The following is a 288,358-nucleotide window of genomic DNA, read 5'->3' on the forward strand; positions in this document are numbered from 1 at the left end:
TTTGTGGATATTTAAGTTATAATTAGAAAAATCTTAATAATTATTCATAAAGGAAACAGTTTATAAGAAGTAAAAAAGGAGGCCAGATACAGGATAAAGGAAGTCTTTTATCTGCTTGTTTGTATTGTTGTATGTTATGCTCATTGTATGTTATGTTCATGTTTAATAAGGAGGGATTTATGCATTGGGGGGATTTGTATTATGTTGTAAATAAAATTCCAATAAAAATGGAAAAATTGGGGGGGGGGGAGAACACAATAAAACATCAGGGCGGCATCATTGTGCAGAGTCTAAACTCAGGGATTCGTCAAGACCTACTTTGCAGAAGCCATGCTTACTTTGTTTGAGGAAGACTTGTTTTACTATATTCTGAGTAATTGTCTCAATGTTTTCCACCAGTTCCCCCAGGACAGACATTATAAGCTAGCTGGCCTGCAATTTCCACAACCCCTTCCATTCTTTTTTAAAAGTTAGTATTATATTGGCCACCTTCCAGTCCACTTTGTCAATTAATGCCTGGAGCTTTTGTCTCTTGTCACTAACGTTTGCCTCGGTTCCTCAGCTTCCCCTTTCTTTTTTTGTTTGTTTTAATTAAGGATTTTCCCTTTCTGAGAAAGTTAGTTCACGCACAGGGATCTGCCCTGCATCTTCCACAGCAAAGGCAGATGGAAAGAATTCATTCCACTTCTCTGCCTAAAACCTCACTTATCAGATCAGCTTAGTGGGCAGCAAAGGCATTCGGATCAGGAGATAGTCCCTGAATCCTTTGGGCTTACCTCTTTAGGCGCTCAATCCTGCCCAGCCCCATTAAATATAGCAGGACTTACTTCTAAGTAAACATTCGTGGAATTATGCTACATATCTTCAACCTCAGCTGTAGCCAACTAAAGGACATAGATCGTACATTTTGCTCTCGTTTATCTCCAGTGAAACTGTAAGTTTCCTTGCGCTGTACTGATTAATACTCAGGAACACTGAGCTAAGTGGCTGTACACGCAACACTGGTGGAACAGAAACATGAGACTGAACAGCAGCTCAAAATGACAACTATTATGTATCATTGCATGCCACTCCAATCTCTGAGTGATGCAAGATTCCATGGGTTCCAGGAACTTACCCAGGGCCTTTGGGGAACGAGGCACAGCGGGGATTGTGGTGTCTTTCTAATATATGGTTTATTTACACATATATACAACCTGAGCCTATGATAGAGGGGCTTGCAGCATCAGCACTCCAAGAGGGTCTTGCTTCTCCCATAGCTGCAACTTAAGATTCAAGCAGACACCAGCCATCGTGCTCTGACCCTCTCTCCAGCTTGCTGCCTTTAACAGAGTGCAACCTTCCCCCGCTGGATCACATCACTGTCGGCCCTAAAAGTCTACTTCAAACTATGCTTTGTCTTCAAAGCTAACTCTCAGTGCTGTAGGAGGGGGCCCACCCACTTACCATTTGGCACAGAACCACTCTCCATAGCTTTCTTAATGGTCATTACCTTCCTTTTGTTTTCTTAATGGTTCATCTCCCAGGCGATTACCTCATCCGGAGACTGGCCTGGCTTAAATTTTAATCCTTGCTGGACCCAGCGGTTCAGGAGGCTTGATTAATTTCTAACACCCAGTTGGAAAACTGTGTATGAGGAAGACATTGATGTACTTGGACTGACCTGATGAAGGGTGACGAAACAGAGATTTTACCCAGATGTCATGTTGTCAGATTCCTCCTCGTACACAGTTTTCAACTAGAAAATTTAATTCGGAGAATCGACACTCAGAACTTCAGTACAATATAGTTGAACTTTTAGAAGTGGAAAGTGGAGACACTGAATAGTAATATGTGGAATTGTATATATCACTTCAAGATTGACCAGAGACTGCAGAGACTCTGTGTGTATGTGTGTGCGTGCGCGCACATGTGTGTACTTTAAGCTGTTAGCAATTGGAATATTAATACATGTTATATTGTGATATTTTGTGTACAATATATTTAAAATACTCTTATTTTCCATTTACAGAGTTGTGGTTTATGAGTTTTTCTCTCTGCATTCCTTTGTTGTTTGATAAATTCCAACTGGACACAGGAATTTAGGGTGTCTGGCACCAACAAACTCATAACAGTATTCAAGATCCCATGCCTTCGAATACATGGTACAGTGGTACCTCAGTTTATGAACTTAGTCCATTCTGGAAATTGGTTCGTAACCAAAACTGTTCTTAAACCGAGGTGCGCTTTCCGTAATGAGGCCTCCCGCCACCAGTGCCCTTCCACCATTCGGATTCCGTTCTTAGACCGAGGTAAAGTTCTCAAACCGGGACACTATTTTCAATTTTGTGGAGTTTGTAAACTGAATCGTTCTTAAACCGGACTGTTCTTAAACCGAGGTACCACTGTAGTTAAATGTGATCTTTTAAAAGAAATGGTTGATGGTATTTATACAGAAGCTGGATGAGGAACACAGTGACATAGATTACCAGCCAGTTCACAAAGATGAGGTCCAGACACTGGCACTGTCTCGTTATGTGCATTTAAAGTATGTGCTCATTAAGGTAAATTGGTCTAAAGGCAGTGAATATTCATGGCAAATTTGGGGAGAAATGTTTTGATTTTTGCAGGCATGCTGTACTAAAGAAAATCTCAGAATCTCCAGATCACCCCAAATCTCATTGGAGGTCCCTGTTTTTTTAGGGTACTTTGATAAGATCCCACTTTGCCTCTGACAGACCCTGAATATGTCTGAATTGACCCACTTTGGTTCTTGATTCGGGATTCATCTGAATCTGAAGCACACCCAGGGCCGTCTTTAGCATATGCGCCGCTGGGGTGCAAAGATCTGCCCAGCACCCCCAAATTAACTTTGTTGACCTTTCTTTAGGTGGGAAATCGTTCACCTGTAACAACGACGCAAGGGAAAAAACTGCTTTTGTTTCCTGACTCGTCAGGAATATCTGATGCTATGGAGTAACAGAGTGATGGGGGGGCGACTTTTGCTCCATTGCTTTTCACTGCCGCTGATCAAGAGGGACTGGTATACAGTAGGTATACATTTTGCACCCCCCAGAATTTGGCACCTGGGTGCCCCGCACCCCTTGAACCCCCGGGTAAAGACTGCCCTGTGCACACCCCCTACTTCCTAGCCTGCTTCGCATGTCGTTTAGGCACAGTAGAATTTGTTGTAATACAGTGGTACCTTGGGTTAAGAATTTAATTAGTTTCGGAGATCCGTTCTTAACCCGAAACTGTTCTTAACCTGAGATACCACTTTAGCTAATGGGGCCTCCTGCTGCCGCCGTGTGATTTCTGTTCTCATCCTGAAGTAACCTGAGGTACTATTTCTGGGTTAGCGGAGTCTGTAACCTGAAGCATCTGTAACCTGAAGTGTCTGTAACCCGAGGTATCACTGTATATAAAATATGGGCACCATTTAGGGGATCCTGATGCTTTAGTGCTCCTGTTTACTAGGGAAGGGAATGTTTGAAAAGTGTTGGTGGAGTTAAAAAAGGTTGGAGATTGGAGGGAGGAAACAGAGGCTTTTAATGTCCTCCCATCATTGGGAAAATGTCCAGGAGTTGAAAAAAGGAATGAGAAGATTTTGAGCATGAGAAGAATTGTGAAAGGGGTTGATTGGCGGTGCCTTTTTCACCCTCTTCCCCATGTGGGGAAGAAAATTTATTAGGCTGCCACTGCAACCTAGCAAATATTTCCAATTCAGTATTATTGACCTAGCAATATGCCTGTCCCCCGAACACACACCATTTTCTTTCCTTCTGTCTTCCAACAAGGGCTACCTTTTGGCAACAAACCTATTGCTGATGCAAAAAGACAATGATTCCAACATTAGACTCCAAGGGACATGGCTTATTTGAAAGGCAGAGTGTGTTACTTCCTCAAAGCGCTGACTAGAGAGCCCCCGTAAAATAATTTCTTCTGATTTAAGTTCAACCTGCAATGCTCAAAAGAACTTTCCTAGGATCCCATGTTCATAGTTAAAGGACAATGCGAGGCTTACATTTCTAAAAACTGCTCCAAAGTGGGGATGGGAGAAGATGTCAGTTTCAGTTTTTCACTTTTACAGTCTTCAGTTCAATTCTCCGGATTTTTTTAAGGCTTCATGAAAATTCATCATCGTTTTTGATATGAATTTCTCCGAGGATACACATTTTTATATGCAATTTTGCCCAATGCACACATTTTTGCAAAGCAATTTCCCTTAATATAATGCATTTGTATGTTATTTTCACACACATGCCTTTATATTCACGTTTTACCTTAGGATATGCATTTTGGTTACGTGTTACTTGGCTGCAGAATTTGGATATGCGCAAATTTCGAAGAATGGCTGTGTTGTAGAAAATGCAGGTTTGTGAAGTTCACCTTCAAGTGTGAACTGAAACAAATTTATCCCCCATCTTAGCTCCAAATTGCAATTGGGATCCTCAAAGGCTTTTGTCTCATGCACAAGTCATCTTGAAGAAACAACCAGTAAAAATAAATCTAGTCTGGAGAAAAATCTTTTTTAAAAAATGGAAAGGATACAGTAGGAACAGAAAAGAATGGAATCTTGAGAGGGTTTGAGGGAAAGAGGTCAGGCAGTGGGGGGTGCTGTGCTATTTTAAGACTTCAGAGATCATATGTGAAAGATGAAGCAATTGTATGTTTGCTGAAGGAACCTATCCAGAAACAGAAAATGTCTTTCCCTGTAATCTGTGTGAGGTAATTTCTAAGTTTCGCAGACAATTGATTCCAAAACAATCATTTTCACTGACTTTTTCCCCACTAGATGGCAGCAAAGCATTGCAACTAGCGAGGGAGGTAAAACTAATAATAACAAAAATCTTTTGAAAATGCATTATGTAGAGTTTATGTATACTGTACACATACAAATATACACATTTCCCCCTGCTCTCTCTTTTTTATCTCTCCTCTTTCCCCCTTCATTTCTCATTCTTTCCCCCTCTTCTATGGTATCCTCTATCTCTCTCTCTTTTTTCTTTTTTACATTATTCATATTACAGTGGTACCTCGGGTTACAGACGCTTCAGGTTACAGACTCCACTAACCCAGAAATAGTACCTCGGGTTAAGAACTTTGCATCAGGATGAGAACAGAAATCGTGCAGCGGCAGCGGGAGGCCCCATTAGCTAAAGTGGTAACTCAGGTTAAGAACAGTTTCAGGTTAAGAGCGGACCTCCAGAACGAATTAAGTTCTTAACCCAAGGTACCACTGTATTATTAGCTTTCTTTCTATACATCTCTTTTTACCAACTTTCCATTTTTGTATGTGTCTTTTGAATTTGCTGATACTAATCATTTCTAGGGGCGCGGGTGGCGCTGTGGGTTAAACCACAGAGCCTAGGACTTGCTGATCAGAAGGTTGGCGGTTCGAATCCCCATGATGGGCTGAGCGCCTGTTGCTCAGTCCCTGCTGCTGCCAACCTAGCAGTTCAAAAGCACGTCAAAGTGCAAGTAAATAAATAGGTAAACGGTATTTCCATGTGCTGCTCTGGTTCGCCAGAAGCGGCTTAGTCATGCTGGCCACATGACCCGGAAGCTGTACGCCAGTTCCCTCGGCCAGTAAAGAAAGATGAGCCACAACCCCAGAGTTGGTCACAACTGGACCTAATGGTCAGGGGTCCCTTTACCTTTACCATCATTTCTAATGGATCGGGTCAGGTAATTATGTATGCACCCACATCTAAAGAAATGTGTGATTCTTCAGCTTTTCATTATATAAGCAACGCCCCCCCCCCAAAAAAAAAACAATGATCAGGCAATGCTAAGATATCTGAGCCACATGATGAAAGCATTTATCCAAACTCTTACAAGAAGATCCTTCCAGTTGTGTGACTAAGGCAGGAGCCTGGGCTTAGCATGTAAGTTGTGTCACACCGCTATAAAACAGGAGGTGAGTAATTTATTAGAGTGGTGGGCTGCAAAAAGGTGCTGAGGGTCCTTTCCTGCGGCTACCCGAGCAACAACACCAACCTTTTAAGCTTCTCTAAGCAGGAGTCCGAGCAGAGGAAACCACCTGGAACTTCTTCCATCGCTCTAAGAAGTTCAGTGGGGCTGGGGCTTGTGAGAAGATCTTCTCAACGGTGGCTCAAAGAACGTAGAGCCAGAGGATATGGGGAGCACGGCAAGTTCACCTGCACTCAGCACTGCAATAATGACAAATAGTGGAAGGTGAGAGGCGCAGGGCACCAAATTTTGGCATCACATTTGGCGGTGCTGAAAATTTAAAGCACAAGTCCGCCACTGGTAGAACTCCCTCCCCACAGAGGTGCATCTAAGCCTCATTCCTTTACAGCTTATGTCCATCTCTTGGGAAACTGAATAACTGATTTGGGTGCCCTCCCTATAATGCATTTTATAAACTGATTTTTTGAACTGTTTGATGTTTTATATGTGTGACCTTGTGACCTTCTGGTGAAGGACAGCTAAGAAATGCTACTAATAATATGAATACTAATTTGAGACGTGGGTGGCGCTGTGGTCTAAACCACTGAGCCTCTTGGGCTTGCCGATCAGAAGGTCAGTGGTTTGAATCCCCGTGGCAGGGCGAGCTCCCGTTGCTCCGTCCCAGCTCCTGCCAATCTAGCTAGTGCAAGCAAATAAATAGGTACCACTGCAGCGGGAAGGTAAATGGCATTTCCGTGCACTCTGGTTTCTGTCACAGTGTTCTGTTGCGCCAGAAGCAGTTTAGACATGCTGGCCACATGAGCCAGAAAAGCTGTCTGTGGACAAACACCGACTCCCTCAACCTGAAAGCGAGATGAGCGCCGCAACCCCATAGTCGCCTTTGATTGGACTTAACCATCCAGGGGTCTTTTACCGTTATCTTTACTATTAATACTACCAAGACTACTACTAACAACAATAAGAACACTACTACTAACTAATAATACAAGTAACTCAAAAGAGTCAATGTTGTCCCTAGTGTTCTTGACCCCCGGGCTTCAGTTTCATACAGTGAGCCCCCAGTAAGCTCCTTAGGTACTCTGGGGGTACTCTGAAGTTACACAATCCTATATTGTTTTCCAAGAGTCCACTCATTTTCCAACTGTCAGGCCTTAAGTAGCCAAAGCAGCACGACCCACACACAAAAAAGGAAGATATCAGCAGACAAAGGGGGACACCAAGGTTTTCATATGAACAACGAATTTTGGAGGAGGGAAATGAATCCCCTAAACAGCCCGATACTGACTGACAGTTGCAGGGCAGAATTGAAAATTATGGGGGGATGGAACGGAATATCCTGGAAAAGGTCATGGCTGGCTGGCATGCTGAATAAGAGCACTCCAGACTGCACCATTTTGTTGCAGGTCGCACTTCTATGATCAAAACCGGAATCCTTCCAGCTTCTAAACATGCATTATTAGATAAGCCATAAAACAATTCAACTGATGCATGCCACCCTGTAGATGGGTCTCTAGATTCTGAATTTCTCCAGTTTAGGTAGCTTGCACACATATTGAGCAGCAAGCCAAACCAGTACAAATCCAGAAAAGCAGTGCTTTTTTTCTGGGTGTGCAAAGGGTATGCAGAAGAAAAGCATTGCATAAAAGCACCATAAAAGCCCAACAACGTTAAACAACCAAAGGCTCCATAATCCTTCTGAATCACAACAAGCCTCTCCTGAAGTTTCCACGTGATCTGCAGAAAGCAAAACAACTCCAGTAAGTCCATTTTAACCCAGACCCTCCTCACTAACCTCTGGAGCACTGACAGGTACATTTGTAAAGCCAAAGGGCATAAACACTAAAACGGTGTAATCCCCTGCGACATACAAAGGCAGTGTCTGATTTGCTTCCATCTTCCAAAGATGCACGCTTGTTGCCGGGTGGTACCTAAATCTAAGGTGTTAATGTACCTTCAGAAATCTCCGGAGTTGTTAACCCCAGGCAAAAGATCTGTATCTTTTAGGGCTGCCACTCTTAAATGTAACCTATAAAACCTCTTTTTTCTGCTAGAAGAAATGGACATTACCTCTTGGGCTGCAGTCAAGGCAAACAGCATGCTAAGGACATTGGACAAAAGAGGATTGGCTCCAGGGAAGTAGAGATTTATCAGAAAGAAACCTTTTCTTCCTCATTTCATTATATGTGGCTGGAGTGTTGAAACTGAAAACAGAGGGCTAGCACTAAGGGTTAGGACCACTGGTATACTCAGAAGTAAACTCTACTGAGTTCCATGGGAGTTGCTCCCAGGTTAACGGCACATAGCAGGAGCACAGGAAACATTTTTCAACCACAGGGCCACATTGTGTTGTGGTGAAAGCTTCTCAGATCTCGATGCTAAGCACCACATAGCTCAACCCCCCGCAATGCAGGAATATGCAGCTGTCCCATAGGGGGGTCGAACCTGCAACCTTGGCATTATCAGCACCATGCTGATACACACAAGGGTGGCACTGTGGTCTAAAACACTGAGCCTCTTGGGCTTGCTGATCAGAAGACGGGCAGTTCAAATCCCCGCAATGGGGTAAGCTCCCATTGCTCTGTCCCAGCTCCTGCCAACCTAGCAGTTCGAAAGCACACCAGTGCAAGTAAATAAGTACGTACCGCTGTGGTGGGAAGGTAAACGGCATTTCCGTGCGCTCTGGTTTCCGTCACGGTGTCCCGTTGCACCAGAAGCGGCTTAGTTATGCTGCCCACATGGCCCGGAAAGCTGTCTGTGGACAAACGCCGTCTCCCTCGGCCTGAAAGCGAGATGAGCATCACAACCCCATAATCGCCTTTAACCATATAGGGGTCCTTACCTCTAACCCAGGGGTCAGCAAACTAAGGTCTGGATCAGGCCCAATTGCCTTCAGGATCCGGCCAGTGGACTGTCCATGGATCGGTGTGGGGATTCTGTTCATTCGGGCTGCACCATTCCATTCCCACACGCACACACCACGGCGGTGCCTCCTCCCTCCCTCCTCCTGACTTCTCCTCGCCCTGCCTAGAGGAGGAAGAGGGCTGGGCTGAGCTGGCTGAGCGCCATTTTAAGCAGCCCCTCTCCAGAGCCAGCCCTTCTTCCCTCTGCCACTCATCTTCCCTCTGCTGCTGCTGCTGCCACCGCCGCCCTGGTGCTCCTGTGGGCCAGAGGGCAGAGCGGATGAGCTCATTCTGCCTACCCACGAGAAGCAGCGGTGGTGGTGGCAGCGGCGGCAGCTGGAGCTGGGGGGTAGGACTACATGCCCCCCCTCACCTCTTCTTCCAGCCCCCCCCCTTGGTGCCACTTCTCTGGCCCGCCACAAGGTCTGAGGGACAGTGGACCAGGCCGCAGCTAATACATTTTGCCGACCCCTGCTCTAACCAGCTGAGCTCAGATAGAAAATATCTCTCTCGCTGTTCTTTAGAGAGGATCTCAAAAGGTGCCATTTGCCGGCTGTAGCGCCCTTAGCGGGCAACAGAGCAGAAGGCGGTAGTAACCTGGTGCAGATTTATTTAGGGCTTTGTATGTAAGCAGCAGAATCCCCCAAAAATGGCTTGGTGTCTGATTGGCAGCCAGTGCGGCACGCTCAGCGCTGGCAGGATATGTGCCCGATAAGGAGCACCAGCCCTCATCTGGGCTGTGGGGTTCTGCCCCAGCTGCAGCAAGGGAATTTCAATACAAAATTCCAGGCGGGGCTTCCCCCGCAGCCGTATGAAAGCAAAAATAGGCAGGTTAACCAGGTTGCTCAGCCAGGTAAACAGGCACAATTCTAGGAAGACAAGCAGGCCAGGTGCCAAGAGGGATCAACAATAGATGAGGTGGAGGATTAAACCAGCAGCACCCGCTACCTGGAGAACTTGAACTTCAGGTGCATGCCTGGATTACCATGGATCAGGGCTTTCCTCAGCCAGAACTTGCCGGAATTCAGTTCCTGCACCTTTCAGGTCGGCGCCGTTGTCATTCAAAAGAACGAGGGAGGTGTTTGTGACAAGTTCCGGCACCTCTTTTTCTAGAAAAATAGCACTGATTCCTGGGTAAGCTTCTTTGTGGACCCTGGGAAATGCTCTTCAAAGCAAAAGTCCAGCATCGTTTAAGCAGCTTTAGCGCAAACAGATCTGTTCGCTGAGGCCTACCTGAGTCTGGCTGACCAAGGCTAGAGTGAGAAGGAAGGGAGCCCTGAGGAAAACCTAAAATGGCTCCGGATTCTGGTCTGCTAGGCCTAGTAGAAAACATGGAGTGGACTTTTAAGCATTATAGTGGACTGGGTTTGGTGGGCCGCTGCCTTCTTTATGGAGGTCCAAGGGACGATACCAGAAAGCCGAACATCACCTCACCTAGTTTCCCCCTTCTTGTTGTCATTGTTTTCCTGCCATCGTCTCTTCAGAGGATTTCTCCTGCCCAGATTAGGATTTAATTGTATTCCTAGTGAGTCCCTTCTGGTTGTACTCATTCTTTCAGATGAATGTTTCATCAATATGATTAGGATCACATCTCCAGTCTAGTTTATTCAGGCAATCCGTTGTGACAGCTCAGAGCATAATACTCCCTCAAGGAACTATTTGATACCATGCCTATCATTTTATTCAAATCGTAGTTTGCATTCCACACTGGCAGTATAATGTTCTTCTCCCCTGGATTATATTTCATGAAATCCAGCAAGCACTAAAATCCTTCCCAAAAGGGATGAGATTAATATTTATATTAGCCGACATCATATTATTAGCATACGGGGATATTCTGCCAGGCAAGGAGGGGAAGAAAAGGCTGTGCATGGTCATCATCAACATAATCATAAATCTCTCTGAAGAATCAGGCACAAAAGAAGAAAGGAAAAAAGGAATTGAAAACGTGACAATGTGCAAGCCTGCCTTGTGAAAAATGAACTTTTGCCCACAAAGATTTACCTCAGTAACCAATAACTACACAGAATGTGAATTTTATCAATGCTTCTTCTTCCTGTTACATGAAATCCTAAAACATCAAGTTGATTGTCCCTGTCCAGCTCCTTTCCCCCATTGTTACAGATGTTTAGTATTCTACAGTATCTCTGGAACCCAATGGGTATTGTCCTATTCCGGGTGAAATCCAAAATGTTGGTCACCATCTTTAAAGACCTGAATGACTTGGACCCACAATAATAGAAGGACTGACTTCTCCATGTCGTCCTTTGCGAACCTTGTACCTTCCAGATGTTTCGGACTACAACTCCCACCAGACCTGCCAGTAGCGCACTGCTTGTAGTCCAAAACATCTGGAGGACATGAGGTTGATGAAGACTGCCCTATAGGAACATGCCTATTCCTTTAGGTCAAGAATGGAGAACTTGTGGCCTGACAGACGTTGGACTTCAGCTCCCAACTGGCAAGGTCAATTGTCAGGGATTATGGAAATTATAGTTCAACAAATACCTGGAGGTTCCCCATGGGTTTAAGAAGTGATCCCTCTCTGGGCTTTTGTGTTTTGATCCACTACTATTTCATTTCACTGTTTTTGATTCTAGTCTTTGCTTGTATTTTTAAAATTGACTTTTGGTAATTACCGGTAATTAACTTCTGCAGATGCAAACCACTTTGTGGATTTGCTTCTGGAATCAGAAAAGCAAAATATAAATCCTCTGATAATCAGAGAGTTCTTAACTGCATATGGACAAATCCTTGTAGGCCCAATATATCTGAGGTATTGTCCTTCCTACTCTCTGCCATTGTGCTATCTACTAAAAATTCTCTCTGATCCATGGCCTGGCTCTCCCAGAGGAGGAAAACCAGTATCTGGGCTGCAATGCTTCAAACTGCAGGTGTGGGCTCACATGATTAAGTGATCTTTCACACCAAAATAAATACATCCCAGTGCATAGAGAATTAGCGTATCAGCCTGGAATCTGGTAATCTAATTTGTCCACCTGAAATATTGCTCCCCGCACAAAGGTTTACCACAAGGATGGGAACCTGTGGCCATCTATAAGTTGTTTTGACTCCAGCTCCCATCAGCCCAAGTCAACTTAACCAATGGTCAGGGACGATGGGAATTGTAGTCCAGCAATATCTGGAAGGTCACGGGTTCCCCACTCTTGGTTGAACACCTCAGTGAAAGTTTGACCTATATTGTCCCTGTTGCCTTCAAACCCCCTCCTCAATTAAATGCTGTCAGTCTTTGGCATAAACTATAGTTTCAGCTGACTTGTATCCTCTCTTTCATGTTTCTCCCCCAGGAAGGAAGTCACCAGCTAGTGGAAGAGAGGACATGCTTAATTCATAAATTCTTCCTGGTGAGTGGATTGTCACTGGGGGAGCGTAGGCTGGTCTTTCTCTTTCACCCTGACCTGCCTTGCAGGGTTGTTGTAGATATAAAACGGGGAGGGAGAAGAGAACTGTGTTCACCACTTTGAACTTCTTGGGAACAAGTGCAGGATAAAAACTAAATATTTTTGCAGAAAATGTCCTTCCATCCATATAAAACTGGATTTAGAATTGCACCATAGCCTTTCACACATGCCCAAAATGGGCACGAGAGAGGCATGCTTACTCACATCTAGGTATTTTGAGAATTGTTTCATCTGAATGAGGTGCAAGGTTAAACCTTGGGCATACAGAGAGAAAGCTGTATGGGTGTTAGCCTCATAGTCATTATACTGTGTTAGGGAGTGGGTGGCACTGTGGTCTAAACCACTGAGCCTCTTGGGCTTGCCAATCGGAAGGTTGGTGGTTCAAATCCCCACGACGGAGTGAACTCCTATTGCTGTGTCCCAACTCCTGGCAGGCTAGCAGTTTGAAAGCATACCAGTGCGAGTGGATAAATAGGTACCGCTGTGGCAGGAAGGTAGTGTTCCTGTGCACTCTGGTTTCCGTCACGGTGTCCCGTTGTGCCAGAAGCGGTTTAGTCATGCTGGCCACATGACCTGGAAGCTGTCTGTGGACAAACACTGGCTCAATTGGCCTGAAAGCGAGATGAGCACAGCAACCCCATAGTCTCCTTTGACTGGACTTAACCATCCAGGGGTCCTTTACCTTTTTTTTTTTACTATTATACTGTATTTTCTTGTGACTGCAAGCGATAGCAATGTGTTAATGGTAACTACTGCTTGTTTGATACACCCACTTTTACCTTTCAGTTGTATGTACATTATGCTACTAGTTTGTTATTGTTTCTAACCTATCGTGTGGCTATTTATTTATTTCATTTATATCCCACCTTTTCTTCCAAGGAGCTCAATGATAGCATACGTGGTTCTTCCTCCCTCTTCATTTAATCCCCATAAGAACTCTGCGAAGTGAGTTGGGCTGAGAGGCAGGGAATAGTCTAAGGTCACCCAGGTATCTTAATGGCCAAATGGGGTTAAATCCAGGTCTCTTGGTCCTAGTCTGACACTCTAACCACAGCACTACACTGGCATATTTCCTCCAACGTGTCATAAACTTCTGTGCTTTTAATTTGATGGATAAGGAACGGTGAAGTTGCTCAAACTTATAAAACCATCTGCCTTCACAGCCTTCTTACCTATCTGGGGGTGGGGAAACAATATTGTTAGGAGGGGTAAAGGTAAAGGACCCCTGACAGTTATGTCCAGTCGTGAACGACTCTGGGGTTGCGGCGCTCATCTCGCTTTACTGGCCAAGGGAGCCGATGTTTGTCTGGGTCATGTGGCCAGCATGACTAAGCTGCTTCTGGCGAAACCAGAGCCACGCATGGAAACGCCATTTACCTTCCTGCCGTAGCGGTACCTATTTATCTACTTGCACTTTGACGTGCTTTTGAGCTGCTAGGTTGGCAGGAGCAGGGACTGAGCAACGGGAGCTCACCCCGTCGCGGGGATTCGAACTGCCAACCTTCTGATCGACAAGCCCTAGGCACCACAGTGCCACCTGCATAAGCTTAGTTGGTGGGGTTGCATAAGGAAAACCTGGTGGGTCAGGTCACTGGCTCATCCACTCTCCAGCATCCTGTTCTCACAGTGGCCAACCAGTTGCTTATGGGAAATCCGCAAGCAGGACCTGAGCTTAAGCACACTCTCCCCTCCTGCTGTTCCCAGCGACTGCCATTCAGAAGCACACGCCCTCCAGCAGTGGAGGTAAAACATAATACATCAGGGTTGACAGAAGCCATTGTAGCAGAAAGCTGTGCTTGCTATGTGTGCTTTTGGGCACTAGATGGCGTCGCATTTGTTTTCTTTGGGGTTCTGGGAAGGTCCGATGCCCAGCTACCAGAGCTTTCATACTGTATCTAAAAAGAAAAAAACTCTAGAGCAGCGTTTCTGCTTTCTTCCACACACAAAGAGGCAGAGGAAATAAGATCTGCTCCAATTCTGGTAATGCCGTTTGGCCCGTGATCCAATTTGAGGTACTTTTTGTTTGTTTGCTTTTCAATCAAGCAATACATTAAATGTATGAAATAAACAAATGACTGTGTTCCACCATTGCTTCCTTCTACTAGGGAAAGGTCTCTGGACACAGAACTCTTCCCAGACTCACCCTAAGCTCCTTGCAGTCATTAGAATCAGGGTGTTTCCAAATTGGTGATTATCCTTGGACCGGAATACTCATGCATGCAAGTTTTTCTCGGTGCCCACATAACATTATTTGTATGCATTGGAGCATGCGGAGGGAGGGCACACACTCCTCAGGGTTCTTTCTTGTACACTTTCTCCAGAGTTTCCCCAGAAGCCAATGGCTGACTCATCTCCTTTCACTCCGATTGACTCCAATCGGCAGGAAGGATATGAAGACCTTGGCTAAAAGGCTCCTCCTTCATCCCAATTGGAGGCCTCTAGGATGCTGGAGACAGAGACCCTGCTGCAGAAATAGTAGTGTATCTTTGCCCCCCCCCCAACCCCAAGCCACTACACCTGTGTGAATGAAATGCCCAATCATCTCTGCGCATTGATGATGTTGGCTGGGGTTAATGGAAGGGCAACAAGTTCACCTTAAAAACTAACTAGGAACTAGTGAGTGATTCTCTTCCATTGGGCTAGATTCGGACCTCTATCTGGCTGAGTACACATGCATAGGATTGCACTGAGGCTGTAATTCTGCGAAAAGAAATAATTCTGGGAGCAAGTCCCATTGAACACAACTGTACTCACTTCCAAGGTGATGTGCACTGGATGGTGCTATTTATTGTGGCATTTGTGGCCAGAGAGCTTATGAGAAAACCAGTCTGTTCCTCCTCCAAGTAAAGGTAAAAAGGAGCCCGGGACAGTTAAGTCCAGTAAAAAGCAACTATAGGGTGTGGCGCTCATCTCGCTTTCAGGCCTTGGGAGCCAGTGTTTGTCCTCAAACAGCTTTCTGGGTCGTGTGGCCAGCATGACTAAACCGCTTCTGGTGCAACAGAACACTGTGACGCAAACCAGAGTGCACAGAAACACTGTTTACCTTCCCGCCACAGCGGTACCTTTTTATCTACTTGCACTGGCGTGCTTTCAAACTACTAGGTTGGTAGGAGCTGGGACAGAGCAACGGAAGCTCACCCCATTGTGAGGATTCGAACCCAGGGGTGCCTTGCCCATAGAGGCAAGTGGCACGGGGTGCCAGGGCGCCAAGTTCTGGAGGGCGCCAGGGAAGAGGCGGAGGCTGGGTGCGGTGCCTCCCAGCATCAGCTCACCAGCCTCACTCACCTTGCTGAAGCAGCACCATGCCCAGAGCCTCCGCCTCTTCCCCACCTCTTCCCCACTGGAGGAGTCACTGCCTGAGTCATATGCAGGTTTACTTGGGCCCACAAGAGTTTAATGGGATGCGAATGTGAGCTTCATCCTCACAGCATTAAAAAGATGAATTTTTTTAAAACCTCTGCTCTGGTTCCTCAAAAATTAAATATGAAAAGATGTCAGGGAGGAATAAATGGAAGAGTAGGATGTTTTATTTTAATAAAACACCCTGAGGCACCCTGAGGTATATTGGGCAGTGGAAGGTATTTAAGTACAGTGGTACCTCGGGTTACATACGCTTCAGGTTACATATGCTTCAGGTTACAGACTCAGTTAACCCAGAAATAGTACCTCGGGTTAAGAACTTTGCTTCAGGATGAGAACAGAAATCGGGCTTTAGTGGCAGCAGGAGGCCCGATTAGCTAAAGTGGTGCTTCAGGTTAAGAACAGTTTCAGGTTAAGAACGGACCTCTGGAACAAATTAAATACTTAACCCGAGGTACCACTGTATTTAATATCTAGCCACATTTATATATTGCTTATTTTTTGTTTATTGGTTTTATTTATATACCTGCAGGTCTCAGAGAGAAACCCGCAAACCTGGGGTCTCCAGCTGTTGTTGGACTACAGCTCCCATCATCCCTGACCACAGGTCCTGCTAGCTAGGGATAATGATGGGAACTGTAGCCCAAAAACAGCTGGAGACCCAAGTTTAAGGAACGCAGCATCTCCAGGTCCTTTGGCGGTCCCTCTGGTTTTGGTCGAGTGGGACATTTTAAAGGTTTGGGGGAGAACAGTCTGTGTCTGATCAAAGAAGCTGAAAACTTAGGGGGGGGGGACCTAGCCAGCCGCCTTTCAGAGAGAGCAGAATGATGAACCAATCAGACAGACAAACCTGGAACGAGGCCGGCCAGAAGTCCCTGGTGCGCCGGCCCTGCCATTCCCAGGCAAGCAGCCTTTACTGCTGCCGTGGATAAGGCTTATTGTGCGCGGTCTACTCGGGAGCAGGTGCTCGCTGGCGCTCCAGGGCGCGCCCGGTTTGAGGGAGGGAGAGAGCGGCGGCCTGCCTCGGGCGGCAGCGTGGGCGCCTCGGCCTGGGAGACCCACGATGCGCTCGTGACTTTTCGCACAAAGTCGCAGCAGTCCCAAAGGGCACGTTTCCCAGGGCCGGAAGTTCTACATTAAATGCGCTTGGGGGAAAAGAGATCGGAGGAGGAGGGAGGGGCGGAGCCATCGCCTCTGAAAGGAAGCCTCCCAAGGCTGATTCCACCAAGGGCCAACTGGCCTGATAAGGGGGGTGCCTCTTAGCCGCCTCCCCTGCAGAGATCCAGTTAATAATAATAAATGGAGAGCCTAATGCCGGTGGTCAACAAAAGAGGTTTAAAGACTCCCTCAAGGCAAATCTAAAAAAAAAGTAGTATAAACACCAACAGCTGGGAAACACTGGCCTGCGAGCGATCCAATTGGAGCACAGCCTTTACCAAAGGTGTCATGGGTTTTGAAGACGCTCGAACTCAGGACACATGGGAGAAACATGCTAAGAGGAAGGCACGCTTGGCAAACCCTCACCATGATCAACTCCTGCCCGGCTATGTCCCCACTGTGGAAGGACGTGTGGATCCAGAATTGGCCTCCACAGTCACTTAAGGACCCACTGTTAAGACCGTGTTTATGGAAGACAATCTTACTTGGCTACGAGTGATCGCCAAAGAAGAAAAAGAATTTTTTATTATTTGTACCCCGCCTTCTGATGAGGTTGTTCCAGCCACTCTGGGCGGCTTCTAACCTATACAAAAACAAAATAAAAGATTAAACTTTAAAAAGCTTCCCCAGGGAGCTGACGAGCCGAGATCCGCTGCTCCCTTCGCGAATTGACGCCTGGCCGGCCCCTGGCAGCGGATCCTGCGCGGAAAGGGGCGCAGGCAAGCGCACGTCCCTAGACGTGCTCCTCAGGGGGGGAATTCTGGGACTGGGCACCGGGCGGGGAGGGGGCCGGGTCAGGGGCTTTCCAGCAAATGGGTTTAAGATGGGATTAAGTGGTCCTCTTTGACTTGACACGATTAAAAAAAGCGCGTGATTTTCTCCATCCCTTGCAACTGGAAACCTGGACGGTTTGGAGAACATGCAGGCAAATTTCTGATAAAAGCTCCAGTCCTATTTGCCTGCCGCCTTCAGCAGAAGTAGGCTTGGGAATCATTATAAAGCTGGCGTTGGTGGGGCGAGATTTTACTTGTGCCGCGCGGAGCTTTGCGTGTTACAAACCTTAGCAACCTATCCTTTTTTCATGGGCGGCAAACGGGAAAGTGACCATTATGGACTGGGACTCCTTGGCCAAGGCATCGAGAAGCTCGTCGCTTGTTGTCTGTTGGCACGTTTAAAGCGTACGGCTTCCCACCTCAAAAAATACAGGGAACTGTAGTTTACCCCCTCACTGAACTACAATTCCCAGCACGCTTAACGTACTACGCTTCCCAGCATTTCATTTTTATTTTTATTGACCTTACTCGTGTGCTTGGCTGGCCTCAATTAACGCTTTAAATGTATGGTGCGTATGCAGCCTGTAAAGAACGATTTCCGACGAGGACCCCGGAGACGTCCAGTTTCTGGACGCCCCAATGGCGACGTCTCGTTTCCCTCTCGCTTGATAGAGATGCGCGCCTGAGAATCAACTCTCGCGCGCTGTGCGCTCTCCAAAATCCGGATGCGTCTGTTGTTGTTGTTGTTTAGTCGTTTAGTCGTGTCCGACTCTTCGTGACCCCATGGACCAGAGCACGCCAGGCACTTTTGTCTTCCACTGCCTCCCGCAGTTTGGTCAAAAGGACGATTAAAAATAATAATCACCGGAAAGGCTGTGTATGTGTGTGGGCGCATTTACGTGCGAGTCAGTCCATACATAATCGCTCTTGCACCTTTTCTGTGTCAAGCATTGCATTCACTTTCCTCTTGCCTTTGATCGTGCACAGTTTAGATTAGAACCAGCAATTCAACGAAAAAGCCGAACATTTCATTTGCACAGCGCCCAGCGAGCCTATGTTATCCGGCAACTAACAAAAGAAACAAAAACTAATTCGGGTTGCAATCCTAACCCGACAGACCTGGGGGGAGGAAGCCCAATTGAGCTCAATAGGACTTCCATCCGAGCAGTCACGGCTAGGACTGCGCTGTCAATAGCTTGGAAAAAAACATTATCTGAAAACATCGGCTGATCACTCGTCCTCAGCCTTCCTGGAGAATTTACGCGCAGACTTTAGCGAAGCTTGCTCCTAAGTAAACAGGCGGGGAGGAGTGCGTTTGCGCGTAATTTGCGCATCCCCACAATACCGATCCCGCGGGTTTGCTGGGTGGCAGCCCCGGGTCGATTGTCGTCAGAGGACTGCCGGGCCTTAAGTCCATTGCTTTCAATGGGTCTACGCTGCGTATAACGTCGCATATTTAACCACTGTTATTATATACTGTCTCATTTCCTGATCTCCACACGCACAAAAGAAAAATCTTTAGATTCTTTAGAGCGTAACTAAGGAGGAAAACACAATGTATTGGAGGTGGGTCTTCCCTTTGGCTGTAACCAATCAGCACGGCTCCCGCTGCACCGTTCAGCTTAATGTACGCGCCCTCGGGGCAGGGAACAGTACTGCCACCAGCCCGCCCCAGAAAACCCCCTTACGCCATGCTTGATGTACCAAGTTCGGTGCTGGTGCAATGTAAGTCAATATAAGGAGTGCCGCTCTGCAATGGAGGTTGCAGCCTGGAAACGGCGGGAGGCCAGGCCCGTCCGCCCCCTCGAGGCGTCTGTCGCTCGATCGGTGCGCCCCGCTGCCCAGGCGCAGCCTGCAAGGTAGCGCCGAGGCTCCTGCAACCCTCTGCCCGCGTCACCTTCGCGGAAAGCCGCCGGGGCTCTCTTAACTTTCCTCCGCGGTTATTGTAAACAAATAAGGCGCGATCCTCCAGGCCCTGCGATCTCGGTTTAAATATAGGCTTGTTTGTCAGTGTCATCCTTGGCGGATTAATTAGATACATTTATTCGCAATTTGGTGTCTGGCACCCCCATTTTAGGAATGCCTTATCACAAGGTGTTAATTGGGGCCAGCCAGGCACTTATGTTTCCATTAAACAGTGTGAGGACTTTTCGCAAGTTGTTTTTTTCCCTTCTCTCTCCCCCCCTCTACCTTCTCTAACCCCACCCCCAAGCACCACCTTTCTTCTTCTTCTTTTTTGTTAACTGTGCAGTGCAAAAATATACAGGCTGCTGCGCGAAAACACTGCGGCGGAAAGGGAAGGAGGGAGTTACAGAACAACGGAAAACGAGGGAAAGAGACCTTGGGAAGAGGGAGAGAGAGGAGGGGCAGGCAGGGGGGGAAATGGTTTGGCAGAAAGGCAGAACCATGATCTTGGGAAATGATGGGGGCGCTGGGTAGCTTGGTGACCACCAGTTGGATCGTGGAAAGTGGCAAGCCTTCGGCACGCACAGAACTCTTCATGCGGAGGGAGATGGACAAAGGGTAAGGACTCTGTGGGTTCAAAAAGCTGCCTATAATCGGAGGTGCAGCGAGCCGACGCAGCTTCTCGATGCCTTGGCCAAGGAGTCCCAGTCCATAATGGTCACTTTCCCATTTGCCGCCCATGAAAAAAGGATAGGTTGTTGAGGTTTGTAACGCTCAAAGCTCCGCGTGGAACAAGCAAAATCTCGCCCCACCAAGGCCAGCTTTATGATGATTCCCAAGCCTACTTCTATCGAAGGAGGCAGGCAAATAGGACTGGAGCTTTTATCAGCTCTTTGCCTGCATATTCTGTTCCGGCGACCTTGCATGGTTCCGTTTGCGGGGGGGGGCAATCAGATGACCTAGCAATCGCAATGCACTTGGTCCACGTTTGGAAGCTTTGCCTGACGCATTCCCGCCCCGCGCCCCATCCATAGTGACAAGACGACCAGCTAGTTCTCTGACCCAAGGATGTACATTTCACCGGGGCCGTCTAAAGTCCCCTTTTAAATCAATGCGCTCCGAAGCGAGAGCGCTGTGGATCAGGTCGCGCTTAGATTTGTTTCATTTTAAAGCCGAGCTCTTTCAAAAGTTTTTGTTATTTAAACGTCCCCGTTATTGGGAAAATTAAAAGAGAGGCCCCGCCTAGTTGCCCGCGGTAGATGCGCGGAGCCACAGCCCAGTTTTTAAAACTGGGAGCAGCGCGTTTCCATCAGGTTTTCCAGGTGGGAAGAGGAGAGAGGATACATAACGCGCGAGGATCGGCTCCCGTTGCACCAGCCCCTCTCTAGGCAAGGTGGAGAGCTGCCGCTTTGATTTACATGGGAACAAAAGCTCAAGAAAAAGGGATCGGAGCGGCTCCCTCCTCCCTCGATTGCTTCACTTTCCTAGCAGGGAAACTCCCCGGCAGAAGGGCTTGTTTTGGCACCGCTGAGCGCCAAGCCCCGGTTCGTGATCACTTTCGCGCGGCTGGAGGAGAGGGAGCTCTCTCTCTATTTTCGGGGAAGAGAAGGTGCAGAAGGCTTCTTGTCAACCGGCTCCCGGACGGCCAAAGCAAAAATACGCCTCGCTTCCCAGTCATGGAGCGTCGACCTGGAGCGCAAAGTTCAAGTAAAACATTCATAATGAATTTAAAGCACGCGAATAAAGAAAGGGCTTACCCGACGGAAGACAAAATCCCCACAGAGACGCGTTAGCCTGCATAGGACTAGATTACTAATCTGACGCGCAATAGGAGTTTTAGACCTTGTTCTTCCTTGCTCCCATCCCAGTCTAGACGTCTTTCTTTTTAAGTGATGCTAGGGAGAGGCAACCAGCTTCAGCAAATATCCACCTGGCAGGACTGTGCAACAGACCCACCTGCACAATATCTGGGTAGGTAAATTTGAAGCTTGCCAAACTCCCCAGCACTGGTGTCTGGAGCAGGAGAAAGTGGGCAGCTCTTTCATCTTAGCCCTGCAGCTGCTAAGAAGAGGGGCTGGGCTCTTGGCTCCCCCCCCCCCTGACTTTGAAAGAGCCCCTTCCCCATTATTGAAGGCCATCACTCATGTACAGAGCCACTGAAGATCTGGATTCCTGCATTTTGCTTTGGGTCCTCAGTGGACTAATTTCCCACTTTGGGTTGGAGCACAGGAGGCCTTTTAAGAAGCTTTAGACTTCCACATTTTTACATTTAATTATTATTATTTTAAATTTGCTTCTAAGGTCCTGCTGCAGACTTATTACTAACAAGGGATAGAGGGCACACCGACTCTCAATTCTCCTTTGCAGAATTCAGCACCTATCATTGCAACACATTTATTAAAAATCATTATATACAGACAAAAGTCTCAGCTTCACCCTCCCCACCCCACCCCTGCAATAAAACTAATGCTTTGTTTTAAAGTCTTTTGCCACCTTGGCATTGTCTCATAATATTTATAGATTGAGCAAGAGGAGTTACAACACTCAGTTCAGAACGGCTGAAAAATACATTCACCACCTACCAATAAATATATATTTTGATGTACTCTCAGCATCAGAATCCACTTTGAAGTTGTTTTAAATAAAGAACTCCCAACACGCACCGGCTTCAGACACTCAACTGCACTGCCATGACTAGAACTACACAGAATGTTTTGTCATAGTCCACAATATATCTAGACAACACAGAGCTGTACATTTAATACTGGGTTTTTGCTACCTTTGTAGGATTCCTTCACTGCCATAACTTTCTGCCAAGCCATTTAAAATCTCCCCAGAAAAAAGCAAGGCTTAGTCACTGAGCCAAAAGTTTGGTTTTTGCACACATCATGAAGAAATATTCTGTTGATAAAGCCTCCACTTTGAATATTTCCACTATTCAGCTACAACAATAGATCCAATAGGGTAGTAATTTGTTCAATAAGCACCTAACTCTTCCCTCAAACTGTTTGTTAGTGCACAGCACTTACGCACTGGCCAGATTGTACAACCTTTGCTTTATTACCCCCTCCTTTCCTGGCCCTTTCTGAAAGCCAAACTTAAAATCAGAATGATGCTTAGAGATTCTCCCTCGCTATCTCCTTAGCTGGGGGTGGGGAGCAGGAGGGGGTGGGGGGTAAAGAGGCCAAGTCATTTTGGAGTGCTACCGAGTTTCTTCCCTTTTTTACCTGCAGAAGTCAGTCAAAAAGCTTTGGCACCTTCTATGGAATTGCACAAGAACATTTTTTTCAAAAAGGTGGGAAGGTAAAGAGTTCCTTTGGCAACATTTTTGCAAAAGACCTCCGCAACACCACTGAAAAATTATAGCCAAGTCAAGTTCTAACACAGAGACTAGGGCTTAAGAACTGGTATAGAAAGCATAGTAGCCCATGCCTTTGGAAGTGTCTTTGCTATAGTCCTCAGCATTAATGTCCTCACACTTCATCGTTGGGGAGTTTTCGTTGCTGGACGTGCTTGGGGAGAGTCGCCGCCTTTTGCAAGCGCCAGTGTAGACTCCAGAATCGTTTGAATCTAGAGATTTTATGGATGGCGGCGTCTCGATCCAGGACGACCCCATTTCTTCTTTCACTTTCTCCTTAGAAAGCAGGTCTTCGGAGAAACCTGGGGGGCTTGTCCTGGAGGCCCAAGGTAAGCCAGCAGACATTTTCCTCTGGTAAGAGCCTCTGCTCCCCCATCCAGCCATGGAGGAGAACGTAGGGTCAGGGTAATAGCCCAAGGCATGGGATGTCTGCAGGGGGAGGGACTTGATCCCATAAGGAAGTAAGGTACTAGGAGAGTAGTCTGTTTCGTAAGAGTTCATGTCCAGTTTGTTGGCCCCAGACTGCTGGACTGGAGTGACAAACCATCTCTGTGGAGGATTGGCCACCTCTTCGTTCTGCTGAGGCGAGAGGAGCCCGTTTGTCTGAGGCACAGTTCTTTCCCCGTTATAAAATCTAGTCGGTGGCAGGTTGTTGACAAATTGTTCCTGGAAGAAGGGTTGCACGCTGTACCGGGCTCCTGGGACAATCTGGTGGGATCTAGGAGAATCCGTGGGAGATGGAGTTAATCTGTCATTTTCTGAAGCTGTGTACATGCTACAAACACAAGAGAAAAACGCCTAAGATATTGTTCTTTACCATTTAGGATGTTGGCATTAGCATGCAAGGAGGGATGGCTCAGCCCCAAGGAGATCATGCTGGACTGGCCATTTATTATATAGTCAACAAATATAAAAGTCCATTTTAATGTATACTTTCTGCAAATTCTCCCAGTTAAGTTCACTTTGAAATGCAATATAAAAAGTCTAGTTAAGTGAGGAAAATTAAAAAAACACAAATTAATATTTATTTATTTATTCGCAGTGGTGTATGTGCAAATTTAGACCTTCTTCCAGAATAAAATTTTGTGCTACTTTTACTTTCTGCAAACCCAGTCAGCTGCCTCTGCTACAATTTAGGTAAGTGAAGAGCTGAAATAGCTTGCAATCTAACATTCATTTTCACCTAGATGGGAGACTAGTTTTGCTTAGAAGAAAGTTCCATCGCTCTCAAGTAAGACACTTTGAAGATTGTTGCTAGCTACCAATACAAAAGCTCTTAAATTACTGTAATATAATTTTAAAAATCTGCACTTTTATAGAATAGAATTATTTGTACCACATAGAGATGAGAATACTACTTACGAATCATAGTTGTCCCGAAAGCCTTTTGCAAAAGGATTATGGTCAATTTTAAGCTGTGTGATCTGAAAAGTAAAGACAAAATAGTGGTGTCCACTTAGATATCTTAAAATCTGTAAAAAGACGACGATAATTTCCTTTGTACATGCAAAAGGAGAGGCACTTATTTAGAAAGCTTTTGTATATTTCTTTAGGAAATCAAGTTAACAACTATATTTACAGCAGTGGCAAAACAGATAGATGTATTGCTGCTTGAGTGGTATTCAACTATGTTTTACTCTGAGTATACCCACTGAAATGAACACAACTAAACTAGGTCCATTAATTTCAATGGGTTTACTTGGAGTAAAACTCCATTGAATACCACCCCTTGCTTCCAGTTAACAAAAGTATTTAAAGCTCCATTTATCACTCTCTTTGTGTTCCTATTTTACCTCTTAATTTATGAAGGTATCATAGTGTGCCCCAGATAAAAGCTATTTAGCATACCAAGCATATTTTATCCTTACATCAGTGTTCTGATATGCAGTCACAGCAATGAATTGCGTTTCAGGGAAGTTAAATGTCTGTGTCTTAGAGGAGTCATTCATGTCCTCAACACCATCTTCTGTCACTTCCACAATGTGGAGACGAGGCTGGTATTTATGCAGAGATTGAAGTACTATCATCTGGAAAAGATGAACACTGAGTTAGTGCACAATACTTTTTTTTAAATCCACCTGACATAGGGAAGGAGACCTTCAAATTTTGCAAGTCTTTAATACGACACTAATTCCCATGTCCACATGCCAATTTATAACTTTAAAAAAGGGACAAGATGTACTGTCGAGATGACTCCAGCAAATTCAGAATTTACTGGAGACCTGTTTCAAAAACCTACTGAATCTTCCTTCAGGTTCCAGGAACCACAGATCAACTAAGCAAACCAAATTTAAGTGTGTGTTGGTTTACCTGAGTATTATTATTATTGGCCCCTTTGTTATTAGTTAGTTTTAGTTTTCCAAAAGAGATCTCTTGTCGCATCCAGTGGGCTCCAGTGTTGGGAGATTCAGGATGAACATAAACCTTGTTACCTGTAAGATGGAAAGAAGATGAGAGTCAGGGAAAGGTGCATTTCATCTCTCCTGCATGTACTTGTATGAATTAGACATTTCCCCAAATCAGACATAACACCAAGATGAAATGCACTCTCTCTTGTGTGCCACGACAAAGGAAATACTTGCACACAAGAATGCACATCTAATAGGATGCTGGGTTGCAGCCATTCACTTTCAGTGGCAGAGAGTCTGCAGGATCTGTAATTAAACCATGAGCATGAAAGGGGGAAAGGAGGAAAAATGCTGAGCGCCTTCCTTTAATTTCTGAGCAAGCTGGAGTAAAGGAGTCTTCCAACCCCCCTTTTTTAAAAAGCACAAAGTCACTTTCTGGAGAGGATTCATCTCCTTTAGATTCAGAAGTCACATTTCAAAAGGCTGTATGACAAGGCAATTAATTTCCTTGCCTTCCTTGTCTATAAAGAGCTTTGCATCTGGATTCTGGATGAAGCAATGAAGGCATGGAAGGAAGCTGAAGGCAAGAGAAAAAAGTCTCCTTGCCTGCCCGTTCCCCAATCGCTTACCTTGCATGTTGTTATCGGCTTTGCCACACGTCACCCACTTTCCCCCTTGGAAGCGCCAGTGGTTGGGATCCGCCAAGATCACTTCCACGAAGACGTTGTAGTGGGCGGTGGGGTTGAGGCCGGTGATGTTGAAGCTCAGGAAGGGGAACATCCGCCTGGTATTGGAAAGAGAAAGGAAGGGGGGGAAGGCGCGCATTTAGAAAAAGGGAATCGATGCCGCCTGCATCCCTGGGCCAGGAGCCCCCGCCGATGCTCTTTGGCAGCGGGCTCCAGCCTCGGCTAGCGCCTGGACCGAGAGCGGGAGGCAGATGGCGGCTCCCCTCGCGGGGTTTATATTTAGAGAGAGCCGCCACGAGAGGCTTTGGCTCCAAGTCTCGCTCTTCTGTGAACATCCAGAGCGACGGCCTCGGAAGGAGAGATCGGAGAGGGCAGCCTTTCAATTGCAGCACCTCGAAGAAAGAGGGACACTACCAATCCCATTCCAAATATACCATGATCCGAAGGCTGCAATAGTTTCAAACCCTCGCTTGCCCTAGGTTATAATTTATCTATCACACACAGAGAATTCCCAGGCTCTTCGGACAAATACTAATGGCACATTCCGTTTCCCACCCCGTCCCCAATTCTTTAATCTCAATCAACAATTATGATGGACTAATAGTGCCGGTTTAGGGAACACAAGAAACCAAATATATTTAAATAGGGCGGGGGGGGGGGGAGAAGAGAGATAGAAAGAAACCCTACAAGTATGTCTGTCCGAATCAAGCACAAGGGTGATTTCGGTGGGGAAGGTTTCGATCGACCAGTCATTTGTTATAATTGCACTCCGGTTCCCCCAATCCCTCAAATCCTGAAATTTGGTTGGCCTCGCTAGTGCCATAAATCCAGGGCGTTGCCTTCCTCCCCCAGTTTAACGTCCCGATCGTAAACTAACGAAAAAGAACCTTTTTACGATCGGATTTTATTTCCAAGCAAATGCAAGTCCGGTTTTCTGATGCTTAAAAACACCGGCACTACATAGCTCGATTTAAGAAATTTCTTCTTTTAAAAAATAAAATAGTTTTTTTTTATTTCTTTTAAATCGAATTCCTGCCCCACCCCCCATTAGCGTATACTTTTAAGTACATGAACTGGAAAAAAATGAGTTTCAGAGCGCAAACCTGAGCATGTTAGTTTCCTATTTAAGCCCCCCTGTGTCCAGTGGCGATTACTCTCGGGTAAATGTGCACAGGGAAAACTTTGAGGCGGGGGAGAGAACAACTGTTGACAATCCGGGGAAAGCTGGGACACACCTGATGACAGGCACGCCAATGCAGAGAGCCATTGCAAACCAATTCCGCCCCGGATCAGTTAAGACTAAACCGAGTTTCCCCAGCTCTTTCTTAATTTGATGAGATCCCGCGCCGAAAGCTCCTCGAGCCGCTCTCCCAAACGGATTAACTCTGCGCCATTTCCTCGCAAATCCGATCTGCCCCAAATCCCGCAGAACCCCCCCCCCCCGACCCCCCAGGAAAGAGACAAGCAGCGGCGTTACCTGCCCTGCTTGGTGATGATCATCTCGGTCTGGTGCCGGTGGAACTTGAGCCAGAGCGGCCGGTTGCACAGGAAGACTTGGGCTCGGAGCGCGCCCGCCCCGCCGGGCATCGCCAGCGCGCCCAGCCCGCCGCACGAGCCGGCCGCCGCCGCCGGGTAGGGGCTGTAGAGGCTGCCCGGAGGCGCCCCCTGGCCGTACTGGTAGGCGCCGGCCGCCGCCGCGAAGGGCGTCCTGCCTGCCGCGCTGGGAAAGCCCCCCGGCGGAGACAGGACCGAGCCGTAGGGGTAGCGCGCGCCGCCCGACGCCGGGTACATGGAGCCCGGCTGCGCGCCGCCCGCCGCCCCGGCGTAAGGGAACAGGGCGCACGGGCCGCCCAGCTCGCCGCCCCCGCCGCCCTGCGGGCCGGGCGACTGCAGGTAGTAGCGCTCGGGGCTCAGGCCGTCCAGAGTGTAGCGCGCCGGCGCCGGAGCCGGAGGCAGAGGCTCTTCCTCCGCCGGGCAAGGCGAGCCTTTGCGCCCGCCGTCGGCCCCCGAGGCCGCTTTGGCGGGAACCTGGCCGGCGGCGCCAGCGACGAAGGGAGGCGTGTCGGCCGCCGCCTCGGCCTCGCCCAGCAGGCCGGCCGCCGGAGGCCCCGAGGCGCCGCCAAACTTCTTCGCGCCCTTGTCCAAGTCCAGGCGCGGCGGAGACCCCGAGCTGAGGTGGCGCGTGGAGCTGCCGCCGCCGCGGCCGCCCGCGCTCTCCAGCGGGTAGAAGGGGGCGCCGGGCAGGTTGGCCGGGCTGCCCAAGAGCTGCTCCCCCAGCTGCATCGCTTCAGGTGAGCCGCCCCGCTCGCCACCCGCCCCCAGAAGTCCCCTTACAACTCCGAGAGAGCGGGAAGCGCAAAACTAGGCGCTCACTTCGCCTCAGCCGGCGACACAACAACGTCCTTGGTTCCCCTCAAAGGCACCGAACAAGGGCTTGGGCCGCCTTCTGTGGTAGCCTCATTTACAACAAGAACCAGCCGCCCCCACCCACCTGACCTTCCCGCCTTTAAATGCCACACAATTGACTGCGATTGACCAAGCCGGGGAGCGTTTTTATAGGCGCGCGCGCGCGCTCCTCTCCCACAGCCGGGGAGGGGCTTGGAGGCGGCTCCATTCGCCGGCGAACCTTTCCTTCCCTCGCCCACCTATTGGCTGGTCTCGGTGACACTAATTTAATTAGACAGCTACTAATTGGAACAAGTCACCTGCGACTCTTAAGTGCTTTTTAAAATAATTTTTAAAAGATCTCACACACCAGCCCCCTCAATTCTTTACATGAAACTTTACACGGACTTTATGAGGCGGGGTGTGGGGAGAAGCTGCTGGGTATTTAGAGTGGCCCCTACTTGACGTGGGTTAACAAAAAAAACTACGATTAAAGCTTCCCTTAAAATGTAAAAGCGAGGCCTGTTTTTTTGGGGGGCGACGTCCTTTGAAGGCCACAAGTCAACTTTCTGAGGGGAAGAGATGAAAAGGGAGCCGACGCCTCAGAGCTCAGCGGGGCCGTCTGCGTCCTAAGCGGCCATTTCCCTCGTCCGCGAGGGGGGCCTCGCCTTCCCGGGCTGGCCGACCTCGGAAATCTCCCTCAGAGCAGCAGCAGCGACGGAAGGCTCCCCTCAGCCCTGTCAGCGCTGGAGGAGGGAAGAGGCGACGGGGCCCATTCCACACCTCCCCTCGAAAAGGCGACGGGCCCCATTAAGGCGTCTGGGGCCGAGTCCGGCCTCTTCCCTTCTCCCCGCGTCGAAGCCGTCGCGCCCGCCCCCCTTCCCCGCTTTATACGCCGCGGCAGTTGCGTCGGGATGTGTTTGTGCAAGACCTGCCGAGCACTTCACACCTTCGCCGGGATTTCCTTTAAACCAGGCGGGGGAGGGAAAGGACGAGTCGCGCTCTCGCTTCAGAACACCCTCGCCTCCTTCTTCTTCCCCCTCGCTTTGAAAGGGGGAGGGAGAGAGAGGAAGAAAGCGAAGCCCGGGAGGGGGGAGAGAAGAGAGGACAGGGGAAGGGGAAAGGGTTTGCCAAGGCAATTGGCTGCTGCTGAAAACAAACAAACAGATCTGGCTTCCCTCGTCTGAAGGAAGCAGGGCGATACACAGATATTCCCCAGCAGCCCGACGACTCCTTTCTAGGCCCGAGAGAATCGGACGGCTAACATAACTCGCTTCTTTCAAGTTCCTTCCCCGCGAAACCGCTTTCCCTTAAGAAACTACGCGCAAGGATGGAATCTGGTCTGGATCTGGATCGTCTGCTGCTTCGGTTTCGTCCAGGACAGCAAGCAAGAAGGGAGGCGAATGGCCCGTCCCATGAACAAGAAAAAAGCGAGGAAAGCTTTCCAGATTTCGCTGGAGATTCAGCTGAAGCCTGATCAGTTTCAGAGCCCAAGCCGGGGAGAAGCAGGCTCAGGCGGGCAAGCGAGGCTCGCGCTTCTCTTGCGCAGTGCTCGTCTCAGCGAGGCTTGCGCAAGAGAAAGACCCGTGGAACCGGCTCCTGAGTTTCCGGGATCTTAGAGAGGACCCGGGATGGGGCGGTTTGGGGGAGATGCTTCCAAACTATTCAGTGTGGTACACTGTCACCTAAAACAACAACAACACACAAAACAAACACCTCTCTTGCACAAAGGCATCTAGAGGGGCACAAACATTGCATTTGAGAAAGATGCGAAGGGACGGTGGCAGAGCAAGAGGTGGAGCTGCCGAGCTAGTCCGGCGGCCTATTCTAGAAACTGCTTCTTCTAGCCGAGTCTCTCATTTCATTCCGTTGATATTTGGAAATGGAAACAGGGACAGGGACGAGGAGCTCCAGTACGGAGAGCAACAACAACAAAATCCCATTTCGAATTTGCAGTTCCTTTCTCTCTTCCCCAAGTCTTTATTTGTTGCAAACTAGGGCATATTAGGCGTCCGGGCATCATCGCTTTGCGGATATTAGGCCGATGCAAGTTGTTATAAAATATTTCATTTGCATAGGAAGAGATTAAACCTGTTGGTCTGAAGACCTGCCGATATTCGTATCAACAGGTTTAATCCCCTCGGTTTCTGACAGAAGGGAACAAACGTTTTATCTTAGTTCTTTCTTTTTTAAAATCAGTTTTCAAAGAGACTTCAAAAGCTACCCTTTGCTCATCTTCAAACATGCTTACATTTCTTTTATGCCTGAAATTTTAACATCGCAATTGCTAAACCTTGAAAAAAATACCTTAGCGTTGATAAATACTAAATAATAGCAAAAGAAGTTCCTTCCCTGTTCCGTTTTATAAAATATTGATTACAGACGGATCCTAACCATGCTTAGATAGAAACGATTTCTACGGACTGCCGTGGAATTTACTCTCAAGTAAGCCCTTGAAGTTACGGTAATTCCTCCTTTCACTGCGAAAGCAGCTTATCTGGTCTGCAGAGAATTTGTCTCTTTTCCTTTAAGCCACAACATTTGGCTTGTAACACACGTTTGTTGGTTGTTCTTAAATATATGTGCACCGATTTCTTCGAAACAGAAGCAAAAGCAGTACATACTCTGTCCTTCCAACCAACAAATAGCAGGAGACAATGTTTTGGATGGGGGCGATGAACAAGGAACAGAAGTTTTGTCTTGCTGTTTACTCTGGCACTGACTTTAGTTGCCAAATCAGATACTTCTCCGACTGAAAGCGATGCCCTTTGGGACTATGTTGAAAAAAGCTCAAGATGAAGGCTGCATTCTTAAACAGTCTCAACTGGGTGTTAAAGGGGGACTTACTTTGGAGTAAACATGTATAGGACTGGGCAGCACAGGAAATAATATCAGACGATATCACTGGATTTATCGCTCCCCTGCTTCCCAGCTTGTAGCTACTACAAACGTACATACACTACTCTTGTTAAAATTTCCATTTATTTGGATTTACATAGTTTTAAAAGTACACATTTAAATAAAAGGCAATGTTATTCTGGTTTCTTTCTTTCTTTCTTTCTTTCTTTCTTTCTTTCTTTCTTTCTTTCTTTCTTTCTTGACTCTAAATCCATAAACCTGCTCCTACAGTCTAGAGTCTCCACCCGGGATTTACAGCAAATTTGTTCAGAACTCAAAACTAATGGTCAGCGAAGCAATCATACATAGCTGTTAGAATGAGAAGGTCATTAGCGTCTGTTTGTAACCTACTCGCTCTTTGCAGCCCGATCTATAGGAGAACCGCCCCATATATTCCAACAGAAGCTACTTTCAACTACTGTATGAGGTTGCATTTAAAAGCTGCATTTTCCGGCACACTCCGTTGCAAGGACACTCTGTTGCATTGTAGGCTCAACTGCTGGGATGAAATTTCCTTAGACCCAGTCGCAGTTGAAGCGGCTCTAGTCATAAATTTATAACCAAAGTCACAAGGAGGGAACAGAATGGTTTGCTTACAATGCTCGGTCATTCAGCACCTTGGAGAGAGGCAAAAGCAAGCCAAATCAGGAAGGACTCGGCGTTTCTGGTTTCTACGCTCCCCTTTTAAACTTATTTCGTATCTCCTTTCGCTGCTTATGAAGCAGAGCGATTGTCTAACTGCGTCATGTGTTCCTTCCCTTTTTGCTTGCATTTTGGTTAAACTCATCTTTCTTTGGCTAGCATCCTCCCTATGCTTGTTTGACAAAGGTGCAACGGGGGTGGGGTATTTAACCTGACATTCATTTGAACTAGAAAGAGCCCTCTGTAATGAAACCTTGACGGTCAAGTTCCTCCACGGATTTTTTTTGTCCTGAGGGCTAGGGAAATCCTAACCCATTTTATGGAATTTACACACCCATAATGGAGAATCGGGACAGGAAGCTGGCTAACTCTTTTTTGGATGCTCTAAACTGACCCAGATTTAGGGTGTAATCCAGAACCACTATTAGCCACAGAGATCTGGCTGCTGGCTGGAGGCAGTCTGCAGACTTTTGCAGATCCAGTCCTGTACACAATGGCTTTGCCTTTTTATTAAAATATTCACTGAATCCTGATACATCAGATACCATACACTGGGTAAAGTGAACTCTAGTCCATGAAAACTAATGCGGTAATTAATCTATTAGTCTTTAAACTGCCTCAATGACTCTCTCTCTATGTGTGTGTTATGTAGACCACCAAGCTGTTCTAGGAGGAAAACTAAGCAAGTAGTGTGAGGAATGCTACAAGATCAAATCACGACAAACCACCACCGTAAACAAAAATAGTGAACTTCCAAAATCTACAGTAGAGCAACATATTAAGTAGGTCAACCAAAATGACACCAAGCAGTGTGCAAGCTTTTGAGTTCTCCACAACGCAAAGCAAGGTGGGTGGGGAGAAGAGAAAAATACATATATTGGCTGATGTTGAAGCCATGAAGTCTGCATCTAGTCCCAGTCCACTTTCAAGATGAAGTGTTGTAGGCATGCCTAGTACATGAGGCTCAGCTAGGTGCTCTGTAGGTTTCAGGTTGCACCTAAGGGTGTTGGAGAGAAGGAACATGCAATGGCTGACCTGTCCCATCTTTGGGAATATAATCTGAAATCATATATCTGCTGGGACGCCTTAATTGCTATTTCAAACTTAGTAACTTGTGCAGACCACATTTAACACAGTTCAGGTTTCCATAATAATGCTGCCATCATACCCTGCCTGTAAACTGTCAAAAGCAGTGGTTCCCAGTTGGTGGTCCATGGATACCAGGAAGTCTGCATAACCCAACCAGGGGTTTGGGGCATCATTCACATAACAAAAACTACCATAGTACCCCCAAAAAGTAGGGGGTACACGGCTTGGCTTTTGAAAGACAGGAGGTCCGCAGTACTTAGCTAATTGAGAACCATTGGTCTAAAGCATCTGCCTATCTAGTGTTAGGAAAATGGATTCTTATTATGTGCCATATAGTACTGATGTCTGAGACACAGCAGCAAAGGTGATGGCAGCTACAAGCATTCCACATCACCCAATGCCACAGTTCATTTTAGTTAAACCTGAGTACAGTGGTACCTCTGGTTACGAACTTAATTCGTATCTCCGGTTACAAACTTAATTTGTTCCAGAGGTCCGTTCTTAAGCTGAAACCGTTCTTAAGATGAGGCGTGCTTTTGCTATTGGTGCCTCCCACTGCCGCTACACGACTTCTGCTCACATCGCGGGGCAAAGTTCGCAACTGGGAGCATCTACTTCCGGGTTAGCGGAGCTTGTAACCTGAAGCATTTGCAAGAAGGACGGTATGTAACATGAGGTTTCACTGTATTACTAAGTTCAGAAGCCATTCTTTTCTTCCTTCTTCTCCTAACAAAAGGTTCTTAGCAAAGTAATTCAAAAAGTGAAATATTTTCCCAGACTCATCTCCACCCACCTGTTGAGTTTCTGCCTGGGACACAGCTGTTAATGCCATGTCAGGACCCCGGATGGTGACTCTTACTTTCATTCCTTCTTTAGGATTATTTTTTCAAGAGTCTCAGAGTGCAAAGCACGTTCTAATGGGACACACTCAAGACTCTGAACAGGTCAATTAACTAATCCACACTTCCTAATTTTAAACATAATGTTTACTTGGAAGCAAGTCTGAAGCCTAATAGGGCTTACATTGAAGTAATGTGCTCAGGATTGCAGATCTTAATGGCAGCCAAGACACCAGCTCTCTTTCAGTAATTTGTTGTTGTTTTGTTTTTTGAAATCATTTTTATTTGATTTTACAAGTGTAGAATTATTAGAATACTAACTATATATCTGTATATAGAGATTTCTCTGAATCTCCAAACTTCCCACCCTCCCCTCCATGGGTCCTATTGTTGACATTTTCAACTGCATATTATTTCATAATCTATATTTTATCTCTCTCCGTATTGTCCATAATATTTGTTACATTACAAGTGTTATTAGAATCCTGATAATGTTTTCATCTGCTTATAGTGGTCTCCTAAATAAATTATATTTTTTTCTCATTCTTTCTTGAAGTTTCTGTCTTCTTGATTCCTGAGCCTTCCAGTCAGTTTTGCCATTTTGGCATAGTCTATCAGCTTGGTTTGCCATGCCTCTCTGGTAGGGACTTTGTCTTCTTTCCATCCCTGGGCTAGTAACATCCGTATGGCTATTGTTGCATACATAAAAAGTATTTTCTGCTTTTTGGGATGTTGGTACCTACAGTTCCTAATAAAAAAGCTTCTGGTTGTTTTTGTTTTTTTACAAAAGTTATTTTGAACATTTTTCCCCCAATTCATTATATATCATTTCCCAGAATGCTTTTATTAGCTTACACAACTATCACATATGGTAAAAGGTACCTTCTTCTGCATTACATTTCCAGCAGGTATTTGTACTTGTCTTATACAGTTTTGCTAACTTAAGGTAAAGGAACCCCTGCCCATCAGGTCCAGTCGCAAACGACTTTGAGGTTGCGGCGCTCATCTTGCTTTACTGGACGAGGGAGCCGGCGTACAGCTTCCGGGTCATGTGGCCAGCATGACTAAGCTGCTTCTAGCGAACCAGAGCAGCACACAGAAATGCCGTTTACCTTCCTGCCAGAGCGGTACCTATTTATCTACTTGCACTGGAGTGCTTTCAAACTGCTAAGTTGGCAGGAGCAGGGACTGAGCAATGGGAGCTCACCCCATCGTAGGGATTTGAACTGCCAACCTTCTGGTCGGCATGCCCTAGGCTCTGTGTTTTAGACCACAGTGCCACCCGCATCCCTTCCACCAGTGCATCATTTTCATCTGATTTTATTTCAGCATACAACACCAGTAATTTATAGTTTTGATGAAATGTAAAGAATAGGAAAAGAAGAAGCAGTAAATAAAACCACTTTGTAAAATTTCAACAGGACTCTTTTGGGGGAATACCCTCCTTTCTCATACATGTATTTTCTCAAGCACTGAGGGTTTGAAGGAGAAGCTTGGAGGGGGGTATTTGAAGGTGTGCTCCCACCCCGTCAGCGAATGGGTGGCAGGACTGTACCTTTCTCAAGATCTGCAAACCCTATCTTTCAAACCTCTATTTAGGTTTGAAGGAGAAGCGTGGAGAGGACTGTTTAAAGGCCTGATCCCACTTAGCCATAGCTACAGGGGCAGATGGGCACTCACTGCCAACCCCAGTATCAAACCCCATGGAGGTTTGAAAGTTCCATGGCTCGCTTTGAAGTCCCTACAGTCACAGCATCATAAGGAGGCATAGCTGACATCACCAGGACATCAGGTGATCGACAGGTGGGCAGCCACAAGCATCTGTTACCTTTGGCCTGCCCAGCTTGGGGAAAATAAAGACCTGGCTGTCCTGCCAGAAAAGATTCCACACCCCTTTTGTAAGAGATAGTAAAGTTGAGTTTGGCGCAAGCTGTGATGACGGGGGGTTGGCGAGGTCTAATGGGGGACAGGCTGGGTTGGTGAGCAATGCAAACAAGGGTGGCAGCCCCTAGAACTCCATATTTTTTCAATTTCTTCCATCATAGTAAACTCATTTCTTGTTTCATAAAACATCTGTGGTCTCAGCTTATTCTAAATACTCTCATGATTAGAAATTTGATAATCATGCTACCTAAGGAAGTTTTCAGAGAAACTCCAGGGAAATTTTGGAGGCTATTTGAGAATGGCCAGCTTGGCAAATAAGTAATTTCTTATCTGGTGGTGGCAAGTACCTCAAATAGGGAAAGTGAGGGTACAAGAAATGGGTATACTCTTGTACGCACAACAAGAGATGTTGTGGCCAAGTTGCTCTTCTCCAGATACCCAGGGGCCCAGGCTAGAATATGACTGTCACAGAGGCTACATGACAATTCTACAATATCTGCAATTCTGCACCAACAAGGAAGAAATATTAATTCAGTTGTTCTTTAATTACAAGGAAAAGAATACATGGCAGCCACTAATAGCTTGATTATATTATTAATTATCACATAGTTCTGTCTCAAATGATGTGTCTTAAAGCAAAACTCTTTAAGAAGTTGAAAATTAAATGACCCTGATCCTGTAAAATATTTGATTAACACTCTTCATTTTATGCATTATGAATCACTGCACTGAAGCAAAAGGCAATTTAAAATGGACATATGCTTTTGCAGGATTGGTTCCATAGGGTTTAAAACGTCAACTAGGATGAAATATATTTCAAAGTTGCAATTGTCAATTAAATCTGTTTCAGATTTAAAATCAGAGACAATGACCCTATTCCCCATATATATAGTAATTCTCCTCTAAATCTGGTTATTTTCTCTTTAAGTTTTATTATTTTTCTCTTTATTTTTTATTAAGTTTTTACCTTCTGTATCTGTTTATATCACATATTTTAGAGCTATACGTTTTGATTTAGCTGTACTATTTTGTACAGTCGTCTAGAAATATTTACATTTTGTAAACTTCTGAACTGACTTTTCCCTAACTTTCTTTTTTCTTTTTTCCTTTCTCCTCCTGTGATGAGGCTGCATTTTAATGTTTCAATGTTGTATTTTAATCTTGTTTTTATTATTGCTTGTTAGCCGCCCTGAGCCCGGCCTTGGCTGGGGAGGGCAGGGTATAAATAAAAAATATTATTATTATTATTATTAACTAGACATGATAAAAGAAACTATAAATCTAAGCACCATTAAGTAAGAAAATGTAATGGGTATTAGCCGTGCTAAAATAACAGCTAACCTTTTTCCTAGTGTGGCAACTCCTCCCCACCCCTGGAGGGTTCTTAGATTTTTAAATAGCTGCACAACAGACAGGTGAAATTAGACAGGTAAAATAACCCCCTCCTGCACACACACACACACACACACAGAGAGAGAGAGAGAGAGAGAGAGAGAGAGAGAGAGAGAGAGAGATGCAATGCAGCTTGCAAAGTCACAGAAGTCCACAAAAGTTCTCTCCTTCTCACACATAGATACAAACGATTAACATAGCTACTCCTTTGCACCACGGATGGTACCAGATTTCACTATACGAAGTAGACATTTGTCATCTATATACCTGCCAGTTAAGAACTGTGCTTCATGTGGCTGATAAAGCGGTTGATTCTAGTCCATGAAAGCTCACGCCACAATAACTGTGTTAGTCCCTAACAGTACTTTGTTGCTGTTTTTGCTTCAATAGACCAACAGGGAGACCTGCACCCTGCCTTGCTGGCCCTTTCCCATTTGGCCTGGGAGAGTGGAGTGCTGACTGACTCCAGCTACAAAAGCTGAGGCTGTTGAACAGATTCTTGGGCTGGAGTATTGTTTACGGGGGGGGGGGGTGTTGAGAGAGCTGTTGCTGTTATTATATTATTGTTGTATCTTTAGCTTTAGATCTTATGATTTATGTGGAAATTGTTTCCATTAGACTGTGTACTTTTTGATGTGTTTTATTTATTGTTTATGACTTCTGTTATGTTGTTTGTAATTATGTAAATCTTGTCATGTTGTAAGCCGCCTTGAGCATAGTTTCAACTATGGAAAGGTGGCATAAAAATAAAATGATGATGATGATGATGAGGGAGATGCTTCCAGTCCAAGAATAGGTATCTGTGACCTTCCAAGTATTGTTAGGCTGCAGCTCCCATTATTCCCTGACCGCTGGCCATGTTGACTGGGGCTGATGGGAGTTGTGGTCCAGCAGTATCTGAACAGCCACAGATTACCCCCTCCTGCTACAGTCCTTGACTGAAACACACCTAGCACTTCCGATAAAGAATGAACATAGTGATGTTATTCCCTGCATAGTATTTTCCCTCCAGGAATAGCTATTATATTCGGGGGGGGGGGCAGTCTGCTTTTACTTAGCAACAAATGCTATTTCCAGTTGATGAATATTCAGGAATTTGCAACAACAGTGATCTAGCCGAAGACAAAGGAAGACCATCAAGACCAGTATCATACACTGCCTGGCACAACTAGCCTGCTGAAGTCATCTGGACTTGTTTGGACTCATGCAATCCCTTGTCCTACAACCGCTGCAGGCAAAGATGCACCTTTGTTGCTCATTTATGGCACTTTGTATAATCAGGTTGATAAAAAGTTATTTCCGTCATTATCTAGGTAGGGAAGTGGGAGTAGGGGAATCTGCCATTGCACAGGCAGTGAAATGGCATGACCTTCATTTTCCCATGAGGAAGTTTTTACATGCACAACCATGTTCATCCTTTAGACACCTAGTTATCAAGTGTGAATTTTGGCACTGTCCTGATCTTATGACCACATGACAGACAGAGAGATCCACATATACACAATTTTTAGAAATCTCATTTTTAACCAAGGTTGGTGTTTGACTAGTGTTGGTGGTCATTTCCCCCCTCTATCTCATTGGGCCATGATTCTCCTTCGTTACACTCTCTTCATTCAATGTCTCCAGTTTCCTTAATTGGATCCATTTTACCTTGTATTTTTAGATCTCTGCATACTTAAACTCCTTTAGCTTCTCTTCTTCTCTCTTTTTTGTCATTCTTGCACTGCTAGTCCTTCTTGTGTCTAACTCTCAAGTTGTGTGTGTCATCTCTCTGTTCTGGAACTCACTGCTTCTTGAATTTCACACCTCTCCTTCCTTCCTTCCTTCCTTCCTTCCTTCCTTCCTTCCTTCCTTCCTTCTTTCCTTCCTTCCTTCCTTCCTTCCTTCCAAGTGTTGAAGCAGAATCAGAAAACCAGATCGTTTAACCTCAGATCACTCCCTCTTGGCCTTCATTTCTATCCCTTTTGTTTCTTTTGAAATTGTCAGAGGACTCTGGAAGTTGTTTTATACCAAGTCTGATCAATGGTTCTTCTAGCTCAATAGTGTTTGCATTGATTGGTTCTCTAGGTGTTTGTCCTAGCTCTGGAAAATAGGAGACCTTCTGCAGGCAAAGCCGATGGCCTTCCCCTAAACAAACTGGGCAAGATTTGCTGTGGTGTAGTGGCTGTGTGTGTACATCTCAACTCATGTGCCATGAAAAGATCACCACATGGGGATGGGAAGCCCACAATCTATTTGTCCAGTCTGTTCCTGAGACAACAAATTCAAAGTAGAGCAGAAATACAGGTTTCTCATCATGTTCAAAGTTCTTCCCATACACGGGTGAAGTCCTTTTTACAACTACAGTCGTACCTCAGTTTTCGAACAGCTTAGTTCTCGAACATTTTGCTCATGGAGGTCGCAAACCTGGAAGTGACTGTTCCAGTTTGCGAACTATTTTTGGAAGCCGAACGTCCGACGGGGCTTCCGTCAGAAGCCACACTTTGGTTTCCGAATGTTTTGGAAATCAAATGAACTTCTGGAATGGATTATTTTCATCTTCCAAGGTACGACTGTACTCTGTATTATTATTATTATCATCATCCCCATTTTATGGATGGGTAATTGAGCAAGAGTGAATTGCCCGCTCCCAGCTTGTGAATCCACAGCAGACGTAAAAGTTGAATTAGGACCTTCTTGGGTTATAGCCTGGCTTCTTAAGCAACTAAACTATATCACATTTTTGTTTACTTTGGCAGCTTTGAAGTCAGACTTGAACCGGTAGCAGAAAACACACACTATCTCCTTTGTTTGAAAGGAAATTCTATAGCAGGCCAGAATGGTTAAACTTTGAAGTTAGTTGTTTCATGTTGCCATATTAGTGTTCTGTGGAGAGTCAATTCATTTGTTAATTGGAGTAATCTGCAGCCATTTAGAGGCCACAACTGTTCATGCACATTTCAGAAACTCTAATAGTTTGAAGGAACAGAACAAATGACCTGGCTGAGACAAAGTTCCCCTTCCCAATCAGAATTAACATTTTCAGACTTTGCAAATTGAGGAAGCTGTACTAGTTAAATTCAAATTCTTTATAAATTGGTTCACTTTAAGGCAATGCCAATCTTTTGTGGTTGCTAATATTTTAGCCTAAGGGCAGGTAACTATAGTTCAGTCAAATTTTATCTAAGCATCTATAATCTGCTTTTCAACACAAAGGGAAGAACAATATTTAATCTCAAAAAAATCAAATGATACAAGACATTTATAGAGTCTAGGCGTACAATAAATTCAATGCATGGTAATGCCAACTGGATCTGTCACTGTGTCTTAAACCTCACTGTGACATTAAGCTGGTGAAACTTTGCAAATCATTTGCTCCCCATGCCACAATAAGCTGCCTTCACTTACTGACTTTCAGAGTTTGTCCTCATCAAATAATAGCAACTACTCACTGACTAGTACACAATAGTATAGACTTCTTTATGGAGCTTTCTTTGGCTCATAAGCCTTTATGCACACTGGATGACAAAATATTTAACATGCAAATCTTTAAGAGAAAGTTGAACAAAGTTACAGCACAGAGGCACTAGTGGGCACCATTATGATTTGTTCGTGTTCTTCTAAAATGTGCAGCTCTTTTAAGATTTTCTGTCTCCTAGCTCAGAGAAAACGAACTGTTCTTCTTCTGTTTGAACGGTCTCATGGGAAAGAGAATGACAGCACAGAGAAGGAAAGTACTTAGGTTGAGCTGGCAGAGCCTAAAAATGGAAGAAAAGAGGAAATAAATCCAGCCTGTATGCACTGTGTGTAGAATTTAATAGCTCCAAGAGATGTACATAGTGACATACATTTTATGTGCAGTTGTATACTATGTTTGGCCCTACAGGGCTGGATTAACCAGTAATCTAAACAAAGTATAATAAGGCATCAAAACTAAACTAATCCTTAATTTGCAGATCCACAGAACAACCCATGAATATAGATAACTGAGTGCAAATAGGATGGGCAGTGTGAATGTGATCATTGTGTGATCATTGTAAGGCTGCGTTGACTCAATAATACAAATTTCCTAGGTTTTGTAGGGAATGTCCACAGCTCTGTAATAGACCACACACTTTTCCATGCAAAGGTTCTGGGTTCAATCCATGGAACTGGTGTAGGATTTGATATTTGGGGGTGGTTTTTTTGGAGGAAGGGTATCTGAAGACAGAAGTTTGGAAAGAGAAAAGTCTGCAGTGGCTCCAGAAGAGGTCAATTCAGAGATGGATGATGATAACAATATTAATATTAAATTATTATTATTATTATTATTATTATTATTATTATTATTATTATTATTATTATTATTATTATTATTTTATACCCCACCCATCTGGCTGGGTTTCCCCAGCCACTCTGGGCAGCTTTCAACAAAATATTAAAAATACAATAAAATATCAGACATTAAAAACTTCCCTAAAAAGGGCTGCCTTCAGATGTCTTCTAAAAGTCAGATAGTTGTTTATTTCCTTGACATCTGAGGCTGTTTATGAGAGTGTGCTGGGGAATACAGATATTTACTTGAAAGCAGTGAGCAGGACCAAAGGAGCAGCAGCTGGGTCAGGTGTCTTGCACCCCTTTCTCTCACAGTACTGGCTTCAGTGTGTGACAGCAGAGCTTGTAGGCCTACATTAATTATTATAATTAGAGTGCTTCTTTCTTTAAAGTTTCCAAATCAGTTTTGGTGCCCTTTAACGGTTTTCTTTCTTTTAATGTCATTAGGTGGACTGACTTAAGGGACTGGTTGTTTTTTATAAAAAAAACCCCACTTATTGTTGCTATATTTGCTAATATTGAGCAGAGAGACTGGTATTTCAGGGGAAATCCCATAAATCTTGGGGGGACCCCTTCACTAAAGCTTAATCATTCTGACACACAAATATAGAAAACCTGGGGGGAAATCCCCAGACAGATGATTTTTTGCTAGCTAGGGGGCAGCACTTGTATGTGTGGAGAGGTCACCATAGCTTGTTATTTTTCCTTCCTGTGTTTCTTCCTGTCTGTGTGAGTGGGGAGGAAGACAGCTGTTAGAGGAAAGGGTTTCTGGATCCAGGTCATACTGTCTTAGGACCTTACTTAAACCTGCTTTTCTGGTCTATGATTGTACACCTGTGAAACAGGCACAGAACACAGTTGGGTTTGGTCTGTCTATCTGTAGTTGGTGTTTAAGAGTTAACCGTCCGCCTGGTTGGCTTCTGCATGTGGAATAAGGGGGCACCATCCCCTTTTGCCCCTTGCTTTAGGCAGCAAAATGTCTTGGGATGGCCCTGTTGCAGGCAAGGAACTGCTCTGCCTTCAGCAAGGGGACACCCACTGTGGATGGAGTTAAAAGGCAAAGTGGAGAGTCAGGAAGGATCACATTTGTGTTGGAAGCAAAAGCCATCTAAATCATCAAGAGACCAGCTTGGATGGCCACCAAGAGATTTTGTCAAGGGTTTTAGACAACTAAAATCAATTCATCCACTTTATCTGTTTTGAACATACTGGAGAGGCAGCTAAAGATGTCACAAATGGTTAGAGTTGCCTGGAAACCTTCAAGGTGTCAATTGACTGTATTTTTAGGTACAGGAATGTTACATGGACATGCCAGTTTCACCAGTGATTTGGAAGGGAAAAAAGACTAAAAACAAAACAAATGGACTTGGCAATATGCAAGGGAATAAAAATATCATGAGAGTGAAGCTGAGTTGAAGCAGGGTAACTCAAAATCAATATTTTGCTTTTAAACTCTTAAGGGGAGGCCCTGGAGGGCTGCACTCATTTTGTCCTCCTTACTTATTATCCTCAGAGGATTGGCTGAAAAGTGTCAAGATGACTCCATACTTACAGCTAGGACATTCCTCGCTGACAAGCCACTTGTTAGACTATTTGGCTGCTGCTTCACCCCCTAGCATGGGGTTTGTGCAGAGGATAAAATAAACAAAACAAAGCCCCAAACTTTGAACAGGTGGAATGTGCCCAATACAGTGGTAACTCTGGTTACGAACTTAATTCCTTCCATAGGTCCGTTCTTAACCTGAAACTGTTCTTAACCTGAGGTACCACTTTAGCTAATGGGGCCTCCCGCTGCCGCTGTGCCGCTAGCACACGATTTCTGTTCTCATCCTGAGGTAAAGTTCTTAACCTGAGGTAAAGTTCTTAACCTGAGGTACTACTTCCAGGTTAGCGGAGTCTGTAACCCAAAGTGTTCATAACCTGAGGTACCACTGTATGACATTTCAAGCACACTTCTCCCTTCTTTCCTGCCTACGCTTGCATCAAACAAATCTCTTAGTTATTGTGGCCACTCGAACTTAATTTGGATGGTTGCCCATGGCCTATCCATGTACTACGAATGACTGGTTTTTGGCACGTTTTACATGCTACGCAAACAGTTTCTTACACAAGGAGTATAATGTGGCAGAGGGACGTTATGCAACAACATGGCCACCATTTCTGTAAATTTTAAAACAAAAAACAAAGCAAATGACTATGGTACTACCAGGAATATTCATCCACTGAATGTCCTGGCAAACAGGAATGTTTCCAAATTTCTACTGAAAGTTAATAATGAGAAAGAGAGGTGCACCTCACTGGGGGGGGGGGCATTCCACAACAGGGGAACCACAACTAAAAAGGCCCTGTCATGGGACAGTGCCAACCTTTTTGGCTTCACTGGCCAGATGTTTTTCAGGCGAAATTGCAGCCCGGCCAAATTTTAGTGTCGGCCACATGATGCTAAATGACTGGCTTGTGGATGGTCCTGTCCACCTCTTGAAACTCCTAGTGCAATGTTTAAAGGTAAAGGTAAAGGACCCCTGGACAGTTAAGTCCAGTCTAAGGTGACTAAGGGGTTGTGGCGCTCATCTTGCTTTCAGGCCTTGGGAGCTGGCCTTTGTCCACAGACAGCTTTCTGGGTCATGTGGTCAGCATGACTAAACTGCTTCTGGCGCAACAGAATACCGTGGCAGAAGCCAGAGTGCACAGAAATGCCGTTTACCTTCCTGCCGCAGTGGTACCTATTTATCTACTCACACTGTTATGCTTTCGAACTGCTAGGTTGGCAGGTGCTGGGACAGAGCAATAGGAGCTCACTCCGTCTTGGGGATTTGAACAACCAACCTTCCGATCGGCAAGCCCAAGAGACTCGGTGGTTTAGACCAGTGTTTTTCAACCTTTTTTGGGCAAAGGCACACTTGATTCATGAAAAAAATCACGAGGCACACCACCATTAGAAAATGTTAAAAAATTTAACTCTGTGCCTATATTGACTATATATAAAGTAATTTTCTTGAATAGGAATCAAATAAACACAAAGAAAGTATTTTATAATTACTTTATTATTAAATAGTAAGTAAACAGAAATATGAAAAATTATAAAATACTTTATTTTTAAATCTTTCAAATTTTTCAATTTTCCCCACGGCACACCAGGCAACATCTCGCGGCACACTAGTGTGCCGCGGAACAGTGGTTGAAAAACACTGGTTTAGACCACAGCGCCACACTCTAGTGTTTAAAGGAGGATGCTTCAAACAGTGATTTTGCACTTTAACCAACCTCAGATGGAGGCATCAGAGTGGTATGTGGGGCCTGGCTTAAAGCACCTGGAAAAAGTGTTCTTTGAAGCAGTGTGGTGTAGTGGTTAAGAGCGGTAGTCTCGTAATCTGGGGAACCGGGTTCGCGTCTCTGCTCCTCCACATGCAGCTGCTGGGTGACCTTGGGCCAGTCACACTTCTTTGAAGTCTCTCAACCCCACTCACCTCACAGAGTGTTTGTTGTGGGGGAGGAAGGGAAAGGAGAATGTTAGCCGCTTTGAGACTCCTTAAAGGGAGTGAAAGGCGGGATATCAAATCCAAACTCTTCTTCTCTTCTTCTTCTTCTTCTATTGGTGGTGAGCAGTGGTGTGGGAAAGGAGAAAGACATATGCACTGGGCATAACAACCCAGTGAGGTTGACTAGGCTGAGAGGCTGTGATGGGCTCAAGGTCACCTCCATGGCTGAATGGGGATTTCAGCCCTGGTCTCAAAGGTCTTAGTCCAACATTCTAGCCACTATACCACACTCATACTTAAAGTGACCACCAACAATTTGAAAGGCATGTGCATTGACAGCTACAGAATAAAATCTTTTAATTTCCCAGGAGACAATGTGTGTTCTGGATGTTATCCTTCATGAGGTCTATTATTATTATTATTATTATTATTATTATTATTATTATTATTATTCCGTCCTATACTTGGGGGTCTCAGGACAGTTCACAGAATAAAATCAAGATATAAAACTACAAAATACCTTATAAAAATAAAAACAACAACCCAATAGCCCCCCCCCCAAATACACATTTTAATAGGACGTAAATTGTATCAACCAAAGGTCTGGTTAAAAAGGAACATTTTTGCCTAGCACCTAAAGGTGTATAATAAAGGCGCCAAGCGAACTTCCCTGGGGAGAGCATTCCACAGACGGGAATGATTGCAGAGAAGGCCCATTCTTGTGTTGCCATGCTCCAGACCTCTCGAGGAGGAGGCACACAAAGAAGGGCCTCAGAAGATGATCTCAGGGTCCAGGTAGGTTCATATGGAAAGAGGCGGTCCTTGAGGTATTGAGGTCCTGAGCCGTTTAAGGCTTTATAGGTCAAAACCAATGTTATCATTATCATTTCACTGCTGGATCTGTATCTAAGTGTTTCTTTTTGTGGCAGTGATCCTACAAGCAGCAATGAGAAGAGCATCACAGGAGATTTTTTGATAGGCATGTGTGGCAGTTTGAACCAGTTTCACATCTCTAGTTATAACTCAATCTATTATTTATTCCACCCCAACGGTATTTGTTTCTGAGAGCAAAAAACACCTCCCGAAATACAATCTTCAATTTTTTTTAGTAGAAACAGAAAGGGTCAAACAAGAAAAATACTATGTCAGTCACCCATTCCCTTTCTTACTCATTTTCCCCTACCTAACATATATGGTTTGTAAAGAAAAAAAGCAACTCACAAAAGTACTGCAACTTTAAATTACTGCTTTAGGTCCCTGCAAAGAGTAATAATTTCACAAGTGGAATCATGTCAATTGAACAGCCATCAGCAAGGATTGGGTGTGCCAGGACCTGTCTATGAGTTTGTCAACCCCTAGTAATTGAACCTCATTAACTTCAATTGATTGACTCATATATGGGATTTCAGAAATGTGTTAGTTCAGTTTTTAATCTCACATTGGAAACTGCTTTCCCCCCTCCTTGAACTTGTGTGTGTACTGGGTGGGTGGGTGTTATAGACAGTAAAATAGATATATTTATCATCTTTGCTGTTCACATCATGTGTCTGATAGCATAATTTTTTGTGTATGAAAGCTCACCCCAAGATAATTTAGTTAGTCTTTTAAGGTGTTGCTCTAACAGTGCAGCAATAGACTGTACCATGCAAATCTTTAATAAGGTTAGATAAGTGAGAACGTACACATGATGGAGCCTGTGTGTTCAGGGACGATAGGGGCATTCACATGTTACATTCAATGAATGTACAATCTGTGAACATAAATGGTTAAACAGAACAAATCAATGTACAGTGGTACCTCGGCTTACATACGCTTCAGGTTACATACGCTTCAGGTTACATACTCTGCTAACCCAGAAATAATGCTTCAGGTTAAGAACTTTGCTTCAGGATAAGAACGGAAATCGTCCTCCGGCGGCGTGGCGGCTGTGGGAGGCCCCATTAGCTAAAGTGGTGCTTCAGGTTAAGAACAGTTTCAGGTTAAGAACAGACCTCCAGAACGAAGTAAGTACTTAACCCGAGGTACCACTGTATACTCTTTCACACAAACACGTCTGTCTACCTGTGTAGAAACAGCTTGTGCCTTTATTAACTGCAGCATGTGTACAACCTAATATGCCCCTGAAAACCAATGGCTATGGAAGAGAGGGAAGCCTGGGTCTTTCATACCCTACTTGTGGGCTTTGGGGAGGCATCTGGTTGGTGTCTGTGAGAAGGAAGATAGAATAGATTAGGGTTTCCCAAACTTGGGTCTCCAGCTGGTTTTGGAATACAGTTCCCATCATCCCTGAACACTGGTCTTCTGGTTAGATAGGGATGATGGGAGCTGTAGTCCAAAAACAGCTGGAGACCCCAGTTTGGAAAATCCTGGAATAGATGGACCTTTGATCTTACCTTGCAGGGCTCTTCATATGTTCTTGCTTATCTACTGTATATTTTGGAAAGCGATTTGTCTGTCTGTCCATGTTTTCTCTTTGGTTTTGGCCGCGCCTTGAGATATGATTGCCAAACTTGGCATGAGGGTTTCTGAATCAAGATACTGGACTGAAACATGACTTTGGGTGACTTCACCCAATTTTTGGCATGAGGGGTCCAAACTGCATTGATATGGACACCTCTGAAGATATTGTTGCCCCATCTGGTGGCACTTCACCCATTTTTGTGTGAGAGCGCCAACCTGCATCAATTTGGATGCCTCTGAAGATCCTGTTGCCCAACTCAGGTTGAGAGTCTTAAGCTGCAGGAGGTGGTCTTGGGCTATGCTTGCACAATGGACACCATGTTGAATCAAGATGGCAGACCAAAATAATCCTAATGAAATATGAACTACTCCCCCACACCAAAAAAATAATATTAAAATTGATTTGAGGTCAGGCCAGGTGTTCCCTGGATCAGATCGAAGCCCTAGGTGGGTGTGAGCATGTGAAGGCCTGAAACTCATAAATCACACTATTCATATACAAATCATAATTTTTTTTGTTTCTTTAAAGTCACTGGCGTCATCAGGGCTTTCTACTAGTCCACTATACTATATATTTTGGAAAGATATTTGTCTGTTTGCTACATGTTAGAACATTTCTTAAGATACTGAAACCAAATTTTGTACAGTGGTACCTCAAGTTACATATGCTTCAGGTTACATATACTTCAGGTTACAGACTCCGCTAACCCAGAAATAGTACCTTGGGTTAAGAACTTTGCTTCAGGATGAGAACAGAAATCGCGCAGCAGCGGCGTGGCGGCGGCAGGAGCCCCCATTAGCTAAAGTGGTGCTTCAGGTTAAGAACAGTTTCAGGTTAAGAACAGACCTCCGGAACGAATTAAGTACTTAACCCGAGGTACCACTGTATGATTATTCCCAAGATCAAGGAGCCAGGATTTCAGCCATGTTTGGATGCATCTGGGTGCCATTTTGAATCAAGATGGCAGACTGAACCATGCAAACCTGCACTGATTTTTGTTTCTTTGTTTAGAATTCTTGAGCAATACTGGGCATAAGGTTACTATAAAAGATGAGATTATTTGTAGAGCTATTCATATTTTTTAAATAAACAGGCTCCAGTTCATATGTTTGCCTCTTTAACATAGAAGAGTGGCTACAGTGGCTACTGTCCCCCCAAAGCAAGGGCAAAACTATACTATAGCAGGATGTTTCATCTCATCTCTCAAAGAAATCTGTTCATTTGATAATAATTCAATAATTTTCTCTTTCATTTTTGGTCTGTCTGTGTGCATGAGAATCCCAGTACAAGAAGATGGGCTGGGATGAACTTCGAGACACCAGTGGCACTGTGAGTTAAACCACAGAGCCTAGGGCTTGCCGATCAGAAGGTTGGCGGTTCAAATCCCTGCGACGGGGTGAGCTCCTGTTGCTCGGTCCCCTGCTCCTGCCAACCTAGCAGTTGGAAAGCGCAAAGTGCAAGTAGATAAATAGGTACTGCTCCGGCGGGAAGGTAAACAGCGTTTCCGTGCGCTGCTCTGGTTCGCCAGAAGCGGCTTAGTCATGCTGGCCACATGACCCGGAAGCTGTACACTGGCTCCCTTGGCCAGTAAAGCGAGATAAGCGCCGCAACCCTAGAGTCGTCTGCGACTGGACCTAATGGTCAGGGGTCCCTTTACCTTTATAAAGTCATAGAGCTGGGTTGCTGCCAGACTGCCTCTGTCTTGTGGGAATGATTCAAGTGCGTACTGGAACTGAAGTGGATGGCTTCTGTTGGGCAATTGGCAGGGAAATGCCCGAAGTCTACTCCTCATCTGTTTAACTGTGCTGTATGGGATATTGCTATGCAGACACTGTATCACAGCCTGTTCTAAAAATAAACTGTGGCTGGGAAACAGTTTTTTAATAGTTTGCGTGGAATGTCATCAGCTGAAACATTTGCTGTACTTAAAATCTTACAAAGGGTCACACAGATGATTGCAAAAACGTTTTTTAAATCTACAGGTATTCAAAAACTCTAAAAAAAGATTACAGTGTGTGTTTGTGTGTGTGTATATATAAAAGTTTATATAGTTAACCATATTCTTAATCTCCCACAATTCGTTTTCATGCTCTCCTATTCTAGAATACTAGCTTTTACATCTCTTCAATTTAGCATGTAAGGTAAAATTTACACAAAGTACGGTAAGTTTTTGCATAAGGGAATTAATCTAGAGATTCTTAAAAACCACAAAAAACACAAGTAACGTGAAGCAGAAGAAGAAATGGTAGGCAAAAAGTCTACGTGCAGTAAGTTGTGGTAGAATTGATATCTTCTCTGAAGGGTTTTATAAATAAAATAAATATAAAAAGACAAGTAACTTTCTCACCTAATTTGCTTGCAGAACTGATAATTAAGTGTTGCTGGCTGCATCACATTTGTGATACTTGATATTGTGTCTCTGCATATTTAGAGGCTAAAATCGTTTTGCTTTTTTGCTGAGTAAAACATCCATTTCATGGATGCTTTCCGCCCACGGATAATGTCTAGCTCCTGTCTTATAACTTCCCCTCCAATGGAGAAACCTCCCATTTGGGTTAAAATTCCCCCATGTCCCAAATTTAAAGGGAATTCTGACATCCTCATACAACACCTGGGAGTAAAAGCAGAGGTCACTGATCTGCAGGTGCACATGTGCCAACAGAGACCTTTGCTGGTACCTGCAGAGTCTCCCCCCCCTTGGATGAAATTAGGCTTAAAAGAAGCATTTCCTTGTAGGTTGTGGTGAGTGCTTTGTTGCAGTGTGTGTGTGTTTGTGAGTGTGTGTACACACACACACAGTGCTCATAACAGTCTTAAAAAGGTAAAGGTAAAGGGACCCCTGACCATTAGGTCCAGTCGTGACCAACTCTGGGGTTGCGGCACTCATCTTGCTTTATTGGCCAAGGGAGCTGGTGTACAGCTTCCAGGTCATGTGGCCAGCATGACTAAGCCGCTTCTGGCAAACCAGAGCAGCACATGGAAATGCTGTTTACCTTCCCGCCGGAGTGGTACCTATTTATCTACTTGCACTTTGACATGCTTTTGAACTGCTAGGTTGGCAGGAGCAGGGACCGAGCAGCGGGACCTCAACCCATCGCAGGGATTTGAACTGCCGACCTTCTGATCAGCCAATCCTAGGCTCTGTGGCTTAACCCACAGCACCACCCATGTCCCCATAACAGTCTTAGGTAAAGGTAAAGGGACCCCTGACCATTAGGTCCAAGTTGTGGCCGACTCTGGGGTTGCATCGCTCATATCGCTTTACTGGCCGAGGGAGCCGGCGTACAGCTTCCGGGACAAGTGGCCAGCATGACTAAGCCGTTTCTGGCGAACTAGAGCAGCACACGAAAATGCCGTTGACCTTCCCGCTGGAGCGGTACCTATTTATCTACTTGCACTTTGACGTAGCAGTCTTACCTGTTTGTAAATCTGCTGTGGGCCAAAAAGAAGATTGGCACTTCCCAAACTTAAGGCTACAAACTGTCTCTGTTAATAATAGAAATCATAATAAACATAGGATGGTGTTCAAAAGGAAGTTTCCAACTATTTGTAGATTGTTTTGTGGGCAGCTGGTTCCAAGATGCAAGCTACAATAGATGAAAGATAATGACAGGAAGGGGATTCAGACCAATAAATCACTTTTTGAGGGATGGCTTCTTTCTATTAAGACAAACTTTCGAAAGATTTCTATTTAGCCCACTGCTTTTCAGTGCTTGGCAGTGTAGGATTGTTTCCCTCCCCCCCCCCCCCGCTCAGTTGTGTATATGTAAGGAGGTCCAGAGGGGAAACATCTATTTTGCAAAGACATTTTTTCTCAGAATCTATGGCTCTGATTTGACTGAGCGACACAGAAGCATTAGAGGCCTCTAGTTCTCCTGCCGCACACTTTTGATGCCAACCCAACACCGAGAATTGTGCAATGCACTCTGCCCTCCTTCTGAGTAGGTGCTTATTCTGTTCCATCAAAGAGCTTTCCAGCAACTACCGTATTTTTCGCCCTATAGGACACACTTTTCCCCCTCCAAAAATAAAGGGGAAATGTGTGTGCGTCCTATGGGGCGAATGCAGGCTTCAGGAAGCTATCTGCAAGCCTTGGGAGCCCGCGGGAGTTTCCGCTGGGCTCCCAAGGCTTGCGGACAGCAGCCTGCAGCCCGAAACCCGGGGAGCGCAGCGGAGCGCGCCCCGGGCTTCGGGCAGATATCTGCAAGCCTGGGGAGACCGGCGGGAGTTCCCGCCGGGCTCCCCAGGCTTGCGGATAGCAGCCTGTTCTGGGGGCTGGGGTCGGGGGGAAGCTTGGGCTTCCGCCACCCCAGCCCCGCGCATGGGGGGGAAATAATTCCCCCCCTTTATTTCCCCCCAAAAAAACTAGGTGCACCCTATGGGCCGGTGCGCCCTATAGGGCGAAAAATATGGTATCTGGACAATAGCTGCTCAAATCCAGAGACGAAAGGCAGTTCTCTGAACATTCTGCAACAAGTTGTGCAACCGGATCTGCTTCTCTCCTTACTGCTGGTAAGTCCAACATCACTGCTTGTTCAGTAAACATCTCCTCTTCCCCGTTTCTAGAGTGCCCTCGGGTTTTCCTTCACACGCTTCTTCGTGAGTTCACCGTTTCCGGTTTGTGACTCATTGTTGCTCCAGTGCAGCTCCTTATCTTTCGCGTCTTCTTTAGACATGGATTTCAGTCGCTTTCTTCCCGAAATGCCTCATCAGTGCCAACAGCATTCTTGAATTGAAACATGCTGGTTGTTGCACCGTCCATGATTAGTTAGTCCATTTTTAGTACCACTGGTTGTTGGTTGTATTTACATACCATCATTTTCTCCAAGGGGCTCAACTTGGGGTCTGAGTGGGCACTTGAACCCTGATCTCCCAGTTCCTAGTCTGACGCTCTAATCACTATGCCACCCTGTCTCTGGACATGTGTGAAGCATCCAACAACAGTCGGAGCATTCCCAGAAATAAAATCTAGCTCAAAATGTCAGTGTGACCACATCCTCAAGTTACTGCCTGCAAGGAACCCTTCAGCAAAGGTCAGAGGTAACGTTACATAATCTCACATGAGCTAACAGCTATTCTTGCTTAATATTATTATCCCACATTACATTATCTTGTTGTGAGTCAGCAAGAGCACAAAGGCATTATCATTGCACAATCTGGCATGATGTGCTAAAGAATGAAGTTCTATCACAGCATCTTGGCTGAGCAGAATTATATCTGGCCCTGATCACTTTTTTTATTTTTGCCGATAAATGGCTTAGACGTTTCCCATTTAGTACAGTATTGGCTGAATTGGTCATACTATTTTTTTTTACTTTTTTTAAAAATGTGGGCAATTAATTTAACCCAACTTCAATTATGTGTGTAAAAATAAATAAAAAGAATGCTCACATTGAACAACTTATTTTAGCAGGTCAGTAAATTTGGCCCATAAATAAAAACAGAGGCAACAGTCATTTGTGCAACATTTTCCAAAAAAAATTGGGCGAGAGAGAAACTTTGTGCTGCATGTGGTTTAATGTGACATCCTTTGTGATTTTGACATCATTGATATAAAAGCTTTATGTTAAAGGGCAAAGGTTGAACAAATTTGACAGGTGATATTTGAGTACAATAGAACAATAACATTAAGTCAAACAACAATATTAAGTTCTGCTCTGCTGTGAGACCCCAAACCAGCTGCATGGCTACCTCACTTTGCCTAATGTTAGGGCCGGCCCTGCAACAATCATCACTCTGGTTCCTCTAGGGTGAAGAGTATCTTCTAGGCTTCAGTACCAATTTAAGTGCTGTCAATCAGGCTATTCTTATGTTCTTAATCCACAGTACCTCCAGGAAAATCTAGGAAAGATGTACTATCTGAAACCATGGTGGCAGTCAGTGAAGGTAGTACGAAGCAAAATGGACTGTTGGTTTGACCCCTGTATAAGGCAGCTTCCTATGCTATTTGTTCCTAAGCTCAGTAAAGCCCTCACATCCAAGTCAGTTACTCTGCCTGAATGCCCCATTGTGGGAGGGGTAGGTGCCACTGGCCCTTCAGGAGGTGGCAGTGCATCCTACTTTCAAGACGGTTGGAGGATGGATGGCGGCTAACAGATTGAGGTTGAATCCTGACAAGACAGAAGTACTGTTTTTGGGGGACAGGTGGCGGGCAGGTGTGGAGGATTCCCTGGTCCTGAATGGGGTAACTGTGCCCCTGAAGGACCAGGTGTGCAGCCTGGGAGTCATTTTGGACTCACAGCTGTCCATGGAGGCACAGGTCAAATCTGTATCCAGGGCAGCTGTTTACCAGCTCCATCTGGTACGTAGGCTGAGACCCTATCTGCCTGCAGACTGTCTCGCCAGAGTGGTGCATGCTCTGGTTATCTCCCGCTTGGACTACTGCAATGCGCTCTACGTGGGGCTACCTTTGAAGGTGACCCGGAAACTACAACTAATCCAGAATGCGGCAGCTAGACTGGTGACTGGGAGCGGCCGCCGAGACCATATAACACCGGTCTTGAAAGACCTACATTGGCTCCCAGTACGTTTCCGAGCACAATTCAAAGTGTTGGTGCTGACCTTTAAAGCCCTAAACGGCCTCGGTCCAGTATATCTGAAGGAGCGTCTCCTTCCCCATCGTTCTGCCCGGACACTGAGGTCCAGCTCCGAGGGCCTTCTGGCGGTTCCCTCACTGCGAGAGGCCAAGTTACAGGGAACCAGGCAGAGGGCCTTCTCGGTAGTGGTGCCCGCCCTGTGGAACGCCCTCCCATCAAATGTCAAAGCGATAAACAACTACCTGACATTCAGAAGACATCTGAAGGCAGCCCTGTTCAGGGAAGTTTTTAATATGTGACATTTTAGTGTATTTTTCATCTTTGTTGGAAGCCGCCCAGAGTGGCTGGGGAAACCCAGCCAGATGGGCAGGGTACAAATAATAAATTATATTATTATTATTATTATTATTATTATTATTATTAGACAATCTCTCTGGACGCAGAATTATTGTTCATGGGACAATATTCCCCTTTGGGACAAAGGGTTCAAGAGGGTGGTGTGCTTAGAAGAAGTGGGTTATCTGGGCCCATTACAATTCGGCTTCAGGACTGGATACAGCACTGAAGGTGCTTTGGTCACCCTAGGTGGTAACTTTTGTCAGGAGATGGACAGGAGGACTGCAACCTTTTTGGTTCTCCTTGACCTCTCAACAGCTTTTGATATTGCTTGTGGGATGTAACATAAGCAGTCAAGTACAACACTTCCTGTTAGCCCAGAGTGGACACACAGGGGGATGTTACTCCAGCCAGGAGGACTTCCTGTCACACCTGGTCTGGAGCATCCTCCCCCTGCCTGTGACCAGGTAGATGGGCGTGACCCTGTGAGACCCTGTAAAAGGGCCGGTCATGCAGCCATCTTCCTCTTTTGCTGCTTTCTTCTGATACTGATGTATTTTGCTGTCTGCTGGTTCTCAGCCACAAGCACATGGGCTCAAATCCCTACATGGGATGAACCCACTCTCTTTTCTGTAACTCCAAGCTAAAAGCCTGCCTTCAGGGAACCCAAAGTGAACTGAATGTAAGTAAACTTCTTATCAGTACTTTTAAAGAAGACTGTTGTGTCTTTATTCAACAGGGATAAAAGGGGAATTTACCAGGATCAAGCACAATCTGGACAAGTCAGATTGGATTGCTTAAGTAAAGAGATTCAAATTAATCTACCAACTAGCTCCCTGCTATATATTGGGGAATGTACTCTGTTACTGACTCACAAGCGTAAGTGAGGAAGGATAATATTTAATCAATATATCCTCTCCTACTATATACAACATTCCCACACTGCTGACCACTTTATCCTCTTAAAGCAGCTCTAGGCATTGGAAGTTGAGCTACCATGTTGACAGATGTTCTCCTCCAACCTACAAGGCTGATTTCACAGAATAAAGCTGGGGGCAATTGCAGGTTGCTTTGGGAGCTAACCTGTGGGTTTCGCCAGGTGGCAATCTTGTTCCCCATGCCTTTTAACATATATATGAAGCAATTGAAAATTATTAACAGGGGATTTGGAGTGAAGTGTCATCAGTATGTTGACGGCACCTAGCTCTATTGGACTGTTCTCTCTGAATCAGACGAATCATTCTAAGGTGTTATATTAAGGTCAGTGCTTGGAAGAGGTAACATGCTGGATGCTGACCAATTAACTGAAACTGAATCTAGACAAAATGGAGATACTGTACGTTGCAGCTTTTCAAATCTGGTTCATAGGGAGAAGGCCAGTTCTGGACAGGGGTGCATTCTGCTGGAAGGAACACGTGTATAGCTAGGAGGTACTCCTTGATCCAACCAACCTTGGTGGCTAGGTTCGTCAGCTACATCCCTTTTAGAGTAGGGATAGCTTGGCAACAGTGATCCACTCTCTGGTAATTTCCAGATTGAACAATTCTGCCCTTGAAGATAGTTCAGGAGCTGCAACTAGGGCAGAATGCAGAAGTAAGGCTTCTTCTGGGTGTCTCTGGCAAAACACAGATTCTGTGGGTCTGGAAAGATCTGCACTGGATGCCAGTGCACTACTGATGTATTTTATATACATCACTTATATGTAAGTGTTAATACTTATTACTTGGGCTGCAAATATCTGAAGCAGTGCCTCCCCCCCCCCCCACTGTTGACCTGTCCAGGTGTTAAGCTCAACAGAAAGGCCCTACTCGTACTGCCTCCACCTTCTGTGGTTGGAAGGGCAGCAAAGCACAAGAGGGCCTTCACTGTGGTGACCCCAAGGTTGTGGAATAACCTGCTCTCTGAGGTGCACCATCATTGTATGCTTTTAGACAAGTGGCCAAGAGACACTTTTTTTACCTAGGCCTTTGGTTGATTGGATGCCTTCAACCGCCTGCACTGTTGCTGTGCACCGCTGGTCTGTTATTTGGATATTGGCAAGACATTACCTTGCCAACAAAGGTCCGTATAGTTAAAGCTATGGTTTTCTCAGTAGTGATGTATGGAAGTGAGAGCTGGACCATAAAGTAGGCTGATCGCCGAAGAATTGATGCTTTTGAATTATGGTGCTGGAGGAGACTCTTGAGAGTCCCATGGAATGCAAGAAGATCAAACCTATCCATTCTGAAGGAAATCAGCCCTGAGTGCTCACTAGAAGGACAAATCCTGAAGCTGAGGCTCCAATACTTTGGCCACCTCATGAGAAGAGAAGACTCCCTGGAAAAGACCCTGATGTTTGGAAAGATGGAGGGCACAAGGAGAAGGGGACGACAGAGGACGAGATGGTTAGATAGTGTTCTTGAAGCTACCAGCATGAGTTTGACCAAACTGCGGGAGGCAGTGGAAGACAGGAGTGCCTGGTGTGCTCTGGTCCATGGGGTCACGAAGAGTCGGACACAACTAAACACTAACAACAAATACAATTATTTTGTGATTTAAATGTACATTGTACTTATTTTAATTGTGATTATTATTTTTTTGGTAGCACATCCTGGGACATTTTGATGAAGGGTACTTATATTTGCTAAAAGTACAAATAATATGTTAATAAACACAACACTTTTTTAAAAACTCAAAAAGTGCTGAATTCAAGCCTTTATTTAAAAGGAAGACTCTTCTGCTACATTTCAAGGTGGGGTTGCACAGGAAATCCTCCTTTGCAGTTCAAGGTGGGGCTGCGAAGGATGGCTTCCTGTGCAGCCCTGGAGTCCGTTTACAATGGCATAATGTCATAGGACATAAGGTGATTGACAGATGGGTGGCCTGGCTAGCTTACAATGTGGCCTGTGGTGGGTTGGAAGGTCAGCAAATAGCAGCAGCGTTTCGGTCACTTCCAGGAAGCCTGGGTCACTAAGGTACAAGGGGCTGCCAAGGCCTGTTTTGTTGACCTGTGAGCTTCCCATTTCAACCCAAGCTGGTCATTAGAAGAACCTTGTAATGATAATAATTTGGTGCCTGAATTTGCTTGTTTTCCTCTCCCATCCCCAGGCCTTTTTCCTTTTGTGTCCAATCTTTTTAGATTGTAAGCCAACGACTGTGTTATTTTTTATTGACTTGTAAGCTGCTCGGGGAGCCTTTCTGGCTGAAGAACAGGACATAAATGCTATGAATTAGTAAATGAATTTAGGATTTTGGTTTTGTTATTCTTATGCTCTTATTCTGCTGCTTTAGTATTCAAATTCAAAAGATACTAGGCTATTTACATCAAACAACTCCCGCTAACAAAAACTGAACAAGAAGTGCAGCAAACATTTTGTTACAGTCAATTCTGCATAGCAAGTGTTCACATTATGTACAACCAAGGATTTTAATGGGAGATCGGTTAGCTCTCTCATAACGCTTGGAGTGAGCTGGCATGTATACTCTCACCTCTTTTTCTTCTTTACTATCTTGTAAAAAAAAAGGAAAAAGTCCACGGAATACATGACATTTATCATAACAGGTTTGATCCATGCAGTTGACAATTAGAAATCGCCTACGGCTGGCATTGGGGCATGGTATTTGTTTGTGTTTTTAAGGTTCTGTGTTTCTGTAACCCTTTGTTTCCATTGGTGGAAGCCAAAGGTCAACACCTATACGTACTTCAAATATACTTAGCTCAATATTGGTATCTCTGCAACAGATCAAGAAGGACTGTTGTTGCTATGCATCACCTATGTGAGAGTGTTAAAAGCTGGTGAAAGTAATATACTTTTGCTCAGTAGGCATGTTTGCAAATAACAGTTGTGCCTCATGCTATCATTGAGAAGCTGGTATTTGGGGTATGGGACAGGGAATATTAAGCCCACACCCAGAATATGTGTGTACACATACAGAATTGATGCCACAATTTGCCATGATCCAGATTCCACTTTCAGTTCCAGCAGTGTAATGTTCTAGGACTTCTATTATTGTAACTGAAATGAAAAGCTTCTTCCTTATTTGCATGTGAAACTTGTTATGGTATTGCTCTTAAAACTCCACAATACTTACTCCAAATATTGAAAAGGAAGAGGTAAGTTTCTAGAACTCAGAACAATTTGTGATCCATCTGTCAAAGAATCATTGAAGACTATAGGCTTGGGCACACACCAACAGTCCCTATTTGCCAGGAAGAATCTCTGTTTTTCTGGTAACCTATCCTTAGCAAATGTTTGTCCCTATTTTGGTTTGCCAGGTGGGAGAGGGTGCATGCTAAAGGTTTGTTGATGGTCTTTTGAGGTTCAGCCCCTTCTTGCCTTTCCCTGTACAGTCATAACTTGGTTCTCGAATGCCTTTGTACTCGTACGTTTTGGCTCCCAAACTGCGAAAACCCAGAAGTAAGTGTTCCGGTTTTTGAACGTTCTTTGGAAGCCAAATGTCCAACGCGGCTTCCAATTGAGTGCAGGAAGCTCCACTATACAGTGGTACCTTGGTTGTCGAACTTAATCTGTTCCAAAAGTCCATTCGACTCCCGGAACCGTTCGAAAACCAAGGTGCAGCTTCCAGTTGGCTGCAGGAGCTTCCTGCACTCAGTCGGAAGCTGTGGCAGACATTTGACTTCCAAAGAATGTTCAAAAACTGGAACACTTACTTCCGGGTTTCCGATGTTTGGGAGCCAAACGTACGAGTACCAAGTCGTTCGAGAACCAAGGTCTTCACCATACCTGCAGCTAAGGTGAACTAAGGTGCTGGTCATGCACAGCTTGCATTTGCACACACTGCAGCTGCTGAGATAACAGGCTGCAGGACAGTTGTGAATTGTGGTTGTCTTAGGCTGAAACCACTTATCTGGGATTATTTCCCACTGAATTCAGTACGACATCAACATTATTATTTGGATTTCTTACCTGCCCTTCACCATAAGATCCCAGAGATGGTTGCATTAGTACAATATTATATCTGAGATAATACATAAGGGTGGGTCCTAGGTATATCTATAGCTATGGTGTTAAAGGCCAGGACAAACCAGTACAGTGGTACCTCGGGTTACATACGCTTCAGGTTACATACACTTCAGGTTACAGACTCCACTAATCCAGCAATAATACCTCGGGTTAAGAACTTTCCTTCAGGATGAGAACAGAAATCATGCTTTGGCGGCACGGCGGCAGTGGGAGTCCCCATTAGCTAAAGTGGTGCTTCAGGTTAAGAACAGTTTCAGGTTAAGAACGGACCTCTAGAACGAATTAAGTACGTAACCAGAGGTACCACTGTACTGTATTGTATGGCACTCCTGCAGGAAGATATATGTTTACAGTGAAAAGGTTCCCTGCTTCTGAAGTTATCCCTCCAACTTGTGAATGGTGACAGAGATGACAACAGGGAGCAAAGCTAGTGTCCTGCCCTCATTCTCCCTCATTTTGTGAGGGACTGAAAATACCTGAATGGGGTGAGCGTGTAATAAAGGTGCTGTGAGGCCCTGCAAACTGATGCACCTTGGGAAGTGAAGTACAAGAAAAAAAGAGTGAAAGAAGTATACCTTTATTTTCATTGCAGGGTCCTGGCTTGGCGTGCTTCCTATGACTTGCTTATGTCTTCTTACAACTATTCATTGCACACACAGCCCACACCGTACTGTCCCCAATCCCCAAACTCTCTTCAAGCTCCATGTTGTCTTAAAATTCTTCAAAATAGCCACCATCTTGCATTTTTTAAAACAAGATTTCTTGGTTTACAAAAGTAAGTGCAATGTCTCTTTTTTCAAGTTACATTTTCTACATATCAGTTTCATTTGTTGAGACATTATAGTGTTACATTAGAATGAAAAGGGGGAAAGAGGTGGAGTGGGGGACTGGTGAGTGTGGGTGGGCATACGAATCAGTATGCCTAACCTGATACAAACGCACCATCTTGCATTTTGAGCTATGTCTGGGATGGGGAAACTGTGTCCCTCCAAATGTTGTTGGATTCCAATTCCCAGCAGCTCCATCCAGCATGCCCAATGGTCAATGAAGATGGGAGCTATAGTCCAGCAAAATCTGGAGGTCCACAGGTTCCTCATCGCCCAATCTGTTCTTGCTCAACACAGCCTTACAATCTTTCTCTATTTGCATAATAGACTCTCAGCCCAAGACTATTGTTTTTATGGCCCAGGAATTAGAACTAGAGCAATTACTTACAGTGGTCTCACTTCTTTTTTGATTGCTCCTGTTAACATATCTATGCCTGTAAAGCAGGCAAAATAAAATTGTCCTACTTAAAGTGAATATGGCAGGGCTAAATTCTCCAGACAGAGGAAGGAATAAGCCACAAAGTGCCTTAGACAAAGGCTGAGTTCTAGCCAACTATGTGGAAGTGGTGGGAGTCTTCTTGATGTGGATTCTAAAGAGTGCCTTCAGATGACTGTTTATTGTGGGATTGGAATTCCTCACACACACATTATTTTTTTTTTTGCAGCATAAACCATCCAACACAACCATCCTTAACATTAAAATGCCAGCCCCTATTCCCCCCTCCCAATTTAATCCATATTTACCCTTTCTGCAGAAAAATCCGAGAGGTTAAGAAGAATCATGTTGCCAAAGACCCATTAACTATATATGACCACCCCTTTGTGATACTGTGTCGCCCCTGCCATTGGAAATACACTTACTGAATAAGTGAAGTGAACAAGCTGGCTTGTTCACACATACGTAATTTTAATTCTGAACAAAATCATGTCAATTTTTGGTTGTGCAGAAAAACCTGCTTCTTTCCTTAAAGTGGACCCTTGGAATTCCAGGCTTTGCTTATGGGCCATCCATCCTATGGATTCCATTCTACCAGAATTGCTATGACTACAGGTTGCAATGGGTGCAACTTCACAGTCAGTAAAATCTCCCTCCGATGGCTGCAACCCTGCACTGCCTGGAGATATGGAATGTTGACTGAAGCATGGCTTCTATGCTTTATGTGTCAAGGGGAATATGTCACTCAATCACCCTTGAACCTCTGGTTTCCATTACTCCCCTGGAATAATGGCTTGACGACGAGTTCTTCTTGTATATATGCACTGAATGAAATAGTTATTTTATTTACAACTTACACTTTCTCTAAGGATCCAGGGGGTTAGATCAACATTTTACAGTGCAATCCTATACACTTCTACTCAAAATAAGCCCAAGAGTCCAATGAAGCTAACTCTTCAGTTAAGTGTGCATTGGAGTGTAACTGTTAGTCGTCTTTGTCACACCATTGTCACAATCATTTCTGAGATAAAATGAACTGGTCTAAGACAGAACACAACTAGACCCTAGCAAGCCATGATTAAAATCTTAAGCTCTCCCCCATCCCTGGCCCCAACGATCATTGAAATTATCCCCTCTGAATGATCATTGGCCATTAATCTTTGGTATTTTCCACACAGTAATGCCATAGGTGGAGGACCTGGGTTGTAATTCCCAGAACAGCAACAACTCAGAACATGGGATGGGGTGGGACAGGGCTCAGAAATGTGTGGCCCTCCAGATGTTGTTGGACTACAACTGCCATCACCCCGGGCTGTCCTATGGCGGGACTTGGAGGCCAGCAACACCTGGCAGGCCACAGGGTCTCCATCCCTAAGAAAGGGGGATGCAGCTGCTAAAATTGTTTCCTTCTTCCACTCATCTCTGTAATGTTTGTTGGATTACTGTTTGGTCCCCTATGTGCTACAGGCTGGTGTTTATGTTAGGCCTCACCAAGATAATCTCTTTTTCTTTGATGGGATTCTAGACAAACTTTGTATGGATCTCTCACTCACTTCACACCTATTTAAGGAGTCTAGTTTGTCTCCTGGGTAGGTCCTCAAATCTCAGTCACAACCACCTTTTTCAAATCTTGTTCGGATTGAAAAAAAATAGGGAGGTTTTTGTTTTTTCATACAGTGCAATTACTCTTGATTTGTGAGCTGCTTTAGGAAAAAAGGTCTTAAAACCCACGTATGAATAATTTGTTTTTTATTTTAGTGTGTTGGATGCAACCTAAATTTCAGACTTGGGTCACACTCACTTAAATGTAAAAGGTTAGTCAGTATTTCAGTGTGACATAATGTGTAACCAATTTATATGAGCTCCAGCTAACTGTACTGATTAAAAAAACAACCCCAGCTTTGTTGATTGGTTATCACAATTGATCTTCTATACAAACCAAATGCATTAGTCTGTTCCTTACTGCAATCCACAGACATTGGCTTATAGTGCAACCCTGGCAATGTCTACTAAGAAGTAAGTTCCACTGAGTTTAATGGAACTTACTTCCAGGTAATTGGGTATATGTTGCAGCTTTACTATCACATCCTTGCAAGTAGATAGAAAGTACAATACTTCATCACTACTTCAAACCATACCCAAACAATCCTGTCAGCATTAAGTAGGCTGTAGGAGGATACTTTGAGATGTGAGCTACCCCTGGTGCTTGGAATTGTCGCTGACATTCTCCCCTCTCACCAAATGCCTCTAGATTTTATTCAGATAGAGTTAATTTGCCAATTGTGGATTAAGACTGTTTGAAGTGGCTGATGCCCTTATGAACATACTCAAGAATTTAGCAAGTGAGAAATACCAGCAAAGCAGACATGCATGGGTGACAAATTGCCAGTTTAGAACAATCGAGCAAATTCTAAGCATATGAATGCCAAAGGAAGCCGAAATCAAACTCTAATTGGTACTTTTTGCAGCCATTAATTTTTGTAAATGCAGCTGAGTGTCATTTGGACAGGATCTCAGCAGTTTTGCTGACTTAGGAAGGCAACAAAGCAAAACAGCCCCAAGAAGTCAAGAGAGTCCTTTCTAAGCCAATACACATAGTTGTTTGCATTGCTGCTTAACATGTCACCAGTGGAATCTAACTGTGGAAGACGAGCTGTGCATCGGAATGATCACTACAAGATTCAAACAGTAAAAACATATTGAAAATGACAGCTTGTCCAAAATATTATTTCTCCCCTTTAAGATTCTTCTTTTTTTTTCAGAGGTATGAAAATTCCTTTTAATAGCACCTGATCAGACTCCAGGTACACATAACCAGAGGCTACGTTCTCCCTGCATCTCCTCCTCCCATTTCTTCTTTGCCATTATTCTTGGAGAGGTCACCCACTCAGAGAATGGCCAGCATTTTTCTTCCGGCATAGCTAACCACAGTGCTCTTAAAAGGCTGCCCAGAATCCAAAGCACACAAAAACTTTCTTTCCTCCCTCTTTCCCCATTTTAATTTCCTTCAGCAATTTAGCACCTCTTTGCAGCTCACACATATGGAACAACCAGGGAGATTTCTTAACACCCCTTTTGGCAAGTCACATGGAGAGAACCACCACCACATTATTTTTTCCTTCCATACTCAAGAGCCCAGGGGCAAGACAGAATAAAGAGCACCCAAACCAAAACCAAAGTACACTAATATATATATAAATTTATTTTAGCAACTGACAACCCCAGGGAACAGGCAGGCAAAGAGCATGAAAATGTATGGTCCCTTTAAAATAAATAAAGGGGGGGGGAAACCCTCGTATAAGCAGTGTCTGTATAAACAATGTGTTTGCCTTACTCAGTTTCAGTCTGAATGTATATACAAACATAACTGAGGAAAAAGGCAAGTAATAAATAAATTAATACAAAACTGGGGAGTTGAAGAACACACTAGCATAGTAAATAGAGAAAAAGGATAATGAAAGGGAACACAACAATTATTTGCAATTGACATACCAGGGGAAGGCACAACCTAATGTTTTCACAAATCGATAAAATTCTCTCTTTTTGTCATTATACAGGTTCTTACAAGAGGCACATAGTCCATAGTCTATAGTTTTCCAATCTTATTTAAGGGGTGCCAAATACTGGCTGAATTGGTTGAAACAATTTGGATACTGCTGACATTTACGTATGTACAAAATACAGCTTTATCAGACACCTGAGAAATTATCTTTTAAAATTTGTCCTACTCAACTGCACTTTGCCTGTTAATTAAGAGAAACCACACCCATCTGTACCTCTTTGTGTATTTCCAATTTCCAGCTCTAAGCATATGTGCTGCAGCAAACATTGTGGGAAGAGATTTGGGTTTATATATACGGTAGTTTGGCCAGGGTGGCTTCCTGAATACCAGCTGAAATTGAACACATAGAGACTCTTGACCAGTTTGCCAAGTTAAGTGTAGCACTCAGTTCTTCCTCCCAATGGAACCCTCTGTATCTAGTACTATTAAAATTGTGTATATCTTTGACGCCTCATTTGCTCAAAGGCAGTCATGTCCCTACTAGCCTGGTGTCCTCAGCCCCATCAGGTGCTCCAGCCTTCCAACAGTTTGACTTCACCCCCAAAGGTGTAATTCTCCACCGTCTTCAGTGACAGGCAGATGCCGGTCAACCAATTGTATTTTGGGGAAAGCATTGCTTTGTTGAAATTGTAACCAGCTACACTCCAGTCCAGCACAGAATCTGTCAATAACTAAAAAGGTAAAGGGACCCCTGACCATTAGGCCCAGTCGTGGCTGACTCTGGGGTTACTCTTTTGACATGCTTTCAAACTGCTAGGTTGGCAGGAGCAGGGACCGAGCAATGGGAGCTCACCCCGTCGCAGGGATTCGAACCGCCGACCTTCTGATTGGCAAGTCCTAGGCTCTGTGGTTTAACCCACAGCGCCACCCGCGTCCCTTCTGTCAATAACTACTGTATATTTTTTTTGTTTCGACTATGGCGTCCCTTCTGTCAATAACTACTCTAAATTTTTTTTGTTTTGACTATGGCAGACCAACACGGCTACCTATCTGTTACTGTATATTAAATTCAGTTTAGGCAAGATAAAAGCCCACTCCCCCCCCCCCCAATCTACTCATCATCCAAATTCAAATTAGCTCTATTCTAGGACTGGGGAATGTGTGATCCTTCAGATCTTGCTGCTTTGCATCTTCCTCCATTGTCTTTGCCTGGCTGAAATATGTCATGAAATATGAAAATGCTTCTGGCCCCATTATGGCATCTTTGTGCCAGCAGGGAAGTGCAACATTTGGACTGAAAATGGTTTCCCACACCAAATTGAGGCCTTCAGTTCTTCAAGCAAAGCATGGGCCAGAGCTAAAGAGGGGTCAGCTGGAGGCAGAGGCTCATAAGACTTCCATTGCCTCCAGCCCTTGTAAGAGCAAGTTGTTCACTTGGATATAATCTTACTGCCTTGCCCCACCATTCCAGATACCGGTATGTTCCTTGTCAAGACGACAGGACAACCAGGCTGTTGGAAGTCATTGCAAATCCTAGATATTTCAAGCCCAGAAACCAAACCAAGTTAGAGCAATAATACCACCAAAGTTATCACCAGCACTAGCCTTAGCACTGACTCAGTGAGAATTTGTGATTACAAAGAAGCCTTTCCAGAATCATTCATAGACTTCTGGATTCTCTGGGCTGAGACACATCATGCTGTATGAAGGTGTACAGTTCACTCTTTCATTTCTTTTTTCATTTGGCAAGTCTGTATGAATTCTTTAGTTTAAAGAAATGCCTACTTCCATGGAAAATATTGTAACTGTTTTGTTGTCTCTGCTGGACCTTATTTTATATTTGATTTTGGTGCTTAGTGTTACTTTCTTTTGTTTGTGTGTAAAAATTTCCCTTTCTTGTCATAATTTACAATTTTTAATAGAAACTTTTTTTAAAAAAAAACCCCAAAGGTATACAGTTAGTGAATGAGGATAGATTATATCAGGGGTCAGCAAACTTTTTCAGCAGGGAGTCGGTCCACTGTCCCTCAGACCTTGTGGAGGGCCAGACTATATTTTTTTGGGGGGGGGGGGATGAACAAATTCCTATGCCCCACAAATAACCCAGAGATGCATTTTAAATAAAAGGACACATTCTGCTCATGTAAAAACCGCTAATTCCCGGACCGTCCGCGGGCCGGATTTAGAAGGCGATTGGGCTGGATCTGGCCCCCGGGCCTTAGTTTGCCTATCCATGGATTATATGATCCAGTACAAAGATCAACACCATCAGGTATGAAGAGAACGGAGATATAAAAATGGAAACTAGCTTTCCTTGCTGTTTTAACAGACTGCCGGTGTGTCAACTTCAATTTCCAGAACCTATGAAGTATGCAAGTGAAATCACTGGACACTCATAGGTCAGGTATCATGAGAGACTTTTACCAAACCCTACTTTGATTTCCTTTTAGCAGCTCACCCATCTCTAGATGTTTGATGTACATGTAGGGAAGCAGAGAATTAGGTGACAATTTGCGGTGCTCTAAAATCACGTGTAATTTTTTTTTTAAAAAAAAGATTTAGTTCTACACACCTGCAATAAGATGCAACCAAATGGAATCTCTCTCACAATTAAATATTCCAGGTGTCTACACATTTGATTTGTATGCCCAGTTCATTTGTGTGTAAGCAGTAACTGTAAGCATGTGGATATGTCTCATTCTGTTTAAGTGAATGACACACACCAAATACTTACATAAAAATGTACCTCTGCCTGCCTGCAAAATTTGAAAGCCCTGAACTTCTAAAGGTTGATTCACATGCTTCTTAGAAATAGCACTTCTGCGACAGAACATGGACATATTAAATTCATTTTAGGCAATATAAAAGCCCACTTTTCAAAATCTACTCATAACCCAAATTCAAATTGGCTCTATTCTAGGGATGGGAGTGTGTGGTCCCTCAGATCTTGCTAGACTACAATTCCCATCATCCCGGAACTATTGACCATGTTGGTTGGGGCTGATGGTAACTGGAGTCCAACACCATCTAGAGGTCTACAGGTTCCCCACCTCTACCCTATGCCCTACCTTGCACAACATGACAACACTACGTCTGATCCAAATTCCATGCTCTTGCTCTAAAAGAAACATTTCCCTACCGTAGGAGCTCAGTTTTGAAGCTCATTTCACTTTCAAAAGCAGTTTGCCATGCATGCAACTTCTGTTCCAGGAAGAATGAGAAGAAAACCTATTGGGTGGGTGGGTGGGGGAATAAGTTCTACTGTTCTTTGGATTCTAACTCGTACTTGACCCTCACAATCCAATATATAATATATGGCAAATACATATTTTTACTAGGGGCAGGCCCTGAACAAAAGATTCAGTTTAGACTCTGATTCAGCACCACTTAATGCTTATATTGTTTTCACAGGACTGAAGTCAGAGGCTGAATAAATAGTTTTTGAACAGTATATCTGTTTTTTTATAATGATATTTATTAAATTTTTGTTTAAACAATAAAAGACATAGATAATAACATAATATTTTCCAATATCCACATATTGAACAGTATATCTGAAGGCAGGCTGAAAACAAAATACCTGCCATCGCTCACAGTAATAGCAACAGCTTTACTACAGAGCCGGCCCTACTTTTAGGGAGAGAGAGGTGGAACTCTAAGGCAGCTGATTTGGGGTGTCATGAAAGAGCTATACTGGAAAGGCTGTGTATGGTTGGTTTGTCCCTTTCTTATTGGCTGTCTTTTGAACCACTGCAAGCCAAACCCATTTTTAAACAGCTAATAGCAGATATAGGTGTGAAAGAGCTGCATGAATCAGCAAATAGGTCATGTTCATCATGCTCAGTGGCGCTTACTTTGTGGGCTATACCTATAACTATATCTTCTAACAATAAAGGTAAAGGTAAAGGGACCCCTGACCATTAGGTCCAGTCGTGACCGACTCTGGGATTGCGCGCTCATTTCGCTCTATAGGCCGAGGGAGCCGGCATTTGTCCGCAGACAAATTCCGGGTCATGTGGCCAGCATGACTAAGCCACTTTTGGTGAACCAAAGCAGCACACGGAAATGCTGTTTACCTTCCCGCCAGAGCGGTACCTATTTATCTACTTGCACTTTGACGTGCTTTCAAACTGCTAGGTTGGCTTCTAACAATACCTAAGTACAAAAGAGCAGGTTTGTTGGTATGTTTTTTATCATTGGGTGAGGGATTGCTGAGGCAGTTTCCTGGTTGATCCTTAGAAACCCTTCTGAGTATCTTCCTCGAGGTGTTAATAAATCCATTACTGAACAGGTGGTAATAAATCTGAATACTGTGATATCTCATTGACCTGCCATGATTGTTAGCTCTTAAATTATCACCATTCTTCTTCTGAGGTTGACATTGGATACTTCTTTTTACAGTTTGTTTTTTTTTTCAATAGTTGGTTGAGCATAATAAATATTTGATTGATTGACTGGAATGGACTTGTAATTTATTCTTAATATATTTTTCACTCCAAAGTAGATATGCTTGTGGGATTTTGTGCCTTGGGTATCAAAATACATTGGCTAGCCATACCTTGGCTAACAATTACATTTACAGTTTTGTACCGGGCAGCAAATGTCTTGGGTTAGCCTTAAGAGGAGGTTCAAGCAAGTTCTCTTAACAATACCAGATTATCTGAATGTTTAATTCCACCAACAGAGAAGTTACTATCTGTTCTACCTAGGTAGGATAGGCCCAATCCTTTAAGTAAACAATATATCTTCAGATAGCTTAATGACATCTCACCAGCTTGGTTGAACAGGAGATGAGATCAGATAAAAACCAAACCTGATTAGGTCAGAATTCATGCAAAATAAATATTTGCTCTCCCTCCCTCACCCCAAGACATCATTCCACATACATCAGCATTTCAGTACCTATTATTATTTTATTAGCTATTTGTGGATGGATTGTATGTGTCAAAAGGCAGCTGTCACATGAGCATTTTTAGAATAGGAAAATGAACATTCAGTACTTATTGTTTATTTATTGTTACATCTTTGGCTGAGATATTGCTCTAGCTGAGATTCCCACATTGCAGAGGGTTGGGATAGATGACCCTTGGGTCCCCTCCAGCTCAACAGTTCTATGATTCTATGATCACCATACTGAGAAATGCTACTGTAATTTTCTCCTAGTTGAATTCCCTAACAGTAGCACCGTGTTCTTTGCTCACCAAAACAGCTGCATTTTTATACATGAGTCTTGCAGATCCTAAAAGTCGGAACACACTAGTGAACAATTATTAACACCTTGCGCTATACTTAGCATTGTGTGGGCTGAGTGCTGCATTGTTACATATTAAACAGGCTATCACAGTTTCATTTGCCCCTTTTCAGATTCTCCTATATTCCTTACACTCAAGTTCCACACCATCAACACCTGAAAAATCCAAATGCATTTATTCCCTTTTGTACCCATTCATTCCCCCTCAATAAATTCAATAAATACATTTTAAAAAGAGAATCATGTAACGATAGAATTGGAAGGTACCCCAAAGGCCATCTCGTCCAACCCTCTGCAATGCATGAATCACAGCTAAAGAATCCCGAACAGATGGCCATCCAACCTCTGTTTAGAAATTTCCAATGAAGGAGAGTCCATCACTTTCCAAGCTTATCAACAGAAAGTTTTTCCTAATGTTTAGTTGGACTTTTCCGTCTTGTAAACTGAATCCATTGGTTCAGGCCTTAGCCTCTGGAGCAGCAGAATACAAGCTTGCTCCATCTTCCACGTGACAATCCTTTATATACTTGAAGATGGCTATCATATACAGGGTTGGCCCAATACATTTTGACACCTGAAGCAAAATGGCATCCTCTCCTGCCAGGGAAGGAGGGGTGAGTGAAGATCTACATCAGGAACAAGAGGGATATTTCATTCAATCTTACTCGATGGTTGAGGTGGGAATCAAAGACAATTCCAGGGGAGGGAGAAGGAGCCCACTCTGAATTACGCCAGGCAGTTGCAGACCCCAGAGCCCAGCCCCGACCATTTCCTCCCTAGGAGTGAGAGGAGACCAGCAGCACTTCCTATTTGCCAAGAGGCCTTTGTAGAGGCAGCATTGGGCAGGTGCTGCTGAGCTCTAGCCTCTAAGGAGTTCACCACAGCCATTGCTGCCACTGCAGCAGTGGCAGGCGATGCAATTCTTGGAGACCAGATCTGCAGCCCCCGTGGATCTTGCCACCTGAGGCAGTCGTCTCACCTTGCCTCATGGGTGGGCCGGCCCTAATCATATCACCCCTCAGTCTTCTACCCAACTCTCTCAACCATTTCTCATAAAGTTCCAGATGCTTTATCATCTTGGTTGCTCTTTTCTGCACATGTACCAGTCACAGTACAGTGAGAGTGCCCTCTAGACTGTAGTTCTAATCTGACACCACTCAGATTACCGCAACATGCCAATATAAGCACATTAGGAAGCGTCTCATTCTGAGTAACTTGTCTCTTCCAGTAGCCAAACAGACTCCTGAGCGTCATCTGCTTAGATTTGTGGATGACTGCAAGGGGCAGCTTCCCATTGTTATACCCTCACTGCTTCCGCTTTCCAGGTTGGTCACCAAATCCCCCCCGGGCAGGAAAGAGTAGATGGCAGCCTTACTGAACCTGATGCCCATTAATGGTTTTGGGCTAGAACTCCTATCAGCTCCTCCTGGCACAGCCAAAACATCTGGAGGTGACCAGGTTGGGGAAGCCTTGTATAAGGCTCCCTGTTCCAGCAAAACCTTGCTCAAGCAGCCAGTTCTCCAAAGAGTATAAAAAGCCTTGCTGGATCAACCAAAGGTTTTTCAGTTCCAGCATCCTGTTCTCACAGTGGCTAACCAGATGCCTATGGGAAGCCTGCAAACAGGGCATGAACTGAATGAAAGGGTACCAACTTGAATAAAATATGAGGGGGCAGGTAAGTCCTGCCCCACATAATTGATTACATGATGCGGGGCATGCACACAGTTCGAATGGTAATGCCTATCAACTTTAGGGGCCCGGGGCCCCTCAAATATTTTATGGTGGGTGGGTGAAGGCCCCTGGCTCCTATGACTGAAAGGCATCCTCTGATACTGGAAATGATATAGCCATCATGACGAGCTGACAGCCTGATCCCTCCACGAAAGTATCTAAATCCACACTGACAGCCTTATCCTTCATGAATATGTCTAAACCATTAAAAACAATTAAATACTTCCATGTCATATCTTATTTTAAAGACAGTTAAGCAGGTGCCTTCCGCATATCTCGTGGTGACAAATCCCCATTCACATCCTAAATCAACTTCTAATCTGTTTCATTGGAGTTTCAGTGTTGGAGGGAAGGGGGGGGGGAATCCCTCTGCCCAATTTCCCACAATAATCTTGATTTGCCTCTGTCCCCCTTGTCCTCTTTCCTAATCAAACCTTAAACACTTTAGCATTTCCTCACACGGAAAGAGTTCCAACCGTACAGGCATGTGGGTTGCTCTTTTCTGAACCTTTCCAGGCAGAGATGTTGCTATCAGAACTGCATCCTTCTCCTCCTCCTCCTCCTCCTCCTCCTTCTGAAGCTAGGCTTTTCCCCTCGGGTCAAAGACCTAGTTTGGCACCATCCCCACACACGCATTTGCGCATGCGCGCACACACACACACACAGGCCTGGAGCTTCAATGGCGCCCCTGTGGAGGCTTCACATAGGACAAAAAGCTCTCTCTTGTTGCTACTACTAACAAAAACAATATGCTGCCCATCTGATTTGGTTGCCCTAGCCACTCTGGGCAGTTCCCAACAGAATATTAGAAACACAATAAAACATCAAACATTAAAAACTTCCCTATACAGGGCTGCCTTCAGATGTTTTCTAAAAGTCAGATAGTTGTTTATTTCTTGGACATCTCATAGGAGGGCAATAAAGTGCTTCAGACATGGCCAGTCTATAATGGCATTATAGTACTGGCAGATTTACTTTCCTAATTATCCCTTACATGGAATTTGTGTGTCATGACAGCTGCCTTAATATCTCCATTAAGTGATCCACCCATAATCACTTTTTTGGTTACTTACCATCAGTTAGACGCCCCTACGTCTATGTGAAGCTGGGATTTTTGTGTGCATCAATTTACACTTAACATTTTACTGAACATCCCACTGTCAATTTTGTTCTCCAATCTCAGTTTGGTGTTGTTGTTGTTTAGTCGTTTAGTCGTGTCCGACTCTTTGTGGTCCCATGGACCAGAGCATGCCAGGCACTTCTGTCTTCCACTGCCTCCCGCAGTTTGGTCAAACTCATGCTGGTAGCTTCAAGAACACTATCCAACCATCTCGTCCTCTGTCATCCCCTTCTCCTTGTGCCCTCCATCTTTCCCAACAACAGGGTCTTTTCCAGGGGGTCTTCTCTTCTCATGAGGTGGCCAAAGTATTGGAGCCTCAGCTTCAGGATCTGTCCTTCCAGTGAGCACTCAGGGCTGATTTCCTTAAGGATGGATAGGTTTGATCTTCTTGCAGTCCATGGGACTCTCAAGAGTCTCCTCCAGCACCATAATTCAAAAGAATCAATTCTTCGGCGATCAACCTTTTTTATGGTCCAGCTCTCACTTCCATACATCACTACTGGGAAAATCATAGCTTTAACTATACGGTCCTTTGTTGGTACCTTTGGACATTTTCACAGCTTGCTCTGCAAACGTGGTCACCTCACTGCCTCACTTTGAGCTCCAGATCAATTTTAACATTGCAGCACTTATGGAATTAGATAGTTTTAGACTCTGGATTTAATGGACTTACACTGGCACTTCTTTAGATGACAATGTATAATCCTGCTGCACTTGGGGTCATCTTGCACATTCTATTGAGTGGGGACCTGGGCATTTATCCCAAAGTCCAACCCTGATGGGCTAAATTCAAACATAAATATAACCCTTGTAGATCTTGCTAAGTGGGTGTGAATTTAAGTTTCCACCCAGGCCCAGGACACTAACAGGTTTGGAGCCCCCTCTGAATAAAAATAAATGATGACACATGAAAGCAAAAAAAGGTGCCCCCAAAGAGCAAGTGGTTTGTATATATAGGGTTGTACCCAAAGCAGAGCTGAGTGATGTGTCCTGTCAGAGCAAGGATTTCCACTTGTGCAAGGGGAATCCCCACAGCTTGCCCAGGCACCCACTAAATCTGTACTGCGGGTTCCGCCAACCCTCCACAGCAGATTAGGGGAGAACATGGGGTGCGTGAAGGGAGAGGAGGGAGGGGGGAGTCCCATTGCGCAAGTGGAAATCCTTGTGCTGATGGGATATGTTAGTCTGATACCACCCAGAATCAGCTGACATGAGAGAACACATTACTCATTGTGTTACCTTGCACCATCAGAACTGATATATTTCTACATTGGTACTTCAGGTTACATACACTTCAGGTTACATACGCTTCAGGTTACACACTCCGCTAACCCAGAAATAGTGCTTCAGGTTAAGAACTTTGCTTCAGGATGAGAGCAGAAATCGTGCTTCGGCAGCACAGCAGCAGCAGGAGGCCCCATTAGCTAAAGTGGTACCTCAGGGTAAGAACAGTTTCAGGTTAAGTATGGACCTCCGGAACGAATTAAGTACTTAACCTGAGGTACCACTGTATTAATGTTTATGAACATTTTAAACCCTTCAACGTGACCAAATGCATTATCAGGTAATGACAACAAAAGTCTTCAAATCTGCAGCTGTAAGCTGAGAATGTGGGCCACATTTTTGATCAAAGAAGAAATTTAGACACTTGTCAATTTCCCCAAATTGACAAGTGTCCAAATGTGAGGCCCCCTTTGCTACTGGCTCTCATGAGCCCCTCCCTTCTGATGAGCCCTGCGTTTGCCTTCAAAAAAAAGGGGAAAGTTTATTTCCAAGCAGAAGCTCTCAAACGTTCATTTAGTTTCATTTTTGAATTTGATGTTTCTGCTATACAGACAGAAATTTGACACAAAAGCCATTGTGGTGGGAAATTGGGGTTGTGGGGGGAATGCCCTGCCGAAACGAGAGAGGCAGAGCAAGTGGGAGAATTTATGAGGGTGGTGAGGTGAGGCCTGCACCTGTTTGGTGTTTTTTCCTCTCTCACACGTTCTCTCGCTGCGGTATTTTAAAGGTTAGAAGCAGGGAAAATGTTGACATCAAAGAACGCTGGTTGGGAAACTTGTTTTAGAAAACAGATGTTTAAAACCAAAGTCCACATAAACGAAATAAGCTAAGGAAAAACCCAGAAAGGCATATAGTGGACAAAACCACAAAGGGCAAGGGCCTGAAGTTCTGAAGCGATTTTATATACGGTCAGGTGAATTAAGAGGGCAAAGGACTCCTGTACCTTTAATCGTTTATTTACTTAATGTATTTAGTGTTCAACCCAGATGACCTGTTCAATAATCCTGATTTGCTTGCACCAAGCTTACGCGAAGGTTATATCTTTATTGACCATTCTTTGCAATATATTTATTTTTATTTAAGGAATCTACATCCTGCTTTTCACCATGTCTAAAAGCAACTTGCTGGGAGCTGGGGGTGGGGGAGGAAATAAAGCATACAATATGCAAACACACAAAACTAGATTAAAACATCATAAAATAGAAATATTCACAGCACAAAGGGCTATGTTTTAACTTAGCAGGTGCCCATTTCTAATGGTATTTCCATAGAATTAGGCCTATTACATTGAAGGATCAAACCTGTCCATTCTTAAGGAAATCAGCCCTGAATGCTCACAGGAAGGACAGATCCTGAAGCTGAGGCTCCAATACTTTGGCCACCTCATGAGAAAAGAAGACTCCCTGGAAAAGACCCTGATGTTGGGGAAGATGGAGGGCACAAGGAGAAGGGGACGGCAGAGGACGAGTTGGTTGGACAGTGTTCTCGAAGCTGCGAACATGAGGGCCGAACTGCGGGAGGCCGTGGAAGACAGGAGTGCCTGGCGTGCTCTGGTCCATGGGATCACAAAGAGTCGGACACAACTAAACAACAACAACAACAGGCCTATTACACTGAAGGAACAACTCCACGTGACGTGAATTGTGTTCCTGGTCCATGAGGGTACATTAATAGTGCTCCCCAGATTATCTCTGTGATCAGCTTGCTCCTCTGACAGCTTCCAACCTAAAGTGCTAGACCTGTGGGGCTTCTCCTTTCCCTTACATATTTGCAGAGCTCTTTAAAATAATAGAAATTTAATCATTGCAGGAAAACACTGGTGTAAAATTAAGTTATGAAAACAGATTGAAAACAAGCTACTCATTAGAGGCATTAGAAAAACAGCACACATGTGATTGGATCGACACCCCCACACACATCGCCCCTCAAGCCCCAAGAAACTCAGGTGATAAAACATCGCTTGTCACCGCAAAAGAGGTCTACACCTCTTCATAATAATTGTTGTGGGTTTTGGGTGCTGAAATATAGACCTAGTATGACTGGAGCAGCCTCTATGAAGGCTGTAGTGTTAAAAACCAACAACCCACGTATACACCAACAACCTGTTTCACAGAGTCCACATACATTCAGTTTCACGATTTCAATTTAAAAACCAATCACAGCCATCATTTTAAGGTGTTAAAAATAAAGGTAAGAAGGGTCCCCACTGTTTTGTGCATTTAAACTTGGGGTCATGTATTTTTCTTCTTGAAGTAGATTTGAAGCTAATAGCCACTTCATATCTTTTCAGACACGTAGATGTGGCCATTGTTATTCCCAGCATGCCATAGTTCAACCTGAGTACCCAAAAGGGCCTTATTTGAACGCCTGTTTCGTCTTCCCAATTCCATCTTAAGACTGAACAGATGCAGACTTCATGGCTTTGACATCAGCCCAAAATTGTTTTCTCTCCCTCTGCCATTGCTCTGTTTATCATCTAGCCTGATGAAGAGTTCTGGAATACTCAAAGGTTTGCACACTGTTTGGGGATATTTTGGTTGGTCTAATAAAGGGATTAATCTGATATTGGTTTTTGAATCTTTCTTAAAGGCCAACGCTGTTATCTTTACTTCTTATTTAACGTCATATGCATAAAATAAAAGAGAAAAAAAGTTAAAATTACTGCATGGCAATACACACAAACACACACTGCATTTCAATTAAGAATGACATCAAAGTCATCGTCGTACATTAAAGGGAAAACAAAAAGAGTTGGGCCTGGTGCTTGAAGCTAGCCAAAGTAGAACTAGGTGAGGAACCACAGGAGAGGAGGTAAAGATGTAACTGGGCCAAAGTGGGTTTGCCAGCATCAGCACTTAGCTGACTGGGGCACCTGCAAAGTCCTGTGCCCAGCACTTTGCAAGCGCTGACAATCATTGTTTGCTGGGGCTTGTAAAATCCTGTGTATGGAGCTCTGCAAGCTCTGATGATTTGTTTATAGTCAGGGCTTGTGTAAATCCAGGCACAAAGCACCCAAGCCCCAGCAATCAGCTGATCATTGCAGCTTGCTCAGCCCAGTACAGAGAGCTATGGATGTGCCAACAATCAGCTGATTGGTGCATGCATAACTCCATGCTGAAGACAAAAACTGGGCCTCCCCATACCTGGAAGAAGAAGAAGAAGAAGAAGAAGAAGAAGAAGAAGAAGAAGAAGAAGAAGAAGAAGAAGAAGCACCCAGCATAACGTATAGTTTGGTCTTGAATGAAAAATAATGCACTCAAAGGCAAACCATATAATTAACATCACCTGTTGTTTGGCCCTTAGGCTTTTTGATAAACCCAAGAAGGCCTTTTGGGGTGGTCTCTATTGTTCCTCTACCAAATTTGCGTAAGGTAGTCTGCTGAAAGAAGTGTGTGCCTGTTTTTGCTCTCTCATTATGCAGCTCTGTGCTATATAAAAGATCAGCCGAGAGAGATGTCATTTCAGGTTTGTGCAGCAAATGTGCAATACCAGACCAGCTGTCTATATGATTTCTTCTCTGACAGAGGTGATAAGATGTTGCGGGCTCATGTTCGGAGGCATCTCCTAACAAGCTGTGTATAGAAATCTCACCCCCTTAAATATCACAGAATGCACTCGGAGTGCATGGTTAATGGTGTGCTGAGATAATGATAAAGAAGAACCTCTGCTCAGAGCGTGCAGCTTTAGCAAAAAGGGGGGGGGGGGAGAAAGAAAAATGCCCTTCTTTCTACAAAGCATTGTGACAATGAAAACAGCAGGCAGGCCATTCAGCCTCTCCTCCCTGCCAAACATCTTCAGGCCTAACAACTCCAAATATATTTCGGGAGGTAATTGGGCTAGGGTGGGGGGAAGGGCCCCTGTCCACTAAATGTGCCCCTTTTCCAAATCGCTCACCTCGTGCCACGCCCAATACCCCCAATCCAAATAATGCAAATTAAAAATTATATATGGAACCCTTCTTTCTCTCTCTACTGCCCAGCAAATATTATCCATCGTTGTAACTTTTGTTCATGGAGGGCACAGGTGTGTAATGTGGTTGGCTCAATCCGTACCTCAGACACCTGAGATGCACACCAACCCTGGCCTGTTGGTATGGTACATATGTCTGTGTAGATCTGATCTGCCTTGGACCTGGATACAAGGAGAGTGGACACACATTGTGCAGAAAATTGTACCCATTCCAACAAAGAATGCTGGGGAATTATATAAAGGCAGCAATTCTGCATCCTGCAGGGCAACCTCAGGCCAACTCAGCATATGCAACCACTGAACGTGCTTGGAACACAGGTAAGCCACAGCTCATTGGCAGAACATATGCTTTGGATAGGCAAAGGTAAAGGTAAAGAACCCCAGGACAGTTAAGTCCAGTCAAAGGCAACTATGGGGTGACAGCGCTCATCTCACTTCCAGGCTGAGGGAGCTGGCGTTTGTCCACAGACAGCTTTCCGGTCATGTGTCCAACATAACTAAACCACTTCTGGCACAACGGGACACCGTGACAGAAACCAGAGTGCATGGAAACGCTGTTTACTTTTACGCCACAGTGGTACCTATTTATCTACTTGCACTGGCATGCTTTCGAACTGCTATGTTGGCAGGAGCTGGGACAGAGCAACGGGAGCTCACCCCATTGTGGGGATTCAAACCACCAACCTTCTGATCAGCAAGCCCAAGAGGCTCAGTGGTTTAGACCACAGCGCCACCCACGTCCCTCCCCATTTGCTTTGGATGCAAATGGTCCCAGATTCAGTTCCTGGCATCTCCAGATGCACCAAGCTTAAGTAGGAGGTGACGAAAAATGAGTCTGGATTCATGCTTGAATCCAGGTAGACCTGCTCTCTGCCTTGCAAGCCTCTCCCCACCTGGCCTAGGAGGGTGGGGCCCTGACTGACTACAGCTCTAAAAGAGGTCACAGACCATTCTTGGCTGTCTCTTAGAGCAGACCCAGTTCACTGAGCTTGAACCTCCACAGCCGCTGCCCACCATGAACCACCTCTGGCAGGATTGGCAACAACAGCAGCACATACAGTACCGCGGGTTACATACGCTTCAGATTACATATGCTTCAGGTTACAGACTCCGCTAACCCAGAAATAGTGCTTCAGGTTAAGAACTTTGCTTCAGGATAAGAACAGAAATCGTGCTCTGGCAGCGCAGCGGCAGCAGGAGGCCCCATTAGCTAAAGTGGTGCTTCAGGTTAAGAACAGTTTCAGGTTAAGAATGGACCTCCGGAACGAATTAAGTACTTAACCCGAGGTATCACTGTATGTTCTATGCTCATGATAATATTTTGTTCTTTTGCTAACTGTGATGTTTTAAATGTGCATTTTATGTTTGACTTCCTTTTAGTAATGTTTCATTTTGAAATGTAATGTTTTATTCTGGATTGTTTTATTTGACAGTTTGATGTGTTGTAAACCACTTTGAGATTTTTTTAAATATAAAGTGGTATAGAATTGAAATGAATCATCATCATGTCTCCAGGGAGTTGTTACTTCAGAGTATACAATGCTGAGCAAAATGGACAAATCCTCTGATCTGATATAGCCTCTGGAAGTATCAGAGGACGGACACAATTGTGTTGTCAGGGATGTGAGTCAACATCATGCTTCAAATGCAGACAAGTTAACCTGATGATTTACTCACAACAACATTCACATAACCCTCATCCTAGAAACAGATAGCTTAAACTGCTCAATCTCAATGGCAAGTGCTTTCCTGATTGAGAAAGTTGATAGTCTTTGTTGTATATGCATTGTAGATGAGAATACGCAAAAGGACCGGCTTGCTTAGTGGAAGGCTTAAAGTCACATTAGCCTGAATTTCTTTAATTTACCCTGGTGGACCACAATCTCACTTAGGGCAAAGGTTGCCTTCATTTCTTAATTAACGGCCAATACAGCTTGCCCATTACAATATCATATTGCATATAGTTCAGAACATGCACATTTTCATGTACCGGTAATGAGTTTATGGGTAAATGGTCTGACTGTATGATTCATGTACCACATGACTGTCTTATCAGTGTTATTCTTCTATGGCTCCAAATTCACAGCTGAACTGTAGACTCATTGATTCAGCATTTTCTACAGAAGAGAGTGGGAAGTACCCTGAAGATGGCTCACAGTGTTATAGTATTCTAAACACATGACCACTTTAAGAGTGACAGCAAACAAACAAAATGAATCACCATAGCATAACTACAAGCTATCACATACCTGGTTATGGTAGAAACTTTGAGTTGACTTTCAGTCACTTTTTAAAAAGTCCTTAGCTATAGCATCAGACATGAATTTTAACTAATGCACTCCTGAACTGATGAGAATTATTCTTATCAGAAACATGGCATTATCAAATCATAAAATTGTGGAGTTGGAAGAGACCTGAGGGTCATCTAGTCCAACCCCCTGCAATGCTCACAGCCATCCCTGGGTGGGCTTGAACTTCTGGTTAACAGCCAGATGCACTGCCCATTGCGCCACTGGGAACAAACGGAACCATTTTTATTTTTATTTTTTTAAGTAAAGCAGAAAGATTTGAAGCTAATAGCCACTTCATATCTTTTCAGACACGTAGATGCGGCCATTGTTATTCCCAGCATGCCATAGTTCAACCTCAGTAGCCAAAAGGGCCTTATTTGAATGCCTGTTTCGTCTTCCCAATTCCATCTTAAGACTGAACAGATGCAGACTTCATGGCTTTGACATCAGCCCAAAACTGTTTTCTCTCCCTCTGCCATTGCTCTGTTTATCATCTAGCCTGATGAAGAGTTCTGGAACTTTCCTATCAGAGCTTCAAATTGCCTTGTGCACATAAGCAGCTGCAATTTACAACCACAACCACTTTTCTAATTCCAAACCATCACCCTGTTCTACTTTCTAAAGCACTTATGGCTTCTCAATATGATTCTTCAAAACTTTACTCTCTTTTCAACTCCTAATCTATGTAAAAGATTGAACACTTTAGGAGAAGCATTATCTAGGTCAATATTTGTTTATTGGATTCATTTATAGACCACCCTTTCATCCAGATAGGATCACAGGACGGTTCACAATACAATATAATAATAATAATAATAATAATAATAATAATAATAATAATAATAATAATAATAATTTATTAAATTTATATACTGCCCTATACCCGGAGGTCTCAGCGTGGTTCACAGAAAAGATTGACATAAAAAGATCAATAATAAAACAATGAAAAAATAATTAAACATTGATAAAACCAAGAGTTTGCAACTTTTCTTGTCAGTACAGTACAATAATTACTCAAGGTTAAATTGCAGAAAAAGAAAGGAATAAGTAAAAGAAAAGAAAAATGTATTATAAGGCTGTTAATTACGTTTTTAAAAACTATTTTCTTTTGCTGTTTAAATTCTTTCCCGCATCCCAAGTCACAGGATTCATGCTATTGGCGTGGTATCCATTATACAAACCCATTTAATAGTTTATAAGAATCTATGTCCATTGCGCAAAACCTGTGCATTGGCAAAAATACACCACCAAACTCCTGGGAAACAATCACATCTGGCCTAAAAAAAAGGAACTGGGAAGATGCTCCCTTTTAGTGGCAGTTGGATAGAAAGGGATTGGTGGTTTGTGTGCACAACAGGCAACAATCTGTATCTTTGCTTACCATTCTAATAATTTACACGGAAGTCATTTGAACTCAATGACATCCATATTGGTGCTTTGCAATTTGAAGTTTTGTTGCATTGCCATCATGCAGCAGAAACTATCTGTGTGCTCTCTTTGATCCTCAGCTTACCTTTGCTTCTCACATTCTGTCTCTCTGTAAATCTGCTTATTAACACTTATTCTATATTGCCCTATCTTCAACACTGTCTCAGTCACACTTCTGCTGAAAGTCTTATTTGCACTTTTGTCTTCTCCAGACTTGATTATTGTAATTTTCTATCTCTACTACAACCCTTCTTAGGAGCTTGTTCTTGTAAAAACCCAGGGATGTGATCCTACAATAGCAAATGTTCACATCAATATCTCACCTTCAAGGCAAAGGATCACAAAGTGAGCTACAGAAAATGTACAGATAACACATTGGGGACCAAAAGCTATAAAGGAACATGACAGGTGACCAATCATTCTAAAGCAGCGGAGTTACTCCTGCAACAGCAGGGATGGGAGCTTGAGGATTCAAACATTTTGGGGGGTGGGGTGGGGAATGCAGTGAATTGGTTTGCAAATAGGGTTGCCAACCTTTTCTCCTGGCAGGGCTCCCATGCCTTGAGAGTGTATATAACAAAATGGCTAAAACTAGGTGTGATATTTCTGGTTCACAGTCATACCAATTAACTCACTGTGTGGCCTCAGGCACATCGCTATCTAAGGTCCCTTCCAACTCTGCAATTCTATGATTCCATATACAGTGGTACCATGGTTCTTGAACTTAATCCATTCTAGGAGTCTGTTTGACTCCCAAAACCGTTTGAAAACCAAGGTGCGGCTTCCTAATGGCTGCAAAAGGTTCGGCTTCCGAAAAACGTTCGCAAACCGGAACACTTACTTCCGGGTTTGTGGCGTTTGGGAGCCAATTTGTTCTGCAACGAAGCCATTCAGGAACCAAGGTACCACTGTGTAATGTTTCAACAATCAAAATGTAGTCCACCAATCCTGTGCTGTGGCCAATCAGGTGTTTGATCACACTCTTGTTTTTGCAGTAACATACAGGGAACTCATGCCCACCATATAGTTTTGGTGGGTCAAAAGTAGGCTGGCCATGTGTCCTACTTTACAGAGAGCAGTCCTCTATTTCGAAGGTGCCATTTATTTGAAGGGCTCTCTGCTCCACGTCCACGGAAGGGTAAGAAAGGGGCCTTGATGTTACTCATCAACAGCACCTGGAGAGCCAACTGAGCAACCAAATTAGCATATGCAAATTCACGTCCTATTTCCCTGCTTCTTGGGAGATCAATTTCCTCTTTTGTGGCATTGCATGTAACTCCTGGTCAAAAGGTGTACAGGCCTACAATGGGAAACTGAATCAAATCATTGTTCTTTATCTTTAGAATACTTATATCCTACTATATAGCCCCCAAAGGCTCTCAAAGCATATTACTAAAGTTTATCAAAATAGTACCATGCTTAAAATAGTATCAGCACAGGAGCAGCATAATCTTGCTCTCATCCTTGTCCATGCTTGATGGCAAGGTAGACAGCAGTTACTAAAAAAAGTCCTCTCAGGCAAGGGAATGTGGTTGAGCAGCTGGAGCTTGCTCAGCCCATAACAGAAGCAATATTTTCCTTGCTCCATTTGTGAACCTATAAAGATACATCTATGCAGATGTATGAATTTATTCAGAACCACCAGTGCTGTAATTCGTTTTAACTGGTAATTTTTAACTGAAGACTGACCTGCCTTGTTTTTGTTTCTGGTTTTTTGTTGTTGTTGTTTGCATTTTTGTGATTGCTGTTAGCTGTCTTGAATACCATTTGGCGGCAAGGCAGGATGCCAATTTAACAAATTTAATACACTGTGAATTGCTGGAAATGGATTTATTTATTTATTTGGTGCTGTGGAGGAGGGCAGAAATGTGTATTTTAAGTATCTTGTTTGGATAGAGAGAAGTTATGGTTTCTATGCTTATACCATGCCGCTAAGAAGAGCATCCCATTCCATGTAATCATTATCTACACAATTGATAGCCTTGAGTGACAGTTCATATTATTCTCAGCAATTAAACACACAATCCAGTGGGCATTGTGAAGTGAATGACAGGATGCTGACACTGTCTGTGGTTGCATTTGCTGCAGATGGCCATCAAAAACCACCACCGGACACACTTGAGGGATCCTTCATCGATGGTGGTTCAGTGTTAAATCATAATTAATTACATCTGCAAGGTCAGGCAGTTCTATACATCCCACAGGAAGCATTAAGTAACAACAGCACAAAGTAAGGTGCTTTCATGCTCATATTTTCAAATAGTTGTTGTCAACTCCCACAACCAAATGCAGCACTAATGTACTTCTAGTGCCCTAACTAATTGTACCATTAACATACTTCTGCATTATTAATGCTCCCAAAACAATGGAGAATTACATTGTTTCTTTCAAATGCTTTTCCGTTCTCAGTAGTAGTAGCTTGGGGACACAGGTGGAACTGTGATCGAAACCACTGAGCCTCTAGGGTTTGCTGATCAAAAGGTCGGCAGTGGGGTGAGCTCCTGTTGCTCTGTCCCAGCTCCTGCCAACCTAGCAGTTCAAAAGCACACCAGTGCAAGTAGATAAATAGGTACCACTGCAGTGGGAAGGTACATGGAGTTTCCGTGCAATCTGGTTTCCGTCACGGTGTTCTGTTGCACCAGAAGCAGTTTAGTCATGCTTTCCACAAGACCCAGAAAGCTGTCTGTGGACAAATGCCACAAATGTGGCTTCCTCTGCGAGATGAGCACCGCAACCCCATAGTCGCCTTTGACTGGACTTAACCATCCAAGGGTCCTTTACCTTAGTAGTGGCTATTCCATAATCCTTTGCATTGAGCAACTGGACTGTATGAAAACAACAACAACAACAACAACAACAACAGCCAACTATTTCTGTCCTGGGTGATAGAAATAACTACTCTGAAATACTGACAACATGCCAGTATGGCAAGAGTTTGTCAACAAACCATGGCATAAAGAAACTGTGAGTTTGCAACATGGCTATGTTCTGCCCAGAAAGCTTAACCGTCCAGGGGCCCTTTACCTTTTACCTTTTTTAAATGCCAAGGAACAGGGATCAGAAAAAGTCACACAACATGCAAAGGGAGCAAAAAGTAAAGGTAACCCGAGATCCATATTAGGGCAATCTCTTCATTAGGCCTACCAATATATCACCAAAAAGTGTGAAAGCTTTTGAGTTCTTCAGAACTAGGCTAGATAGCAAACAAAGCAAGGTGAGAGGAGAAGAGAAGAGAGGGGGGAAAGTTTGCTGCAGGCAGTGGTAAAGTCATGAGTCTGCAACTTGTGTTTTTCGGCAGAAGGTGGAAGGTGGCAGCAGACATGCAAATGAGGCTCTCTCAGGTGCCATTCAGGATGCACCAAGACCCACTGTTAAATGCATAACAAAGGCCAATTCCTCATAGCTGAAATTACAAAAAACAAAACATAAACCAGCTGTTACCCAGGCCAGTGGTAGAACTACATTTTGGGGGCCTGAAGGTTGAACTGCTATGGGGGGCGCTTTGCAACCAGCAATGAGGTTTGGATAACCACTGTTATCTTCTTCAACGAGGTTGTTTACTTTGGGATTTTTAAAATAAAAATTAATCAATTTGACTCAAATTGCATCTACTAGACCCATTCTCATTTAAACAACCTTAAAATATCAAAAAACTTCCCTTCTTTTCTTTCCATGGTTCATTTTGCATAACCTAAGTCCCTGCATATTTTATATAAACTAAACCATTCACTATTCCATTCTTACATCCATCAAAACTTATTTACACAGTTGAATTTATCTTAATGCTGCCAACATTTTCAAGTGTACACAATTTCCCTCCGTATATTCAATAAACATTTTCCAATCTTCTTCAAACGTATGTTCTTCTTGTTCTCTTATTCTGTATGTTAGATCCGCAAGTTGCGCATATTCCATCAATTTAAGCTGCCATTCTTCTTTAGCTTGTTTTCCATTTTGGGGCTAACAAAACAGGGGGCCGCAGTAGAGTGGCATACATAAATAACCTTTTTTGACACCTGGGAATTTCCATCTGAATTATCCCCAACAAAAAGGACTCTGGTTTTTGTTTTGTTTTTTGGAAAAGTGCTTTTAAACTACAAGGATACAGCAGGATGAAATTGGTGGAACCATTTCGCCAAATACTTTCCAGGGTCAGTAGCAGCTCACCAACAATTTATTGGGCGGCAGGTATCACCATTGCAACAACTGAGCTGCTCCTTTCCTAATGTTCTTTTTGCTACCATTACATCCCTACCAGCCTTCTCAGGTATTCAAATTTGTAGAAGGGGAGATGGGCCTTCGCCCTAAAAGATGACAGCCCCAGACGGGGCTTTCTCTGTGGAAGACCCTCAACTGTGGCTCTCCCTCCCCAAAAAGGGGTGTCTAGCATGTACATTGCACAGCTTTTGCTGAATGGTGAAGACGTACTTCTTTACCTTGGTCTTTTGACAGTTAATGTATTTTGTTTTGTGAGACTCATGTCTTCTGCTGAATTTATCCTGTTCTGTTCTATTTGGCTTTTTGGCTCTAACAGTTTTATATGTTTTTTATAATGGTATATTGGATTGTTGTAACCTACCCTGAGAACTATATAACAAAATAAGTGATGGCAGCAAGCAACTGTTGGCAGCCTGGCAGGCATTTTGCAGCCACCAGGGGAAAGAGTGGAGAATATTTGGACCAATAGCTCTTTTTCAGCATGGGTGAAAAACAACAACATCTTAAGCAATTTTCTCAGAAATACACTCTGATTTTTTTTTTTAAAAAAAAGTTAGCAATCCTAAATGAGAAGCCATAAGATTGCACTGGAATACTGCCTACGGAACAAGCCCTGGAAAGGGAAACTATTAACGTTGAACATGCCAATGCAGCAGAAGAGGGCATGCAGGAATGCAGGGCTGTGTTGAAGAGACAAATGAGTAAATAACTTTCAACTTTAAAAAAGCTCTCAAAAATGGAAAGGTTTTGACAGCCAGCCTGAGCCTGTGAGCCACAGGTAGGTGGAAGAAAGGGGAGGCTGAATCGGTTTTCACAGGGGTGGGCTCAAGTTGCCCTGGAAAGTGTGACTCAAACCTTCTTCTGTGGGCACAGTTCACTTTACTCCCAGGAAGTTCTCTGAAGTTGAAGCTGCAGCTTGGTTAAGTTGATGACTCAGAAGTGTGAAGATTCATATTTTAGCACTCGGCAATCAGAGCGGCAGCATTAAAACCTTTAAAAATGAACACTGATGAAGACGAAGAACTTTGCAAGTGCCCCTAGGCCACAATGTGCTTTTGGAAGCTAATTAAATGCCATTATTTTAATGTCTGAATGATGTTAAAAATAAAATAATAAAGGGGGCATGCTCCTTAAAGGCCACTGTTTTGGCTCTTTTTTAACCCTTCGGAGGTCAAATTATCTTACGGGCAAAGTCATCCTGTCCCGAGGTCAAGCCTGTTTCATCAGCATGCAGCAGAACCTCTGAAAGAAATATCTCCCATATCTGCAAGCTGACTGAGGATTGCTACTAAATTTCAGTAATATCGGAATTTGCACTGAACTGTGATTTCATTGATTCAGATTTTTTTTCTTCCCAAAATCTATGGGCGATTTCAGATCATTGATATTTTTGGTGGAATTCAATCACATACCGGCAAATTCAGGCAGCACAATTAAAGGCCTTTGGAGCCCTTGTGCAACAAATCCACTTCCCAAAAGTTTCGCTGCTTTGCAATAACAAAAGTGATGGGGAGATGCACTTGACTCAACATCATCTAATTTCCCTGCAACAAAAATTAAGAATAAATGCTAATTAAATAGTTGCAGTTGTCTAATCTCTTTGCAAATAAAACAGGGTGAATGTTCAACAAAGAGGTCACCTGGAAGTGACCTAAAACGGTTCGGTCAAACCTACTGCATGTAAAATGTTAAGTGTTGCCACAGTAAAAAACATGGTGTATTCTCACATTCACTTTTTCTCTTTCAATATAAACATGTTAACCCTTTTTACACTGGACCACGTTGTGAAATTTCATCCAGCTCTGTAATAGTGTCCTTTCATAACACGAGCCATTTACAATTGTGAATATTGCATCCCTATTTGACTTCCATTCCTTTCTGCAGTAGAAGAACACAAATGTCTTAACAACTCTCTCCATCAGCTGTCACGTAGCTGCTGCCATTGTAGCAGGCTACAGCAGAGGGAGGAAGAGAAGAGCTGAAAGACCAGCAGCTTTTGGCTCCTCCTCTCCAAGAACTGTTTCCATCCCAGCTGGTCATTAGAAGAATTGCAGATAAGAACTGATACCTGAGTTTGCTTATTTCCTCCTTCCACACAATCCATTTTCCTTTTATGTCATGCCTTCGATTTTATAAGCCTTAAAGCAGGCAGTGTCTAGTTTCAGTGTGGTGTAGTGGTTAAGAGCGGTAGTCTCGTAATCTGGTGAACCGGGTTCGCATCTTCGCTCCTCCACATGCAGCTGCTGGGTGACCTTGGGCTAGTCACACTTCTCTGAAGTCTCTCGGCCTCACTCACCTCACAGAGTGTTTGTTGTGGGGGAGGAAGGGAAAGGAGAATGTTAGCTGCTTTGAGACTCCTTAGGGTAGTGATAAAGTGGGATATCAAATCCAAACTCTTCTTCTTCTTCTTCTGTTGAACTGTAAGCAGTTCTGGGAGCCTTTTGGGGCTGAAGGGTGGGGCAAAATGTATTTAAATAAGCAAATGTTTCACAATAAAAAGACGAATAATAGTAACCAACTTTAACATGGATTTCTACTGAAGTTGGCGGGAAAGAATCTTTCATCTGCTATAGCGCACTGGGCATTTCCTTCCTATTATAGTTATTTTTCTTTCTCCTACACCAGAGGCATGTCGATGTGGTTGGACTACAACTCCAATCATCCCTGACCACTGGGTATGCTGTCTGAGCCTGATGGGATTTAAGAGTCCAACAGTATCCACAAAGCATGTCACAAGTTCTCCATCCCTGCCCTACAGAAAGGAAAGAACAATGAGAAGATGGTGGAATCCACACTGGCACAAGAGCAGATTAACTCGGAGAAGATAAAGCTTTGTATGCTATAAATGCTGCTCAAGGACTGGTGTTTGCACTGAAGACGTACATCTGTAAACACTGCAAATTATGGGAACAGGGCCTACAAGTGGGAAGTAGTTAATTTATGTGCATTGCATGAGAGCTACCTTTGTGGGTGTATAACAGCATAGTTTATCCCGAGAGCACAGGCGCAAACATTTCAAAATAAACTCCTACTTGTTAATGCCTCTTGGTACTTGCATAAACATGGGGGGAAGAGACAAAATAGCACCCTGATGGGGACTTTAGATACACAAGATCATGTTCCAAAAGAATTAGAATGTGCTGTGCACCTGAGAAAATGTTGGGCACAGCCTAGCACATGGAGGTGGAGGGTGCATGAGTGGAAATAGGCCCTCTTCAAAAATCCATGCATATTTTAATTAGAAAATAGATATAGGTGGATGATCTGCTCTAAAGAAGACATTTACCTAACAGAAGAAGAGTTCACCTAACAGCAAGTGGGAGACATTCTAGGGGGGGAACAGGTACAGTACTGTACTTCTCAGACAGGTACAACTGAGCTCAAGTGCTAAGGCAAGTCAAGCAGTCCCATTGGAAAGGTCTGTGTTTATCGAGGAAGTTCCCTTGCTTAGAAAGCGGAGGGGGAAGGCCCAGGCAGTAGACCTCATTATCAGCTACTTAACTTGCTAAATGCTGGAGAAGCTGCCAGGTCAAAATGTCGGGAAATGTGTGTAAACAAATCTCTCACCTAATCAAACAAGGGCAATTAGGATGGCTGAACTGCAAGAAGAACAAAGTTGCGTGGGACAAAGAAAAGGATACAGGTCTTTTAATTAGAAAAAAAATATGTGTGGTCAGTTACAGCTGCACTCCTTACTCAAAAGAAAAGCAAGCCTTACTGATGGGAAGTCTTACTGATGGGCTTAAGATTACGCTATTTAGGGTCCTTGAAACTAGTGCTGTCTTAATGCTGCACATTACATGAAGCCTGAGGGTACTCAGCAATCATATCCTCCTTATCACATCTCAGTGTCAGCCCTGGTCTACATGTTAGCAGTAGTGACTCCCTTCTCCCCCCACCCCACCCAGAAGCCCACCCCCCAGTACATCAGAGTAAAAAGAGCTTTGTTTGTGTTAGGCTGCTGCTGCAGTGTGCCAATGTTCAGGGTCTAGGCTGGAGCAACTACAACATTTTCCTGACACAGGCAAGCCCGATTTATTTTACGGGTGATAATGAGATCCCTCCACTGAAACCTCATGTGCCACTTTGGAGGCACTCCACTAAAGAATAAAAGCTCTTGATTTGATTAGCAAAGCAGGATTGAAACTGGTTTGCAGTCTCTTGCATCCAAGTCCCAACCATCTACTGTCAGAAGTGATCGCCTCACTTATGCCCCATAGCCACTGCCAACAGTCTCAGAAATGCTACTTTTAATTAAAAACATTATTTCTAAATGTGCTTCACAGTTTGCGTTCTGGGTGAGAAGTGCTCCGAACGTCGTGAACTTTCAGACTGCTGCGCTGCCAATTGAATGTGCCACGCTCTTTCCTTTTGTGACATAGAAAAAGGTAAAATGTTGACTTAGCAGTTGGTTCAAGGAGCATTTTGCTTCTGCAACCAGCTGGACAGGGTATCTTTATTTTATTTTTTTGGATAAGGGCTGGTAATGCCCTACTCTTAAAAGGACAGGAACTGGTTAAAGTGCAAGAGACAACAGTCTGCTTTGGTTAGAGAAATGCTTATGGAACTATCCCTCTTACAAGTACATGAACGGAGAAGCTATAAAAAAACAGAGATGTCACATGATGTGCTAGCATGAGATATCCCTCAAGCTAGTGGCTAGATCAGGGGTAGAAAACCTAAGGCCCGTGGGCCGGATCCGGCCCAATCGCCTTCTCTATCCAGCCTGTGGACGGTCCGTGTTTTTACATGAGTAGAATGTGTCCTTTTATTTAAAATGTGTCTCTGGGTTATTTGTGGGGCATAGGAATTCGTTCATTTTTTTCCCCAAAACATAATCCGGCCCACCACATGGTCTGAGGGACGGTGGACCGGCCCACGGATGAAAAAGATTGCTGACCCCTGGGCTAGATTCGGAGATCTTTCTTGTAAAATCCACATGGATCTAAAATTGCATGACATGATACACCTGCTGGAATTCCACCTCCTACACAATTATTAAACATTCAGGAATCCTTTCCTCTTTTTCTATCTGGCTGCCCGGATAGAAAGGACCACCAGTGTGGCGCAATGGCACCCCTGAGGACTCCCCCTGGTGCCCACAAAGTCTCTGAACCCCCCTCAACTCACTGCCCCATTTGTCACTCAGTTCTGTGTGCTTTTCAAGGCTCAGATCAGCATGAGAACAATGTTGGAGAGATGAAAATAAGAGTTAGGGCCACTGACTTGGGGCACTTCCAGACTGTCGCTTTTTTGAGTGGGATTCAATCATATACTGGCAAATACAGGTTTCGCAATTGCATCTGATAGGGAGAGGTCTGGTGTAACAAACCCACTTCCCAAAAAGATCGGACTTCTTGTGATAAGGAAAGTGACAGGTGAGATAGCACTTGCTTTGAGGCAATGCTGTTTAGCCTTCCTGCAAACAAATCTGAATGAATGCTCAATAAACACATCATCTGGAAGCAAAGCCAGGAAGCTATAGGCTCCAACCTCACCTTAAGTCACAAGCGCACTGCTTGCTGCTTACTCTTGTGGAATACGGGGCTAATAATGAGAGCCAGCCTCAGAGCTGTGATAGCCAGTCCATACACCCCCCCCCAAGTGTAGAACATAAAATTTCAGGAACTGCACGACAAGTTACACTTGTAAGAATACACAACTATCAAAGATCACCAGCCAAATACACAACTAACACAACTCTTCTACACAACTAACTGGATCACCAGCCAAATACAGCCACTTACCCCTGCATAAGAGGGCCCATTCTCTTATGCTAGGTTGCCTAGGAGCCTTATTTTGAAGTGCAGGTACACAGCAGCTGGGGGTAAAGGTAAAGGTAAAGGGACCCCTGACCATTAGGTCCAGTTGTGACCGACTCTGGGGTTGCGGCGCTCATCTCGCTTTATTGGCTGAGGGAGCCAGTGTAAGGCTTCTGATTCATATGGCCAGCATGACTAAGCCGCTTCTGGCGAACCAGAGCAGCGCACGGAAACGCCGTTTACCTTCCCGCCGGAGCGGTACCTATTTATCTACTTGCACTTTGACGTGCTTTCGAACTGCTAGGTTGGCAGGAAAAGGGACCGAGCAACGGGAGCTCACGCCGTCACAGGGATTCGAACCGCGACCTTCTGATCGGCAAGCCCTAGGCTCTGTGGTTTAACCCACAGCATCACACGCAGCTGGGGGTAGTATTCAACAAAGTTTTACTAAGAGTAGACCTATTGAAATTAATGGACCTAACATACATCATGTTCCTTCATTTCAATGGGTCTGCTATGGGTAAAATTCAGCTGAATGCATTTCCTGATCAATATGTCACAGTCAGCCAAAATGTGGCTTAGTGCAAATGCATGAGCATGCAGGTGCCAGAGAACAAGCTTGTTGCTGCAGTGAATTGTAGAATCGTAGAATCGTAGAGTTGAAAGGTACCCTGAGGGTCATATAGTCCAACCCCTCCCCAATGCTAAACCCCCTGCAATATCAGCCAAAGCATCCATGACAGATGGCCATCCAACCTCTGCTTAAAAACCTCCAAGAAGGGGAGTCCACAACCTCCCAGGGTCCTAGACCATTCCATTGTCGAATTAAGCCTTTGCTTATTCCTGGTTAAGCTCTCTCCAAACGAAACATGACCTATAACCAAGGTTTGTTCTCTATTCTATATAACCTTCAGTTACCTTTATAAAGAAAGCTTTTGAAATTAAACCAATCTACAAACTGGGCTTTCCCTGAGGTTAGACACACAACAGCAAGAAAATGGAAGAAACCATCAGATTGTAAAAGCATCTATGCAGATTTTTAAAAATGAAAACATCATATCTTTTAATTTCCTTTCCTTTTATTTTTCATGAAGATGTTCCCCAAAGCCTCAGCTCTTGCTCATTCTTCATCTGCTGTTGTGTTTTTCATCTAGGCTCTGTGGACTACAAGGCCCCAGTTCTGTTGGAGACTGACATTAGCAAAAAAGAGAGAGAGAGAAGATACAAATGCTACTACATGTTGCATTATTCTCTCTTTGTCCTGTGCATGATACTTTTTTGCTTTTGTGTTTTTTTAAAAACAACAACAGATGGTCAGAAGAAACTTTGTAACCTCTTGGGTATTCAAAACACACCTGGTTTTGTGTTTAGATTTTGGCAGATTAGGAATAGCCACATGGCCAAAAGGCAGAGGCATTGCTAGGTACTCAAGAGATCTGGGCACTGGACCCAGGGATACAATGCCTGGAGGGAGACCATGAGGCCTTTACAGGCCTTCCTGAAACTCACTGCTGTGAATACTTTGCTCTCCCTTCCTCAACTCCTAAGGATGAGACATGGCCTTTTCTTTCTTTGCCCTATCACCAGCCATGAAAGCTTTCTTCTCTCCTCTGCAAGCTTCACAGGGACCACATGTCTTCCATAGGTTTTGTCCTCCCTATTCTTCATCCTCTCTGCTACTGAGACAGTCCTCTCCCTTCCCCCACAGAGGGAATCCTTATCCTTAATTTTTGCCCCACCAGCCACAAAGGCTTTTTCACCCCTCAAGTCCTGCAGAGACCACAAGGCCTTTTACAAGCCTTCTATTCTATTCTATACTATACTATCCCCTCCTACGGAGGTCTTCCTCTCCCCTCCCTAAGCCTCATGGAGACACCAAGCAGTGGCGTAGCGTGGGGGGTGCAGGGGGGGCGGCCGCACCGGGCGCAACATCTGGGGGTTAGGGTTAGGGGGCGCAAATCCACGGGTTAGGGGGCGCAAATCCACGGATTAGGGGGCGCAAATTGCTTGCCTTGCTCCGGGTGCTGACAACCCACGCTACGCCACTGACACCAAGGTCTCCTCCTTGTGGGATTTCCACTCCTCACTGGTTCTCACCCAGGCACTGATCTGTTTTAAAGATGTTGGTTTCTGGTTTGTGCTGTTGTGTTTTGACATCTACCTTATCTTTTTATTTTTAATTGCACTTTAAAAAAATATTGTTATGTTTAGCAAGGCACTTTGAAAATTAATGAAATGCAGCCAGGCTATAAGGGAGGCAATTCTTGGAGGAGTATGCAAGCACATCATTTGTGCAGAAAATGCATACTGTCCATTCTGCCCACTTTCTCTGGTCCATGAACTGGAGGACATGCAACTCACTCTCAGTTACTGATCCCTGTAACATGCTTGAGTTTCTGTTTCTTCACTTGAAATTGCCAGGCGATTTGCTGATCTGTTCAACAGAGTTGCTGGTTTCCTTCCAATCTGAGCTGCTGCAGAGGGGAGGCCAAAGCAGGTCTGACCCCGGCTAACAACGAACCCCAGGAGCACTCTGTGCCATAATAAATAATGCAGGGCAAATAGAGAGGAAAAAGGCATGAGATGTGGGAAATGTGATATCTCAGTTTGGAGGCCCAGGTGGACCAACTTGGCAGCCTCCGATGGAAACGGAATAAGTGTGAGAAATCACTCATCCTTAATAAAGACTAGTTTCATAGACCTTGCTGGTTGTGAGAAGCAGTCAGCTTCAACGAGTCACTGAAAATAAAAATAAAAAGTGCATTTTTTTCACTTCAGAGGATTCGACAGTTGATTAAATACCGAAAGAAGGAGCTTGGCAGTAAAAGGACTAGACGTCCGCTTCAGGGAATACAGGGCTGGCCTCTTGTGACTTGGGTTCATTTCTCAGCTTGGTGTCTCTAATGGATACTAGCCCACATCACTGCCTTGACTCTTTTTGAGTAAAGGGTTCAGCACACTGCAGCAGGGTTGATCATCCTTGGTCAGAAAGGAAGAAAGGGAGCGGAAGCCTTGTGACAAGGTTGTGACAAAACTGTAGAAGAGACTTCCTCAGCCTGGTTCCCCCCAGAAGTTTCAGACTACAACCCCCATCAGCACCAGCCAGGGCTGTGGCCCAAAACCTCTGGAGGGAACCAGGTTGGTGAATTCTATTGTGGAATCTCATAGAATCATAGAGTTGGAAGGTACCCCCAAGGTAGTTCAATTTCTTGCAATTCAGGAATCTCAACTTGATCATAAATGGCAGGTGGTCATCCAACCTCTGCTTAAAAATCTCCAAAGAAGAAGAATCCACCACCTCTTGTGGGAGTCTGTTCCACTGTTGAACAGTCAGAAGGTTCTTCCTCATGTTTAGCTGGAATCTCCCTTCTTGTAACTTGAATCCATTGGTTCAGGTCCTAGTCAAAGAAAGCAAGCTGGTTCCATCCTCCATGTGACATCCCTTTAAATATTGGAATATGGATATCATATCTCCTCTTAGTTTCCTCTTTACAGGGCTCAACATACCCAATTGCCTCTACCGTTCCGCATAAGGCTTGGCTCCAGACCCTTGATCAAAGGCACAAGGCCTCAACATAAATGCAAGTGATTCCATCTGTTTAAATACATTTGACTGTGACCCTTTCTTTTTGAGCAGTTGAACAAAATACTGTCTAAGTGCTTTTACTTATATCTCCACACACAAGAAAGGGACTAAAAAGAGAGAGAGAGCTAAAAATTGAGGGAGAATTCTGCCATGTTCTTATGGAATAAATGCTACCCGCCCCAGCCCGGGCTATGGATTCGAAGGGTGCTTGGAAATTGGCAGCTGGGTGTAGAATGGCACACTTTTCATAAATAAAAGTACAGTACTCAAAGTCTTCCTGGAAATGATACCAGAGGTGGGGTGTGTGTGTTTTTAAAAAAGTTGTGGGTAAATTCCCACCCCCAACTTTGATGAATTCCCCACCCATGAATGCAAACTTCCCCATCAGCAAAGTGCCCTATTCCACTCACTCAATCACTTTCTGCTGAGAGCTGCGTTCCAAGAGATGGGGAAATCTGTCAGTTCTTACTAAGTGGTTAATTCAGTATTCACACAGAGAGAGAAAGGAATGCGGTCTCTCTTAGATAATGGCGTTACTCCAAGTAAAATGCCACCCCCTCAATCCCTCCTATCCTATGTCATCCCTGAGCCAGCTGATCAGTGCCTTCTGCCTCTGAGCTTTCTGTTCTACTACTCTCAATGCACACCTGGTCCAGGGAAGGGGGGCGGGGTCAGGAATGCTTTCTAAAGACACTGAGTCTGTCAGTTGTCTCTCCACTGGTGGTGCTTCTTCCTGCTGCTCTCCCAATATTTCCCAGCTTCTCCCCTCTGCAGCCTCTGAACTATGACCCTCTGCAAACCACTGTTCTAAATCTATACTGTCCTCCTCTTCTCGGGAAGGTTCAGGAAGAGCAGGGGTGGTCCCCACCATTCCTCCTCAGTCCAGTCCCTGACATCACCCTACTCCTTGAATTACTAGGTCCATTTCTGGTCTTCCTTTCTCTTCCTCTGATGAGCATTTGTTTTCTGGGTTCACAGTGTAGCAGCCCCCTCTCCTTTCTCTCCCCCCCCCTTACACACATAAAATGTAGAAGAGGAACTGGTTCTCAGAGGGGTGGGCAACAGAGCAAGTTTTACAGAGCATCACATGAGATTAGGTTCCCCACTGCAGGCCTTGAGAGTAGAACCAATAGTCAATGAACTGTTGAAAAGAACAGCGTATGTTCATACTTAAGCCAAACCCTATTTCAGTTGCACAATGGTCAGCACAACGTGTACCACAGTATTCGTGGGCAAACAATCATGACCCACACTGGAAGTTACTGGGTTTGACTATGTCAGAACTAGATTTGATATAATAAAGTAGTTCCACTGCAAAAAAGAAGTACGGCACATTTATGTTTATAGTGAAGGCTGTTCAAATGTTTGCCTTCCCAAGTTATGTATGTTATGTTTCAATTTGCTTAAAGCATTCCAAATGAAGGCGATTATACACTGTGGGAGGGAGAGGGAGGTGAGATGGCTTTTTGAGTCTCTAAAATTTCCTTCAGTAAGGGAATATTTGCTGATGACCAACAGAATGTCATATGATATACTTGGACAGGGCCCCTGAGGTTGTCAGATACTCAAGTAACAGTGTTATGAAAGCAGACATCTTATAAATAATTATAAAAAAATCTGTTCCATTCCTTTGCACTGACCCCAGATGGGCCAGCAAGGCCCTCAAAGATGCTGCTTTTTATGTCCACTCAAATTTGTTAAGAAGATCAACACTTGACAAAGACTCTATCATTGCAAAAGAAACATGCAGCTTTCTAATCAAAAGACCTGTGTGTCTTCATGGTGGACATAAGTAATTGCTAGTTATTACTACCGAACCATAATTAATCCATTGCCCTGCTTCGGTTTTGACATCAGAGAAAAGATAAATATGGCACGTTGTTATTGATCCAACTTTTGTTTTGTTCACTGCAAAAATAACATAAAATCAGATGTAGTAAGCTCTTACATGTTGAGGTACGGTCACCTGGTTGCTTTGAGCACAGGGAAAGCAGTCATAAGAATGCAAAAGGAGCCCTTCTGGATTCAGCCAAGGATCCATCTAATCTGATATCCTGTTTACAGCAGCGGCCAACCAGATGGCATAAAAAGCTGCAGCCTTTCACTGCTATTTGCCTCTTCGCCAGCAGGTGGTGCTCTGGGGACTACCACCTCTGAATCTTAAAAGTTCCATTTAGCAGTCATGGCAAACAGTCATTGGTAGACTTATCATGGAATGTCAGGAATGGCTGACCACAGCGCTATGTGGTGCGTTGCATCACCACAGCATCTTGGGGAAGAAAATTCCAGACTGACTTTGACCAGGCTAGCCATTGGCTCATTCTAGACAGGAAGGAGTATACAAAGACTTCCTGTCTCTGCGACAACAGCCGCGTGGATGTTACTAGCCCAGAGATGGTAATAAGACAAAGTCCCTACCAGAGAGGAATGGCAAATCAAGCTGTTGGACTATGCCGAAATGGCAAAATTAACCAGAAAGCTCAGGAACCAAGAAGATCAAAACTTCAGCAAAGAATGGGAATTTTTTAAAATTTATCTAGGAGACCACAGTAAGCAGATGAAAACATTAACAGGATTCTAATAACACTTGTAATGTAGAGAATACTATGGACAATATGGAAAGATATCAAATATGGATTATGAAATAATATGCAGTTGAAAGGGTGTACAATAGGACCCATGGAGGGGAAGGTGGGAAGTCCAGAGATTTGGAGAAATCTCTAAATATGGATATGTAATTTGGACTGTTATAATTTTATAATTGTAAATTCAAATAAAAATTATTATTATTATTATTGTATATAAAAAGACTTCTTGCCTCAATAGCTAGAACAACAAGGTCTACCTAAACTCTGTTTCTGCTCTTATTCTTGGTGGATAGGTGAAGGTTTACATTTATCTTTCAGAAGAACCATCCCTTATTAGAATAAATCCTGCTACTGTATTTCGACATCTGCCAGGAGACTGCAGTACAGTGGCACCTTGGTTCTCAAACTTAATCCGTTCCGGAAGTCTGTTCTAAAACCAAAGCGTTCCAAAACCAAGGTGCACTTTCCCATAGAAAGTAATGCAAAACGGATTAATCCGTTCCAGACTTTAAAAAACAATCCCTAAAACAGCAATTTAACGTGACTTTTACTATCTAATGAGACCATTGATCCATAAGATGAAAGCAATAATCAATGTACTGTACTATAAAATAAATAAGACAGTATTGTAGATGATAAAAAATAAAATTAATTTTTTTTCTTACCTGCACTGATGATAGCCATTGTTTGGATGGGGGACTTTTATCCATTTCTGCAGTCCCATAATCCATCCATCAGTAGCCGAACTGGGTTCCACACAGTCGCAAAAACAAATGAACCAAAAACCAAAAGCAAAAAAGCAAAATACAGAGCAAAAACAAAAGCGCCAAACTTAATCCATTCCGGAAGTCCGTTTGACTTCCAAAATGTTCGAAAACCAAGGCTGATTGGTGCAGGTGGCCTGGAAACAATAGCTCACAGCTGCATTGGACGTTTGGCTTCTGAAAAAAGTTCAAAAACTGGAACACTTACATCCAGGTTTTCGGCGTTTGGGGACCAAGGCATTTGAGAACCAAGGTACCACTGTAGTAAACTCTAGCTGGAATTAGCAGAGGTGAATGCAATCTTCAAGAGAAAGTTATTTTATGGCATCTTCTCCTGAAGTAGGATCCCTCAACCAGAATGGTGAGGTGGAGACACCTTCCCCTCACCAGCACCTCTGTAGCTTATGAGGGTATGGCAAGGCAGCATTGAGATTAGGGCTGCACAGGTGTACTGATGGAGCCAGACTGATGTTTCTGTTGTTGGTGTGTCTATCCAGTCCCAGCTTTGCCACTGCCCTGCCCCATCCCTATCCAGGTAAGTGGCAAGTGTCAGGGGGGTGGCTCCACCCCACTTCAAAGGCCACTACTGCCCAGTGTGGTGTAGTGATTAGAGCGGTGGACTCGTAATCTGGTGAACTGGGTTTGATTCCCCGCTCCTCCACATGCAGCTGCTGGGTGACCTTGGGCCAGTCACACTTCTCTGAAGTCTCTCAGCCTCACTCACCTCACAGAGTGTTTGTTGTGGGGAAGGAAGGGAAAGGAGAATGTTAGCCGCTTTGAGACTCCTTCAGGTAGTGATAAAGCGGGATATGAAATCCAAACTCCTCCTCTATTGGGTACAACATGGTTTCTATTCTACTCCAACCCCTGAATCCATTGCTAATCAATTTCATCTGGTGGCTCTGAGTACATGTATTAGGAGAAAGTGCAGAAAGTTTCCAGCATCTGTGTAACATAAATAATTCCACATACCTCTATATCATATTACTAGTTGTCTTTTTTTGGGGGGGGGGGTTCTTCCCCTGTCTCTAAAGTTACTATCAACCCAGATTCTGAGTTTTCAATGTGGGAAACATTTTGCCTTGCCAACATAAAAGGCTTCCAAAGATTTGGAAGTACTAGATTGTTCGGGAAAAGATTATGGACTTCCCTACCTATTATTATATTTGTATACAGCCCTTCATATGAGAATCTCAAAGTGGTTCACAGCCTACTGAAGCCCAATTGCCCCCTCTCCCAGTGATGTTTTTAGCCACCACCCAAATATCTTTTTATTCCAGCAGGCATTTACCATTCCAGGTTGCTGATGTTTTTAGGCCATTATATAACTGTATTTTAAAGATCTGCTGCCTCTTTTTTATTTAATTCTAGACAGCCTCTTAAAAAGCAGAGGCATCACCTTGCCAACAAAGGTCCATATAGTTAAAGCTATGGTTTTCCCAGTAGTGATGTATGGAAGTGAGAGCTGGACCATAAAGAAGGCTGATGGCCGAAGAATTGATGCTTCTGAATTTTGGTGCTGGAGGAGACACTTGAGAGTCCCATGGACTGCAAGAAGATCAAACCTATCCATTCTTAAGGAAATCAGCCCTGAGTGCTCACTGAAGGGACAGATCCTGAAGCTGAGGCTCCAATCCTTTGGCCACCTCATGAGAAGAGTAGACTCCCTGGAAAAGACCCTGATGTTGGGAAAGATGGAGGGCACATGGAGAAGGGGACGACAGAGGACGAGATGGGTTGGACGGTGTTCTCGAAGCTACCAGCAGGAGTTTGACCAAACGCGGGAGGCAGTGGGAGACAGGAGTGCCTGGCGTGCTCTGGTCCATGGGGTCACGAAGAGTCGGACACGACTAAACAACAACAACAAATTATTTCAGTGTTTTGTTGTATCATTTTGCACTTGGTGGATTGCTTTACTGAAGGATCTAAGCTGCCTTGACAATGCGGGGTATAAATTGTCTAAAGAATATAGTAATTAGTGCAATAAAAAGCCCAGGTCGACAAATCAGCACCAACTGCCTTAACCAGCTTTACTGAGATTAGCTACAGACACCCCACAAACCACAACTCACAATTAGTTCATGTTTAAGACTATATGCAACAGGAGTAGAAAGTGGTCTTTTCAGAGGCCTCTTGCTAACACAAACTGCAGCAAGCATTTAGAAGTCCAGCAAAAATAGTCCTATGTCACACTCTTGTCGCATCCTGTAAAAAAAAGCTGGGCCCGCCATTCTGGGTCCTGGTGACACTATTATTAATGAATTGGCTTGTGGTGCCAATTCATACAATTCGTTTGTCTGTGTATGCATATGTGGGAAAAGTCTCCCATGTTTACAAGGCCCAATGAACAGATTGTCCTCAAACATTGTGGTATTAAATTTTGCTGCACTGGTGTGCTGAAATCGGGGTGTGGAGGAAGTATAGGAAGACTTAGACTGCAAAGTGCATTATGAAGTCAGACTTACATAGATTGAAAGGTATGTCAGAATAAGGCAGAAGTCCAAGGGGCTCAAGGGTCACAGAGCCTATCAAGTGACTAACTGAACCACATGTCAGAGCCAGAGGCAACTCCATGGCCCCCATGACAGCCAGCTGCCACTGGACTTGTACACAGAGCCAGATGCTGTGTCTTGGAATTCTTCTTCTTCCACAGGTTGGCATTGGGATCCCAGGACTGTCATCCTGAGAGGAGGAAGGCTGCTTGCAATATGGAGTGATAAAAACCAAAAAGGCAGCACTGGGCTACATCTGGGACATTCAAAACCACTGGGTTATAAATTAAACAAATATTGTCCAAATGCTTCGCATAGATTGGAAACAAAGGAAATGCAAAAGCACAGAGAATGTTTTCTTTAGGAAAACCGAAAACAGGTACAGCAGCCAGTTGTCAACTATATCCTACCTTCTTCCAATGAAAAGTTGGTTCAGCAAAGCAAACATAACCCTCCTATGTTCAGAATGGTTTACTTGTCCTATGAAAGAGGAACTGATTATTTATATGGTATTATATTAATTTACATTTCCACCTACAATTTTAGGGACCATTTAATATTGTAGTATATATTAATAAAACATTACAATGAAAAAAGTTACTTTACAATGAAAAAAGTTACTTAAATAAACTTACTTTTAATGTAAAATTGTTAGTATTAATTTTAAATTAATTAAAAAACTCAGGTCCGCTACATGAGTACATTCTTTAATAAGCATATCTACATGGTGCAGTATTTTCAGTGATAAACAAAATCAATATAAAGTTTTTTAAAATGCTATTATTTCCAGAAAATAAAACACAAATAATCAGTAATGACAAGTTACATAACATCAGAAATGCATATTACTATCTGCTTAGAGAAGTAAGGCAACACACAACATATTTAAATATAACTGATAAACTGTCACAAGAAAGAAATTTATTTAAAAAATAGGCTTTAAGTAACAAGTCTCATCATTCATTACTTAACACTGGCAATATCACAGCTTGACTTATTATTTACTACATTTTTTAAAATGTGGGTTGTAAAACTGGTTCTTACATTAGAATTTTCTAGCAGAGAATATTCTCCGGAGAATATTCTCACCTCACCTCACTATTCACTCCCAAGTAAATGTGCATAGGATTGCAGCCAAAGTCATTAAAAAAAAAGGAAGACATTTATATAGGATGCATAGGACTTCTGTATTTTTCTACACGGGTACCTAAAGAGAAGGCTACAATGAATGCAATGGGACTATGAGCACTGCCGCTGCCCCAGCTTTTTCTGACATAGAATGGGACAGCCCAGCAATAGCTGGGTCTGAACTCACTGGTGCCACTTTAGGCTATGTACATACTCTGGTTTACTCTGGACTTGTTATATGGCTTTGGGTAGTCTCATCTGTAAAATGGGAATAGTTGCAACACGCCTCCCTCAGCTCTTGTGAATGCAGTGAAGACCATGACAACACTTTTGCAGATTCAAAGATGCCAGGTAATTAAACTGGCCAACAGTTGTGACATCCGTGACACATCTGCAAAACAATGAACATAACAATATCCTCTCAACAGAATATGACACTGGAAGCAATCCAACTATAGGTTAAGCCTTTTTATTGTTTACAGTGGCAGAATGTTAAGCACGTGCTTACATTTCCTACTCAACTCAATGACCCTTAAATGTGCTAAGCATGCTTATTTCTGGAAGTATTACAGCTCCGATTGAAGTCTCCCTTGCTTGCGAACTCTGAATGCATGCAGCTATTAGTGCTTTTATTTCATACAAAATCAGACATATTCACACTCATTTATTGCCCTACTGTGCCGGAAAACCCCCCTACTTACGTCTTTCACAACATTTAATCTGGAGAAGGTGGGAGGTTTCCTATAATTGCTGCCCCTAATTATATTACTGGTGTGCTACATCTTTAATGTGCCATAGCTGTAATATCAGAGGTGCCGGTAGGGTGTGGGTATGTGTGTGTGTGTGTTCTAAATCAAGGAAAACAAAAACAGAAGAAAGGACAAGGAAAAGACAAGTGTTTTGTAGGGAAACTGAAATGCTTAAAAATCACGGACTGGTGTTAAATCCTGAACTTTAGTGAGCAGGAGATGAGCTGGGTTCATCTAACACCAACAAACATGATATAGCCAAGGGGTATTTCACCCTGGTTAAATACCAGATGAATTAAAGGCCGTTGCCAGCAGCTACACTGAATGTCACTGGGATGCAGCCTGATTGCTTGCTGAGTGCTATGAGTGAAGTATGTCGGCTCCTTCTTTGTTAAGGTCAGCCTAGATTTGGAATGGTTCATCTGCGGGGCTTTGCTGGAGGCACCGTTGAGAACACAGGTGTTGGGAAATGTCTCTTTTGTGCAGCACTGTATAGTGTCAGAGGACATTCGGCATCCGTCAATGTGTTGGCAGTTTACAAGATGGACTCACCAATCAGGGCGCAAAACAGAGTGGCATTTTTAGTAAGGTGAAAAGAAACTTTTAAAACGAAGAAGCCGCAGCTCATATCTTGCTTCACAAAGGCATGAGTGGCATCACAACTGGACAGATCTTGAATGAAACCTAGTCCTTTCCCACAGCTCAGCAATACTGTTTGCATCTCTGGATTACTCATAAGATCACAGAGCGTCAAGAGACAAATCTAGTTTACCACACAGTGGATGGTTGTGCTTTGAACACAAATTGCAATGGTTGGCGGCCAAAGCAAATAAGTATCTACTATCGTCACATTCTGTCTATTAATCAAAGCATGTTGAATTCTTTTCAAGTTCACTTGCAGACTTTCATCTGAGCAAACTGCACAATTTGCTTATTGACTTGTCCCATTGTGCCTCATGGGCTCTTTGGACAGGACTGGGCATTGATGATTAGAAGGTGACTTCTGGTAGACTTCTTGAATCAGTGGGTGGTCTCTAAGTCTTCCAAGAGGCCTTTGCACCATGAATGTTGTCCCAATGTTCCACACCCTGATATTTTAATCTGTTCTAAAGTTTGTATATTTTATGTTTTATATTTTATAACCTGGTGTTGCTCCGGAATTATAAGAAACCAAAATATCAGTGCAGTTTTGAAAGATTGAGCCTGCCATCTTGATTCAAAGTGGCATCCAATTATACCTAAGCGTAGACAAAAATCTGCTCCTTGATCTGAGGAACCATCATGCAAAATTTGGTTATGATATCTTAAGAAGTCTCCAGATGCATAGTGAATAGACAACTTACCAAAATATGTAGTAGATGCATTGTTTAACTGAATAATAATGTCTGTTGATTAATTTAAAAATCAGAATCAATCAGTCTGGAGATTTAGTCCCGGGCTAAGTGGTGATTCTTAGTATATATCAGATTAGACAAATTAACACTAATAATTTTACATTAAAAGTAAGTTTATTTAAGTAACTTTTTTCATTGTAATGTTTTATTAATATATACTACAATATTAAATGGTCCCTAAAATTGTAGGTGGAAATGTAAATTAATATAATACCATATAAATAATCGGTTCCTCTTTGATAGTACAGTACAAGTAAACCATTATTGTAGTAATTAAAAGAAAGGAACAAATGAATAATAGATTTATGCAATGCATTTATTCTCATACTTAGGTACTTTCAGAATTATTTTCAACATATTATTAAATCTCTCCAGTACTACTTATATATTTTTATATACCTTTGAATTATTTATACCACTGTAAATTATCTGTATCATTGTATATGATATTACTACTCCTATTCCTACAATATTTTTAAAGATAAGAAAAAAGTTACAGCCTCAAGCTCTTAAACTGGAAGGGTGCAAGGTCAGTCTCCCTGGGCAAAAACAGAACAACACCTTAATAACTTCTAGCACAAATTAAGTTATATTGTCTGCCTAAATCCACTGGGCTGGGGTAGGGATAGTTCTCAGAGGATGGATTAAAAGCAAGGTTCTAAGCATTCTTTCCCCATTCACTGTTATAGCATTTGGATCTCAGTCTTGAAACCCTCTCTACTGAGCTCTGTCCAGGGTTCTGATACTTCGTCTGCCTTCCCAAATTCCTGATTTGCCTTATGCTCTGAACCACGGCTGCCTGAAAACCCAGTCTACAGTCTACAGCCCTGCGTAGCAGAAGCTTCTCCTGCTAGGTCATGAAATGTTTAAAATAGCAACCATATTTCAAGCCGATACCTGTTTTCATCTTTAGGGCCACTTTAGATAAGCATGCTTGATTCATCCTGCACTACGCTGGGGTAAAGGGATTTCATGGAGAAGTATACTCTATGGACCACACTCCAAAAAGTGTGACCACAATCCTGGAAATCGTAGGAGTATATTCATGGATTTCTTTATTTCTCCTTGCACGCTGTGTATCCAAGAATGATACAGAGATTTCATAAAGGGGTCACAACTCCAAGTAGTCTGGTTCATTAGCTTTGTGAATGAAGGGCAGCAGAGGACAATGGAAAGCCTTAAAAAAAACCACATTTATTGGCTACATAAATATGGTTTCTGGTGACTAAGTCCAGCTACTACAAGTGTGAACACTTTGTCCCAAACATTTTATGTTGATCTTTAGAAGAAGAAACAGAAAAGGACTGTGGATGAACCCTATTTTCTTTCTTTCTTTTTTAACCCCCCCCCCCCCCCCGAGATCCTTGACTTTGTAAGTGTGAAGGAAAGCTACCAACCTACCACTTCGCATAAATGTCACATTAAACCCTATTGCTGTCAGGCCTAATTGAAATTTACAGGCCCAATAGTCCTTGTATTAACTGAAGAACTGTCAGACTTCATTACTTCCAGTGGACTCTGACAATTTTGTCTTAACATTATAGCACGTCAGTCTGTTTTCCCTTGATAGCAGGAAAGTAACATAACATCTGCATTTCTCCACTCCAGCAGTGGAGTTATTGCAACTACTATGATAAGTAAGCTGTTGTCCAAAATAAGGAGGACTAATCATTCCAGTGTGAGAAGTATCTAAATGGGGTGGGGGTGGGGAGGCTCATGTAACAAAGATTGATCTATGTGAAGCAGATAATGGTATAGTGTTTAGGTCCTTTAACACAGGAAACCTGTGGCCCTCCAGATAATGTTGATCTCCAGCTCCCATCAGCCCCATCCAATACGGTCCTTGGTCTTGCAGTGGTTGAAAGACTGATCAAGGTGGCTCCCACAAACCATCTCTGGATCAGAGAGGCAGCACCTGCCAGTATCACTGGTAGAATTTATGCAACATGGTTTCTTCTGCTCCACGCTTCATCTTTGTCACTAAATCAGCCAATGTGCTCAGTCAGTGGCGTAGCGTGGGTTGTCAGCACCCGGGGCAAGGCAAGTAATTTGCACCCCCTAACCCGTGGATTTGCGCCCCCTAACCCATGGATTTGCGCCCCCTAACCCTAACCCCCAGATGTTGTGCCCGGTGCAGCCGGGCCCCCCTGCACCCCCCACGCTACGCCACTGGCTCAGTTGTCCCTTGAAGCAGGAATGGAATAGTAATAAGCGCCCACAAGTGATATACTGAAATTGCACAAGCACTAAAATGTTTTGCCTTACTACTCATCCCCAAAGTGTCCACTGGTAAAATGGTGGCTACCATCTTAGGAATAGGTAAAGTGCCAAACAGCTGGCATGGACAAGTTCAAAAGTAGTGCCGATTTCCATACCAAGTTACTTTCTATTGTAAGTCACAATAAGATAGCAAAACAGTAGAATATTGAAAGCACTTTTAACAAAAAATAAAAATAAAAAGTAGAACTTCTATTTCATTTGTAACCCAAGTAATTGTCTGGTGGACATGCACAAACAGAGCTTAATGAAGAAGCACACCCTCAGGACTATTTCTTATGCTGTAGATTCCCTGACTCCAAACTGGAAGGTAGCTTAATGGAAGCATTCCATAATGGAAATCCACCATACAACTATTAGGTAAAGGTAAAGGGTAAAGGACCCCTGGACAATTAAGTCCAGCCAAAGGTGACTAAGGGGTTGTGGCGCTCATCAGGCCAAGGGAGCCGGTGTTTGTCCACAGACAGCTTTCTGGGTCATGTGGCCAGCATGACTAAACCACTTCTGGTGCAATGGAACACCATGATGGAAACCAGAGTGCATGGAAACGCCGTTTACCTTTCCATTGCAGTGATACCTATTTATCTACTTGCACTGGCGTGCTTTCGAATTGCTAGGTTGGCAGGAGCTGGGACAGAGCAACGGGAGCTCACCCCATCACAGGGATTTGAACTGCTGACCTTCTGATCGGCAAGCCCAAGAGGCTCATTGGTTTAGACCACAGTGCCACCCTTGCCACATATTTCTCAGTAAAGATGGTTTCCCATATGTTGTTTCTTTATCATGGACCCAAGATCCATGCAGCATGGGGCCAGACTTACTTCAGGGAAAGTTCATTGGGCAGATTCTTGGCAAGATGGATCCCATTAAACAGTACAGCAGCAGGATCTTGTCTGATATAGTTAATCAGTCAGTTACAGCGGGCAAAGTCACAGCAAGTGGAGTTACATCAGGTAAGGTCACATCAGATAATGATCTCTTTCAGGGAACTGCAGCAAAGGGCATTCAGGTTAAGACAAACAGGATCAGAACCCCTAGATAGCTCCCAATGAACTGGCTGGAGTTGAAAGGAAGAGAAAAATGTTGCCCCAGGACAGAGTCAAAGTAATCTGACATCTTCTAAGAGCCTATAAGAACAGTCACAACCTTTTTCTACATCAAGTCCTGCCTCTGTGAATGAAACTGCTGTGTTCTTTAAGGAGTTATTCCTGAAAGCAGAGACTGAGTAGCTAGAGATCCATGTTGAGCAAGGAATGGTTTTAGGGAAATTATGCAATCATGCATGAAAACAGACTGCCAATGTGCAATTCTTCACATAAAAAACCAAAAGAAAAATGTGTACAGGTACACACGGGTATTATCTGCACCTGTACATAACCAGAAAGGAAGGACTTTGCAATGGGTAGAAAGAGGGGCAGGGATGGTCAAGATGAAGCCTGGCTGCATCCCATAATCCTTCACCCACTGATGTGCAGGAGATAAGTGTAAGATGCAAGCAGCCAGGGGAAGGGGCAGGGCTGAGAAAAGGTCGATATTGCCTGCTGCAATGTGGAAGGGGTGCTGCAATTCTGCATGTGGGGAAGTGTGTCTGGAGACCAGCAGGAGGCTCCTGCCTAGAAACTCTCCAGCGCGGAAGTGAAATCAATGGGATCCATTTCCAGGCAAGTGCATGTTTAGACAGAGGTGCTGAGCTAGCACCTTTATGTATCACTTTAGCCATTTAGCTACCTTTGGAGTCTCTGGTACATTTATTCCTTTGTCACACTTCCACATTCTCAGTTTTCCACTCACCGAAGTGCCCTTTCTTGCTTCTTTCTCCACACAGATGTTCTCTGACACTTGTTTTGGATTTTACACCTGATACTGTTTGTAGTTTTCCTTCAGCAGTTAACCTGACGTGTGACCCCGGCTTTTCCAATCTCAACTTCCTATGAATTTATAATGTGTTCACAAATATACTACAATTTCCAAGTGATGGTAAAACTCCTTGTCATAACTATTTTACCCACACCTATCCTGCCAGCAGAGCAGCAGCATTAGTTCTGTATTTACAGAAGATTGGTGAAATCCTAACTCTAAGAGAAGCCAACCAGTGTTTCAAAACTGGGGTGCAGAAGGTCGGGCTTCTTATCTCTAATGTAACTGCATGAGACTTGATCTTCACAGTTATAGAAGAGTGCTACTTACTATTTATGAACGTGTCTATCAGACCACTTGGTCTCATTTCTGCATGTGCTACGTTAAGTTTATAATTATAACAATACCTAAATGGTTTAGATTAGTAAGTTTAATAATATTACTCTTTTGTTACTTCTTCTCTCTTATTCTGCAATCATATACATATGTGTGAGTAAGCCCCCCAAAACCAGAGGTACTTACTTTCAAGTAAACATCCACAGACTTGCATACTAGAATAAATAATAATAATAATAATAATAATAATAATAATAATAATAATGTTATTATTTATACCCTGCCCAACTGGGCTGCTTACAACACATAAAAAATTATAAAACATTAGACATTTAAAAAAATCCTGATAGTGCTTATTTCCTTGACATCTGATAGGAGGGCGTTCCACAGGGAGGGCGCCACTACCCAGAAGGCCCTATGCCTGGTTCCCTGTAACCTCACTTCTCGCAGTGAGGAAACCGCATGTGATATCCACCTAGTCAAACTGAGAGCCTCCTTTTCAAAGGAAAGAACAGCAATGGAAGAAAAAGGATTTTGTTTGAAGGACGATTTGATTGCCGTTATGTATTACTTATTTCCCAGCTCTCCTGAGGACTTTTCAGCGTGGCTTACAAAAGTGCAACAATACCAAAAAACAACAACCATTAAATACAAAAAGCAGCAGCAATAAATTATATGGAAAAGCAGCATTTAAAAGCCATACTTATAACAACAACGAAGAAACAAGTTTTTTAAAAAATCTAACAGTAACCAACAGAGGTCGTCATACATGGCAACCAAGACAGTTTCTGTGCCAAAACCTGGCCCAGACCCTGATTGAAATGGATCTAGAAAATCAGTTTCCTCCCAGAGCACCTGGATCTGGTCTGTGACAACCCTCTCAATAAGGGGGAGGGAGAGTCACTGGCAGGTAGTTACCGTACTTAGATTTTCTAAGAGCAGGGACGGTTTCTTAAGGAATGGTTTTACCACTGCCCCCTTCAAGCAGGCAGGGCCCACCCCCTCTAGCAGGGAGGCATTATCACCTCTCTGGCCCAGCCTGCTGTCCCCTTCCTGATAGTTTTTTTCAGCCAAATGGGCCTAGTGTCCAGAGTTCAAGTGGTCATCCTGAACAGTTCAAGCACCTTGCCCACATACTTGAGCCTTACCAACTGAAACTCATCCAACACAACAGGACTAGACAGTGTTCTGGACACCCATTGAGCTTCACCTGCTGTAACAGCAGGAGCCAAGATCCCGGTGGATGCATGCAATTTTATCTTCAAAATGCTTTGCAAACAAGTCACAGTGAGCTACGGTCAGTTCTACCATCTCCTACAGAGCTGTGACCTAATGCCAGGGATGGCTAAATCTGTCCATTTCAGTTTCTCTCAATTTCTCATTTTTCCAATTTTAATTCAGTTCTCTATATTTCTATATAAGTTTGCATTTCTTTATTTATTTTAAAAGAAGTCCTGATGAAAATTCAGCAGTATTTTAGTGCAAATTACTGCAAATAAACACACTTTGGGGTGCCATTTTGCCTCATATATATTTTTGTTGAGCAACGTACCTTACTGTAATGCATTATTATTATTTTTTGCTAACATGTATATTTATATTCACACTTTACCCTAGGATATACATCTCCATACACATAAACCTGACTGGAAAACTGTACTCCAAAATTTGAAGAAGTGTGAATTTTGAAGGAAGTCTATATTTTGGTTCACTTATTCTGAATTTGGTAGGCTCAAATGTTAACCGAATTAAACTTCTCTATCCCTATTTAAGACATTATTACTTATTTCCATTGATTGATTGATTGGTGGGGAGAACACATTCAATATTTTCTTCATCTATCTCTTTTGGAAGAAAATAAAAAGCTGGCCAATCCGAATCTTTCAACCATTAGCAAAACCCTTTCTTTTCCACCAAGCTTTATGTGGCAATGGAGCATATTGGGATTTTTTTTTTAAAAAAAAGCATGTTGCCACGGTCTTTTTCAGTGATTTTAAGAAAAGTATTTTCTTTTGAGTTTTTAAAAATATGATTCTATCTCTATATGACCTTTCTGGTGAAAGGTGAAACAGGTTTCACTTACAAAAGCTCATGTAAAAAAGATCAAAATTAAACTATTAGTCTAAAATATACCTCTTCATTCTTCACTTGTTCTTTATAAAATACTAGTGTGGTGTATCATTACATGGACTGTCACTAACAAGCCTAGCACAAGGGATTCAGAAATAAACCACCCTGTGAACTGTCCTGAGACCTCCGGGTATAGGGCGGTATATAAATTCAATAAATAATAAGGAGGAGGAGGAGGAGGAATGAGGAAGTATTATACAGTCTGAAACCAAATAGGGCTGGTAGCAACCTCAACAGGGCAGAGGGTGTTCTATAGATCACAAATTAAGATGGCCTATTTTGTTTCATAGAGATTGGGGGGTGTCTAATCCACATTTCAAAGATGATCAGTCATACAAAGTCAATCTGTATAGTAGACACTGGTGAAGAAGATGCCAGGAAGACAAGAGCAGAAGATGAGCCTGTGTCAGGGACTGGAGGAATGGGAAATGAGCCCTCGGTCTGATGGGCTCCTCTCAGAAGAGGAGGAAGAGTAGGAAGTTTTGCCCTCCCTGTCTCCAGCAGTTTCAGGGGACGAGGGAGACAGGGATGAAGAAATCCCGAGTTATGAGACAGTGGAGGATGAGGAGGGGGAAGTTAGAGAGCAGACGGCGGAGACCTCCCTGGAGAGTGTGGGAGACCCTCCTAGTCCAAAGACTCGCAGGTCCCTCCGCATTCATGAACAGAGAATGTGGAGGGGTGTGACTCCTGAGACTTCCTGTTGTTTCCAGGATGTTGTGGGAGACGGAAGAGGAGGGACTCAGAGTAGCCAACGTCTCCTATGGGTGGAGACATGGATCTTTCGTCTTGCAACCAGATGACTGAATAAAAAGCCATAAAATATGAACTGTTTCTTCTTCTTGACTCTGAGGCTACCAAGGGAGGAGAGGATACTCCACGCCTGACAGCCTGCTACATCCAGCCAATGGCCCTTCTAGTCATATCCTCTTCTCACAGTGGCTAGTCTGTGGGAAGCCTGCAACCAGGACAACAACTCTCTGCCCACCTGCTATCTCCATCAACTGGTATGCAGAGGCATTATGCTGAGCGGAAGTAGAACATAGTCATTGCGGCTAGTAGCCTTGCCCTCCATAGACTAAAGGTAACTGTAGACTGGTGAATCCTTATACAAAAGTTTCCATAACTGCTCTATGAGGCTTCATGGACAGATCATTTCCTTCCCCTGTTCCTGCTTTCCCCCTTGTGTCTTAAAAATGCAAGCAAGAGAAACAAATCAAAGCCCAGCCCAGCCTTCAACATGCCTAAAACTGTACACACACTTTCCCGAAGACGGCACCAGCCAGTTGCCTCTTTTGTTGACTCCTTCCCCATTCATTTTGGATGACAGCTTTCAGTAAACACCATACAATGCCACAGTGCGACATTAGCTTTAGCAACATGTTGATGGAGGGCCAGCAACATCTTTATGCCCAGGAGATATCCAACAGGAAATTGTTTAAACCTCACACATATCCTGAAAGGCCTTTTCATACCGAGTGCCCCAAGACTGCCCAGGCGTCACCACCTTTCTGCACCGAACCCTCTCCGGCACGGCTACAATACTTGAATGCCGAAGTGCAGGAGGCTCTGGGGTGACCGTTGAGTGCACTCGGATTTTACAGACTGTCATATGGCGAGATAGTGGTGGGTTTTGATGCTGTCACCTATTCAGTCAGCCCAGATGAACTAGAATCACCATTTCAGTTATATCATAGCTCGGGGCGAGAACATGTCACCCTCTTTATTTCCAGCTCAGAACAAGCTGCTTAGGCAGATGCTAACTGTGGTCCTCCCTGCCATGTTCTGTAGAGTGGCCTTTGTCTGGGTTAATTGAGCCCCCACTCCATTTAATAGGCTGTTGAAGCCTTATTGAAACAGAGCTAGTGCCGCAGGTTAAATACATTGCCGTGCTCTTGTTAATCCCCTCATTAACAGAGCTGTAAAGCTTGTTGAGAGCTGTGAGTTTGCATATATTAACAGAGAGTTCTTCACTCAAGAGCTATCAATAAAATAACAAAGCCAGTTTGCAAATAGTGAAACCAACAGTGACACAAAGCTAGATACCTTAAAAGAAATAAACAGCTTAATAACTGATAAATCTTATTTTTCACACGAGTGGAATTAAAGCAAAGGCACCTGACAGATTTGGCGTTTTTTTATTGGCTGAAGATACAGTATAGATTCTTAAATGGGTTGAGCTGGTTGAAACGAAAGAGAGAGAGCAAAGGAGAAATCTATTATTTCTCCATCACTGCATACTGGTCAATGAGCCATTTGGGTAGAGCCAGGCTTACAAGAAGCCACCAAAAGCAAATGCATGTTCCAAATAAAACTTGAGAGAATCTGAAACGCAAGAATCCTCTGAGATTTGAAGAAGAAGCAAAATAAAGGACGTGCAGGCTTAAGGAAGGAGTTGAGTTGCAATAATTACAGCAGGCTGCCAATTCACCAGTAGGCGGAGCAGAAGGGGCTCCACAAACGTGTGTCGGGGGAACAGCTTCTGGCAATCATGGAGCAGGTGTGTAGAGAACTAATTTGCCAAACTTAAACAAAGAAACCCCATAAAGTTCCAATTCCCACGAGCTGCTTCTCTGTGATATGCTTCCCATGCTGACCTGGGAACATGTGTCTGAAGGAATCACATTGGTAGAAAGGGGAACCTCTGATGGGGTTTATTTCCCTCATGAGTATCACCTGGCTAGAAAGGAGAGAGAGTTTTGAAATGGGAAGGAACCACATTATCGTCCTGGATCATGACATTGCTTCATTTTCCTATTCCTAAGGAAAGCTGCTGCACAACTGAGCATGAAGAAGAAGAAGAAGAAGAAGAAGAAGAAGAGGAGGAGAAGGAGGAGGAGGAGGAGGAGTTTGGATTTGAAATCCCACCTTTCACTCCCCTTAAGGAGTCTCAAAGCGGCTCACGATCTCCTTTCCCCTCATCCCCCACAACAAACACTCTGTGAGGTCAGTAAGGCTGAGAAACTTCAGAGAAGTGTGACTAGCCCAAGGTAATCCAGCAGCTGCATGTGGAGGAGCAGGGAAGCGAACCCGGTTCACCAGATTACGAGTCCACCACTCTTAACCACTACACCATCCTGGCTCCCTATTCATGTGTATGAATTGGTTGATAAAACGAACAGGTGACCATCTGTGGAGCAGTTAAAACAAGATGGGAGCATTTAATTTGAACTTCGGTGGAAACGCCATAAAAAACCATTCACTCTATGATGCTAAGTACCATTGTAGAATCAGTGAGATCATTTATTTATTTAAATAATTTACATACTGCTTAATTGCAACTGTATCTAAGTGGTGCATTAAGAAATACAATACAGAAAAGGTAAAAATCACTTAAAAGTATAAAATCAGATATCAATAAAAACACCTGCTAGAATATAACAATTCTACTGTAGGTGCCTGAGGTTCAAGGGGGAGAAGGCCTGTCTGACTTTAACTGGAAGGGCATTCCCTAAATTTGGGACCACAATACTGAACATATGGTGGATACACGTCAGGGATCTGAGCCATGGGGGACCATTAATTGATCAGATAGTGAATATAAGGGGTTAGGCGGTCATGAGGTATCCTGGATCCAAGTTGTTAAGGCCCTTGTAAATTAATATAATAACCTTGAACCTGACTCCATAGTGTACTGTTAACTAGTGCAAGCTTTGGTGCACGGGAGTTTTGTGCTGGCAATAGGCCATTTGCATCAGTGTTTTACAGCAGTTAAAACTACTCTTGAGGCACAAGAGTAGCTCCACTCAGAACACATTGAATTTTCGAGTCTTGAGATTAGAGGAATACAAACATTGTCCACTGTGGCTGTCAAGGCAGTTTTAGCTTAAAAGAACAGAGGAAATAATTACTATCCAAAATCATGACACTGTAGTAATATTTTGGTGAGTTCCTTTGATATTAGATAATATGAATTAGAGGTGCATGCTGTGATGCAAATTCATTTCTGTGTCTGATAGACTGCTATCTGTTCGATGGCATAACTCCACAATTAAATTTTTGTGGGGGTTTTAAAACCCAAACTGGCACTTACTGTGAGATATTATACATGTGACCTTTTGAAGGTATGCCCTGAGTTAAACCCATTGCCTGTTGATATGTCCCAGCCATGCTCGTAAAACTTACCGGTATATTACTAAACAGTCAGGTAAAAATTCAGGAAGCCTTACAAATCACTGTAAAGATTCAGGAAACTCAGAAGTTCTAAAAACACAGTACGACTTCAGCATAGAAAATAAGTGGCTAGTACACTGAGCCATTTAAAATACGGGCAGTGCAATACTATGTACTGTAGTCAGCAAATTGGATGCCACAGGGAAGTGTATAAATGACAGAATTCAACACAATACAGTCCACTGGAGAAAGGCTATGCCAACATCAAAATTCACATCTAAAACCTTGGAACTTGCTCCCACAGTGATGGCCACCAGCTTTAAGCATGGTGTGTGTGTGTGTGTGCGCGCGTGCATGCATGCATGTGTAAAAAAGTACCATACAAATAAAAGGAATGAATGTATGAACTTGGATGGCTATGAAAGAGGGTAAGGCAAATCCATGGAGGAGGATGTTATGAATGGCTGCTACTCATGTTGTTGGCTATGAACTACCACCAGCATTGAAAGAAGTATGCCTCTGAAAACTAGTTGCTGGAAATCACTTGGTGTTGCACTTGGGTCTTGCTTATGGGCTTCCCATAGGCACCTAGTCGCCCACTGTGAGAAAAGGATGGTGGTCTAATCTAGCAGGGCTCTTTTTATGTTCGTCTTTAAACTATCAACATGGTAGCTTATAAAATAGAAGCAGCAAGATGTGCCTGATTATTTCCATGCGAGTGAAACGGATTCCTCTATAAGCTCAACTTTTTGTTGACCTGCATCTGATTTGTACGAAATAAGTAGCCACACAGCAAATACATAACACAGGCCATAGAAATACAAGGTTACAGTACTTTGTAAATGAACATACATTGCACCAAGGGTGCCAACCTGAATAAATGGGGGGGGGGTAAGCCCTACCCCACATAACTGAACACAAGATGCAGCACACACACAATTTGAATGGCAATGCCCATTGACTTTGGGGGGGCAGACTCCTCAAATATTTTATTGGGCTCCCCGAATAAAACGGTTGGCTCCTGTGCATGTCACGTGAGAGATAATTTCTAGTCTTACTAGGTAACTGTGCTATTATTTTATCACCCTCCCCCCCATCTCCTCATGTTTTTTTCTGTTTATACCCATGACAAATTATTCCAGTGTTTTGCTAAATTTGGATCTTGTCTGCACCAATAATGTGTACTTAACACATTTAGCCAGTGCTGGACTTCTGGTGCTATGAACTAATAGTAATACTTGTTTTGGAACTGGCAGAGTACTCCTCAGCTTGAAATCCCCTCAGCCTAAATTTACATAACTCTGTTATAAAAACTGCAACTAGAAGAATTTGTCCTTGAGCTTGTTCTTCCCTTCGTCCCTCTCACTCTTTTTTCCTTGGGTGCCATGTATTTTTACATTGTGAGCCTGAGGGCAGAGACCATTTCTTAGAACTGATTTTTGTAAGGCTGCTCTGAGAGCCTTTTTATTTTCTGCTTAAATATTTCTGTTTAGGCAAATCTATCCTGACATATAGAAGTTACATGTGTTTCATCTCTTTTTGGCTGATGTTGATTTTAATAAACTTTTTAGTAATGTCTTTAGATAACTTTTAAAACTGCTTTCATTGATAATTTTAATGTTTTATTTTTGTAAACCACTTAGAGGTGTTTTTTGTTTTGTTTACACTCAAGCAGTATACAGTGGTACCGCGGGTTAAGTACTTAATTCATTCCGGAGGTCTGTTCTTAACCTGAAACTGTTCTTAACCTGAAGAACCACTTTAGCTAATGGGGCCTCCCATTGCCGCTGCGCCGCTGGAGCATGATTTCTGTTCTCATCCTGAAGCAAAGTTCTTAACCCAGGTACTAGCAGAGTCTGTAACCTGAAGTGTCTGTAACCTGAGGTGTATGTAACCCGAGGTACCACTGTATAAATGTTAAACAAACAAACAAACAAATGGTGAGGTATAAATGTTGTAATTAAAAAAATAACCAAATGCATAACCTTTTGTGGTACATTTTCACACATCAAAGTCAATTGCCAGAACCAAAGGTGGGTGTCCATAATTTGTGGCACCGGAATAATAAATTGGTACAAAACCTATCAGGATGAAGCACAGGGTTCTTGTCAGCCAGCCTGCTAGTGTTGTTCTAAAGAGCATCAACATCCAGGAGGAAGATGTAGAAACACAAGAGGAAATGGACTTTAGCTCAGTGGTGGAGCACCAAACTGCAAGCAGATTGTCCCAGGTTCAGTTCTTGGCATCATTACGTAGGGCTGGGAAAGACCTCTGTCTGAAAACTTAGAGCTACTGCCAATTTGTGGAGACAATATTAAGCTAGATAGACAAATAGTCTGAGTTCATATAAGGCATCTTCCGTTGTTCTCAAGAGGAATCAAACAAGAGATCCACTACCCCACGTTGGATTCCCAATGTATGCCTCCTTCTCATACTGTAAATATGTTTAAAATGCAGTTTGTAATTTAAAAGCATAGTTTCCTAAATGGGATGAAACTTTCATTGAGTCAGGGCTTCAAACACATTATGCAGCCAGGATGGTGTTTATTTCCTGGCCATCAGGTTTTAAAGATGTCAGGAAGATTCTTTTGGTTAAATATCGGAAAAGGACAGTTGTAAGAAGTAAGGGCCATGAAAGCCTTAGGTTTTCATTTCCAGTTGCCAGATTTGATACAAAATCTATGTTGACCACACATGCAGGATGAGGTCACTACAGGTTATTTTCTTTGTCGCTTGCCGCGAAAGCTATACAATGATCCATATTGATTGCAGGGCTCCCTCAAAAGAGAGAATAAAGTTGGAATTCTAGCCGACAAGCCCAAACTTCTCCCACTGAGTCGAGAGCGGCTGGCTGACTTTGTGGCTTGATGGTTCTAATTGCCCACGGCCAGGTTCCGCTCCAAAAGCCCAAGGCCCCAGCAGACCCTGTTGCATCAGTTTGATGCAAAACATGACAAGGCCTTGACTCCCCGTCTCTCCATTTCACTTGAGCAAATGTGTTAATAGAGCTAACGCCATCTTATTTTCTCACCTTGGTTCAATAGGAGGTGACCAGGCAGTGAATGTGAGGCTACATTGGAATGAGGAGGACTGGTGAAGTGAGGGTCATAGAGGAGGCAAGGTGCAGAAGTTCAGCAGCCTGCCTGCTGGGAGCACTGTCACTTACACTCCGGGTTGTTTTCCCTTCTCGCCACCCCCAGCCATGGATATCTTATAGTGTATTCTGCCTCAGTTTTGCAGACCCATTCCATCTTGCCTCCTAGCTTTTCTAGTTCCTTGCTTCGATAGCGTTTTCCTGGATATGTCAAGTAAGTATATATCGTTAGTCATGCCAAATCCAAAGCTGGCAGTGGTGCCGCTTTTATTTATTTACAATTTTATTTACTGTATAATTTTAAATACAGTTGTACCTTGGATCTCAAACGCCTTGGCTCCCAAACAAATCAGCTCCCGAATGATCGAAACCTGGAAGTGAGTGTTCCGGTTTTCAAATGAGTTTCAGAAGCTGAACATCTGGCGCAGCTTCGGTGGCTTCCGATTGGCTGCAGGACACTCCTGCAGCCAATCGGAAGCCGTGCCTTGGTTTTCGAACGGTTCCAGGAGTCGAACGGACTCCCAGAATACATTCTGTTTGAGAACCAAGGCATGACTGTATTACCATTTCCAAAATGACATTCACATTCAAATATACATTTCCATTGCTGATATGTTTATAATAAAAACATTCAACTGTTTCCCTTTTTCTCCTTCCCTAGTTCCAGTGGTGCAGCTTTTAGAACCTGGACTTCATGGTCTTATGTAGGGCACCTTTTAGATTGGCAGGTGTATTACTTCATTTGCGAGATGTGCCACTGACATTTCTCTTTCGCCCCCTGCCCCCCTCACGCCACCATTCTATTCAACTGCTTCTACATTCCTCATATTTTAAGCTAATAAGAATAATAATGTTTGCCAACCCCGATTTTTAAAAATATGTGCAGCTTTGTATTGTGAATTCACTGAAATAATAACAGCTACAGGAATAACATAGTGTTTACATCTTTTGCCTTGATACATAAACATACTTTGGAAATAAAAACACTACTTTTGCCCCAGAAAATGACAGTGCAAAAGTTGCCACCAATGACAATGTTGAAGTAAAAATAATCAAATGAGGATCTTGAACCATGTGCTTGCCTAGTCACCTACCCCATCTAGAGAATTCTTTTTTATTAAGGAGAAAAATATGATAACACCTGTCCTGTAGTTTTCAAAGGATTGTGCTCCCTCATTAGGAAAAGGATCATGCAAATGTAAAATTATATTATTATATTCCAACTTAAAAACTAAGATCTTGGTATCTAGGAATCAGATCACTGAGAATAGGCTGTAAAGATAACACACCCATAAGAAAAAAATTCAGAGATACAGGTCCAGATCTCAACAAGTAGAAGGGCTTCTGAAACATCCCCCCCCCCCCCACATACACATTTCCATATGCAGTGCATCAAGTTTCTGGATGTATAGGGGGAATTTTCAGAAATGGCACAGTGCAAAGAATTGCTGGAAGGAAACTGAAAGAGTGCCATTTCAGGTTATCAGTAGGGAGGTGGGTGGCGCTGTGGTCTAAATCACTGAGCCTCTTGGGCTTGCTGATCAGAAGGTTGGCAGTTCGAATCCCCGCAACGGGGTGAGCTCCTGTTGCTCTGTCCCAGCTCCTGGCAACCTAGCAGTTCAAAAGCACACCAGTGCAAGTAGATAAATAGGTACTGCTGTGGCGGGAAGGTAAAGGGCATTTCCATGCGCTCTGGTTTCGATCATGGTGTTCTGTTGCGCCAGAAGTGGTTTAGTCATGCTGGCCACATGACCCAGAAAGCTGTCTGTGGACAAATGCCGGTTCCCTTGGCCTGAAAGCGAGATGGCGGTCGCAACTCCACAGTCACCTTTGACTGGAATTAACTGTCCAGGGGTCCTTTACCTTTTTACCTATACCAGGACCAGAGGCTGCACAGCTCTGAATATTAGTTGTGGGAAAACAATGGCAGAGAACTCTTGCACCCATGTCCTGACTGTGGGTTTTCCCAATAGGTATCTGGTTAATTGTATACTAGACTCAATAGGTCTGATCTAGCAGGGTTTTACTTACGTTCAGCTTTGGTTGGAAGGCAGACCACGATGCAGAGGGAAGAGTTAACTTCCCTCTCTGTGTGCAAGAGCCCTGATACTGATTGCCCTCCCTTACTGCTGTTGTTTTTTTAAAAAATATATATTTCTTGACTACAACACTTTTTACATCATATGTAATTTGGGGCCCTTTGACTCACAGCTACGTGCAATGCATTCCTGAAAATATTCGACTTATTTGACCATTTAATTCAATGCTTCACATTTTCATTTGGACAATGTACTGTAAACTGTTCAACATATATGAGGTTCCTTTTAGAAACCCTTGGCATACCATGTGCTGAATCCAGCTGTCCTTATTCAGTGTTAGGAAGTCAAAACTCTGCAAACTTCACTTTGGCTGTGTTTCAAGGGAAGTTGGGGGTGGGGGAAGAAACATGCTTATCTGAGTCACTTACAATCATCAAGTTTCCCAGAGATTCAGGTTAGAAAACTAAAATGCTTTTAACAGCTGTGTCCTATGCCCAGACTGCCAGTCTCTACATACCATGGCTGCCCTGTGGAGGGAAGCAGGGACTTCAACTTTTTGGCTCTGTCTTCCATTGTTTGCCTTTTGCTGTCACTTGGCGCCTGCCACAGCTGTTACTAAAGATGGCATCTAATGTTGACATCAGGCATAGGGGAGATAGAAAAGACTTCGACTGTATGTGCTCAGTCAGCGGGAGGGGAAAAAACACCGACACAAGCCACCTCTGTCCCGAACAATGGCCAATTTTTAGCAGTGGGCAATGGTGCACAGATGTTGAAAGGTGCTAAAATGAAATATTCCCCCTTTCCTTCTTGTTTTATTCTAGGTCCAGCTCTCCTGCTAAATGAAAAGGTTATGTAAAGAAAACATTTCAGCTTTGCAAAGGGGAGCAGATCACGCTAATAGTGGTTCTTTCTTGACCTCTTAAAGCATGTCATAAGAGATAACCCCTTTGCAAAGGCTTTTTTCTTCTGGGGGAGGTAGTAGTGCTGGTGGGTTGTGTATTTTTCACTACAGATCAGGGGCTGAAAAGGACCAGGAGGGCTAAGAGGTCCAAATGCGGAGCTTCCCATCCATTCTTCACGCATTCCAGTAGCTCTCAACCTTTCCATGTAGAATCATAGAATTGGAAAGGATCTCAAAGGAACCTGGTCGACCTCCCTGCCAATTCAACAAACATTCACCATCCCTGATAGGTAGGTAGCTAGCCTCTGCTTAAAAACCTCTGCAAAAAAAGGACTATCCGCCACTTTCAAAGGCAGCCTGTTCCACTGTCAAACAACTCAAACTGTCAGCAAGTTCTTCTCCAATTCTTGTAATTGGAACACATTGGTGTGGGTTTTGAAAAAGGGGAAATAAATTTGGTCCACCAGCTACATGACAGCACTTCAAGTATGTGAAGATGACTTTCTTATAACCTCTTAATTGCTTCTTTTCCAACTAACCATATCCGATTCTTTCAACCTTTCTTCATAGGACTTGATCTCCGGCCCATTGACTTTGTCAACATCCTCTGAACATGTTCCAGTTTATTCACATCCTTCTTAGATGGTAGTGCCCAGAACTAGATGATCAGGGTGAGGTCTGACCAAAGCAGAATACAATGGTACCATGATTTATTGTGATGTGGACAATATACTTCTGTTCACATAAGCTACAGTTGTATTATATACTTTTGGCTGTTGCATTTCACTGCTGACTCATTTTTTAGGTTATTGTCTGGTCTTCCTTCTGCCAAGATAATATTGGATCCCTTTTCCGTCTATCACCAGCTAAACACTGTGATATACTGATATATCACAATGTTTGAAATAAGGACAGAGCTATGTAGAGGCATTGGCTGACTTCACATTTTTCCCTGCATCATAATTTTGGCATAGCACACATGCACAAACCATCATTCATGATATATTGCCAGGTTAAAAATTATGAAACCGGTATCATGACATGGACTTCAAAGTAGTTTGGGACAATTTATCGATATATAACCCAGCCACACATGACACTATATTGGTTTTTCTATGCTCATGTCCACATTACATGGCACCATGCTGTCTTCAAGGATTTTATCATCTTCCATCACAGAACTTAGCTTGAAGTCCTCCTGATCAAGTTTGCAAGGCTCTTGCCAAACACATTCTCCCCAATCCTTGTGAGGAGCAACCTATCTTTCACCAGAAGTTCTTCATCACTGCAGAACAGATCATGATCCAATAATCCAAACCTTTCCTGATGACGTCTTCTGCATAGTTAGTCATTCACTTCCAGTATTCGCCTCTCCATTCCTAGGTCACAGCCTTCAGTAGGAAAAAGTGATGAAAAAACTACCTGTGTCCCATGGCCCTTCAGCTTCTTATGCAGAGCTTCATAGTCACTTGCAATACACTCAGAGCTGTGTCTGGGCGTGTCGTTTATTCCTGCACTGATTAGCAGGAAGGGATAATAGTCACTAGGCTTTATGAGCCTGGCCACATTTCCCATCATATCCTGGACACATGCATCAGGGAAATGACATGTCTTCAGTGAAAACATGTCAGAACAACACACCGCTGTCTCTACTTCTCTCGAGAGGTAGTCCCCAGCTACCACCACACGCCCCCTATTCAGGGCAAGCACAGGATTCTTTCCATGCACCAATAAATCCAAGTCCTCCTTCATACTCTGTGGAATCTGGGGTACTTATTCTCAGCTACAGGCCTATCCTGTGGCCATAACCTATGACCACAGCTAATGGCCAATTTGAAAGCCACAGCTCTCTGTACTATCATATTTTATTTGTTTTTATTCATGCAATTTCTATACTGCTTAATACTTCAGTTAAGAATTGAAGCTACAGCATTATAAAAACCACAATCACTACAATTAAAATTCCGCGTTTTAAAACAGCACAAAACTAAAAACTATTGGGCAAGATCTTCTTAGGCATTTGTATAGACTAAAACAATAGCATATTTTAGTATGAACAAAAATAACAATGCATGGGGAACATCATAACTATTGGCAAACTGAAATACATCAGAGACAGACAACCAGGCCCACTCACCGAATCATATATGCGAATATCCATTTTATAGGCAGTCGTGGCTATCTCACTATCTCTCGAATTTAAGCTCATAGCAAAAGATGGGGCAAAATGACACACTCTCTGCCCCATTCAATGTCATGAACCAACCATATTTTTTTTGTGATATCACTGCTATTTTTCAAATATATTTGGAAAAACATTAACGCCAGTTGTCCTTTTAAGGAGTTCACACTTTGTTTCTTAGATAATTAATGAACTGATGCCAATTATTGCTTATGCTTCTTGGGGGTTTTGTATAGCATTTATTACTGAGAGAAAATCCTAAAATGCCATATCCCAAATTGTGCATTCCCAGACACATTACCTGGAACCAAATCCCACAACAATCAGTGGGACTTACTTCCATGTAACATGCTGTAAGTTGAGAGTTTGCTTTCTCCAGCATCAGTTGAAAGAAAATGCAACAATTGTAATCCGTGTCATTATCACCAAGGCTTTTCTAAACTGCTAGTGAGTACCTTTGTTCTGTCCCCTTTTTTGCATCTAATTAATGCTAATACATAATGTCCTCCCAAGATTTTCAAAGCTGTGCCGTGAAATAATGCAGCGTTACTTTTGTAATTCAGGGTACAGAGCACATTGACGCAAAAGCTTAGTAAAACGGGCACATGGTCAAAAGGAGCAATTAGCACATTGTTATTATGCAATGATATTATAATCTGCCTCGTCCCCCAAAAGAAATTGCTTATTGCATTTTGCTTCGTGAGCATTCCGCCTCCCCTTTTATCATGTACGGTGCTATACAGTTACAAGCCAGTCATGATACAGTCCCAAATAGGATTCCCTACAATTATTGTTTACAAAGCAATTAGAATCTATTTGTTAGAGGAACTCCCATTTGCTGTTAGCTTCCTCGGCTGTCTTTAAAGTTCCCTGAAGCACAAATTCTGTGTTGGATAATTTGGGCAATAATTCTGATGGAGCACTAAAAAAAGAAGCAGACTGAACTGCTTTTCTAATTTGGGGAGTAAGATTAAACTGCTGATACTATTATATCACAGGAACTTAGGCTGCAGTCTTATACACACTTACCTAGAAGTAAGTCCCATTGAATTCAAAAGGGCTTTATTTATTATATTGTATTTAAATTACTTTTTATGCTACTTTTCAGGATTATAGAGACTCACAAAGGAGCTTACAATAAAAGATCACACCAAAACAATAAAGCATTATTAACTACACAATTAACATCTGTACACAATTTAACTCATTGAATATGAAACAGATAAGCAGCAGATACTTTATAAAACCTCATTTCCGGCACAGGATCCAATTCAATATTACACTACTGGCCATCCCAGTTCACCTTAACCAACAGCTATTGTTTGGTTTAACAAACACCAAACAATGTATGCATATCTCTGCATATATTGAGGCTGCTTTTGCTGTGGCTGGGCAGAGACCAATGGTGATAACTGGTCGTTCTCTGGTTTCAGTCTGGTGTTCAAATTGTAGCTGATGTACTCATTGGTTCTATCAATCACCCTGCAGACTAAACAAACTATGCAGTAGGGTGGCTTTTAGGGTTTTACTCGGGTTGCTTCACTCAGCTCCTCACTTGGAAACTACTGCCAGTATGGAATGCAGCAGGCCACATTCTATCACATCTATAGGAGAAGGGACGTGGGTGGGGCTGTAGTCTAAACCACTCAGCCTCTTGGGGTTGCTGATCGGAAGATCAGCAGTTCAAATCTCAGTGACGGGGTGAACTCCTGTTGCTCTGTCCCAGCTCCTACCAGTGTAGCAGTTTGGAAGCACACCAGTGCAAGTAGATAAATAGATTCCACTATGGCTAGAAGGTACACACTGTTTCTGTGCGCTCTGTGGTTTAGTCATGCTGGCCACATGACCTGGAAAGCTGCCTGTGGACAAACGCCAGCTCCCTCAACCTGAAAGTGAGATGAGCGCTGCAACTCCATAGTCGCCTTTGACTGGATGTAACCATCCAGAGGTCCTTACATCTATAGGCTGGTGGGATCATATAAGACCCTTGATTAGATAATCACACTGATAGCCTAACTGGATGCAATTCAAGGTATAATGTTAACTAATAAAATTTTTGCTAGCCTGTGTGAATAATATCACTGGACTGAGAACACCATTCATTACATGAGCCAGCTCATCTCCTAATATCGCCTGAGGAAGCCATGTTTCAGGTGGCATTTATTTGGGTTGTTTCACTAGCAGAATTTTGAGCAGGGCTGTCTGTATGCTGTCTCTATAGCTCAACAATTTTGAAATTAATTCCTGTATATGTATCTTATTTATAGGAGGATTTCTAAACTGCCAGCTCATAAGGAACTATCACAGTGGTGCACAATAAAAGTATTAAAATATCATAAAATACAGAATGAATGGCCAACTCTCAATCAAATGAATTCTATGAAAAGCTTTGGTGAAACAGAAATAAGTTCAGTACATGCTTAAATATTAAATTGGTAGGCACCTTTATGAGTTCAGTAGGAACAGTGTTGCGGTTGAATGAGACCCACCAGAAACTTCTAGGAAGGCTTTTTTAAAAAAGTACCGTATTTTTTGCACCATAGCACTCACTTTTTTCCTCCTAGAAAGTAAGGGGAAATGTCTGTGCGTGTTATGGAGGGAATGCCTACGGGTGGAATGCCTGCGGATTTTCCTCCTCTAAAAACTACGTGCGTGTTATGGTCGGGTGCGTGTTATAGAGCGAAAAATACGGTATATTACAATATTGATGAGAATTTCAAATATCATATTTTATATGTAACAACAATTTGTATATATTCAAAAGAATATAAGAATCTTGCTGGTTCAAATCCCAAGTCCTTTGCTCTTATATATCATCTCATTACTTTATCGTAGTGGCAAATGATTGTCAGTCTGCCTTCTGCCATTTCAAGGGCAGAAGTAAAAGTGATTTTTTAATATTAGCCACTCCTCTCAATGGATCTAATCAAACTTGTCACTCTTATGAAGACTGACAGGGCCAGAAAGTAGACTGCTGAACTGCAGCCTGCCAGGTTTTAGCTATTCCGACAGTAAGAGGGTGGATTTTTAAGGCTGGATTTTGTACTGATCTCAATTTGATGTACTGTACTGTACTGTACTGTACTGTACTGTACTGTAGAGCTGTGCTCTACATCAGTGTCTTGATCAAAACTGTCAGGTATACATTAAATTGGAAACACATTAAATTTATATTTGAGTTAATTTAAATAAGGAGCTTTTTAATATATTGGCAAACAACCAGGTATGTACACAAGCAGAGCATGCTGACTGCTCATGGATTTCCCTTCCTTGCCTATTGATTTGCCTATTTCATTTTCAGATTATTAAAACATTAAAGTTGGGTTGTGCCTTGGTTCAGGATTTTTGGCAAAAAGTTTTTGCTCAGTTCAACTGCACTCAGCACTGGACTTGCTCTCTATCTTCTGAGGTTTAAATAAATCAGTCCTACATAAAGTACTAGTAATGATGTGGCTCATGTAGAGATAACATACTGCAATAATAGCAAAAAATGACTTTCTTTGTGAAGGCAGTATGGTAAGATTTGGCAAATGACATTAGCCAATTTTTTAAAACAAAAAACACAAAAGTAAACTGGACAGGGACAAAATAAAATAGGATACATTTCTGAGCACATGGTTCTATTTCACCATTTATGTTAACTCTGCTCATAGCAAGGTACAGGCTCCAGTCTTCCATAACTCTTTTTGGAGAGTGTCTTCTACTTAGAGCTTTATGCCTTGTTTTCATACCCTAATGATTGTGTCCAAGCATATGTAGGTAAGTATGGTATTCTAAAATGTGTAAAGCATTAAGACTCACAAGGTTCAATTTATTGTATAATTGCTTTGTATAATATAAAAAAAATCATTTCATTTCAATAAAAATGCTTCTAAAAGCAGTGTTTTTCAACCTTTTTTGGGCAAAGGCACACTTGTTTCATGAAAAAAATCATGAGGCACACCACCATTAGAAAATGTTAAAAAAATTAACTCTGTGCCTATATTGACTATATATAAAGTAATTCTCTTGAATAGGAATCAAATAAACACAAAGAAAGTATTTTATAATTACTTTATTATGAAATAGTAAGTAAACAGAAATATGAAAAATTATAAAATACTTTATTTTTAAATCTTTTGAATTTTTCAATTTTTCCCACGGCACACCAGGCAACATATTGCGGCACACTAGTGTGCCGCGGAACAGTGGTTGAAAAACACTGTCTAAAAGGTTTGGTTTCTTTAAGCACATGGTGCTATATGTTCTACAGTCCAGCATGGGCATTGCACCAGCAGTCATGCTGATCCCTCTTAGTTGCACCTAGAGTGCAAGGGATCCTTAAAAATGAATAGCAGTGGGGGTGGGTGTCACTCAGAAGGAAGAAAGAGCACTAACTGAGGAGGGGGAGTCTTTCAAGCAATTCTCTGACAGCTGAAAAACATTTGTTATAGGAAGGAAGGCACTTAATATTTTACCCCAATAGCAAATTTTACATCTCTCATCACATCTGGACTTTTAAATAAATATACTTTTGAGCTGTTTCGAATATTACAAATCCGTAACCTAATACACAGGTGGAAATAACCATCACATCTCAGGCAAACATCTAGCTATAGCAAAAGTAGTCTCCGAAGGACAATATCAAATACCTAATTAAAAGCATAAGAATGATACAAAAGACTGTTGTCCAAACATAAGAGGTGAAGGAAAACTACTGCGCTGCCAGATGAAAATCGCACACAAACACACCAAAAGTAGAATAACTTACAAAGAGCTTTGCCTGAATAAATCCAGATCATCACTAACCCATACAGATAATTGCATTAGAGTTAAACCTCTAAATAGGCTTTCCCCAATGTGGTTTGCTGCAGATGTTGCTGGACTTCCCAGCCAGCATGGCCAATGGTCAGGGAAGATGGAGTCCAGCAATACCTGGAGAACTGCAGGTTAGCCACCCTGGTTTACAATTGTCCCTCCTTCAAGAAGGATCTTAACCAATGTAAATAAAGCCTTGCCTTTTTCTGAGTGCCTAGGGGTGATCTAATTTTAGGGCCCTTTAAAATATAAGGGTCTTAACCAACATATATAAAGCTGGAGGTTCTAAATCTGTTGAGGGCTTGAAACACACACACACACACACACACACACACACACACACACACACAGCTTCCTTTTCTTTCTTTCTCCATCCCCCTCCTCCTCCCCAACTCCTCAGCTGTGGTGCAGCACCTGCCATTAGCTGTGGTGGCTCCTAATTTCATATTGTCTGACAGTAGCAGTTGGACCGAGGTAGAGCCAGCCAGACCGAGAGGCAGACTCCCTGCTTCCACAAAGCTGAATTTAATAAGATGAGAACAGTATGCCAAGATGGTGAGCTCCCTTCTTAGCACTTATCATGACACTAGTCACTCAGCAGGGCCCTTATTGCAGCAGTAATCTGGGTGAAGCTGGCAGAGCGTCCCGCTTACAAGTTCAATATAATAGAACAGCAGGGCACTGGGAGGGGGGCTGGCAGCGCAGCTTAACAAACTTAAAGCCTATTACGCCATGCTTGAGGAGGGAAAAGAAAATGGCTCGCAAAAATGTTATGCGCCAAGTGGAAAACCTGGAACTGCCAAGTGCGGCACCATGCAAAAGCCCTGTCCACTCCGGTGCATTTGGGAAGTGTGCAAGCAATTAGCAATACCGACTGAAACGCCTATAATGTGGACTGGAAATGCAAATTTCTCCCATTCTTTTCTTGGCTTTTGAATGTTAAGGCACACTTTAAAACAGCCATTGAAAAAGCAGCTTGTTGCTCATCTGCAGCTAGGAATTGCCAAGCCCTCACAAATAAAAAGATGGGTTTATGGCGCTTTCCCATTCCTGCTCCATCTGCATCATGCCCAACGTAGCAAGCAGGGGTCCCCTTTTGGCTTTGCTGTGAGTAGGAAAGCAACATATGTCCACAGACAGTGCTGCAAAAAACCCCAGTGCTGTTGTATTTTTGCTCTCCCATTCCTCGCTCCAATGGCTAGGGCCAGCCTTACCATCAGGCACAGCGAGACAAGACGCCTGCTTCTTGGGAGAAAAGCAATGACAAACCTAGACAGCATCTTAAAAAGCAGAGACATCACCTTGCCAACAAAGGTCCGTATAGTAAAAGCTATGGTTTCCTCAGTAGTGATGTATGGAAGTAAGAGCTGGACCATAAAGAAGGCTGATCGCCGAAGAATTGATGCTTTTGAATTATGGTGCTGGAGGAGACTCTTGAGAGTCCCATGGACTGCAAGAAGATCAAACCTATCCATTCTGAAGGAAATTAGCCCTGAATACTCACTGGAAGGACAAATCCTGAAGCTGAGGCTCCAATACTTTGGCCACCTCATGAGAAAAGAAGACTCCCTGGAAAAGACCCTGATGTTGGGAAAGATGGAGGGCACAAGGAGAAGGGGACGACAGAGGACGAGATGGTTGGATAGTTTTCTTGAAGCTACCAGCATGAGTTTGACCAAACTGCTGGAGGCAGTAGAAGACAGGAGTGCCTGGTGTGTATCTGAAGAAGTGTGCATGCACACGAAAGCTCATACCAAGAACTAACTTAGTTGGTCTTTAAGGTGCTACTGGAAGGAATTTTTTTGTTTTGTTTTGACTATGGCAGACCAACACGGCTACCTATCTGTAACTGGTGTGGTCTGGTCCATGGGGTCACGAAGAGTTGGACACGACCAAACAACTAAACAACAACAACAACAACAAAGCTGAGGTGGTGGAGCAGGGAGCAGGGATGAGCAGCAAAGTGTTAAGAGTTCAAACTTGAGTGTGCTATAAAGCCAGCTTGCCTGCCCTGCCTCCTAAGTACAGTAAACCTTCTGCCCTCCAATGTCCTTCTGCTGATGTTGAAGGAAGATTCAACTGCAGATGCAATTGTCCTCTGTAAATGGAATTGGTGTCTGTGTGTGTTTGCCATCTTGGGCTTATCCACACTTACCTTTCCTCTGCTCTTTCCAGACACAGTCTGCAATTTAAAAGATCCTTAGTAGCCAGGTTTCTGCGACATGCAATGAGGGTTTGTGAATGTTATGCAACAGCATTTTACTTGTTAGATACAGATTTTGCGGAGTGATTGTATTGTACTGAACCTTTTGGAATTTTATCTACGGTATATGCCAATAAAGGTTTGAGATAGAAAATTTATACATCTGTGTCTTAGGACCCCCCTGCCCTATTTTTCTTTTTTTTGTCCCAGTGGAGCAAATATCAATTTGTGGAATGCTGGAACATACCTTGTTCTGATTCGGTTTTAAAGAGTGGGGTTTTGCAGGGGAAGCTCGGGGCAAACAAAATCAAAGCACACACTCGGACACAAAGTGTTAAAAGCACAGACCTCTGCCTGAAAAGAGGTAAGTGTGGATAAGCCCCTTACAAGAAGAAAAGGTTTTGGGCCAGCCTTGGCAATGATGTGAGAAGCCAGTATCAGCTTTAAACTTCCAGGTTTGCGGAAGCATCTGGTATTGTAAAAGAGGAGATTTCTAGGAGACTTACTGGTGGCATTTGCTGGTGGCTCTGTGGGAGGTCAGCCCTGAGTCCTTATAAATGGAGCTTTTTCGGTTGGATTCCAGGTGGAAAAATCGAAACTAGAGACTGAATTGTTAGAGCCAAAAAATAAATTACTTTCGAGAATGTATAACTTGCTGCTTAAGTGGAATACACAGGATGAGACAGTCAAATCCGCCATGATAAAATGGGCGCAGGACGTGGGGCACAACATTATGTTTGTAGACTGGGAAAGGTTATGGAACACCGGTTTGAAATTTACGGCATGCACTGCCTTGAAGGAAAATATTATGAAAATGGTATACCGGTGGTACATGACCCCAGTCAAGCTAGCTAAGATATACCATCTGTCTGACAACAAATGTTGGAAATGTAGAGAGGCGGAAGGGACATTCTTTCATCTCTGGTGGACCTGCCCGAAAGTGAAGGCCTTCTGGGAAATGATCCATAATGAACTAAAAAAGGTACTGAGATTTACCTTACCTAAGAAACCAGAGGCCTTCCTTCTGGGCATGGTGGACCAGAGAGTGCTTAAGAAGGACAGAACCTTTTTCATGTATGCTACCACAGCAGCAAGGATCCTGATTGCAAAATATTGGAAGACACAAGATTTACCCACGCTGGAGGAATGGCAATCACAGTTGATGGACTATATGGAATTGGCGGAAATGACTGGCAGAATCCGAGACTTGGGAGAAGAAACAATTGAGGAGGACTGGAAAAAGTTTAAGGACTATTTGAAAAAACACTATAAGCTGTATGAATGTTAAAAAAAAAAAATGCACCTTTTAGGAAATTCTAGCTTCAGCAAATGTAAGTTAATGAAATGAAAATTAAGACACAAGAATTTAGAGGTAAAATAATGAAACAACTTTATTGTGTTTAATACAAAGCATACAAGAATTGGGTTATAGTAAAATTGAAATCAGGGAACATGATAGAATGGAAGATACAATAAGTTTTGAAATAAGTTAACAAATTGCTGATGTTTTATATGACAGAGAATGCAGGGTTTGGAGGATGTGGGGAAGTCCTTTAGATTTGATGGAAAAAGAACATGGAAATTGGTTATTCTTCTATTCTATTTTCTTATAACTATCCTTTATTCTTTTTTCTGTATTTCTTAAAATCAATAAAAATATTATAAAAAATATATATATATATAAATGGAGCTTTTCCCCTCTTCAGACACCTGAATCCAAACCACTTCGTCCAAACAGAGAAAGCAAGCCTCCCTCAGTTGCACTTGACATGAAAATCTCTAGTGAAGCTGATAGCAGTCGGACTCCCTGTCAACTATGTTCAGCTGATCAGCACTGACAGGGTTAACTATCAGAAACTTACTTTAAGCTCCTAGTTGCTTCTTTTTTATTTCTTCTGTGCCTTCCCCTCACCTAACATCACATATGACATCACTGATGGGTTTTAATAACCATATTCCATTCCGTTACAGACCCATGTATGTTGGTTCACAGACAAAAGGATCAGCTTACCGGTTGCATTTAAAAGCACAGAGCTAAACAGTTAAAATCCCATCTTAGGCGGTTTAATTGAAAGTATAGGAATTAGCTGTTAGGCTGATCTCCCCCTTCGTTACCACATTTTTCAAAGAAACAGGCTACAGACTGAAAAGTAAGTTTAAAATATACATTTTACTCACAGTCAAGCATTCGTCCATACCAACAACAGCATTAAATTAAATGAAGGTAAAATACTTGTGCTCACAGAAAAACAGTTTCAGGTCGGTGCCTGTTGCTAACTTTGAGACTTGTCTGCCCCCATGGTTGGCTGAAGAGAGGGGGAGAAGGAACAGGAAGTACTCATTTTGCTCTTCCTTCCCAGGAGAGGAGGGGAAATGACACCACATGGAGCCTTCTCTACCAATTACTTTTCTATGGTCTGCATGGTCTTAACCCCTCCACATGCTAAATAGAAAGAATATGCATTGTTAGATTTGACTGCATATTTCCCACAATCATATGTGGGGCAAGTGGGCATGAAAGTCTCATCAGAGCAGCGTCTCCAAAAAGAGAGGATAAAAGAAGAATCAGGTGTAGCACAACCTCTATTTCACTGGCATGAAAAGTCTGGAAAGGGATAATACAGCCATTTCTTTGGATATGTTACCAGGAAGAAGAAAATAACAGGAGAAGGGCAGGCATCTCAAGTGGAGATAAATGGAAATAATTCATTCTGTTCTGATTTAAAACTTTCTTCAGCAGATCTTATACTTTTGTCATGGAATATTCCCATCCCATTTTTCCTATGGATTTGTAGAACAAGAGGAACAGAGAAGAAATGCCCAATGCATTTTACAAGGCAGTGCATTGTACAGGCAAACAGCCTACTATATGGAGACAGATGATCTGGTAACGTCCATGTGGAAGTGCTCCATTTGTAGGCACTGGCCTAGATGTTATCCCTCCCCTTAAACTCATCACACTTTGTCACAGGTGGGATGGATGCTCTCAAGTTATTCATGGCAATCTTAGCTAGCCAAAGTAAGATGTTTTGGTCAATATTTCAGAAGGCATCCGAAGTGAAAAAAGAAAGTTGGATATTTTAATTATATTAACTAAATATAAAGGACCAAAGGCTTTTAAAAAAGTAGTGGGAAATAAACTAATTAAACACAGAATAAATTATTGCTGGATCAGACCAAAGGTCCATCTAGATCTTGCAGCTTAATTTCATGAAGGTGGGGAAATCTGGGGGCTGAGGAAGTTGAAATGCTGAAATGGATAGTATGATATGAGGAAGACTGTGGGGGGGGGGGAGCTATCAGTTCAGACCATTGACAAGATTGATTTACCCTTTCCACAGCAGTGTACTGGAGAAGGAGAAGGAGAAAGGGTGTGTCAGAAAGGAAGGAAGGAAGGATTGCAGAAAGGGAGAGGGGGCGGTGGCCTCACCTATCAAGTAACCTCTTTGAGACAGTGGCGTAGCGTGGGTTGTCAGCACCCGGGGCAAGGCGAGTAATTTGCGCCCCCTAACCCGTGGATTTTAGCAGGGGGCAGAGAGCTGCGAGTGCGAGCGCCCCCCCCCAGATGTTGTGCCCGGTGCGGCCGCCCCCCCCCTGCACCCCCCACGCTACGCTACTGCTTTGAGATTTCTTCCAAGGAAATACAGCCCTAATAGGGAGTGTGTGTGTGTGTGTGTGTGTGTGTGTGTGTGTGTGTGTGTACACCTTGGCTGTCGAACGGAATCCGTTCCAGAAGTCTGCTCGACTTCCGAAAATGCTCGAAAACCAAGGCATGGCTTCCAATTGGCTGCAGGAGCTTCCTGCACTCAGTTGGAAGTTGCAGAAGCCACGTCGGACATTCAGGTTCCAAAGAACGTTTGCAAACCGAAACACTCACTTCTGGGTTTGCAGTGTTTGGGAGCCAAAGCGTTCGAGTCACAAGACGTTCGTCAACTAAGGTACGACTGTATGTGTATTCTCTATTAGACCAGCATTCTATTAGGAATGAAGACCAGCTATGTGCTAATGAGAGCTTACAGCATGCATGATATGATGGCAGTAGTCTTCCTTACTCTCACGTATCTGGTAAATATTACTTTGAATATGGTGGTTCCATTCCTATCAGTTATAGCCAAAATTTTATATATGTGCTATGTAGATCATATGTCAATTCATTCAAACAATGGGAGTGGGGAATAAGCCTAATTTTTTCCATTCAACATTAACTGTATTTGAACTCGAAAACATACCTCTAACTGCTGACAAAGAAATGGAAAGTGTATGCTTTCATTATCAATCAGGCAGTAACTTGAAAGCCAAACACCAACAAACAAATTGGCAGCTGGCACCGCAATGTGAAGTGTTAGCCATATGGTGCTCACAAACTAAAATATTTATTTGATTTGTCTTCAAATGCCTAAGATGGCAGCAAGTGTTTAAAGATGAGGGCATTTTAGGATTCATACTTCTCTGAGTAAGGGCATGCGTCTCTTCCTCAGAAATCCATTTTGCACAACCTAGGGAATGAACTCTCCTTTCTGATGTGTTATCTTCGCTGAAGACAACCTTCTCAGAAGGTTTGGAGTCATTTGCATGTCTTGCTGCAACATGAGCCAAATGGCATGCTCAGTTTGGTGTACACAATTTAAATTATTCGGCATAGAACTGTGCTCTCTTTTCTTCTTTTCTGCCAGTGTTTACAGTCCTCCTACCAAAAGAAACAAGGTGCTTCTAAAGGAATTTAATTTGTTGAAGGATTCAATCAATCAATCAATCTTTATCAAAGACCGGATTTTGACAATCTTTGTCAAAGACCGGACAGCAAAATTAACAACAGCAACATACGCTTCTTCAGCATCAAGAGGCGAACGTAACTAGAAGAAATTCCCTATAAACTCATTTATATTAAAAAATATCACTCCTTCAACCAAAATCTGTTTCAAAGTTTAAAATCAGTGCTCATTCATCAGCCATCGCTGTCACTGTTGTTGAAGGATAGGAGCATAGGAAGCTGCCTTATAATCTGAGTCATACCACTGGTCCACCTACCTTAGTATTATCTACAGCATCTCTCCGGGGTTGAAGACAGAGGCGACTCCCAGACCTACTAATTTTGAGCAAAGAAGTTATTTGGCAGATCCAGTTTGTCTCTCATTTGTACCCCTGATGCACTGTGATGCTGCCACTGAATGGCTGCACAGAATGGGGTGGCAATTCTCCAGTCTAGAGCATTCCGTTAAGAAAACCTGCTGCTCTGCTTTACGGCATCCAAAGTCTAAAACCACTGGCTTCAAACCATTAATTAGCCATCCAGTTTGAGAAACTGACGATTTAATTTGTTTTACTATAAGCCCTAGTGGAATTATGTTGTTGTTGTTGTTGTTGTTGTTAGGGAGAGGTTGTAAGAGAGCACAGATTTGTGTGCAGAAAGCCAATGTTTCATTTGGTATTACACACATGTGTAGGAAGAAGGCTGTAGGTTCAATTCCCAGCATCTCTGCTTACAGCTAGAAAAGACCCTGTCTAAATTGATGGAGAGCCTCTGCCTGTCTGTGTATATACAGTGGTACCTCGGTTTTCTAACATAATTCGTTCCGGAAGTCCGTTCGAGTTCCGAAACGTTTGAAAACCGAAAGTGGAAGCCTCAAAACGGAAAACTCAAAACAGAAGCTGCGTTTCCTGTTTGACTTCCGAGGTGCATTCGAAAACAGAGGGACTTGCTTCCACGTTTTCGGCGTATGAGTTCTGAAACGTTCGACTATGGAGGCGTTCGAAAACCACTGTTATACTAAGCTAGATGGACCATTGTTCCTAACTGGAGGTGGGCTGAGGGCTCCAATTTCAATGCAACTTTGTACGGACACCACCAGAACAATTTGGGGAAACAGCTGGACACATTTGAGGAAACAGCTAGACTGTCTCAATCATTCCTTATTGCCCAGTATTGGTCTGATTGTTCCACAAAGACTAACACCAAGTGCTCACCAACTCCTAAATGGCCTGGCTCTCAAGGACAGATTGCTGGCTAGTAGTTTTCCTTTTTTATTTTCTGCAACATGTCTTTCCTCCTTTGTGTGCCAAAGTGGCCAACTTTCTTAATACTTCTGCACAATGTTCATTAGTGACTGGCCCTTCAGTAAGGGTAATTAAAAAAACAAACGTGATGTCCTATCACATATGTAAAACAGAAATGCAGAACCTGTATTCTTCCACTTTCTATCATATATAAAACAATATTCATGCACAACAAAAATGTCATAAGAGAAGTTCAAAGTTGTTTTCTACAATGTTGCATGTAAAATTAGGTTAAGAATGTAATGCATAGAGGATCCAACATTTCACATCTAAATCTACTTAATTTTTCACTTGCATGCAAGACTGATGAATATTAAAAGTCTAGTGTTCACAGTGTGGAAAAAGAAAAAGGTCAAAATAGGCTTAGGTCAAAATTGAGACCTGAATATGACTTAGCTGTAGCACAGTTGTAAAACTGCTTTTATGAGAGAGAAAATGCTGCATATTTTATACTGCATATTAATAGTTATGTAGAATTATGCCTGAGGGTTTTCCTGCTATGTGGAAGGGCTTTAATTCATTTCTAAAAGGGTTTCTGAAATTATATGCAAAATTCAATCTTTCTCACAGATTTTCTGCTGCTTCTGCTTCTAGTATGAACCGCAATTGGACACATAAACCCACAGAGGAAGTATGTGAATTAACATCGAAAGAAAGGGGAAGAATGAAGCGTAACACACTTGCCATTTGTTAGACCCCACCCATACATCTTAGAACAGCCATCTGCAGCCTGGTTCTCTCCAAATATTTGGAACTTCATTCCCTTCATCCCCATGCTGGCTGGGGCTGATAAGGGTTGGTCCAACAACATCAGGAGGGCATTAGATTGGGAATACTCTTTTAGACTATGGCGCTGTGGGTTAAACCACAGAGCCTAGGCCTTGCCAATCAGAAGGTCGGCGGTTAGAATCCCAGCGATGGGGTGAGCTCCTGTTGTTCGGTCCCTCCTCCTGCCAACCTAGCATTTCGAAAGCACGTCAAAGTGCAAGTAGATAAATAGGTACCACTCTGGCAGGAAGGTAAACGGCGTTTCTGTGCGCTGCTCTGGTTCGCCAGAAGCGGCTTAGTCATGCTGGCCACATGACCCGGAAGCTGTACGCAGGCTCCCTTGGCCAATAAAGCGTGATGAGTGCCGCAACCCCAGAGTCGGCCACGATTGAACCTAATGGTCAGGGGTCCCTTTACCTTTACCTAGCTTTTGGCTGCTCTTCAAGCTAGAACCTAAACCAGACACATTGGGCACAAATTGTAAGGAAATGCAATTACGTTTTGTGCTTTTACAAATAGAATATTAGGTGGCATGTTTGTGGCTGGGCTATGATTTCTTTCCCACTGCAAGTGGGAGTAATGCATGAATTAATACTTACACACACACACACACACAAAGGTTGCACAATAGAGAAAACAAACCTATCCAGGAGGAGAGTCTAGCCTAGGCTTCTCCTTTACATTTGCAACTCGGCCCTATGTGTCAGGAGTCATGACACTATGGACATCTACTCAGAAATAAGTTCTATTAAATTAAATTTCAGCCCTAATTTTCTAGGTACAGGGATTGTTTTGTGTATGGGTTTTTTGTATGGGTTCAGGCATATAAATCTTCAACAGCAAACTGAAATTGTGGAATCCAACTCTACCATCCCTGACTATTGACCATGCTGATATGAGATGATGGAAGTTATACTTCCTAGAGGGTACCAATGTTGGCTATTGCTGGTGAAAGGTGACAAGATGCAAAGGAGAACAGGAGAGAGGAGGGAGTTTTGGCAAGTGAATCTTTACTTGTGCATGTCCTATGAAAAGCTACACTGCCAGAAATTCTCTCTTCTGCACAAGTATTAAAGAAGAAGGAGGCCAACTTCCTTTGTGTCTGGTTTTTCCTTTTACGCTCTTTCTGCCCCTTCTGTTAACTCTCTTCTCATAAAAAAATATTCATTCCTCTTTAGGTTAAGAAACACATGAGCCATGTAGATCCCAATGTGTCAGTTGCAGAATAGTAATATAAAAGACAACAGTGATATTTCACACATTGGCCAAAGGCCCAAATTAATGAAATACACAAGCCCTACCACCTGACTTCTCCCAAATTTAGCCAAATCCTGCCCCCCAGAGCCTTCTGCGAACAGTAGCAAAAGGGAATGCAGGCCCCTTCTGGACCCCTCTGCAATATGAGCTCTGCACCAGCATGAGTCAATCATCTTTTTAGCAACCAAGCATGAAACAAATCCAATGCAGCACAAGAAAATGATTGTGTCTGGGAACAAAATTGCAAATGTTTTCCCACAATTTTTTTGGGGGGGGTTTCATTTCATTAATTGCATAAATCATCACACCCTCTCTAGGTGTTTTGGCACTATGCTGGAGGTGCAAACGAAGGAAGGGCAGTGCTAACCACTTCCCCACAGATGTATGCAGAAGACATCTACTGCAGACAGCAAGGCTGCATGGTCAGCATTAATCACTTTCAATTAGAGGCAAGCCACATCATTTATGATGCCTTAATTCAACTCAGTGTAGTAACTGACATGAGCACACCTATTTTCAGGGTTATTTTAAAAGCTTCCAATTAATCTCTCACAGACAATTGTTCATTTGGAGAGTGGGTTTAATGTGAGCTACCTGCTGCACAGGTATCTGAAGGATAATTGGTTTATATAACACTTGCACTGTTGAGCCTTCTTAAGACTGTGTAAGCCTCCCAGACTGTGAGCCAAAGGAAAGTAGAATTTGATGCTGTTGCCATTCATCTTAACTGTCAACTCTGGAAACTTGGGGTATCACCAGTGGTTCAATAGAGTGATGACAGTCTTGTCTCTAAGGGCCTTCAAAATGGTGAGTCTTGGCATCTGATAATGACCAAAACCTTGCTTTTTTATTCCCAAAGAGACTGATCATCTAGGTGACACAAGAAGAATTGCCAGGTGTGTATGGATTTACAACAACAGAAACTGAGGTCACCTCTAGGTTGTGCGTATTTAGCGAGAGGAAATCAAGCACGTACCCGACATTTAGATTAAAGTGCTCTGTCAACCTAGTGCAGCAAATCAACTTTTTTCTTTCAGTGACTTTTTGTGGTTAGGAATGCTATGGGGAAATGCACTGAGAAGTGTGGGGTGAACAAATGGTTAACAGGTAAATATACAAACATTGCACAAGCAAATTGGGGTGAATGCTGATTGTCATATAACTTCCCTGCAAAATATCTAGAATGAGGGCTCAATAAAGAGCAGAAATCATATAACCTCTGCATATAAAAGGTAAAGGTAAAGGTACCCCTGCCCGTACGGGCCAGTCTTGACAGACTCTGGGGTTGTGCGCCCATCTCACTTAAGAGGCCAGGGGCCAGCGCTGTCCGGAGACACTTCCGGGTCACGTGGCCAGTGTGACATTGCTGCTCTGGCGAGCCAGAGCCACACACGGAAACACCGTTTACCTTACCTGGTAAGCGGTCCCTATTTATCTACTTGCACCCGGAAGTGCTTTCGAACTGCTAGGTTGGCAGGCGCTGGGACCGAGCAGCGGGAGCGCACCCCGCCGCAGGGATTCGAACCGCCAACCTTTCGATCGGCAAGTCCTAGGCGCTGAGGCTTTAACCCACAGCGCCACCTGCGTCCCCTAACCTCTGCATATACTTTGTGCAAACAAATCAGGGCGAATGCTCCATGTACAGGCCACCTGGAGGAGCAAAGTTAACCAGGTCAGAAGGCCAGCTATAATCACCAGAAGTGGCATGGCAGCTAATCTTCATGCACAGCAAATGGTTCTTGCAGCACAGTAGGGCAACCCACAGAAAGACGCATCAAGAAAAAAGGAGCCAGTCAGCCAAGTGCTCTATGGAAGATCACCAAGTGATCCAGGGTTGCCAGCATCTCTCTTTTGTTATGATAATAAAGTACCCCTGCTACCTGGGTAACCCCACTATGGTCAAGAACATCACAGTGGTACCTCGGGTTACAGACACTTCAGGTTACAGACTCCACTAACCCAGAAATAGTACCTTGGGTTAAGAACTTTGCTTCAGGATGAGAACAGAAATCACATGGCAGCAGGGGGAGGCCCCATTAGCTAAAGTGGTACCTCAGGTTAAGAACAGTTTCAGGTTAAGAATGGACCTCCAGAACAAATTAAGTTCTTAACCCAAGGTACCTCTGTACTCAAGTTTGCCACCTGGCGGTGCTGCAGAGAGAGACATCCTAACAACTTCACGAACCATGGACTCCTCCAGATTGGTGGTTTTTTTTACAGGTGTATTCTGCAACACGTCATGACACAATAATAGCACACTAGTAAGGGATTTATAATAGACTGTCCAGTGCAGCGCTTTATTAGTTCTTCTGTGGTATCCCCCCAAATTACCACATTGCTATCCAGAGGGGGAATCTTGCACCATAGTGCAACAAAAGTGGAACAAAAAGCCCAGTAAGATTTGAGGCATAAAACATTATAGGATTTCAGCAGGAAGCAGTTTGGAAATGAAGCAATATGTCCTTCCTGAAACTTTTGCAGGCACAAACTATTGAAAGCAGTGTTGTGTATAATAATAATAATAATAATAATAATAATAATAATAATAATAATAATTCATTTATACCCCGCCCATCTGGCTGGGTTTCCCCAGCCATTCTGGGCGGCTTCTAACAAAATATTAAAATACAATAGTCCTTCAGATATTAAAAGCTCCCCTAAACAGTGCTGCCTTCAGATGTCTGCTAAAAGTCTGGTAGTTGCTTTTTCCTTTGATATCTGGTGGGAGGGTGTTTCACAGGGCGGGTGCCACTACTGAGAAGGCCCTCTGCCTGGTTCCCTGTAACTTCGCTTCTCGCAGTGTGGGAACCGCCAGAAGGCCCTCGGAGCTGGACCTCAGTGTCTGGGTTGGACAATGGGGGGGGAGACGCTCCTTCAGGTATACTGGGCCGAGGCTGTTTAGGGCTTTAAAGGTCAGCACCAACATTTTGAAATGTGCTCAGAAACGTAACTGCCCCAATACCATCATGAACACAAATCATCATGAATGCACAATATGAGTCCTCCATATTTAAAATTCAGAACAGTCCTCAGTTTCAGATGAAATTCCAAAAAAAATAACAATTAAATTCATCAGGATCTGAAACTATAGTTGTTCAAGTGTTAAAATTTGTATTCAGGTATTTTTCATTTATGAAATCAGACTTGCTGCATTCAGTGTTATACACGGTAACTCTATCAAGAATAAATGGCTCTGTAAACAGATGCCCTTTTATTGCCTTTAACATTTCATATGATTTGAACCTTTTTAATGCAGCCTACTTTCATATTCTTAAATAATTTCTTCTCAGTCTGAAAAGCAGTGCTTTATTTCATGCAATTAGATATCTTTGTTGTTATGGATAAACACCTACGGCTTGATTCATAAAGGAAAGGCTTACATGCGTGCAGTAAAATGCTGTACACACACCACATTGTTGTGAGGAATAGACCCTTGGGCATTTCCCTCTAGATTCACAATGAAACTTGGTTATGGAAGGGAATTGCATATGTGAGTCAAATGGGCTTGAGGCAGCAGCTCAGCTTTATCCAGGAAACATGAAAAGGCTTCAGGGAAACATCATCCCTTGGTGATCATAAAAGCAGCACTTGCCTGCTTCCATGTGGAATATCCTTAGAACCTTGTTCACAAGCTCAGAAAGAATGGAGAGGCAAAGCTGAGTGGTTCTGGGACCCAAAGGGATTTCAAAGACAGGGCTGCCAAACACACGGGGCCCAGATTCTTCAGCTAGATAAAATTGGGAATAAATGAAAGGGGTTTACAATCACATCCCTCAGAGGCCAGTTCAGGGGCCAGATTCAGCCTTTCAGAATAATCCACTCAAGTTACAATCCACAACTGACTGAAATCACTGGAAAATGGCCGAGCACGTTAAGGGGCAGCTACGAAATTCCAAAGCATTGGATACTTTTCATATGAATAGTTTAATTTTACATAGGTTCATGAAGCACCGGCTGATCAAATCACACTGTTTAGCCAGTCACATTCATTAGTTACAGATGAAACAAACATGGATTTTCAGTCATCTTTAAACCAGGGAGTTGTCTTCTGTTCACACAAGACATTCCTCATTTTCTATTTTAGTGTTTATTATTTTAACTTAGATACTTAAAGTAAGGTGAAGCAGTGCATGTTCTTACTTTTTATGAAACTTATTTAGGTTCTGTAGGAGAAGCTTTTTATTCCACAAAATATTCTCTGTCTTTAAGCCTGCAGCTGTATTTTTTGCTTTCCACCCAGTTGGAGATAAGGGGAGGAAGGGGCTGCCCGCTAATTAGTTTTTAACACAGTTTCAGTATGCACTGTAAAAAAGGCCCACATTAGAAAAAGTCTTATAATCACCTTGCTTTAGATTTTTTTTATTATGATGATGATCACCTTGTTTTAGTTTGTTATGATTATTTATATTTTATATTGATTTTGAACTGTGAAGATTTCAAAACGCATCAGAAACATGATCTCTTCTCAACAAGCTTATAATGAGTCATCAGCCCTATATCAAAGGTGATGTGAACTGAGGGTAACAGGACCTCACCAGGAACCAGTGAGGTGAAGTGGGGACTCAAGCTCAGCCATGGAGCACACTGGGTAAGCATGGGGCAGAGTTAAGAACTGCTAGATGTGTGCGAAACATCTGCATGTGATGAACTGTAGGTTCTCAGTGAAGTAACTTCAGGCGCTAAATTGACCTTGCCTACCCAGGATGGCCATTTTGTTCTGCTGGATAGGAAAAAGTATCAGAGAGCTTCCTGCACCAGTTGAGACTTGCTCAAGCAATGAAGGCTTTCTGAGCTTTAGTATGCTCCTGTATTCTTTATTACACTTCAGTTTCTGATTTCTGGCTTGTTCTTAGATCCTTCCTCCTGGTTCATCTTCCAGTTCTGACCTACAGTACAGTCCTCATTGTGTCTATTCAGAAGTACCGGTAAGTCCTACTGAATCAAATAGGGTTTGCTTTCAGGTAAGCTGTGGGACTGTGCAGTCCCATGGACTGCAAGAAGTGCAAGAAGATCAAACCTCTCCATTCTTAAGGAAATCAGCCCTGAGTGCTCACTGGAAGGACATATCGTGAAGCTGAGACTCCAGTACTTTGGCCACCTCATGAGAAGAGAAGACTCCCTGGAAAAGACCCTGATGTTGGGAAAGATTTGGGGCTCATGGAGAAGGAGACGACAGAGGACGAGATGGTTGGACAGTGTTCTCGAAGCTACCAGCATGAATTTGACCAAGCTGCAGTGGAAGACAGGAGTGCCTGCCGTGCTCTGGTCCATGGGGTCACGAAGAGTCGGACACAAGTAAACAACTAAACAACAACAAGCTGTGTTAGGAATGCAGCCTTATTCTTTGTTGCTGATTACGGGTTTAACTCAAACTGCTGTCTATGACCCAGGCCAATACCCACTACTGTTTCTCAATATATGCCACCTTGAACTCATTGAACAAACATAAAAAGTTGTTTGCCTAAGCCTTCGGCTACCTAGTGAGTTTGCAGCTGAAACATTATTTAAGCCAAGACTCACAGATCACACTTAAGAGCCTCCACACTACAATAACACAAGTACTATAACTGCTTGGGATCCTACTGAACAAATCCTACCGGGTCAGAGTCCAAAGGGATACCTTTGTTTTTGTACCTTGTTTCGTGTGAGAAAAATGAAACCAATCCAAAGATGTGGTTCTGCTTGCACAACCTCTTTCACAAGTGGAAGCATGACCACTGTGATATAATTTATGTGTAATAGCACAATGTGGACTTTTTGAACAAGTTCCTGCACAAGTGTTTATGGTGGTGGTAGCCAACCTAGTGCCCTCCAGATACTTGGGACTACAATTCCCATTGGCCCAGCCAGAATGGCCAATGATGGGGGATGATGCGAAGGAAGAGAGGGGCAAGCATGTAGCCCAAGGCTTCTTCAGCCTTGTTCTAGGTCATGCTCATAATGCTAAATCATGGTTTAGTGTTGTATACAAATCAGCCTAATATAATAGGAAGTGCACACAATATTGCTTTTACTTTTTTTTATTGGCCATGCATCTTACACTGGCACTTTTAAAATATTCTGAACATCATTTTTTTATCTCCATGTTTATGCTATTAGGCCATTCTTCTCCATTATGTCTGATTATGAAAGGTGTATTCCATATTTCAGAATTCATTATTATCTCCCTGCTATCTATCCATCTGCTTATTTTAGCAACCTCTTCCTCACTGTTGGGTTTGGTATAGACTTCCCATCCCTTTGCCTACTGCTTTAAACTCTCCCCCATAGTTCTGTCTATCCTCTCAGTAAGTACATTTGTGACCCTTCTGTTCACATGGAAACTTTCCCACCTGTACAGCCACCATCTGTTCGAAAATGCCCCAGCAATCTGAAGGGGATGGAGAAAATTCTCCTCTGCTGAACAAAAAAGCTGATTGAAATCTTCCTGGGTTCCAAATATTTCATAACTATTCTCAGAAAATAAAATATTTTGATTACTGAAAGCATTTCCTACAAATATTTATCAGAACACCTACCAACTTGTTCCATCTTTCTGCAACTTAGATTCCTTAATTGTTATATTTTCACAACCTGGGTATTTTTTACTTATGCTACATTATCTGCAGCTTGTTTTGCCTACTTTTTTCAGTTGCATGGATTATTGTACTGTGCCTGCATGAATGATAAGGAGTAGCTATGGTTTAGCCTACAAAGAAAAGACAACAAGGCAGATTTCACAATGCCACTGATTATCTTATGCCTGGAGTATGCAAATCAGCTGTTTACTCCGTTATCATCTCAAGGGTTTTATTAGTCACTGTCAAGTCATATGCTTTCTGAGTGCTACTGCAACCTAACAGTCTACTTCAGGAGTAGGTGTTCCTCTAGGTGCTGTTGGACTCTAATTCCTATCAGCCCCAGCCAGCATAGCCAGTGGTCAGGGATGAATGGTTCTGGAGTCTAGCAACACCTGGAGGATGTATGTTAGCTACTGGTCTACTTGCTCAGAGGAAAGCAGCGAATAACACTGCAATTCCTTTTCCTTTACCTCTATCTATATCAGGGGTCAGCAACCTTTTTCAGCCGTGGGCCAGTCCACCGTCCCTCAGACCATGTGGACGGACTATATTTTGAAAAAAATATGAACGAATTCCTATGCCCCACAAATAACCCAGAGATGGATTTTAAATAAAAGCATGCAATCTACTCATGTAGAAACACCAGGCAGGCCCCACAAATAACCCAGAGATGCATTTTAAATAAAAGGACACATTCTACTCATGTAAAAACGGGCTGATTCCCAGACTGTCTGCGGGCCAGATTGAGAAGGCGTTTGGGCTGCATCCGGCCCCTGGGCCTTAGGTTGCCTACCCCTGATCTATAACCTCCTAGAGGTAAGCAGAACTGAGTTCAATGTGGCTTACGCCCAGGTAAATAAGTATAGGATTTCCAATTTTTTTAAAACCTCCAAAAATGCATAACAAATCTGGCATGCACTGACCTTGATGGGTTCTAAAAACAGTTTCTGTTCACTCAGACCTTCCCAAACCAGGAATATCAGTAAGACGCATGACGGAATCACCACAGCTATTATTTTCATATAAATTTTGTAATACCGTATATTTTAAATATCTTAAATTTATATTGAATACATGTGGTTTTCAATTTGTACAAAGCTTAGGGAAAGTGTAATATAAAGTGGCAGAGAAATGTTTTTATTCAAATCAAAATAAAAAATAAAATTGTGCAGAAAAGTACTTGAAATTCACACACTTTGATGAGTTCTCAGATCTCAGAACTGAAACTGAGCAGCAAGAAGGAACTGCCCTACTGACAAAGCAGAGCAATGCCACCTTCTGCAGTTGCATAAAGGTAAAGGGTAAAGGGACCCCTGACCATTAGGTCCAGTCGTGGCCGACTCTGGGGTTGCGGCGCTCATCTCGCTTTATTGGCCGAGGGAGCCGGCATACAGCTGTACATGTGGCCAGCATGACTAAGCCGCTTCTGGCGAACCAGAGCAGCACACGGAAACGCCGTTTACCTTCCCGCCGGAGCGGTACCTATTTATCTACTTGCACTTTGACGTGCTTTCGAACTGCTAGGTTGGCAGGAGCTGGGACCGAGCAACGGGATCTCACCCCGTCGCGGGGATTCGAACCGCCAACCTTCTGATCGGCAAGTCCTAGGCTCTGTGGTTTAACCCACAGTGCCACCCACATCCCTGCAGTTGCATGGACCTATACAAATGGGATAAAAGTCATTTCTGCACTATGAAATAAAGGTGTATTAAAGATATGAAGATAGTAAAGTACCATATATAACTGTCTATTGTTTAGTAGTTTCTGAATGCAGTAAAATAAATTATAATATAATTCAGTTTCTCTAACAATAAAAGAAGGGTCTCAAGTGCTTCAAGTGACATGAAGAGCTAGCAGCAAAGGAAATTGAAACATCACATGTATAGAACTTACTTTCAGATGTGAATGGAGAAGGATGATGTATCTGTTTCCCCCCCTTCTTCTTCTTCTTCATAACCTAAGGTGGGGGGAATGGGAGTTGTTATTTTATACCACGAAGAAAAAGCTCAGCAATTCAAAACAAACAAGAATTGCTACACATATATCTATTAATTCTCCTTAAATACGTAATGCCGAAGAAAAAGGCTGCGAGGTTGTTGTTTTTTCATTTTACTTTATAATATTTGAAACTGTGCATTGGAGATTGTAGAACATCAAACATCTGAAATGTGAGATCGGCAAAGGGATCTATGTGATTTTTGTAAGTGGTCCTTGCTATTGTGATGTGCGAGGTAAGAGAGCTGCAGCTTTGTTTATCTGGCCCCCGCACAATATTGTCAGGATGCATTTCCATTTTCCAAGTGACTGCTGCCACTGTGCCACAATCTGTGCTTATTTCTCAAGCAGCTAAACCCTTTGACACTGTGGTTTTTAATTAAAATTACATTAAAGTTAATCAGCCAGAAAGAGGTTTCTGTAGAAGGCAGGTTTGATTGCAACCTGCAAAGGGCATCGAGGCTGCCAACTCGCTAAAGATGTGGCGGCAGATGCCAAGCTGTTTGTGCAAGCCCAACCCTAGTTACTGAGATGCTGGAAGAGGTCACTTCTGTTTTCACCTTTATGAACAACTGTCACACAACGGGTTCTGCCTAAGAAATGTTGACCATGCCATGTGAACCGAAACGGAGGCCAAGAGACTAGTACAGTAGTCATCTTCTCTTTCTTTGTTAAATGGGTTATTTTTCCTTTGTTAACGGGCTGACTAGAAGAATAAAAAGATTGAAACTAATGCTTAAGCAGAGGTGAAGAACCTGAAGCCTTCCAGATGCTATTGTACTATAGTTCCCATCATCCCTGACCATTGGCCATGATTTGGAGCTGAAGGAACGGGAGTCCATCTGCACAGCCATGGCTTCCCTATCTCTGATCTGTGAAAAATATCTAGTGTGATGGAAGGGTTAGACTGCTAGACTAGGTTCATGGAAATGTAGGTTCAAATCCTCACTCAGCCATAAAATACACTGGGGTCCCATCTCTGCACTATATATTTAAAGCACTACCATACTACTTTAAACAGGATGACTTCCCCCAAGGAAGTGTTGTGTGTTACGAATGCTGTGAGTTCTTAGGAGACCCATATACCCCCCACAAAACTTCAGTTCCCAGTGTAGTTTAACAACTAGTCCCTCTTCCCAAAGAACTCTGGAAATTCTAACTGTGATGGGAATAGGGGTCTCTTAACAACTCAGAGCATCCTTAGCAAACTAGAGTTCACAGGATTATTTTGAGGAAAGCCATGACTGAGTAAAGTGCTTATGATACTACTTTAAATGTATAGTGCAGATGGGGCCTAAGAGACCTTGAACTGGCTACTCTTTCTCCATCTAACCTCCCTCACTGGATAGATGTGAGTATAAAAGGGGAAATCGTGTATGCTACTTCCTTGCAGAAGAGCAAGAGAGAAGATAAATGTGTAAATAACGTATATTGCATAGTAGCAAGAGACTTGATATTATGCATCTGTTTATGCCGCATTTTCTGTGTTTGTGTGTGTGCGCGTATGAGCACCATAAAGTATCTATTCATGAATTTTCCAATAGAGTAACATTAAATCATGCAAAGGTAATATCACTCCACAATAGCAGAGGCATTTTATTTGTAATTAAAGAGGTATGTGGCATGGGTTTGGCTGCCTCTTGAGTTATCATCATCAACCTTGGAGTCAGGGCTCCCAATGTGCACGTGGTGGACTCTGTCATAGTTTGGATACCGGCCACTATTTTGAATCAAGATGGTGGACTGAAACATCATTTTGGCATGACCTATTTTGGTGTGATGGGTCCAAACTCACAAATGACAGAATTCGCTTTAAAAACACAGCATTTTTGGGTCTCTAAAAACTCCCAGGCAGCTCTGGGCACCGCCCACTAGCATCAGATAAAGTCTTCAGTCATAAATCCATATCAGATTATGGGCTTATTATTTATTTATTTTACTGTCTAGACTAGTCTAACTGGATTCCAGTCAAAGTGTAATCACTGGTCCCTTTTTTGAATACCAGTTCACGGAACTGGGCTCTCAGTGGTTTACTGACAACTCAGGAATGTTGGGAAATGCTTGGTAAAAAAAGTTTAAATATTAACTTTGTGACTTCTGGTATTTTCTACCATGTTTTCACACCAAATGTTGCTTTAAATTCTCCTCCCTACCCACCTGATGTGAAAGATCAGTGTTCTAAGCAGCTGTCCTGCTGCCCTTGAAAAATATTGTGGTTAGCCTTTCCAATGCCCCCTGAATTTGTGCATGAAACAAAGAAGCACTTGGATTGGCTTATCTATTGTACTTCCTACATCACTATTGATTAGGTAACATGGAAGTCTATGGTACCAGATGTGACTGTCAAAACACTTGGCCACTGTACTCAATGGGTTAACTGATGACATGCAATGTACTTAATCTGGCGAAAGCATTTCAAGGTTGGATAATACTTCCCCTCAGATTACCACTTGGTCAATTAGCAACCTTTAGGATAGAGCCATGTCCGTGTATCCTTTTCTTATCCTGTCAGCTTTCCTTAGCCATTCACCAGTAAAATGGGCCTGCAACTAAAACCGTTTTCTCCCCCCTTCCCCCAGCTAGGGTAGCTGAAAGACCAGTTCCTTATCCCTCACAGAAACTTTCCTGTCGGCAATGAAACAGCAGTTATGTCACACCAGCTCAAAAGGCAAATGCGAAGGGACTGCTCAAGTATAAGATGCTGTCTGGTGAAAAAGAGAGAGATGGGGGTAGCTCATTTGACAGAGCTGTTCACACTTTTCCTGCACAGCTGGGAGACATTAGCTTGATTTCCCAAGATTGGTGTGTTTTCTAGCACGGTGAACTAAAAGCAAAAATAAAATTAGAAAAAACAGCACATATATATACAGAGAGAGAGAGAGAGAGAGAGAGACAGACAGAAAAAGAGAACTGAGTATTTTGTGAGATATATTTACCTTATGAAGTTTTAAAAATCCTGTTTACAGTACAGTGGTACCTTGGGTTACAGACGCTTCAGGTTACAGATGCTTCAGGTTACAGACTCCGCTAACCCAGAAATAGTACCTCAGGTTAAGAACTTTGTTTCAGGATGAGAACAGGAATCGCATGGCGGTGGCGCGACAGCGGCAGGAGGCCCCATTAGCTAAAGTGGTACCTCAGGTTAAGAACAGTTTCAGGTTAAGAACAGACCTCCAGAACGAATTAAGTTCTTAACCCAAGGTACCAATGTATATTCCAGCAACCAACCACTTCTATCTTTAGATTAAGGATTGCATTCAACTAACTTTGACTCAAAGCAGAGCCAGAAGAACTAGTGGAAATAATGGCCAGGACTAACATAGGTCCATTGTCCCCAGTAAAGTTGGAATTTCATATCACAGTGAACAGGAGATGAGCAAGTAACAGCATCCTACTACTGTCAAGGTGTGGCAGCATGACTCTGACTGCAAGGAACAAGCTGGTTTTGATCAACGCATATGGCTAGATTCCTGTATACAGTATATATATTTAGTAATGTTAAGCTATTGAATTTTCAAAATCAGGCACGCTCAGCGTCACATGGCAAAACTATTCCTGAACTACTTATCATTTGAGAGCACAGATGAGGGAAATCACATGATTCAATATTTTGCCATATAAAAATATTCCTTACACGTAGAAAATGAAATGTCAAGGGAGAGCGATTCAATTTTGACCTTCTCCCTGACCTAACCTGTTTTTATAAAACGCATTCAAAAAGTATTAAAGCTCTTTCAAGTTTTCTTTGATGCATAAGGTAAAGGTAAAGGTAAAGGTACCCCTGCCCGTACGGGCCAGTCTTGCCAGACTCTGGGGTTGTGCGCCCATCTCACTCAAGAGGCCAGGGGCCAGCGCTGTCCGAAGACACTTCCGGGTCACGTGGCCGGCGTGACATTGCTGCTCTGGCGAGCCAGAGCTGCACACGGAAACGCCGTTTACCTTCCCGCTAGAAAGCGGTCCCTATTTATCTACTTGCACCCGAGGGTGCTTTCGAACTGCTAGGTTGGCAGGCGCTGGGACCAAGCAACGGGAGCGCACCCCGCCGCGGGGATTCGAACCGCCGACCTTTCGATCGGCAAGCCCTAGGTGCTGAGGCTTTTACCCACAGCGCCACCCGCGTCTTTGATGGATGCCCTCCTCCAAATATGAAATAACCCATTTATGATGTGATGAAATTTTTGTACATATCAGGCCTAGTCATCTTCTGCAAGGCAGAACAATCTGTCCATCAGTATATAGCCCCATGAAAGAGGACAAGGAGACCTAGATGATGTTCACCAGTCTGTCCCTGCCTTTTCTCCAGCAATGAATTTTTGACACAAGGAATCAGAGGGTGGTAATATGAGCCATTAAAAACAATGGGAATATGGTCACACCCAAGTGGCACAGTTTCATAAAACCTTCTCCTATTATTTATATAATAAAATATGAGTGAAAATAAGATTAACTGTAGTTTGCTTCTTTATGACATGATATATTTTCTAGCCTTACGAGCAAACACCTAAACATATTTTTGTTTAATCCAAACCTATGCAGGTAAAGAAATGAACAAATGAGGTCATCATGCATCAGCAGTTTCTGACATATTTTCAGTTCTTTCCTTGAAAATGCAACTGCTCATTAATTTCGCCATTCTGCAGTATTATATGATGATGACTCAATGTGTGATTATAGGTGCAAAATGCTCTACAAGGGCGTGGGGACTCTTGTTGACTTGATATATTTAACAGTGATACTCATTTTAAGTCTAAATAGTCAGATAGTCTCCTAATTCAGGCTGTGTTCTGAGGGACTGCTATTTTTCTCTCTACTTTTGAGTTTCCTTTTCTTTATGGTCATCTTTCAACAGTTCCTAGAAATATAGATATATAAGAGAAGTGAAGATTATCACCAGAATATATTAAAAGCATGGTAGGTTAAGGAGGAGGTTAAGGGGTGATATGATAGCCATGTTCAAATATATAAAAGGATGTCACATAGAGGAGGGAGAAAGGTTGTTTTCTGCTGCTCCAGAGAAACGGACACGGAGCAATGGATCCAAACTACAAGAAAGAAGATTCCACCTAAACATTAGGTATAACTTCCTGACAGTAAGAGCTGTTCGACAGTGGAATTTGCTGCCAAGGAGTGTGGTGGAGTCTCCTCCTTTGGAGGTCTTTAAGCAGAGGCTTGACAACCATATGTCAGGAGTGCTCTGATGGTGTTTCCTGCTTGGCAGGGGGTTGGACTCGATGGCCCTTGTGGTCTCTTCCAACTCTATGATTCTATGATATGGCAATCAGTCTATCTGCTAGCCATGGTGACTCTGCTCTGCCTTCGTGGTCATAGGCGGCAATGCTTCTGAATACCAGTTGCTGGAAACCACAGGAAGGGAGAGTGTTCTTGTCTTCGGGTCCTCCTTGAGGGTTTCTTACAAGAATCTAGTTAGTCATTGTGACAACAGGATGCTGGTCTAGATGGGACACTAGTTGATCCAGCAGGTAACTACCAATCAGTGAGCTTGACCTCAAGACCAGGAAAGACCCTAGAGCACTTAGAAAATGCTGTTATTTCTAAGACCCAGCATGGGATTGTCAAAAACAAGTCATGGTAGGGGAATCTCATTTCTTTTTGTTTTCTTGATAGAGCCTGGTGGATCGAGGGAATGGTGCAGACGTAGTTTATCTTGATTTCAGGAAGGCTTTTGACAAAGTTCCCCATTACATTCTTGCAGAGAAGCTGGTAAAATGTGGGCTGGATGAGGTAACTGTTAGGGGCATTTGTAGCTGGTTGACTGGCCAAACTCAAAGAGTGCTCACTAATGGTTCCTTGTCATCCAGCAAAAAATGTGATAAGTGGGGTGCTGAAGGGTTCTGTCCTGGGCTGGTTGTTTTTCAATGACTAGGATGAAGGTATTGAGGGGATGCTCATCAAATTTGCTGATGACACCATACTGGGAGGGGTAGCTAATGCTGCAGAAGACAGAATCAGGATTCAAGATGACCTTAACAGATTGGAGAACTGGGCATGGGTGTAGCCAAGCAGGGGGTGGGGAGACAGCTGCCCCCCAATCAAATAAAACAATAGAAATACTTAACTAATTGATCTATCACATTGGTTCTGCCCCCAACAAAAGTCCTGCCCCCCCAACAAAACTCCTGGCTACACCCATGGAACCGGGCCTCAACTAACAAAATGAATTTCAATAGGGACAAATGTAATGTGTAGTGATAAAGCGGGATATCAAGTCCAAACTCTTCTAAGGTTCTACATTTAGGCAGGTCCCACCTGTGAAATAATGCCCCCCAAAAAACCACACTTTTGATTATGAGCAGAATGGATGGTATCACCATCACAGGGCAAATGAAGCCCAGTCCCATACATTTCTGATCTAAGGACAGGGTTTCTGGGTTAGGCAGCCTATCTTTCATGAAGGGTTAAGCCCAATAAGCGTTCCTTTTACAAATGATGTCTGAGGGGAGGTATCAGCAGGCCAAACACGCAAAAACCTGTTATAACAATAATAAAAAGTATACAGAACCTGGCCATTAGCCTTATTGGTATATTTCAAAAGATATATATGTGAACAAAAAAAATTCCTTCCAGTAGCACCTTAAAGACCAACTAAGTCAGTTCTTGGTATGAGCTTTCGTGTGCATGCACACTTCTTCAGAAGTTGGTATCTGAAGAAGTGTGCATGCACACGAAAGCTCATACCAAGAACTGACTTAGTTGGTCTTTAAGGTGCTACTGGAAGGAATTGTTTTTGTTTTGAATATGTGAACAAAGACATTTATGATGCATTCCTGCTTTTTCAGGGGTCAGCAAACTTTTTCAGCAGGGGGCCAGTCCACTGTCCCTCAAACCTTGTGGGGGGCCAGACTATATTTTTTTTGTGGGGGGGATGAATGAATTTGTATGCCCCACAAATAACCCAGAGATGTATTTTAAATAAAAGGACACATTCTACTCATGTAAAAACACGCTGATTCCCAGACAGTCCGCAAGCCAGATTTAGAAGGCAATTGGGCCGAATCTGGCCCCCAGGCCTTAGTTTGCCTACCCATGTTTAAAATCTTCATGCTGTTTGTTGGAAATTGGCATTTGTTATATTAAAAGTAAGTACAGAACAGAGCGATCTTGCCACATTAATGACAATGGTGATCATAGCACAGGAAATAGACTTAAATGAAAGGACAATGAGAGTCTCTCTCTCTCTCTCTGAATCAATACAGACAGTAATCCAGGTCTATATCTTTCATATTAGCTGCGAGCTCTGCGTGTGATGACCCAGACCTGAACCCTGTTCTCTGCAATCCATACGTATCATTTACTCCACACACAAATTGGTTCATGGACTTGCACATAGAGGCGTGACTCATCTCATAATGCTCAATCACAGCAGGAGAAGAGATAGGAGAAGAGAACAGAGGGATTGGGGGACCGGGAGAGAGAGAGAGAGAGAGAGAGAGAGAGAGAGAGAGAGAGAGAGATCCCTTGTGGCATAGCCACTTTGATGGCTAAGTAGAGATATCTTCACTTCTCCGTCACAAAACAGTAGACACATTGCAACTGACTATGCTTCAGGGTTGCAATTAAAATGGTTGGGTAGGACTGTTATCCTTGCATTGATCCCAGGGAACAAAAGCTACAAAAAGGTAGTAGGGTTGTTGTTGTTTAAAGGCCCTACAGGTAAAGTGCATCGGCTATCTTTTCCAGGACTAACTTGTTAAGGCGCCAGTGTAATGTCCTATTGATGTTCCCATTGATCCTAGCCAGCATGGCCAACGGACTGGGATGATGGGAACTGGAGCCAAAAACATCTGGAAAACTCCACACTGGCTACCCCTCTGTTAATGTATACAATATTTCTACTTCAGAAAGGCGGGCAGAGGTTGGTAATGCATCTTGCCTTTGGGAAAGTCCTCTGTTTGAAGGGTTATCAGCAGACTATCTGAAAGAACCCTCTATTTTAAGTGCTGCACAGTAGAAGTCTTTTTTTTAAAAAAAAGATTAAGAATCGTAAGAAGGGTGAGCAGGTGCCTGGAACAAACAGGTAGCAGGCCACATGCTCCAAGCATTGCATTGCATTGCATTGCATTGCACTGCATTGCATTGCATTGCATTGCATTGCATGCAGATTTTCAGTTTAATTGCTTGTTATGTGAACTGTATTTATTATTTTGTAAACTGCTTTGAGACTTGTATAAAGCAGTATGTGTGTGTGTGTGTGTTAAGCTAGCTAGCTAGCTCGACACAAAAGTCTTCCTCCCTATCATGAGATGCTGTGAATTTCTATTTTAAAATTACATCTAAATTTGCATCTATTCACATAAATTGGTTTATGCAATTTTAATATGAAATTTTGTCCTCTTTTCATTTGGTGATGCATAATTTGTTGCCATAGACAGAAGTCTTCAACATGAAAACCTATAGCTGTTTCCAAAATCATCTTTACGTTTTTTACTGTGACTTTCTTGAAAGCACAGGTGTCAGGATGCAAAAAAAAATTCAAATGGTCAATTTTGATTATAGCTGGATGTGACAAAATAATTTTAAAAGAAGGGAAAAAAGCTATGTTTTCCTTTGTTGAGGAACTGTAGTCTCATAACCACACACTCCATGACAAAATAGAAAGGCAGTCAATATATAGAAAACTAGTTTCCAGCCCTTATTTACATACTACCTTAATACACACCCACCCTGCACCTTAGTCAACTAATTAAGTAAATTATCAGGACTGAGTACAGTAGCCTTATTGTTTCATATTGCAATCACTAAATATGCAATTTTTGCATGTTAAGGTATCAAAATAAGGTTATAAAAAGGTAAAGGTAAAGGTACCCCTGCCCGTACGGGCCAGTCTTGACAGACTCTGGGGTTGTGCGCCCATCTCACTTAAGAGGCCAGGGGCCAGCGCTGTCCAGAGACACTTCCGGGTCACGTGGCCAGCGTGACATCGCTGCTCTGGCGAGCCACAGCCGCACATGGAAACGCCGTTTACCTTCCCACTGGTAAGCGGTCCCTATTTATCTACTTGCATCCGGAGGTGCTTTCGAACTGCTAGGTTGGCAGGCGCTGGGACCGAGCAGCGGGAGCGCACCCCGCCGCAGGGATTCGAACCACCGACCTTTTGATCGGCAAGTCCTAGGCGCTGAGGCTTTAGCCCACAGCGCCACCTGCGTCCCTAAATAAGGTTATAGATCAGTTTTATGTTTCTTTAAAAAGGGAAAAGCTAGAAAGGAGGGAAATAATTGATTTTGTCTGTCCTCATACTTAACGTCCCCAAGGAATGGATTTGGTGATATCAATATAAATTCGCAGCACTTGGCTTCCCCTGTACTGACTCTTAATTTCATGTCTGAACATGGCTTTCCCCAAGTGATTGCTTGATTAAAGTGCTGTGGCTTATAATTATAATTTATAACTCATTTAACAGACAATATTAGTTAATCCCTAAGAATGTGATGGGAATCTATGAAGACCGTGTCCACAATGTACCATCCATCCAGCACTGCTGCATTTCTCAGGCAGCCTTGCTGAAATGAATCAGATGTTTATGATGTTTAGTTGATTATTCCCATGCTATACCATCACCACAGAGATATAGGAAGCTTCTTTATCTCGAGTCAGACCATTGATTCATCTAGCTCAGTAATGTCTATACTAGCAGGCAAGCAGCCCTTCAAGGTTTCGGATGGAAGTCTTTCCCAGCCCTGCCTGGAGATGTCACAAACTGAACCTGGGACTTTTTGCATTTTCTACCCTTGTGGACAGCCCCAGGCACTCTTAGGCCTTAACCAGACAGATAGGTTTCGGAGAGTTAAGCCCACATTAAAAGTGTTTCAATACTTATCTATCATCATCACCATTATTGAATTTTATGAACACCACATACAAATCAGATACAGTGGTACCTCGCTTTACGAACTTTATCTGTTCCGGAATTCCGTTCTTAAACCAAAACCATTCTTAAACCAAGGCGCGCTTTCCCTAATGAGGCCTCCCACCACCGGTGCCCTTCCACCGTTCGGATTCTGTTCTTAGACCGAGGTAAACTTCTCAAACCCACACACTATTTTGCGGAGTGTGTAAACCGAATCATTCTTAAACCGGACAGTTCTTAAACGAGGTACCACTGTACTCCCAATGGTCTACAGTAGCGGATCATTAACTTTTTTAGGACTGGTGATTTCTAATTTTAATTTGTAGGGAAGATACACATTAGCTAACGGATGTTTGGGGAACACTGGCTTAAAGACACTAATATGTAACAAAGATTGTCATTTACTTTAAGCTGGGTTGTTTTTACAGTGGTACCTCGTGTTAAGTACTTAATTTGTTCCGGAGGTCCGTTCTTAACCTGAAACTGTTCTTAACCTGAAGCACCACTTTAGCTAATGGGGCCTCCTGCTGCCACCGCGCCACCGGAGCACAATTTCTGTTCTCATCCTGAAGCAAAGTTCTTAAGCTGAAGCACTATTTCTGGGTTAGTGGAGCCTGTAACCTGAAGCGTATGTAACCTAAAGCATATGTAACCTGAGGTACCACTGTATTTATGTCCATTAATTTATTTCAAAAGTTCTGAAACATCACATTGTTTTAATTAGCTAATGAGAGACAACAGAATTTGTATTTCTGACAAGGAAGACACTTTAGGGACACTGGAAAGAAACCACATTTGTTTTCTGAGTGTCTCGTGAAATTGATGTCACACTGTCATTTTAAGCTACCTCAGCCTCCTACTGCAAAGCAAGCAAACATATTTGATTTGGGCCATTTTAAAGTGCATTGTTTTATGACAAATTTTGACGCCGAAGTGGTAAAATAATGTGTAATTTATATGAGACACTGTTTTTTTAATTAATGTTTTATTTTGAAAGGTAAAGGACCTCGACAGTTAAGTCCAGTTGTGAACGACTCTGGGGTTGTGGTCTCATTTCACTTTTCTAGCTGAGGGAACCGACATTTGTCTGCAGACAGTTTTTTCGGGTTGTATGGCCAGCATGACTAAGCCGCTTCTGGCGAAACGAGAGCAGCGCACGGAAACGCCGTTTACCTTCCTGCCGGATTGTTACCTAGTTATCTACTTGCATTTTGATGTGCTTTCGAACTGCTACGTTGGCAGGAGCTGGGACTGAGCAACAGGAGGGGGTTTTGAACCGCCTACCTTCTGATCGGCAAGCCCTAGGCTCAGTGGTTTAGACCACAGTCTGCGTCCCCATGGATTATTAAAGTTATTAGCAAATGCTCCCACATGATGGCATTGCATATGGAATTGTAATGATAAATAATGGTTAGATCTGAGTAGGTGGACAAATATCAAAGGCAAACTTCCCTTCTTCCTTTGGTTTTGCCCCTGTTTTTCTTTCTCTCAGTTTACTGCTCCCCTTAGTGTTCTTTGTCCAGGACCTGCCATTTTTCATTCCATTGGCTTTCTATCTGTTACTTCCTCTGCCCTCTCCCTTCAGGCCTCTGCCACCTTGACTCCCCTTGGATGTGTTTTTTTGTTTTAAGATCTGCGTTATCAAAGTGGTGCCTGATGACTCCCAAAGAACAGAAAGCCACAAATTAATGCTACTATGCTCACCCCAGTTCTCTGAGAAGTTTGAGGGTGCAGAACGTAGCCAGGTTTGCTTTTCTTTTGATGGAATCACTGGAGGCTTATTGGTGTTTTGTAATATTGGCCACCTCATGAGAAGAGAAGACTCCCTGGAGAAGACCCTGATGTTGGGAAAGATGGAGGGCACAAGGAGAAGGGGACGGCAGAGGACGAGATGGTTGGATAGTGTTTTCGAGGTTACCAGCATGAGTTTGACCAAACTGCGGGAGGCAGTGGAGGACAGAGGTGCCTGGCGTTCTCTGGTCCATGGGGTCACGAAGAGTCGGACACGACTAAATGACTAAACAACAACAACATCAATATTTGCCTTCATTCGCAAATACTTTGGTTGAACATTAGGTGAAAAACACTTCAAAGCCCACTGCCCCTAAACCAGGTCTGCAGGGAGACAGCCGGCACCCCAAATTGCTGATATCTCATAGAGTCCAAGAGTCAGCTCTCTGTGACTTTATTGCTCTCTCTCAAATTGCTGTTTGTCTTCACACATGGCAACTAGATCACAGCAGGTGTGATGTATCTCTCTTTCAGGCATTTCCCTAGGCACTTAAGCCCTGTGTGCACATTATAGCTCCTGTGTTGATGGACATGGGACCAGGAGTGGGACTTTACCCAGCAGTTCGGCCTTCTAACACCCACCCTGTCTGTAAGGAGGTGCCTTTGCTCATATAGTTATGCACACAAAGGTTTCCATGGGAACTGGAGCCCAGTTCCAGATCCCATGAAAGCCTTCATGCAAAGGCCCCTTCCCTACAGACATTTTTATGTTATACATGCAGACATCAGGGAAGGTGGGCTTATTATTATTATTAATTGGATTTATATATGGCCCTATACCTAGGGGTCTCAGGGCAGTTCACAGAATAAAATCAAAATATAAAACCGCAAAATACCTAGTAAGAATAAAAACAACAACCCAATGGCCCCCTCCCACAAAAAAACAAACAAACCACATTTTAAAAGGGTATAGGATGTAAATTGGATCAACCAAAGGCCTGGTTAAAATGGAACCAGGTACCTGGTGCCTAAAGGTGTGTAATGAAGTCGCCAGGGAAACTTCCCTGGGGAGAGCGTTCCACAGAGTCACGGCAGAGAAGGCCCATTCTTGTGTTGCCATGCTCCAGACCTCTCAAGGAGGGGGCACACGAAGGAGAGGCTCAGAAGGTGATCTCAGGGTCCGGTTAGGTTCATATGGAAAGAGGCGGTCTTTGAGGTATTGTGGTCCTGAGCCGTTTAAGGCTTTATAGGTCAAAACTAGCACTTTGAATTGGGCCCGGAAACTAATTGGTAGCCAGTGCAGTCGGACCAGGATCTGTGTAATATGCTCGAACCGTCTTGATCTGGTGAGGAACCTGGCCGTCAAATTCTGCACTAGCCGAAGTTTCTGAACCATCTTCAGAGGCAGCCCTATGTATAAGACATTGCAGTAATCTAACCTTGAGGTTACCACAGCATAGACAACAGCAGAGGTAGAGCATACCATCTCAGAGGGGCTACTCACTACCTCCATGCTCTTTGTATCACTGTTCATCAGCACAGGAGTTATGTCACCAGGAGCACTCTAGGCTCTATTAACCCTCTCCTGTCCAAACAATAACAATCCCTGTCCTGAGACCGCTACGGCATGCTGAATCAAAAAGAGGTTTCATTTCCATCCTTGGCTCTCCTTGTACTACTTACCTGGCAGCCAAATTTGAGGAAGAGTACAAGGAACCATAGCTCACTGCAGTGAAGAGATTCACAATAGCAGGACTGAGAAAGGCTTGCCTAAGAAATATCTACCACAACCCTGGAAAGAAGATCAGTATCGTTAATCTAGGGTCTTGTTGTTGTTGTTAAAAGCAGCCATGGGGGTGGAATGGGATCATAGTGCTTGGGAAGGCTTAACCCCTTTTCCTGGACTATTTCCCACCCAATTAAAACTGCCTGCCAACCTCTATTTGCCATGCAAGGCACCTATATGCCATGCAGGGCACCTATATGTTTTGTCCCCTGGGAAAACAGATGTAAATTTGGAAAATTGTACAGGAATTTATAACAGCCCCTCCAGAACTGCAGTACCAATCCCAATTGTCCTCTGCCTTCTGTGGCTACTATTAACAAGGAAAAAAGAAAACCCAGAAAGATCCCATTCATGAATTTCTTATACTGTACCCTATCTAAAGGTAAAGGGATCCCTGACCATTAGGTCCAGTAGTGGACAACTCTGGGGTTGCGGTGCTCATCTCGCTTTATTGGCCGAGGGAGCCGGCGTACAGCTTCCGGGTCATGTGGCCAGCATGACTAAGCAGCTTCTGGTGAACCAGAGCAGCGCATGGAAACGCCGTTTACCTTCCTGCCGGAGCGGTACCTATTTATCTACTTACACTTTGACGAGCTTTCGAACTGCTAGGTTGGCAAGAGCAGGGAACGAGCAACGGGAGCTCACCCCGTCGCAGGGATTCAAACCACCGACCTTCTGATCGGCAAGCCCTAGGCTCTGTGGTGTAACCCACAGTGCCACCTGTGTCCCTGTACCCTATCTACTTTGGTCTTAATATAACATCTTGCTTACCTGATGTGGTGATATCCCAAGTGAGCTTTTAATCAGGCACTTCCCAGGCCATGCTTTTGTGAATTAAGTACTTTAAAAAAAGTTTATATTTATTTCTTGCATTTCCCTAACAGTGGGGGTTTTTTATTTTAAAAAAGTCTCCAGTAGCGCCAGTGGAGGTTTCCTTTGAAATGCAGCCAGCAGTTTTGGGTGGGGGGATAATTTTATCAGGACTATGGTAAAAAGGGAAATAATTAAACTTTATCCTTCCCCTTCCCTTCCCCAAGGCTGCTCAAGATCTCCCTCATCTATGCCCCGCCAAACAGATGCTACATACATACAGGGGAAAATGAATATTGATTGCATTCACACAAATAACATAATGTCTAGTTTGGTTGTTAGTTGTTGACCAAGTAGATTATATCATCTAGCCTGCCCAAGCCAAATAGTTTGCAAGGTACATGTGGTTTCACATACAGGGTGGGGGGGGGGCGGAAAAATGGTCAGGGCAGCTGGGTGCTTAGCATGCAGGTAGGTCACTACAACTAATTCTATCCATCCTTCAACCAAGCATCCTTCCTGCTCAATAGCAGCAGAGCTCACAATGGATGACAGACATCAAAATAGCACAGAGCTATAAAAGATTTCCCCCCCTTCTTCCTCCTTTTATCTCGTTTCCCTTTCAGATTTGTTTTTCCCCTTTCCTTTCATGCCCTACAAGAGTAGCATTAAATGCTGAATCAGACAATGCGTGAGGACAAAGTCCTTCTCGGATAATTAGACTGAGCCTCAAATATCTGGCCTGTACACATCTTTGTATACCAAGTGGATCCGAGCCCCCAGTGATTCAGGGCCAAGGGTGGGAGCAGCAGCCTGTAAGAGGAGACTGTGTGTGACTCTTCTTGCTAAAACTGTACATCTCTAGTGCATATTTCATCCATGTTTCAAGGTCGCCAAAGAGATCAGAGGTCCAAACCACTTAGAACTTCTCCATGCATAGAGTGATAGGAGCCGGCCAGCTGTCATAATTATAAATTTAAGCAGACCTACTGATGGTGCCTGCCTCTATAATGGATTCAAAGACATGAATAAAACTCCTTAATTTTCAAGTATTTCTTTTTTTAAAATTAATATTTGAAAAGGGGAGAAAGTAGCTTGTTAAGAAATAAGATTTCTAAGGTTGCAGCTCTTGCATTGAAGGATACAGCTTGGTGGCCTCTCTTATTATAAATGTTCTAGTACCCATCTGATGCCCACTTATTTATGGATTTTAGACTAAAAGCTCTTTTTTTGCCAGTTTTCTTCACAAGCACTTATCTCAACATCCTCATTAGATGGTTTTTCTCTTTTCTTTTTTTCCAGGGCCTATCCATGCCCTCGGTACTTCTTTTTGTTCCATTCTGCAAAAGAAATGGCTTTAAATGATCACTCTCCACCAGTTCCAACTTTCCCCCCCTTTGTAATTAGCTTTATTTGAAGGCCAGGAAAGTAAAAGGACCAGAAAGATTTTTTCTCTCTTTTCTAAAACCCTCACCGTTGAACAAAAGAGATGATGTTCTTTACTTCAGCCATATGCTGTATGAAGCATGTGCAGAGTGGGTCAGCGTGTCTCCGTTTTGAAAATTAGTTTTTAAAAAGTCTGGTCCCAATAAAGTCTGCATAAGATGTAAATGGGAATGTGAGAAACTTCCCTTGGATCAGAAATGAGAATTTGAACCGCTATAAGTCATCATCCTCACCACCATCTATGGAAAGCTACCTAAGTTAATGAATTCAAAGAGAAGGATATGCCTCAAAAAAGAGCAAAATATAGGAATAGATTACCGGTATCTTATAAACTATCTTCATTAAATCATTAAACACTGTGCTCGTTTATCCTCCCTTTCTTGGAGATGGAGAAAAGCAGTGCCTGGACTGACAAAAGGGGGACAAGTCACAGGGACATGCTTTCTAAGCACTTTTCTAAGCAATAGTGCCTTATGAATATGGTGGGTGGGAGCAAGCCACAAGTGGGAATCGGTTTCATAGAGGGTCTATATCAGGAGTGGCAGTGCTGACTATGGCTGATGGGATTTGCAATCCAACAAGATCTGGAGGGCCACAGGTCCCTATGGCCATGGAATACACATAAATGGAAAATAAATAGAGGAATTGAGGGCCCTTATGAAGTTCAGCTCCTTTGGAACGGATGTCCATTTACTTACCCATGACATGTTCTTTGCTATCACTTGTGGGTATGCTAGCTTAATTCCCCTCTCCTTGATAAGATTTGTGGAACTCCTCCTAATAAAGTGTCTTCATGTACAATCTTTGTCCTCATAACATGTAAACATATTTGTTGTACAGTCTACATGTCTTTCCTTCACGTGAGCATAATATTCTACACCATATTTTGTTGTTGTTGTTTAGTCGTGTCCGACTCTTCCTGACCCCATGGACCAGAGCACGCCAGGCACTCCTGTCTTCCACTGCCTCCCGCAGTTTGGTCAAACTCATGTTCGCAGCTTCGAGACTGTCCAACAATCTCGTACTCTGTCATCCCCTTCTCCTTGTGCCCTCAATCTTTCCCAGCATCAGGGTCTTTTCCAGGGAGTCTTCTCATGATGTGGCCAAAGAACTGGAGCCTCAGCTTCACGATCTGTCCTTCCAGTGAGCACTCAGGGTTGGTTTCCTTCAGAATGGATAGGTTTGATCTTCTTGCAGTCCATGGGGCTTTCAAGAGTTTCCTCCAGCACCATAATTCAAAAGCATCAATTCTTCAGCGATCAGCCTTTTTTATGGTCCAGCTCTCACTTCCATACATCACTACTGGGAAAACCATGGCTTTAACAATACGGACCTTTGTCGGCAAGGTGATGTCTCTGCTTTTTAAGATGCTTTCTAGGTTTGTCATTGCTTTTCTCCCAAGAAGCAGGCATCTTTTAATTTCATGACTGCTGTCTACACCTTATAGAATACTTCTAATTTCTTATAGAACATTATCTCATTTCTTTGCTTAGTAGAGTTATAAGCCTGGTGGATCTAGGGAATGCTGTAGACATAGTGTATCTTGATCTTTTGACAAAGTCCCCATGATATTCTTGCAGAGAATATCTTGGTAAAATGTGGGCTGGACAAGGTAACTGTTAGGTGGATTTGTAGTTGGTTGACTGACTGAAGCCAAAGAGTGCTCACTAATGTTTCCTTGTTATCCTGGAAAAAACATGAGAAGTGGGGTGCTGCAGGGTTCTGTCCAGGGCTTGTTGTTTTTCAGTGTCTTTATAAATGGCTTGGATGAAGGTATTGAGGGGATGCTCATCAAATTTGGGAGGGGCAGCTAATGCAACAGAAGACAGAATCAGTATTCAATATGACCTTCACAAATTGGAGAAGTGGCGAAAAACTAACAAAATGGATTTCAAGAGGGACAAATGTCAGGTTCTTCACTTAGGCAGGAATAACTAGCTGCACAAATATAAGATGGGGTACACCTGGCTTACATGTGGAAATAATCTAGGGTCTTAGTAAACCACAAGCTCAACATGAGTTAACAGGGTGATGCAGCAGCAAAAAAAGCTAATGCTATTCCAAGCTGCATCGACAGAAATAGTGTCTAGATCAAGAGGGGTTGTACTGCTCTATTCTGCCTTGGTCAGATCACACTTGGATTACAATGTGCAGAGGAGGGTGGACAAGATGATAAAGAGTCTTGAAAGCAAGCCCCTTGAGGAATGGTTGAGGAAACTGGGTGTGTTTAGCTTGGGAAAGAGGAGACCGAGTGGAAATACGATAGCCATCTTCAAATATCTAAAGGGCTGTCACATGGAAGGTGGAGCAAATTTGTTTTTTCCTGCTCTAGAGGCTAGGATTAGAACCAATGGCTTCAAGTTATAAGAAAGGAGATTCCAACTAAACATCAGGAAAAACTTTATGATGGTAAGAGCTGTTGGACAGCGTAACATACTGCCTCAGAAGGTGGTGGACTCTCATTCCTTGAAGGTTTTTAAGCAGAGGGCGGATGGCCATCCGTTATGGATGCTTTAGTTGAGATTCTTGCATTTGGGGGGGGTTGGACTAGGTGACCCTTGGGGTCCCTTCCAACTCTATGATTCTATTATTATTATGTGGGAAAATGTGAGAACCACGGCTGGAGAAGAAGAGAAGTCAGTGGAAAGGAAGGGCAGCAAATTTGGAACATGTGACTGACCTTCACCACTTCAGTTTGGACTGTGCAATTGCCAAGGACATCAACGAAGAGCAGCAATGCAAAGCTGGTTAGAGAGTCTTGCCTGTGATAGATGTCTTTCAGCATTGAAGCTTCCTTGCTGATAAGGCTTTTCAAGGCAGGGCCAATGAAGGCTGACTCTAAAGGGACACAACCAAAGGAGATCACCCCTTTAGGAAACCACAAGGGGACAGAGGCACAATCCTCTGGATTATTTTGGAAGTTGATCGCAAGGTTCCTGAGTGAGACAGGAATCAGGGGTGGAGAACTCCTTGAGTTAGAGGGCTAGGGGGCCTGGAAATATTAAAGTGGGGAGTTTACTGTCCTGTGTGGAGGGCCGAGCTAAACATCTACCTGGCACTTTAAAGCAGCATTTTATAGTGCCTTTTGTTGAGGTCAGTACTTCATCATAGCACTGGTGCATTATTTGGCTGCTGTATCATAGCACCTGAACTAATTAAATATATACTGCTCTTCATCATCAAATTTCAGAATGGTTTACGTATCTTAAAACAGCAATAAATTAAAGTAACAAATACAACAATCCAGAGTAGAAAAAAACATGTTATTAAAAGCTAGATACACTCAGTTTAAGAACGGCCCTGTTTATGAACAATTCGGTTTACAAACTCTGCAAAACCAGAAGTAGTGTCCCGGTTTGCGAACTTTATCTCAGTCTAAGAACGGAAGCTGAACGGTGGAAGGGCACTGGCAGCAGGAAGCCTCATTAGGGAAAGCACACCTCGGTTTAAGAACCATTTCAGTTTAAGAATGGACTTCTGGAATGGATTAAGTTCATAAACGGAGGTACCACTGTATTAAGATCAGTAATGCAAGTTTTTAACAGGCACTGAAACACAACTAAGGTTATCAAGAAAACCTTGGGGTACTCTTAAAACCAGCACTGGATTTTCTATTTACATTATATTATATTTATAAGAATATTTATAAACTGTCAACAGATAAAAACATAGCAGTGGACAAATGAATTAAAATATCAAAAAATTATAAAAAGCATAAAATGAAGAACAAATGCCCAGCACTCATTTTTATTTGAATGTTTAGTGGAGAGAATGTGGAGGGAATAATATGTTGGGTGATGCCAGAGGGGAGGGTGGCAGGGGCACCCCTATTGGAGCCACCATGACCAGGGGGGAAATACTGGAAGTGCTGGAGGTGTTGATCCTGGCTGCTCTAACAGTGCTATCTGGGCTGGTGCTGCTGCTCTTTACTGCCAGTGTGATCCTTAATAAGATATACTGCCTATATGCCATCCACTAGAAGTCATCAAGAGCTCTGCCATGTCTGAGGAGGCACTATGCTTTACAAAATAAATATCAAGAGCAATAAAAGAAAATACCCACAGAAGTCCCTTGCCATTTTATGACCTTAGCTTTCTTTAACTTTTACTTACGATGGAGCATACATCTAGCCAGGCTTTTATAGCAGTGTTGTTGTCCACCCCTCAGCAACAGTGTTTTTGTTCCCAACTTGGGTCTTGCAGGAGTATCACAAATATAGATACAGGGTGAGTCTTTTAAAAGAGGCCCTGTGGAACATGTGTACTCTGTATCTACGGTGCCTCTTTTAAAGGACTTACCCTGTATGTAAATTGCATTTGGGTAATGTATCTTGGAGATGAATGGAATTAAAATGGCTGAGTGCCCATAATCACACACAAAATACATAGCTTCAGCTTATGGTGGGTGATTATAAAAAAAGAAAGAAGGAAAGAAACAGGAAGGAAGGAAGGAAGGAAGGAAGGAAGGAAGGAAGGAAGGAAGGAAGGAAGGAAGGAAAAGACTGAAAAGTTTTGGATTAAATCACAACCACTATTCACTCTCACTTTATACACAGTGCAGACACCTAAAAGGTTTACCTCCAGCCTTTCTCGCAGTGCATAAAATATAATTTAAAATGCTGCTGGGGATCCTAAGGGCATTCCAGCACTGCTGGCAAGATATTTCCTCCTACCCTAGTAGAGAAATACATAACAATGTTCTTAAAAAATTAAAAATTTAAAGGAATCTGAATATATGCCCCACTGTCAATTCTCTGGGTTGGCATCATGTTATTCTCCAGTGCTCCATCAGCATGGATTCATTGTGAAATGTCTGCATAGCCTGTGGAAAAGCTGTTTGTGCATATAAGGCACAGCATATAAATTAAGATTACACTTGCTTTGGGTTTGTTCTGGGAAAGATACGCTCTCAAAGAGCGCCTCTCAGCATGGATAGTGATGGAAGGGCATAGCAAAATGTATGTATCTCTTGATGTATATTTTATCTCAAGCAACAGTGCGATTCAAAAGGACAGTAATGCCCTCCATAGTAGGCCCAGGTTGTACAGGTATGTGTAAATAAACCTTATATCATAAAGAACCTGGGTAAAGAATCTCACACTAGGAATCTCACACTGCTGTGGAGACTGGGATGGCGTATAACAAAATCCTATGCTAAACCATGGTTTAGCTTTACAAAATCTGAATCTCTCATGCTCTCCCTCTCCTTCTCTTCTGACAAAGTCATGACGCAGAGATTCAAAGCTTCAACTTCAGTTTTAGATCAACTGTAGTTAAATACTGTTCATACACCCTAGAGTGTGGTTAAACTGAATTATGGCTAGTTGAAAGAAGTCAGCTTCTTCTATGATTTGAAGTTGGCCTGTTTCCACTAACCATAGTTATTATAAACCACAGTTTCCTCAAGCCCAGACTACATGGCAAAGTGTGTTTAATCTAAAATGGAAGAAAAAGCTTTCTAATAACTCACAGCCATGTCAGAGAAGGGGAGAGCATGTGAGCCGGATATGCAAACCAGCCAAATGTGGTGCTAATCCACAGAATTTCCTTGTTCATGGGATTAAAAAGTAACATACAGAAGACTAGAAATCCTGTTTCTTCAATTTCTCTATGAACAGACATGTGTCAGGGATTAAAGCGTTGGACATTCTGAAGACATGTTCTTACTAACCAACCCAATAGCTGACATAGAAGCATGGGTCACTCTTTTTTTTAGTTTGCATTACAATATTACTTACTTACCTAGGCATCAAATGGATTATCTTCTGCTTTCCCACATAGCATATCTGAGAGTACATCTAGCAAAACAGCTTCTGACTGTGTAGGAAAAGCATGCACACACGCACGGACAGACACGTTTTTTTGGAAGGCAAATTACTTAAGCAAAATACAGTGATCTCATTTTAGACAAATCTACAAATGTCCCCAACACTTTTTGCTGATATAAGAACAGGGCTTGACAATCTAGTGTATTTATCCAAACTAAAATAGCCACTCGTCTGTGCTTTAGTGCCATTTTCTGTCACGCCAGCATGACAGCACTAAGTGTTTAGTTGGAATAAGTGGTTCCATGTCCTTTGATAATACAACATGGTTCCAGCATTCTGTTCACTACAATTTCAGCTCCATCAGGGGTGGCACAAGGCCCCTTAGTATTCCCAGAGATTTTCAAACTCGTGGCACATGTGCTCTTTTATGCACTCAAGTCGTCTGGTCCATTTGGACTGGGATCATGAGGGAATACAATTAGCCAGCCACTTTCTTTACACCGGCTCGCCTGCCAGTCTGTTTTGAGCCTTAGTTATTTTGATTCACCTCCCCTCTTTTTTGATTTTTGAATTCTCTACGACAGAAGATCTCAGCAACCTCATATATTCCACACTGCACCAGAACAGAACAGAGTAGCCAGATTTGTTATGCTACCGGCAGAACTATTCTCAACTCAAATAAAACATATTCTGATTACATAAGCTTCATAAAACCACCCTCTATTCTGTTTGTAAATAAGACTCAAATATGAAATCCTGCCAGTAAAGAAGTAACCCGTGGAGTGAATTTTACTCTCAGTTCTACTAATTCAGACTCTCATGGAAACGACTCAAAGGACAGAGCACTTCCCACTACAATGGGTAGAGAAAGCTGATCACATAGAACCTAAGTTTAGACAACACAACAACACATACCGAGGCGTTGACATGTAAGTGCTGTTGCTTTCAGTAGAACTTTCAAGGCTGAAGCTGTGCATAGGATTGCAGTTGTACGCCCTATAGTATGTTTTGCAAACGAAGAACATTTTGATTTCTCTTCGGGTGACCTTGAAAAAGGGGTACATCTTCATATATGAGGCTGGTAAACTAATTTATTGTTGCTCTTACAGAAATCACTCATATGTTAGGAAAACCTAAATAAAATGGATTTAAAGAATGGGACTACTGTAGTGCTTTACATTAGAGAAGGGATGTTAAAATAACTCATCTAGAAAGATCACATGCACCATGCCGGTCTAATAGGATTTAACTTTGATTGGCATTACTTTAGATTCCAAGGTAGCATTATCTTTTGAGTCAGGGTGGAGAAAGTTTTGGCTTCAAATCGGGAAAGCGAGTGGGGCCATCTGCTTGTCAATCACATGATGTCATTGTGATACCACATGACTGGCAGGTGGGCAGACCACCCACCTGTCAAACTCTCCTCTGTGGTTTTGGAAAGTGCCCTTTGAACCAGCCTCTACCTGCCAGTGACTCACAAGGTTTTCATTGTAAGAGAATAGAACAGTGCCAGAGAGGGATAGGCATTAATTTAGGTGACTATCCAGATTACAGACGAAAGGTATGACCTGAATCCTGCATTGTGTCCTAAAGCAGAAGAATTATTCTAAGGATATTTAATCCCTACAATTGTTAAAGGAAAAGTGCTATGCAAGAAACATATTCCCATTCAGTAGCTTCAAAATTCAAAACCTGCCCACTGTTCACCCCAGGCATTGAAATGCATTAAAAGTTCCTGATCTTGCTGAGTTTCTGTGGATAAATCAAAGCCATATCAACTAGCAATAAAGCAGCAGGATTCAAGTACATGCTGAAGTGTTTGGCAGATGGAGAGTTAATATAGCAAAATGAAGTGACAGAAGCCGCAAATCTGGATGAAACAGAGAAGACTGGCTGAAGAGGAGACATGTGCAGAGTGCCTTAGCTTCAGTTTTTGGTTTTGTTTTGTTTATGCTTTGTTGTAAACACCAACAAAAATAGAAAAAAACATACATCTATGACACTTGTTACACCAAATACAAAATAAACAAAAGAATAAAATCATCTGTTTTGACAGTAAATCTTCTTAAGGTACATCTAACTTCCCACCTTCTCCGTGCTTCTTTTAATATTTACAAATTTATTGCATAAATTTATCTATTCATTTTATATTTAAGTATTATTCTCTTATATCCTTGTTTCTTTCTTAGTACAACTACAGAAGTTATTCAAAGGCTGCAACCAAGTTCATACTACCACAATTGATCTTAAGATATGATTTGAAAACCTCCCATTTTGCAATACTTGTTTTGACTTATCTTTTATTTTTTTCAGCTACTTGGGCTAGCTCTGCATATTCGGCTAGTTTTTGTAACCATTCTGACCTGGAAGGGATTTTATCACTTCTCCATTAAGATTCTCGGTGCGATTGTGGCGTATAAAAAAAACTTCTTTTACATTCTTAGGAATGTCTGATCCTGTAATTCCAAGTAGAAATGCTTCTGGTCTTTTTATAAATGAAACTCTAAACATTTTTAAAAGTTCTATATAGATGTCATCCCAGAAGATCTTAATTTTTTTACATAGCCACCACATGTGCAACATAGTACCAGTTTCTACTCCACATCTCCAACAAGTACTAGATACATTTTTGTACATTTTTGAAAGCTTCCATGGCATCAAATACCAACGGTATTGCATTTTTTGAAGGTTTTCCCTCAAAGTATAACATGCAGTAAATTTCCAATTTACTTTCCATAATTTTCCCCACTTTTCATTTCTATAGTATACCTGAAATCCTGGGCCCATTTGATCATGGCGGTTTTCATCTCTTCCTCCTTGACTTCCCAGTCAAGGAGGAGTCAGTACACCTTTGAAAGAGTTTTCGTTTTTGAGTTGACCAAATCCGTTTCTAATCTAGATATTTCTGGTGCAAATCCCTTTTCCTTATCTGTTTTAAATGTTTCAAATAATTATTTTCATTATTTGGTTTCATTATTATCAATTTGTGCATTTCTTGGCTTCAAAGCAGATGTGTGTTTCTATGAGCACACCTGTTTTACCCAGAATTAAGTGCTATGAAATATGCTGTTCTACGGCAACAGTTTTTAAAGGGGTTTTATTCCTTATTTTTTTACAATAAAAGTTTTGTGGCAGTGATGATCTTTGTGAATTTTATTATAGTGGGTTGGAATTACTTGACTTTAAAATGTATGGGTTAAAATCTAGACGTTGCTCCATAATCTGATGCTACATTTCAGACAATGATGAAACTCAGGCATCCACAAGCTTATGCCTCATCATGGGAATTGATTCATCACACTGTAATCAGTCTTTTGGTTCTTATCTGAATACAGATTAAGATGCTGGAAAAGATTTACATCTTTGTGCTGTAGACGGAATGCACAAGAAAAACAGATTTGACTAGTGATAGGGTTTAGCCTCAGTACCAATTACTCAGAAAGGTGACCTGTAAAAGATTATTTCTAAACTGGATTGATGCCATTTCCCTTTCTTTTTTAATAACGGAAAAGAAGACTAGAAATAGTGCAAACCTTTCCTTTCCCTTCCCATTATTTACAACAGCAATGTCAAGTTATGGCCTCTCCATAGCTGTCAACTTACAGATTTGAAAATAAGGGACCGGCAGCCTCGAAAATAAGGGATCAGCAGCCAAAATAAGGGATTTTGGCTTATCTTATACAGAAATCCGCCACTGATGGAACCATGCTGCTTTTGCTGCCACCGACTGTGTTTTGCAGGGGGTTGGACTAGATGATCCTAAGGGTCTACAACTCCGACCAAAGAAGAGTGGCAGACAAAACTGATGAACGACGTTGAGATGGCAAAGCTTACAGGCAGAATTAGAAACTAGGAAGAGGACCTCTTTAATAAAGAATGGGGAAAGTTTATAATTTAGTTGAAAAGCTATTGTAAAGAGTTACATACATTGGTAGGATTGACAGAAAACTTGTAGTAAAAATTTGAACTATGGATGGACAAATGATTTATAAAAACAGAGTTATGAAAGGGATGCAGAGGGGGAAATGACTACATTAAGATGCTGCACTAGTTGGAGGGTATGCAAGGCAGCACGCCTGGCCTGCCATCGTCCTGGCATGAGGAGTTCCATCGGCCCTTCCCCGCCCGAGAGAGACTCTCGCCCATGCCACCCGCGAGCCCGGCACGAGGCGGTTGCGGTGCCATGGCGACCGCTGAAGCGCCGACCTTCTGCGTCCCTCCCCATCCCCTCCTCTTCCTCCTCCCTCAGGCCGCCTCCTCAGCCGCCGCCGCTGCCTCCGGCTTCCCCTGGCAGCGCGGCAGAAGTCTCGCAAGAGAGGGGCTGCCTGTCCGCCCGCTGCCGCCCGTCTTCTCATGACGCGCCCCTGAGGGGGAAAAGGGAGAGATGGAGACACGGCAGCTCGTGCGCGCGCTCTCTCTCGCGGCGGAGGACCCCGAGCCACTGCTTCCCTCCCGAGCCGGGTGAGCATGAAACTCAGGAAATTTAAGGGACATCACCAAATTTAAGGGACACGGCGCTGGGATAAGGGAGTTTCCCGCCAAATAAGGGACAGTTGACAGCTATGGGCCTCTCTTAATTTTGTTATAGACCCCTAAATAGCTAAAATGTTTTCCACAAGTATCCAAACGCCTCAGTATCCATATACCCGGAATGCAACCATCACTGTTTTATTGTTTGAATGCACTATAAACCACTCTGGCATCTTATTTTTTAATAAATGTTTATGACCTGATCAAAGATAAGATTCACAAACATGGCCTTTTGCCTGTTATTGTGGTTTATGAAAAGGTTAAGCGAGGACAGTGTTTAGGTAACTAGAAAAGAATGTGATGCAAGAGCCATACTGTGAGGTAAGATGTCATGGCAACAGAAAAAGAAACAAGAATATGGCCCACAAATCATTTAAATCAGGCTGTGCTGTAATACTGATGTTAGCATCTGAGGCAATACTTTCCCTTCCAGAGTCTAGACCATGATAGACTACTATTAAAATAATGATCAGCATAAAATATAGCTTGGCAATCTTACGCTTGTGAACTCACTTCCTTCACCCATGTTCTAACATTTTCTTCCTTACTTCTTAATCTGTGATAACTGCAGTTTGTGCTGGGATCTGATAAACTATAGTCTGATGTGGCATCTCTATTAGGCAAACCACAGTTGCCATAAAACAGCCTTCCCTAACCCAGTGCCTTCCAGATTGTTTTTGACTACAACTCCCATCAGCTCCAGCTAGTCCAGTTGTGCTGACTGGGGCTGATGGGAGTTGTAGTCCAAGCCATCTCGAAAGCAGCCATTTGGGGAAAGTTGCCACAAACCATAGTTTGCCTCCAAACTGGAATTGGAAACCTAGTTCACACAATGTTTTTTAATATTGGTTTTCTGAAGAACTGAATTTTGCCTAACTTTGATGTCATGGGATACTACTGTTATCACAAAGAATGGATCAGGGAACTGGAGCATACAACAACATGAGGAAAGTCCCAGATACAGTCCTTTAGTCAAACTAAACCATGATCTCTTTCATTTCAGCATGGGTCACAATCAGGTATTATGAGGTAGTTCACATGGTCTTTGTTCCAGTCAACCAATCACTGGGCACAGAAGTGCCTGCTCATTTGAATAACCAGCCTTATATAAGAGTTTACCTCCAATGAAGGTTCAGGCATTTGCAGGCAGGCAGTTAGACAGGCAGACAGACAAGCAGTCTTGCAGTCTCGGTGTATGAAACAAAATGGCTTCACGGAGACTAATGCGTAGGAGACCACGGCCACGACCACGACCACGGTACAGGGGGAAGGCCAGGAGAAGGCACACAGTCCGAAAGAGAACTATAAGGTCTGTGAAAAGATACAGAAGGCAGAAACCAAGAATTAGAACTGCCTCCAAGTTGCCAAGGAGGATCCGGTCTAACAAGTTCCGAATGACCAGAGATGCTTGGGGCATGTTGCACTCCTATGTAGATGGCATCTACAGGAAAGTGTCCGGGGAAGCTGAACGCCTAAGGAGAAAGGAACGACGCCCCTCCATAATTTCCTCAGATGTGCAAACTGCCTTGAGGCAAGTCATGCCAAGAAAATACACCAGGCGAATTGCCTTCAGCAAGACTCGTTAGAAAAAGTATCCTTTCCCTTCTCTATGGCTGGCTATTAAGGCTAAGAACAGAAAAGAGAAAGGGAAAGTACGGACACCAGCCTGAGAGAAATTACAATCTTCTGCCTGCCTAAAAAAGATCGAACATGGCCTTCAAACTGCCAAGGAATCCTGTAACCTACCACATTTTTTCTAAACCAGCCTCACTACCAACTATTGTTTGAAGATGAAGAAGAATCTGGGAGAGACCAGGCCCATCACTACAACAACTATGCCATCCTAATAAAATCAACCTTCTGTTTAGGTATTTTCTGTTATGCGTGGAAGCAACTATCAGACTATGAAATACCAAAGACTTTCCATCTTTGTGAATCTGAGTCAGCAGAGAGAGATCAACCATACTTAGAAATGAAAAGACTATGTGAGGTGTTTCCTGAAGGGGCATTTCCCTTGCAATAAAACAGGATTAGCAGGATTGTTCATTGCACGTCTCTTTTTTATAACGGGGTCTGAAACTCTGCGTGTGTCAGGGTTGGGCAGTAATTTAAGGAGAAAGAGTTTCATTGAATCGGGGAATCATGATGGAAGACAGGTCATCACTGAGGGTGCCAGAGGAATCACCTGATAAGACCTGATTCACACATTCTTTTTTTTCTGACGATGTGAAAATAGCAAGGTTGTAACATGGTGGTTGTATGAAACAGCTTTCAAAGTTACATCTCATGGACTAAGGGTTCTTATGAATTTGACAAAAATTAAAGGGTTCTCCTAAGTGTCAACAGGCTGCATATGGTCTTCACAGTGCTATATACTGAAAGTTCAGTTCTCATTGCAGTATGCCGTTAAAAACAAGAAACTGCAACAACTGAAGATAGTAACTGGAATCTTTAGTTTACAAAAAGGTGGGCAACCAGTAGGTCAGATTCTCACTCCATAGGCCAACTTTGACAAGTTGGCACAATAGCCCACCTGACATTATTATGACATCAGATGATTGAGAGATGGCTTGTCCCACCCACCTGTTAAAGCCCATTGGCCAGAGCAAGTGTGGAGAACCTTTGGCCTAACAGTTGTTGCTGAACTACAATTCCCACCATCCCTGGTCATTGGCCATGCTTACTGGGGATGATGGGAGCTGTAGTTCAACAACATCTGGAGGACCAAATATTCCCCTGGTACAGAGCTTCACAAGCACCTGACAGCCGGCTGGTTCTCACATGCTTAGGAATATAATCAAGCAATTTCCATTGAAACCACTGCCCAAACAGAGCTTGGTGCTTCTGGAACAAGGCATACTTACCCTGCTCATTAACTCACTTTAAGTTATGATTATTCCTTTTTTTGCCCTACCCCGATGTCACATATGATGTAATGTGAGCAAGGTTTTTTTTTTAAAAAAAACTGCCTCACAGAGCAGAAGGGGAGGAGCTGGTGAGTCAAATGTGGCTCACGAGCCAAAGGTTCCTCATCCTTGGTTCAGAGCATATTATAAACTCACAAACACATGCCACCATACCAGTAAGAAAACAACTCTCATTGCTTGGGTTATATTTTCTTGTTAAAGAAAACATAGTATGAGAATTAAAGTTCAGCAGACATGGAAGTGATATTTCCCCCCTAAAAATATTATAGCCTAAATCAAAGTTGAACGGGTTTTTTTCCAAATTAAGTTATTTACTTTCTTCCTGGCTGATGCAGCCTCTAAGCCTTAGAATCCCAAACAGGGTGTTAGATTCTCAGGAACTCCTGCCCACAAATGTGTTTAAAAATTTACATGAACAGCCAGTTTTGATAATAGACTTTTATTGTGTATGCTCCAAAATCATTCCTAGAGGAGACACTATTAGAAGAAGCCCATAATCAGTAAATCCTGTAATTCTGAGTAAATGGTGCCCCATATTGAACCACTAAAGTTGGTCCTGGCTCCTGGTAATTAATTTCAGCTAAAGGTTCCACCTTGCCGTAAAATACTTATCATGATACAATGCTAAAATCAGATACGTAGTACGTGTACTGACGCGTTTGCTAAACCTGAATAACAACAACCACAACATCTTATATCCCACCCATCTGAGTGGGTTACCCCAGCCCCTCAGACTAGCTTCCAATAAATTATAAAGGGACAAAACAAAACATCAAACATTAAAAACTTCCTGAAACAGGGCTGCTTTCAGGTGTCTATGAAAAGTTGTATAATTGTTTAACTTTTGCCATCTGATGGGAGGGCATTTCACAGGGCAGGCGCCACTACTGAAACGGCCCTCTGCCTGGTTCCTTGACACTTTGCTTCTGGGAATTATAGGGACAGAGCTACCTAAATTGTATAGAAATTTATTTATGTATGCTACTACAGCAGCAAGAATGCTACTTGCCCAAAAGTATAAAGAAGCAGAAGTTCCAGCAAAGGAAGAATGGATACAAAAACTTATTACATATTTACAGATAAATTGCAAACAGATAAAAACATTGGCAGGATTTTTGTAATAACCTGCAGTTTCATAAGTATATATTTAAAGTAGATTATTAAATGAGCAAATGAAATGAATTTGGATATGCAGAAGATATTAAAAAAGAAATTTAAGGAGCCACAGAAAGAGGAGGAAGTCAAACCTTGAAATGTTAAATTGATTGTAAAACTAATGAAATGTATAAACTCGAAAAGTATAAATAAAAACTTAAAAAGTAAAGAAACGGAACTTTGCTTCTTGCAATGAAGGAACTGCTAGAAGCCCCTCAGAGCTAAACCTCAGTGTCTGTACTGAATGATGGGAATGGAGACACTCACTCAGGTATCCATAAACAACTTAAGCCCAGCACCAGGGATGGGGAACCTGTGGCTGGAGCACTTACATAATACCTGCACATTGACAGGGCTGTTTGGGAGTTGTGGGTCTGACAGCATCTGAAGGCAGGCTCCCCATCCCTGTCCCACATTATTAAGCAACTGCACCCTCTCCATTGCTGATGCCTGTTTTAGCCCTCCCCATCCTTATTTTTCTGCCCCCCGTCTCCAAAAATAACCAACTGGTTGGGTCTAGTCACCATTTTAATCTCCCACAATGCCCTTAGCACGTTCTCTCTGGGGCTGTGCTACACCCCTATGCAGTGCTTTTTTTCTGGGGGTACGCATAGCTCTAAACCTTTTGGGAATCTATGTTTGGCCTCATTGAGGGGCAGTATTTCAATATGAGTAGGAAAATGAGAGTACCCCTAAACATTTATTTATTTTTAGGGGGGAAAGCACTGCCCCTATGGAAAGGACACATCAAAGAGGGCATGCTCTATACTTCAATAGGCAGAGACTCACCTCAGCTCCTCTGCATATCAGGCTTTCTTCCACAAATGTTGCTTCATATTTTCCGTTTTCAGCCCTGGCCTGAATTCTTCCCAGCCCCAAGTCCCTTTAGCAGACATCTTCTACAAAGTGTTGTGCGTCCTTCAGTGCATTCGATTCTCCTTTTTCTCAGTCCATGCTCCTCAGGAATAAGTCCCAAACACCAGGAACAGCCAGTTCCTCCCAGAGCTGCCTCAAGGAAGGCTTTCCCTCAAAGAGATCCTCTGACTCCATGTCCTTGGCAGGATTGAACCCACGGCTCCTCCTAGACAACCACGGAGAGCAGCAAAGTCTGTTGACACCCCACTCAAACCACATTCAGTGGGGCTTGAATGTATAGCCTGAAGAACACACACACACACCCCACAGGGAAACAAGGAGAGCTTTTCTCAAATCTCTGTAGAGACTCCTTATTTAGGCACGCATCCTTTCCCCTCTGTCTCCACTAGGCTTCTTTCAGCTCCCTGGGGCATTTCATATATCCTCTTTGTTTCCCTTCCCTTCAGCCTAAGGCACTGCAGCTGGGTTCCTTCCCAGCCACCAGGCAAGCCAGTAGAGAAGGCCCAACACTTCTTCCCTCACAGGGGGAGCCTCCAGGCAATGTCCACATGTGGTCTTCTCATGAGTTATTGCCTGGTTGGTGCAGACAGGAGTCAAGGGGCCAAGTGTGCCAGCACAGGAACCACTGAGCCCTCATAGCCCATCACAGGGGCATTGTGGGGGATTTGCACAGCGAGTAGGCCCAGTTTTCCCACACTGCTTAGAGCATGCTGTCAAAGCCAGTTGCCTCCACATAAGCCCACATGGATGAGGGGGGCTAGCAAGGAGTGGTTGGGAAAATAATGATAAAATGGTGATCAATATATCAGAAAAATGCTATTACTTCCCCAAAGACTCTCAGCCTTTTAATGCCATTAAACAGTTCAGTTTTGCTGCGTATTTAAAGTCTCTTCACACGTCATTAGGACGGAATGTGTTTCATAAAAACAGCCTGGGGGCGACGACCCTTAAATACAGTTCAACAAACTGTCCAGAGTGGTTTGAATTTATTTTATTATTGTTATTATTTTGATAACTGAACCTTTGAACAGATTACAAGTTCTCCTTTATCTCAGAAGCAAAAGGTGTGGAGACTTCTGAAATAGATAATTAATCTCCATTGCTATCTATAGTTTCATAGTTAACACTGTCTTGCTTGAAGTGTAAAAACACATTCACACTTTAGAAAATGGATGATTAACTAATCAAATGACAATATGAATGGTAGACAAACAGAGAAATGACTGCAAGCAGGAGCTATTTATGATCAGCCACATTTTGTGCAATGGAAAATATATTCTTTGTCATTGCACTGCACTTTTCAGACATCTCAGGCGGCTCCTAAAACTTTTTTTTTTGTACATGTGTGTGTGTGTGTGCACCTTTGTGCATGTGCTAGGAAACTCATTCTGGCCCAATGCAGACCTAATTTGGGAAAGATTTCTCTTCAGCCATCTTTTCACAATTTAACGAACTACAGTACTACGATTCTCACAGTACAATCCTATGCACAGTTACTTTCTGTTCAGTAGAGTTTGCTCCCTACTAAGTACTTTATATATATTTTTAAGGGACACGAGTGTCACTGTGGTCCAAACCTCTTGGACCGCTTGCCAATCGCAAGGTCAGCAGTTTGAATCTGCGTGACAGGGTGTGCTCCCATTGCTCTGTCCCAGTTTCTGCCAATCTAGCAGTTTGAAAGCACACCAGTGCAAGTAGATGAATAGGTACCACTGTGGTAGGAAGGTAAACGGCATTTCTGTGCGCTATGACATTCGTCACGATCCTCCGTGCACCAGAAGCGGTTTAGTCATGCTGGCCACATGACCTGGAAAGCTGTCTTTCTATCTCGGCTTGAAAAGCAAAATGAGCGCCGTACCCCATATTCGCCTTTGACTGGACATAACCATCCAGGGGTCCTTTACCTTTTACCATATATTTTTAGGATTGCAGCCTTAACACTCTTTCACTCCTGTACCTTAATAGAGAATTGAAAATGAAGGGACTCTTTACACAGGGGTCACAATGACCTAACTAGTTTTTGTGAACAATGCAGGGGTAAACCCGCCCTACCCCACCCCAATCCGAGAGCAAGACTGCTGGATAAAAGAAATCTCATGGGTCCAAAGCCCCAGCACTGCACCTTAAAACGTGAAGTCATAATACAAGAGTGGGGCATGTTCTTCTGAATCACCCCCTAAATAATTGAGGCTATCCTCAGATATTGTGAACACAACCACATGGCTGTTAAGAATCTAAGGGAGCAGCAAAACCCAACCAGGCTGACCCCCAAACTATAATATTAGATTTGGGTCTGTGAAAACTGTTACATTATGAAAGCATGTCAATATTTAGTAATTGCTGAGCTGATAGGTTTGGTGATAATGCCTGCCTCTGTTCAACGTTCACATTGGTCTATCTCCTTGATTATTAGTTGCTCTCCCTTCTATTAATAGATGTATTTATTAAAAGACGTGTGTGTGTATTAAAAGTATGGGTGTTTATTTTGCCTTCCTTGCCTCACAAGGAACAATCCCAACAGCCACCTTCCCAACTAGTTATAAGGGGCTCTCCAGGCGAGAATCTGGTCATGGTGACGTCACTATCCCTTTATCCTCCGAAGCTCCTCCCATTAAGAAGCCGGCATTCGCCCCGCCCCAATAGGTAGAACCCCGCCTTTTCCTTCGCTAGCCTTCCACGCGCACGCGCCTCCCACGCCGTTCGTTCTCCTCCTTCTCTTCCGCTTCCTGCTCTCGCCCTCCCTCTCTTCGACGCGTGCGCCGTAGTGCAGTTAGGCCGACGGGTCGCGCGCTGGAGCTTCGAATTCCGCAGCCGGCGCATGCGCCGAGAGAGTGTGTGGCTTAGAAAAAACCCCAAGGTTGAGGGACTATGACCATGTTGTTGCTGCCGCCGCGACTTCTGTAGCTACTGAGGCGCTTCCCTCCCCGCCCCTAAAGCAGGGAAGCTGGTACATGGAGCCTGCCCCTGGTGCAGCAGGTAGGGGCGGTTGCTACCCCCTCCTCTTGACGTGCCCGGGACATGAGAGTGCAAGGGGGTTAGGCTGAGGAGCTGCCAGTCCAGACCCGTGAACTTGCTCCTCGGTTCACGTGTGAACCCTTGTTCACGGGTTTACCGCCGATTCAAGGGCTCCCAGCCCTCACGTGCTCTTAGTTCCCTTCGTTAATGAAATGGGTGTAGTTGTCTGACTTAGAAGATGATTGTTGAGATTCCTGCATTGCAGGGGGTTTGGACTAGATGCCCCCCCCCATCTCTTCCAACTCTACAGTTCTATGATGAATGCCTCAGAAGGTTGTTTCACTTTTAAATTTAGATGAATGAAGAGCACTCAACATTCTACAAAATAGCCTGGTAGTGGGGCGTGTCATTTCAGGGGGCAAAACTTGCAAACTTCTTCAGTGAAGGGTCTTAAAAATATGGTTTTTTTGAGGGGGGGATTCAAATCTGCTATTATTATTTTTTTGTGACCAAACAGTATTTAGCTTGGTAAATCTACATTTGGTGAAGAAGCACATAAACAGCTTTTGGAAAACCAAAGAACTTTAGTTTTACCTTCTGAAAATGTAAGGTAATGTTTAATATTAATATTAATATATAATATAACTGCAAGAATTTTTAATGATTTCTGTGCAGTTTTACACACCTTTTACTTACCACGCAAAAAAGCTAAATTATATTAATTTAACCAAAACATATTTTGAATTCCCAAGTCATGATACAACTTGTAAGCCCTCCTCATTTTTTGGAATTTGAAAGTTGAAAAATTCAACATGCTTTACTGGTAAGGGCCTTCTTGGTAGTGGTTGTGGATTACGCTCTCCAGAAAGTTTTTTCTGTCTCCTACCTTGTTCGCCTTCTGATGACGGACACAGAATTTTTGTTTTCCCAAGCTTTTTAGATACTATTTTAATACTGCTATCTATTTTATGGATTTTGGTCTCTCTCACACACCCTGGTATTTATATTTTAACTGACTTAATCTTTTTCAAAACCACCTTGGGAATGTAATTGTAGTGTAGCATTAAAATAAATATAATACATAATAAGGTACACTTAGTAGTATTATCTTTTGTAATGCAGATAGTGGGACTGAGGCTAGAGAAAGGGGCTTACCTAGGGAGTTCATGGCAAAGGTAATACTTCCTGATTGGCATAGCCCAGCTACGCTATACCAGTTCTCAAGTGTACTAGATTGTGCTGGTGCTAAAAGGGAACAGTGAACTTGTCACTATACTTCAGGACTAGCTTGATCCTCTTTGTTGTTGTTGTTTTTCAAATTATTTCTTAGGATTCATGGGGACATTTTATTTGCACTTCAGCAGTGGCCTTTGCTTATGATTCTTGCTTCTATGATACCACTACTGCTAGTTATAGTTTGTACAAAGATGGCATGTAGGCAAACACACCTGGGAACATAGGAAGTTGTATTTCAGTAGGGCCAGTTTGTCTGTATTTTGGCTGTAGGTTTTTTTTGTTTTGTTTATGGCATTTATAAGTGATCCTGTAACAAGTTTTCAGGGTAGGGCTGGGTTTTGTATTGTTTCTTTACATTTTCTCAACCATTTGCAACTGGTGTCGATAATCTTTAACTTGCATAACACCATAATCTTAACCTTTCCTATACTTTCATAACTTAATGGTTTTGCTATGTAAACAAATTGAGCCATTTGTTCCCATGTAAATAGATTCAGGAAGGCAATTTTAATCTTGACCATGGTGTTTGGATTTGGGTGGAAGGTAAACTCTCCTCGTTCAGAGGTCTTGCCTACTGTACCTCACCCCAGCTTCTAGTTACTTTTTTTTTTAAAATGACACATTAATTACATTCACAGAAAAAAGTTGTCTCTAGCTTTACTCTCAAATTGGCCTGTTAAAAATTGCGATGATTAGCCTAAATCTAAGGGACTGACGAACTAACTCCTGTTGGGTTTGTCTTCTATGGAAGTAATATATTCCAGGAGAAGGGCTGGTTGTAGCAGACCTGACAATTGGTCATCAGGTTTTTCTTCACTCTTGAATCTCCAAAATATTTTATTAGCAACTCTTACATTCCTATACAGTATGCCTCACATTTGCCAACTTTTCTGTGTTATTTGACTCCCTTTGTATTTCAATTCTATCTCGGATTGTTTTTGCTGATATGAGGAATCATCTTGTTTCTAACTTAGAGAATCCAGATCAAAATGTATTGTACCCACTCTTGTCTAAAGGAGGATTTGATGGCTTCAAAACAATCAAGGCAGTTGGCACCAAACTTAAATATGGTTAATACTACAGTATTTGAAACTGATTTCAAAACACTGGCTAATAACAAACCCAGGCTAGCATTAACCGTAGCTAAGATTAGTGCCCAGGTTTTAACCATGAACTTGGGGTGGGGAAATGACTACAAGAGGGGAGTCAATATAGTATGTAAGCCCAAGGCCTGCTTCTGGCTTCTTACACCAGCACCCTAGTTGAGAACCACCCTGAGATCTACAGGTATAAGTCAGTAAAGATAAAGGGACCCCTGACCGTTAGGTCCAGTCACGGACAACTCTGGGGTTGCGGCAACTCATCTTTCTTTATTGGCCGAGGGAGCCGGCGTACAGCTTCTGGGTCATGTGGCCTGCATGACTAAGCCACTTCTGGCGAACCAGAGCAGCGCACGGAAACACCATTTCCCTTCCTGCCAGAGCGGTACCCATTTATTTACTTGCACTTTGACGTGCTTTCGAACTGCTACGTTGGCAGGAGCAGGCACCGAGCAATGGGATCTCACCCCGTCGCAGGGATTCAAACCGCCGACCTTCTGATCAGCAAGCCCTAGGCTCTGTGGTTTAACCCACAGCGCCACCCACGTCCCATAAGTCAGTATACCAATATAATAAATAATAATAAAAAAGCATAGACCAGGTTCAGCAGCACTGGCTGTACTCCTTTCTATTCTTCTCATCCAGAATCCAGCTACATGTTTTATGTTCATCGCTTAGCTCTCATGTTTATTTGTTTTGTTTTCCCCCTACTACAACAGTGTCATACTGGGGGGTGCAAACCTTCTCTCTCATGTTTTCACCTTTGCTAGAAAAACACTTTTTTATTTTTTGAGGAGTTCTACATGCCCGGTTCTGTCAAGGCACATTCTCACCTGTGGTTGGTGATGTGCTAATAAGTGTATGACTGATACATGGTTGCTGGAGATCTTCCTCCTGGGACCATTCTTTCCAGCAGCAATATGTGCTGAAAATGTGCTTGGCTTTGGCAATGTTAAACTCCTTAAGTGACTGCCATTGCCACTTTACCTTCGCTGTCATGTATATCTATCTCTGCTTGAGGTTACAATGAAAGTGGTGACGGTGGTGTACTTATCATACAGAGAGAAAGACGCTTTGCGTTTAAGAAAGTTGACGAACTTGTACTTTGCAAGCCAAAACACTCAAGTCTGAAATTCCCTGTAATTTGCTTGGTCTTATGACTTTCACTAATGCTGCAGTCATTGGCATACATACTTAGGAAACAGGTCCTGGTAGGGAGCTCACAGGGCTCAATGTGTCATTTCCTCTTTTCCTGCTGGAATTTGTTCTAGGAATCTCAGGAGGTGCTGTTTGCAACCAAGAGGACCTTTTCCCAGCTTTGCCTGGCATGTCCCTGCATCCTTTCCTTGATTTTCAGGGCCTCGTCTCCTTATCTCAAGAGTGGCTAATTTGTGACCTGATAGGAGCTGGGAGTCCCAACAACACTTGGAAAGCCACAGATTCTCTCACCCCTGCCTTAATCCATATCTAGATAGTGTCTTGATTTGGAAGGGGTAATATAATGTGCCCTTGGTTTGGCAGCCTTTGAAGAGTGTTTTGAAATGGCTTTCTATAGAAGGCTGCAGCAGGAATTGTAGCTTGCGCAAGGCTGGAAAACGAGGAGTGGGGACAGGGAATGGAAGGGCATCCGCTAGCTAGAACATGGGTAGGCAAACTAAGGCCCGGGGGCCGGATCTGGCCCAATCGCCTTCTAAATCTGGCCTGCGGACGGTCTGGGAATCAGCGTGTTTTTACATGAGTAGAATGTGCCCTTTTATTTAAAATGCATCTCTGTGTTATTTGTGGGGCATAGGAATTTGTTCATTTCCCCCGCCCCAATATAGTCCAGTCCCCCACAAGGTCTGAGGGACAGTGGACTGGCCCCCTGCTGAAAAAGTTTGCTGACCCCTGCGCAAAAGGGAAGCTTCATAGCCAGACACTGGAGAGACCTGTCAGGAGTAAGCATGGACCTAGCATGGGGAACAGCCTTATTAGAAAAACTAACCAAACAAACTGAAATTGACACGGGTACAAATAGAAGAAGACACCTTCACCCCAGTTTCGTTCCCCTTTATCATATATACAGCCCAACAAGATACAACAAGAAGCCCCCGACAGCATACGAATCAATATGTCTAACCTGATTCAAAAATGGTGCCTCGCAAGCTGAAAATAATTCGTTCCGCGAGTCTTTTCGTCTTGCGATGTTTTTCATCTTGCGAAGCACGGTCCGTCACAACTGCGCCTCTTCAAGCGGCTTTAGGAAAAAAGCGATCAAACTTGCAAGATGTTTTCGTCTTGCGAAGCAAGCCCATAGGGAAACTCGTCTTGCAAAGCTACGCAAAAACTGAAAAACCCTTTCGTCTTGTGCATTTTTCGTTTTGCAAGGCATTTGTCTTGCGGGGCACCACTGTACACACTCATACCCCGCTCACACACAAAAACAATTCTCACTACAGCCAACCAAAGACAACCAGCCACACCCTAAGCCACACCCCACCTCTTTCACCACCAAGGAAATACAAGTGAATAGTGAGAGAACCCAAACAAGTAACACTGACACAACCCTTCACACACGCTAAGTAGAATAATAGAAGCATAGCCACCGGCCACTCCCTCCTTCACCTCTCCCCCCCTTTTTCTTTCTTCTTCCTCTTCCTCCTAATCGTTTAAACCAAATCATAAACCAAGAACTCATACCGTTGACCACTGATAATGAAACATATGTTGTGGATATTTTCCCACATTTATTATGCTATCTTTGTGATATACAAATGACATGAGAAAACTTGGTATACTCATTTGTATAACGTCATTCTTGTTTATAAAACCCAATTAAAACAGCAAAAAAACAAAACAAAACGGGAAGGCTGGCATATCGAACAACAGTATTCCACACTGCAACATTTTGTTGCGGATGTAACTTGCATTTAATTGCTGTATTTACTGATTGAAGGTTCAACCACATAGAAAAATTGGCTTGATGTGGAAGGAGGGTAGCTGTTCTAGATAAAATTCCCTTTCCCCACACACCCCAGGCTCGCTGTATTGATTAGCATTAGAATAAAATGGGGAAAGCTTCCTTTGCTTCTCAAGCTATGACAAATCTGGACATGGCGTTTCCAGTTCACCCTCCAATTGATCGGTTCAGAAAGAAGTCAGAGGTTAAGTACAGTGAGCCACTCTAGGGCACATGATAGGATGCTATGTAAGTAAGGTGGTTAAACTTGGCCTTCTACATGCATGGCTCAGAGTGGATTTGTTTAGGGGGAGTGTTGTTGTTTTTTTTTAAAAAAAAAGCTTGGCAAAAGTCAAGAAGAGAATGCATGGCTGTAAAATGTACTTTCTGTGCAACAATATTTTCTCTGAAGCTCCTATAATTCCCAGGGGGCTGTCTGATCTGCCATCTCTCAGCAGTTAAGCTGGTTATTCTAAGATGACTGTAGATAAAACAGGTCAGAAAAAACTACTTGCAGAAACAACTCTCCCCATTCTCTACTAATTATATTGTTTTGTATCTGAATTAGTCAACATATATAGTTGCGCTTTCCTTCTGTTCATGTTTTTACTTTTATGTTTCCCCAAAACGTTACAGAATTGGTTCAGAATCTGATCCCCTACCTACAAGAATATAAGCATTGTGACTTTTTTTTCTTTTTAGCAAACATGCTTGTCAGTATTCTCATAATCCAGTACTGCTATATTGCAAGAACACATGAGCCCCAAAGCAAAATGTAAGATAACAGATTCAGCCAGTGAAAAAGGTGAAAATTGACTTCAAGGTGATGATAGAATAGTGAGAAGTTAAAGCTTTGAAATTTTTTCCCTGGTGTTGTCATCCTTACTCTCTCTCTTAATTTGAATTGATGCGAATCTAAGGTAGTACAATCTCAACATTTGAAACCTATGGAAAACACAAATGTATACAATTTTCTGGGCTATTTTTAGAAACAAACCTACATAAAAGCAGCTAAAGGAACTAGTAAAGGAACCAATCCTGCGTATGTTTCAGTTGCTGGGAAATTTCTCTGAATTCAGTGGGGCTTACTCCCAGGAAACTGTGCATAGGATTGTACCAAGCTGCATAGTGGTTAATAAAATGAGAGTTTCACAGTTCTAATAAGCCACTCATATGTAGCAATCTCTGCCTCCCATTAACTTCTAGCCTGTTTTATCAGAATGCTGTTCGCAGGTTTTTCTTTGTCAAGGAGAAGAGCTAATGTCCCATAATATGCAACCCGTTTTCCCCCCTTGGTACAACTGCTAAACCCTTCTTATTCTTTAGTTAATTTTTTATTGAAAGTTTTCAACATAAAATAGAATAAAAGTCAAACTAGATAAAGAAAAGAGGAAACAAAAAAGAATTAAAGGCCCTTCATCACAATTATATCATATCCTTTATCCATACACAGAAAGGTAGACCCTCCCAGCTCCCACCTGGGAGCCTGTTTCTTCCCCCAGCCTCCCACCCTGGGAGACCCTTTCTACCCTGCCTCTCAAACAGGGACCACCATCTTCCAACTGTTACCTTCCTGTGGAACAAGGCATGAGTGCTAAATTGATGTTTGGAATGATTAATGGACCAGGTGAAGGTTGCTAAGCTGAAGCTCAGTCCTGAAAAGACAGTATTGATGGGTAGTTCATATGTTTTGGAAGCTGGTGTTCAACCTGTTCTGAATGGGATTGTACTCCCTTTAAAGTAGGGGTGGCTAACCTGTGGCCCACCAGATGTTGCAGGACTGCACATCCACATCATTCCTGACCATTGGCCATGCTGGCTGGCACTGATGGGCACCAGAGTCCACCAACATATGGAACACCACTGATCTTAAGGATCAGGTCCGCAGTCTTAAATGCTGATTGCTCCAACTCTGCCATTGGAGACTTCATGGCATGCTGCACCTTTTACCAGGTTAAAGTACACCAGCTGCAACCCCACTGAGGTAGAGATAGCCTAGCCACTGTCACCCATGGCTTGGTAACCTCCAAATTGGATTCGTACAGTGCGTTATATGTCTCACCAATCTGTCAATCAGTGTTTGTGCACAAACTGAAAATGCTTTAAAAACAATGCTTTGCATGTGTCATAGTAGCTACAGCAGGGATGGGGAGCCAGTGGTTCTCAATATGTTTGTGGACTACAATTCCCATTACCCCAGGCTAATGCATGTGATAGTTTGAGGTTGATGGGAATTGGAGTCCCAACTGCAGCTGGAAGGGTCATAGATTCACCACCCCTGAGCTAAAGTGATGGAAAGGTTCCTGGGTCTCATATTGTGAAGTTATCTGCTGTTCTTTATTTCTATAAAGATGAAAGTTATAATGCTGCTTTTTCTGTGTGATTGGTTCATATTCCTAAAACCTGATTATGAATATATTGCTATGAGCCAATGTGGTCAACTAGTTAGATTGGTGCAGGCATCCCCAAACTCGGCCCTCCAGATGTTTTGGGACTACAACTCCCATCATCCCTGATCGCTGGTCCTGTTAGCTAGGGATGATGGGAGTTGTAGTGCCAAAACATCTGGAGGGCCGAGTTTGGGGATGCCTGGATTAGTGGAATGGGGCTATGGCGAATGGAATTCAGATCCTGGTCATTGAACAGCCTTGGACATGTTAGCCCTTCAGAGGATAAGATGGGAATGACCCTGGCATGTCAGATTCCTTAGGCTTATTGTTTGCAAATACAGCAAATGAAGGTATTGGGTGGGAGTCAAATAAGTTGTTCTGTGCTTGGAATGAGATCCATTCACATGGCAGGACTTCCCTTTCTGCTCCCCCCACATACCACCGGATGCTGCCTAAATCACTTTGGGGTTTGCTCTCAGTCCTCCACAACAGAAAATTATGTGGGAAGACATGCAGGAGAAGGAGGGGGTGGGAACTCTATTGTACAAGCAGACTTTCTATGTTGAATTCCACCCATTGTCATCTTCAGTGTTACCTTGATATATTTTCCAGTGGAAACCCAGCCAGATGGGGGGGTATAAATAATAAATCATTATTAATTTATTACTAATTGTTGATAGTAGGACGTCATTATACATACATGTGTTTTGTTTCAGAACTCTGGATGTATTAGCATCCCTTTTAAACAGCATTCTTGTTCTTTCAGTTCACTTGCGACTTGCCATCTAACATAGAAATATTTTTGTTCTCTTGCAGAGGAGCCACAGCTCAGGCACGTAGAAAAGGATGTTTTGATTCCAAAAATGATGAGAGAGAAGGCCAGGGAACTATGTTCTGATAAAGTGCAAGGTGAGAGTGGAATTCATCAAAATACGAAATCTAATCACTTATGTGACCTGAATTTTATCATTTTCCAAGCTGTCATAGGAGCAGTGAACATAGGTGTGTGATTTTTATCTCTCTTCTTTATTGCATGCTCAGTAAAATGCATTGTAGAATGCTGGGCTGAAATAATTTGCTGAAAAGAGTTTGCTGCAACCTGGGCACCATACTGAAGAAAGGAAGTATTCCGTACTTTTCTTTGGGAGGGATAAAGACAGGATCATAACAATGTAAAGGTAAAGGTACCCCTGCCCGTAAGGGCCAGTCTTGACAGACTCTGGAGTTGTGCGCCCATCTCACTTAAGAGGCCAGGGGCCAGCGCTGTCCGGAGACACTTCCGGGTCACGTGGCCAGCGTGACAAAGCTGCATCTGGTGAGCCAGCGCAGCACACGGAAACGCCGTTTACCTTCCCGCCAGTAAGCGGTCCCTATTTATCTACTTTCACCTGGGGGTGCTTTCGAACTGCTAGGTTGGCAGGCGCTGGGACCGAGCAACGGGAGCGCACCCCGTCGCGGGGATTCGAACCACCGACCTTTCGATCAGCAAGCCCTAGGCGCTGAGGCTTAAACCCACAGCGCCACCCGCGACTGCAACACAAAATAGATTAAAATAAATTAGGCATGCTGTTGGGCTGAAAACTTAGTGGTAAACATCAATGACAAATATTCTCATTTAATTTGCACTGAAGGGCCAGGATATTGTTCCCAGCTACCTTGATTGCCAGAAACCTGGAAATCTGTGGGCATGTGCACTTGCTTGCAAACTCCTAAACAGCTTAGGGTGTACCCTTGTTTCTTCACCCCCTCTGCCTTTCCTTTAAGTGTCTGTATAACAACACAATGGCATATTTGCAGAGAAGTGACGTTATAATTTTTGAAGTTGTCAGATGCTTCAATCCACCTGGAATCACTAACCCAATTCTATACTACAACTCTCATTGAGGCAAACACATAATGGTCAGGTACCTTAGAAGAAGCTGATTAGGGTTATCCCATATTATGCCATCTGAAATTCAATTGGAGCGGTCTTGAGAATGCTGTTGTACGCTGCATTGCACCCGTGCATGTCGGACCATGAAGGATCCTCCTTAACAGGCATTGATAATCTTCAGACTGAAGGTGGAGGAGATTCCAGTGGCTGCCGGGAATGTATCTCCCTTTGCAGAAGAAAGCAAGCTGGAAGCTCTTTAAGAGCAGGAACCTGCTTATATTTTGCCTCTTTGAATTCTGTAAGGAGCCATATACACAGACAGACCTGTATAAAATGATAATAACTGGCAGAGATCTAAAATAATAAAGTCTGTATTTTTCTTTGTTGCCTGTAGTTAACACTGAGCTTTATACAAGTTAAATTTGATTTATAATAGTGCATGGCTTTTGAGGGAACGAGAAAATGGCATAAGACTCTCACCTCTGCATTCAGCTAAACTGCCAACGTGCAGAGCAACTCCCCATATGTTTTGGAATTGCAGGGGAAAGAGGTGTGATGTTGTGAAAATTGCAAAATAACCTAAGTCCTGTGAACAGGAGAAAAATAGAGAGGCTGAAAGCATTCACTCAGGGGAAGTAGGTCATATAACTGGGGGTAGTTCCTGTACTTCCAGACGTTGTAGCTGTTACCTTGGGTATGCAGATCAGCATAAAGGACAACCAGTGATTTGAGACCTTAAAACTATTTCAACTATTTCTCATTGAAACTTTTGACACTTAAAGAACTTGGGAACATGATTCACTGTGGTGTTAGCGTATGAAGAATAGAAATAGCTCTGTACTATAATGCTTTTAATATGAGATGTAGACAAATAAATTGTGTGTGCATTGGATAATTCAATTGATTTGTCAGAAGAAAAGCCAGTAACACACTTTTGAGAGTTGTGCCATGTTTAACAGAAAGCAAAAGAACAATCATGCTTCTATTGAAATTACATATTCAAGACCCTGTTACAATTCATTGACTTTTTGGCTTAACATTTGTGGTGTGTTTTTTCAAGGTTACCCAGACAAAGTAAGATTGTATTCTGTTGTTTAATGCGCAATAAATATTGACAGGTTAAGTACCTAAGGATAACTGAAAATAGAATCTGTGAAAGAATAACTAAAAGTAATTGTACATTTTTAGGTATGAAAATCTTTGCTTGGTGGTATTTATTGTGCATATAAGATTTTTCCTAAATATTAAATTTTTATCCTGGTGTGTGAATATTATGTTTAGCATACCATATTGAGTATAAAACCCAATTATACTAATCAGTGGGAGCTTAACCATTGACTTTGATAAGATAAAGATTTCCAGAGGGGCAGCCATGTTTATTTATTAATTAAATTTTTATATCCCCCTAGTCTCTTGCAGCAAAAAACAACAGTTTTGTGGTATCTTTAAGACTATGACATTTTCTGGTGGCATAAAATATTGGTAGGTGGTATCGAGAATGGTATTCTGGAATTAGCCGCTGCCTTGTGGGGCATCTTTGGGAGAAGAAAAGGCTAAGGAGTAAGCCCTACAGCAATCCAGAGTGGAATCCCTAAAACAGTTGGATGGTATCTTGTATGCCTCCTTCCAGGAACTCCTGCAGCCAAGCTGGTGCCAACTCTGCTTTCCTCTGCTCTGCTTTCCTTTGGACCATGCCAGTGAGGCCGAGAGGGTGATATTGTCACCTGGGCCACCCAGGACCTCCGTAGACACTGCCCAGGCTTGTACCCTAAGGAGGTCACTTCACTGCAGCTAGCACAGTGGTTTGACTTCAACGCCTGGAGGTGTACTCTATTGTCTCTCAAGACAGATGGATGCCAATCTCTCTGGGTGTGAGGGTGGGTGCATACACACATACTTTCTCTAGTCATCAAGACTTCATCCTAAAATTATTACCCCAATACGCTGCTGACATCATGAAGAGAACTTATTAGGAAAATGTGTAGCTTTGAAGTAAGCTACCTCCCTCTTCCCTGAAAAACCTGTTCCCTAACAGTTAGGTGACCCTTGGTAAATAATGTGTTGCTGAGGGGGAAGTTGGGCAGATGTTGACCCTCTTTGTGTGAGTAAAAGAGCAACTTAAGATCCAAGCCATTGTATACGTAAAGGTAAAAGGTACCCCTGACCATTAGGTCCAGTCGCGGATAACTCTGGGGTTGCGCTCTCATCTCGCTCTATAGGCGGAGGGAGCCGGCGTACAGCTTCTGGGTCATGTGGCCAGCATGACTAAGCCGCTTCTGGCGAACCACAGCAGCGCACAGAAACGCCGTTTACCTTCCCGCCGGAGTGGTACTTATTTATCTACTTGCACTTGACTTGCTTTTGAACTGCTAGGTTGGCAGGAGCAGGGACCGAACAATGGGAACTCACCCCGTTGCGGGGATTCGAACCACCGAGCTTCCGATCGGCAAGCCCTAGGCTCTGTGGATTAGACCACAGCAGCACCCACGTCCTTAAGCCATTGTATGTTCCATACCAAATACAGTGGAACCGTTCCGGAAGACCATTTGACTTCCAAAACGTTCGACAACCGAGGCGCAATGGGTGGTTGGCAATTTCAGTGGAGAAATGCGCCTCAGAAGCCCTTCGACTTCCAAGGTGTGTTCGAAAACAGAAGCATTCACTTCCAGATTTTCGGTGTTTGGGTTCCGAATCATTCAGCTTCTGAGATGCTCGAAAACCGAGGTTCCACTGTACTGGTTGGTTTCATGTGAGAATAACATGAATGTATGTATGAATGCATGAATGTATGTTGTCTCTAACACTGATTTTGCTGTTCATTGAAAAGTACATTCTTATTCCCAAATGCATTGCAATCTGTTAAGAAAGCTATGGAATGTTGAATATAGGTGTTCATATAATTGTGATACATTGTTAAATCCACAGTATTCCAAGTTTGCACTTCCACATATATTACTTGATTGTGTTGCCTAGGTGTGACTAAAACACAAACAAGGAGAACTCCCTTTCTGTATATTTTTATTAATCTGATTACTCTGATTACTCTGCTGCAAACAGTCTTTTCATTTTCTCCCTTACATCAGAGATTAAGTGCTATTGAGTTACAAGCTCTATAATGTATTGAGCCAACTTTGTTTACAGGGTCTGTCTCAGATTTAGACTCTCGATTCAAGTATGTGTAATTTGTACATTAACTATTTTCTTTTTAAACTAGCATTTCAGTGCAAGAACATTCACATTCCACTTAGGGACAATCCTTGATGCACTCCGCACTAGTGAGTATGCAAACATGGTCTCACCTTTTCCTGTGCTAGGTAGGCTCACTTTCACTAATCCTGAATATCTAGGTTACAACAATGATTTGTCACGTTTTTGATAAAGTGGAGAAATAGGCTTTTGTGTATCTCTGCACTTGATGACTCTTTGGAGACTTTCACATGTGCAGAGTCTGCTGTGGCCCGCCTTCTGAAGGAGAGAAATCAGAAGCTCATTATGCCTGTCTTCAGTCCACTGGCTTCTGTTGCCATGCAGACTCTGTTGAAGGCACTGATGAAGACCTGTAAAGCCCAGCACCCCATCCTCCTACCCTGTGATCAACCATGATGATCTTTAAGCTCAGCCAGCATCTTATCTTAGATAGGGAGTGGGTGGCACTGTGGTCTAAACAACTGAGCCCCTTGGGCTTGCCGATTGGAAGGTTGGCGGTTCAAATCCGTGCCACGGGGTGAACTCCCGTTGCTCTGTCCCAGTTTCTGCCAACCTAGCAGTTCAAAAGCATACCAGTGAAAGTAGATAAGTAGGTACTGCTGTGGTGGGAAGGTAAATGGCATTTCTGTGCACTCTGGCACTCGTCATGGTCCTCCTTGCGCCAGTAGTGGTGTAGTCATGCTGGCCACATGACCTGGAAAGCTGTCTGTGGACAAACAGGGCTCTCTTAGCCTGAAAAGCAAGATGAGTGGCACACCTCATAGTCGCCTTTGACTGGATTCAACCGTCCAGGGGTCATTTACCTTTTTTTACCTACACAGAACCATAGAGTTGGAAGGTACCACAAGGTTCATCAAGACTCCCAAGAAAGGGCTCAAACCTTTGACCCTGAGGTTTAAAGTTCCATGCTTTACTGACTGGATGATTAAAAATATATATATATTGGGGAAGCTTTAGGTTGTACTGATCCATATTATTTGTAGGCATTCATTCAGACCAGCCTTTGCTTAAATTAACGTAATATTTTTTGTTTGATGGGGTAAATAAAATGAGAAGAGAGAGAGCAAATTAGGTGAGAAAACAAAAAACAAAAAAATCCTTTTTTCTTGGGGTTCCTGCTAACTAGAAAGTCTGGAGAGTTAATCTAGGAAGACGGTTTGGAAATTGTGGTCACCTGGTGTCTTCTGGAACAGTGTAAGAGAGCTCCGAATGCTGGGAATCATTTTAAACACATGGCAAACAATGCTAATGTTGGACATTCATTCCCTAGGTTACCCAAAATATACATCATTTTCTGCTTGTGTTTTGTCCTCAATAATTGGTTATTGACATGGGGGGGGGGGGGTTTAAAAGAAAATTATGATGGGATTCAAAAGGGGAGTTTATTTCCATTGTTATTGGGTCTTCATTGATGAAATGGCCACATTTTAATAAAAGCAAGTGTATTCTGAATATTTAAAGTGTGCAGTTGTGATAGTCATAGATCTATGGATTGCAGAATAACCCCATACAGTTACAAATACTTGGCCAAGCCGAACAGCTATAATTAGGAAAGTATTCTGGCAAAGGCTGTTTCCAAATGCCACCATTCTTCCTCTCCCCAGGGACAGCATTGATACTTAGTAAAGTTGATGGGAAGAAACACCACTTCAGGCTTTCCTAAAGTAGAGTAAGGCCAATGTCAACCATTGTTTTAGTAATACACACTTAATCAACAGTCCACTAGTAGCTGGGATCTTATCTGTCCCTCTAGGGGCCACCTGCACCAGAGCATGACCCTTGCACCTGACACATCAAGCTCCATAAAAGGAGAGCAATTCCAAATCCTTGGGCAGATGTTGGCACTGCCTGTTTAAATGCCCAAGGACACCTGGGGAAAAAAACACACACTTTAGAAATGTCTTGTGTTCTCTCATCAGAAACACAGATAAGGAAATGTGTGAAATACTTAGTAGCATCATGCTGGGATAGGTTAATGCCCATCACTTCTACTCGCTATTAATTAAAAAAAAAGGACCAGGTTCTATTAACTGAACATAATATGTGTCAGAGGCTAAGGCAGAGGAAATGTCTTGGCACAAGTACATGGGGATCTAAAGTGCCGTTAACACAGTTTGATGCGAGGACTTGAGGTACTAAGAGAGCCGGAGTAATATAGTTTAGAGTATTGGGCTAGGAACTGGGAAAGCTTGAGTTCAAATCCCCACTTAACCATGAGGGTCACTGGATAGTACTGGACCACTCACTATCTCTCAGCCTAGCCTACCTTGTATGGTCATTGTAGGGAAAGAATGGGAAGTGGAGAGCACCATGTAAAGGTAAAAGGTAAAGGGACCCCTGGACGGTTATGTCCAGTCAAAGGCGACTATGGGGTTGGGGTGCTCATCTTGCTTTCAGACTGAGGGAGCTGGCGTTTGTCCACAGATAGGTTTCCAGGTCATGTGGCCAGCATGACCACACCGCTGCTGGTGCAATGGGACACCATGATGGAAACCAGAGCACATGTAAACGCTGTTTACCTTCCTGCCGCAGCAGTATCTATCTACTTGCACTGTTGTGCTTTTGAACCTCTAGGTTGGCAGGAGCTGCGACAGAGCAATGGGAGCTTACCCCTTTGCAAGGATTCGAACTGTCAGCCTTTTGACTGGCAAACCCAAGAGGCTTAGTGGTTTAGACCCTAGAGCACCATGTATGCCACCTTGAGCTCCTTAGAAGGATATAAATTTAATTAATAAATATTTTGAGAGCCTGAGATACTAGTGCATTAGCAAGCTGCTTTTAAAAAAAAACAACCCTGTAAATTCACTTCCACATTTACTGTTACTTTGGTTTATCATTTCTTCAATACAGTAATGCCACAGTTTACCTGCATTTAACTGTGCCCATTCAGCTTTATGTGGTTGGCAAAATAGTTTTAGAAAGGGGGCAGGTGTCCAGGGTAAAAATACATTGGCAATCCCATCTGCCATTGAACCCACTGTGCTTTGACTAGTATGTGATTTTGGCTTTAGATGCGATTCCCCCAAATGTAACCCCCATGTAAGTTGCTGGCTTACTGCATTGCAAAATGCTCGACTGATTTTTGAACCAAGCAATGTATTGTATGCTATTCCCTCTTAATTTTTGGAGTGTGCTTTAAATCAAAGTGGTGGTGTCACTATTATTCTTTTGTTTCATTCTATTTCTGTTTTTATAAAGTATGGGGTTAAAGAGCAGAGATGAAAATGAAAGGCAGTATTTTCCATAGTTTAGAAGGTTGCACATGACTGGCATGAGCCGAAGTGAGACTCAGGCTTGTGCTATTCACACACTTCATGAGTATCAGTTTTCCTGAATCTCATTTTGTTGTGTTTTCTTGTCTAGGGATCTTGGTTTGTCACAGACTCTGGTCAGTTTCAAAGCTAACCAATTTCAAGCCATAGTTTATGAAGCTGGCTTGTTAAACTAACAGCCTGTTTGGCTATACACTAAATATTTCACATGTAGCCGTTTGAACTCCCTACCAGTAGAGTAGCTTCATGCTACATATCTGCATTTATCATTACATCATGCAATTCAGGGAGCATAGTGAAATAAACTCGTATAAACACATCTCATCTTATGAGTAGACAATGGTATGTGCTAAAGCTTCAGTGTGCATTCTTCAATACAGTATTGTAATGTGTGAAGCATCCTAGAGAAACTGTGTGAAAACTATACTTCAGACAGAATTCCTTATGCTGTGGGTGATATCACCTTCTGCATTAAACAGTTATATGTCGCTACGGTTCATTTGGATATTTGCGTTCATTGATGGAGAAAACCTAGATACTCATAGGCCAGTATTAGGGATTCCAAGGAAAGTTGGTTGAAATGAAAGGTGTGGCTGAGCAAAGACTTTCCCTGTTTGGTTTTTCCATGTCATTTCAACCCAGCTGATCGCAAGAAATGGGTCAGGCAGCTAACATTAACACCGCAACTGCATGTATTTTTTTTTCCCTTAAAGGGAATGGAACAGCTTTTGCGAGGACAAAGAGAAATGAAATCACTTTCAGTGAAAGAAAGAGGCCTCATTATAGCCACCAACAGCAGTTATTGACAGCTACACTTCCTATTAACAAGGAGCATTTAAGAGTTTGGCTGTTGGATCTTTGGACTTGATCTAATTTGCTAGCATTAATTAGTTTCTTTTGAGCACAGACACTTGGTGCTCACAGCTATAGATTTAGATGACTAATTAGGACAGAAAATTGAACAGAATGGGGTAAGGCATTAACCTTCAACCATTACCAGCTGGGGCTCTTTTAAAGACGACAAAGTCCAAATGCTTCCTATTCATATAAGGAGTATCCTAATGAATATCAATTTCAGCCAGGTTGCTTTATTCCTATCAGCACTGTCTTAAATTTTATATTACCTTCAATAAAGTTTTAATTGCATCTCTCTCATTATCCAGATTTTTAGTGTAATGTCCAAAGAAGGCAAGCATGATGGCAGATTAATTTGTATCTCCTCAATTATCTCTCATTTTGGTTCTTTAAACAATTGACATTGGTCTAGGGCTTTAACCAAGACTTGAATAATTTGGGGTCAATATGCCATTACTATCTTAATCATTATAATGTAGGTAGTTAAGCCATCAAGTTAAAACACCGCCATTAACTGAGAGGTGTTTAATCCTGACACATTCCCTGAATATATTTGCATTAATATCCGCAGCAAGAACTCTGATACAACCAACTCCTGAGGCTTAAACAGTAGCTTGCTAATTAAGTACATCTTTATCATTAGCTATTCTAATGATATGCGAGCAGTGTGGTGATGTGTTAACATGAGTATCTAGGTTCAGGAGCAGGAATATTCTTTGGGCCCATAAACAACATGCATCCTATGCATGCTTACTTGAAAGTAAGTCTTCATTGAGTCCCATGGGTAAATCATAAGATTGGTTTGTAAGAACTGACAGACTCACATCCATAGAAGAACAATTATGTGTCCTTTAAGAGAGAAGGTATTGAAAAGCTTCTCAATTTCCCCAGTGAGACTTCTCAAAGAGCTTCTGTGTTTTAGATGACACTGATGCTGGTAGATTCTTCCACACTGAAGAAGGCTGGGGGAAAGTTCAAACCTTCTCTGTTTCTTATTCAGTTAACATCTTTGGAAAATAGTTACTGACATGTAAGACTGCTTTCCTAGGATGACTTCTGGAATATAATCTAGGCCGGTGGTGGCCAAACTCGGCCCTTCAGCTGTTTTGGGACTACATTTCCCATCATCCCTGACCACCGGCCCTGTTAGCTAGGAATGATGGGTGTTGTAGTCCCATAATAGCTGGAGGACCAAGTTTAGCCACCACTGATCCATTATGATCTTTCTAGGAGATAAATGGGTTTTAGTCCTGGTGAGAAGGAAAGCAGGGTTTCAATCAAGATCAGAACTTCATAGATGCTCCATAGTGTTTCAGTGGATGGAGAAAAACTGGTGGCCAGGTTCAGAGTGCTTTTAAAAGGGATGAAAATCTTTGCCTCTCAGATAATGGTCATCATGCTGAGATGACCACCATCACTGTGTCATCTAGGTTTTAGAGTTCAGTGTCACCGCTTCGTCTCTGGTTTTAAAATCCCCAGACCTGTGCCACAGCTTGTAACCTTTATTTTTGACCCAAGCATGTATTTTCCTCTGATTTCTCTTTACTTTCACTGATGTTGATTAATGCCTGTGGTTCTTGCACAAGACTTTACTGTTAAGGTGCTTGGGCTTTCAATTGATGCTTAGGATGAAAATTGAGTTTCATACATAGAATTATATTGCTAAATCCATTAAGAATGTGATGCAAAGAGAGAGAGCTCAATTAAAAAAAACACACATTAAACTATAATAATAATAATTTTTTATTTATACCCTGCCCTTCCTGGTTCAGAAAACCAGGCTCAGGGTGGCTAACAACAAATTTAAAACACTTAATTGTGATACAACAAAAAACAGCATAAAATACAGTATAAAAGTGTGAATAACAATAAATTCAAAGTTCTAAAATCAATTTAGGGGAAAATCCATCCAATAAACATTAGATGATCACCATGGCTAGCTGGCTAAATTAGTCCTATTGTGGCCAGCAAGGAGGCCAGGGGAGAATTAAATGGGATCCCAGAGTGGGTAATCTTCATAAAAGGGAAGGGGGAGGGAAGGAAGGGGAATAAAAGATCGGGATAAATTTAAATTGAAAGCCAGGCAGAATAGCTCTGTCTTAGAGGCCCTGCAGAAGGAGGTTAAATCCTGCAGGGCCCTGGTCTCATGGGACAGAGCATTCCACCAGGTTGGAGCCATCACTGAGAAGGCCCTGGCCCTGGTCCAGGATAATCTGACTTCCTTAGGGCCCAGGACCTCTAAGGGCTATACGTTGATTCAATAAAGCAGCAGTGGCTTAAAAGAGCGGGGGGGGGGGGGGTGCTGAGAAGCGTAAGGATTGAAGGCACTTCTTTCAAAGGAAGGTGGATGAGTGGGGAATATTGCTCCCGGAGCTCCTCCACATTTTCTCTACAATGTCTCATTTACATTGACTTCTTCCTGGGGCACCAAAATACTTCCAACAAATACTGACACAGAGATACTTTTCTGATGCTGCATTCGGGTTGCGCTCCTTCCTCCTTGAAGACCTCTCCCAAGCCCTCTTTGGATGTTGAGAATCAAGTAATTATGCAGGGGTGCAAGAAGGAGAAAAAAGCACACAACTTCACGTCCTCCTCATTTGGTCACTGTCTCTAAGTTGGAGGGCGACCTTCTGAAGTAGAGAGCTTCTTCTACTCCTGCAGGCCTTCTGTGGTTGTGGAACCCTGGAAAATCTACAGGTTGTCCAAAGTTCATTCTACCCAGAGTAAACCTATTGAAATAAATAGACATGACTAACTTGGGTCCGATGGGACGCGGGTGGCGCTGTGGGTAAAACCTCAGCGCCTAGGGCTTGCCGATCGCATGGTCGGCGGTTCGAATCCCCACAGCGGGGTGACCTCCCATCTTTCGGTCCCAGCTCCTGCCCACCTAGCAGTTTGAAAGCACCACTAAGTGCAAGTAGATAAATAGGTACTGCTTTATAGCGGGAAGGTAAACGGCGTTTCCGTGTGCTGTGCTGGTGCCGGTTCGCCAGAGCAGCTTCGTCACGCTGGCCACATGACCTGGAAGTGTCTCCGGACAGCGCTGGCCCCCGGCCTCTTAAGTGAGATGGGCGCACAACCCTAGAGTCGGACACGACTGGCCCGTACGGGCAGGGGTACCTTTACCTTTACCTTTACCTTTACCATTAATTTCAGTGGGCTTGGTTGGCTACAACCCTAAGCATACTCATTACTTTGGTTGCTTTGTTGCATGATTACTTCACACAGCTTCTGAATGCCTGAAGAATCACTCCAATCTACTCTCTCCCTGCCCCTTAAAGCATTTAAGGTGTGCAGTATCTGACAGTGCTTTATGGCAAAACTTTGCACAATACAGTACCTTTTTTTTAGTCCAATGATGATATTTATTGGCTAGCATAGCTATATTTCAGGACGCGGGTAGCGCTGCGGGTTAAACCACAGAGCCTAGGACTTGTCGATCAGAAGGTCTGCGGTTCGAATCCCCGCGATGGGGTGAGCTCCCGTTGCTCAGTCTCTGCTCCTGCCAACCTAGCAGTTCGCAAGCATGTCAAAGTGCAAGTAGATAAATAGGTACCGCTCCTGCGGGAAGGTAAACAGCATTTCCGTGCGCTACGCTGGTTCGCCAGAAGCAGCTTAGTCATGCTGGCCACATGACCCGGAAGCTGTACACTGGCTCCCTTGGCCAATAAAGCGAGATGAGCGCCGCAACCCCGGAGTCGATCACTACTGGACCTAATGGTCAGGGGTCCCTTTACCCTTTACCTTTATAGCTATATTTGAGGATCTTATTAAATTATGCTTGTGTCTTCTTTCCAGACAGCATGCAATACTGTGTTAGCTTTTTGTAGCTTTTAGATGCCCTCGCTATTATGTATAATAGGTTGTCTTTGTCGGTGTGTACTTGGCAGTGTGTAAACGCAATAGCTTTTAACAAATTGTCTGTAGGTAGGGGTGCGAATTGTGATTATGTGTGCTTGTCACTACACTCCTTCATATACTCTGTATCCGCACATGCAGATCCCAGCTTGCGTAGGATTCACTTTCATGACTTGTGCAGCATGGCACTGCAGTGTACAGTTGGTCTCTATACAGATGTCATAATTGCAATGTAGATGTTGTGGGTGGAGTTAGCGGCATGATCAAAATTCTCCACTCCCCAGTGAACAGTTGCCCAGACAGTTGTCCAACACCCTTTCAGGCCCACCATGCTGGAAAAGAAAAATCAGTTGTGTGTAAATATGCTATGCTCCCTTTCCCCTTCACTCCATCTCTAGATTTTTCTGTTTTGACTTCTGCTGCAGAGAGATGAACGAATCCTTGCATTCACTCTTGTGCTTACTCACTAGTGGAGACGCAAATTCTCTTTTTTCCTTTTCTCTCTTCAGCCCTTCGCCAAAGATTGGAGGGTTCTGAACCTGGGGCTTTACATATGTGGAGCACATGCTCTTCCGCTATAGCCATTCTTTGTTGCTTACACTCTTGCAAAATATTTGGAAGTTGTCTTAATAAACCATAAAATCTGATCAAAGAAAGCATTTGGAACATGGAGGCAGCATCTGCTGATTCCCCAGTCTCTCCCTTGTTGGTCCTCTCCCTGCCTCCCCAAATGTATCACTCGGTTACTTGTTTACACTAGTTAGTCTGTCATTGGTGGTGGTTTGAGGATTTTACTTGGTTTTGTTTCAGAGCAATTAATATTGCACTTCTAAGTGAGAATAGAAATATCTGCAAATACTGTGGCATATGTCACTTCGACACTCTAAAAATAATATAGCAGTGACATGTTGCTAGGATAGCTGCATATGAATGCGCATTGTTGATGAATGCTTGCAACAGTAATATGAAAATAAAAGAAAAGGGGGGCTTCTTTCTCCTGTTTTGGCAATGACATATGCTTTACAGTCAAGAAATCTGCTTTATAACTGCTACATATGCCTGACATTAAAGAAATCTGCAGAAGCTGCTTCAGTCCCGCCCCCCCTTGTTTCATTCTACATTGTGGACTAATGCAGTTATCTGTGTGTTTGTACATAAATAAATTTCACCAGGAAGGTCCTACTATGTTTTCTGTACATATGTGTAAATATTTATATAGAGTATAAATTATTAACACTGCCCTAAGGTTACTTTCACACTAGAAATAGGTTGTTTTTCTACTGTTGAATCTGATGCATCTTTTCATGGAAATTATTTACTTTAGTGTTGGAAAACTGCTTCTGCTTTTGATCAAAAGAGCTACCCATTTAAGTAATCCTCGTTTTGCATTCAAAGCTACCAGTCAATTGAATGGCTTTCCAACAAATGATGTCAGTGGACCTAATAAAGGAAGCATTATTTCTCTTCAGTTGTCAACAGTTTAAGCGGCCCTCCTAACCCCACCTACCTGGGCGTAAGCCACATTGAATTTTAATTCTTTGCGGACATTGGACTGTGCTATTAGACTATGTGCCTTCAAAATTAAAAAAATCACACTTTCTAAATTACAAAATTCTGAGTTTTTAACCAATAAAGTTCTGCAGCACCTTAAGATTGGATGAATTTGTACCGTGGTTCATGAAAGTTTGCTGTAATAAAATCTGTTAGCCTTTAAGGTGCCACAAGACTCTTGGTTGGTTTTGCTGCCTTTCTGTAAGCTGTAAATGCACTTCAATTACATAAATAAGTTTTAGTATTAACCTATAACTGTAGATACTGCAAACAATAATGTGCCTATCAAGCTCAGACTCTGCACTATAACTGATGGCACTATTCCTCTCCAAAACATGCTTAAATCTTTTCTTTTCTCGCATACATGGGGCAGGTGTAGAAGAATGAGATTTGACATGCCTGAAGCAAACCACCCAGCCAGACCTAGCCTAGCTAAAAATACGGTGTAACTTTTGAATTATGGTGTATAGGTCATTGGCTTACAGGACATGCATGTTAACCTAACATTAACACATGGCCTTGGACCACCAGGTAACTGGTGCACATTCCTCAATAAATCTTGTTGAATCTCTGCGCACATGGTTTTAAGTAAGGCAGCAGGGGTTGGGAACTTGTCGGGGGGGGTCCCCTCCTGCTGGATGTTGTGGGGTTCCAGCTCCTATCGCCTCCAGCAAGCATGAGCAGTGGCAAGGCATTATGGAAGTTGCAGTCCAACAGCATCTGGAAAGCCAGTTCATTGTCCCTGGTTTTAGCCTATAAAACGGCTCCAGAGATCCCCATGCCAATCTAATTGTAGTTGCTTGTAAGAGTAAACAAGAAGCATAGAATTGTAGTGTTGAGAGGGGTTCCTCTCTTTTTTTTTATAAATATTTATTAACAGTTTTTGAATACAATACACAACAAAGAAACAATATAACATATATCTTAACGTAGTTTCTTGACATCTTTGGACTCCCTCACGTCTCCCGCTCTTGCATTCCTCACGATAAAATTTTGCCAGCAATTTATCACCTTGTTTCCAATCTTATTTATCTAGTTTTCCCATGTTGTTTCTCTAATTTTAGATATCCTTTATTCAGATTCTAAGAGTTTAGTGTAGTCTAGTAATGATCCAAAAATTTATCTTTTCTTAAATCTAACTTATCTTCATAATTCCATCTAAGTTAATGGTGCCAAATTATTTATGATCTAGCAACCTTCTTAACATTCATACAATTTACAGTATTTTTGTAAATAGATCTTAAATTTCTTCCAGTCTTCTTCAACCATCTCCTCTCCCAGGTCTCGGATTCTGCCGGTCATCTCGGCCAGTTCCATATAGTCTATCAGTTGCATCTGCCATTCTTCCAGAGTGGGTAGATCTTGGGTTTTCCAGTGCTTAGCGACGAGTATCCTTGCTGCCGTTGTTGCATACATGAAAAATGTTCGGTCCTTCTTTAACACTCTCTGGCCGACAATACCCAGGAGGAAGGCCTCTGGTTTCTTAGGGAAGGTATACTTAAATACCTTTTTCAGCTCATTATATATCATTTCCCAGAAAGCCTTCACTCTAGGGCAAGTCCACCAGAGGTGAAAAAACGTTCCTTCGCTTACTTTACATTTCCAGCATTTATTATCGGACAAATGGTATATTTTTGCGAGTTTGACTGGGGTCATGTACCATCTATATATCATTTTCATAACATTTTCTTTCAAAGCATTACATGCAGTGAATTTCAGCCCAGTAGTCCACAACCTTTCCCAGTCCTCAAACATGATATTATACCCAATGTCCTGTGCCCACTTTATCATAGCCGATTTTACCGTTTCATCTTGTGTATTCCATTTTAGCAGCAAGTTATACATTCTTGAAAGTACCTTAGTCTTAGGCTCTAACAATTCCGTTTCTAACTTCGATTTTTCCACCTGGAATCCTAACTTTTTGTCAAGTTTAAAAACTTCCTTAATCTGAGCATAGTGTAACCAATCTCGCACTTTATCTTTCATTTTCTCCAAACTCTTCAATTTCCAATTATCTCCATCTTTTTCTAATATTTCACAATATTTCGGCCAATTGGTCTCCATATCGAGTCTTTTTCGGGCCTTAGCTTCCAATGGTGAAAGCCACCTTGGAGTTTTATTTTCCAATAAGTCTTTATATTTTGTCCAGACATTAAACACTGCTTTTCTGACAATATGGTTCTTGAAAACCTTGTTAATCTTAACCTTGTCATACCATAAGTATGCATGCCAACCGTAAGCATTGTTAAAACCTTCCAAATCCAATACATCAGTGTCTTCGAGAAGTAGCCAGTCTTTTAGCCAGCAGAAAGCTGCTGATTCATAATACAACCTTAAGTCTGGCAGGGCAAAGCCCCCTCTTTCTTTCGCATCTGTTAATATCTTAAACTTAATTCTGGGCTTTTTGCCCTGCCAGACAAATTTGGAAATATCTCTCTGCCACTTCCGAAAGCACTCTGTTTTGTCCACAATCTGTAGTGTTTGAAACAAAAACAACATTTTTGGCAATACATTCATCTTAATAGCAGCAATTCGGCCTAACAAGGAGAGTTTCAATCTTGTCCAACTTTCTAAATCTCTCTTAATTTCTGACCAGCATTTCTCATAATTGTCCTTAAATAAACTCAAATTTTTGCTGTAATATCTACCCCTAGGTATTTTACTTTTTTAACCACATTTAACTCTGTCTCTCTCTGAAACCGTTCTGACTCTGTAACTGTCAGAAAGGGGTTCCTCTCAACCCTCTGCAATGCAGCAATCTCAAGTAAAGCATCCATGACAGATCGACATCCAACCTCTGCTTAGAAACCTCCAAGGAAGGAGAGCCCACCAGTTTGCAAGGGAGTCTGTTCCACTGTCCAGCAGCTCTTACTGTCAGAAAGTTCTACCTCAGAATCTGCTTTCTTGTAACTCAAAGCCATTGGTTTTAGTCCTAGCCTCTAGTGCACGTATAGGCAAACTCCGGCCCTCCAGATGTTTTGAGACTACAATTCCCATCATCCCTGACCAATGGTCCTGTTAGCTAGGGATGATGGGAATTGTAGTCTCAAAACATCTGGAGGGCCGGAGTTTGCCTATGCCTGCTCTAGTGTAAGAAAAACACTGGGGCCTCATTTGATCAGTAGAATTTTTGGTATCTGGTGGGCGGGGCTTGTGTGTTATGCCCCTCCCTTCAGTGTGTTCAGTTAAGAATGTCAGTTAAGAGGGACCAAGACTCATCTTATTGCATTGAGTTTCATTTTGCTGTATTTAGTTTCTCTCATTACAGTGGTGCCTCGCAAGACGAAATTAATTCGTTCCGCAAGTCTTTTCGTCTTGCGAGTTTTTCGTCTTGCGAAGCACGGTTTCCCATAGGAATGCATTGAAAATCAATGCGTTCCTATGGAAACCGCCTTCAGACCAGGTCCGGGGACAGTCTGTCCCCCGACCTCTTCTGAAGGCCGGCGGGGGACGAAAGTCTTTGCTTCCCCCCCGCCTGCCTTCCCGGGACTTAAAATGCTGGCGGGCGGCAGCGAAGCCTTCGCTGCCGCCCGCCAGCATTTTAAAAACCCCGTGACAGCGGAGGACTTCTCCGCTGTCCCGGGGCGATTTAAAAGCCCCCGGGAAGGCAGGCAGGGGGGACAAAGACTTTTGCCCCCCGCCCGCCTTCCCCTCTGTTCCCGGACCTGTCCTGAAGTCTTGCGGTGGGAGGAGGGCTTTCCTCCCCACCGCCAACATTCAGAATGCTGTTCTGAATGTTGGCGGTGGGGAGGAAAAACCCTCCTCCCACCGCAAGCCCCGGGAACAGAGGAGAAGCCCTTCGCGCCTTGTCCTCTGTTCCCGGACCTCCCACTGCAAGCCTTAGGACAGGTCCGGGAACAGAGGAGAAGGCACGCTGCGCTTCCCCGCTGTCCCCAGAGATTTCCCTATGGGCTTTCGTCTTGCGAAGCAAGCCCATAGGGAAATTCGTCTTGCGAAGCCGCTAAAAATCGGAAAACCCTTTCGTCTTGCGGGTTTTTCGTTTAGCGAGGCATTCGTTTTGCGGGGCACCACTGTACATTATTTTGTTACAGTGTTATTAAAGCTTAGTTTACATGTACGTGAGCCACTTATTTTTCCTCAAAGAAAAAGAAACTGCTGAAGAATGGTGGACTATCCTAAAGTTGGGTGAGTGAGGGAATATTCCCAGTTTGCCAGGAGTATTGATTTTGTTAATCATCCTCCCATCTAGAGGAGGAGAAAACAAGCTTGCTCCATCTTCCATGTGGCAGCCCTTTAGATCTTTGAAGGTGGCTATCCTATCTCCTCTCGGTCTCCTCTTTTCCAGGCTAAACCAAACTCCTTCGACTGTTCCTCATAAGGCTTGGTTTCCAGACCCTTGATCATCTTGGTCACTCTCCACTGAACATGTTCCAGCTTGTCAATGTCCTTAAATTGTGGCTCCCATAACTGGACATAGTATTTCAGGTGTGATTTGACCAAGGCAGAATAGAGTGGCACTGTTACTTCCCTGGATCTGGACACTACACTTTTCTTGATGCAGCCTAGCATAGCAGTAGTTTTTTCTACGTGTATTCGAATTCCTAATATTTAAAGTGGTGCTAATCAGCTCTTTGTCAAATGGAAAATATTTCTATTTAGCCAGCTTTTAGAACTGCATTTTTAGAACTAGATTTTGCTGAGCAACTGAAAAGGAAAAAATAGTCAGTAAATTGGCAGCACTTTTTGTCAGTCCATATGGCTTCCTGCCTAAATCAGCTGCTACTCACTGACAAAGTAGGTTTCTTTATTGAAACCTATGGAGTGTCATGTAACTAAGCCCTTTACTTCATTTAATCTTTGTATGGTATTCTAAGGTTTGTTCCTTAAAAAAATGTTTTAAAAAATATTTTCATGCGTTTTTCAGTCTTAACATTATTACATTGGGCATTCCAGCACAGAATAAACGGAGTTCGTTTTGCAGTTAGTTGCACAGAAACTTCAGAGTAATTCCTTCATCACACTTTATTCGTCAGTTTATCCATCCCAATGACATCTGGAACGTCTACAATTGCTGCTGTTGACTCAGCTTTCTAATGGTGAACTAATATGGTCTTACCAGCAACAAAAAAATAGTTTGCAGTAATAACTTAATGAAAGGCAAATAGTGCAAAAGAAAAATGTCCTTTTTTAAAGTCTTGCACCAGTTATTTGAAAAATACCACTTGTATTTAGCTTGCTAAACATTTGCTTCATTGTGTCATTTCCAACACCTAAAAAATGTATTTTTTAAAATAAAAATAAAAATGGGAAGAGTGTTGGTTGCTTAATTTGTACTGTACAAATTAGGTGACTCTGAGGGAAATAGTCTGATCAATATACAGATCTTCCACCATTTTCTATAATGGAAGCTATTTCATAAATTCCATGCCAAAAAATAGTTACTCTGTCTCAGTCACTAGTTTTGACTACTTCTCTTTCATTCCAACACTTTTTTTCTATTTTAAAATTGTTCACCCCGTAATGATTTTAGGCAGTTGACTTTTCAAGCCTATACATGTCTACTCAGAAGTAAGTCCTATTGAGTTCATTCGGGCTTTTTTTCCAAATAAATACATGTAGACTTGGAAATAAAGCATTGGTGAAATTAAAGACATGGGGGGGGGTCTTTTTAAAATAATTAAGGAACTGATTGTTTAGGCCTACTCTGAAACTTAGTTGCCCTCTAGAGGTTTTCATATAGCAGTACAGTGGAACATACATTGTTCATTTGTATTTTTTAAAAGGGGGGGGGAGAGAGAGAGAGAGAGAGATAACAGTCACAGTTTAAGGAGATAAGATTTATATAAAATAAAATGGACACACATTTAGCTGTGTTAGGAGGCATTTTATTTTGACAACCTGGAAATACTCTTGATTTTATCAATATTCATGCTAGTTTGGAAGTGCTGAAGGATCATCTTTCAAGTATTTATAATGTGCTCTTCACCTGATGGGCTCATGTACACTTCATGTACGTCTCAGATAGGCATCATTTCCATTGTCTTCCTTTTTTTAGCAAGTGGAAAGATACATCCCAGACAGTATCTTTATTAGCCTAGAGATGGTGTTTAATATATGAAATTGTGTGGCTGTTTTTATTGTGCAGTTGCTTTCAGATATTTTATGGGAAGGAATTAATAAATGTGTTTTTACGCTTATTTCCTCATCTTTTTAAGTGTGATGCTTCATTAGTGTAGAATAACATGCGGTTTCTTTTTAATCCCAATACTGGTTTTGACCTATAAACGGCTAAGGACTGCCTCTCTCCATATGAAGCTACCCTGACCCTGATATCATCATTGTTCATGTGCCTCCTCCACGAGAGCTCTGGAGGGTAGCAATACAGGATTGGGGGTTTTCTGAAGTGGCTCCCCATTTGTGGAGTGTTTCCCCCAGAGAGGCTTGCCTGGTGCATTAGTTACATACCTTTAGGCACCAAGCGAAAACGTTCCTCTTCAACCAGGCCTTTGGCATCCGATGTCCTTTTAAATGTCTTGTGGGTCATTGGTTTGTTTTTGTTCTTATTGTGTATTTTGTGTTTTATATATTGTAGTTTTATGTTGTGAACCGCCCTGAGGTCTGTGGATGAACGGCAGTACAGTGGTGCCTCGCAAGACGAAAAGAATCCTTTCCGCAAGTCTCTTCGTCTTGTGGTTTTTTCGTCTTGCGAAGCAAGCCCATTAGCAGATTAGCGCTATTAGCGGCTTAACAGATCAGCTGATAAGCGGCTTAGCGGATCAGCTGATAAGCGGCTTAGCGGCTTAGAAAAAGGGGGGAGGAAAAAACCCCCACAGGAAGTCGCAAGACATTTTCCTCTTGCGAAGCAAGCCCATAGGAAATTCGTTTTGCGAAGCACCTCCAAAACGGAAAACCCTTTCATCTAGCGGGTTTTCCGTCTTGCGAGGCATTCGTCTTGCGGGGCACCACTGTATACAAATTTAATTAATAATAATAATAGGTGCAGAACTTCTTCTGTTTCAACTAAATGGTAGAAGAAGCTCTGTCTTCCACCTTTTCCATTGAAAAGAAAGCTTTCTCTCATGAAAAGTAGTAGGAGATGTTAGTGAAACATGGAGTTATATGCCTCAGAGTGGTGGCTGTAGCATGAGTTTGGATTACAAAAGCCTCTGTACAGATAAACTAATTTAAAGGCATCGGTTAAATATAATCTGCTTTATCCCCATCTGGTGGTGGAAAGAGGTGTGTTCACCACCAAGAATCTCATAGGTTTTTCCCCCCTGCCTTGCATACGGACACTAAGCCTTTTGAAGACCAATTTAGGCTGCAGCTAGAAGGCTTAGTGCTACAAACTGTCTCCGTTTTATATTCTATATCACACCTGCTGTTGCCCAACTGTAGGGCACTTGATCCTACAGGATATGGGAAAACTGAGACTGAGGCTATGTTGCCGTGTTGGAGTTTGACACAGGTTAATGTAGCATTAAGCACTGATGGGAGATAGCTGTAGGGAAACTTTGTGTGTGTTCTAGTTCTGCCTCTTCCAGACCCTGGTCAAGAATTCTTACTATGGAAACAGGAAACTAATCTACTGGCGCTCTTGAAAGGGACCAGCCTAATAGGCGAAAAAGGTATGTTTGTCACAAAATATAGACCTCTTTCGTGACAAAGCCTGCTTCATTTTTACAGGTGTTGGGACGTGAGGAAGGAAAAGTCTATAAAATGAGTGTTTTTGGAGAATGATATCCCCAGTGGGCTTGTTTAGCCTACTAAAAAGGAGGGCACGAGGGAAAAGGGCATGTTCACACATTCTCTAAAAACATTGGAGGGCTAAATGCATTGGAATGTGGCAACTTTGTTTATGTTAGTAATTTTGAAGAGGCCACTTGTAGTCAGTTCTTAGCTGACGCAAGGATTAAATGAGGGTATTTTTCCTCAGCACTTAGCCACAGGCACTAGACTAAACCAGCTCTCATAGGTCTAATATTGTGGTGCCAAAAAACAGTTGGTTTTAAGACATTTTCTGAGAGATTTCAGTATCTTCAGTATCTTTCAAACTGTGTTGTGGTCCCTTTGGTTGTCAGAAATGTCTCCAATTTCCAGTGTGTGGGACAAAGGTGGCCACGAGATAAATACAGTCGTACCTTGGAAGTCAAATGGAAGTCAAAGTCCGTTCGACTTCCAAAACATTTGGAAACCAACGTGCGGCTTCTGATTGGCTGCAGGAAGTTCCTGCAGCCAACCAGAGGCCGCGGAAGCCCCGTCGGACATTTGGGTTCCAAAATAACGTTTGCAAACTGAAACACTCACTTCCAGGTTTGCGGTGTTCGGGAGCCAAAATGTTCGACTCACAAGGCATTCGAAAACCAAGGTATGACTGTAGTCTAAAAGAACACTTTTTGTTCACATACACATTATATAGGTATTATAAGAGGCACAGCAAGAAACTAGCAGGGAGGGGGCAGCTTGGCTGGGTTAGGCAGGTGAATAATGTCTCCTTGTGAGAAGGCGTGATCCCTGCCTGCTGGAAGGAGGCAATGGTAAAACCACTCCTCAGAAAACTCTCCTGGAATTTGGAAAATTGTAAGTAATTGCCAGCCAGTTGCCAAACTCCCCTTCTTGAGCAACGTCCTCGAGTGGGTGGTTGCGGACCAGATCCAGGTGCTCTTGGAGGAAACTGATTTTCCAGATCCATTTCAATCAGGATTTAGACCCAGAAACTGCTTTGGTCACCCTGTATGGTGACCTCTATTGGGAGAGAAACAGGGAAAATGTGTCCTTGTTATTTCTTCTCAACTTCTCATTTCTTACCAATGGGCCTTTTCTGCAGTGGCTCCCAGCTTGTACAATGCTCTCCGCATGGAGGCTCGCCTGACACCTTCATTGCATAACTTTAGGCGCCCGGCAAAAACATTATCTATGGCCTTTTAAACTGGGGGGGGGGTGTTTTTGTTTGTTGTTATGGTATGTATTTTAGTGTTTTTATAATGTAGAATGCCCTGTGATCTTCCAATGAAGGGCTGTATAGAAATTTAATAAATAAATATTGCTCATTATTTTGCTACGTCTTTCTCCAATCAGTCTCTGCTCCTGCTGCCTTTTGCTTGCTGTTGCATGTTCTGAATCCACAGCTATACTCTTCCGTTTCTTCAACGAGGGTTGCGGTTGTAAATGATTATCTCAAGCATTCAGATTGATCTCCGTTATATTTTTAGTTTCAGAGTTGGTGTTGCTCATTAACCTGGATTAGATCTGCAGACGTGCCTCTTGGAGAAGGATACTTGGTGCTGTCAGATGCTCGACAGCGCCAGTCACCTGCACACAATTAATCTACGGGCCCTGGGTCTGTGATCTCATATTTCAGTTGAAATTTCTCCTTGAGTCAATGTTGCTTTCCCTGCTGTCTTTTTTGCTTGTTTGGCTTGTCCCTCTGTCTGACACTTCTTTAGGGCCTACCCCAGAGGCACCCCAAACAATGCATATCTAACTGAATGGACTAGTCTCGATTTGAAGCAGGAAGGAGAAATGGATTCTTTGCTACAGGCTTTGTGTGTAAATGAGGAAGGGGCTTGATGCAGTTCTGTTAGAAGATAAAATGGTGTGAAATGCCAGGAGTCTGCTCTTTCTGAAGCATTTTGCATCCAAAAGAGAGCAGGAAACCCGCAGCTGGGGGCCACCTTTCAGTAGGATCCCCTCCATCCCCTTAGTCCTCTAAGAAGTGTTTCATGGTGTAGGAGCTCACCTGAATTTGCCAGGTGTTAATGTCATACCTGCATAAAGGGACTGCCCTGGCTTTATCAGGGCGCTCCTGTGAAATGGACTGGAAAAGCTGTGTTGTTACCATTGCAGTTGAATCTAGCTAACTTTTCTGTCAACAAATTGGGATTAATTCTCAAATAAGCAGGTCTTCTGAAAATGCGCCACCTCCATAGGCGCCGACTCCATGGGGCCTGAGGGGGCCCGAGCCCCCTCAAAAATTCGTTTGGGGGGGCTCCGCCCCCCCAATAATTTAAGAAAATTATTACCGTATTTTTCCGGCATTCTGCCTCAGGGTCTTACTGCCCACCCTGCTCTGTTTCCTTGCTGTGTTTGCTCAAACAGAACAAAGAGCAGGGAAAGCCCCTCCCCTCCAGGCAGAGGGAAAGCAGAGTGTGTCTCTGTGCTCCGTGCAGGAGGGAGAGAGAGAGAGCGAGAGAGAGCGCGCGAGCTGGCTGACTTGGGTGGGTAGGTGAGGGAAAACTTTTGCCTTCCTTGCCTCCCTCCTCCTGTTATACCCCTCTCCTGCATTCTTAGCCAGCTGCTTCTCTGCACACCCCTCTCCTGCTTCGTGTCCCTTCTGTGTTTTTCCTTCCCTCCCCACTTAAAATGTGGTTAAAAAGCATGGATCCACATGGATCCTCAGGATCTTTGCATTGGGTCAGCCCAAATTCACCATCAGATCACATAGCATGTCCATGGCTACAGCCTGCCCCCCAAAAATCACGCACCCACTGTTGCCTGGGGCTGCAATGGTGCAAAAACGTGGTTACAAAACATGGATCCACATGGATCCTCAGGATCTTTGCATTGGGTCAGCCCAAATTCACCATCAGAGCACATAGCATGTCCATGGCTACAGCCTGCCCCCCCAAAATCACGCACCCACTGTTGCCTGGGGCTGCAATGGTGCAAAAACGTGGTTACAAAACATGGATCCACATGGATCCTCAGGATCTTTGCATTGGGTCAGCCCAAATTCACCATCAGAGCACATAGCATGTCCATGGCTACAGCCTGCCCCCCAAAAATCACGCACCCACTGTTGCCTGGGGCTGCAATGGTGCAAAAACGTGGTTACAAAACATGGATCCACATGGATCCTCAGGATCTTTGCATTGGGTCAGCCCAAATTCACCATCAGAGCACATAGCATGTCCATGGCTACAGCCTGCCCCCCCAAAATCACGCACCCACTGTTGCCTGGGGCTGCAATGGTGCAAAAACGTGGTTACAAAACATGGATCCACATGGATCCTCAGGATTTTTGCATTGGGTCACCCCAAATTCACCATCAGATCACATGTCTGTGGCCACAGCATGAAGCACAAAAATGATACATCCACTGTTTCATTCAGAATGTTTTTTTCCCTTGTTTTCCTCCTCTAAAAACGATGTGCGTGTTATGGTCAGGTGCGTGTTATAGAGCGAAAAATACGGTAGTTATATTATGCTTTGTAAAATCACAAAATTATGTTGGTATTTTTTATTTTCCTTGTTTGATGATAGTTACCTTTTAAAATACATTCAGTAATGAGTTAAAACAAATAATTATTACGGTAGTAAAAGAGGCGGCGCGAGTAGTTTTGCTCGGTGCGTGCGACTGGCCCAGCCCCTCTTTCCTTTTCCTCTCTTCTGCTCTCCCGCCGGGCGCCTGAGGGAGAGTTACTTAGCGGTTCTGAGGAGCCGCTGTTGTTTCGGCAGGGGAAAAACCGCCGCCCGCGAACCGCCGAGCTCCCTCTCTCTTTCCAGCCTCTCTCTCTCTCTCTCTCTCTCTCTCTCTCTCTCTCGCTATGGCCAAGGAGGAGGAGAAGCCCTTCAGCCAGTCTATGGCCGAGTGGCGGAGGTTCATCTACAACCCCAACAGCGGCGAGTTCCTGGGGCGAACGGCCAAGAGCTGGGGTGAGGAGGGCGAGCGAGCGCGCGCGCGCGGGGAAGGGAGGGGAGGGGGCGGCCGGCACGAGGGGCGGTGGGAGGCGAGGCGCGGCGGGCACTTGCCTTGCCCACCACGCATCTCTCTCCTTCTCGGTCTCTCTCCCTCCCTCAGCTGGCGAGGGGGCCACAAGGCGGGGGGCAGCAGCAGCAACGGGCCGGGAGCGGATCTTATAAAACTTCCCAGGGCAGGACCCCAGTATGGGCCCCCCCAATATTTTTTATAAGTCGGCGCCCCTGGCCACCTCCAAAGATCTGCAGAGAAAGGACACAGACTCACTTGGTCTTTGTTTTTGCAGATAGTTCTGTGTCAAAGGCTTGCTGCTTCCTGGGTATTGCTTTTGTTTTCATTATTACTTTTTCATTAATTTTACTACCGGCCTTTTGCCTTGCCAAGGCTGCTTTTAAAGTTCCAATTAACTCCTTTGCCCGGCACTCATCTTTCTAGGCCGGGACTAAATTTAGTTCCCTTTCTGGGAAGGCAGGTCGTCTCTGTTTTAATGAACAACTTCTTGGCTCTCCTCCAGGTCATTCTAAAAACAGTTTTGGAAACTGGAAAGGTCATTCTTGGGGAACTTGGTGTGTTCTGGGTGTCCTGCAACTTTAGCTCAACATGAACTGTCTCTCCTCTCAGAAATTGCTTTGAATTCCGTGAGAAAAATTTCATGAGCGCGACAAGATGCATTTGGCCAAGGCTGCTGCTTCCATATGGGTCACTTTTAGAACTACCCAGTTTTATCATTCTGTTGCAAGCTAGAATTGGAATTGACTTTCTATACTATTGAGAGTACAGTGGTACCTCGGGTTACATACGCTTCAGGTTACATACACTTCAGGTTACAGACTCCACTAACCCAGAAATAGTACCTCAGGTTAAGAACTTTGCTTCAGAATGAGAACAGAAATTGTGCTCCGGTGGCGCGGCGGCAGCAGGAGGCCCCATTAGCTAAAGTGGTGCTTCAGGTTAAGAACACTTTCAGGTTAAGAACAGACCTCTGGAACGAATTAAGTACTTAACCCGAGGTACCACTGTATTGCATTTTGCTATATATGCACCCCACTGCATTTTGTCCACACCAGTGAGCATGACATAGCTGCTGTGACTTGGGCTAGTTGAATCTTAGCACACACAAAGAAGAATGGATAACCAAGATGATGGACTATGCCGAATTGGCAAAAATGACCGTGAAGATCAGACACCAAGATGATAAGAAATTTAATAAAAAGTGGGGGAAATTTATAGAGTGCCCTAAAAATCACTGTAGATACTTTAAAATGTTAGCAGGATTGTTATAGCACTTATAATATAATAAGGCTAAATTTAAAAGTGGACCTAAAAGAATTTGAAAAATGTAATTAGATGCAGTAGAAAGACGAGACAAATATTGGAAACCCGGGGGGGGGGGGGAGCCCAGGGATTCAAGTAATCCCATATTCCATATGTGTAAAAAATTGAAAATGATTTAAATGTAAACAACACTGTTAAAAAATGGAAAAATATCAAAAAAGAGAAAGAAACTTAGCACACATTCACTAAACGACCGCCCCATTTGTTTATTTTGAATCTGCCTTTAATTATTACTACAACGCTTTCATTAAAACAAAGAAGCCAGAAAAGATAGTGCTATAACAATATAAGACTATAATAATTGATTCTGGTGCTGTAACACTATACTACCATAACACTTTGCTTGTCTTTTGTGGCAAAGCATCCGTGCAATAATTAAAAGATTGTTTTAAAAACCAAAACAAGGTCACAAAATGGGGTGTTCACTGCAAATATTATGTAATAATGAACATGTGCACTTCTGACAGTTCAAAAAGAAACTGAAGATTTGGAACCATCCCTTTTTCTAGTTCCCCTATTGTTCTCTTTGTGTTGTCATAACTGTGCTTGTATGTGTTAGCTGAAAGTCACTGAGGATGGTGTGCTTGTGAGTTTTCCCCAACCCCCAACCTTGCTGCGCATGGCCTGTGGTGAGGAATGATGAGGTTATAAAGATAAGAATCAAAAAACTAATTTACTTTATTTTCTGTATTTTCTTATTGCTTTGTCATATGTTCTTTACTGTGTTTTTTTTAGTTTTGTTTGATTATGTTGTTTCTTATTGTATTTCTTTTTTGTTTGTTTTGTTTGATTGTGATACCTGTTTTATCATATAAAACCAAAATAAATATCTTAAAAAAAAAAAAAGGAATGATGAGAACTGTAGTCCATAACCTCTGGAGAACATCATCTTGGGTACTCCTGCCCTAGAGTGACTAGTACTGTGCCGTTTAATTTCAGCTGCTGCTCTAGTGCCGCAAGCTGGTACAGTGGTACCTTGGTTCTCAAACTAAATCCGTTCCGGAAGTCCGTTCCAAAACCAAGGCGCACTTTCCCATAGAAAGTAGTGCAAAATGGATTAATCTGTTCCAGACCTTTAAAAACAACCCCTAAAACATCAATTTAACATGAATTTTACTATCTTAACAAGATCATTGATCCGTATAATGAAAGCAATAAACAATGTACTGCAGTCACTCACTCACTCACTCACTCACTCAATCAGTAGCTGAACTGGGTTCCACACAGTCACAAAAACAAAAGAAAAAAGGCGCAAAACAAAAATGCAAAATAACTAACAAAAACAGACAGACCTCAGCGTAACTCTCAAAACGGAAGTGTGGCACTCAAAATGGAAGCATAACACTCAAAAAGGAGCATGTTCGGCTTCTGAAAAAAGTTCGCAAACCGGAACACCTACTACCGGGTTTGCAGTGTTTGGGCTCAGAGTTGTTTGAGTACCAAGGCATTTGAGAACAAAGGTACCACTGTATTTGCTGGAGTGGTAGCATATGTAGGATTGGTCTACAAGAGCCTATAGCTCAGAATACCCCAGTTTACCAGAAGGAAATAAAGTGGCTGCGTTGTGGAGTAAGGTTAGATTGCGGGGCTGGCAGAGAAAGAGACCTGTTAAATTTGAGCAGAATTTGATTTTTAGTAGGCTCTTGGTCTTTCTTTCTCCTGTCCCTCTAGAGTTTCCCACACGTGCCAATTTCTGAAATGGTTCTGTTAAGGAAGATGTGCTGGGTTTGTTGTAGGGACTTTGTTGGAGGTAGGGTAGAGGATCATTATTTAATATGGGATTATAAACATAGTATGGCAGGCATGAACGCGAAGGCAAATGGATGTTCAGATCTGACAAATGAGGTAAATTTTTAGAGAATAAGAGTTTATGCTATGTCAATCTTCTCCTTGCCCTATAATTACTTCTTTCCATCTCGCCATATTCGGATTTAATCTTGTTTTTTTCTATATGTCCTTGCTCAAATTAGAATAATTCTTTAATCAGCTCTGTTATGCATGCCATAGTGGGCCAAGCTGGGAAAAGCCACTCCTGGCACACGGCAATGTGTATATTTTATGTGTTGCTATAATTTAAAAGTAAAATAAGAAATATTGATTTCTACTTGACTGGAGAGATGATTTAGTTTGAATATCAGTCTGATCTTAATCAGGTGAGAATTAATTGAGTTGGAGGTATTAGATATTCAGTGATGTTAACCGAACCGTGATCAATCTACAGAGAAGCCGCCTTTTGTACTGTGTCAGAAATATCAAATAGCTCGCACACGACAATTCAGAACAGTCTTTTCATGTTTGCTGTACCTTCTACTTGCCTCATTAAATGCACCCGTGAATCCATTCTTTGCACAATGTGTAATCTTCAAAATAACAAGTTAATAAATCACAAAGTCAAAGACATAACTTTGTTTTTATTTTATTTTTAAAAAATCAGCATGTTTATAGCTTCAGTCATTAAGTATGAGCCTTTAGGTGTCTTACAAAATACATGATTTCAAATACCCAATACTTTGTAGCACCTAATCACTCCAGATTCTCTCTCTCCACCCCCAAATTGAATCGTACAGCAAAAAAGAATGATGTGAATCTTAGGGGATATGCTTTTTTTCTTTTTGGTTCAAGGGGGGGGGGGGCTAACTTTAAGCTTGTTCTGGTTCATGGTAGATTTTCTTATTTTAAGAGTGTGATAGCAATATCATAAGTGTTGAAGAAAATATAAATGGTGAGGTAACACCTCCATAGGACCAGCTCTTAAGTAGTAAAATTGTAAACCCTTTATATATAAACCACAGAGGCAGGTCCTAAGATCGCCAGTGTTACTTTGGCAGTGGTTTACTTGCTAAGTGTATAGGGGAGAATTACAATTAAATCATAAATCTGAGTGAGACACTTTCTTATTACATTATGAACATTTTAAAATTTGATATACTGTGTTCCTCTAGTGTGAACAGCAGCAAAACCTTTATTAGCAAAGTAGCTGAGGATGGTACTAATCTCCATTTGTGTACTTCCATAGACTATTTGAACTTACCGAAAATGAATGATTATCCTGGTTAGATCCAGTAAGACGGTTCTACAATGTTTCAGTTTATAAGTTGTTTGATGTTCTTTTAAACTATACAGCCTCTCTCAGTAAAATAAATACATAAATAAAAAAATAAAAATTGCATAAGGGAATAGCAACACTGACCTACTTTACAAGGTTGGTGCAGGGATTGTCGGAGATGTTACATTTTGAATATTCTCAGAAGTGCTATATAAATGCTAGTTGGCGTTAAGTAATTTGACATGAGATTAGCATCAGTTTTCTTGTATCAAAAACAACTTAATCAAGTTAATACTTTGTTGTGAAAGTTCCTCACTTCCACAAAATTGACACACCAAAATAACCAACAGTGGGATACCTTTTTGCATATTAAATATTATAGGACTTATCAATTTTAAAAGGCATGCACAACACCACTTTTTGAGCTTTCCTGGTCTGTGAATCTTGCCTTCTTTAAATAAACAAAACACCATCCCCTCTATAGTTGTGCACTGAACCTCGTTTTTGTAGAAACCTGAGTGCTATAAAGTGACTTTGTATGTGGGGTGCTTGGCTGCAAAGATGCCTATTAACTTGATAGGTTTGGTCAAGCCACACACGCCTGCTGAATTGGCTCAGTAGCTGTAAAACAGGAAATGCTACCTTTCGTGACTTACCTTTGAAGGGTGGATGGTTCTCTGTGAGGGCAAATGGTATAGCTCTATTAAAGCACATTCATTGCTATATATACACAGTGCCATCTTCAAATATCTAAAGGGCTGTCACATGGAAGATGGAACAAGCCTGATTGCTCCTGCTGTGAAGGCCAGGACATGAACCAATGGCTTCAAGGTACAAGAGATTCTGACTAAACATCAGGAAGAACTTTCTTAAAGTGAGAACTATAGTCATAGCTTGGGTTAAATGGGCTTCAGGTTGAGCGTTTTCAAGTTACGCTCCGCGGCGACCTGGAAGTAACAGAGCGCGTTACTTCCGGGTTTTGCCGCATGCGCAGACGCTCAAAATGACGTACCACACATGTGTGGAAGCAGCAAAACGTGACACGCGCAGGCGCGTCTTACGTTCTACTCAGGATGTGAACGGGGCTCTGGAACGGATCCTGCTCGCATCCAGAGGTATCACTGTATTCAGTGGTGTAACAGACTTTCATGAGAGGTAATGGACTCTCCTTGGAGATTTTTAAGCAGAGGTTGTCATGTATGATCTAGTTAAAATCCTGTCATGCAGGGGGCTGCAATAGATGTCCCTTAGGGCCCCTTCCAACTCTATGATTCTATAATTTACTTCAGCAAGTGACTGACTAGTTGCTATGGAAGCTCAAAATGATTCAAACAGTAGAATTAACCAGATTACTTGGTGGGGCAGGTATATGTACATTCAAAACTAAAGATTCCTAGGTTCACATAAAATAAGTGTTACAGTATGCAAACTTAATAAATAAGAATAAATAAATAAATAAATAAATAAAGGATGTTAATAAATAAAAATAACACATGAATGTAGCTTTTTTCCCTTCTGTTTTGCTACTACAGTGGTACCTCGGGTTAAGTACTTAATTCGTTCCGGAGGTCTGTTCTTAACCTGAAACTGTTCTTAACCTGAAGCACCACTTTAGCTAATGGGGCTTCCAGCTGCTGCCGCACCGCCGGAGCACAATTTCTGTTCTCATCCTGAAGCAAAGTTCTTAACCCGAGGTAATATTTCTGGGTTAGCGGAGTCTGTAACTTGAAGCGTATGTAACCTGAAGCGTATGCAACCCGAGGTACCACTGTATGCTTCTAAACATAGCTCTACACCCATGAAGGCTGGAAAAGCAATTTGTTTTGTTTTTCTAAAAGGGGAAACAACATTTCTAAACCGATAAGCCACATAAATGTGCAGCCATACAGAAGCTGCATGTTTTTCCACATCTGCTATATGGTAACTTAAAAAACAAAAATAAAACCACAGGAAGCTAAGTTTCATTATTTTGCTACACACCTTGTGGGTTGTTGTTGTTTCTTTAAGAGTAGGCTCAAAAACACAAACGATGGTTTATGGATTATTGGATAGCCTCGTCCCTCCTTTTCTTGCAGTGCGAGACTAGACTTGAAAGGCCAGCTGTTCCTCACTCAGCATGCAGTATATGTCAGCAGATTGCCACCTGATTGTAAAAAGGGTAGTGCCCTCCAGTTATTATCTCAATTGGTAGCTTGTGGAAAATACTGTGAAAACATGGGGAACGCAATATTCATCTTTGGTCTGTCTTCCAAGTTGATGAGCTTTCTATTGACAACATGGGAAATAAGTAAAGCTGAACAGGGAGTAGGGGGTTGATTTCCTGGAACTTAATTTTAATATTTGGGAGTTGTATGCACCTAGCTTTCTGTTTGATTTATGAATCCATTTTATCCCCCTCTCCCAAAGTGGATTTCAGTTTTAGCTGTTCTGAATTTTCTGCACGGAGAAAAGATGCTTCAAAATCGGTTAATAAAAGTGAAAGGTGCAGCATTTTGGGACTTGAATCTAGTTAACATTTGTGTAGCTAGTCTTTTGTAGCTTCTCCCCCCCCCCCCCCCGCCAGTATTTGTGGGATTTAAAAGGGTTTGGGATATAGAGGCCAGCAATTAAGCTGTGCGATACATTCACATAGTAGGATTCTTATATCCCTGTGCCTGCTCTCCCTCCCCATTTCTTTTCCTTTTTAGTTAGCATTAACAACATTAAAACCATATAGCTGGAAGCAGTTTTATCACTTTGTAATGATGCTTCCTGTGTGCGTGGCCGCGGCTGTGTGTAGCTCAGGCAGGGCTGCTCAGAAGCTGGGGTGTGCTCTCTGTAGCAGTTCAGGCTCCGTTCACTAGGACATCACACCTTTAACCAACTGAAGCTGGTGAGCTAACAAGTGAGAGGGACCTCCTGTTGTTTTCGGCTTTTATTTTATTTGGTGTGCATGTGGGTGTATTTTACTTCACAGCTTTCAGGGGGAATGATTGCAAAAGGAAGAAGAAAAGCTGGCCACTGCCAGTGGGAAAGCAGAAATCCAATTGCTCTCTAGACCAAATGTTAAGCTCGAGAATCCCATCAACATTTTTTACAGCTTATTATATCCACTGTGTTTATATGACATGAGAGAAGCAGTGTATATCTAGGATACACATTATATTTTAAGAGCCAGATGTGAAATGGAGGGCTTCAACATTTTTAGGTTACTAGATTCTTTGGTCTTGCTTTTGGTTACCAGCACAGAACTCTGACATGTCTAAATGCAGAGCACACAGGATTGTCACTGAAGAAAATGCATTTTACTTTTGACAATGCAATCCCAAATCTGTTTACTCCAAAGTAAGACCTACTACATTGAATGGGGTTTACAACCAGCTAAAGCATATATAGCATAGCAGCCTGAGTTTATTAACTCATTCATTCATCAGTTGAATTTGCATATACATAAAAACAACAGTACTGTAGAAAAAAGCATCCTTTATTTCTTTTTTCGGATGATCTGCATATGATCGTAGCAGGCACGATCTTATTATGTAAGCCAATTAGAGATATTTTGCAATATATCACATCTTAGAGGCATTCCTTATTGTAGGATGCCCCCCGCCGAATGATGTTGGACTACTTCTTGATATTAACCCCTTACCATTGGTCATGGTATCTGGGGCTAATGGAGGACTTGGGAGTTCAATGACATCTAAAGGTCCACAAGTTTCTGATGCCTGCCTTGCTATGTGTGTGAGAGAAATGTCCTGTAACTCGGTGCTTGCCATTTTCAGTGTTTATGCAGACATGTATTTTTTTTAAATAGATCTTTTAAACCCTATTAAGCAGGTTAACAGTTTTCATTGATCAGAAGTGCTCTTTATTTAAACTATCCCCTTAAACACCAGAGCTCTCATTTATATTCCAGATTCAACACTGATCAGAACTATTGCAAGCCCGCTAGGAGACAGAATACGTTGGAGTTCCTTTTTCAGGAATTTCCTAGAGGATAAATAATAGCACTCTTGCCATCTGAGCACTTCTGGCTTCATAGAAGATGCCAGGAGTGCTTTTTTTTGCACGCCAGAAGTCCTGGGTGACAACCATACGAGAGCTGGTCACCTTCTGGATTTTGCATATGGCAAAATACATGTGTGTGTTTATCGCACGTCATGAGACACAATGGGCTTTCAGACACGGAGGTTGTATCTGCAAAAGAAAACAGGCTTGTGTGAAGTGGTCCATCGGAATCAGCGGTGCAAAATGCTAATCAAAGTCTAGCTGTGTTATCACACGGGCCCTGACTTGTTGAAAGCAGTATGAAAAGGAGAAGGGTTTCACCTCCTGAATTTGTTACAGAATAAATACTGTTTCATAAATAGTTTAGTAGTATTGAAGATCACTCCCAAGTATGAGCAGTGTTAATTTGTTACACACTGCGAAGCGCGGGGGTGGGGGGGAGCCTAATTACAACCTTGTTGCTAAACAAGTGAGAAAGACCTTACAAAAAGCTCAAGGCAGCAGGCCAGGAGTGGGTAAGCTTGAAGATCAGAGCGGTCACCAAGTGAGAAAATACTTCTCCGCGAAGGCTTGTTTTATACTCAACTAATACAATCAGGCATTATCAGTGACTTGGACAGCTTCCCAATGCAAACTTTAACGGCTGGAATAATTTGATGCATTTGGAGAGTACCGATAAAACAGCCTTAAAAAAACCACACCATCAGAACAGTGGGGCCCTTCTCTCCTCCCCTTGTGCTCCTGCACTTGTGGGCTTCCCATGGGCATTGGTTAGTCACTGTGAGAACAGGACACTGGACCGGGTGGGCCATTGGTCTTATGCAGCAGGGCTCTTCTTACGTCCATATGTTTTCAGTGCACCAATGTAGTGACGGCAGAGTTGGTACTCATTCGAAGCTGAGCAGCACCAGGGGTTGATCACCAGGCAGCCTTGAGACCTGCAGCTACTGCTGGAAGATGAAATCCCTCATGAGCACAGTTTGGCTGCTTTCCTACCTCAGCATGGAAAAGTGATATTATTTAGTGAGACTATGTGGCGGGCAATATCTGGCTGAGCTTCCTGGGAAAGGTTAGAAGAACTTTGGAGTTTTCCCTATGTGCTCTATTAAGGACATAAAGTTGTACGGGAAGGGGAATAGATAAAGAGCGGAAACCTTGTTTAGCAAGCTTAGGGTGATGGCAGGTATTACAATACTGTGCACAGGGTTTTAAAATGTCAACAGCTAGCCCCTTTCAAGTCCTCTTCTACTACTACCCTAGGAGAAGCTAGCACAATCAAAAGGTCAGGCTGTGTGCATGTATAGCCTACACTGTGTTTATTATTCATCCAGACTAAGGAAGATTGTATACCAAACCCATTTGACATAGAACAGCTGGTTTATTGGGGCAATATGGACTGCTTTGTTTTGGCCCCAATATAAATGTTGCGTTTTGTTTTGTTTTGTTTTGTTTTCTTGAACTATTTTGGGACATGCAAGTTTAGTCCATTTTGTATGGAATATTACATCTCTTGGTAATAGGAGCAAGTTCGTTGTAACAGTTAAATTGATAAAACTCACGGTGCAAAGATGGAGAAGAGTAATTTACCAGCAAATGAAGGTGGGCTGGGTGTTGTTGTTGTAAACACTTCTACATGCTGTACTGTGGAACAGTCCTTGAGATTGTGCATTGGCAAAACTGCTTGTTTGAAAATTATCTAAATCTTCCTGCACGTAAATTTGTTGCCCATTGGGCAAAATGTTATGTAATATGTGTAGTAGTGAAGGAGGAGATGGTATTCAATATTTTTCTTGAATACACTGGGGATAGGCATTATCATCAGATTCCCCCTTCATCCCTCACCATTGGACATACTGACAGGGGCGGGTGGAAGTTGGACTTCCAACATCTGAAGGGTCACAGGTTTATCGCCTCTGATGTAAAACTTTATTCCTAAATCAAGCCAACATCCCTGTAGTCCAATACTGTCTCTAATACTGTGACCAGTCAATAGCGCAAAAACACTCTACAGTATTACCGCTATTGAAGAGGTACCACTGGAGCGTTTTGCTTTAGTGCACAAAGCAGTTTTCAAACAAGTGACATTCCACACGTTCGGGGTGACAGTTGTGTGATAGACTTCTGTCATTTTTCAGAAACTTAAGTACACTACTGTGCTGAATGTGTACTTTGCTGCAGTGAAGTTGTATTAGACAACTGATCAAGAGCAAGGGTCACAACCTATTTACACTTGACACGTTATTCAGTATAACCCCAGTTGTCCCAAATTTTGTTTCAGCCTTCACCAAATGTTGCCAGGATTCAGGCATTCTGATGGTGGTAAAATGCAGAGAAGAAAATGCAGCCCTGAAAGAATGCGTCACTGGCTAGTAAGTACAATGCATGGAGCTAAGTCCACACCAAGCAATAAATTAAAGGAAGAGTAATCTAATACCTCTTGCTATGTGTGTGTGCGGTTTGAGTGAGCTAATTTAGAAGAGGACTAAAAATAAAGTGGTCTCTAAAAGCTGACAAGATAGATCATCTTAGTCTCAATAGGTAGTATATGATACAAAATCTAGATGTATCTATACTAGCATAGCTAGTGCTCTTTTTTTGTAACAAATGAGATGCAAGTACTTGTATGGGCTTACCCTTCTGGTTCAATTACTTGATAAGGCATCTACCTAGGTTATATCATTGCATCTTCTGTCCCATTAAAAAGCTTGAAGACCCAGTCCTATGATGAACAGTTTAGGCTGGAGAAGAGATGATTAAGAGGTGATATGACAACCATTTTCAGATATTTGAAGGGATGCAACGTAGGATGCAAATGTACGTTGCTTCAGGGTGTAGGAACTGAACCAATGGGTTCACATTACAAGAAAGGGTTTTTTGACTAAACATTCAGAGGAACTGGCCGTGTGAGAACTGCCACTTACAAACAGTCAGAGAGACTTGCTTAGAAAGTGATGGAGGCTTCCTGCTGTAAGTTTCTAGTCAATTTTAAGAACAAAGCAGCTATTGTGAAATGCAGCCTTCTGCTCTGAGGTTGCCTGTTTTGTTAAGGGGACACAGGGTTAAATCCAATGTTGTGCGAGCCGTAGTTGCTAACAGCACCTTCATCTCCCCCCCACCTACACATGCCTAACCCTCTGGGGAAGATTGAGGGTGTAATGGAGGGTTGCAAGGTGGAGAATCTGAAGTTCCATTTTGCAAGTGCACAGACCCTAGAATTAACAAGGCAGTACTATTTTTTCTCTCTTACTCCTCTTTTTGTATGAGTTTGGACCATATATTGCATTCTACACCCCTCCCCCATCATTTGTAGCAAGATGAAAAGAGAAGGTCCAACTGCTAAGTATTAGAAGGAATGTGATTTACACTCACTCTCTCTCTCTCTCTCTCTCTCTCTCTCACACACACACACACACACACACACTTGCAGGCAATTCAACAAGAACTATCAATTTGTAGTTGTGGGGTGTAGGTATCAATGTGGTCTCCTACACACATTTCACACATCTCTGCAACAGCAGGCTGATGAGTTGCCTTCTCTTAAAAATGAGCAAGAAGTAAACACCAGCTATGGTTGCACACTCACATAGAATACATACCACAGAATCAGTATCACTGTTGTTGCTTTCCCTGCACCATTTCCTACATGTATTTAAGTAGTTTAGTAACTAAAATCGAGTAGAGAAATTGTTAGACCTAATGAACATATTTTGCCTGTCTTCTAGCTACAATGATCCAGCGTTTTATGAAGAATGCAAGGCTGAATATTTGAAGCAAAGGAAAGAGTTCAGAGAAACAGGAAATCGTCGAAAGCAGCAGAGGCTTCCTACAAGCATGTAGTCAAAGTCTTAAATGTTTTGGCTGACACTTTAACTTTATATACCTTTGATATCATGGAACTGATCTTACAATCACTTTTCCCTAACCCAATCTTGCTGAAATAAATGGAGCTTGTATGCTTTCATATTGTAATACAGGAAGTCAGAAGGCGTGATCCTCTGCTTAAAAACCTCAAATGAAAAGTCTTCCAAGGAAGGTAAACTATTTCAGTTCAGTTATACACTTTTATTCACAGTGGAAGCAATTTCCAGACACCTTAAGATAAATGTATACTCATTTTTTTCAGGATACCGCATTTATTTTTCTAAAAGCTCTGATGTCATATGTAACATCAGGCATGAGAGCAGGTAGAAAGGGCTGCAGAAAGCAAGATAAGCTGATGGGTGGAGAGTTGACTCTTCAGTTCTGCTTGGGAACTGGCTCGTGTGCCCAAATTCTGCACACCAGCTGATGCTGAAGAATACTACAGGCCCTGCTCCAACTTACCAGGATTTCGCAGAAGCTGTACTGATTTGTGTATACGCCAAGCATGGCAATCTAATCCTCACTTCCTCTTGCAGTCTCTCCACCCTGGTTTTTATTCATAAGGCCATGAACTGTGGAGGAAAATAAAGTCAAGATACATTCAAATGTCCATTGAGGTTTTCCTCCATCTCTTCAGGGGAAGCCCCTTTAATTGAGATGAAATTACTAGCAGGGGAAAAAGGCACTGAGCGTCTTGTTTTGGAGTGCAAATAAGAGAGCAAGAGGATCAGTGTAAAAAGGGGGTGCAGAACAGCAGCCTCCATATGTTTGAATGCAATACCCATTGTTACCAAGGATTGGCCAGACTGGCTGGGGCTAAGTGGAGTTTGGAGTTCATCATCTTCTGGACAGTCACAACTTTCCTATTTCTGATGTAAAGGAAAGGGGGGGGGGAGATAAATTGTAGAAGTGCAGGATAGGAAAGAGTAAAAGTGCTGTTAACCAATGGCATGATGCTGTAAACCTGACTGTCCAGAAAGGAAGTATCGCTATACTAAATACACAAAATAAAAGGTTTGTTTTAACATTCCACCTATTTTTTATTCACCATATCCTAACTTAGTATATTTGTTTCAGTTCAATTCTGTAATGATAATTGGATATGCAGCAAAGCATATTGTTGACCAAATTTAAAACAAAACTTTCCTAAGTTTTTTTTTTGGTTATTTTTTTAAAAAACTTCCTTCAACTAACCCATTTGCAGAGGCATCTCTTTCAACACTTCTGGGAATTTCCAACTTTCACACCTACTTCCATATTGATCAGACCGGCTGGATTTGTGTACGAGGCAGCCTTCAGACTTTCTATGGTACCTCAAGGCAAAAAGCCAGAGCAGGAAGCCTTTGCTTTTTTAAAAAGTAGAAAATGCTTAAAGGGGGCAGAGCCTTATTTGTCTAATTGAAGACCTTGCTAAAAGAGCAATGCATGAATGCTTCACAAACTCACAAGTTCTGAAGTGATTTTAAACTCAAAAGTTTTGCTTGGGAAGGGAGGGAGAACTGTGAGAAGCAACTGAATGACAAATTCAGATTACAGCCATTGTTTCCCTCCTTAAATTAGCCCCATCTTTTTTATTGCGGTATCCCACAGCAACGGAGAAAGCCATAGGAAGTTGCCCTTATGTTAAGCCAGGACACTTGTCCACCCACCCAGTTATCTATGTTGAAGAGCAGCAGATACCAAGGGGGGTGCCTTCCAGCTGTTAATGGACTACAACTTCCATCAGCCTTAGCCAACATGGTGAACGGTCAAGAATGGATGGAATGTGCAGGCCAGAAACATTAAAGGGCACTGCAAAGGCTTTCTGTGCTCCAGGGTTTCTTACAGGATCCTTCCCAACTTTATCTTCATAGTCTGGAGATTGAGTGTGGCATTTTCTGCATGCAAACCATACACCTTATACTATTGGACTACTGCAGGTTAAGACTCATGTAGCACAAATCATGTAAAATAGGCTCAAGAGTTCCTTGGTATGGTAACGCTTAGACTAATGTATCAATGTATGGAATAGGAAGGTGAAAGAGAAAGAATAACCACTTCAATGAGTAGCTCACCTAAAGAAACTGAGCTGGTTAATGTTCCCACAACTTCATGGCACCTCATAAAACATACAAGTCTCCTCCCACTTAGGAATTCATTTACCTACACAATGTATTTATATGAATATTGCTATGCACAGTAAGGGAGCAACAAGCAGCCCAGGAAGAAAAATAAAAATCTACGACGAGATTGCTGAGGTGTAGAATTAGGCACCAGATATTAAAGTTTCATTCATGCATCTTGCAGTTGTGGACATTTCTGAGGTACAAAAGCTACGTAGCAGTCAAAAAAAGAATGACTACTTGCATCAATTTATAGAAAGCCATTTTCAAAGAAAAATAATTTATTTAAAAATACGACCATTTCTCCAGTACATTGTTTAAAACGTTAACTGTGTCAGTGTCCTGGACAGTGATACTTATTCAAGTCCCTGTAACCTCAAGAAGCAGCCTTGAGAAACACATCAGAGGCTCTGCAGCCACATGAGAAATGGCTTTTGCTGCTTTGTTATTACACAGGTAGTTGGTTCTATCAGCTAAAGTCCAGTGACTTGGATTTATTTTATGCATATTGGATTCTGTTCTATTACTCTTCAGGAGATTGTACTCCCTTGAGTCAGCTATGTTCATTGGTCAGAATAAATTCCAGCATCTGACACCATTTCCATTAATCACAGAGAAGCCAGGTTATGTGAGCGAGATAAGAGTATCGGGTGAATGGTATGTACCTTATTTATGTATGCTATTCACTAACACAGTAGAAGTCATCCTTTCTCCCTCTGCCACAGATAAAACTCCAGTATGAGACAAAGAATAAATATTTAAACTGCAATGCAAGGAAGGGAAGACTTAGCCACGTTTCCTTTTACAGAAAATCACTGATATGCTTGCACTGCTCTGGCACACAGCACCCAGGCAAGTGATTTTTATTATTTAAGAACATGCATCTTAAGTGGGGTGAAGAACATTTTCTGTCTCCTTTGGGGTATCTGTCAGGGGCCACATGCCAAAAGCAAGCAGGGCCAGAGTCAATACTGGGTGTGGCTATACTTTTCCTCTCCACTCAGCAGGGTGCCAGGAAGGGACATTATGCTACCAGATGATATGAGCATCAGCAGAGCTTGCAGGTTGCTCACCCCTGATCTCTTAGGTCCAATGCAGATTTTACTTTTCCCCAATCGTGTTTCAAGTCCAAGTTGGGAAGGAAGGAGGGTGGTGGCATAATGCATTAATTTGTAACCGTTGAAATGATCAGATGAGATTCTGGCACAGAATTAGTGTTGTCAGCCCTCACCAACCCTTTCCAACATGAGAGAATCTTACTCCACTGCATCTCAAAAGGCCAAGGAGGAAAAAGTATTGCTGGAAACCTGGACATTAACAGGCTCTGAAACCATCCACTATTCTCTGCTTGAAAACAAATCAATATTAATAGGTTTTGCTACAAAATCTTAATTTCAGCTAATCAGTATTATAGGGTAGGGACCAGGAGCTTAATAATTATTTGACTGCCAATAGTTAGAATACTGAGTGACTATGTACATAATGTTTCTGACACTTCAATGCACCTTATGAATATAGGACATAAATTTTATCATAGATTAAATGCATTTATCATATTACAGTTCTTCCTGCTTAAGGCGCCTGGAGGTTTCTACATCAAAGCAGTCAGTGAGCTTAGGAGTCATAAAGCAAAGTTTTTGGTAACTGGCAGATAGGCACCCGAATGGTCACTGCATTTTGGCTAGGATCATACCAGAACACCACTATTTATGAAGGAAGTATTTGCCATTAAGTTTTTTAAGATTTCTATTCCATTTCTACTACCTCAGATTCTTCACTGTAAGGCTAAAGATGACACACAGCTGAGACAGCAAATCTACTCATTTGGCTTATTGTTTTAGTCACAATCGCTTCAATCATTTACCTGTTCTTCCCTACGCACACCACAGAGTAGGGAACAAAAACCAGACACTTTCAGAACTGGAGGTAAAATCTACATCACATTCCATTGTTTACCTGAGAGGTCTGAAGGAAGAGACAGTGTCAAAAAAGGAGAGGGGGAAGGATATTCTCGAAGCTTGTAGAAATGTCTGAAGATACTGTATTTTAAGCAACATTCACACAATTAGCTGCAATGTACAGCTTTTGTTTTACTCGGAGGCTTAATACTCTAGTAATTTGCAGGAGTGCAATCCGAAGACTGACTCGTGTATTCTAGGCCTTACACCATACGCCATTTCTATTGATGTACATGGCCTGCTTTCAAAATTAGACAAGGGATGAGTAAAATCCTGCTTGGATTACCACACTTTCACCTTCCTTCCCATTAGCTATTTTCCTCTTAGGTGTATGGGAGCCCATTCAGAGCTAAATCAAGTTCCACAGTTCTTAGCTCTTGTGCAGGCAGTTTTGGTTACAGTGATCCAAACTGTTTTCTGGAAAGTTTAAGTGAGACGCTCTGTTTTTCGTTTCCCAAAACACTGTCTCACTAGGTTTTGGAGGGCTTGGGAAGACCCAAGAATTGTCTTCCAGAGAGCTCTTTCCGTACGAATTAGGTTCCTGAAACGGAGAGTCGTGAACTGGGACAAGTCTCTCGTCAGTACACGAGGGGGAAGACACAACATTGCTGAAAGTGTGGTCACTCGGCGGAAGCAGCCTCTTTTTGTACACAGCTCCAGAAGCAGCTAAATAAAGATCTGTGGTGTCCCTTTCAAGGTCTTCAATACACTGAACAGGAGCATGTGATGGCACTGTGGAAATAGCAGAAAATACCTAATTAACACAAGAGACACTCAAAACTAATACAATTGTTATACTTTATTTCAGTAGACAAAAGCCAATTACTTATAATGCATTTCTTAACTTCTGTCCATTCATTTGGCTTTACTGCAACTCAGTTCTGCAAGAACCTCAATACCCCACTGTTTTAACTCGTTGAGAATTAAGTACATCACCTACATAGGGGGATAAATCCAATCTTCTCATTGAATGGGACTTCTGGAGGTGACAGAGTAAAGGAGAGGGCAGCTTCTTGCTGTGGTTTCTTGAGGGCTGCTTGTTCCTCTCCAGGCTAGGTCTCGTATGTCTTCCTGCTTAGTGAACACACTCACCAGTTCAGCTATAAAAGTGTGTGTCTGCGCGCGAGGAAGAAATGCTAAAAAAAGAGGGTGACAGGAGAAAAGCTCACCCTCTACATTAACAGCCCAGCCTTCTGCTGCTCTCCTAAGTAAATCAGCAAGGGGGGGGGGGGATGAGCCTTAAAGCAGCAGAGCATAGGATGTAGAGTCGGGGGTGGGTTTTGGTTCCATCCCTGTGGGTTTAACAGTTAACACTCAACCCCTGCTTTATAGCTGAACCAGTGAGCCTGTGCCAATTAGCTGGTTCAAAGTTGCATGGAACTAGGCGACTGCTTACGTTCTTGAGCAGGGATGATGAAGCTGTGCTCTGCAGATGTTGGACTCCGAATTTCCATCTCCACCCAAACAGGAAGGCCCATAGACCAGGGATGATGGCAGTTGTAGTCCAGCAAACACCCTAAGGGCATCTAGGGTGGGATTTAATGCTGTGCTCTTCCAAGTAGTCCACAAAGAACAATAACGCTTCCTCCCACTGTGCACTATTCTAGGGGGTTCTGTCCCCACAAAAAAATAATAATTTGGGGGAGGCACAGGGAGAAGAGAGGAGCTGGATGTCCTTGCACAGGGCTTCCCCTGACATGGCTGGTTAGGTGAATTTCATGCCTAAATTGTAGAAGTGCTTTCTGGGTCGAGGTTTAACTGTGTATACAGCAGCCCTGAGGATTAATGAATTGTCCCAGTAAACAGCTAAGGAAAATGTAACATGAATTTTCTTTTGGGTCAAGGGGGTCTGCCTCACCTGCTTTGGTTTGTTTGAAGAAGACACTATTTATACAGGAATGCATTTGAAAAATGAAATGTCTGTTGGTGCTTTTTCCAATATGAAGTACTTGTGGTAAAAAATGTCAAATACAACTAAACTTCACACCTCAGCCTCGTACAAATAAGCAACACTTGACCGAGGAAGAAAGCCACACGGGAAGAGAAAAACCACATTTTTTTTAAAAAAAACCCATCAGCAACACCTTTATGTGTTAAGTTGACCATTATGAGACGGAAGTCAAGAGAGAAAACGGAGGTTTCTGAGCTTCAACTGATGAGGTTTTGAGAAGAAGCAATAGGCAGCTGTACTCCAAAACGATGCAGCTTAGGTAAGCGACTTGCATTTCCAAGACCTCATCCTGCAAACTCTGACTTGCCTTTCTTGGTTGCAGATGGGGTCAGTTTCAGTTTTCTGAGCATTTCCGCTTGCACTTCCGTCACCAGATGCAGATTAGACATCTCCCGCTTCAACTCCCAGTACGCTTGCTGAACATTTTCACTGAAACATTTCAGAAGTTACAACATTTCAGCTTTGCTGTACGTCTCAGTTCCTGTACTACTATGATCTACAGAAAATGCTCTAAACAAAAGTAGTTCTGGCTGGGGGGGGGGGGGGAGAGATCTCACAGCACTATTTCCATGTAAACAGTTGTAATCAAAATTATTCAACCCCCATTGCAAATCAGGTTTATTAACAAAATTTACAGACTTTCAGCTGTTTGCAATGAGCAAATCAAACAAAAGCAATGGAAATTGCTCAACACCTATAATTTCTGTATATAGCAAGTTTTAACATCTAACAATCTAATGATTCTAGTTCCTGAAATAGCCAGGCTAGCTTCCTGGTGTGATAATGGCCCTCTAGCTATGGGTCGTTAAGGTAACAAAGGAAGTGGCACTGTGCCAGATGACAAGTGAATGAGTCCTGCTTCCTCTACATGCTGGTAGTTAGGAAAGACAAAAGCCAGAGTTGAGGGTGTGTGTGTGTGTGTGTGTGTGTGTGTGTGTGTGTGTGTGTGTAAGCTAGGAGCTGAAGGAAGAAACAGGTTGAAGTCTTTGAGAGGGAGATACGTCTGATTTCTGCTCACATCCAAGGCTGTGACTATGGGTGAAGCAAGACCCCTTGGGGTGTTAATGCTGTGATACTGTCAGTTGTAGGCTCAGGTTGTATTTATGCGTAAACCATATATCATAAAGTCGCGGGCACGGGTGGCACTGTGGACTAAACTCCTGAGCCTCTTGGGCTTGCCAATCAAAAGGTTGGCAGTTCGAATCTGCACAACGGGGTGAGCTCCCGTTGCTCTGTCTCAGCGTCTGCCAACCTAGCAGTTTGAAAGCATGCCAGTGCAAGTAGATAAATAGGTACTGCTTCGGCGGGAAGGTAAATGGCGTTTCTGTGTGCTCTGGTTTCCGTCATTGTGTTCCATTGCGCCAGTAGCGGTTGAGTCATGCTGACCACATGACCCAGAAAGCTGTCTGTGGACAAACACCAGCTCCCTCAGCCTGAAAAGCAAGACATGCGCTGCTACCCCATAGTCACCTTTGACTGAACTTAACTGTCCAGGGGTCCTTTACCTTAACCTATATCAAAAAGATACCGTAGTCTCTGCAGTGCCTCATTCAAAAAGGAAACCTGGAGTAAGCAGCTGGAACCCCTCGAATCTCATACTGCTTGGAGATTGGGGTGGTGTGCAACAATAAAATACTCAGGTTTGGGACCAGAAATTATATAGGTCAGCAGGAGAGAGTCCTAGAGAAGGTGAGAGGTGAAAAATGTCATTTCTCCCTGCCCACCTAAAAAAAAAAAGTCCAAACAACACACTGCTCCATTTCCAGGCTGGCTAAACAGAAGCACTCCTTTTGCAGGACAGGGATATATCCCAACAAGTAATTAACGGAATGATATTTAACCAAGTCATATTCAGAGTATGACTTAAATCCACTTATTTCAATGGATCCCCTCCAAGTATGACTAACATTGTATCACCTCCTAACTCTGAAGTGGTGTTTAGCATTACAAATCCCATGCAGAAAGAAAGCCTTATTCATAAATGGAAGAACACCTAGTTTCTGTGAAAAATGCAATTTGTAGCTTCTGGCAGAGTACTTACAAGCACAAGACGTCGCTCTTGTACAGACTATGACAGTCTGAACTCTAGATAAAACACTGCTCTGCTTCAGACTGCCCATCACACATCCCACCCCCCCCCCAAAAAAAAATCAGTCTCCACAAAACAACTCAGTTGTTTCTAATATTACAAAAAGGCAAGAACTCTTGTTTCCCATGTGGATCAGGTCATATATTTCTGTCAACATCCACAGAGTATTTGCATAAATATCCAGTCAACACGTCACTGGGAACTGCATCTGGCAGATGCCCCCTCACAACACTCTTTGGGTAAAGAGTTCCCCCATAAATATAGGAAACTGCTTTCATCAGTCTTAAGGAAGATAACGGATCAGCCACACTCAATGGGGACAGAGTTCCCAAGAAGCAGCATTTCAGGTAATTGCAAGTATCTCCTTCAACCCAGAAATGATAGAAGTCAAGAAGCACGTAATAATAGGCAAATACACAAGTTTACAGTCAAGTAGAGACCACACTTAGTTGCAATGTTTGATGACCAGTTTAAGCAAACAGTGCACACAACTGCTAGCTTAACTTAGCTGCTAACCTTGTATTTCTTTGTTGAAGCAAGACTTTTAAAAAGCAGGATGCTGTCACACAAGGGAAATAGCTTGAATATTCTTTTCTCTCACTGATGGACTGGAGTTCCAACTGTATCAGTATCCCTTAAAACTCTCAATTACTGCACAGTTTTCAGTTAAGACACATTGACCAACAAGAACTGTAACAATTAGGGCAGTTCTCTCCAAACTAAGGAGCAGCATAATGAGTTCTGCTGCTGTGCTTTGTATGGGTGGATATATTATACCCCAGAATCCAAACACAACTGAAAAATGAAGGTGCAGAATTTTGGCCTGAGACTTCGGGGGGTGGGGGTGACCCAGCAGGAATCCTGACACTGCAAACAAACTGAAAGATATACAAAACTTTCTAGAGAGGTAATAAGGAGTGGTCAGGTGTTATATCCTGTATATACCAATATTTCTTAGTTGCACCAACAAACAGAAGCTCATAAGATGCAAGCTTTCATATGTTGCTTTTCTTTAAAGCTATTGCAGTGTCATTCAGTGTTCCTCAGTTGTGCTTTAGTTGAGATATATTAATGTGCAGTATGTTTTGTGTTTTTTTTTGCTTACGACTACCATCATTGTAATAAAAGCAATTATTAAGAATTTGCCACCACAAATTATATCACTCTAGTCAAAATAATTCCCGTTGTCAATGAAGTCGCCCAGCCCTATCTGCAGGAGTGCTTAGCTGCCGATAAGCAACAATTCATATTCAAAGAATCTCTTGTGTCACTGACAAGTGACAAATATTTCACAAGAATATTAGGTAAGTGAATATTGACATTCATATTAAAGCAAAGGGTACTTGCTGAAAGAAACATTTCAAAGAACTTCCTCTAGGTGTGAAAAGAGCTGTGGACTTGTTTTCACAGTCAATGTGAATTACATAAAATAGTTGGATTTTTAACATAAAAGTCTGTATGTGCTAATTTACATACCAGGCTGTTACCAGAGAGATGCTTTTTTTAAAAAAAACCACAACTTATTTTAATAGAGTGAAGGGCTAAAAGTGTCACTTAGCAAATTACCTATTTGAACATTGTTCTGGAGAAGCAAAAACTAGCTGGCTAGCTCATTAAGACGAATAAAGGATACACCATATGGGTTATTAACATAGTGGAGGCCCAATGAAATGCCTTTCCTTCCATTTTTTCCAATGCAAGCCACGAAATAGCTATCATGTCCTTTTCTAACCAAGTCCTACTTCTCCCTCATGTGGAAAACAAGGGAAAATGCATCTCTGAGGATTGAAAACATAAATAAGAATTTTACTTCTTTTCTCAATATTTAGAGGAAGAAGTAGGGCTTGGTTAGAAGAGGCTTAACTACATCAACGGCACTTTGAAGAGAGAGAAGGTCACAGATTGGGTTGTGGGCTCTCTATACTAATTGTCAGCAGGACAACTGCTCCTGTAGGTTATTTCTGTTCTGCAGCTGTACAGTCTTCTCTTGCAGTTTCCACCCAGACAATGTGATGGAGGGTTGCTAGGCAAGAAGCAATTGCAGAAAAACAAGACAGCCCTGTGCAGCATTCCAAATAAGAGCTTCAAGTAATACGTTACCATATAAATTACAGAAAAGGCAATTTAGCAATTTGGTAGAGACAATGTGATGGATTCCCTTAATTTCACAAGGCCTGCATTATTTCTTCTAACGTGCTTCAAGTTTGGTTTCATCCACACTCAATGTTGACTGCAAGCGCTAGAGAAAAGCCACTCTTTCTTCTAAGTCACCTGAACTCAGACTTGAGATTTGTGAAGATGTTTCACATCAAGCTAGATCTGATGTTGCAAGAGGGCCAAAGAAGAATCCAGCAAATGCTTAGGAAGGCTGCACCACAAAGGACTTCAACTTGCAAGCACTTAGGGGTGGAACCACAGGGAGGTGCCTTCAGCTGCAAATAGGATTTTTGGATCCTATTAATGTGATTCACTATATAACTGTGTACTGATTAGATTCCCATGTATCAGATATGCTGCAACCAGTTTATCATTTGCCTTCAAAATCTGAGCCATTGAGTTTTATGCAATGTAGTGCTATGGTAAACATTCCATTAATGCACAGATTTCTCCCTGCACACTGGGACATTTCCTTCCCACACATCACCTAAATTTGTTCTGGGGGAAATCACATGGTGTTAACACTAGACCTTGCACCAGCACAAACTATTTAGCTGCATCCTGTCCATTGCTCATAACTGGATAGGTTTTCCACAATTAACAACTTATTTTATCAACACAGATTGCTTGTTTATTTTAAGATTTCTACTCCACATCTTTTGATCAATAAAGATCTCAGCATGCAACGAAAGAGAACATAGCAGCAGCCAATGAAGAATGAGAAAACACAGCACTTAGTGTACTGTAAATATGGAATGTAATTCTTTTCAGTCATCATTACGCAGGGGTGCCCAAACTTTTTTCAAAGAGGGCCGGATTTGATAAAGTGAACATGCATGAAGGCCAACCAAAGTTGTTGACGATTTTTAGGATTGAAGTTGTTGAGCTTTTTTGGGACTTTTACCCATGGAAATAAACTGCCACAGGGGCTGGATTAAACTGAACGGCAGACCGGATTAGGCCCCCGAAACGGATTTTGGACATGCCTGATCTACAGGCTTATCAGGATCAGAGTGACACAAGCCTTCTCGGGGAGAGAATTTACAGCCTTGGTGCCACCACTGAAGAGGCCCCTGTTCCATATAACCGCCTACTGTACTTATGATGTCAAGAGAACACAGAGCAAGACCTCCATAGAGTGAATGGGTAGACTCATATGAGAGAATACAATGCTAAGGTTATCTGGTCCCGGACTTCTCGGGGCTTTAAAAAGTGACAAAATCTGCACTTTGAATTCAGCCAAAATCAACTAAAAGCCAATAAAGCCATCTCAAAATGCATGTTAACATGCTTCGGATAGTCCTGCCCTGCTTTTGCATAGTGGGTGAACTGTCAGTTCTGAATACTCTTCAAAGGCAGTTCCACAGTGAACTAGTTTAATATGCTCTACCTGGATGTCACTAGGGTATGCCTAACTGTGTTCCTATCTTTCCCAATTTAGCATGTCTTCAAAGTAGTGCCATCTTTGGATTTAAGTCATCTCCCTTAGAACTAACACAGAGATGACTAACTTAACATAATGTTAAAACAAGTTAATGGGATCTACATACCTATGAATGCTTATCTGCTGTTGGATACACTCTCCATTTGTTAAAATTCCTTCCTGGGATACAACCTGGTGGGGGAAACAAAACATTTGGCTTTGAAAAAAGAATGGGAAAAATCTACCTTACTTGAAGTAAAAGGAAAAGAAAGGTTTAAAAGCAAAGTTGGAAAGTGGTGAGGTAGGCTTTCAATGACATTTTGAATCAACCAAGTGCTGATACTTCATTGCCTCTACCACAGTGATGCCAAATGGCTTGGGACTTATTAACATGGCAAAGTAGAGTATTGGAACCTTCAAAGTCCTGCTGTAACAAGCCTGAGAAGCACTTTTGAGGATTAAACTGGTCCCCTCCATGACAACCTAGAAGCTATTGTGATAATAGAGTTCCGGTTAACATGTTATCAGAGGCAAGAAAGCTTCCTTCAAAAAACTGAGTTCCGAACGAAGAGAACAAAAAGGAATACATATTAGCAGCATATGTTAGAAGTATGATAATAAGGCATATAGAATAACAAGCATTACTGAATCTGAGTTATCATGGCTTCTACAAGGGCATGTAATTTCTCAATAACCTATTAGGGTTCTTTGAGAGGGTCAACGAGCATACAAAAATAGCAGTGAGCTGGTTGACACAGTATACTTGATTAAAAAAAAATCAGTGAAGTAGCTCAGCCAGGATTTCTAAGAGGAGAGGTCCTCTTGTGGACCGCTACAAATTTAGAAAATGGGTGGGAACTGGAAAATGCAATTCAGTGTAAAGTATAAAGTGATGCCGGTTGGGACAAAAAATATTAATTCCACATATATGCTCGGCTAGGAATGAGGGTGTCAAAGCAGACAACATGAAGACATCAACCTAGTGGGTGGCAGCTGTAAAAAAAGGCAAATTCCACACTAGGGATCATTAGGAAATAAATTGAAAAGGAAATGTTATCAAAGAAATGTATGGAGCAGCTGCATTTGTAGTAGTACTGTGAACAGAATTTTTAAAAAGTACTTTTTAATGGGATAAGTAATGTATGTTGACCTTCTCTTCCAATTTGTGATTGATATTCAATAGGTCTGGTGTGCAGGGGTGCGAGAAGAATTCTAGTCCTTAACCCTGTCAAGGTTAGTTACACCAACAGAGTCACATTGAGTAGGGCTCATTTGATTACTATCATAAAAAAGGATCACTCACGCAGGCTAATCACATTAGATAAACTACATGTGCAAAAATCCTTATTCAGAAGCTAGTGACAGCTGCAGTTATCCATTCTGAATTTTCTTCCAACCAGCGGTTTCATTCTAAAAAATCAGAAGTTCCTAGCTGTCAATAGTGCTTGCACTTAGCTTCAATATAATCATAGTGATTATAGGGTGAACTTGCTTGAGTCATACTACACTTACAGATGGGAGTTTACTGAAGTAGAATAGCGTGGCCGTGTGACAAGAACCCACACGTAATGAAATTACGTTTCAATCAGCTTCTACAGGGAAACAACTGGAAGAAAGGATTATTTATGAATAATCCCCCCCAAATCAGCAGAACCCACAAATAAGAGCCATAAATTACATGCTCAGTTCAGCAAATTTTAAGCAGTGGGATTGAAAATGAGCCAGTTTTGATATCTGCAGGGCCAGCTAACAGGAATTCAAGCCAACATCTAGTGCTTAGCTCCATCTAGTGGAGCTTCTTGAAATTTGCAATCCAGTTTCTGCTATGTGAGAGACATTTATGTTAAACCAAGTCGTCATGTTAAACCAAAATAATGGTAGATGTAATCGGCAGATTCACAGATTAGCCATCAAACAAAACTGATGTGATAGACAGGGCCATGACATTCTATTTGCCATCCCTCCCAGCCTGTTGGCAATTCATCTTTTGCGGCTTTAAAACCAATTGAGACTGCAACTTGAGGTAGCACCTACTAATGTGTGTAGTTATCTAGGCATGAGGAGGCCAGAAAAATCAGCATCAAAACAGAGCTGAGTAACATATCCATTGCATTCCCCTCATGCAGATAACTAAGTACTAAGGAGGAAAATACACTATAGTTGTATGAACACATGTTTAGCAGATAACTGGCAAGAATTTAAAAAAACAACACACAAACCATTAGTTCTGCAAATGCAAATAATTCTGGGAGGGGGACAGAGGGCTTGCTCAATCGCATGACAAATCTCTTTTGAAAAGACTACCTTCAAAAGCAGTTTGGCATGGAAGTCAAAAGCTGAAAATCTCACCAAGTCTTTTAAAGCCTTTAGGTGTCTTCACAACAACTGCCCCAGCACTGGCCAATACCCTTATTACAATTAGTTTTCCACAACAGAAGGGCATAGACATTAAATTTTACATTTTCACACACCATCTCCGCAACAGAAGCCAAAACGCACCAGTACCTTCTGAATAGATTTTTGTAGTTCTTTTCTAAGATCATTGCATTCTTCCCTCAGCTTCTCCAAATCCTGCTCCAAACTGTGCACTTTTAGGGCATTATTCAGCTTTTCTATTTCCCAGCTAGATGGGGTAGAGTTCAGACTCTTCATCACTGCAAAGAAATATGAAAAAAACACTTATCATTCAATCAGAATATAATCAGACATTAAGAATGGTGTGGTTGGATTCAAAGTTATGCTCCCATGAGCATAGCAAAGGCCCAAAATTCAAACCTCGAACGTTTTTGAATTTAATTAGAGTGATCTCATTATTAAGAAACATGTGGCACTGGAATAATTCACAGATGTTCATATGTACAAGGAACACCATGTAACTTTATGAGTCTTTTGTAATATGCTATAGTTTGTACATGTGGCTCATTTCAAAGTGCTGGTTTTGACTTCTGAAGGCATTCATTACTTAGGATAAGGATACCCAAATAATAAATAATGATATTATTATTATTAATTATTATTATTATTATTATTAATACTCCACCCATCTGGCTGGGTTTTCCCAGCCACTCTGGGCGGCTCCCAATAGAATATTAAAAACACAATAAAAACATTAAAAGCTTCCCTAAACAGGGCTGCCTTCAGATGTCTTCTAAAAGTCAGATAGTTCTTTATTCCCTTGACATCTGATGGGAGGGCGTTCCACAGGGTGGGCACCACTACCAAGAAGGCCCTCTGCCTGGTTCCCTGCAACCTCACCTCTTGCAGGGAGGGAACCGCCAGAAGGCCCTCGGAGCTGGACCTCAGTGTCCGGGCTGAACGATGGGGGTGGAGATGCTCTCAAAGAACATTTTATCTTTGTGTGTGCTACCATTCACCCAAGAGCCTGCTTTGGAAGCACCAAACCTCTGAGGCACAGATTACAGGTGAAAGGATATACACGGTGTTGGCACAACCATAAAATGCTCTTCCAGGAGGCCTTACCTGGTACATACCTCAGAGTCATTTTGGCACAAAGCAAGCATCTTATTTTACCATGCTTTTTAATCCTGCAGACAAGCTCCTATGCTGCTTGGTATTTGGTTATAATTTGGTATTTCGTGATGGCATTTTATGTTTTTGTACTAACAGCTTCTATTTTGTTTTTACTGTAATGTTAATGTTTTGTAAGCCACCCTGGGAACTTATTGAAGGGCTGGGAGTAAAAATCAAGACTTTTTAAAACATATTTTTCTGAAAGGGCTTTGGAATGTGAGTTTTTAAAAAACAACATTGTTTGTCATGTTTACTGACGGTTTGACCAATTTTATTATTACACCTGTGCTGTGATGTTGCACACCAATTTACTATTCTTCCTATGCAAGTGGTGTTAGTTTTGACAAGGTGTAGTAAGATGTGGAGGGAAGATTTCAACGTGCCAGAAGCAGCCGTTAGATCAATGTAAACGTATGGCAGAAGTACATTCTTGGATTGCAATGTTTCAGCTGCTACGGTGCCTATGGCCCAAACACGTGATCTCCTTGCATAATCGGTCCACCTCAACAAGTTGTATGCAGGGCTGATGTAAACATAAAAGGAAAAGCAAAAGCTTGCTTCCATTGCCAGAGGTCAACTTAGGAGGTATTTCTGGGAATTCCCAGATATGCACATGCACTTCCTGTATGAGAATACACTGTCCATGCTAATTGGAGCATGCAAAGGGTGTGGCTATACTAATGTAGCACCCGATGCTAATGCCAAAGGATTAATAAGGCTAACAACACAGACCCTGCTCCTTGGTAACCTGGCAGACCAAGATACATTGTGAAATGTGGCATTGTTGCAGATTTTTTTTAAAAGGGAGACCTTAGGGCCTGTTACAGCAGAAAAGCTCTGTATGTTTGTGTGTGTGTGTACATATAATATATATAGAGAGTGTGTGTGTGTAAACTACAACTATATAATTTGAAAAGTTGTATGCCTTTTGTTTGTTCTTTATGCATTTGGATACTCCTCAAGCTACTGCAACCAAATTTTGTATGATGGTTCCAAGTATCAGTGTTTTCATCTATGTTTGGCTCCAACCGGCTGTCATTCTGAATCAAGATGGCAGACTGAACCTGCCAAAACTGCACTGATTTTAACAACTCATTATTTAAAACTATTATTTTGGGGTTTCTCAGAATTCCAAAAAAGCACACACACACACACGCATGCCTACCCTTCCCAGCATTGTGAAGCAATGCATTACATGGCAAAGTTAACAGCCAAGATTATGAACCAGGCAGAGGGCCTTCTCAGTAGTGGCGCCCGCCCTGTGGAACACCCTCCCATCAGATGTCAAGGAAATAAACAACTATATGACTTTTAGAAGACATCTGAAGGGAGCCCTGTTTAGGGAAGTTTTTAATGTTTGATGTTTTTAATATTCTGTTGGGAACCACACAGAGTGGCTGGGGAAACCCAGCCAGATGGGTGGGGTATAATTATTATTATTATTATTATTATTATTAAGTTGCTCTTGTAATTATAAATGGGGCCACAATGTCAAGGACTGCTTTCTATTTCTACTGTTTCACTGTCTATTTAGCGCTGGCTTTTGACATTAGCGCTGTTATAAGTAGAGATTTTACAATGTTTTACACTGTATTCAGCTTTGTATTTTTAGCTATGTCGTTCAAAATGTTGAATATAAATCTTTCAAAATAAAACGCATAAATGAAACTGACAGAGAAAAGGAGGCAGGGGCAGTAATTGCAGCCCCATCCTCTCCCTCACACAACCATAATTGTCTGAGAATGAACACCGTAATGTTTTGCTTCTGAACAGTGATCTGTAATAATATTCCTTTATGCAAATTGAACACGTTAGCATAAATGTATGCATACTGGCTGCAGGCCTTCTTATACAGAGGTACAGCTTCGTAGTCAAGCACATAAATTTACACTCTGAGAGACAAGGGGCACCTTGTTGAGTTTCCACTTCAGTTCTGAGCTGCAGGAGCTCCACTTCTTTGGACTGCAACTGCTCATTCAAATGTTTCAGGGATTCAGTGTTCTCTTTCATCTAGTTTGGGGAAGGAACACATTGCCAGGATTTAGTCTGTCCAGCTTTCCAATCAATAATAAAATCCATACATGCCTAACTCTTAGAACTAAATGCTAGCCAGCTCTACTTCTTGAAGAACTTGCCAAGCTGTCAGATACTCGGTTTCTAAAGCACTGAAGTCAAGATCAGATATACCGTATTTTTCACTCTATAAGATGCACCAGACCACAAGACACACCTAGTTTTTGGAGGAGGAAAACAAGAAAAAAAATATCTGAATCTCAGAAGCCAGAACAGCAAGAGGGATCGCTGCGCAGTGAAAGCAGCAATCCCTCTTGCTGTTCTGGCTTCTGGGATAGCTGCGCAGTCTGCATTCGCTCCATAAGACGCACATACATTTCCCCTTACTTTTTAGGAGGGAAAAAGTGAGTCTTATAGAGAAAAAATACGGTAAATGCTGCAACCTTTCAGAGTACAAAAAATAGCACTTTTTCTTTAGGCACAATACCAGATCCTGTGGCTATGAGGTAAGGCTCTCCAACTGAGCTCAATTAGTTAGCAGGTTTTCCAAATTAACTAGCCCTTTTCTTTGTTTGTTATTCTTTGCTTTTATCTGCCCTCTGCCTTCTCTGCACCACATGGGGTTTTTCCTCCAGTGGTCACTGGCTGCACACTGCATCTCTGGAAGGATTCTGTAATCTGAAACTTCTGCAGCATTTCCTTTATTAGTGAACGCAGGTGGTTGAGTGTTGACAGAGTTGGAGCCAAATGTGCCCACTCAAAGACGACGGAGACACAAAAATAGCTGGGTGACTTCTGAAGAATGCAGAAGTAAAAACAAACCCAAAAATTAAAACCAAAAGGTTGCCAAAGAAGAAAAGGAAAAAGGAAAACTTTTAAAAAGGACCAAGTATGCTCAGTGGCCTCCAGTAACCAGAGATAATTGTCAATTGGAAAAGAAAATAGTACATCAGAGAGGGAGCGTAAGCAGGGAAGAATGATCTGGCCTGCTTGAGTCTCTTACACCTTAGAGCATGGGTAGGGAATCTGGTACTCTCCCGATGATGTTGGGCTACAACTCCCATCATCCCTGACTTCTGCCTATGCTGGGTGGGGCTGTTGTGCAAGCAGGGATTATTGAGTTGTCTTTTGTATTATATACAGCCATACCTTGGTCGTTGAATGGAATCCCTTCCAGAAGTCGGTTCAACTTCTGAAAACCAAGGCGTGACTTCAAATTGGCTACAGGAGCTTCCTGCACTCAAGCGGAAGCCTCGGAGGATGTTCGGCTTCCAAAGAACATACACAAACCGGAACACTCACTTCCGGGTTTGCAGCGATTGGGAAACAAAACGTTTGAGTCGCAAGGCATTTGGGATCCAAGGTACAGCTGTTATTTTGTAGGGTGCGTTTTATATTGTGATTTTAAGTTGCAAACCACCCCAAGATCTACAGGTATAGGGTGGCATACAAATCTAATAAACCACATCATCATCTTTAAAAACAACAATATTAACATTTGGAGGGCCACAAACTCCCTACCCAACTTAGTATCACAGAACTGCAGAGCTTAAAGGGACCCTGAGAGTTCTCCGGTCCAAACCCCTGTGATGCTGGCGTAACTGGCTAGAAACCTAACATCAAAGTCACAATTTCCTTTTATAAACCGCACTCACATAGTATCTTTCTTTTAACCTACTGCAAAGTACATACCATTTTATCCAGTTTACTTTTCAGATTATCCCGTTCGATACAAGCCTCTCGATAGGCTTGGTAGGCTTTGTTAACCTGCTCACGGCCGATGGAGCTTGTGCTTTCTTCCACATGGGAGCCAAGAACCTAGACGATTAGAGGAAAATGCCAAAATTACAATTTTGCTAGCTTTGTTACTCGAAGAGCATCAAATTTAAATACTTCAAGTGAAACAAATGAACTGGCAGCCAGGAAACATGGGTTTACCGTGGGCTCATTGTACACAGCATCAGCTTTGCATACAGAGCAGCTCAGGATCAATCCCCAGCATCTCCCAATATAGCTGGGGGAGAACCTGCTCTGAAATTCCAGATAGCTGCTGCCAGTCAAAGTAGAGAGAACTGGGCTACATAAACCAATGGTCTGACGCAGCAGAAGACAGCTTCTTGCATTATGGTGCATAATTTTTTTATTAAGAAGTCTCTTGCCATTCCCTTTGTGTTCAATTATCCTAAAGGTAAAGGGACCCCTGACCATTAGGTCCAGTCATGACTGACTCTGGGCACTCATCTCGCTTTATTGGCCGAGGGAGCCGGCGTACAGCTTCCGGGTCATGTGGCCAGCATGGCTAAGGCGCTTCTGGCGAACCAGAGCAGCGCACGGAAACGCCCTTTACCTTTCTGCCGGAGTGGTACCTATTTATCTGCTTGCACTTTGACGTGCTTTCGAACTGCTAGGTTGGCAGGAGCAGGGACCGAGCAACAGGAGCTCACCCTGTTGCGGGGATTCAAACCGCCAACCTTCTGATCGGCAAGTGCTAGGCTCTGTGGTTTAACCCACAGCGCCACCCATGGTCTAACTCAGCAGAGGACAGCCTCTTGCATTATGGTGCATAATTTTTTTATTAAGAAGTCTCCTACCATCCCCTTTGTGTTCAATTATCCTACTCATTGCTAAAGAACAACAACCAGGTACTAATTATAATCATACTAGAAAAGGAATGTTTTGCTATTGAAACATTTGGCAATTACTATTTTCACATGTAAAGTGCACAGGGAAATCCCAGCCATGTCTACAGTGGGTTCCATAGGAATCACTCCCAGCCAATTGTGCATAGCACTGCAGCCTTAAGATACCTTATCATTTCTGCCCCCCAAAAAGGCATGTTTCTGTGAATTGTTAAACAGTTACTTACCTTTTCTTCTAACAATCTTACTCTTTTCTTTAAGAGGGAGTTCTCCCTTTCTGTCTCTTTCAGTCGTTTTTTGATATCTTCATAAGCAGTGACAAGTGCAAAATGTGAAGCAACAGACTCTTCGCCTGTATACACGGGAGTAGGAATTTCTCCATCTTGCTTAGGATGAGTGTCTGCTTTTTCATGGTTCAAAATATAAATGTCATCTTCGGCTAGTTCATCCATGGCAGCTGAATAAAAAAAGGCATGTTGTTAGGAAAGATCCTAAGTATATATCACAAGCATCTTTCAAATTGGAAGAAATGCTGTAGAGCACTTGTTATAGTTTAGCCTTTACCAGAAAATATCACCTCAAGCTTACAGTAGATTTCCCACTATAAAATTCTGAAATGGCTCTCAGATGATGGTAAAGTATTGATGATAAAAATAGCTATTTGATTTTGTTTTTTTATCAAGAACATATTGGAAGGGTTCCTTCCACAAAGCTTCCATTAATATGCTATAGTACAATGGGCAAGCGGGGGGGGGGGGATTTGAAAGTGAGCCGTACAGCTTAGAATCCATACAGCATCAATACACACTTCAACTGAAATTTGATTCTAAACCAGCCAGTTGATTCCCCCTCTCCCTACAGATTTAGTGTTTATTTTTCACTCTTGGCAAGCTACATCTAGCTTTGATTCAGTTTGAATGCATATTTTGAAATCCACTCATGGTGTTGAAATGCCTATTCCGAAGTTTAGAAGGGAAAGAGAGGGTCCAGGGAATTTCCTTTTGGTGCAACTTCCTTTTGGTGAGATCAGAGCATAATTTAAATACATACATCAACCACAACCTCCTCCTTTCATGAAAAAAGAAAATAAGCTAATGAGAAATGTTAGGTTACCTCTAAAACAGGAAGTTCAACAAGAAAGCATCGCTTTCCAACCTGTCTTAGTAAATAAAGTGTTCGAATCAGATGTTTACAGTGCTCTTAGACAAGAGATGCAAGAATGCTTGTATGGTGGAAAGGAAGGTAGCTCTGTTGGTTAGAGCGTGGTGTTGATAACACCAAGGTTGCAGGTTCGATCCCTGTATGGGACAGCTGTATATTTCTGCACTGCAGGGGACTGGATTCGATTATCCTCAGGGTCCCTTCCAACTCTACAGTTCTATGATCTCAGAATTTAAAGTTGAAAAGAATGACTGTTTGGAAATATTTGTCTGAGAAATGGGATTCTGCACAATACATGTAACAATATCTAATGTTATGAAGACTTTACAGGCAGTTGTTGATGAGATCTCTGGATTATATCTCATTTCAAAAGTTCTAAAGTTATATCATGGTCTGGAGAAGCAAAGCTTGGGAACAAGAGTCTACCAAAAAAAAATCTTCTAATGATAGTACTGTTTACATAAGAACTGCTTCAACTAAACATTCCCGGAGTAAGAGCCAAGTCTTAGAGAAAAAATATATCTTCACCAAATCCCTTCGACTTCTTGCACCCATGTCAAAGTCTCAAGTCCTTTCCTATTTTACATAGATGTTGAGTTTTCTGAACAGTATATGGTACATGGGCTAGCTCCAACTTTCTTCCCTTTTTTTGGCAAGGGAGGGGGAAGGGTGCCAACTTGACCTAGTAAAACTCCATATCTTTCTTAGGTGGGAGGTTGGAGAGGAAAAATGAACACACAGCTGAGAAACCATCCCAGAGTCTCCTGCAACTTTACAAGCAACCGTAAAGCAAGTCACTTGATTTAAGGATATACGCAAAGCAGTCGAGACTAGAAGCAGAGGTCAGTAGTTATGGAAAGAAACCTCGACAGTTGCTTTGACCCATTAAGGCAAGAGAGAGATGAAAGTGCTCTTTGGGCATGAACTGTGGGCAAAGACTTCTGTCCTTCCCCATTGATCTCCAATTCCAAGTGCCACAAAGCTGACAAGGAGAGGGGTATGAAGCTATAGATACAGGAAGAAACATTGTAGACTGTTTTACAGAATTGTGTTTTCCTATGTAACTATTTCAAGGCGAGGAAAGCAAGTGTTGTGTTGTGGGTCACATTAAAAGTTTAATTCAACATACTGAATAACTTACTGAAACACTTTTATTAAGTTGATTAACATGTCCTTTAAAACGTGCTCTGTGTTGGGGGTTATTGTTTTGTTTTTGCTCCAGTTTTTATGTCTTTTTATGATGTGAATGGCCCAGAGATCTTTGGGTGAAGGGCAATATACATATCTGTATTCACACACACATAGCAGGCAGTCAAGTGTGCATCATCACAAAATTTGTCCCAGCTTCCCAGTCTGTAGCAAAAACAAGCACATTTCTTCAGCCTTGTAGGGGCATTTGCAAGATGTCAGCTTCCCACCACGACAAGACCTAGGAAGGCTCCACATTCTTAAGGCCAACATAGGAGATGGGATGTTTGTCAGAGCTGCGACACTTCACACGACCAAGCATTTATTTAAGACACACACGTTATTAAAACAATACCAAGGTGCTGCACCACAAACTTAGGTGCAGCAAAACCATTCAATAAAAACCGCATACTGCAATTACAGTAAGCAGGGATCGTTCCAGCTGGCATGGGGGGGGGGGGGAGAGAAGTTGGAATCAATCGTTTGTCTTTAACAGCTGGATCCTTCTATATGGTTTCCAATGTGGGGCCCATGCCCCTCAGGGGGGCAATTTGATTTTTATGGGGGGCAATTCGAGAATGCGTTATTAACAGTGGCTTCCTCCACGTGAATAGGAGTTCACTTTATGAATAATAACCATTATATGTCGGGGGGAGGATTCGGGATTTTAGAGATGCTTAGGTGAGGCACGGCCAAAATAAAAGTTGGGAACCACTGTTCTAATCCCATTAAACTCTCTACACACATCGGCAGCACATTAGGGGAGGGAAAGGGCTAGGCGAGAGGTTCACCGACATGCTAGTTTCCTCCATTCGCTTGTTTTGTCCAGAGGGCCGCTTAGGCTGCCTGCTGTCCGAGAAACACACCATGGAGCGCTACCTTCCATTCGACATGGGGGGACTTTAGAGTAAATGTGAATTATATGAGCCACCCCCTCTCCCCCCACCCACCCACCCGCCTGCCTACGGTTTGCAGCGGTTGCATCCAGACACGGATTTGTCCTGCCCCGTCTCGTGAGAAACAGGCCACGATCTGGTAGTGGGCGATGCGAATTGCGGGGGAAAGGGACGCGGGTGCCCCCCTTCCCCCCCACCAGGTATACTAGGGGTGACGGGGGGAAGCTGGGAGGGGGGACCGAGGCGAGCGGGCGCAGGAGGCGCGGCGTGAGGGGGGAAAGGGGTATTACCTGCAGCCAGCGAAGGGTTACCTGCAGCCAGCGAAGGGTTACCTGCGGACAGCGAACTCATCGCGGGCCTTTCCCGGGGCTCCCTCCCTCAGCAGCGCGACGGAGCCCCCGCTCCCAAGCCCCCAAAGCTCTTCCTCCTCCGCCGCCGCCGCCTCTCGACGCTCATCGTTCTCCGCCCAGCCCGAGAGTAGAAATAGCAACAGCAGCGGCCGCGGAAGAAGAAGCAGCGGCAGCAGCCAATAGCGGAAGCGCCCGCAGGAGCCCTTTTCCCTTTCCCTTTCTCTTCCCCGCCTCCCTCGACGCAGCGCCGGCTTCCGCCCAATCTCGGCCGCCTCACGTGACCCTTCACAACGGCCGCCGCCGCTGCCCTACCTCCGCGCTGGAAACCAAAGCCTCGCGACGGCCCCAACAAAGAAGCGAGGCACGCCGGGATTTGTAGTCCCGCGCGACTCCGTTCACCTTTAACTTTTGTGCGAGGGTTAAACGGACGGCGAAGGGCGCTGTTCCCAGCGTGCAGCGCGGGGCGCGCGGAGCATGGCGGGATTTGTAGTGCCGAGTTTCTGACAGGGCTTCGTCTCTGGGGAGGTTGTGTCGTGAGGGGAGGCTGTTTCTCGTTTCTTAATGCCACGGCCGCGTCCACCCTTGGACTGCGTCTCAATGGAATGAGTGGGGCTTACTCGCGAGTAGGCATGCCTAGGTCTGTAGTGCCAGGATGCTCCCAGACAAAGGGCTTGGGTGCTTGGTTTTGTTTTATTTTTAAAACACTTCTTTATAATGCTTTGTAGTCGAGAGGATTCCATAAGCCGTAAAATATTTGCAGCAAGCAACATTTAAAATAATAATAATAATAATAATAATAATAATAATAATAATAGGCATAGCGCTTGGGAGACCATGGTGCGAGTCTCTCCTCAGCCATAAAGCTCGCTAAGTAACCTTGGGCCAGTCACCATTTCTCAGCCTAGACTACCTCCCAGGGTTGTTGTGAGGATTGAAATGGAGAGGAGGAGGAGAACCTTGAGCTCCTTGGGAGAAGAGGCAAAGTATAAATGTAATGAACACCAACACCCATAGCAGCCACGGGTCAATGCCCGGGAAAATGCTTGGGCAAACTAGTGTTATATATATTGGTTTTTCAGATTAAAGTTTTACTATCACATATCCAACATATAACATAAACACAAGATTAAAAGTGTTTCCTGGACTTCCCTCCTCCCCTTTGTGGGTCCTATTGTAAATCATTTCCTCCTGAATATTTTATAATATAATCCAAATCTTTTACATCTCCGTTATGTCCAAAATTCACCATCACACTACAAGTGTTATTCCAATCCTAGCTGTTTACAATGGTTTTTAAGGTAAATTATAAATTTCCCCCCATTCCTTATTAATATTTTGGTCTTCTGATTGTTCTGGTCAAAAAAAAAAAGGCAAACTAGTGTGTTTTAAGCAAGGGCTGGAAACTCTATGTAGTTGTTGGAGCTAGTGTGGTATAGTGGTTAAGAGCAGTGGACTCGTAATCTGGTGAACCGGGTTCGCGTCTCCGCTCCTCCACATTCAGCTGCTGGGTGACTTTGGGCTAGTCACACGTCTCTGAAGTCTCTCAGCCTCACTCACCACACAGAGTGTTTGTTGTGGGGAAGGAAGGGAAAGGGAGATTGTTAGCCGCTTTGAGGCTCCTCAGGGTAGTGATAAAGCAGGATATCAAATCCAAACTCTTCTTCTAACTTTACCTCGGCTAGGAGAGTATTTCACAAGGTAGCTGCCACCACAGAAAAGGCTCTCCTGGTTTCCACAGTTTGGGGTACAATCAGAAAAGTGTCGGCTGAAGGTTTTCTCTCAGGTAATTTGACCCAAGTTACCTCAAATGAATCATTCAGATGCCACAAGCAGGCCATTGGCATACTATTAAAAAATAATAATACTGGCTTTTATTTTGATGCTGAGGGTACATGGAAGTTGTAAAAAAAACTTACATGCGTGAGCAGCACCAGTAAATGCCCATCTGGAAGCACCCTAAATCACCCGAGTTCCCAGAATAAAAACCCATAAAAACACCTGAAGTCACCTGGCTTGTTTTAAACCAGTCTTCGACAAGCTGATGCCTTCCATGTCTTTTGGAATCAGTCCCAGGCATCGTAAAAACTTCCAAACATGTCGGCTTGGTCATGTGGGGAGGAAGGGGAGCAATTGAGCCCAAGGCTTGCAGCTTATTCATGTTATGCTATATTTGTCAAAATGCAGCAAGAGATCTTGGCTGGATCATCTGTGCAACCAAGTTCCACACAAGGAAGTCAATCAGGCAGGTGGTCACTGCGGAAAACCATTTCCCAAGCCCTAAGCTTGACATGTTTTCTGAGTGTAAGGCTGGCAAGGCTCCTTGTGCTGCAGTTCCCAAGCACCTGGCAACCGGCTGGTTGGGACAACTTACCTGCCATTTTCCAGATGTCATTATGAAATCAGATGACTGACAGGTGGGTTGACTGCCCACATGTCGAAGTTGACCCACAGGAGTGGGGACAGATGACAATCTGGCCCACCAGGCTAAAAAGGTTCCTACCCCTGTGTTAAACCAAGGCTTAGTGTGGTATTTTCATATGACCAGTGAGTTGAAAAGTATGGTTTAAATTTGCTCCTTGCAGCATGACAACCTAAATACACTCCTAAGACATAATTATTTTTTTTTTTGCATAGAATGTTCATTCCCATCTTTTGTGGTATTGAAATGGTAGACAAAATATGAAAGCGATACACCTCTTGCCCACCAGTTTTTGAGACTCCCAGTCTCTTTACTGAGCTATGTGGGCCATCATCTGCTTCATCACAAGCCATTTGTACTTATTTTGTCTCAGCTGGGACTTCATCTGCTTTACTACTATCTCTAGTCTCTAGCTTTCTCCTAACCAAGGATTCCATTTTATCTGGGTAGAACCTCATATTATGGCCCTATTTCTACAATCCTTTCGGCCTACAATAGCCGTGGTTTTTATTGAGCAATGGTTTCTAGCCACACAGCCATCAGTATGTGATGAAGATCAATCACTGCTGATCACCGTTTGCTAGGGCGAGAGTGAGGACCCACGGTGGCTCTCCAGATATTTGAGTTCAATATCTGGAGTTCAGCTCCCATGAGCCCCAGCAAGTGTGGCCAATGGTCAGGGACGATGGGAGTTGTAGTCCAAAACATCTGCCATAGGTTGGAGAAGGTTCGCCTGGAGTCTAGTGACACCTTAAAGGCAAACAAATTATGGCATAAGCTGTCATAGAGTAGAGCCCACTTCATCAGATGCATGGAGCATGCTCCCAACTTACCGTATGCATATAAAACATGATTGTAAAGGAAGGGAAAACGTAAAGGTTGGGGTTAAATGGCAATATAATGCAAATACTAGACAACTGAGTTAGAGCTTATATGCAAAATGACTTTTCACAGAAACAGTAAGTAGATGGTTGTTATAACAACCAACAGCCTGTGGAGGGTTGCAGGCTTTTCATCCTTGTGCTAAGGGAAGGAAGGTGTCGGTGCAGTCATTTATTATTCAGTCTTCATTTCTAGGAATGATATAGTGATGAAGGGTTGTTGGCATTTAATTTTGGTATCTACTTTGTTCTCTTAAAGTTTACTCCTTCCTTATCCCTTTTGCATAATTTTTCTTCATAAATGTTTTGACTAGTAGATGTTCTAGTTTACCCTGGAAATAGGTCAATATGTGCTAATTTTCTGCAGTTTCCATCAACTATCACTTGCTTTTGAGAGCTTAGCTAGGGCTTTATGATTAATGGAGTTTAATAGTAGCTATTTGTTTTTGGGTTTTTGGATTTGTTTTAATTTGATGCTGTTCTTTTCTTTATATTTCAGAGGACACAAGTATTCATCAAGCTGTGACCTGTAAGAGTGAAGATACTATATTATATGGATTCTATAACAGAGCATAATTTTTATTTAGATAAAGTATGGGTGCAGTGTGAGAACAGCAGCTGTTTAAAATGGAGACTCTTGTCACATGATGATGCAACGCATATTGCTCCTAATGAACCATGGTATTGTTATATGAACCCTGATCCTTGGTTTAACAACTGTTCTGTTTCTGAAGAACATTTTCCGGAGGAGTCTCAGTTTCAAAAACATGGATTAAAATATGTGTATTCAAAGCTTCCTCTAGGAAGCTTAGTTTTGGTGAAAATGTACCGGTGGCCAAGGTAAGGTTTAAAAAGTTAACATTTAATTGCAGGTAACACAGATTCGCTATATATTTTGAATGCAGTAGTCTGAGAAGACATAAAAACAATTCTAGCCTTGAAGAATGGGGGATAAAACAATTTCCCATTCTACTCCAGTTATTCTGTTCTGATATTGTCTCAGGAGGCCTAGTTAAAAAGTATACCAAAACAGTATGCTTCAAGAAAAAAATAGGAGAAAGTGGAAAACATGTTTGTTTGTTTGTTTGTTTGTTTTTAAAAAAGATTGTTCATGATAAGCACAAGCAAATGTTACAAGAACAAGGAAAGCACAAGAACAAGGAAAGCAAGTAGGGGAGCAATTCTAAACTCCCCACAAGGCTGGCTAAAGAGTCATAGGATGTGACAGAAATGCTGCTTCACCAGCAGAAAGGGCATTGTGCCAGCAGGTCAGCCCTGGAGGTTCTTCCCCAATGTACCTGTGGAAAGTTCCATGGGTGTAAATGTATCAGTAGCATTGTTCCCACTGGTGGTGGGCTCCAAAATGAGGTATTCCAACAGCTTGTCAGGCATGGGCTTGGACCTAGATGACTAAAGTATTCCTCATTCTCTTAACATGCCCCCAAAGTGAGCCTTTAACTATGACAGTTGAGGAGCTGGCATGGTTATTTTAGGATTTAATTTTCTTTTTTTTTGCAACAGGATGAAAATATCCATGTACACACAGCTCCTGCCTGGCCATGCCAAACTAGCAGGCTGTGGATTTGTGAATGCTGTACTGCAGATCCCCACCCCCATCAAGTACATAGGATTGCTCTGCAATGTGCCTTTATTTTGAAAGACGAGTTATTAAAGATCCCTGTGCTGGGGTGTGTGTGTGTGTGTGTGTGTGTGTGTGTGTGTGCAAAGTTGCCAGTTATTGATGTTTCTGACTAAAAAAAAATTGGGAGCATGTATATTATATGCTTTTTCTTTCCCCGAACTGATTTTTTGAAAATATTTTATTTTAAGATGGCCTGCCATTCTTTGTCCTGATCCTACTAATGGACAGTATGTAACATACGACTCGGATGGAGATGTTGAAAGTCATCATGTAGAATTCCTGGGAAAACCCCATTCTAGGAGCTGGGCTGCTATAAAATATATTAGCATTTATCCTAGCTCATTTAAGGTAGGAGCTTTTAAAACTGTATTTTTTTTCTTATTGATCATAACTTTAAAACCACATAATACATATCTGCTAGGTATGAACTTCCCTCATAACTAAAAAACAAAAACAAAAAAACACCTCATAGAAGCAGAATGTTGGGACTGAAAATTTAGATTTGTCAACAAATTCTTTAGGGTTATACAGAACACCCAGAAGCGTTACCTCTGACTTATAGATTCCAATGTACAGCAGCTTACACCTACCACTTGAATGGTCAGCAAGGTAATTTTTGAAAGAACTGGTTTTTATTTATTTATGTATTGCTTGCTTTATTCTAGGCATTTGTACCCCGACAGCTGATGAATTATTAGGCCAAAATTCCAATGATCCTCTCTTTGGAATAGCTGGAGAAATGAATTTGGTTTCTCCATTTCTCCAAAGGATGGTTGGTACTGTCAGAGGTGACTTCACCCATTTGTTAAATAATACACAGATTCAAACTTGCAAGAATCACAGTTCTGGTTGGTGGCTGTAGATTTATTTTGAAAATTCCATACATTTCTGCATGGAAAAGGTTCTGCTATTATAAGCCTTTAAAAAATCTATGTAAATGGCATATATTGAGCTAATAATGTGAAGCCTGCCGGACCTGATGGGGTCTGTAAATGTACCAAATTCTAAATTGATCTAAAGAAAATTGCCACAGGTGAGGCAACTTTCACGAAAACTACAGATGCACTTTATTCAGTGCTGAGGAAGGCAATCTTTCACTGGTTTGATGAGGTTCTGAGCAGCGTTAAAAAGGTTATTAAGATTTTCATGCCCCATCATTGAGGGCTGTGGCAGCAACTGTGGGCAAAAAAAGGAAGATAGGATATGCACAGATTGGTTTTTGAAGCACAATTTTTGCCAGGATTACAACAGTATACAGTGCTCCCTCAGATTACATATGCTTTGGATTACATACACTTCAGGTTACAAACACTTCAGGTTACAGACTCCACTAACCCAGAAATAGTGCTTCAACTTTGCTTCAGGATGAGAACAGAAATCATGCTCCGGCGGTGCGACGGCAGCAGGAGGCCCCATTAGCTAAATTGGTGCTTCAGGTTAAGAACAGTTTCAGGTTAAGAGCGGACTCCGGAACGAATTAAGTACTTAACCCGAGGTACCACTGTATTATTATTTACTGTAGAATATAATGTGTTTAACAACAACAGTAGTATAACTATATAAAAGCCTTTTAACCTAAGATATTGGATGCTGTTCTTCAGAGTGAGGTGTGTGACTTTTTGTTTCAGTATGCTGGTCTAAATGCTTTTGGGATGGACTTGGATACATTAAACTGTTTAAAAGAATGTTGCTGATGGGTTTTATGGACATGTACTGTATTTGTATATGGTTGTAAACCATTTTGAGAAACAATCTTGCCTAAAAAGCAGTCTAAACGTCTATAAAATACAGCATGAATTAAACTGTCAACATACCTTTACTGTTTTGATCAAATTAGCTGTCTACCAACAGATGAATTTTCCATACACATGCTAGCGTTTACGGATTTCGTTTTTACTAGTCAAAGGCTTCTTTGTTAGCTTCTGGGTCAGAGGCTGTGTATACAGTTTGTTTCCTCATTTGCACATTGTTGTACATGTTAGAAAACTTGGATATGTTTCCACATCACCTGCTGTAAGTCCACATCTGTGGCTGGAGAGGGTTTTGAAGAATATATTTCAATATATTTTTAGTCCGAAGTCAATTTATGTGGTTAGTTGCATCACGGTTGGGAAGTTTTGATTGTAACCACTTTCCCATTCAATCTGATGAAAAAACTGTAATGGTTTTAATAATAATAATAATAATAATTTTTATTTATACCCCGCCCTCCCCGGCCAAGGCTGGGCTCAGGGTGGCTAACAAGCAATAATAAAAATAAGTTGAATGAATACAACTTAAAAACAAGATTAAAATACAACATTAAAATATTGAAACATTAAAATATTAAAATGCAGCCTCATCACAGGAGGAAAAAGGAAAAAGAAAGAGGGGGAGGGGGAGGGAATCAAATTGGCTCCAAGCCAAAGGCCAGGTGGAACAACTCTGTTTTCAGGCCCTGCGGAAAGAAATCAGATCCTGCAGGGCCCTGGTCTCATGAGGCAGAGCGTTCCACCAGGCCCTGGCTCTGGTTGGAACTAATCTAACTTCCTTAGGGCTCGGGACCACTGGGGTGTTGCTGTTTATGGACCTTGAGGCTCTCCGTGGGACATACCAGGAGAGGCAGTCCCATAGGTACGAGGGTCCTGGGCCATGAAGGGTTTTAAAGGTCAAAACCAGCATCTTAAATCTGACCCTGTACTCCACTGGGAGCCAGTGCAGCTGGAAAAGCAGTTAAGTTAAGTTGATTTCACCACTCACTTCTGTTGAGCGGTTGTGGTGTGATGTTCTTTTACCTCCTTAATATTCAGCTGTCAGCAGTGGTTTTCAAACAGCAAATGTCAAGATCCATTCACTTTTTTATGTTATCAAAGTTAAGTGTTAGTTTTGGTGCAACATAAAAATGCTGCTCAAATCTTTTCTTTTGCTCCTTTTAGTGCGGGTAAAGTTTCTTCCTATTTATTGTATGAACTCTTCTGTAGCTAAATCTCCTGCCAATCATTTAGTAGTTTGATAAAACGCCCTTAAATCTCCTCTTATTTCTGCCGTTTCCACTTCAAATGCCTGCCTATCAATAAATGCTCTTCTGTCCTCTGATTGATCTTTGAAACTCCATCATATTTTTTTCTTTATTCTTCCTTTCATTCCCTACTTGGCCTGTTTTCTTTTTATGTGACATTGCAAATCTACTCCTTTCTTCTTCCCTTACCAAATTCAAGGACAGTCACTGTTGACTAAAGAAATGACTGATGACTGTTCTCAGGCCTTTAACATGTCATTATCTGAGAGACGGAAAAGCCTGAAAGCAGATATACACAGTCAGTCTTTATTTGGCTGTTGTCATACTTTCTCCACTCAAGGCCATAATCTTATAGCTCTATTTGCAGGAAGTAAATGTGGCTTAGCTTCAGCTGCACCAGCTTACAGTCTTTATTCAACCTTTCTTGGAACATGCACAGGCTAATGATCTATTGGTTTCACGCATTTGTGTATTCATAAGCCATCCTTTAGGACAGGAATGCCCAACCTCTGGAAATGTAGGTTCACGTTAAGAATTATGTAGAAGAGGGAATTTCAGCAGATGCAAGTTGTGCTGCCATAGCACTGCAGCTTTGTCGCTTGAAACGCCCCAATTCTAAAATGCTTGCTATCACTGCTTTTAAAACTTTCCTGGTTTTTTTAAGGCAGCTACTCCAAAAGCCGCATATGAATACTGTTATGTATTGAAGTACTCACCCTGGCCACCAGGGGTATTGTGTATATCGTTTTCACTCAGGTCCACATAAGTTAATTTAGGCGGGAAATCCTGGGATGTTGTTGTTACAATGTTAACAGCCAGCTGCCTATAAAAGCAGGCCAGCTGAGCTGTTCAGTTCAGTTCAGTCCCAGCTTACTATAAAGAACCACTTGGAGAAATCTCTGTGTCGTCTGCTTTGTCAACCCACTACTTAATAAATACAGTAATTAATATATATATATATATATATATATATATATATATATATATATATATATGTATATGTATATGTATATATATGTGTGTGTGTGTGTGTGTGTATATATATATATATATATATATATATATATATATATATATATATATATTAATTAATTGGCACTACATTTGACCTCTGCTGTGTACTTCTCTCTGAATCCTATTTTCAGGACATTCTTCTTTAGGAGAGCTTTTTGATTATGTATTATTGGGAAATGGTTGTGATTCTCTGTCTCAACATCTAATAAACAGATGACTTAACTGCCAGCTAGGTATGGGCTGGGGGGAAACTTCTACCGTTAAAGGTATACTCTAGCTGAATGGGTAATCATAAACAATTATACTTTTGCAGCAGAATTCTGAAATACATTGCTCCAGAAGAAATAGCACACGTAACAACTTACTATTTTATACTTTTAAAGCCAGGCTTCCTCAACCTCGGCCCTCCAGATGTTTTGAGACTACAAATCCCATCATCCCTGACCACTGATCCTGCAAGCTAGGGATCATGGGAGTTGTAGGCCAAAAACATCTGGAGGGCCGAGGTTGAGGAAGCCTGTTTTAGGCCATACAGTTATTGGAGCATCTGTATGGCTCCTCAAATGTATCCAAGCTATAGTGCTACATTTTGATGGCAAAAATGAGAGTGGTTACAGAGCCTAGTTGTAGGGTTCATAGATGATTCAAACAGCTTCTAAACACAGGATGGTGCTCTGTTGATCAAGAAGTGGCTCTACTTTATAAGCAGACAAGCCTGCTATTAAGATTAACTCAGATATAATTACAGTACCACAAATTGCACTTGAACCAAAGGCTTCTTGACATTGTGAATTCCTTTGTCGGTTTCTGAAATTAGCCTGTTCCTGATATTTTCCTTTATCCCCAAGTGGTTTACTATCTTCACAGATATGAAAACACCACAAAATAATAATAAAGCAAACTATAGTGAAAACAACAAGAAGCAAACATTCATATCTTTTAATTACTGGCCAGAATAATTGCATATGCATAAAGTAGATTAGTCTTAAAAATAGAGGTGGCAGAGATAAAATGTGAAACCCAGAAACATTACCAATTAATAATTTTCAGAGATATTTAGAAATTGTTATCCTATGCAATCCATTAAGGAAAGCTTAGTTTAATAAAATTGTCTTAACTATATCTAATAAAAATATTAACTAAAGGCTTGACGTACCATGTTTTAAGTCCACTCCAGCTTCTGGTTCTGATAATATCTGAATACTTGTTTTCAGTGCCATAGCTCCTGCTTTTGGGTTTGCTGCTTTTGTTGGCACAGCTCCAGGAAAATGCAGGTATCTTTTTATTTTTGTCAGTGCTGGTAAGTCAGTTGTACGGCACTTACCCTATTCACTGGTGTGAGATCATAACACTTGAATGTGCATGTAAAATATCCATCTGGGAGATGCTGCCATTCGGGGGCCAATATAGCATTTTAGAGTTTATCTGTGCTTTAGTTTGAAGCATTTTAATTATAAGTTCCTGAGTTATTCCGAAATTCCAAATAAAAGTTTGAATATTTAATATTATGATCTAGAAATTGCTTTTCAAAAATCAGTTGCTCTTTTCTCCTGATGGAACCTGCCCAAAAGATTCTCAGTGACGGCTGCCAAGTCAATTACTTTTGGTGAATTTCTGTCCTGTTTATAAATCCAGATAATTTGCACTTTGTAAAAGCAAGTTTAAATAACGTTGCCTTTGAAATTTCTGGGTTGGGATCTATGTATCAATTCTGGTTTGGAATCCATGTGCTATAGATGTATAGCTGTTTGGTGAATTTTCCACTGTTTAAAAAGTACTTAAATCTGTTTCCAAGCAAATATGAGGCTCAGATAATAAACCCTTCCTGCCAGCAGCACTTTTCTGGTTGCAGTCTCAGAAAGCAGCCAAGGTAGAAGGGAGGGAGGCCACTGGTATATGCAGGGAGTACGTTTCTGAGACTGCACACCAAATAAACTAGTACTGAGAACAACTACAGCTAGGGACCGATGCACTCCAGCAGTAGCTTCCATGGGCGTATCCCTTCAGAGCAGGATTAACCAAAGATTCAAACTGTGAAAAAAATTGTGGTGGGCTTCTGATGCTCATCTCCTGTTTGAAGTAAGCATTGCCAAGCCCCCAAGGTTAATTCCCAGGCTGAGCCTAGCAAACTTCAGTGGCATTGGTACCTCAAATTAAAAAAAGGTAAAGGACCCCTGACAATTAAGTCCAGTTGTGAACAACTCTGGGGTTGCGGCGCTCATCTCGCTTTACTGGCTGAGGGAGCCGACGTTTGTCTGCAGACAGTTTTTCTTGGTCGTGTGGCCAGTATGACTTAGCTGCTTCTGGCGAAACCAGAGCAGTGCATGGAAATGCCGTTTACCTTCCCACCGGAGTGGTACCTATTTATCTACTTGCACTTTGACGTGCTTTCGAACTGCTAGGTTGGCAGGAGCTGAGACCGAACAACGGGAGCTCACCCCATCGCAGGGATTTGAACCACCAACCTTCCGATTGGCAAGCCCTAGGCTGTATGGTTTAGACCACAGCGCCACCCACGTCCCTGTACCTCAAATTTACTTCAGTTAAATAATAAATGATGCCTCATAATTGACGCTCTCTTGTACCATTAGCTCATTTAACATGGATTTCCCTTAAAATGCAATCTTTGAAAGCACTTCTTGAATAGTGAAATTGACTTAAATTTCTGGAAGTGTTTAGTCACGTAAGCAGATTGTATCTGCCTGTAAAAATAGCAGTACACTCTTTAAGCTGAAAATACATTTTTTTAGATATCTACTTCTAGATATTTGTTTCATCTTTTTGATATGTTATAAACACCCCCCCCACACACACACAGAGTGAGAAATAAGTTTTGTAGAGGAAAAATAACCCAATGTGAATAGAATAATCAATACAAAATAGGATAATTCTACTAAGTGGAATATTTGAAAAGCTTTTTATTTTTAAAAGGAAGTTTCATTCTGATTCCAAAATAATTTACAGCCTGAAATACAGTTCAGTTAAAACCTAAGAACTAGGATTTAAACATATACTGCATAATCAGCTTAGATCTGTATGTCATCTTAATTGGATAATGGATTAGAGTTTGAAATGGTTAAGCTGGAATACACAAATGAGGTATCTTGAAAGAGCTATAGTGAGGTTTTTTAAGCCCTAGGAATTGCTTTATTAGATTACATCAAATGCCTATCTAGTTGCACATGCTGTTTAAAACAGTAAGTCAGATGTTTGGAAGCTTGCAAGCTGAGTAACCATGGAGATGGCTATCTCCAGTAATTTTCCCCAGTATCTGGTTATTAAAAGTATGATGCCTGAATATGGAGGCTCTATTATTATTATTATTATTATTATTATTATTATTATTACTATTATTATTATTTACTATCACAGCTAATCGACTTTCAGATCAATGACTTTCTGTACTAAGTTTCCATCACTGTTTCTTAGCTATGGTTTGCACAAGTTGATTCCTTTTGCTTATTTTAATTGAAACGAGTGAGCAATTTTATTGGATGGGCTGGGAAGCTAAAATTTAGGGAGAGAATGATTTCTCTACCTATTTCAACATTTTATGAATCTATATCATGTATCCCCTTAGTCATGCTTTCTGTCATCGTAAAGCCACTGCTTTATTTCCCTAATCATTTTAGTTGCTACTTTCTGTACCTTCTCCAGTTATCCTTTTAGAAATTGAGTTACCAGAGGTAGTGCAGCTTCTACTAACACATTTGGATAGGAAGACTATCTTTAGCTGTTTTTGTCTCAATGGATATCTGAGATCAGATGTAACTCCTCTTAGGGGAGAAAATATGGAAGAGAAACGATCTGAGGAAAGAACAATTTGAGGGAGAAAGTTCAGCATCCTCCTCGCCATGGGTGTAGCCAGCATTTTTGTTGGGGGGTGGGGAGCAGGCCTTTTGTTAGAACTTGGGGAGGAGGCACAAGTTTCCTACCCTTAAGTTAGGTTCTTTCGTGCCTCACATTCCTTGCAATCAAATTTTAAGATGATCTTTTAAAATATGTATTTCACCACAAGGTGGCGCACACGTATATTGAAAACGCACTAGCTTGAATCCTTTGTACTGTAAATAACTTTCTTGGAAATTCTTTATTTGTATGCTTGTATTGTCAAGAAAATACCTTAAATCAAGTAATACACATTTCATCACAATGTCATTTCTTTAAAAAGTGTGCATTACTGCATTATGTGTGCACATAATTGTTGTGCATACATTACTATATCAAACTGAAGAGGTTGTGAATGACGTCTTCTCTTGTAATTAGCATGTATCCGCCTTGATAGACACACAAAAGGATGACTACTTTTGCTATCATAATTCTAGTTTTGTTTTTGTTTTTTTAATTACAAGTATTCAAAGGGCAAACGGGTCTTTCATTAGGCATAGTTATTTGGAGCAATTAAGGGAATTAAAATAATTAGGATTTTGTGTTAGCTGTTCTGAAAAAAAGGTGATTTTTCAGGAAGATTATGTTAATTGAACCAACTATGGAGATCTAACAACACAATTTATTTTAATTTTTGCTCTTAACATTTGTGCTTGGGGTTTTTTTAAAAAAATAAATAAATAGAAAGCTTGCAAACAAACAGTGTAGTTCATTCGGTTTATTAAAATAATTACCCTTTTCTATTCTGTGTATGCTCCTACACAGTATAAAGTTGCATGTTCAGGGAGGACCATGCACACACGCAACGAGGATTCAGAGCATTCCTTGCAAAGAGCAAGTCGTTACTTTTGTATGGTGCGTATACTTAAACTATTTGAACAGCTTCATGGTTTGGACAGCTATACAGAATACGTAGGGTTCGATTCAGAGATAGGCATGCTTAAATTAGTCATGTATTCCAACTTAATCCCATTGATTTTAGTGGGTCTGTGCTAAAGTTGACTTAAGTTTAGATTCCATCCCATTGATTTCTCTGGGTCTGTTTAAAAAAAATACTAAACTGTATTTAACTCAGAGTTTAATAATAATGGGAGTTAAAAGGATGTTAATAGAAAGCCTTGGCTTGGGGTAACAGCATTATTCATCAAGTATTACTCCGAAGCATTCATTCATCCCCTTCATGGATCACTGCCTTGCCGTGGCGAAGGGGCTTGAAGAACTCAGAGAAGCTATGAACTATGCCGAGCAGGGCACCCAAGATGAACAGGTCATAGTGGAGAGTTTTGACCAAACGTGATCCACCTGGAGGAGGAACCGGCAAGCCACTCCAGTATCCCTGCCAAGAAAACTCCATGGACAAAGACAACAGGCATATAAAAGTTATGACGCTGGAAGATGAGCCCCTCAGGTCGGAAGGGGTCCAACATGCTACTGAGGAAGAGTGGAGGACAAGTACAAGTAGATTCAGAGCTGATGAAGCGACTGGGCTAAAGCCGAAAGGACGTTCAGTTGCGGATATGCCTGGAAGCGAAAGGAAAGTCCAATGCTGTAAAGAAAAATATTGCATAGGAACCTGGAATGTAAGAACCATGAACCTGGGTAAGTTGGATGTGGTCAAAAATGAGATGGCAAGAATAAATATTGACATCCTGGGCATCAGTGAACTAAAATGGACGGGAATGGGCGAATTCAGTTCGGATGAACATCATATCTACTACTGTGGGCAAGAAACCCGCAAAAGAAATGGAGTGGCCCTCATAGTCAACAAAAGAGTTGCGAAAGCAGTACTGGGATGCAATCTCAAAAATGATAGAATGATCTCGATACGAATCCAAGGCAGACCTTTTAACATAACAGTAATCCAAGTTTATGCACCAACTACTGGTGTGGAAGAAACTGAAATTGACCAATTCTATGAAGACTTACAACACCTTATAGAAGTGACACCAAAGAAGGATGTTCTTCTCATTATAGGGGATTGGAATGCTAAAGTAGGGAACCAAGAGATAAAAGGAACAACTGGCAAGTTTGGCCTTAGAGAGCAAAATGAAGCAGGGCAAAGGCTAATAGAGTTCTGTCAAGAGAACAAGCTGGTCATCACAAACACACTTTTCCAACAACACAAGAGACGACTCTACACATGGACATCACCAGATGGGCAGCATCGAAATCAGATTGATTATATTCTCTGCAGCCAAAGATGGAGAAGCTCGATACAGTCAGCAAAAACAAGACCTGGAGCTGACTGTGGCTCAGATCATCAGCTTCTTATAGCAAAATCCAAGCTTAAACTGAAGAAAGTAGGAAAAACCACTGGGCCGGTAAGATACAATCTAAATCAAATCCCTTATGAATACACAGTGGAAGTGAGGAACAGGTTTAAGGATTTAGATTTGCTGGACAGAGTGCCTGAAGAACTATGGATGGAGGCTCGCAACATTATACAGGAGGCAGCAACGAAAACCATCCCAATGAAAAGGAAATGCAAGAAAGCAAAGTGGCTGTCCAATGAGGCCTTACAAATAGCGGGGGAGAGAAGGCAAGCAAAATGTGAGGGAGATAGAGAAAGATACAGGAAATTGAATGCAGATTTCCAAAAAATAGCAAGGAGAGATAAGAAGGCCTTCTTAAACGAGCAATGCAAAGAAATAGAGGCAAACAACAGAATGGGAAGAACCAGAAATCTGTTCAAGAAAATTGGAGATATGAAAGGAACATTTCGTTCAAAGATTACCATAATAAAGGACAAAAGTGGTAAGGACCTAACAGAAGCAGAAGACATCAAGAAGAGGTGGCAAGAATACACAGAGGAATTATACCAGAAAGATATGGATGTCTCGCAAACCCCAGGTAGTGGGGTTGCTGACCTTGAGCCAGACATCCTGGAGAGTGAAGTCAAATGGGCCTTAGAAAGCACTGCAAATAACAAGGCCAGTGGAAGTGATGGTATTCCAGCTGAACTATTTAAAATTTTAAAAGATGATGCTGTTAAGGTGCTACACTCAATATGCCAGCAAGTTTGGAAAACTCAGCAGTGGCCAGAAGATTGGAGAAGATCAGTCTACATCCCAATCCCAAAGAAGGGCAGTGCCAAAGAATGCTCCAACTACCGCACAATTTCACTCATTTCACATGCTAGCAAGGTTATGCTTAAAATTCTACAAGGAAGGCTCAAGCATTATGTGGACTGAGAACTCCCAGAAGTGCAAGCTGGATTTAGAAGAGGCAGAGGAACCAGAGACCAAATTGCAAACATGCGCTGGATTATGGAGAAAGCTAGAGAGTTCCAGAAAGACATCTACTTCTGTTTCATTGGCTATGCAAAAGCCTTTGACTGTGTCGACCATAGCAAACTATGGCAAGTTCTTAAAGAAATGGGAGTGCCTGATCACCTCATCTGTCTCCTGAGAAATCTCTATGTGGGACAAGAAGCTACAGTTAGAACTGGATATGGAACAACTGATTGGTTCAAAATTGGGAAAGGAGTACGACAAGGCTGTATATTGTCTCCCTGCTTATTTAACTTATATGCATAATTCATCATGCGAAAGGCTGGGCTGGATGAATCCGAAGCCGGAATTAAGATTGCCGGAAGGAATATCAACAACCTCAGATATGCAGATGACACAACCTTGATGGCAGAAAGTGAGGAGGAATTAAAGAACCTTTTATTGAGGGTGAAAGAGGAGAGCGCAAAATATGGTCTGAAGCTCAACATCAAAAAAACGAAGATCATGGCCACTGGTCCCATCACCTCCTGGCAAATAGAAGGAGAAGAAATGGAGGCAGTGAGAGATTTTACTTTCTTGGGGCTCCATGATCACTGCAGATGGTGACAGCAGCCACGAAATTAAGAGACGCCTGCTTCTTGGAAGAAAAGCAATGACAAACCTAGACAGCATCTTAAAAAGTAGAGACATCACCTTGCTAACAAAGGTCCGTATAGTAAAAGCTATGGTTTTCCCAGTAGTGATGTATGGAAGTGAGAGCTGGACCATAAAGAAGGCAGATCGCCGAAGAATTGATGCTTTTGAATTATGGTGCTGGAGGAGACTCTTGAGAGTCCCATGGATTGCAAGAAGAACAAACCGATCCATTCTTAAGGAAATCAGCCCTGAGTGCTCACTGGAAGGACAGATCGTGAAGCTGAGGCTCCAATACTTTGGCCACCTCATGAGAAGAGAAGACTCCCTGGAAAAGACCCTGATGTTGGGAAAGATGGAGGGCACAAGGAGAAGGGGACGACAGAGGACGAGATGGTTGGATAGTGTCTTCGAAGCTACAAACATGAGTCTGACCAAACTGCAGGAGGCAGTGGAAGACAGAAGAGCCTGGCGTGCTCTGGTCCATGGGGTCACGAAGAGTCGGACACGACTAAACGACTAAACAACAACAACATTCATTTAGTAAGACTTGTATGTAAGTTGAAGACAACGGATTGCACCAGAAACTGAAGTGGGTACAAAAATAAAAAAGCAATACTGGGAAAGCCTGCATAATTGTTGTGGGTCACTCTGATTTTCCCAAACGCAGAGAGGTGAATGGGAAGCTAACCAGCTGCTCAACCTTGTTAGATGACACCAAGCTTGGAAATGTCTCCTAAAGCTACAATTCTAGATGAATTTATATGTAAATAAAGTCTAATTCAATCCATTGGACCTTACTTCCAAGTAAACATGCACAGGACCAATTTGTAATCTTAAGTGATTCTACAGCATGGAAAAACTGATTTTCTTCCAAACAAAGTGTTGTCATTTTGGCTGAGGTTGGCTTGGACTAACGTTATTCCCCTTTTTATTTGTTTGTTGCAGGGACATTTATTTCAGAAGTTTAGGGAAGCAAAAACAATTTAATAAAGTGTTTGTGTGCTGGTACATATGTTGTCCCCTTTGTTGTGATCCGTGCTATTACTGGCCCTTTGATTATTTTTTAATGTAGGATTCAAGGCTAAAGGCCAAATAAGGGCATAATTAATAACTTTCCCACATCTATTCCTTTTGAAGCCTTTACCAACCCAGAATAAAATAATAATAAAATCATGTCATTGATCCTATTTGTGCATGAGATCTTAACAAAACCTCTGGGTTCACAACATCATCTGTGAATGTGATTCCCAAGGCAGAATTGCTAACCAAGGTTGTGTGCACATGTCAGGAGTCCAGTCCCTGGCTTGATAACACAGCGAGAGAAATTAAAAAGGATGATTTATTGTCAAACCAAACAGACAACTCCGGATGGCCCTAACACAGCCCCCGCCATCATCAGTCATGATGACCCTTCTGAAGCCTGCTTCCGGTGAGACTAGAAGCAACTGAACTTTCGCTTCACACATCTTTTTTACTTCCTATCTTGGAGCCCTCCCATTCGTGGATACCTCAGACTGAGTGCGTCAGCACCCTACTCTTCCCCATTCTCCGAGAGGCTGTCTCTTAATTCTTCCTTCCGGAGAGCTTTGACTGCATTCTAGCTGGCTCCCCGCCATTCCCTTATTGGTCGGTCGGCATTCCAAGGGGTGGTGGAGTTGGCACAAGCTGATGCTCATCCTGCATGGCAGTTAACCCTCTCTGTTCCTTGTTGCTGTCTTCCGCTGGCAGCAACTCTTCCCTGGGAGGTGGCTCATTCATGACAACACATTACTGGTATAAAATGCAACCAGGTTGTTATTTTTCTCAATTTGGATCGAAGCTGGGCTGGAGAAAAACACATCAGAACAGTAATTCATTAAAAAACAACACCACCAGATTGTGTCTAATGTTGTGGGTAAACTACTTCCCAAACTATCAGTCGGAGTGTCACGGTCCAGTTTACGGGCGGTCGAAGTCCTGGCGGAGGACATCAGGACCAGGGGCAAGACGGTGGGGTGAGAGCAGGAATGAGAGTCCAGAAGTCAGGAAGCCAAGGGTCAGAGAGCCAGGAGTCAAGAAGCAAGGGTCAGGAAGCCAGGAGTCAAAAAGCCAAATGCAGCAAGGCAGAAAGTGTGTTGCTGTGGCAAAGAGCCAAAGGGAAATGCTGACCTTATATCCCCTGTTGCCACCAGGTGCTGTGAGTTACCAATCGCCCTCACCTGTGCAGCTGCACCTTGCCTCTTGAGAACAAACTTAGGAAAGCCCCGGTCCTGCGAAGCCCTACCGGTCACAGGGCCTGGCTCCTGCACACACTCCTGACACAGAGTGCCTTGGGTACAGAGTAAATGGGAGTGTGTACACAGCCTAAGTGTTGAAAAATGACATGCTTCAAAAGTATTTTGACTTTTCAAAACACGTTTCCATTTGTATTTTGACTTTTAAAAGTTGAAGCCAGTGGTTCCCAAAGGGGGAGGGTGCCACCCCCTGCGGGATGGTGGGATTACCTAGGAGGGCAGTTAGAGGCATGGGGGCAGCAGCTGGAGGTGTAAATGACTATAACAGTTAGAAAAGCTGGTATCACCGGATCAAGTTTGTGAGGAAATTAAACTAGTTTTAATTAGGTTTTGAATAAGTGTGCAATTGATTTTTTACTATGTTGATTTTTATTGTGTGATGTTCCTCAGTGGGTCGTGCAAACCACTATTTAGAATAATATTCTTTTTTTACAGGGTAGGGGGCACTGGGGAGTAGCTCATGGAACCAAGGGGCAATGGCACCCCCAAGTTTGAGAACTTGGTCTAGGCCCCATGAGAGCAGTGCTTGGAAGCTTTACTTGCAATGGTTGAGGTGGAAAACCTTTCGTTAATGTTTTTTGGTTTTGATTTAGAATGTCACTGTACACACTAATTCTCCCAATACTGGCAGTTGTATAGACACCTTAGATCATCCTTGCATGGACCTAGAAGTTTGAAGGCTGTCAAAAGAGAAACAGGGAGCCCAGGACCATATGTCTACAAGGCAATGCAATCTTAAATGTTTCAGTAACAAATGCTTTTAGCCAGGGCTTTTTTCCACCAGTCCGAACTCACCAGAACTCAGTTCCAGCACCACTTTCTCTAGAAAAAATAGCACTGCTTTTTTTTAAAAAAAAATTATTTATAAAGTTTTCAAATTTAACAATAAAAAAAGATATTCCATTTGAGTTATACATCCAATTCTAATCTTTCCACTTTCAGACTTCCTTCAGTCTATCTGGAAATTTTCATGTTTTCAGTTATTCACATTTCTTACATCTATATTGTTTAGTTTTTTTTAACCAAATTAATCTTACCAATTATTATAAAACAATATTTCTTTCCATTATTATCCCAGTGCTTCTTGAAAACCTACAAGCGTTAATTGACCTTCACAAATATTCTTAATATACTCTGTAAATTTATTCCAGTCCTCGGTAGATCTCGGGTCTCGCCGGTTCCAAATTCTCCCAAAATAGCACTGCTTTTAGCCATTTTACTCTGCTTGGTAGCGCATTTGTATTTTAAAGGGGTACATGAGATCTGGATAAAGAGACAAGCCTATTGTGAAAGGGGTATACCCAAGACAGATGAGTCAGCTTGTATAAGAGAAAGAGATGAAACCATTTTTGATAGGTAGGAAAATGAAATTATATATATTTTTTGAAAGGTTCAAAGTGACCTTGTGTATTAGGAGCTGATCCATAAACCCATGAGGGTACTATAGTTGAGCGCTTTATTATCTCAACTTTGAACTAGAACTCTAAAGTGTTTCTTAGGCTGCTTTTATGCATTAACTGCAAGTAAATAAATATAGTAAATAAATAACTAAACAATTGATAGGTCAAAGGTAGTACAGTAAGCCTGCAACTTATGTTCACCTTACCTATGCGATCTCAATAAATAAAACACAGGAATAATCAAAATATTTTAATTTAAATGCACTTTGGACTCAGATAACTAGTAACTGCAGCGGTCTTAGTTGAAGAAAATTATGCTGTATAGGTTTCATAATTCATAGTACCACATGGGTATGGCATAGATCAGAACTGAGCAGAGCCAACAAGCTATTTTGCTGCTTGAGGAAAAGGTCAAGATGGCACCTCCCTGTTCCAAATGCAAAAGCCAGATCTTACTTGGTGAAAGGACTACATCCTCTCCCCTACCTGAGGGCAACAGGATAACTTAAGAGGTGCAAAGGGAATGGTAGAAGGATTCTCATCTCCGACATTAGCCACCCAAGGCAGCTGTCTCACTCTGTCTAATGGTAGGAGCAACCCTGGAACTAAAGAAGAGCAGGGCCCAAGACAGTAGTCAAGAAAGCATTCAGAAACTGTTTCCTTCCCTTCTCTGAAGAGATAGATAACATTGGTGAAACCAGCCTTTTGTCTATAGAGGACTAGATTGAGATTCCACGCTCCCCTACACAAACTGTATCTTCCTGTAGGAAACTAATCCAACAAGCTGTGCTTCAAAAAATAGACTGTCTGTTGACAAGATGATGGTATAAAGAAAGAAAATATTAATAACTTCTAATCAGTTCTCTTTATTATCAAGGAGAATGCAATTTACAATTTCTGCATAAGCAGGGATTAGATGTTGAGTTTAGTTACTGGTGCCTAGCAACAAGCTAAAGGCATTTCTGTTAGATTTGTTTTCTATAATATTAAGGTAACCCTCTAAACTTAAATCTCTTTAATCATATAGCCTATATTTTGGGATTGTATAAATTAAGAATAGGAGCCTTTCATCTTTGCCTCTAAAGACTTCTCCCCCCCCAACTTTGATTTCAGTTCAGTAGATGCAAATGCTAACAAACAGCATTACCAAGTTGCATTATATTGTTTGATCAGCAAGTACTGCATTTAAGTTCATTGTTTCAAAGGTTCCAGGTCATGCTCATAGTTTTGCTAACTATTGTGCCTTAAGCCTACAAGAGAGATTGCATAACAATTGAAATGGTTATGACACATAGTTTAGATACCAATAAATGGCTCTGTACATAGCAGAACTGGGCATGTTCAAGACCATGTGAAAAATTGCATGGCTTCTACAGTTCAGCTTCCACAGGCCTAGTTCACTGTAAACTACAGTTTCCTTTTGTCTAAACTATGCTGTATTCCTTTTTTCATTAATACAGGAGACTTCTTTCTCACAAGTGCTTCATCACACCGGAAGCCCTCAAAACAGCTTTATTTTTACTTCACTTTCACTTTATTTACCTTTCCACTCAAAGCAAAATAATTCTCAAAGACCTAATTATAGTTAGTACAAAACTTAGTAAAACAGCATATTTTTACTGGTTTGGGCTAAAGTCATATCTACAGTACAACTATTTGAACTCAATAGGGCTTTCTTCCTAGTACACTTGTATAGAATTTCACTGTTAATGTGTTGTTTCAAATGCCCATGTTTAAATTATTAAGTTGTAAATGACATGGGATTTTTTAAAATGATTGATTGCATATGTAGTTGATACTGGATTTCACAGTGTAGCCAAGGCAGGTGTCTGGATTTACATTCATTTATAAGCTCCCAAAAATGAAGAGTTCAAAATTCTACCAACAAGACCTAACTCAGGATGAGGCAAATACATTTTGATCTATGAGACAAAATAAAATAATCATCTTCTTCATTTAAATGAGAGAAATAGACAACTTGTTGTCCTTTAATGTCACCCCGAAACTGCCAAATATGGGTCAGCTGTGTGTGTCTCTACCTCATGTAAGTTCTAAAAACTGATATGGATAGCTATTTTTTTAAAAAAATGCATGTTTCCATTTGGGGGAGGGGTATTAAAATGGGTTCATAATCTTAGATTTATAAATATATAATTATATATATTTGCAACTGCAGGTGTATGTAACATATCCAAGACTAGCTGAGTCCATGCATATTTTTTTGCACGTATTTGTAATTTCAGAAACATAGTACTAGTACTTTGATAACTAATATAATGTGTGTGTTTTTCTGTAGGCAAATGTATACAAGAGGGGGAAAGTCTGGTATGAAAGTGCATTAGAAGAAGCAAACAAATTGCTGGCCTGTTCTGCTCAGCAAAGGCTTGAAATGTGCTACCTCTCAAAAAAGGGTACAGTTATCTGGCTTTCTGTCTCTATATATTGACTTCATTGTTTGTTTGTATGCAAACTGGATTCTTTCCCAAGTACAGTAATTGTAATATACTAGTAATTGTAGTATACAGTAATATAATGATTTCAAATTATTAAATGAAAACTAAGGCTTTATATGTATAAGTGCTTCATGCAGATTGCTTGTGACCCTCGCTCCTTTATCTGTCTTCTACTCTTAGCGCTCATTCTACTCTTAGCGCTCATGACATGCACCCGTTTGATATGTGGGGATTGATTCTGCACAACCTGTGTCCCTTCAAGGAGTGGCTGGATTGCTGCCATGGTCCTCCTTGTAACACACAATGTATTTTCTGTAGATGTCTCATCCATGTTGACCGTGTCATAATCCTGAATGTGGACATCTCTAGAACATATCAGTTGTAGATAGTGAGGCTGGTGCTGCTTACTGGGAGGAGGGGTGAGGCAGCAGTGAGGTCAGCATGGTGCAAAGGCACTGGAAGAGCCATTCTGGCACTTCTGGCAGTGCACTTCCACGGCACTAACCTCTCCACCACCTGCCCGCTTCCCTTCTACTTTCCAGTAAGCAGCAGCAGCATAAGCAAATGGAGGTCAGGTGAGCAACACAGCCCCCCAAAACCATCCACTGCTGGAAAACACGACCACCAGAGGTGATAAAGGTAAAGGGACCCCTGACAATTAGGTCCAGTCGTGACCGACTCTGGGGTTGCGGCGCTCATCTCGCTTTACTGGCTGAGGGAGCCGGCGTACAGCTTCCGGGTCATGTGGCCAGCATGACTAAGCTGCTTCTGGCGAACCAGAGCAGCGCACGGAAACGCCATTTACCTTCCTTGCACTTTGACGTGCTTTCAAACTGCTAGGTTGGCAGGAGCAGGGACCGAGCAACGGGGGCTCACCCCGTCGCAGGGATTTGAACCGCCAACCTTCTGATCAGCAAGTCCTGGCTCTGTGGTTTAACCCACAGCGCCACCAGAGGTGATAGCTCTGTGTAAAACAATTCCACAGGTCCAGTTATGGGATACGTGTATTGTAGAGGGTTCTTAATTCTAAGACCCTTGGGTATAATGTCCAGGTTCTTGCATTTAGTAAGAAAGAAGATATCAGTCTGTACCTGTGCAAGTTTCTTGGTGAGGTTGATGGACTTCCATTTCATGCGGCTCAATGTGGTGCCTTCCATAGTTCCAGTTAATTCCACAGGTGGGGGGGCGCAGGTAAGCCCCGCCCCACATAATTGATCACAAGATGTGGCACATGCACACTATTTGAATGGCAATGCCCTTCAACTTGGGGGGGGGCAGCCCCTTCAAATCTTTTATTGGGGGGGCAAAGAGACCTCTGCCCCCAGGAGTTGGCTCTTATGTCCACAGCAGATTAAACCATGTGTGTGTTTGGTGCAATTCTGGAAATCTTGTGCAGGTAGTTATAGCAGTACAGAAAGGTACCATTCAATCCGTAATAATATAATTATATATTTAATAAAATAATTTTTTATACATCTTGTTATTACAACTTGATGTATTAGAGAACAGATTGGAATAACTATGAAAAGTAATTTTGTTTGCCAGTAAACTATTTTCTACTCAGTTATTGCTTTTGCTCATTTACCAATTTTTTTTTCCAGATGTAGTAAAGAATAAAGAAGCTGAAACCAAATCTAACATGATCACTTGCAGAAAAAATGTAAGATTTAATATGTACTCTTACATTCTTAATGGATTGGTGAAGGCTACTCGTTTGCAAACCAAAGTTACACTTTCAGCTTCAAGTTCTTGTTGTTGTTGCTGCTGCTGTTGTGGTGCTGTTATCATTATCTCAGTGGCATTTCCTTGATAGTGGAATTCACTTCCTAGGGAAGTGCAGTTGCCTCCCACACTATTAATTTTTAGAAATCAGCTGAAGGCATGCGAGCTTTCCCAGGCTTTGGGGAGGTAAATCTTCCTTAAATCTAGCAGTATTATTGTGCTGTTGTGCTTTAATGTTGTTTTTAGTTTTGTAGCTTTTAGACGTTTAAATTATTCTGTGTAAATGGTTGTTTTTATTATGCTCTGCACCGCCCTGGAATCCTCCAGGCGAAGGTTAGTGTATAAACACAATAAATAATAATAATAATAACCTGTCTGACACAGTTGTTTCATTTTCACCGATCTCATACCTGATTTTTTTTTTTTTTTTGCAACCTTGTTTGAGATACAGTATTGTCCTTAGCTTATTTAAAATCTGCTTGAATTTGAGGTTGGTCCCATTAGTTCATACATTTTCCTATTTTCTCTGTATATTATGCTTAATCAAAATTTTAAGTGAACAATTTTGGGGGAGGGGATGAGAGTTTAAAGAGATAAATATAGAGAATAAAGAGATAAATATAGAGAGAATTTAAATATAGAATCTCACTTAGAAATGAAACAACATAACACCTCTGTCACCTTACCATGGTAACACTTTTTGACATTATACAAATGGGTAACCAGCATACATTTTGGACAGGTGTCGACCGAAATATGTGATGGGAGTGAAGTGGACTGAAGCGGGGGGGGGGAGCAGTGATTTTATGAGTTTATTTTATTATGAATTCTAATAAAATACTGGGCACAGCTGTTTTTGACGTAGAGGAGAATCAGCTTCACTTTTACAGAAAGAGTAAAGAGCTGAACTAAACCTTCAACAAAGGTATGGTCAAACACCACCATGCGTTGGTGAATCCCCCCCCCCAGCCAGCTGTTTCAACTAGTAAAACTCCCTATGTGAGTTGTGCTACCCAAATGGTAAGATTCTCAGTCCCCAGTCGTTGTCTGTGATGGCTCCTGGTGAAGATGGGGAAAATGACCAGGTTGACCATGGCTCACATTTTGAATCTTACTGAAACAACTTGACTGGGGTGTGCGAGGGAAGTTTAGCACAAACATACTGATCCCACCAGCAAACATAACATCGTGTTAAATAAAAATATTAAATACGGAAAGCTTCAAAGTATGTTTTTTTTTTGTTATGTTTCTTAGACAAGAACCTGGACAAAAACTTGTGGAGGGGAAAGTAGTTGCAGAATTGGAAGAAAGAAAAGGTAACCATTGGGTTAGTTTGACTTTATTTGGTTACTTTTTTAAACCATCCCTTCGGCAGCCTATTAACACTACGATTACTGTGCCAAGTGGTGTTGTTATAAAATGGTGGTTCCCAGTGTGATTTTTCTAGAAAAAGAGGAGCTGGAACTCACCATGAACTCCTCCTTCTCTTATAATGGCAATGGTGCCTACCTGAGAGGTACCAGAACTGAGTTCTGGTGAGTTCTGGCTGAGAAAAATGTCCTGGTGGCTCCCATGATGCTGAGGGAAACGATTTTTGCACTTGTTGGCACTTGGCATTCATTCTGATTTCCTTGCACAGAGCTTATGTGGTGGTTAGACCATGTTCTGTCTCTACTGAGCAACCGTTCTGATTTGTTTGCAAGGCGGATATATATGAATTTGAGCATAAGGATTTTTTGTGCTAGGGTAACAAAATACTTCCCTATTTTTTCCAGGGTGGGGGGTTGTTTTCAGTAGAGAGAAAACTTTTTAAAAGCAGGAAACTTCAAGACAGATGAAGGAGCAAAAGAGTGTTTCTTCAACCTCACTTCTGAGGTTCTGAGTGGGCAGTTAAATTTCCTTCAGATTCCCACTCTCACCCCATTTGGGATCAAGCCCTATAATATTTAATATTCATGCTTATAGATTAAACATTCAACTTGTCTCTTACAAGCTTTTATTTTTGTTTAGTTAGAGCAGACGGTCACTTTCACACATAATTTAAAGATTTAGCTCAATACAACTATAGATAAAAATTGCCCCTTCTAACATTTCCTCTTATCAAGGGGACACCAAAGGGACATAATCCTATTAATAAATGATCAAGTGGTTTGTGATAAATTATGCCTACAAGTAGTAACCGAAAAGGTTTTAAAGATGAGATGCTTTTCACAAATACCTAGCAATACTCTTCTCGTATAAAGGCAGGATTTGGAAGAGAATGCTTTCTGCATATAGAAGTATATGTTTCAAATATTATCTGATTCTTCTTGATTAGATATTCACAACAAATACATCAACTTTCTCTCTCTGTGTGTGTGTTTTAGGAAAATAACATTAAGAAGTTCATTTGAAATAGCGGGCTCAGAAGATATATTGTCAGATGAAAATCTAGGTTTGTATAAATGTGTAGCAATATATTAAATGAGGACAGTCATATTTTCAAAGAATTTATTCATATCTAAGTAGGATACAGGACATGTACCTTTCACTGTGAAAACTAGTTCTTGTTTCTGAAATATGTCAGCCATATATGTGTGGTTATACGGAAAGAAACTGGGAAGTGTACATAGACAGTAACATTTCCACGTTGTTTGCAAATAATCAAAAATGATTAAGTAAGTATTTTGCAAATAGAAATTAAAATGTACTTGAATATTCCATGGAATCACAGTAGCTCAGTGGGAAAGCAGAAGGAGAAGTGATTTTGTGAATTTGTGCAAGCAGAGTGCTGCCTATGGATACTGCTGCCTATGGATACAATCCTAGGTTAGCAGATCTCACCTCCGCATGCTGGTTTTGGATTATATAGCTAAGTAGACAGAAGGGGAGTCCAATTGCTTTTTGTAAATCAGTACATGGTGGTAGCAGGTTATTATGGGAAGTATTAAGGGGCATCAGAACTTAGTGCAGGCATAGGCAAAATCGGCCCTCCAGATGTTTTGGGACTACAACACCCATCATCCCTAGCTAACAGGACCAGTGGTTAGGGATAATGAGGAGTTGTAGTCCTAAAACATCTGGAGGGCCAAGTTTGCCTATGCCTGCCTTAGTGGATCAGATAAGTGATTGACCCGAATCAGGGACCAGGCCTTATAGGGGACCTCTCAAATAATACGAAACAGTTAAAGTAAATGTGTCGGGCTAAAGGGGCTTTGCAGTCAGATTTGATTCTAAAGTTGGCTTTCTACAAAGTTCAGAGAATGCTTTCTAATATTGTACTTCAAATTAGGAGGCATGAAATACCAATATCTAAGCATTTGTGGTTGTAGCTAAGGCGGGGCAGAGTGACAGCTGCCCTCCCCTAAACCAAGTAAATCAATAAAAAATACTTAACTAACTGAGGTTCTGCCCCCCTAACATAAATCCTAGCTACTCCCATGTAAGCATCAATTACTAAATTTCATTTATTACCTTTGGTCCCTGTTGAACTGGCACATCTTCAGTTGGGTCAAGGAACAAAGTCATTGAAAGGGAACAGGGAAAGGAATAGCTGTTGTTGTATCACCCGAGACTTTTATTATAAAGCTGTGTACAATTGGTAAAAGGTAAGAGCAGTACACTTGGCAAGATGAGGTTGTTTGCCAGCCTGTAGACTGCTTATACAGGATTTCCCCCAATCCCAAGGTTTAACCATGATCATGTTTACATCTCCCTCCATTGTCAGCTCAATGCAAATTCTCTAATACGCCCTCTGAGTTGCTGCAAATCCAAGCCATTTCAATGCTGACAAGTCCAATTTTAACTTTATTGTGTAGTTTCTGCCTAATGTATCTAAGGTATATGAGATCCATATTGCAAGGCAGGCCCTTTGTAATGAGCTCCCAGGCTATTACATCTGTTACCAGCTATGGAAACATAGAGATCACAGCATGTATTGCTAGACATTATTTTAAAAATACAACCCATCTCTTTTAAAGTAAAACATGCACAGTTGCATATCTTCTGCCTATTCTTCTCTGCTCGGTATCAAAGACCAGATATTAGCTGTTCTCCTGATGGCAGAATTTTTAACAAAGATGCAGGGACAGAGATAAAAGAAAAAGGGGAGGAGAAATCATATGTACAAGGTGAAAGATAGTCAACAGCAGCATTGCTGTCATTGCGTGCAGATAATAGCAAACTGAACATGATTCAGCAATGTTGTATTTGTGGCACACAAATACTGTGCTATTGGGTTATATTATGAGCAGCCTGATAGCAAAAAATAAAAAAGAAGAGAAAGAGAGAAAGTGAAAGAGAAGCTGTCTATTCAGAACAGGTTTAAAATACTGATTTAATAGTGCTATGTTCACTTTTTAGCTGACAGAATTTAGGTAGTATATTGACAATTGACAAATGGTTTAGAGGTGGAATTGTGAAATATAGATAAAAGATACAGGTAACATAAACTATAGATACGTTAAACTCTTAGGAAAGCATCATAACTTTAATAAATGATTAACAATCCAACAAGCTGCCCAGGAATTAAGGTGAATTTCTTTTCTCAGATCCTTTCAGAAAATCCTATATCTGGAATCTGTCAGGGAAATTTTAGGCAGGAATACTATTTCTCAAGTAAAGGATATACTTCATGTTTTATAAGTGAGTTTCCTTCCAGTTCTACGTGCATAAAACATTGGGAAACATATTGCAAATTATTATAATCATGAACATTCTGAGATATATGCAACATTTTGAAAGTTGTCAATTTGTACATTCTGGGTAGTGTAAAGGCACCTTTCAGTCTTGATTTCATTCTACCATGTGAGTCTTCTGTAGTGCTCTAAATTGGCTTAGGTGCAAGTTAATACAGTATATTATTGCAAACAAGCTGTATTTCCTAGTGGATTCACATAGCCATTTTACACAGTGATAATGATTATCATGTAATGGCTTGATAGTCTAAAACAGCCATGTATTGACTTCTAGATACCTTTTAAATATGTATAACGTGTAAACAATAGTGACTGAGGGGAGTAAAGCTTTGTAGGGCATGATGATTGAAATAACCCACGTATGCAAGGCATCCTATTACTGTGAGAAATTACATTCTGTTGATTGTTTAGGATATTCTACATTCAAGACAACTTTTAATTCTGCTAGCTAGCATGAGAGTTGTTGTGATTTCCCCCGTCTTTCCAAAATAAAAGTGTGTTGTTAGGGTTCTTTTAATGGTGTACAAAATGTTTGCTTAGTATGCTGACAGCCATACTTGCAATAACTGCAAGAGGCTCCTGTAAATTAAATGCTTCCTGGTGCCCCAGTTCTTCTAAATCACAGCAGTAGGGGTATTAGCTAACATTAAAGCAGACAGAAGTAGTATCTGCTGACTACATTTATTAAAGTTCTCTTTACAGCCTTAACTCCTCTCTACTTTCCCCATCAGTTCAAGGCTGAGCTTTTGAAAAGGAAAATTTGGAACTGCCCAGTGGTATGTGATTATAATTCGCAGGCAAAGCATGTCCCACTACAACACACCTGTGTGTTTTCCTTGTGTGCACACACATGCTTTCCTCCCTAATAATTGGGAGAAAATTATCCAAACTTGGATTTTGACAGCTCTAATGCAGAAGGATTGCTTTCATATTAGGAATACTCTGTGGAGAGAAGGATTGGATTATATGGACACTGCCTTTGGCAGGGAGAGGAAAAATTGGTATGCCTGATCAGCGTCTGGAGTCCTAGGGGAGACTGGACTACTTAATTTACTTTTCATATTGTTGACACTTTTTGCATCACTTAACATAAAATAGCGTCTACACGACTTGAATTTTTGAACTGCCCATTTCCCTCCCTCTAACTTCCCATTCTGGGTTTGGCTGCCCATTAAAAGAAATTCCTGGTTCTGATATTATAACTAGTAATAAAGGGCACCATCCAACTTCATTAAAAGGCATGCAGATTATGCTGTTGATTTCTGTGGGTTTTGGAAAATCTGGCATAGCAAAAAGCTTAAAGAATTCTGGCAACCATAAATGACATAGTTGTGGTTTTCTGTCCTGTGCCTGTATTATGCAGGAGGAGTCTAGATGGGAAAGCTATTAGGCAGTGGATATTGAGAGAAAGGGATGCGGGTGGCGCTGTGGGTTAAACCACAGAGCCTAGGACTTGCCGATCAGAAGGTTGGCAGTTCGAATCCCCACAATGGGGTGAACTCCTGTTGCTCGGCCCCTGCTCCTGACAACCTAGCAGTTTGAAAGCACGTCAAAGTGCAAGTAGATAAATAGGTACCGCTCCAGCGGGAAGGTAAACGGCGTTTCCGTGCGCTGCTCTGGTTTGCCAGAAGCGGCTTGGTCCTGCTGGCCACATGACCCGGAAGCTGTATGCCGGCTCCCTCGGCTAACAAAGCGAGATGAGCGCCGCAACCCCAGAGTCGGTCACGACTGGACCTAATGGTCAGGGGTCCCTTTACCTTTTTATTGAGAGAAATGTAGTATGGGGACAAGGATTCCCCCCCTTCAAGTCTGGATTTTAGAATTGACAGATGGGTTTCAAAGAAGACAATAATTCGTTTTTATAGTGAAAAGAATTGTGAAGCACTTCTTCAGTGCGATATCAAAATAGCATTGAGCTTCTGTGAATCTCCAGAAACAGAATTTTACATCTCCATTGAAAAGAACACATAACCTACAATTCTTAATTGCTCAGTAAATGGAAGCCATACCTTGACACACTTGTAACTAGTGTGACTAATAGTGCGTAGTGGTTAACACAATAAGTACCAGCTGAATAAGCCATAAAAAATACCTTTTCAGTGTAAAGCCTGCTATCAGTAGCTTCTGAGTGTCATGCACTAAATTGACTAGATATCTAACACATCTAAAGCTTTCCTAAGGTAACTTTAAAGGATGACACCAGTGAAAATTGGATTAGATTGTATCTAACCCTAACTGTAAGGTTTTATTTGATGCTTAATTAACTCTGGCTTCTAAGGACACAACTGAGACTTTATATTTTGACCAGTAAAGTTACAAAGAATAATTTTCTATCTTCATATTGATTTATTTGGCTTGTTTCCTTTTACTTCAAATATAGTTGTCTTCTGAAAATTTCAAAAGCTAATTGTATCATAATGAGAATATTGTTTACCCCAAACACACTGAACATGGTTATCGTTCACCTCACTTGAAACCAAAGTTTGGAAAGTGAAGAGAGTCAAACTGTACACAAGAAAGATGGATAGGTGAGAGGGCAAGAAGTGAGTGTAGCTGTGATACAACCTTCTTTCTATCTTTTTAAAAGAAATGATGGCGGTGGTGATTATGACAAATTAGACAATATTTTATCAGAAAAATAGATATACAAAGGCAGAATCAAACAAGACAAGATTAACAATTATAATTATAATAAATAAAACAAAGGGTTGTATTCAGACTAACAGCACAATCCTGTGTATGGGCATGATCCAGCACAGCACAAGGAGTATCCACTAGCACTTCTCTGTCCTCTCCACCCCATTCCAGCCCCCTGCCTAACTCCAAAAACTGTTCTGGTATTTTGGAGAACCCTCAGAACAGATTTATCTTTCTGGGGGAATGGAGGATGGAGGGAGAAACTGGAAGTGCCATTGCACTAACAGAGGCTACAGGTGAATGTACATAATTAGATCTCAAGGCTAAGGCAGAGGGCCTTCTTGGTAGTGGCGCCTGCCCTGTGGAATGCCCTCCCATCAGATGTCAAGGAAATAAACAACTGTCTGACTTTTAGAAGACATCTGCAGACAGCCCAGTTTAGGGAAGTTATTAGCATTTGATGTTTTATCATGTTTTTAATGTTATGTTGGGAGCCACCCAGAGTGGCTGGGGAAACCAAGCCAGATGGGTGGGGTATAAATAAATTATTGTTATTACATTAACTTAGTGGGTCTACTCTGAGTAAAGGTTAGTTGGATGCGACCCAATAGTTTTGGAAATTATTTTAGGGTTTTTTTGTGGGGGGTGGGAGTTTCCCCCCATAATCTTTATCTGTAACTTAAATGCAATTAATTAATTTTACAGAAAATTTACATTCATAATTTATTTTTATTCATGCTTGGGATGTTATCTGTCCTCCAATACTTTGTGTACATTATTCTACCCATTTTAATCATGTATGCAATCATTTCACACTGTGTCAACAAAAGATTTTGTCTTTTTTGCCCAAGTTAGTGCAATTTATATTTGGATTAACTCTACCACAAATCAGATCATTCTGTTTGTTGCTATTTTAATATCAGACCAAAATTACATGCTGTGTGTCTGCCAAATATGATAAGAAGTTACTATTTTTGTTTACATTTCCAAATAAATAGGATTGTAATTACTAGTAATTTCTATCTGCAATTTATTTTAACTGAAACAGTTGGAATAATGTTCATTAACTCTATTTTGGCACCAATGCACTCATTTAATCTAACTATTTGCTTCAGTTGGTTGAGTTGTAGGATCTGTCTTTCACATGGCCATCCTAACCATGTCTAGTCAAAAGTAAGCCCTGTTTAATTATGTGGGTCTTACTTCCCAGATAAGTGAGGTTAGAATTGCATCCTTAAATTGTTAAGTGATTAGCACAAATGGGGTTTCCACCAGAAGCCAGTCAGGTTGACCCCAGTGAGAGAACTTGATTTCATTTTGTTGCATAGGAGTACAGTGCTATCTTGGTTCTTAAGCTTAATCCGTTCCAGAAGTCTGTTCCAAAACCAAAGCGTTCCAAAACCAAGGCGCGTTTTCCCATAGAAAGTAATGCAAAATGAATTAATCTGTTCCAGACCTTTAAAAACAACCCCTAAAACAGCAATTTAGCATGAAGTTTACTATCTAACAAGACCATTGATCGATAAAATGAAAGCAATAATCAATGTACTGCATAGCTGTGAAAGTTTCCCTTTTTTAAAGTGAAATTCCCATATTCCGAATAGGATTCCTCGCAAGAAAAGGGAAAGGTTGACAGCTATGATGTACTGTACTATAAAATAAATAAGACAGCATTGTAGATGATAAAAATTAAAATTGATTCTTTTTCCTTGCCTGCACTGATGATAGTCATTATTTGAAGGGGGGGGGGGCTTTTATCCATTTCCGCAGTCGCACAATCAATCCACCAGTAGCTGAACTGGGTTCAACACAGTCACAAAAACAAGTTAACTGAAAAAGCCTCAAAAACAAAAATGCAAAATAAATAGCAAAAACAAAAGCACCAAACTCAATCTGTTCCAGAAGTCCGTTTGACTTCCGAAATATTTGAAAACCAAGGTTCAGCTTCTTATTGGTGCAGGTCCCTGGAAAAAATAGCTGACAGCCGCATCGGACGTTCGGCTTCCGAAAAGCGTTCCAAAACCGGAACACTTACTTCCAGGTTTTCGGCGTTTGAGAACCAAGGTACCACTGTAATGTCATAGGAAACACTTTTCTTTTCGTATCTAGAATTAGGATGTTTGCCCGTTCCACTTAACACTTGTAGTCCAAGCAGTCAACTGAGCAATAAATAGCATTGCATAAATGTACAATGTATATGTAAGCTAAAATATTGCCATTTTTATTAGGTGTTTCTGAGACAGAAATGATACTAAAAGAATTGGACCACATTCTCAAGCATGTTGCAGCCCCCTCCTACCCATCTTTGGCATCATTTGTGGATGGAGAGAACAATAATGGGAGAGAAGAGGTATAAATTATTCATAGTTTCTCTACTAATTACGAATGATTGGAAAAACCACTTTAGTAGAATCCTTATTTTTGGCTTAGAAACACAACCTGAAATATTTACTTATCTTTTAATTTACTTACAAAAAGCATCCACACCAGGCGCTAAAGGGTTATATATTAGGGAATTATAAGACTGTTTGAAAAATGAAATAGTTAAAAGTGTACACCCTGCAATAAGTAGAAGTACATGCATCTAACAAGACCATTTTTGAAATATTTATCACCGGGATCCCAGACCAGGGAAGCTGGAATCACTGATAACCTTGTTAGTATTTGTATTGCATATATCTGCATACAAACAGGCAAAACAGCTACTACTATAATACTCCTCTGCCAAACCAAGTTCCATATTTTTTAAAGGGGTAGAGGAACTTACGGCACTCTGAGAATTTTTAGTTCTTTGTTTTTATGGAAGGAGGAAGGAAGCGTAAAATATAAGATAAATTATAATTATTATTGTTGTTGTTGTTGTTATTGTTAATATTGCTGCAATATAATTCCTGAACATTTTCCAGGCATGCTAGAGAACAAACCTGCAACATTACAATTATTTAGATACTTATGTAGCATTTTAGCAACTTCAGCCTAGTGCACGCATTCAAAAGCTACTCCATGCAAAGTGTTCTGACTGTTTCCAAGAACGCACAGAAAATGTAAATTATGTTGTAGGTCATAGAAGGACTTGTATTAGCAGCGGACCTTGGTATTATGCCACCCTATGCTAGGCCAACATTTGACGCCCTCCTCCCAGCCCTCGTGGCACTGGCTTAAGCCCAACTTTGGGAATGAGACACAAGAAGAAGAAGAAGAAGAAGAGTTTGGATTTGATATCCCGCCTTTCACTCCCTTTAAGGAGTCTCAAAGCGGCTAACATTCTCCTTTCCCTTCCTCCCCCACAACAAACACTCTGTGAGGTGAGTGGGGCTGAGAGACTTCAAAGAAGTGTGACTGGCCCAAGGTCACCCAGCAGCTGCATGTGGAGGAGCGGAGACACGAACCCGGTTCCCCAGATTACGAGACTACCGCTCTTAACCACTACACCACACTGGCTCTAGTAGGGTCCTAGAGCCCTCCTACCTCCATCCCAAAGCCCAGTAAGTGCTTACCCAGCTTTGGGAAGGAGGCAAGATGATTCTAGGACCCTGTCAGAGCCTCGCACCTCCTTCTTGAAGGTGGGCAAGTGCTTGCACCAGGCTTTGAGAAAGTGCCCTCCTCAGCTATGCCCTATAGCTGCCTCTGTATGTATCAAACATGATACAATGCCATTGAATTTTGTTCTGAAATTTGCACGACTTTCTTATCCAGAACCAGGAAAGTAGCAACCTTTTAGTGTGAGTTTGCAGTTAAATTTTTACTTATTGTTTCTTAGTTACATTTGTGTACCACTTCCCAGCAAAGTCCACAGTTAGCTTTCTTGCCATTAATCCATCCAATATGCTGAATCAGAAAATCAAATGAAGGGAGGGATTATAACCGTTTTCCCCAGTTGACCTTCAATAACCCACATAAGGTTATCCAACAGTGTGAATGTATAACAATCCATCAATCAGTATTTGCAGCCTGTTCACATAACAGGTTTGTGAAAGGTTTAAAAAATAGCATTCCACTTTTCTAAAAAAAAAAAGAGAGAGAGAGAGATTTAATGTCTGTTTGCATATGGTGTCATAGCTGTCAAGTGTCCCTTATTTGAAGGGACAGTCCCTTATTCCAGTGTCATGTCCCACTGCTGTCCCTTATTGATGGATGTCCCTTAAATGTCCCTTAAATGATGTCCCTTTAAATTTCAAAGGAAGCAGCTCCTTTCCCTCCCTCCCTGCCAGCCAGGGAGGAGGGAGGCTCCAACTGTGTTGCTTGGCTGTGTTGCTCACCCAATAAGAAGTCTAAGAACAACTGGGGGGTGGAGCTTGCATGTCTTGTGTGTGGCTAGTTAATGCAAGCTGAGGGGGGGTTTGAATGCTGGACGCCATTTTGTTGCACATGCTGCTGCAAACTTTGCAGTGCAAAGCCAGGCCGGGGAGCCATCTTAAGTTGAGGCTGCATAGGCCTTGTGGTGCATGTGATTCAGATTCTATTCAGCTGAACCTCTGGTTACAAAGTTGGTTGGACAGTGTTCTCGAAGCTACCAGCATGAGTTTGACCAGACTGCAGGAGGACAGGAAGACTGGAGTGCCTGGAACAGGTGAGGCTTCAGGTCCCTTATTTTGGCTGTTGGTTCCTTATTTTCAAGGCTGCTGGTCCCTTATTTTCAAATCTGTAAGTTGACAGCTATGTATGGTGTGTAAACATGAACTCACATTTTTAGGTACATAGGAAGCTGGTGTATATCATTAGACCATTTCTCAATCCAGCTCAGTGTGGCTGCCACTAATTGGCAGGAGTCTGTCCAACCCAGGACTGGAAGTTGAATCTGGGATTTTTTGAATGCAAACAATGTGTTCTGAGCTGTGGCCCTCACCCAATTTTCTTCCATACATTTTACAGTATGGAGATTTGAAGGTTAATTTACCTTAAAACATAAATTAGGAACCAATGACCTTGATCCAGCACTAGTTGATTACAACTTTAATGGAAGAAGAGCTTCTGAATAAGAAGAGTTGTAATTCCCATCTGCATTAGAAGAAATAATAATAATAATAATAATAATAATAATAATAATAAAGCACTACTAGCTGATACTAGATAAACAACTGCATTCAGATTGGTGTTCCATGTGTATGGCTGCTTCTGCTGATAGTTCTCCATTCCTGTATCAGGTGAAGATTATCTGTTGCAAAATTGTATTTAATTTTAGAATACGAATATTTCCCCCCTTTTAGGTAGCTAACTTCTGCCTGGAGTATACTGAAAAAAGGCCAATGGAAATCAACGCCCAAGAGGACTGTATTATAATTGATGGAAAAGCTTTCAAGGCTGGAGAGTGCATTGAGAGTATAACAGACAGGTTTAAGGAAATAGAGTCTTTAATGGCTGAATTCCAAGACAGCTTGTAGCGCTGATAAGAGAGAACCTATTATACTATTTACAGCTTTAGAGTGCATTCTTCTTCACATATAGAGGGAGATCCTTAACAGCAGTTCAACAATATAGTTACTGTGAAGTTTAACAAATTTTTTTGGCCTGCTCATTGATAAAATTGATATCAAACTTAGTCCGTGTTCAGATTAAAAAGTGGAATCCAATAGCACAGTCATGCACATTTAGATGTCTTCCCCTGACAATTATTTTCTCTCTCTGGCTTTAAGCAAATTGTAGATTTCTATAAATCAGAATGAAATAAAGAGCTATTTTACTTGAATATAGAGAGATTCTAAGCATTGTATTTCTCAGGCTTTCCAAAAAATAAGAGTTGTTTGCAACTCATCAGGAAGTCATATAAAAATATCTTAAAGGAATTTTTAGCTGGAAATTTCAGTTTTACATCCTCAGCCATATGGCTTTTCTAGTATGAACCACTGATGCCTCCTTTATTCCACATATATAATTACAATTGGGTTGTTCTCAGTGGGATTCATCTGTAGGCAACACAGCCTTGGAGGCTGAATATTTTGTTTAAAGATGTGTCCTTTCATAAATGGTAGTCATGCTTTACATTTTGGATAGATGCTAAAAGATGCATAGTAATAACTGTGACAAATTGTCTGTGGTATTATAAGTAGGAACTATAGGTAAATTCACAGTATCTTTTTTATGTGTCAATCTGCAACTCCATGTATCACTTGACACAGCTAAAAGGATTCAGAAATAGGTTAAGCCAAGATGAAGGGAATTGTGATGTAATGACATATAACAGTACCCACAGGATCAGTTCATTATGTTCATCAATTCGTGAAGACTAGACCACACAAAATACGGTCACATGAGCTATCTACACGTCAGTCACTGGGCCTCTCCAGACTGGTGTTTGACTGTGGTTGCATTCTGCAATATATTCTTGGCACAATAATTGTGCATTAATGGTGGATTTCCTCTGCTTTAGTTTATTCTGTGATGCTTCCCCAGTGCTACCACATTGTTGCTGTCTGGCGCTGGGGCCACCTTGCAGCAATATATAAAATGTTACAGGATTTCAACAGGAATTCATGTGATATACACTAATTTGAAATAAAACTGTGTGACCATCCCCAAACCTTTGCAAGCACGAACAGTATTAAAAGCAGGATCATGTGTGACCATCCTGGTAGCATGATAAGCACAAATCATGAATGTGCAATAAAAAGGATGTCTGAAGGAGCCCACTTATGGATGAAGAAAAAAACAACAATATTTTAAAGCTCCTACCTCCCCACCCCACCAAAAAAACCCATGCCAGAGCCTATAAGTTGTGAATAGGTCTACATCTCACGAAAATAAGGAGTTAGTTTCCTGAGCTGCTTCAGACCTTTTAAAAAGATAAATAGTACAAATGGTCTTTATAGGATTAATAACTTGCCACAGATATTTATAGAAAATATAGCATAGAGGTGAGTCGGTGAGGAAGCAGTTGACCAAGCTGAGTGTATCATACCAAAGGAATTTCG

The 288,358-nt window shown here is 42.4% G+C and overlaps 4 protein-coding genes across 14 annotated transcripts; 2 read left to right on the plus strand and 2 right to left on the minus strand.

The window, feature by feature from the left end:
- Nucleotides 1–21,791: 21,791 nt before the first annotated feature.
- EOMES (eomesodermin) lies at nucleotides 21,792–177,678 on the minus strand. Of its 8 annotated transcripts, none has more exons than XM_083705814.1 (7): nucleotides 176,907–177,678; nucleotides 38,603–38,815; nucleotides 25,767–25,921; nucleotides 25,100–25,221; nucleotides 24,658–24,816; nucleotides 24,152–24,213; nucleotides 21,792–23,564 (listed from the first exon to the last, which is right to left on the minus strand). In XM_083705814.1, exons 2-7 carry the CDS (start codon nucleotides 38,623–38,625, stop codon nucleotides 22,829–22,831), a joined length of 1,257 nt encoding a protein of 418 aa, XP_083561940.1. In that variant the 5' UTR covers nucleotides 38,626–38,815; nucleotides 176,907–177,678; the 3' UTR covers nucleotides 21,792–22,828. The 8 variants fall into 8 exon arrangements, with proteins under 8 accessions (XP_083561940.1, XP_083561941.1, XP_083561944.1 ...); XM_083705815.1 differs by lacking the exon at nucleotides 176,907–177,678 and adding an exon at nucleotides 173,159–174,101 and having other exon boundaries at nucleotides 38,603–38,819; XM_083705818.1 differs by lacking the exons at nucleotides 38,603–38,815; nucleotides 176,907–177,678 and adding exons at nucleotides 146,003–146,066; nucleotides 173,159–174,100.
- Nucleotides 177,679–179,732: 2,054 nt separating this feature from the next.
- CMC1 (C-X9-C motif containing 1) lies at nucleotides 179,733–227,148 on the plus strand. Of its 2 annotated transcripts, XM_083706143.1 has the most exons (4): nucleotides 179,733–179,973; nucleotides 188,433–188,525; nucleotides 224,541–224,631; nucleotides 225,985–226,733. In XM_083706143.1, exons 1-4 carry the CDS (start codon nucleotides 179,949–179,951, stop codon nucleotides 226,097–226,099), a joined length of 324 nt encoding a protein of 107 aa, XP_083562269.1. In that variant the 5' UTR covers nucleotides 179,733–179,948; the 3' UTR covers nucleotides 226,100–226,733. The 2 variants fall into 2 exon arrangements, with proteins under 2 accessions (XP_083562269.1, XP_083562270.1); XM_083706144.1 differs by lacking the exons at nucleotides 179,733–179,973; nucleotides 188,433–188,525 and adding an exon at nucleotides 206,270–206,381 and having other exon boundaries at nucleotides 225,985–227,148.
- A 1,340-nt stretch (nucleotides 227,149–228,488) lies between these two features.
- Nucleotides 228,489–249,979, minus strand: AZI2 (5-azacytidine induced 2). 3 transcript variants are annotated; one of them, XM_083706013.1, is made up of 8 exons: nucleotides 249,543–249,979; nucleotides 246,214–246,443; nucleotides 245,040–245,165; nucleotides 243,245–243,344; nucleotides 240,309–240,457; nucleotides 237,931–237,995; nucleotides 232,442–232,563; nucleotides 228,489–230,915 (listed from the first exon to the last, which is right to left on the minus strand). In XM_083706013.1, the coding sequence occupies exons 1-8, from the start codon at nucleotides 249,580–249,582 to the stop codon at nucleotides 230,554–230,556; spliced, it is 1,194 nt and encodes a 397-aa protein (XP_083562139.1). In that variant the 5' UTR covers nucleotides 249,583–249,979; the 3' UTR covers nucleotides 228,489–230,553. The 3 variants fall into 3 exon arrangements, with proteins under 3 accessions (XP_083562139.1, XP_083562140.1, XP_083562138.1); XM_083706014.1 differs by having other exon boundaries at nucleotides 249,564–249,934; XM_083706012.1 differs by having other exon boundaries at nucleotides 249,522–249,840.
- A 39-nt stretch (nucleotides 249,980–250,018) lies between these two features.
- On the plus strand, nucleotides 250,019–287,136 carry ZCWPW2 (zinc finger CW-type and PWWP domain containing 2). Its single transcript, XM_083706047.1, has 9 exons — nucleotides 250,019–250,218; nucleotides 253,381–253,721; nucleotides 254,712–254,871; nucleotides 272,259–272,373; nucleotides 274,017–274,075; nucleotides 275,392–275,453; nucleotides 276,504–276,571; nucleotides 283,679–283,800; nucleotides 286,658–287,136. The coding sequence occupies exons 2-9, from the start codon at nucleotides 253,435–253,437 to the stop codon at nucleotides 286,829–286,831; spliced, it is 1,047 nt and encodes a 348-aa protein (XP_083562173.1). The 5' UTR covers nucleotides 250,019–250,218; nucleotides 253,381–253,434; the 3' UTR covers nucleotides 286,832–287,136.
- The last annotated feature ends 1,222 nt before the right edge of the window (nucleotides 287,137–288,358 follow it).

The sequence above is a fragment of the Podarcis gaigeae genome, assembly GCF_964106915.1.
Source record: "Podarcis gaigeae genome assembly, chromosome: 12".
Taxonomy (NCBI): domain Eukaryota; kingdom Metazoa; phylum Chordata; class Lepidosauria; order Squamata; family Lacertidae; genus Podarcis; species Podarcis gaigeae.

Excerpts from the sequence above, each read along its gene's own strand:
- EOMES (XM_083705813.1), bottom strand. The coding sequence starts at position 28,106 with ATGCAGCTGGGGGAGCAGCTCTTGGGCAGCCCGGCCAACCTGCCCGGC. Across the intron at positions 25,222-25,766 it reads AGCCGATAACAACATGCAAG|GTAACAAGGTTTATGTTCAT; the intron begins GTAAGCGATTGG and ends TCCATCTTACAG. Across the intron at positions 23,565-24,151 it reads TTTCGGGACAACTATGATTC|CATGTACACAGCTTCAGAAA; the intron begins GTAAGTAGTATT and ends TTGTGTTTGTAG.
- ZCWPW2 (XM_083706047.1), top strand. The coding sequence starts at position 253,435 with ATGGATTCTATAACAGAGCATAATTTTTATTTAGATAAAGTATGGGTG. Across the intron at positions 272,374-274,016 it reads GTGCTACCTCTCAAAAAAGG|ATGTAGTAAAGAATAAAGAA; the intron begins GTACAGTTATCT and ends TTTTTTTTCCAG. Across the intron at positions 283,801-286,657 it reads ACAATAATGGGAGAGAAGAG|GTAGCTAACTTCTGCCTGGA; the intron begins GTATAAATTATT and ends CCCCCCTTTTAG.
- AZI2 (XM_083706012.1), bottom strand. The coding sequence starts at position 249,582 with ATGAGTTCGCTGTCCGCAGGTAACCCTTCGCTGGCTGCAGGTAACCCT. Across the intron at positions 246,444-249,521 it reads TAACCCTTCGCTGGCTGCAG|CTGCCATGGATGAACTAGCC; the intron begins GTAATACCCCTT and ends TTTTTTATTCAG. Across the intron at positions 240,458-243,244 it reads TGAAGTGGAAACTCAACAAG|TGATGAAGAGTCTGAACTCT; the intron begins GTGCCCCTTGTC and ends ATTTCTTTGCAG.
- CMC1 (XM_083706143.1), top strand. The coding sequence starts at position 179,949 with ATGGAGCCTGCCCCTGGTGCAGCAG. Across the intron at positions 179,974-188,432 it reads GCCTGCCCCTGGTGCAGCAG|AGGAGCCACAGCTCAGGCAC; the intron begins GTAGGGGCGGTT and ends GTTCTCTTGCAG. Across the intron at positions 224,632-225,984 it reads AAAGAATGCGTCACTGGCTA|CTACAATGATCCAGCGTTTT; the intron begins GTAAGTACAATG and ends CCTGTCTTCTAG.